Here is a 253,011-nt window from a genome sequence, read left to right as displayed (position 1 = left end):
GGATTTGCACTCGTTCTGTGTTTTAAAGTCACAGCTGTGATACAATATGGGAAGAAGTGAAGTGGCCTCTAGGAGGGACTGAGTACCCTGTCCTTGGAGGTATGCAAGCCCAGGCTACACCCTTCCTGTCTGGGATGATATGGCTGGGGGTGGGCTTTGTGCTGTGTGGACCACGGCAAGCCTTTCCATCTCTGAGAGGTAGTGGTCCTTCCCGTGCCTTCTGTTAAAGATAATTTTTTAAGAAAAAGCATAACTCATAAATATTACATGTACACATGTCAAAGATTTTATTTAACTCAGTAATTGAGAGTGCTGCTAAGATTAACAGCCAGTTCAAAAGAGAAATCACAATGAACCATAAATCTATATGGAGTAAAGGAATGTTGAAACTGGCTGGGGTTTTTTTTTTTTTTTTGAGGAGAAAGGTCAGTTGAATCTTATTCGTGTATATTATATGCACATCCATAGACAAGAATTATTTTGCATTAACTCTACAACTTAGTTGTAAAAATACTTCAAAGGCAGTGAAAGACTAGAATCAGATAACTGGAAGGGTGCGCCCTAAGCAATGCATAGTTCTATTTTCTTTCTTTCTTTTTTTTTTTGAGACAGAGTTTCCCTCTTGTCACACAGGCTGGAGCGCAGTGGTGCAATCTTGGCTCATTGCAACCTCTGCCTCCCGGGTTCAAGTGATTCTCCTGATTCAGCCTCCTGAGTAGCTGGGATTACAGGCGCATGCCACCACACCTGGCTAATTTTTGTATTTTTAGTAGATACAGGGTTTCACTGTGTTGGCCAGGTTGGTCTGGTACTTCTGACCTCAGGTGATCCACCTGCCTCGGCCTCCCAAAGTGTTGGGATTACAGGCGTCAGCCACCATGCCCGGCCCCAGTGCATATTTTTTTTTACTGAAGACAACCAGAATCTCTGCGGCTTATTCCAAATTTCCTTCCACCACTTGTCCATCCAGCAGAGCCACTTTTAAAATAGGACGCAGGCAGAAATTTAAAGGAGTCAACATCTCATGGTGAAAAGTGGATCCTGAGGGTTAGAGCATCCGCCAGGTGCCCTAGGTAAGGGCCAGCCACTCTGGGAGGCAGCCCCGGGCACTCACTGTCCTCTCAGTAGTAAATGAATCACCCAGGCCATGTCTGCTACCCAGAGAGCCTGAGTGTCCTCAAATGCTTGTTAGTTCTGCCTCTTCATCCACTCCTGCAGACACTTCAGTGGCTGCATCCAAAACCGCTGAACTTTGCTTCTCTTTCTCCAACCCCCAATTCCACCCACATCCAAAACTGCTCTGCCCCCTATTCCCATCTCAGCTGAGGGTACTATCATCCACCCTGTGGCCAAATCCAGGAATGTGTGTATCACCTGGGCTCTGAGGATGACATCAGCTCTTCTAAGTCAACAGAATATCGGGTCTATTCTAAAAGTCTCATTGACAAGATCTTTAAAGCTTTACTCCCTGGGATAACTATCATGACGGATTTCAGTGTCATTCTGTCTTTTTCTTCGGAATGATTCCTGGGACTCGCCTTGTTTGCAACATGTGCATTCAAATATCTTTTCAACATAACTGTGTTCTTAATTGTGTTTACTTCCCTTCTCTGTGAATCTCAGTGATTCCTGGAAGCTGTGGTTGGCGGGGGATGGGGTGGGAGGACTTTGGTAGTATAAAAGAGAACCTGCAATGAATGTTCTAAGAAACTGGAGTGTTGGGGTCCTCCAGCCCTTGGCTGATAAACTCTCCACTCCTTCCTCTTTGCAACACAATTCTCATAACTGGCAAAGGTGTGCATTTAAAATTTGTGACTGTAGTCTGAGTTTTTTTTTCCCTGTACAATTCCGCCTTCCCCCCTGCAAGCCTTGTACCAGGAGAGGTCTCAGCTGCCTTGGAGGCGGTGAGACATGTGGGTGTTCGCTGTGGCCCTCAGGGGTGAGGCTGGCACTGGGGTATCTGGGGCCAGAAGTCCTCCTTTAGTCCCAAGTCTCTGCCACTCAAGTGCATCAGTGAGAGGTCCTCATAGAAAATCTACTGTGGGCACAAAGCTGCCAGGCTGATGGGGGTGGGGAGCAAACGAACACCCTTTTCCCCTTTTACACCAGAGGAAACAGACTCAGACTAAGGAAATTGCCTGCTGCCAGACAGCTGGGAGGTGGTAGAACCGGGCTTACAGCCCAGGGTTTCCACTCTAGGAACTCTTCTCCCTCCCTCTGATGACACTAACTCGCAGGCCATGATCAGTGAGCAACGATGTAGGCAGGCACTGACGAGGCACAGCAGGAAGGCAGCTCAGTGCCCATGACGGCCAGGAACTGGGTACCATTTCCTCAGCAAAATGGGATAGTAACTCCCACACTGCAGCTACGTGCAGTGGTTCACAAGGCCAGCAGCCACAGCATCACCCCAGACCAGCAGCAGCTGCAGCATTACCCCCAGCACTTGTTAAAAATACAAATTCAGGCCAGGTGCGGTGGCTCGTGCCTGTAATCCCAGTACTTTGGGAAGCCAAGGCGGGTGGGTCACCTGAGGTCAGGAGTTTGAGACCAGCCTGGCCAATGTGGTGAAACCCTGTCTCTACTAAAAATACAAAAAATGACCCGGGCATGGTGGTGGGTGCCTATAATCCCAGCTACCCAGGAGACCAAGGCAGGAGAATCGCTTGAACCCGGGAGGCAGAGGTTGCAGTCTGCTGAGATTGCGCCATTATACTCCAGCCTAGGCAACAAGAGCAAAACTCTGTTTCAATAAATAAATAAATAAAAATGCAAATTGTATGCCCCTTCCTTCAGGCCTATGGGATCAGAAACTGGGATGGAGCCCAACAAAATGTTTTAACCAGCCCTCGGGTGGTTACAGAAGGATAGAGCCAGAATAGACTAACCACTATAACAAACATCACCTATACTTGGGAGGCTTTGAAAAATGTTTATTTAGCCGGGCGCGGTGGCTCACGCCTGTAATCCCAACACTTTGGGAGGCTGAGGTGGGCGGATCACGAGGTCAGGAGATTGAGACCAGCCTGGCTAACACAGTGAAACCCCGTCTCTACTAAAAATACAAGAAATTAGCTGGGCGTGGTGGCAGGTGCCTGTAGTCCCAGCTACTCTGGAGGCTGAGGCAGTAGAATTTCTTGAACCCAGGAGGCGGAGCTTGCAGTTAGCCGAGATCACGCCACTGCACTCCAGCCTGGGTGACAGAGTGAGACTCCATCTCAAAAAAAAAAAAAAAAAGAAAAGAAAAATGTTTGTATTTTTGCTCATGCCACAGTCTCTGGTAGTTGCTGGGAACTAGGGTGGGGAATTCTCTGCTCCACACGGTCTTTCATGGACCCAGGCTCCTTTCCTGTTGTGGGTCCAGCCTTCTGTAGCTGTTGGAGGGATCTCTAGTCAGCTGGTGGTTGGGGAAGAGGTGAGGATCAGGGAGGGAAGGTGGAGAGTACCCTGCTTGTGCTCACATTCTGCTGGCCAGAACTCACAAGCCACCTGAAATGATGCACAGGTCTAGCTGTGTGTGTAGGAGAAAGAAGAGGCCAGATATTGGAAGACGGCAGTGGTCTGTGCCCCAGGTCCCATGGTTTAGGGAAGTGAACCTTGGCACTGGATTTCCTGGCTTTCTAAATCTCCCTTTATAGGGAACTTAGGGCCCAGTCTGTGGTGGGTGCATTTGCCTGGTTCACAGCCTCTGGTCAACCTTCTTTCTGCTCCACAGGGCGGCCTGGAGATGGTGGGCTCCTCGTCACACTGGGTGGGGATGTGGGCTCCATGGGGCCAGAGATGTGTGTGCTCTGTGTTCAGATTAAGGGACAGACGGCACATGAATTCCTTCAGTGCCCTCCAGATTTGGTCACTGGCGGGGGGTAGGCTGAGCAGTAGCTCTTGGGTCTGTAGCAGTGTGACCCTGGAAGGACTGTCCAGCTGAAAACAGCCTGGGGCATGGGGAGGGGAGGGGTTACTCAGGGTTCCATGAGACCTGGGTTTAAGTCCTGGATCCATCATTAGCAGCTATGTGAACTTGTGCCTCACTTTCCTCAAATATGAACTTGAGATAATGAAATTACCTTCCTCATAATACTGTTCTAAGAATTGAATGAGGAAAGGTTTACAATTCGGCCCTGGTTGTTCCACTGGGGAGGGAACAGAGATTGGGGGCACAGGGCTCCCCTGGCCTGGGGGAGTATGGCTCACTCAAGTTCTCAGCCATTTGCAAGGCAAGGACCCTGCTTCTCCTTGCTCTGGGTCCGAGTGGTCTCAAGCCCAGTGGGCAGGGCCTGTGGTGTGGATGGACTCGTCTGCAGTGAGTGAGGCAGCAGGCAGAGCTGGCAGGCTGTGTGGTCTTTAGTGGGTACCAGGGGACCTGGGAGGGCCTTGTGGGAGGTTGTCCACGGTGTGAGCCAGTTTGCCATCTGGGGTCCTGGAGTTCCCTCCTGCCCTTTGAGTTAAAAAGAGTCAGTCCTGGGCTGAGACTTAATTGCACTAGTGCTGAGTGACCTTGTGTCAGGGGAAATCGGATGGGGCAAAGTGTTTTCTAATTAGCAGGACTCACTGACCTTTTTCTTCACTGTCAGCAGCTTCTCACAGGGAGACAGAGCAAGGGGGGCTGGAGCCCCGCATCTCTCTAATGGAGCCTATGTCCAACAAGGAGGTGGATGGCTGGATTCAGGGCCCTGGGAGGACTTCATGTGGGAAGCAGACCTCAGGAAGGGCCCTTAGTGATGGTGTGGCCCAGGGTTCTCACCTCCTTGGTCTCCTGTCCTGTCCATCTCCGCAGCATCCTAGGCAAAAGAAGCAGAGAAACACTCAAGCCACTGGGGTGGTTAGGACACACTGGTGGCAATTGTTTAAAACCTTAACTAAAACAAGGTTAAGCAAAAGGAGTTTACAGGCTCTCATAGATGGGAAGGATGTGGGAGGGTCACAGACTGAGAGGAACCAGGGCTGTGGCTGCTGGAAGGAGCCTCACCACCGCCAATGTGTTTCCTCCCCGTCGTCGGCATCTCTGCTTCTCTTTGCACGCTAGCAGCTCTCTCTTAGGGCACGCAGACCTTTCCTCTGCAGGGGAACACGAGTGCCAGCAGCTCCGAGTTAGTGACTATCATAGAAACTCAGTGTATTTCTCTCTTGTTTATCATTCCAACACCTGAGTCACAGGCTTGTCCAGCACTCGAGACTTTTTCTTTTCTCTATTTTTTGAGACGGGTTCTCGCTCTGTCCCCCAGGCTGGAGTGCAGTGGCCCGATTTTGGGTGCAAGCGATTCTCCTGCCTCCACCTCCCAAGTAGCTGGGACTACAGGTGCGTGCCACCACATCCAGCTAATTTTTGTATTTTTAGTAGAGACGGAGTTTCACTATGTTGGCCAGGCTGGTCTCGAACTCCTGACCTCTCGCCTGCCTCAGCCTCCCAAAGTGCTGGGATTACAGGCGTGAACCACCATGCCTGGCCAAGATTTTTTCTTTTAAACCTAGAGTACGGAGATGCTCACTAGGCAGACAGAATCAGCCACCACAGAGCACTCCCTCAGCCAGTATTACTCTAAGTTAGTGAGGAACCAGGCCCCAGATTAAGAAGCAGAACTCACACTGTCATCTGCTGTGCACCTGGCTGGCTCATGCATACCTTGTCTATCTAATGCAGACCAAAGCCCTGTGGCACACCCTGCTGGTTACCCCCAGTGGCTACCCCGGCACAGAGGAGGAAAGGGAGTCACGGGAGGGAGAAGGACTTCCCTGGGAGGTCTCTGGGCTGGCAAGTTGGGTGACACAGGTCCAGTTGGCTGCAAGCTTGGGCTCTGCTGTTGTAATCATAAATGTGTGTGTGTGTACAATTGTTTACAATGTCAGCGTGGGTGTCCTTGTTTGTTAGAGATACATGCCACTGATCCCATCATGAGGAAAACCCAAGCCCTCCCATGATTTTTGCCAGTTTCTGGGGACTCATGCTCCTGGCAGCCCATGTGTCCCCAACTCCTGTGTCCTTTAGGGACCTTTGTTGAGCCCTGACTCTATTCTGGCAGAATTAGAGAAAATTCATTAAAAAAACAATAAAGTTTAAATTCAGTTAAAAAAATAATAAAAAAATCTCACAGCACGAATTTTGATGAGATTTGGGGTAAGGTGGGCCACAACCTTGGGTTGTATGGCCACCTCCCCCTCTTCTTGCCCTGTTGTCTCTGCAGCTCAGAAACCCCAATTTCCTGGCCTGTGTTATGTGGAGGAGCTGAGCTCACCCCCGACAGCTTCATCTCCAAACCTAGCAAGGATCCTGCCCAGATCAGGAGCTCCTCCTTTTAATAGAACTTATTGACACTCCTTAGAAAGCAGTGGGGGTGGAACGATTCTTTTTCCTGATGCAGATATGTAAAACTGGGACATTGCTACACATAATATTTTAAACCTGTCTTCCCTCTTACCAACGAACACATCACTGGCACCATCTATGCCAATACATTTCTCAACATCAATTTCAGTGGCTGTATTACATTTTATCCTACAGATGTGCTCTCATTTATAATCTAAACCCCTTTTATTGAACACATCAGTTATTCTGAAATTTTCAGTGTTATGATGGATGTTGCAGTAATTATTCTTATATATGCACAGAACCCCCAGAGGACATGACTACTGAAGGATGTGCTGGCAGGATCACAGGTGAGGATCTAGCAAATTGTCCCAGCTTCATTGACTGAGCTTTCATCCTTGTTGCACTACTTTGAGCTGCCATTTTGATCATATAATAATGATTTAGTAGAGCTCTTTTTTGGTTCAATCTACCTGTTCTTGTATCAGAACTGAAATGTTTAATTTTATAAATTTGAATAGTGGCACAATATAGAGTTCACTCTTCCTCAGTATTTTCAAGGCTGTTTCTTATCTGTTCATTCTTTTGGTTAACTTGGGAATCATTTTATCAAGTCTCTCTCTACTTCCCAATTTCCCTTCAGCTTTGGCTCGAAATGATATTCAATGTATATATTAACTTGAGTTACATTTTGCTGCATAATACTTGAATTACATTTTGAGTATTACGTGTTACTCATAATACATATTAAGTTACATTTTGCTGCATAATACATTATCCCCAAGTTCAACACCTTAAAGCAGCACATATATATCTCATACCCTTCTGAGGGTCAGGAATCTAGAAGCAGCTTAGCTGGGTGACTGTGGCTCCGGGTCTCTCACGAGGCTGCAGTGAAACTGTTGGCCAGGGCTGGAGGATCCCTTCCAACCTCACTCCATGACTGTTGGTGGGAGGCTTCAGTTCTCCACCTGGCTCTCACAATATAATTTCCCCCAGAGTGAGTTATCAGAGAGAGTGTGCAACCAGTAATCTGTCTGTTAGAACATGTCACTTCTGGCATATTCGATTGGTCACTCAGACCAACCCTAATACATGCGAGAGTGACTATACAAGGGTGTGAGTTCCAGGAGGAGAGCATCATTGGAACCATCTTGGAGACTGGCTAATACACAGATAAATGGCACATCTGACAATATGGCATCTTTCTGAGTGTCAATGTGGTGTGTTCCTATATGAACTTAATGCTATTAAATTCTAGGTATGCTCTCAGCGAAGATTTTTACTTTTTTCATTACAGGTTTCCACACTGTTAAATTCATTCCAAGTATTTTATACATGCTGTTCCCATTATGAAAGGATCTTTTCTTTTTTTTCACATGGCATTTTCTAAGTAGTTGTTGCATTCATATAGGAGATGCTATTGATTTTGACACCCATAATTTTTCAGTAGAGACAAGGCAGAAACTACTCCAGACTCTCACCTGCTGTTGTTGATCCTTACGTGGTGGCTGTGCCAGGCTCAGCCGCGCTGAGATGACAGGACTGTCTGGCCATCATTGGTCATATAGACTTCAGATTTGAAAGGATTTTATGTAGAAGCAGAGTGCCTGATAGGACTCTCCGGGACCCCCATTTCTGCCCTGCTTGGCTCCCACTGGCAAGGCTGGTTTAGTTCCTATCACCTTCTATTGGACTTTCGCCAGAGTCCACTGGCTGTTTCCCCTGCCTCCTGCTCTCCCAGTGCCCTCTCCACACCAGTGCCAGAGCTGCTTCTAAGAGATGCCTCAAAGCCCGCTTCCAGCTTAGGAACCCCAGGGAACATGGATGGTTTCTCCATTGCCACTTCCTAGCCTTCCTGGCATAGGCAGGTCTGGTTTGCCTGCAGGTCCCTCTCTGGGGTGGGTCCCTGCTCCATAGATGCTGAGCCTCCAGAAGTCCATTCTTTTATATCACATTTGAAAACCTTTGAAATGCATTATAGTTCAGTCATATGAATTATGTAAGTATATCCTACTCATTGTATAAAACAACACAGAATTGTCTAAAGTGTCATTTTTCTCCCCATTCCAAGAAAAAGCTAAGAAGCAATGCTAAACCATTAGGCGTGTGATCTTCTGTATTTTTCCCTTTGTCTCCACAAAAGTAATCGGACATACAGAATTTTAAAAATGGATTACCCTGTGCACAGTATTCTGCATGGCGTCTTTTCATTTTATCAACGGTGGCCACTTCCCTCACCAAAACAAGACAGTCGACTTCATTGTGACAGGAGTAGAGCTCCATGCTGGGCAACTCACCCCGATAGAGGGACACTCAGGTAGTTTCCAGTCACTTGCACAACATTGTTGCGTGCGTGGGCCTCCTGGGCCCGGAAGAAACTGCGTTCGCGTGCAACATTAAACACCCCACATGGGCTGGTGAAAAATGAAAGCAAAATAAGATCAGTTGAAAGGCGGCAGAAAACCTGTGTGACCACTCCGTGGCTCCCCTGCCTGGTTTCCAGCCGCGGACTCTGCTCTTCGGCGCGACCCCTGCTCCTGGGGTCCTCCCGCACCCAGGCCACGCACACCCAGGTTGCGAAGCCGAGTGCCTCCCCCTGCGGCCGCCAGGGAGCGCCCCAGGCCGGGCCGAGCTCTCCGCCCCCAACCCCCCACCCCGCCAGGCCCAGGAGAATTGACAGGCGGGGCCGAAGCACGTCTTCCCGGAAACCGGACCTCACCGGCTCCCGGGCTGCCATCCGCGGCTGGGTGACGCTCATGTCCCCGCGATTCGGTGTCTCTTGGCCTCCTGCCCCACTGACCTGGGAGTGCCAGGGATCACCCCGCCCCCAGCGAGATCCCCTCTATCGCACAAAATGGGCGCTAGCGGGGGTCATTCTAGTCCGGCCGCCTCACCCTCCCCACGGTCCTCCAGGGTGGCACCATCACCGTTCTCGCCCGCCTCCAGCCGGCCCATTCTTGCTGCTCCCCACAGTGTTGTCCCTGCCCCGTGCCCTCTTGTGGTCGTAGGTATCTGGCGGCCCGAGAAAGACAAAAAGAAGCTGCCCGCAGGAGCCCAGACCCTGGGGGCCTTCCTCCCCTTGTCTCCTCTTTGGACTCGGGGGTCCCCCACCAGCCACGGCGAGGGGGAGAAAGAGAATAGCTGGGCAGAAGCTAGGGAAGACCCCCGGTCTCAGAAACTGAGGGGAGCCAGGACTCCTGGTGGGGGAGTCGGTGCAAGCCCTGAGGTGGGAGAGGAGGGTGGATGGGAGTCCAGGGCCACAGCTCTGCAGGGGACAGGCGAGTCCTGTGGCGGCTCTAGGAAGGTCTGGGTCACACTGGGACCAGCCAGCTGGACCTGGGTGGGGAGGGGTGGGGCGCCTGACTCCACTCCTGTGACCTGGACATTGCCTAGCTGAGCAGGAGATTTGACCCTATGGGCTTACAGCTCATCTGAACCTGCTTAGTCCATCTTCCTGTTGTGTTAACTTTGCAGAGGGGGAAGAGTGCCAACTCTCCACTCCCCTTCCATCACTCTTGGGTACCTGATCCACCTTCCACCCTCATGGGCAAGGAAGGGGACAGGAAGGTCACCAATGCAACCAAGCCACAGTGCCAAATCCTGTTGGTTCATTTGTTTTCCCCTGGTTGGGTTATGTTTTCAAACCATCAACAGATTCATAGTTGCTAGTGGATGTCAAATTTCAAAACGGGGGAGTCCCAATACGGTGACTTGTCCATTAGGAAGCCATAGGCAAGCCACTTACTTTCTCTGAGCTTCAATATCCTTGTCCCAATAAGAAGGCATCTGTGATTAGCTCTGAGCACATATTTAGGGTGAGCTTTCACCCTAAAGATCTCAGCAACAGCAGCTTCTACCCACCTTCACACACCAAAGAGAGGGTGGGTTCCCTCCCAGCAGAAGGCAACATCCCGCCATTCCAGTGTGCTTCTGATCAGGGCACAGAGAAGAGCCAGTTTCATCTTCTTTCTTTTTGGTCAACTCCAGGCATCTGCAACAAACAAGATTAACAACAACCATTAAAATTGGCCCCTGGAGGGTTTATCTGTCAGCCATGCATGGCTGCAGGATCTCATTATATATAGGCCAAAGGGAAAGGATGTCTGCTTCCTTTCTGTCCTGGAATTCCATGATAAAATCCCCTCCAGTTGTCTCTACTGATTCCATTTTGTTTTCTTTCTTGGCTTTAACACAGATAGGAGGAAAAATCTTTCCTCCCCCATGGCAGAGTTTTAAACGCATCACCTCAGAATGCCAAATGTTCTGGAAAGGAAGAAAGTTGGCAGCGAAGGAACCCGCAGAGAGGGGCTGAGAGGGCTGAGGGGCCCAGCAGCTCCTGGCAGGCTCCTCTGGTCTGTGTTTGAAATTGGCTGAAAAGACATGGAATTTAGTAGGCAAGTCTGCCTCCTTCTCCTCCTCTTATCTGCAGAGGAGAGATCGGTTCCCAGCTGGCCGGGGCAGTGTCATCGATACAGCTGGTGTCATTGTTACCTTCCACTAACAGATCACTCGACACCTACTGGCCCAGGCAGGGCTGGGACTGGGCATTTCCTGGCTGAGCTGGAGGCTTGGGCCCTTCCGATTGTCTCAGAACCCCAGGTGAAGCCAAGACATGGGCTCTGCTGGGATGCCATGCTTGGTGACCCAGGAGAAGGACTAGATTGCTCCTGGTGGTTGCTCCCCTTTGCAGAGTCCCAGCTGCCCCTTTGGGTCCTGTTGCCTGGCCTCTTTTGCTGTCCTGGGTAGAGGAGATGAGTTTGTCGCTGGCTGGAAGCTGAGGCCAACTGACAATGCTGCACAGAGAAGGGGCACCGAGAGTGGCCCCGGATTGAGGAGCCTGTAGTGCAGAGCAGCCCCTCGGGCGTTCTGCCTGGCCCTGCTTCCCCGGCTGGCTGCCCTTCTGGTGTGTGCATCCCAGGTGGCATCATGCTGCAGCAGATCCTGCATGACATGTACATCGACCCCGAGCTCCTTGCCGAGCTCAGTGATGTGCAGAAGCACATCCTCTTCTACAAGATGCGGGAGGAGCAGCTGAGGCGCTGGAAGGAGCGGGAGACTTCGGAGGCCCTGGCCCAGGACAAGGGTCTCAGGCATCCAAAGACCAAGCGAGGTACGTGGCTGGGAGTCATGGAGGGGTGGGCCACCAGTCCCCCAGGAGGTAGAAAAATTAGCAGGGCCAGGCTGTGCCCTTCTTCAAGATGGGCACTGGGGTGATGAGGGCTGGGGGCTTGAAACCCTTGTCTTGTGGGCATCAGGTCCCATGAGCCTGGGCTTTTGTCTTTTGGCCAGGACCTTAGGGCTTCAAGGCTGCTGCAGAGGCTGTCCAGGGGCCCTTATTGGGGTGGGGGAGTTGGGACTTGCTTTGTCTTGTTGTGGAAGGCCCGAGTTCTGGGAAGACACCATTGAGACTTCAGATTGTGCTCTGACGTGGTTGGCAATGGTAGGGTGAACGAGGGCATATTTGTGACCCTTGCCATTGGTTCTGGGCCAGGGTGTGGTGTAGATATGCAGTTCCTCTCTCCTTGGCATGCATGGCACACCAGTTCTTGGCTAGGGCCCCTTCTGTGGACTGTGCCTCTCCCTCCAGATCCTCCGGCAGGAGGATGCTGTGGGTTGTCCCTGTAGCCCCACTGGGCATCCAGAGAGAGGGCATCAGGGAACGTCCCACACAATGAATGACCATCCCCAAATGGTCGTAGCAACTGCAGATGAGAAGCAAGGGCCTAGCCTACATTTCAGGTGTTTTGTATGCAAAGTCATGTCCCAGTCAATCCTATGGACTGGTACACCTGTGGGTGAAGGAAATCATTCGGGACCCCTGGGCCAGAAACTGGCAGGCTGCTGAGGCGTGGCTTGGCACAGGACTCAATCCTGCCGGGGATGGTAGTTTCTGTGGATGCTGCGTGCACTTTAGTTTGCAAGGCTCATGTGCCTTCGCCCTTTGAAGTTTTCAATCCAGGCAAAGTCCTGTTTCAGGGCTGAGCACACAGCTCCCTTGGTGATCTGGCTCTTCTCCATGCCAGGCTCACTGCTGGCCAGTCCCCACCAGGTACCACAGGCCACAGTCGCATCATCTGGACATGCTTGCTTTTGTCTCTGGTCTTCACGAGTGGCTCTCACTGTTGGGAATGTCCTTCTGCCTTCATCCACCTGACCGACTCCATCAGGAGTGGCCCCCTGCCCTGGAATGTTCAGGGATGCTCTTGCATAGGGCAGTACTTGCTCCTCTGTGGCTGCCTGGCATGTAGGACCCACCTCTGCCCTGGCACTTGCCACCCTGTCATTGTCATTCCTTATCTGCTTGCCTGGCTCTCTGATGGGCTCAAAGGCACTGGCACGTGAGGGCTTAACTCCACTCTATCTTCCTCCCCTGGGCCCAGCACAGAGCTGGCACATGGTGTTAAATCCTTGTTTTGAACAAGACACAGCAGGACCCTGCCGGGGAGGTTGGGGCAGAGCTGTGACTTGGCTGCAGGTGTCTGGTGCCAAAGCTCGGGCCTTCTGGGCTGGGCTGCGCTGGCAGCTGCATCACTAACTGGTGAAATGACAAGCCACCTTGCCAGCCCCACCTGGCCTGAGCCCTGGGGACTCGCGATGCCTGCGTGATGACTCTTCTGGGAGGGAGACAGATGCCTAAAAATTTAACTGCAAAAATATTTATACAGAGATTTGTCACACACTGACATCTACATTTTCATGTATAAATTATACATTAAACTCATTTGAGTTTCTGGTGCAGAAGATCCTTTTTTCTGGTAATTAATTTTCTGATTTCTAAAGAATGGAAAAGCAGGAAAGCACGCCGAGGAATGTGTGTATCCCAGGTCAGGATCCAGCTTGGATCCTGGCTCTTTGCTTCGGTCCTGCCTTTTGGAACTATCTGGGCATGCCACTGGGGAGCCTGGGGGCTGGCCCTACCTAGGAGCCCAAAGAGCTTTTGGCTGGAGGGTCCAGGATATACAGGATCTGCTTCATGTCCTGGGGTCGTGATGAAGGGTGGCAACAACCTGTGAGCTTTACGTTGACTGGGTGCCTACCCAGCCCTTGCTGCTCCCATATCCCTGTGGGGAGGCAGGGCAAGCTCCCTGATTTCATTTCTGATAAGGAAGGCGAGGCTCAGAGAAGTGATGCGCTACATCCAAGGTCACCCAGCTGCTACATCTCATGACTTGGACCTGGGGTCTGGTGACTGATTTTTTTTCCATTCATTCACTTCCAAACTCAGGACTCCAATTAAACAAGTGAGCTGTGCACACATTCACTTGTTCATTCATTCACCAATTCATTCATTTATCCAGCATTACTATGTGCTGATTTCGGTGAATGGGACAGTGCTTGTCCTGGAGACGGTGGGTAGATGGATCATAGGGAACACAGCCGACTCGAGTGCCAAGGGTGAGGCTTGGTGCAAAGCAGCCGTGCTGTGTCACAGGGCGGGAAGTGTGTGGGGACGGGCTCCATGGAGGAATCTTCTCTTCCTTCCCTTGATGTTGCCAGAGGACTCAGGAGGCTCTCCAGATGCTGGTGAGACCCTAGCCCCAGCTGATGTCCAGGCTCTTGACACTGTCTTGAGAAAGAACTCGGGAATGAGTCAGAATGATAGGAAAGGCAAGAAACTGTTAGTGAGAAGCGAAAGTACACACTTGAGAGAGAAGTGCGGGCGTGCTCATGAGAACGTGTCACACCCAGCAGAGTCTGGGTTTCTAATTTTATGGGTGTTTCTTTAATTAGGGGATGGAACAATTATTAGGTATTCTGGAAGAGGAGGAGATTTCAGGGAACCCCCTGGGTTACTGTCTCCTTTCTCCCTTCTTTGGGTTTGCCCAGAAGAGCCATGGACAAGTCACCCTGAGTGGGATTTCAGCTGTTTTTGCTCTCTTCCTTTGGGTTTTCTGTTATCTTGTTGTTTGTCTTGTTCTTGTTTTAGCTGCTGTTTGGGTTTTTCCATGCTCCTGTGACCACCCAGTGCTATTCTTATCTCATTGACAGGCATCCTTTTTCCTGGTCCCCTCGCCACACATTTGTTCTGAAGGAAGCACCTGCTGTAGCCTTGCTGAACTGTTTGCTGGACCCTTGGGATCCCTGAGCACGATGTGGCTCAGTCCTGGTCAGCTAGAGTGACACTGGGCCTCCTCTGGGCCATCGTCCCCAGTGCTCTAAAGCCTCCCCTCTCCCCTCTTTTCTGGGAACATTCCTCACTCCTGGCAAGCCTGGCTTTGCCATCCCTTGGGCTCAAGTAACACTCCCCATGGCCCTACAGACAGGCAGGAAGGACAAGGTGTGCCTTGTGCCTGAGAACCTCACAGCCCCAGAGTTGTGCCTGGTGAGGGCGCGAGCAAACACTGGTGATGTGAATCATTCTTGTTTACAGAACCTAGGAGGTTTTCTTGATTCTGAGATCCACATTTGGAACCCACAGAAGTAAGCAGGGGTGAAAGCTTAGAAGTGGACTGTGAAAGGTAGGAAGGAGAGGAGATGAGGGCACGGCTGGACACATCACTCCTCTGAGCACATGGCATTTCTTTTCTGTTTTCACTTTATGCTTTGGCAAGAACTCTCTGATGTTCTATGCTGTTGTGGATGGTGTGGACCCCTCAGCTTGGTAGGTTTTTTATTTTTTATCTAACATCATGTTTATTGTTCTATCACGTTTCTGCCAAAGTTCATTGTCCAGTATGTTGAGTATATTGAGACTCAGAGAAGGCATGTTATCACATTATGTCCCAGCAAGACTTAAGTCAAACCCCTCTAGCATGGCCACAACCTGTGCAAGCTCGTTCTCTCCTCATTTTCCTTGGCCACCACAGGAATGCACACCCTGTGTTAGGAATTATGAACTTCACAACCCTGTGGACTCCTCTCTGCTTACTCAGTCATCCCAGGTTCTCGGGGCCAGAGCTGGGTGTGACCTGTGGACACAGGACTGAGGACACATGTCCACACTACTGACCCAGGAAGCTCTCCTGTTTGGACCTGTCAGTTCTTTTTTTTTTTTTTTTTTTTTTTTTTCAGACGGAATCTCACTCTATTGCTCAGGCTCAAGTGCAGTGGTGTGATCTCGGCTCACTGCTACTTCTGCCTCCTGGGTTCAAGCGATTCTCCTGTCTCAGCCTCCCAAGTAGCTGGGATTACAGGCGAGCACCACCACAACCAGCTAATTTTTGTATTTAATAGAGACATGGTTTCATCATGTTGGCCAGGCTGGTCTTGAACTCTTGATCTCAGGTGATCTGCCCGCCTCGGCCTCCCAAAATGCCGGGATTACAGGCACGAGTCACTGTGCCTGGCCCTGTCAGTTTTATCTTGATTGACAATTTCTGCTACTGTTAAATTGGTTCCTCTGTGGCCGCCTCTCATCCTTCTGGATGCTTTTGCCTGGGAGCCAGACGTCTTTCCCTCCCGCTCTTCCCACTCTCCTGTTCGTGAATCAAGCCTGCAAACTCAGGAAGCTGCTTCTTTCCTTTAGGTTTCCTACCAGGCAGCCAGCCTTCCTATGCCTGCTCACTGTCCTGCCCTCATTTCAGCCAGCAGAGTGCTCTGAGCCCAGTGGGGTTCCAGCCTCCACTGCCTCCATTCTCCACAGCTGGGCTCAGAATGTGCTCCCAGATGCAGCCCTGACCTGGGGCCTAAGGGACTCACCCTCTTTAGCATCTTCTTTATTTCTCAGCATCAAGTTGAGAGGTGACAGCGTGCTAGCAGTCCTCACAGCCCTCGCTCGCTCTCTGCGCCTCCTCTGCCTGGGCTCCCACTTTGGCGGCACTTGAGGAGCCCTTCAGCCCGCCGCTGCACTGTGGGAGCCCCTTTCTGGGCTGGCCAAGGCCGGAGCCGGCTCCCTCAGCTTGTGGGGAGGTGTGGAGGGAGAGGTGCCAGCGGGAACCGGGGTTGCGGGCGGCGCTTGCGGGCCAACGCAAGTTCCGGTTGGGCGTGGGCTCGGCGGACGCCGCACTCCGAGCGGCCGGTCGGCCCCACCGGCCGGGGCAGTGAGGGGCTTAGCACCTGGGCCAGCAGCTGCTGTGCTCAATTTCTCGTGGGGCCTTAGCTGCCTTCCCGTGGGGCAGGGCTGGGGACCTGCAGCCCACCATGCCTGAGCCTCCCCGCGCCTCTGTGGGCTCCTGTGTGGCGGGAGCCTCCCTGAGGAGAACCGCCCCCTGCTCCAGGGCGCCCAGTCCCATCGACCACCCAAGGGCTGAGGAGTGTGGGCGCACGGCACGGGACTGGCAGGCAGCTCCACCTGCAGCCCCAGTGCGGGATCCACTGGGTGAAGCCAGCTAGGCTCCTGAGTCTGGTGGGGACGTGGAGAACCTTTATGTCTAGCTAAGGGATTGTAAATAACCAATCGGCACTCTGTATCTAGCTCAAGGTTTGTAAACACACCAATCAGCACCCTGTGTCTAGCTCAGGGTTTGTAAATGCACCAATTGACACTCTGTATCTAGCTACTCTAATGGGGACTTGGAGAACCTTTGTGTGGACACTCTGTATCTAGCTAATCTGGTGGGGATGTGGAGAACCTTTGTGTCTAGCTCAGGGCTTGTAAAGGCACCAGTCAGCGCCCTGTCAAAACAGACCACTCGGCTCTACCAATCAGCAGGATGTGGGTGGGGCCAGATAAGAGAATAAAAGCAGGCTGCCCCAGCCAGCAGTGGCAACCCGCTCGGGTCCCCTTCCACACTGTGGAAGCTTTGTTCTTTTGCTCTTTGCAATAAATCTTGCTACTGCTCACTTTTTGGGTCCACACTGCCTTTATGAGCTGTAACACTGACCGCGAAGGTCTGCAGCTTCACTCCTGAAGCCAGTGAGACCACGAGCCCACCGGGAGGAACGAACAACTCCAGATGCGCTGCCTTAGGAGCTATAACACTCACCAGGAAGGTCCTCAGCTTCACTCCTGAGCCAGCGAGACCACGAACCCACCAGAAGGAACAAACTCCGAACACATCCAAACATCAGAAGGAACAAACTCCGGACATGCCGCCTTTAAGAACTGTAACACTCACTGCGAGGGTCTGCGGCTTCATTCTTGAAGTCAGTGAGACCAAGAACCCACCAATTCCGGACACAAAAGTCACTCCCACTGCCCTCATGGGAGCTGTATGACACCATCCTTTTCACTAGGCATCTGGCTTCCCTGTTTCCTGGGCCCATCTGGTAACCACAGCAACCTTGCCTGCTGGGCTTGGGCCCTCTTGGTCTCCGTGTGTCCTCTTTGCAGGCATGGAAGTCTGGACCTTGCATGCCAGCGCTGCCTGGACCCCTGCACTGAGCCCTGCACCTGCCCGCAGACATTTCCATGGTGGTCCTGATCTCAGTGCAGTCCCTGCCCGCCCTGCCTCAAGCTCATCTCTACAATTCCTTCCCACAGCAGCTGCAGACCTTTGGACACATGAGTTAGCTCACATATCCCCCTGCCTCGATGGCTTTCATGGCACTCATGAAAGGCACAGGCCTTTGCTGGCACCTGCCCACCTCTTCAAGCTAATTTCCACCATGTGCATCCCTCTGCGTGGAATGCCCTTTCCCCAGATCCTCATGAGGCTCTTCTGGGTCATTATTCATCTCTCGGTTGAATGCAGAGTTCTTCACTGGCCACCCACTCGCAATGAGCCCCATCCCAATCTCTGTCTTTCAACACCTGCCTACTTTTCTTCCTAGCACTTAGCATGTCTGCAAGTATATTTTTAAAAATTATGGTAAAATACACATAACATGAAATTTTACCATTTTAGCCATTTAAAGTGTGTAATTCAGTGACATTTAGTACATTCAAAATGTTGTCCAACTATCACCACTGTCTAGTTCCAGAACATTTCTGTCACTTCAAAAACAAACCTGGTAGCCATGAATGGTCACTCCCTATCCGCTCCTCTGCTCAAGACCTGGCCACCACTGATCTGCTTTCTGTCTCCGAGAATTTGCCTCTTCCTCCTCTTTCTTCTCTTTCTCTCTCTTCCTCTTCTTCCTTTTCTCCTCCTTCTCCTTCTTTTGCTTCTCCTACTCCTCTCCTCTTTCTCTTACTTTCTGTCCTCTTTCTTCTCCTTTCTCTCCTCCTCTCCCTTTTCTTCTTCTCCTTTTTCTCCTCCCTCTCTTCTCCCTTTTCTTCTTCTTCTTCCTCTCCTCCTTTCTTTTCTCCTCCTTTTCTCCCCTTTCTTCTTCTTCCTCTCCTCTTGCTCCATGTATCTGTTTGCTTGTTTACGGTCCATCTCCTCCATTATCCTAAAAGTGCCATGAGTCCATGGATGTTGCTTGCATTGTTACAGTTTCTATCCCAGCATCGAGAACAAGGTCTGGGGCAGAGTTGGGGTGTGCATGGGTGAGTAGTGGCTAAGGTGCTTACATGTGTGCTGTGACAGAGGGGTTTGACTGGGGACACAGATGCTAAAGGATTGCTTTTTTGAGTGAAAGGCTGTGTGCTGCACAATGTGACCCCTCCACCCCACCACACATCAAAAATCCTCACTAAAAGTATAGAAATCAGAATATATGTGTGCTTTGGGATTTGTTGTAGAGGCTGATATACAATAATATATGTATAAGTAATGACAAATCTGTCACCTTTTCACTTGTAACTCATTCCATTTTCTTTTTATTTTCTCTCTTTTTCTTTTTTCTTTCTTTCTTTTTTTTTTTTTAGACAAGGTCTTGCTCTGTCGTCCAGGCTGCAGTGCAGTGGTGCAATCTCAGCTCACTGCAACCTCTGCCTCTGCCTCCCAGGTTCAAGTGATCCTCGCACCTCAGCCTCCCGAGTAGCTGGTACTACAGGCGTGTGCCACCATGCACAGCTAATTTTTGTGTTTTTTGTAGAGCTAGGGTCTCAGCATGTTGCCTAGACTGCTCTCAAACTTCTGGGCTCAAGCAATCCACCAGCCTTGGCCTCCTAAAGTGCTGGGATTATAGGTGTGAGCCACCGCGCTGGCCACTCATTCAATTTACATTTCTTGTTTTAGGATTTGAACTTGGGTTTTAGCCTGACCAATGCTACTTTTTTTCTTTGCATTTACTTGGTGTATATTTGCCTACATCTCCCACCACAGCCTTTTGATGCCATTTTGTTTTAGGAGACTCTCTTGGAAAATGTATATTAAATAGCATACGTTTTTTTTTTTCTTTTTTTTTTTTTTTGATATGGAGTCTCGCTCTTTCGCCCAGGCCGGACTGCAGTGGCTCTATCTTGGCTTACTGCAAGCTCCGCCTCCTGGGTTCACACCATTCTCCTGCCTCAGCCTCCCGAGTAGCTGGACCTACAGGCGCCCGCCACCGCGCCCAGCTAATTTTTTTTGTATTTTTAGTAGAGACGGGGTTTCACCGTGTTAGCCAGGATGGTCTCGATCTCCTGACCTCGTGATCCGTCCGCCTCAGCCTCCCAAAGTGCTGGGATTACAGGCGTGAACCACTGTGCTCGGCCAGCATACGGTATTTTAAAACTTACTTTCATAAATGTATTCAAGCTGATTATCTTTATCAGGAAAGAAACATGATCGACTGAAGATGAGAAACATAAGCCTATTTTTATATTTTTCCTCATGATTTTGTTGGTGTAATCAAGGATGGTAACATCAGATTTTAGTTGATTTTTTTTACATTATGTATTTCATCTCTCAAGATTTATTTTTTATGCTCATGGTAGAGGTTTTATAATGAAATCCCAATAACAATAGTTACTTGGATGTTAACTCCACTTTGTCTGGTTTCATTGCTCCCTGCATGTTTTCCCTCTGAGGAGGAGTGATAAATGCTTTATTTCCCCTTTCCCCCACTGTACAAGTGATTTGTCCAATCAAGCAGCGCACCCCTCACTGTTGGGATTCTTAGCACATTACACTGAAGTCACTAACACCATGGGAAATTCTTGCTTAAAGCTGCCTTGCGCCCCATCCCTATTCTTGCTGTCATAATATGTTCTTGGGACACCATTGATTTTGGCATGCTGATTTTCCTCAACCTCCTTCTTCAGTGTTTTTTGTTAGTTCCAACAGCTTTTTGGTTGATTCCCTTGGACTATCTAGGGAGCCATGCTGCACAGGAACACTGGGAAGTCAGGGGAGCAGATGCCCCAGATATCTGGACCATAGCTCTTTGTAGCTGTTGTTCACAACCCCTTTCCTGGACACTGGGGACAGTGATTCTAGGACAGTGCTGGGAGGGGGAGGGAGGGGTTAGGGAGGTGACTGACAGAATCTCCTCCCTGGTGTCTTTTAGTGATGTTTATTTACCATTAGTGCCCCATTCATTTTGTTAAGAAAACACTTCCTGTCACCATGTAAATATTCAAGGAACAATTATCTGGAGGAAATACTTGATCACGTGTATAAGGAGAGAAAATGAGGTGTCTAGGGGTGAGGGACAGTGTCCAGAGCCCTATGGAGGACACTAGTTATTTCCAGGAAGACAAGAAGTAAGAAGCTTCTTGTGCCATGAGAGTTGGGAAGTTGGGGGCTGAGTGTGGGTCTGAGGGACCAGTTAAGGCAGCTGATGATGAATGAGATATTGCCAGCTTCTGAAGGGGAGACCCAAAATCAAACAAGAAGAAAATCATTAGAAGTGGATTTATGGTGATACAAGGCTGTCCACCTGACCCCAGAGAGATGTCCTATCACGTCACCCGTAGGTAGTTACCCCTTGAAGCTCTGGCGGGTATTTGGAAGGCAAGCAGACCCTGACAATCTTCCAGACTTCCCACCCAAGGGATGCTCCCTTAGCTCATTTTCTGAGGGCTTCTAAAGTGGGAAATAGTGTCATAGATCATTTTTCTTTTTTCTTAGACAGAGTCTCGCTCTGTCGCCCAGGCTGGAGTGCACTGATGTGATCTCAGCTCACTGCAACCTCCGCCTCCCAGTTTCAAGCAATTCTCCTGCCTCAGCCTCCTGAGTAGCTGGGATTAAGGTGCACGCCACCATGCCCAGCTAATATTTGTATTTTTAGCAGAGACGGGGTTTCACTATGTTGCCCAGGCTGGTCTCAAACTCCTGACCTCACATAATCCGCCCACCTCGGCCTTCCAAAGTGCTGGGATTACAGGTGTGAGCCACTGATTCCGGCCTCATTTTTCCACCCTTGGGTGGGCTTGATGCTATTTTCAAAATGCCTATAGCATGGTGGATGGATCCAGGCCAACTCAATTTCATCCTGATCCCACTGGGGTGGCTTTGGAAAGTCACCCATGCAATGAGAATAACAGCTCTTTCCCAACAGTTTTTGGGAGAATTAAAAATGCTTCTTCAACAAGGGGGACAGCTTCTGCCACCATGCAGGTACCTAAGAGCCAGGTCATGCTTGTCTCCTTCCTTTCTTGGTTCTGCTGGCAGATCCCCTTGGAATTAGTCTGGGCCTCTTCCTGAGTGCTCCATCACTAGCCCTAGTCTATGGGACCAGCCACATCACTGCCTAGCCAACCTCAGTTTTTTTGGAGTCTCAGCAATGGGGGGTGACTTAGGGAGTCAGGGCTTTCCTGTGTGTCTCAGATCATCAACCCTTGTGTAGTTTACACCTTTACTTTTACTTTTTAGGATATATTGGAGGAAATTTAGTTTTTCCAATGAAGGGTCACTCTTGATTCTTGGGATGCTGATAAGCTTTTCAGATGAATGATGTAAAGATGAAGCATCATGGTGGGTGCAGGAAGAGCACACAGAGAATTGCTGTGATTTGCTTGTAACTGTCCGCACAGCCTGTGGCCTGGGACTCCCTGATTGTGATTGTGTGGCTAAACGTAGGGCTCCCTCCTGAGCCAGGCAGTGGAACAAAGGCTAGGGATCTCCGAGAGCTGTGATGGGACTTGATGTGTATGTGTGTGTGTGTGTGTGTGTGTGTGTGTGTGTGTGAGTTTGGCATGTGTTCTGCTGGCATTTGGGGCATGGAGAGAGAGCTGGGGCCAGACCTCTCTGTTCCATCTGCCTGGACTGTGAGATCTGGTATGGCCCTGCCGTGCAGTGGGTGCTCCACCCGGGTTTGTGGCCTTGACATTGATGAAGCCTCACTTTCTGACTCCCAGCCTCCTGTTCTGCCTCCATACAGCAGCCAGAAAGGTGAGACAGCTGCGCAGATGAGTGAGCTCCTCAGGGGTGTAGTCTCAGCATCCCCCCTGGAGCTCAGACCCTTCATCTGTAATGGGCACGGTCTTTACTGAAACCACCTCCCTCCAGGGGAGGTTGTGGGGATTAAGTGAGCCATGTGCAAAGTGCCTGAAGTCCACCTGGTGTGCACAGCACCTGCCGAGGGCTTCTGCTTCCTTTGCAGTCTGCCACCTCGCTCTTGTTTCCTTCCTGCCTTCCTCAGGCCCAGCAGTGAGGTTCTTAGTGAGGCAGCTCCACCTGCAAAGGCCACCAGGGCCCACTGCTCCCCGTCTTTAGCACCAGTGCTTTCTGAAGCTGCAAAACCTCGACTTACCAGGTGGGCAGTGAGAGGAGCCAGAGCAGAGGCTGCTGTGAGCAGGCATGGGGTCACCCATAGTCACCAGTGGCGATGGTGCTTGGTACCTGGCAGGCATGGGCATCCCCAGGGGTGAGGGTGGTTTTTGTGGCTGTGGAGAAAGATTAATATGTGGAGCCCTTAATTGTCAGCTTTGAGTAATCTGTGTCCACAAGGAAAGAACTTGCAGCCTTAGTCAGCTAAGGGCTTTTGGTGGGGAGCGGGGTGGGTGGGGGTGGGGGGAAGAGGTCCCTGGAAGCTAAGGAGGATGGGTCGGGTGGCAGAGCAAGAAGTAAAGGCAGCTGCATTCTATAATATGAAGGAGAACTCCTCCAGATGGAGGGCCTGTCAGGCCTGTGCTAGGCCCTTTAAGGGCCTCAGCTTATCTGACCCCTCAGTGACCTGGAAGACGCACCCCTATGCATTTCATAAAATCTAAGAGTGCTTGATTGAAAGACACACCATTGGCTGGGCACAGTGGCTCACACCTGTAATCCCAGAACTTTGGGAGGCTGAGGCGGGCTGATCACAAGGTCAGGAGATCGAGACCATCCTGGCTAACATGGTGAAACCCCGTCTCTACTAAAAGTACAAAAAATTAGCCGAGCATGGTAGCAGGCGCCTATAGTCCCAGCTACTCGGGAGGCTGAGGCAGGAGAATGGCGTGAACCCGGGAGGCGGAGCTTGCAGTGAGCCCAGATAGCACCGCTGCACTCCAGCCTGGGCAACAGAGCCAGAGTCTGTCTCAAAAAAAAAAAAAAAAAGACACATCATTATTTTATGTCCTATTAAGAAAGCTGTAAATTAAACTATGATACACCCATGGTTGTAAGTACATCCTGATTTAAGAAATGTAAAAATAGGTGTCTTTGAATCAATGAAATAAGGTTTTATCTCCATTTTAGTTGAGCAAGTGGAATCTCAGAGAGGTTTAGCAACCTGCTCTAAAAAACAAGTAGGAGTTGGAATTAGAATCTGATCCTAGGCCTGTTCTTCCGGCCACAACATAGGAAGCTTCCTCCACACTGCTTCTGCCATGACGAAAAAGATATATTGCAGGTGGTTAAAGATCAACACAAAAAAAGGAGAAACAAAATTATCAAAGTAATAAAAGAAAATAAGAGAATCTATTGGGGGAGAGTGAAGCTTTTCTTAGAATAAAGCACAACAAGGAAAAGAAAAAGAAAAAGAAAAATGACTTGATTTTTATTTTATGTTATTTTATTTTTTTTGAGATGGAGTCTCACTCTGTCACCCAGGCTGGAGTGCAGTGGCATGATTTTGGCTCACTGCAAGCTCAGCCTCCTGGGCTCACGCCATTCTCCTGCCTCAGCCTCCTGAGTAGCTGGGACTACGCGCCCACCACCGTGCCTGGCTAATATTTTTTGTATTTTTAGTAGAGAGGGGGTTTCACCATGTTAGCCAGGATGGTCTCGATCTCCTGACCTCGTGATCCGCCCGCTTCAGCCTCCCAAAGTGCTGGGATTACAGGTTTGAGCTATGGCGCCTGGCCAATATGACTTGATTTTTAAAAATCTTAATAAAAGATGCCAAACTTAAAAAAAGAATGAAACTGGATTTAAATAGAAAAATATTTGCAACATGTATAACAGACAAAGGATTAGTATCCAGAAAACATAATGAAGTGCTCCAAATCAACTAGCAAAAGACAAACAACCAATAGAAAAATGAAGAAAAAAATGAACAAGCAATTGCAGGAGGGAAATTTCAAATCACAATGAAGATGCGAAAATACATTCGAGTTCACTAATAAACCACCTCCACTCAAATTAAAGCAATCAGGTTAGCAAGAGTTAGAAGAGTTTAAGAGTAGCCATGTTAATGAGGACCCAGGGAAAGAGATTCTCTCCCACACTACAAGGGGTGAGACACACAGCGGGACCGAGTGCCTGTCCTTTTCCAATGCTTCTGTAGGTTCCCGAAGAGCTTGGGCAGATGGGGATGGGATGGCGGTGTCTTAGTCCAGGTTGCTGTAAGAAATTATCACACACTGAGTAGTTTAAACAACAAACATTTCTCACAGCCCTGGACTCTGGATGTCTGAGGTCAGGGAGCCAGCATGGTCAGGGGTCTGATGAGAGCCCTCTTCCTGGATGCTGATGGCTGACTTCTCCTGTATCCTTACATGGTGGAAAGAAAGTATGCTAGCTCTCTGGCCTCTTCTTATAAAGGTACTAATCCCATTCATGAAAGTTCCATTCTGTTGACCTAATTACCTCTTGCCGTAATTACCTTCCAAAGGCCATACCTCTTAATACCATTACACTGGGACTAGGGTTTCAATGTATGAATTGCAGGGGTACACAAACATTCAGAATTTCAGACCATTGTTGGAGAACAGAGGCTCATGACCAGGGTCACACAGCTGGTCAGTGATCAGTGGACCAGCAAGGAGCCTGAGTTTCGGTGCAGTTTCCCTTTCCTTCCCTTCTCCCAGCTGCTGCCCAAAGCCCAGGGACTGTTTGAACAGGACTGACTTTTGCTCCACTTTGCATGGAGGGAGGTGCCTCTCCTGCACTGTTTCAGGGCTCCAGCTGGGGGATGCTGACCTGAGCTGCCCTAGCTTCCTCTCCCTCCCCTGGGATTCTTTTCTGTCCCCTCATTTCAGGATGCTAATGCTGTCCCCTCCCTGCTTCCCCATCTCTGCACCTCCCTGCTTCCACTTCCAGCCTGGAGGACAGCAGGGGCAGCTCCTGAGAAAGGCCACCAGCTGCTTATCTCAGCACTCCCTGTAACCCAACCCCAGCTCTCACTCCAGCTCAGAGGAGCTGGGTGGAAGTAGCAGGTTGTAGGCATCTACCTGTCCCTCTGCTATCTCTCCGAGTGGCTAGCGTTACTGCTTTCCAGGTTTTTCTCACCTAAGAATCAGCAAAGCTTTCTATGGTTTTCCCATTTGGAAACAGATTTTGCCTTAGATGTTGGGGTCTAAATTCTTTGGGTTCATTTTCATGTGTATTTACCCCATGTCGTGTTAGAATTACATAATCCTAGGCTTTAGGCTTTCTCTCTCTCTCTTTCTTTGAGATGGAGTTTTGCTCTTGCTGCCCAGGCTGGAGTATAATGGCACGATCTTGGCTCACTGCAACCTCCACCTCCCAGATTCAAGTGATTCTCCTGCTTCAGCCTCCCGAGTAGCTGGGATTACAGGTGCCCACCACCACACCTGGCTAATTTTTTGCATTTTTTAGTAGAGACGGGGTTTCACCATGTTGGCCAGGCTGGTCTTGAACTCCTGACCTCAGGTGATCCACCCACCATGGCCTCCCAAAGTGTTGGGATTACAAGTTTGAGCCACCATGCCCAGCTGGCATCATTTATTTCTATCCTAGTATTTCGCTGGTGTGCTTTTTTTCTGGGCACCATGGTGGGGTTCTCACCCTCAAAACTGTGAGATGCTAAAGATTTAGGATGTCCTGTCCCTTGTCCCCAGGACATGTGCAGCTCCCTCATTTTACAGATTAAGTGATTTGGATCCCAGAGATTTTAAGGAACAGGACTGACAGCAGGGTCTGGCCTCCTCGTTGGCACATTGATTCTGCTGTGTCTCTGTATTGAACGAATCGCAGACAGGGAGTGGGGGTTGGAGGTGGGGCGTTGTGGATTTCCCAATGATAGTTACACCAAGTCCTACTACACGTGGGGCATTATGGCCCCGGTGGGAGCTGTTCTTGGGTTTGTTCTTGTTCTAGCAAGAGAGGGTCCGGGCATCATAGGAGGTGTGTCCTTGAGCTGGGGTAGAGGGGGTGCCATTTCACAGTTACAAGGTTGGAGGGAGTGATGGTGGTGGCTTAGTGTGACCAGCCCCATGTCTGTGTTGCTCATATACAGCAAAGGCAGTGCTGAATACAACATCAAACAGCCTGGCACTATTGGCAGCAGCCCTTGTGCCCATAGAGTGCTGGACTTTTGCCTTCTTTATGCCAGAGGCATGTATGACAGTAAGAGTGTCTGGGTTCCAGTTTTGGCTACCCACTTTCTAAGTGTGGCTGTTTCCCACTTATTAATTTGACTTTGGTAAGATACTCATGACTCTCTGAGCCTAAATTTCCTCTTACCTAAACTGGAGATGATGATAATAAGTTCTGCATCCCAGATTTGTAAGGAAGATGAAATGATGGTCCCAGTGAAGCAAAGTATGTTGTAAGTACTTGATAAACATTAGCAGAGCACATTCCTCCTGTGCTTAGTGGAGTTCTAGAAGAACTTTTCCAGAAGACTGAAGTTCCAGAAGATTGAAGTTTACAGCTTAAAACAAAAGGCATCTGTGTTAAGAGAACACATGGCTGTTGGGGCAGCCACTTCCTCACAGGATTCTCTGAGAGGGGCCGTATCCTCAGCATGGGTCCTGCCTTTAGGAGCTGGTGCTGTAGGCACAGAGGGGGACATCTGCACTGTATCTGGTGGTCCATAGTGTCTCCTGGTGGCTTACTGTTCTGAAGTTCTGATTCAATCTCTTTCTAACCAGCTAGCATTACCAAATGTGTCAGTTCAGGTTCTCCAGAGAAACAGAACCAACTGGATGTACGTGTGTGTGTGTGTGCTTACATAATTATTTTAGTTTGTTTTAAGGAACTGGTTCATGTGATTGTGGGAGCTTGTCAAGTCTGAAATCTGTAGGACAGCCCAGCAAGCTGGAAACTCAAGCAGGATTTCTATGTTACAGTCTTGAGGCAGAATTTCATCTTCTTGGGGAAATCTCCATTTTTTTGCTCTTAAGGCTTTTAACTGATTGGGTGAGGCTCACCCACATGTGGAAGGTAATCTGCTTTATCTAAAGTCAATTGATTGTAAATGCTAATAACATCCATAAAATGGCCAGGCGAGGTGGCTCACGCCTGCAATCACAGCACTTTGGGAGGCCGAGGCGGGCGGATCACAAGGTCAGGAGATCAAGACCATCCTGGCTAACACGGTGAAACCCCGTCTCTACTAAAAATACAAAAAATTAGCTGGGCGTAGTGGTGGGCACCTGTAGTCCCAGCTACTTGGGAGGCTGAGGCAGGAGAATGGTGTGAACCCAGGAGGCGGAGGTTGCAGTGAGCCGAGATTGCGCCACTGCACTCCAGCCTGGCGACAAGGTGAGTCTCAAAAAAAAAAAAAAAAAAAAAAAATCCATAAAATAACTGTACAGTAAAACCTAAGCAACTAGGCACTATAGCCTACTTAAGTTGACATAGAATTCACCATGACAGCATGTAATTAATTCCACTCACATGTAGCAAGGACCTACTGTGTGCAGTGTGCTTCCGCTATGAGAGATGCCAGGGTTTTGCTCATCAGACTCCTACAATCTAGCTGGGTGGCCAGGCTTTTCAATAAGGACATCCTTTAGGAGGATTCTTCCAAATCATCTCCAAGAAAACAAGAACAGCAAGTACGGTCTAGAACCAGGAAGCTGTCTGCAGCCAGAGTTGTTTCTCTCTCCGCCTACTGTTCACATTTCTCTCCCCGCCTACTGTTCACATTTCTCTCTGTGCACTTGCTTCTGCAGACCAGGTTCCAATGCTGTCCATCTGCAAACACAGCCCCCTAATGCTGTCCCGGGTCTGAATCCATGTGGCCTTCCATCTCCAAGATCCATTATTGTCTTTAAACTGAGAGGCTTCATGCTTCTCAGTTTGAATTCCATTCAGTGGGAGTCTGATTGGCCTAGCTCTGGTGCATACCTGTGAGTAAAGAAGCTGAGGTCATGGAGAAGGAGGGGTTGCTGCTGCTTTTCAGTTGAATGTCGTGGGTAAATTGCTAATATCTCTGCTGAGGGTGAACCATTTTGTCTTAGTTGGCCTGAAGCTTTCCTAGTTTTAAAACTGAAAGTCCTGCATCTGAGGAAGGCCCTCAGTTCCAAGCAAATTGGTACTATTGGTCACCCTACCTCTGCTATGTTAAACACACCCACGTGAAAGCTTCAGGAGAAAATGTGGGTTTAAGAACAGGTAGGTTTAAGAACAGGCGTGTTCGTGCCGTATTAGTGCAGAGGAGGAAGGTAAGAGAAGGAAAATCTCCCTAGGTTATTTCTGGATGCAGTGACCTTGCAACTGGGTTGTGAAGGAAAACCAGGTAAGACAATGTGATGAACATTTATGGCTTGGGCTTTCCAGCATTGTTAAGTGGAAAGTGCCTTTCTATTTGCAGGTTAATCTGAGTATATATACATATATGTCCTTTCTCACTCCTTGACAGCTACAATGTGGACATATATATGGTATGAATTAAGAGTCAATTCTTTTTTTTTTTTTGCACATGAATGTCTAATTTTTCTAGTACTATTTGTTGAAAAAAATCCTTTCTCCATTGCATTACCTTGGCACTGTTGAAAAGCAATTGACCATGTACATGTGGGACTATTTCTGGACTCTCCATACTATTTCATTGATTGTGTATGTCTACTCTTACACAAATACCACATTGGCTGTTGCTTTATGATAAATCTTCAAACAGTACCTTTATAGTAAATCTTAAAACAAATTGCATGAGTCATTCAGCTTTGTTCTTTTCAACATTGTTTTGACTATTCTAGGTCCTTTGCTTTTACACGTAAGTTTTAGAATTAGCTTGTCAATTTCTATAAAAAGCTTTCTGGGAATCTGTAGATCAACTTGGGGTGAGTTGGCACATTAACACTATTGAGTTTTTCAATCCACGAAAAAGGTGTATTCCTCCATTTATTTAGGTCGTCAATTTCTTTCAGCAATGTTTTGTAGATTAGATCACACATTTTGTTAATATCTCTTAGTATTTCATGTTTTCTGATGCTATTGTAAATGGCACCTTAAAATTTAACTTTTAATTATTTGTTGCTAAAATACAGAAATACAATGGATTTTTGTGTATTAACCTTATAGCTTGTGACCTTGCTAAAAATCACTGATTAATTTGAAAATCTTTTTTTTGGTAGATTCTTTGAGATTTTATAGGCAAATGATTATGTCATATGCAAATGGAGACAAATTAAGTTTTCTCTTCAATATTCACAATTTAATTTCATTTTCTTGCCTTATTGTACTGATTAGGGTCTTCAGTCTAATGTTAAATAGATATGGAGAGAGCTAACAACCTTGCCTGTTCCCAATCTTAGAGGCAAGTATTCAATCTTTGGTCATTAAGTATGATGTTAACTGTAGGTTTTCATAGATGCATTTATCAGAGTGAGGAACTACCTTCTATTTCTAGTTTGCTGAGAATCTTTACTAGGAATGGATATTGAATTTGTCAAATGTTTTTCTGTAACTATTGAGATGATCATAATTTGTTCTTTTTTAGTCTGCTGATAGGATTATTTTGATCGATTTTTGAATGTTGAAACAACCTTAAATTCCTGATAAAATCATATATGGTCATGATAATTTATCCTTTTTATGTATTTCTGAATTTAATTTGCTAATACTTTATTAAGATTTAAAAAAATCTGTGTGATAGATATTGTTCTGTACTTTTCTTGAAATGTGTTTAGTTTAATATCAGAGTAATGTCAACCTGAAGAAATGTGTTAGAATATATTCTCTCCTCTTCCATTTTCTGGAAGTGTTTGTATGCATTTGGTATTATTTCTTCCTTAAATGTTTGATGGAATTTACCAGTAATGTCTTTCATTGTGGGCAGATTTGAACATACAAATTCAAGTTCTATAGTGGAGATAGAGCTATTCAGGGTGTATGTTTCTTTAGTGAACTGTTGTATGTTTTGCATCTTTCAAATAATTTGCTTATTTTATCTAAGTTATCAACTTATTGATATAAAGTTGCTCATAAAATTCCCTTGTCTGTAGGACCTTTAGTGATGACCTCTCTTTCATGCCTGAAAGTTGTGTCTTCTCTCTTACTATCTTGATCAGTCTGCTGAGAAATTTATCAATTTTGCTAATGGCTTCAAAAACTAATTTTTATTTGTTTTATTGTGGTTTCTTTTTGTTTCTCTGTTTTCCATTTTATCAGTTTCTACCATTATCTTTATTATTTCTTTCTTACTTTTACTTTTGGATTTAATTTGTTCTTATTTTCAAGTTTCTTAGTGTGGGAGCTTAGACCATTGATTTGAAACATTCTTTTCTGAATATAAGCATTTGATGCTATAAATGTCTTTCAGTGCCCTGCTTTAACTATATCACATGAATTTTTACATGTGATTTAAAATATTTCTTCAATTAAAATATTTTATAATTCACCTTGTGATTTTTTTTAATCCATGGGCTACTTAGAATTGTGTTGTTTAGTTTCTGAATATTTGAAAGAAATTTTTTCAAGTATCTTTTTGTCATTGATTTCTAGATTGATTCCACTGTGGTCAGAGAACATAACACACAAGATTTCAAATATTTTATGCTTGTTGATTTTTTTTTTCAATAGCTGAGAATCCTATCTATCTTGGTGAATGTTCTGTATGTACTTGAAAGAGAAAGTATTCAGCTGTCATGTGAAGTGTTCCATAAATGTCAGTTAAGTTGGTTGATAAAGTTGTTTAGATCTTCTATAGCTTAATTTTTCCTACTTATCCTATTAATCACCAGAGGAAATTTTTTAAAAGCAGCTTTATTGAGATGTTATTAATATGCCATATAATAATCATGCATTTATTTATTTATTTATTTATTGAGACAGAGTCTCACTTTGTCACCCAGTGGAGTGCAGTGGTTCAGTCTTGGGTTACTGCAACCTCCATCTTCTGGGCTCAAGTGATTCTCCCACCTCAGCCTCTCAATTGCTGGGACTACAGGTGCGTACCACCACATACCCAGCTAATTTTTTTTTTTTTGGTAGAGACAGGGATTTGCCATGTGGTCAAGGCTGGTCTTATGTGGTTAAGGCTGGTCTTGAACTCCTGGGCTCAAGCAATCTGTCCAACTTGGCTTTCCAAACTGCTAGGATTACAGGTGTGAGCTGCTGCACCCAGCCTTAAGTCATGCACTGAAAGCATACAATTTAATAGTTTTTAGTATGTTCATAGATGTGTGCAACCATTTGTTGCTTGTACTTTTGCTGTCATATTTAAGAAACCCTTGTTTCTGAGGTCATGAAGGTCTAACCTGAGCATGAAGATTTATGCTTATATCTATATATTTTCAGTTATTAAGATAGAGTAGCACATAATATTCTTTTATAATCACTTCTTGTTTAAATTGCCTTTTCATTTCTAATGGTATATATTTTTGTTTTATTTAATTTTTACTTAGGTATGCCAGGCAGTTTCTTATTTTATTACATTTTCCAAAGAACAAATGTTTAGTTGTATTTATACTATATACGCTTTGTATTTTACTAATCTTAACTTTTGTCTTCATTTGTTCCTTCTTCCTACTCTCTTTTATCTTATTTTATTGTTCTTTTTCTAATATCTTAAATTGAAAATTAGTTTATTCACACTATATCTTTTTTACAATGCTTTTAAAATTTCTCATTATAAAACATTTGAATGAACAGGCACAATAGAAAATAATATTATAAATACCCACAGGCCCATAGTATATTTATCAAATGTTAACGTTAGTGTCTTATTTGTTTTTATTTAAACAATTCAGATTCAGTTGAGACCTACTTTGGTGCCTTTCTACAATCTTGCTCCCCATCTCTTATGCAACCCTTATTGCAAGTTCAATGTTTATCGTGCTTATATCTGTTTCTTACTGTAATATAGACTTTGTCCATAAGCAATATGTTGCTTAATCATTATATAAATGGCATTATGTGATTATACTATGATAACCTGAATTTAATTTTGTGGTCCTGCATTTTTTTTTTTTTTTTTTGAGACAGGGTCTCACTCTATCACCCAGCCTATAGTGTAGTGGTATGATCATGGCTCACTGTAGCCTTGACCTCCTGGGCTCAAATGATCCTCCTGCCTAAGCCTCCCGAGTAGCTGGAACTACATGCATGCACCACCACGTCTGGCTAATTTTTTTACATTTTGCAGGAATGGGGTCTCACTGTGTTCCTAGGCTGGTCTCAAACTCCTGGGCTCAAGTGCTCCTCCCACCTTTGCCCCCCAAGAGTGGTTCTGCATTTTTAAAAGAGCTGTAACTATGTTGTTGAAATCTATTTTCTTGTTATATAGTACTGTATTTTTAAAATGCACCTTTTTTTTTTTTTTTTTTTTTGAGACGGGATCTGGCTCTGTCAACCAGGCTGGAGTGCAATGGCATGATCTCAGCTCACTTCAAGCTCCACCTCCTGGGTTCACGCTATTCTGCCTCAGCCTTCTGAGCAGCTGGGACTACAGGCGCCCGCCACCTCACCCGGCTAATTTTTTGTATTTTTAGTAGAGATGGGGTTTCACCATGTTAGCCAGGATGGTCTCGATCTCCTGACCTCGTGATCCGCCCACCTCGGCCTCCCAAAGTGCTGGGATTACAGGCGTGAGCCACCGCGCCCGGCTGCACCTTATTTTTATTTTTATTTTTTAAAGTAAGGCTATTCATCATTTTTCAATTCGTGTATAGGAATTATTTATATATTCTTAGATTTTTTTTTTTTTTTTGAGACAGAGTCTTGTTTTGTCACCCAGGCTTTGGTATAATGGCATGATTATCGCTCACTGCAGCCTTGAACTCCTGGGACTCAAGCCATCCTCCAGCCTCAGGCTTCCAAGTAGCTGGGACTATAGGTGCATACCGCCACACCTGGCTAATTTTTTTTACTTTTAGTAGAGACAGGGGGTCTTGCTTTGTGACCCAGGCTGGTCTTGAACTCCTGGCTTTGAGCAATTCTCCTGCCTTAGCCTCTCAAAATGCTGGAATTATAGGCCTGAACCACCGTTCCTGGCCAAGTTGGTTTTTTTTTTTTTTTTTTTTTTTTAGGATTTTGTGAGACAATTAAGCTCTGATACACTGGTGGTGATTCTCAAAGTGCTGTTCATGAATTCCTGGGGTCTGTGAGGCTTTTCCTGGAGGTCTTCAAGGTCAACACTATTTTCACAATAACACTAAGAGGTTATTTACTTTCTTTTATCTTTACATTTGTACTAATAATGCAAAATCAATAGTGAGTGAATCTTTGGTGGTAGTCATTGTATTTTTCACCATCACACACTCACAATAAAATCAATGATGGTTTCATTCCTTGGTGAAACAGTAAACTTCGTATTGTGTGACAAAATGGGAAGTATGCATGAAGCATTTCTGTTGCAAACTGATGTATGATGAGTGTTTGGAGAAAAGCATGTGTGATTGTTCAAATTACTTGCTGAACTAGCCTCTTTATTTGTGGAACACCATTTTTACTTGAAGGAACACTGACAGACAAGCTATATATGTTTTTTTCAGACTTGGGTATTTGAAAATAAAGTGAATCTGTCACTTCAAGGAAAACAACTGATAGAATTCATGCCAATGATAAAAATTCAGCTTTAAAGCAAAAATTAAAATTTTTGGAAAACTTGTGTCTGCCACAATGGGCTTATTAGTTTCCAAATACATAATGACTTTTCTTGTAAGATTTATGGTGATATTTACAAATGTGACTTTTCAGATGTTGCAAAATAAAATAAGTCAGTGTTTGGAAGATCTGCTTGACTCAATGAACCAATATTCTCCAAAGAACCAATGAGTAATGTTGCAAAATTACGCATGGGTAAAAGATTCATTCAAAATGAAAAATAAACCAATGGATTTTCAACTTATTTTGCTTTTTAAATATTAAACTTTTTATTTTGAATTAACTTTAGACTTACAGAAGAGTTGCAAAGTAGTTCAGAGAATTCCCGTATACCCAGCTTCCTTTTATGGTAACATGTTATGTCACTAAAGTACCCTGATCAAAACTAAGAAATTAACATGGCTAATAAATATTAATACAACAAAGTACAATAAATTTATTGATATGGTTTCAGATACCACATTGCAACTAACATTTAAGAAACTACGACTTGCTTGAGTTTTGATGTAGTATCAGAGATTATCTGAAAAAAATGATTAATTCCTTTTTCTTTTTTCCCAACTACATAACTGGATGAAGTCTAATTTTTCAAAATATACTTCAACCAAAATTACATTTTGCAACAGACTGAATACAGGAGCAGATATGAGTAATCCACCTGCTTTCTATTAAGCTGGGCATTGAATAGATTTGCAAAAATGTAAAGCAAGGCCACTCTTCCAATTACACACACACACACACACACACACACACACACATATAATAATTCCAAAATCTCCTAATCCCCCTCCCTGCCCACAGCCCCCATCCCCTAGTAACAACTTTAAAAAATTCCACATGCAAGTGAGATAGTGTGGTATTTGTCTTTCTGTGCCTGGCTCTTTTCACTTAACATAATATCCTCCAGGTTCATCCATGTTGTCGCAAATGACAGAATTACCTTCTAAGGCTGACTAATACTCCACTGTGTACAAGTAAGTCCTCACTTAACATCACTGATAGGTTCTTGGAAACTGTGACTTTAAGTGAAATGACGAATATCAAAATCAGTTTTTTCTCATGAACGTTTTAACAAAATGACATTGAATGAAATGACATTATTTAAAAGACTGGCTGTATGTTGTTTTGCTTACAGTTGCTGTTTCCAAGAACCTATCAATGATATTACGTGAGGACTTACTTAATACGTACCACATTTTCTCTATCCATTTGTCTGTTTATAATCACTTAGGTTGATTCCATATCTTGGCTATTGTGCATAATGCTGCAGTGAACCTGGGAGTTCAGATAACTCTTCAGCATACAGATTTCATTTCCTCTGGATATTTATCCAGTAGTGGGATAACTGGATCATAGGATACTTCAATTTGTAATTTTTTTCAGGAACCTTCATACTATTTTCCACAATAGCTGTACTAATTTATGCTCCCACCAACAGCGTAAAAGCCTCCCTTTTCTCAACATCCTCTTCCACATTTGTTACCTTTCATCTTTTTGATAATAGCCATTCTTACAGGTGTGAGGTGATATCTCAATGTGGTTTTAATTTGCATTTCTCTGATGACCTGTGATGCAGAACATTTTTTCATATACTTGTTGGCTATTTGTATGCCTTCCTTTGAGAAATATCTATTCTAGTCTTTTGCCAATTTTTTAAATTGGGTTATTTGTTTTCTTCTGTTGAGTTGTTTGAGTCCTTATATATTTTGGATATTAACCCTTTATCAGATGTATGATTTGCAAATATTTTCTTCCATCCTGTAGATTATCTCTTTACTCTGTTAATTGCTTCCTTGGCTGTGCAGAAGCTTTGTAGTTTGACATTACCCCATTTGTCTATTTTTGCTGTTGTTGCATGTGCTTTTGAGTTTATAGCCAAAAAATAATTGCCCAGATCAATGCCATTTTACCCTGTTTTTCAATTACATATTTGTTTTAGAATACATCATTATTTTTCATTAAATATTATGCAGTATATGTTAATATATGATGATTTACCATTATTTGAAATAAATATTTAAAATTTTCTCAGTTTTAACTAGGGGAAATATTGATAGATATAACCCACAACAACAGAAGCTCTTTGTGATACTCAGTATTTTTAAAGAATGTACAGAGGCTCTAAGAGCTAATTATTTGATAACTCTTGTCCTAAAGGATGCATTATATGTGCTGAGTTAACTCTCCCACAAGGCATATAGGTTGGTACTATCTATATATCATCCTTAGGAAAATTGAGAAAAGGCATCATTCAAATTATGTTTCATAGGGCTTATTTCTCTTACAGAACCCCAGTCAAGAAAAATTGTCCTGGATTTCCATACGTTGGTACATATAAAATATGTTAAACTGCAATTAGTAGCTAAGTCCTCTATAGATGTTAGCTGTTATTATTACTTTTATTAATAGTTGTGATCATTTAATGGTTACAGGCATTTAACTGTTTTCTCTCATTTGGTGTTTTGATTTTTAATTGTCTTTATGTTGTATTTTTTGTGTGTAGAAATTTCAAACTTTAATCTGTATTCAAATTTATCAACATTGCATCTTGCACCTTATTCTTTTTATGTCTTGTAGAACAAATTCTTCCCTTTCCCAAAGTTATAATGATATGCTTTTATATCTTCCTTTAAATGTTTTCAAGTTTCCAAGTCTTCCTTTTCACAGGCTCAGGAAACCACTCATGTCAAGATCACCAGTGACCTCCATGTTGCTGAATCCAGCGTCCAATTCTCAGCCCTCACCTCATCTACCCATTAGCCGCACTTGCAAGATTCCTTTCTCCTTGCTTCCTGAAATTCTTTCTCCACTTGGCTTGGGATACTGCACTCACAGTTTATTCTCCTGCCTCACAGGCCTCCAGGCCTCTCTCTCCAGGTCTCCTTTGGGTCCTCCTCCTCTTGAAGTATTGGAGTGTCTCTCCTGGGACAATGTCCTTGGGCATCTTCCATTTTCTACCAATTCTCACTCTCTAGCTGATCCCATCCATTTCCTTGGCTCTAAATATCATCTGTACACTGATGACTCAAAAAGTTTATTTCTTAGTCCCATCCTTTCCCCTGAATCCTATTTTATTCAACTGCCTGTTGAGTGTCTAATAAGCATGTCAAACTTAATTTGGCCAAAACAGAATATTGATATCTCCAGCCTCTTTCTTCCATGTTCTCCATTTTAGTAACATAACCATTAATTTTGTGGCTTAAGCCAAAACATTCATTCTATTGTTAAAAGGAAAACTTCAGCTGAAGTAAATTATAGGAATTTAATTGAGGAATGAATGATTTGCCAATCGGGCAGCACTCAGAATCACAGCAGGTGTAGAGAGACTCCAGGGATGCCTCATGATCAGAACAAATTTATAGACAAAAAAAGGGACATTGGAAGTGAGGTACAGAAACAGGTGGATTGGTTACAGGTTGGCATTTGCTTTATTTGAGCACAGTTTGAACACTCAGCAGTCTATGAGTGGCTGAAGTATGGCCTCTGGGATTGGCCAAGACTCCCCTGTTGTTACAGGCTCATACTCCTAAGTTAGGGTTTCAGTCTTGTATACCTATTAAGTTAGGTTATGGTTCGTCCACAAGGACTCAAATAGAGAATAACAGAGTCCTTCTCAGGCCATATTTAGTTTGCTTTCACACTATCTAACTTTATTTTTGTACCCATTAACCATCCCCTGTACCCCCACCCCCAGCCCCACTACCCTTCCCAGCCTCTGGTAACCATCATTCTACCCTCTGTCTCCATGAAGAACTTTATTTCTTTTCCTTTTTTTTTTCTTTTAAAGAGCCATGTTCTTGCCCGCTTACCCAGGCTGGAGTGAGTGCAGTGGTGTAATCATAGCTCACTGCAGTCTCCAGCTCCTGGGCTCAAGGGATCTTCGTGCCTCAGCCTCCCTACTAGCTGGGACTAGAGGCATGCACCACCACACCCAACTGAAGAACTTTATTTCTTAAAGTTCCTTATTTTTCTCAGATGACAAGAAATCTGGAGATGTGCTGCAATGGGTAATACTAGTTTAGCTGCTCGATGAGATCACCAAGGATCCCTTCCCTTCTATCTTTTGCCACCCCATCCTTAGCATGTGGCTTTTATCCTCATGGTTGCAAAAGTTTTCCAGTGGCTCCAGGAATCACTGCTTCATTCCTGGCAGGAAGAAGAAGGTCGGGTAAAAGAGTGAAGAGTGGCTGGGCATGGTGGCTCACGCCTGTAATCCCAGCACTTTGGGAGGCCGAGGCGGGCGGATCACGAGGTCAGGAGATCAAGACCATCCTGGCTAACACAGTGAAACCCTGTCTTTACTAAAAATACAAAAAAATTAGCCAGGCATGGTGTTGGGCGCCTATAATCCCAGCTACTTGGGAGGCTGAGGCAAGAGGATGGCGTGAACCCGGGAGGCAGAGCTTGCAGTGAGCTGAGATCGCGCCACTGCCCTCCAGCCTGGGCGACAGAGCGAGACTCCATCTCAAAAAAAAAAAAAAAAAAAAAAAAAAAAAAAAAAAAAGAGTGACGAGGGAAGGGGATTCTCCTAAGAAGACTTATCCAATTTGTTTGGAGAAGAAGAGCCCTTCACTGGAACGTGTGCCTACATCTTCTTTGTCAGAAATGGGGACATCTTGTCACTCATAGATGAATCACTTGCCAGTGAGAATAATATTACCTGATGGGATTAGATCAATTTCTTTTTTTTTGGAGACCGAGTCTCACTTTATCTCCCAGGCTGGAGTGCAGTGGCGTGATCTTGGCTCACTGCAACCTCTGCCTCCTAGGTTGAAGCGATTCTCCCACCTCAGCCTCCTGAGTAGCTGGGATTACAGGCATGCACCACCATGCCCAGCTAATTTTTGTAGTTTTAGTAGAGATGGGATTTCATCATATTGGCCAAGCTGGTCTCGAACTCCTGACCTCAGGCAATCTGCCCACCTTAGCCTTCCAAAGTGCTGGGATTACATGCGTGAGCCACTGCGCCCTGCCAGATCAATTGTTATTTGTCCTTTGAGGCTGGGGTCAAAACTCACCTTTCCTAAAAGAGGGGGGATCTCTGCTGCTCACTGAACAACTTGGGGTTCTGTGGTGAGGCAAGCGTGGAGGGTGGGTAGTTAATTGGCAGTGTCTGCTGTAATAGCTACCCATTTTTTGTTGCTTCATCTTTTCACCTTGCTTAGCAGGATTGGTAATCCTCTTATCATTTATTTTTACCCACTATTAATTTGAAAGTGTTATAATTCTAAGCAGTGGTTGCCTCTCTGTTTCTATCAGTCACAATTAAATCGGTGTTTCTTTACTATATATTGCTTGTAACATACTTAAAAATAGCAATGCACTCCTATACATATCTGGAGAATTACTGCTGCTTTGCGCATATAGAAAAACCTGAAATTTCAGTAGATTAATATGATGAAGGTTTATTACTTAACTATTTCACTGTTTGATGTGGGTTGGGTATTTCTTCTGTGTGGCTTGCTTTCAAATATTGGATCATGGATCAGGCTGCTTTTTTTCCGTGAAATTCCACCATTTATTTCCATCTGGGTGGACAAGAGTGAAAATGTGGAAAAGGCACACCAGCTGCTAACCACCTTAGCCTGAAAATGGCACAAAACCCTTCCCTGAATTCCATGTGAATTCGGTCACATGGCGCCACAGAACTGAAGGGAAGTTGAGGAATGTAGTCAGTCATCTCTGGGCTGAGGAAGAGACATAGGGTGGTGGACATTGCATTGTCCCTGTCCTAAATTGTCATTCTGGCCAGCCACACATTTCATTCTTCTCCTCCATCTAAAATACACTCACCACCTCTTACAGGGGACACCTTCAGGTCCCAGCCAGTCACTGCATCCAGCTGAAAGTCCACTGTCTCTAGGGTTCTGCACTGGTCTCTGTCAGGTCTGAATGTGCTGAGAAGACATATCATTTAAACACCTGTCACCCCTAAGGCACTATATACAGTGCTGGAGCAGGGTCAGAATACCCACTAAGGAAATGTCACCTGGAAAAGTGAAGAACGTAAGAGCCACAGTCTCCAGTCTATAGCATTTCTGAAGTCCTACAGGTCAGGACCGTGAAGTTTCCCTGCCTTGCAGTGAAGAGAATTCCTTAAGTCCACACTGACTTCAGCCTGGATGAGGCTTTTTGTCTATGATTCCCCTTGGCCTCCTCTGAAGTGAGTGTTGAGGATCACACCCTCTAGACCAGTGAAGCCTTTGAAACCTGCCTGCTGGTCATCAAACTTGGATGCCCAAGGGCCATTTAAGTCATGAACAACCAAAGATTTTTTAATCCAGGCTCAAAAACTTAGGTGGCTTCTGTTTGCTTCCATGTCCCAGTAACGACATCTAAAATTCCTTTCTAGACATATTTCTCAACTCGACATTCTTCCTTTGCCCCTTCACCTCTGTGCCTCTCTGTTTCACCTGAAGGACATCTTCCTTGAAGCTTTTTCTAAAAATAAGTGTGAGAGATCACACTTTTTTTTTTTTTTTTTTGAGACAGAGTCTTGCTGTGTCACCCAGCCTGGAGTGCAGTGGCACAATGAGAGATCACATTCTTAATGTGGCTATGTTAGTCTGGTTTCTCCGAGGAGAAGAGACAGGATGGGATTAATCATGCAAGGGTTTTATTAAGGGAAATGTCTGGGAGAGAAAAAGGGCAGGGAGCTGGAGGAGGCTGAGGGAGTCATTGCAAGCTTGACCTTGAGTGAAGGAGAGGGCAAGGGACAGTGGGCGGAGGTGTCACAGGCAGCTGTGCAGTCCAGGGAAAGCAATCTTCCGGCAAGGAGATGGGTGTCTCCTGGGAATGAGCCTAATATTCTCAATAAAAGGCTAACAGCAGCCTCTGGGAAGCAGGGCCTTGGGCAAACACAAGGGCACAGGAGCTGCGGGGCTTGGTCAGTGATGCTCCCTGTGGTTGAAGGTGGACGGAGCACATCCTCATGGTCACCAGAAGAACTTCACAGAGCCTGACCTGCAGGTGCTGTGTGCCCTTCATCACTTTATTCACCTTAGAAGTTTTCCTGTGCTCTGTCATGCAAAACCTTTAAAAATCCCATCTCTTGCAATGTCGGTCCTGGTATATGATGAGATGCTTTTTCAATCCTACAACATCTCAAATTTCTATATTTGTTCTATTCCCTTTCATTTCAGCTTGCAAAGCACTCAGTTCTTTTTTGAATTCATTTCTTTCTCTTAACACCTTGCCAAACACAGTCACTAGCAACCAACACGTATTCCTAATGTTCTATTTTTCAACCTCCTCCCTTAGAATGAAAAGTTCAGAAAGCATGGGGTCTGCCTTTGAACTTACAGTGTCTAGCTTTTTAACTGAATGTTTTGCTGCTGCATAACATGAATCTCTAGCCTGTTAAACATCGCTCACCACCCAACTGCTAAGGCAGTAACACAGTTTATATTTCTGTTTCAGCAGCACCCTGCTTCTGGGATACATTTTTATTTTAATCCTGTAATCAGTGGAATCTGCTGCAATAGGCAAACTGAAAAATCTCAGTGGCTGAATTTAACACAGGTTTATTTCTTGCTAGTGTTACGGTCTGTTGTGGGACAGGGAGACTCAGGGCCCCAGGCTGCTTCATCTCACACCACCACCCGATTCCTTGTTTCTAGCCAGTGGACATGAGGGAGAGAGTGCAGAGCGGGCCCACCATCTCCTAACTGCCTTGGCCCGGGAGTGACACAAGTTTCTTCCTTCAGAGAGTGCTGCAATGTCCCTTGATATTCTTGTAGCAAAGTCCAAAGCTTGTACTGCTCACAACACAACAGCCAATAAGTCGAGAGACAAGGTGTTGGGGCAGGGAAAGCAACTTTATTTCGGAGACCCAGCAAACCGAGAAGATGGCAACTAGTGTCCTAAAGAACCTCCTAACCTAATATGAATTTTGGGTTTCTTTTATGTTAAGGGAAGGGGGAAGAGGCGGGGGGGGGTTGAGATCGAAGGGTGAGCAATGACTATGGACATCTGGGTGGCAGCGAGGGTAAACTTCTTTGTCTTTGGTCAGGTCACAATGCTCTTATAAATTTTTAACGTGACATTGTTACTTGTGTGTATACCCCCTTTGTCTCCTGGGGGGTTCGTTTTGGGGAGGGGCTATTATCATCCTTGCTTTACAGTTAAACTATACACTAAATTCCTCCCATTGTTAGCTCGGCCTATGTGCGGAGGTAGGCAAAAGCAGTTAACCTAAAAGATATCACTGCAGGGGCCGGGAGGTTTGGAGTAAGTTGGAGCTAGTCATGCTCGGCCTCCTTTTCACTGTACATTCTCTCTGCTGGAGATGGAAGGAGAGCTCAGTCTTGGACGCCCACCCCTGCAGGCTGGTGTGGCTGTTGCGTTTCTCCCTAGAGGAATAGAGAGTGGGAGATGGTTGTGGACCTGCCCCCAGGCCAGTGTCTCTCTGGCATTCTTTTTGTGGATGACAATGTTCTGTAGAGTGATGTGATGGTTGTGTACCACTGGGCAGCTTAGGTCATTCCTTACTGACTGGAAATCAAACTCGTTTCTTCTTCCTTCTTCTATTGTGAAGCAGCGAGTGACAAGCACATCCAATGGCTCCTAGGGGCAGATGGCGAGGTCTGGGTCTGGATCATGGGAGAAGGCCCTGGTGACAAGCCCTACGAAGAGATCTCTGAGGAGCTGATTGCAGAGAGGGCGCGGCTGCAGGCACAGAGGGAAGCTGAGGAGCTCTGGTGAGGGGTGCTATGGGGTGTTGGGTGGGGCCTAGGCATGGAAGCTATGCTTAGCCCCATGCACGGCTAATTTTTGTATTTTTAGTAGAGATGGAGTTCCATCATGTTGGCCAGGCTGGTCTCAAACTCCTGACCTCAGGTGATCCACCCACCTCGGCCTCCCAAAGTGTTGGGATTATAGGCGTGAGCCACCACGCCCAGCCTTACTGATGGTATTTTAATTGAAAAATTCTAAAATCATGTAAACAACACTGAAAACTATACAAAATAAAGAACAACTCACACCCACCACCTAATGTAACCACAGTGAATGTTTAGTTAATACATGCTTTGTAAATTGTTTTATTCACACCTTGACAAATTGATTTATAGATCCAAAATGCTACTTCAGATTACTATATGGTACAGGTATTTATTATATGATATGAGAAACCCAACTTATTGGTCTTATTGATGGACATTTGGGTTGTTCACCATTTTTAATATTACAAAAATAATCTGACAAGCATCTTTTACATGCATCTTTGTTTTATTTACTTATGAATTTATTTATCATTTTGTGTTTTTTTTTTTGAGGCAGGGTCTCACTCTGTTTCCCAGGCTGGAGTGCAGTGTCATGATCAAGGCTCACTGCAGCCTTGATCTCCTGGGCTCAAGTGATCCTCCCGCCTCAGCCTCCTGAGTATCTGGGACACAGGTGCATGCCACCAGACATGGCTAATTTTTCAAATTTTTAGTAGAGACGGTGTTACACTATGTTGCCCAGGCTGGTCTTGAACTCCTGGCCTCAAGCGATCCTCCTGCCACTGCCTCCCAAAATGCTGGGATTACAGGCACGCACCACCATGCCTGACCTACATGTATCCTTGTATGCTTGAGTGAGTGTAGAAAATCTAGGAAATGGGGTTTCTAGCATAGTTTTCCTGGCTTCTAGAACAATTGTGCCGATTTACACTCCCATGCGTGAGAATGCCTATTTCTCCCTGTCTTTGCCAACACTGAATTCTGATAGACCAAGGAAAAATTGCTCATTGTTTTTATTTCAAGTTCTATTGTTATGTGGTCCTTCAGTTTTTCACACAAGCTTATACCTGTGGTGCTCTCTTGGTAGGAGACAGAAGGAGGCAGAGATCACCAAGAAGTTCCGGGATGCTCTGGCCAATGAGAAAGCCCGGATCTTGGCGGAGAAGTGGAAAGTGGAGATGGAAGATCGCAAGGCTGCCAAAGTCCTGGAGGAACGCATCCACGAGGAATTCAAGGTGAGCCAGCGCATGGGGCCCCTGTGTGTGGCCACCTGATTAACCCCTGAGACCACTGGAGCTGGCCTCTGGTTTGGATCAATCCTTGGCCATTGGTTGGTACTGGGTGCTTTATGAGAAATCTGTCATGTCTGAGCAGGAAGGACCTTGATACACCATTTGGGCCAATCCACTTCTTTTTTTTTTTTTTTTTGAGACAGAGTCTCGCTCGTCGCCCAGGCTGGAGTGCAGTGGCGCAATCTGGGCTCACTGCAAGCTCCGCCTCCCGGGTTCACGCCATTCTTCTGCCTCAGCCTCCCGAGTAGCTGGGACTACAGGTGCCCACCACCACGCCCAGCTAATTTTTTGTATTTTTAGTAGAGACGGGGTTTCACCGTGTTAGCCAGGATGGTCTCGATCTCCTGACCTCGTGATCTGCCCGCCTCAGCCTCCCAAAGTGCTGGGATTACAGGCGTGAGCCACCGCTCCCGGCCAGGCCAATCCACTTCTTATTTTACAGATGAGGAAACTGAGGGTCAGACAGAAGAGACTTGGCCAAGTTCACATGTAGTAGTGGTTAGGGATAGAGTCAGAATCAGAACCGGGGCCTTTTGCATCCCAAACCACCGGTCCAGAAATGAGGCCTAGAACATTCCTTTTTCATAATATTCAGGTAATAATAACACTCTTCTGGAAATATTTATGAGGATTCAAGGAGATGATATAGTCACATTTTGTGGTCTAGGATAGAGTTATTGGTCTATTGACAGGTGCTGGTTAGAACAAATAGTAGGTTTTTCTGGTAACATTGAGCTTTTTAATGGAGGTCTAGAGTCACCTAGGGACATGACCTTATGCTGCTAGAAGCCATGGCCAGAGTGTGATGGAGTTGTTATGTGTGTGCAGAGTCTTGAAGTTGTCAATATACTCATGGCATTTTCCCATTTAAAAAATTTTAAAACTTTGTTTTCCCCTATACTAATTAGATAGTGAGGACATTGGCCTTTTCTCTTCTTTTCTTTTTTGAGACGGAGTCTCACTTTGTTGCCCAGGCTGGAGTTCAATGGCGCAATCTCGGTTCACTGCAACTTCTGCCTCCCGGGTTCAAGCAATTCTTCTGCCTCAGCCTCCCAAGTAACTGGGAGTACAGGCGTGCGCCACCATGCCCGACTAATTTTTGTATTTTTAGTAGAGACAGGGTTTCACCAGGTTGGCCAGGCTGGTCTCGAACTCCTGACTTTGTGATCTGCCCACCTCAGCCTGCCAAAGTGCTGGGATTATAGGCGTGAACCACCGCGCCCGACCAACGTTGGCCTTTTCAGATCATGTATGTTGCAAATATTTTTATCCGTGTTTTTTTTTCTTAAATTTGGTTTCCGTATTTTCAGATGTACATAGGATTAAACTTTTAATTGGCTAAATCTATCAGTCTATTTTTTTTCATTATTTGCTTCATGCTTAGAAGGATCTGTGACATCACAAGCTTATAAAAATCTACATTGTTTATATGTCTTTCCTGATTTTATTTCTCTCCAACTAGTTTTCCTTCACTTTGGAGGGTGGTGTAATAGAGGGCTCTTGCTTTATTTTCTTCCAAATGGGAGCCAGTAGTCCCCATATTATTTATTATGTAATCTGTCTTTTCCCTTCTCATTTGACTTGCTGCCTTGATTGGATTCTTACTTGTTACTTACTTGTGGGCCTTTTTGCGGATTTTTCTTCTCTGATTTATTATTCCTGAGACAGACTTAATTGTTTAATTATTGTAGCTTTAAAATAAATTTTAACATCTGTTAAGGTAAGAACCCTACCATTACTCTTCATTTCCAAAATGTCCTTGGCTAATCTCACCCATTTTTTTTTCTGCCAGGGAAACTTGAATTATTTTGTCATTATCTCCCACCCTCTTAGCAACAAAGACCTCGGTGATTTTCATTAGAATTGCATCAATTTATAGCTGTCTTTGTGAAAAATGAACATTTTTACAATATTGAATCATTGAATCTTCTTGTTCAGAAATATATGTTATTCAAAGGTTCTTTTTGTCTTTGTTAATTTTTTAAAATACCTTTAAAAGTGCTGACCACCTAATCCCAAATTTTCTCAATAACTTTTATCTATATACCTATATGCTTCTATTTTTTGGAACTTGGTAAAATTTATTTTCTTTAAATGCTCCACATTTGTTTTTACTTTTTATTTGAGATAGGGTCTCACTCTGTTGCCCAGGCTGGAGTGCAGTGGCACAATCTCAGCTCACTGTAACCCCTGTCTCCTGGTCTTAAGTGATCCTCCCTCCTCAGCCTCCCAAGTAGCTGGAACTGCAGGCGTGCCACCACACCCAACTAATTTTTGTATTTTTTGTAGAGACAGGATTTCACCATGTTGCCCAGCTGGTCTTGAACTCCTGAGCTCAAGCTAACCACCTACCTTGGCCTCCCAAAGTGCTGGGATTACAGGCGTGAGCCACTACACCTGGCCATACATTTCTTTTTTAGTTAAACTTTAGGTTTAATATTCGTTGTTGCTATTGTGAATAAGATTGTACCCATTATTTTAAAAACTATTGCACTTGCTAGTTATATATTTGGATCCACAGCCTGTGGTTGAGACACTCAGTGAAACTGAGGGTCTGGCCAGATGGCCCTAGTGATCCTCCATGAGTGTTATTAATCTCCTTATTTAATCTTCCCATGAGTTGTAAATTTTTTAGCAGATTTTCCTGAGTTTTTATTATTAATTAATTAATTAATTTGTTTGAGACAGAGTTTCGCTCTTGTCGTCCAGGCTGGAGTGCAATGGCGCAGTCTCGGCTCACTGAGACCTCCACCTCCCAGGTTCAAGTGATTCTCCTGCCTCAGCCTCTCAAGTAGCTGGGATTGCAGGCACCCGCCACCGCACCCAGCTAATTTTTGTATCTTTAGTAGAGATGGGGTTTCACCATGTTGGTCAGGCTGGTCTCGAACTCCTGACCTCAAGTGATCCACCCACCTTGGCCTCCCAAAGTGCTGGGATTACAGGCATGAGCCACCATGCCTGGCCTCTTGTGAGTTTTTAAATGGAGTATAATGTGGAAAACAGTATTTGGAAACAGTATGTACCATCCACACATTTTATTTTTTTAAAATTTCAAACATGAAGAAAAGTTGAAAGAAAAAATAAAATGAATACTCATATATTCTCCATTTAAATTCACCAATTATTAACATTTTACCACATTTGCCTTCTCTCTCTGGCAAATATGGTAAAATATTAATAGTTGGTGAATTTAAATGGAAAATATTTATATGCTCACTCACACTCATATACACTTTGTTGTTGCTATTGTTTTACTAAACAATTTTAAAGGAAGTCATGGATGACGATATTCTAACCCAGGGGTTGGCAAACTATTTTCTGTAAAGGGCCAGATAGTAAATATTTTAGGCTTTGGGAGCCAACTGTCTCTGTCACACAACTACTCAGCTGCTGTTGTAGCACAATAGCAGCTACCGACAATTTAGAAACAAAAGGATGTGGGCTGGGCATGGTGGCTCACACCTGTAATCCCAGCACTATGGGCGGCTGAGGCGGGTGGATCACTTGAGGTCAGGAGTTCGAGACCAGCCTGGCCAACATGGTGAAACTACTAACAATACAAAATACTAAAAAATACAAAAATTAGCCAGGCCTGTAATCCCAGCTACTCAGGAGGCTGAGGCAGGAGAATCGCTTGAACCCAGGAGGCAGAGGTTGCAGCTAGTGGAGATTGAGCCACTGCACTCCAGCCTAGGATCCTTAGTTTGCAGATTCCTGATCAAAACCTAAGAAGTTCAAAATGCATCTCCTATGAAGAAGGGCATTTCCCTCCACAGCCACAAAAGTCATTATCACACCTATTGAAATGAACAATAACTCCATAATAGTATTTCAAGTCCAACTCACAGTGGAGAGATACTTAGTTTATGTTGCTGGGTTTTGCATATGATTATTTAAGTCTGCTCGGGAAGAAAACCAATTCTTTTTATGTCTCTCCTAACCGTGAAAGCACCTGCTCTAATTTCTGGCCTTCCTCTTTCCCACATGGGGGCTGAGCTCCAGATACTGGAAGAGTGGCTCTGTGGAGCTGGAGTCCTGGGGCTCAGCTCACAAGGAGATCATGAAGGGATTAAGGTATGAGTAGAGGTTTTCCGGTCAATGGTCTCCTTGAGAACCTCAGTGATAGAGTGGGTGAGAAATTGTGGGATGTTCTATGCTAGGGCTCCTGAAGGATCACTAGGGCCATTTGGCCAGACTCTCAGGTTCACTGAGGGGCTCAACCACAGGCTGTGGATGTTATTGCCAAGGAAGGTTATGATTATTATGTGTTTGTTTTGGTTCAAATATTAATTTGATAAATGTGAATGTTTAAACTTCATTAGAAATAGTAATCCTGATTTGGTATGTCTTCATTTTGAAGAGTCTCAGAAATGCCTTGGAGAGGCTCATTAGGGCAGTATCTGTTAGCAACATTAGAACAAGTACTGTGCAGTTGAATGGTCCAGTTTCATGAGCTGAGATATCTTCTGTTCGCTCTGCCTGTAAGTGCACTGCCCTTTTGCTGTGTGGAACTCTTCATCACAGGAAATAGTTAAGCCTAGGCTAAAACATGATCTGAAAGGTTTCTGTGGTAGGTTAAATGGGATTTGCGGCAAATTGTTTGCCCCTCCTCCCTTTGAGAGGTAGGATCTATTCCCCCTCCCCTTTTGGCTGCGTCAGCCTTATGACTAGCTGTGATGTGTAGAATGCAGTAGTAATGACTGATATAACTTTCTAATTTTTTAATCCGAGATGGAGTCTCACTCTGTTGCCCAGGCTGGAGTGCAGTGACATGATCTTGGCTCACTGAAACTTCTGCCTCCTGGGTTCAAGTGATTCTCCTGCTTCAGCCTCCCAGGTAGCTGGGATTACAGGTGCACACCACCACACCCAGTTATTTTTTGTATTTTCAGTAGAGACAGGTTTCACCATGTTAGCCAAGTTGGTCTCGAACTCCTGACCTCAAGTGATCTGCCTGCCTCAGCCTCCCAGAGTTGGAATTACAGGCATGAGCCACTGAGCCCGGACTGATATAACTTTTGAGGAAAGACTATAAGAGAGCTGAAGTTTCTACTTTTCCCGCTCTTGCAATGCTCATTTTTGGAAGCTGTCCTATAAGAATCCCTACTACCCTACACTACACACTGTAAGGAAACCCAAGTTAGCTATGCGGAGAGGAAGAGGCTACATGGAGGGGCACTGATGCACCAGACACATGAGTGAAGCCTTGGTTCTGCCAGCCCGTCCCAGTGAATGACCCCAACCAAGTGATTGACCTCAATTGATACTACGTGGTACAGAAGAGCCACCCAGCCAAGCCCTTCCTGAATTATTAACCTGCAGAATCATACACAAATAAAATGGTAGTTTTTTAGACCACTGAATTTTCTTTTTCTTTTTTTTTTTTTTGAGACAGAGTCTCGCTCTGTCTCCCAGGCTGGAGTGCAGTGGCGCAATCTCAGCTCACTGCAAGCTCCACCTCCCAGGTTCATGCCATTCTCCTGCCTCAGCCTCCCGAGTAGCTGGGACTACAGGTGCCCACCACCACATCTGGCTAATTTTTTGTATTTTTAGTAGAGACGGGGTTTCACCGTGTTAGCCAGGATGGTCTTGATCTCCTGATCTTGCGATCCACCCGTCTCAGCCACCCAAAGTGCTGGGATTACAGGTGTAAGCCACAGTTCCCGGCCCTTTTTTTTGTATTTTTAGTAGAGACGGGTTTCACCATGTTAGCCAGGACGGTCTCAATCTCCTGACCTCGTGATCTGCCTGCGTCGGCCTCCCAAAGTGCTGAGATTACAGATGTGAGCCACCATGCCCGGCCTTAGACCACGGAATTTTCTGGTAATTTGTTACTCAGCAGTAGACAACCAAAAACAGCTTCACCAAGGGATTTATGCATTGGGTTAGAGATGGGCTTAGATAATTTTTTTCTTTCTTTTTTTTTTTTTTTTTTTTGAGACAGGGTCCGGCTCTGTCACCCAGGCCACAGTGCAGTGGCACAATCTCAGCTCACTGCAACTGCCATCTCTTGGACTCTAGCCATCATCCCACTTCAGCCTCCCAAGTAGCTGGGACTACAGGGATGCACCACCATGCCTGGCTAATTTTTTATTTTTTGTAGCGATGGGGTTTCGCCATGTTGCCCAGGCTCATCTGGAATTTCTGAGCTCAAGCAATCCACCCATCTCAACTTTCCAAAGTGAGATAATTTTTATTGTGTCTTTCAACAGTAGGGTTCTAACATTCTGAGTCTTTTTTGTAGGAACGTACCAACAACCTTCATTTAATACTTTCTTTTTTCCTGAGAACCTAAGGGGAGGCTGTTTGTTGTGGGGGAGGAGGGGAGAAATAAACTACCAGCTCTCAAAAGCTTACAGGATGCCAGGGGAGAGAGAGACAACTCCACGAGCAACCCTTAGTCCCAACCACACCCCGGGGAGTATAATGGAGGGCAGAGGAGTAACTTTAGAGGTCTGGGCCTGAGCAAGCACAAGAGATGGAAAGGAGAGCTGTGGAATGATGAATGGTCTGCTGGAAGGAGAGATAAAAAGTTCATGATGGATGAAGCCAGACATAAGCCTGGATAAGAGGCAGGGTGTGGAGCTCTTAAATGCTACATTAAGGGGGTGGACTTTCCTCTGTGGGCAAAGCAGGATCTTGATACAAAGAAGGATGTGGTCAGATCAAGTTTTAGGAGCACAACTGATGGCAATGATGTGATTCAAGTGATGAGTTTTCAGGCAAGAGACTAGTTAGGAGATTTTTGCAATGGTCAAGGCCGATGAGTGAGGGTCTGGACAGAGTCTATGACAACGAGGAAGGAGAGAAGGGGATGGATATAGCAAAATGGTGGTGGTGAAATCAATAGGGCTTGGCATCAATTAGATGTTGGGATGAGGGAAAGCAAAGAGCAAAGGCATCCAAGTCCCAGGCTGGAAGATGGGGAGATGGCAGCACCCTCCCACCATGGGGAGCTGGGGAGGGTGTGCAGGTTTGCAGGAAAGAGAAAGTGCTTAGATTGACTGCATTGAGGGATTTTTACCCCACAGAGAAGGGAGATAGGTGGAGGCTGGAGGAGAGGTGAGAGCTTGGGTGAAAAGCCTGGTGATGGAGAGAGATGGGCTGGGCTCACTTTCGGCAGCTCATGTTGAGGATGTAGGCAGGTTCTACTAATTCTCCAGGTCAAGGAAAAGGTAATAATGACAACTGCATTCTGAAAATGGAAAAAAAAAAATCCCAGAATCTTTATATTGGGTTACAGAGGGAACTCTGAAGATAGAGACAGCTGGAAACTGGTTTTTTTAAAATTTATTTTTATTTTTATTTATTTATTTATTTATTATTATACTTTAAGTTTTAGGGTACATGTGCACAATGTGCAGTTTAGTTACATATGTATACATGTGCCATGCTGGTGTGCTGCACCCATTAACTCGTCATTTAGCATTAGGTATATCTCCTAATGCTATCCCTCCCCCCTCCCCCCACCCCACAACAGTCCCCAGAGTGTGATGTTCCCCTTCCTGTGTCCATGTGTTCTCATTGTTCAATTGCCATCTATGAGTGAGAACATGCGGTGTTTGGTTTTTTTGTCCTTGCGATAGTTTACTGAGAATGATGATTTCCAATTTCATCCATGTCCCTACAAAGGACATGAACTCATCATTTGTTATGGCTGCATAGTATTCCATTGTGTATATATGCCACATTTTCTTAATCCAGTCTATCATTGTTGGACATTTGGGTTGGTTCCAAGTCTTTGCTGTTGTGAATAGTGCCGCCATAAACATACATGTGCATGTGTCTTTATAACAGCATGATTTATAGTCCTTTGGGTATATACCCAGTAATGGGATGGCTGGGTCAAATGGTATTTCTAGTTCTAGATCCCTGAGGAATCGCCACACTGACTTCCACAATGGTTGAACTAGTTTACAGTCCCACCAACAGTGTAAAAGTGTTCCTCTTTCTCCACATCCTCTCCAGCACCTGTTGTTTCCTGACTTTTTAATGATTGCCATTCTAACTGGTGTGAGATGGTATCTCATTGTGGTTTTGATTTGCATTTCTCTGATGGCCAGTGATGGTGAGCATTTTTTCATGTGTTTTTTGGCTGCATAAATGTCTTCTTTTGAGAAGTGTCTGTTCATGTCCTTCGCCCACTTTTTGATGGGGTTGTTTTTTTCTTGTAAATTTGTTGGAGTTCATTGTAGATTCTGGATATTAGCCCTTTGTCAAATGAGTAGGTTGTGAAAATTTTCTCCCATTTTGTAGGTCGCCTGTTCACTCTGATGGTAGTTTCCTTTGCTGTGCAGAAGCTCTTTAGTTTAATTAGATCCCATTTGTCTATTTTGGCTTTTGTTGCCATTGCTTTTGGTGTTTTAGACATGAAATCCTTGCCCATGCCTATGTCCTGAATGGTAATGCCTAGGTTTTCTTCTAGGGTTTTTATGGTTTTAGGTCTAACATTTAAGTCTTTAATCCGTCTTGAATTAATTTTTGTTTAAGGTGTAAGGAAGGGATCCAGTTTCAGCTTTCTACATATGGCTAGCCAGTTTTCCCAGCACCATTTATTAAATAGGGAATCCTTTCCCCATTGCTTGTTTTTCTCAGATTTGTCAAAGATCAGATAATTGTAGATATGCAGCGTTATTTCTGAGGGCTCTGTTCTGTTCCATTGATCTACATCTCTGTTTTGGTACCAGTACCATGCTGTTTTGGTTACTGTAGCCTTATAGTTTGAAGTCAGGTAGCGTGATGCCTCCAGCTTTGTTCTTTTGGCTTAGGATTCACTTGGTGATGCGGGCTCTTTTTTGGTTCCATATGAACTTTAAAGTAGTTTTTTCCAATTCTGTGAAGAAAGTCATTGGTAATTTGATGGGGATGGCATTGAATCTATAAATTACCTTGGGCAGTATGGCCATTTTCACGATATTGATTCTTCCTATCCATGAGCATGGAATGTTCTTCCATTTGTTTGTATCCTCTTTTATTTCATTGACCAGTGGTTTGTAGTTCTCTTTGAAGAGGTCCTTCACGTCCCTTGTAAATTGGATAATAATAAGAGCTATCTATGACAAACCCACAGCCAATATCATACTGAATGGGCAAAAACTGGAAGCATTCCCTTTGGAAACTGGCACAAGACAGGGATGCCCTCACTCACCACTCCTATTCAACATAGTGTTGGAAGTTCTGGCCAGGGCAATTAGGCAGGAGAAGGAAATAAAGGGTATTCAATTAGGAAAAGAGGAAGTCAAATTGTCCCTGTTTGCAGATGACATGATTGTATATCTAGAAAACCTCATTGTCTCAGCCCAAAATCTCCTTAAGCTGATAAGCAACTTCAGCAAAGTCTCAGGATACAAAATCAATGTACAAAAATCACAAGCATTCTTTTACACCAATAACAGACAAACAAGAGAGCCAAATCATGAGTGAACTTCCATTCACAATTGCTTCAAAGGGAAACCGGTTTTTAAAAACCATTCTGCTGTGGCTGGTGCCATTTGAACATAATTTACATGCATATAAAAGTGTTCCTTTAGAAAAAAGGAGATCCTGAGGCCAGATAAAATTTGCATTTATTTCCCCCATGCTTTCTTAACTCCTAAAATTGCTTCTGGACATTTCTCCTTCTGTTCAAGACCACAGAACACGGCTCAATAAACATCCTGTGCTGTTCTTCCACCCGAGGTCCTGTGACCTTCCTTCTCTGCTTGCATCTTCCTCCCTCCTCCCACTCCCACCTCTTCCCGGTTTTACTCTTAAGGAACACACATGGTTGATTCTGTTCAGCTGTTTATTAATTTTTTTCCATTTTCTATTCAAGGCCACTCCCTTTTTTTTTTCTCCTTTAAGTTTGGAGTTCATTTTGGCCACTTAATGAACTCCTATACAACTTTAGAAATGATTACTGCTGTATTTCCAATAGATTAGAAGTGGTGGGAAAATTTTCTACTTCTCAATTTTCTCTTGAAAATTTTAGACTTTACCAGAACTTCTCTAGGCAAGGCTGACACCGACAAAACAACATGATGTGGTGTACCCTGTCCCTCCAGGGGATCATCAGAAACCCTGTCTTCTCTTTACCTGTTTGATAACTCATGCACTTCTCTGGTCAGCATTTATGGAGCACCTGATATCTGCTATGTCCTGTGCTGTGAGCTGGCAATGGAGGAATGAACAGCATAGGTTTGGTTCTGCCTTTTTGGAGTGCATCAGCTCACTGTGGTGTTATTGGGGCCAGACTAACAACAAAAATGAGGATGCCTTCGTCACCTTAAAAATGATGAGGTTCATAAATTTGGAAAGGGGAGCTTTATATCTCATAAAGGGTTGCAGCCTGCAGGTGGCTATTTTGACAGGCTGGGAAGCCCAGCTTCTGGTCAGAAGCTGGTAGCAGGCACTTTGAGGCAGGGAAGAATGAGACAGGAGTTTATGCTGACCAGGTTAGCTGAGTCTACATACTACAATTAGACCCTATACATCAAAAGGCAAAGCAGAGGGCGTGAAGGCCCTTAGGGTACATCCTCTGTAGACTCTCCAGAACTACTCTGTGGTCAGTGGTCTCTTATCAGGAAGGAAGGCTGGTCAGTTGTTGTGTCAAAACCATGAAAAGGGAGCGGCCCCATCAGGCTGTTGGTTGATATCAGTCTTTCAAAAGGGCTGGTTTCTGTTTAATCCTTAGGGAAGAAAGCCTAATGGTGGTTACCGAGGCAAGTCTGATCTCCTCTCCCATCATGGCTGGGAACTCAGTTTTTAAAGTTTCTCACGGGTCCCCTTGGCCAAAAAAAGGTCTGTTCAGTTGCTTAGGGGGCCTAGGATTTTAAACAAATTTTCATCTTCCAGAAAAGGCATTTGTCTTGATGACATTTTCCACAGGACTGTGGCAGACCCTGGCCTCCGTGGGTTCCTGTGGTGTGCTGTTACTGATGGGTTATGAGGAGAAGGGAGATTGAATAAGCTGGACAGCTCAGAGGGCTTTGGGGAGCCAGAGCAAGGCGATTAATTCCTAGGCAGAAGGGGAGTGTTTGCGTACCTGGCCTTTTGGCTGCTAAACCTCAGAAAAATGGGCTTTTCTTTCAGTGGTATCAGATGGGTCAGAGAATTCTGATAGTTGTGACAGCAATGAGAATTTTTAGGCAATTTCAGCTTTGAGCGTTATTTTAGCAAGACCACATGTAATGCAACAGTAGTTGCAAAATGTTTTCCTTTGTCGTCCCCATCCTTATGAAGAGCTTGCCTTTATCATAGTAAATGGCCAGTCATTTTCCTCTGAGATGGGCGGTTGCTGTAGGCCTCTGGCTCCCTGGGTGGTGTCCTACTCTCCAGGTGAAGAAGAACTGATTGAACATGGCCCTACAATTTAACTTGCTGCTTCCTTTTAGTCACAGCCAGTTGAAGTAGGAACACTGCATTGTAATCTGAGGTGGTTAAGGGCCACTTATCCACCATAGGCCAGTCAAGACACTTATCCACTGTGTGCCAGTCATTTCCTGGGCTCCAATCTCCTTGTTGTGGGCTGAAATATGTCCCCGCTAAAATCCATATGTTGAAGTCCTAATCCCCGGGACCTCAGAATGTAACTATATTTGGAGATAAGGTCTTTACACAGGTAATGAAGTTAAAATGAGATCGAGTGGGTTAGACCCTACTCCAGTATGACTGCTGTCCTTATAAAAACGGAGATTTGGACACAGACGGGCACACACTCAGAGGGAAGGCTGTGAGTGACACAGCAAGAAGGCAGCCAGTCAAGGAGAAGGGCCTCAGCACGAAGCCAACCCTCCCACACCTTGACTTTGGATTGCAGCCTCCATGATTGAGGAAACAAAGTTCTGTCATTTAAGCCTCCTCAATCTGTGGTACTTCGTTATGGCGGCCTGAGCAAATTGATACACTCCTTATCTGCACAAGGAAGTGGCAGCAGGCAGTTGATGTCCCTCTGGCTCTGACAGGCCTTGACTGTATTCTCCCTGACACCTGCTCCTGCCTAGAAGACCCCAGTGGGTCAAGGGTGGGTCCTTTGGTATACTTCAATAGATCAACAAGCAGATAAAAGGAGATAACTGCATTTTTACTCCTTCGTTTTAAAAATGACAAGACTTTTTTTCCTTCTGACCTGACATAGACTGGGGACTGTTCTCCAATTCAATGATTAATTTTTTAATGCTAAAAGTAGACAAAATTCCGACTTCCTTATGACCTACTCTCTTAAGAGTTGGGAATTAAGGGCTAAAGAAGGTAAGTGACTTCTTCTAATTGTTCACCAAATACTTTTTCATCTGTTTTTTTCCAGGCTACCACCTCCCTCCCTCTGGCCAGAAGAAGAGGGAAAGCTGAAAGGGAAACATTGGGGTGTTGGGGTATCAGGCAGAGTGAAGGGAGCAGAAGGGAAACGGGGAGATTAAGGTCTGAACTCTGAATGGTGGGACCTGCAGCCAGGGTTGCCCCTAGGGTGTACAGAGTTGGCAAATATTTCTTTGTGCAGTCTTTGTTTATATTAAAAATCCGAGTCACATAAAATCAGCCTTTTAGCACTATTCTGGTGATCCAATCTCATGTGATCCTGTGCTAAAAATACTGTGCTGGCAAAAGGGGTTCATCTGGTTGCTAGGCTACCCTTCTGGAACCAGGACCCCCGCACTGGGGCCCAGGATGACTTCATAAATAGGAATCCTGGAGTTCCTTGGGACATCTGCTCAATCCCTTGATGAGGGATATGGTCAGAGAGCACACTGAAGGAAAGAAACAGGGAGTCGGGCTCACGTAGAACCTATTCTGGGCCTGAGGCACCTTACCTGGACAACGCCACCTGCCCTTAACCATTTCTGGGGGGCTATTTCTGGCCACTCCTGAGGGGAGACTTGAGGAGGAAATTTACAAGAGGGTGCTTTAAAGCATGGGTTTCTGTGAAGCATGGGGCTCAGGCCAGGGGCCCGGCTTGCTGCAGGCAGTCTTGCCTGCAGCCTGCTCCCCTCCAATTCCTGGAATGCTGGGGATGATACCACCCAGGAAGGACAGAGGAGAAGACACTGAATAATCTCAGAGGAAGGGCCTCTAGATACTTACATCTGAGGGTCCTGCAACATGGCTGGTTCCTCCTACGATTGCCCTAGAGCAAAGTCCTCCTCTCAATGAAGCCTGGAGCATGCTCTCTGAGTTTCCTATTCAGATATTTCCTGCTCTCTTGAATATGAATAGTCAGGGAACATCAGACAGCCGAGGAAAACCTTTCACACGTATGACAGGCACCAAATCAAACAAACTTAAAAAAACCACACTCGCACACTTAGGAAACAGACCTAAATCAGAGTACGTGGGAAGAAAAAGCCCTAAAATCCTCAGAGAAATGAGTTATTGCATTCATAAAACAAGTGCAAGATGCAATGAAGAGAAAAGAACAACCAAAGAATAAGAATGAGAGCTTGGAAAATACACATGTGATAGCAGAAATAAAAAACTCAGTAGAAGGTTTGGAAGATAAAGTCGATGAAATCAACCAGGAAGTAGAAGAAAAAAGACAACAGATGGAGCCGGGCGCGGTGGCTCACGCCTGTAATCCCAGCACTTTAGGAGGCTGAGGCGGGCGGATCACCTGAGGTCCGGAGTTCAAGACCAGCCTGGCCAACATGGTGAAACCCCATCTCCACTAAAAATACAAAAATTAGCCAGGTGTGGTGGCATGCGGGCCTGTAATTCCAGCTACTTGGGAGGCTAAGGCATGAGAATTGCTTGAACCTGGGAGGTAGAGGTTACAGTGAGCCAAAATCATGCCACTGCACTCCAGCCTGGGCGACAGTGAGACTCTGTCTCAAAAAAATAAAAAAGACAGATGGAAAGCAAGAGAGGAAAATGATAAGGCAGTTAGAAGATCAACTCAAGAAGACCATTATTTGACAAATAGGAGCTCTATAAGGAAAAACAAGAAATTAGAAGAGAAGAAATTATCAAAGAAATGCTAAGCAAAGATGTATTAGACTGGAAAGATAAGAAACTACAGACTGAAAGTACCCCCAAGTGCCCAACACAAGCAATGCAAGAAAATCCACACCAAGGCACATCATATTAACAAGTTCAGAACATTGGTGTTAAAGAGACTCCAGCGGCTTCCAGAGAGAAAAATAAATGCCTTGTGCAGAAGAATGAGAATCAGAGTGGTAGTTCTGGATGACAGAAGACAAGGAAGTCTTTAACATTCTGCAGGAAAATGATTTTTAATCAAATTCTGTGCTTAGCTAAATTGGCAGTTACATGTAAATGTGGCATATAGACATTTTCAGACAAGACTCAAACTGTCTCTATGCATTCTTAGCTGAGAAGTGTTAAATGCTGCTGCAAAATGGCGGAGTGGTCAAGAAAGAAACAGGGGCTCCAACTCAAGGAAGGCTGAGAGGTGTGTCATTAGTGGGTGGATGGAGAGGAGGCTTAGGTGGTAACCAGTGCAGACGGGGGAAGAAAAGATGGCACCCAGGGTAGTGTGTCCTTTGGAAAAAGATAACTTTTGTATTGTTTGTTATAAGAGAAAGCACTTGGTTAAACACAGAGAATGATTTACTACATCTGGGAAAACTTTGGGAAAATTCAATATTCAGCTTCGAGATGTATTAACCCAGGAAAAACCAGAAAAAAATGACTGGAAAGAAAAGGCTTCCATACCTATCATATTTTACTGAATTTAAGTTACCTTTAATAGCAAAACATATCATTATTTAAGAGGAAAAATGTGTTGCTTATTAAAAAGCAAGCTGTAAGTTGTAAAACATCCAAATTTCAGAGATGTTACAAGGTTAAAAAAATGTACTTTTTGGAACTGATGAAAATAGCACCCTATTTGGCTTTGCAGAAAACTATTTTGATGCTGATTATTGACTTAACTACAGATTATGAGGCAAATTTATTGCGAGGCTGAGGAGAGAAAAAGTATGGAGAATGGATGTTCACCTGTGGGAAATATAAGTGCTAAATATGCATGTGCCAAAAAAGAAAGGCAAGATTTAACATCTAGATTGATAACTTGATAAATCAAGGATTAGCAGCATTAATCAGACATATGGACGTAGCCAAACAAAGGAACAGCTAACATAGTTGAAAATGGTGGCCTCCAGGCATTGGTTTAAGGTTGGTTGGATTGGGTTCTGGTGAAGTTATTTAGAGACAGCTGATTTTCATTAGGAGCCTGTGGTTCATAATGCATGTTTAACACATACATGTTACTTTGATGTAAACAAAGGTAGAAGAAAATACACACAGACATAACTTTTTTTAGAGCTCAGGAGTGGGACAGAAATGGGAAATTTAGGGACCCCAAATCTCTCTCTTTAAGAGACTTTATCCAGATTTAAGGTTAAGACATAATCACACCCTGCTTCACTGGCTTTCAGGAAGACAACAGACACCTCTCCCTGTGTCTTCCTTCCCTCTTCCTCCAAAATGAAAGTACACCTAAGGATGGCACAGACGCCTCTTTTTCTTTTTTTTTTTTTTTTTGAGACGGAGAGTCGCCCAGGCTAGAGTGCAATTGACAGGTGACAGCGTGCTGGCAGTCCTCACAGCCCTCGCTCGCTCTGGGCGCCTCCTCTGCCTGGGCTCCCACTTTGGCGGCACTTGAGGAGCCCTTCAGGCCACCGCTGCACTGTGGGAGCCCCTTTCTGGGCTGACCAAGGCCGGAGCTGGCTCCCTCACCCTGCAGGGAGGTGTGGAGGGAGAGGCGCGAGCGGGAACCGGGGCTGCGCGGGGTGCTTGCGGGCCAGCTGGAGTTCCAGGTGGGCGTGGGCTTGGCGGGCCCCCCACCGGCCCGGGCAGTGATGGGCTTAGCACCTGGGCCAGCAGCTGCTGTGCTCAATTTCTCGCTGGGCCTTACCTGCCTTCCTGTGGGGCAGGGCTTGGGACCTGCAGCCCGCCATGCCTGAGCCTCCCCACCCTCCGTGGGCTCATGTGCGGCCCAGCCTCCCTGACGAGCGCCGCCCCCTGCTCCACGCGCCCAGTCCCATCGACCACCCAAGGGCTTAGGAGGGTGGGCGCAGGGCGCTGGACTGGCAGGCAGCTCCACCTGCAGCACCGATGCGCGATCCACTGGGTGAAGCCAGCTGGGCTCCTGAGGCTGGTGGGGACGTGGAGAACCTTTATGTCTAGCTGGGGGATTGTAAATACACCAATCGGCACTCTGAATCTAGCTCAAGGTTTGTAAACATACCAATCAGCACCCTGTGTCTAGCTCAGGGTTTGTGAATGCACCAATCGACACCCTGTATTTAGCTACTCTGGTGGGGCCTTACAGAACCTTTGTGTCCACACTCTGTATCTAGCTAATCTGGTGGGGATGTGGAGAACCTTTGTGTCTAGCTCAGGGATTGTAAAGGCACCCCTGTCAAAACAGACCACTCAGCTCTACCAATCAGCAGGATGTGGGTGGGGCCAGATAAGAGAATAAAAGCAGGCTGACCCCAGCCACCAGTGGCAACCTGCTGGGGTCCCCTTCCATACTGTGGAGGCTTTGTTCTTTTGCTCTTTGCAATAAATCCTGCTGATGCTCACCCTTTGGGTCCATACTGCCTTTATGAGCTGTAACACTCACCGTGAAGGTCTGCAGCTTCACTCCTGAAGCCAGTGACACCATGAGCCCACTGGGAGGAACGAACAACTCCAGACGCGCTGCCTTAAGAGCTGTAACACTCACCGGGAAGGTCCGCAGCTTCACTCTTGAGTCAGCGAGACCACGAACCCTACCAGAAAGAACAAACTCCAAACACATCCGAACATTAGAAGGAACAAACTCCGGACACGCTGCCTTTAAGAACTGTAACACTCACTGCGAGGGTCCGCAGCTTCATTCTGGAAGTCAGTGAGACCAAGAACCCACCAATTCCGGACACACAATGGTGTGACTCAGCTCACTGCAACCTCCACCTCCCGGTTCAAGCGATTCTCGTACTTCAGCCTCCTGAGTAGCTCAGATTACAGGTGCATGCCACCATGCCTGACTAATTTTTGTATTTTTTAGTAGAGACGGGGTTTCACTATGTTGGCCAGCTGGTCTCAAACTCCTGACCTCAGGTGATCCACCCGCCTTGGCCTCCCAAAGTGCTGGGATTACAGGTGTGAGCCACTGCGCCCGACCAGGATGGCACAGAGTCCTCTTACCTCTGCAGTGAAATGTGGAGTTTACACATTGTTCCACATATTTCCTTTTTCTTTCTTTCTTTTTTTTTTTTTAGACACCCAGTCTGGAGTGTAGTGGTGCAATCTCGGCTCACTGCAACCTCTGCCTCCTGGGTTCAAGCCATTCTCGTGCCTCCTGAGTAACACTTGTTTTTTTTTTTTCTTTCTTTCTTTCTTTGAGACAGAGTTTTGCTCTTGTTGCCCAGGCTGGAGTGCAATGGCGCCATCTCAGCTCACTGCAACCTCCTCCTCCCGGTTCAAGCGATTCTCTTGCCTCAGCCTCCCTAGTAGCTGGGATTACAAGCATGCGCCACCATGCTGGGCTAATTTTGTATTTTTAGTAGAGATGGGGTTTCTCCATGTTGGTCAAGCTGGTCTCGAACTTCTGACCTCAGGTGATCCGCCTGCCTCGGCCTCCCAAAGTGCTGGGATTACAGGCGTGAGCCACCGTGCCCAGCCTTTTTTTTCCTTAACTTTTCTTTTAGATTCCAGAGGCGCTTGTTACAAGGGTATATTGTGTGATGCTGAAGTATGGGTTAAGATTGAACCCGTGACCAGGTAGTGAGCATAGTACCCAATAGGCACTTTTTCAGTCATTCCTCCTCTCCCTTTCTCCCACTTGCAGTAATCCCCAGTGTCTGTCATTGCCGTCTTTATATCCATGAGTACCCAGTGTTTAGCTTCCACTTATAAGTGAGAACATGCAGTGTTTGGTTTTCTGTTTCTGTGTTAGTTCACTTACTGTAATGGCCTCCAGATGCATCTATGTTACTGCAGAGGACGTGACTTCATTCTGTTTTACGGCTGTGTAGTTTTCTGTGGCATTCCACCTGTTTCGACCCATTTTCTCCTCACCACCACCTTGTCAGTTAAGTTAGGTGGCACGATCACCACCACTTTATTACTAAAACACCGGGGTTCCATCCAGGTCCTGCTGCTTGCAGCACAGAAAGTCAATCACCTAGATGATGAGTATTGCCAAGGAAGAAGGCTTTAATCAGGTGCTGCAGCGGAGGAGATGGGAGCTCAGCCTCAAATCCATCTCCACCTCCCTAACTGACTAAAACTAGGGGTTTGTGTAGCAGGTAAGAAATGTAACAATGTGTAAGAAAACAGAAACTAGGGAGGAGTTAGGAAGCAATCATCTCATTGAGGGGTCAGGCATCTCATAGTCTGGTTGTGGTGATCTGGTGAGTTTCAGTAATTTGATACTTTTTGAGAGGCCTGAGGGATCCTTTCCTGAGGAAGCAATTCAAATAAAACAAATAAAAGTTTTAAGCTTTAAGACCAGAAGGGGTAATTTATGTGTTTATCCAAAAACAACTGTCTATGGGACTACTGGGTAATTTCAATTTCATACATGTAGGGACTGAGGCTGGAGAGGCCGCTGCTGCACTCTCAGCCCCATCCACTGCAGAATCCCAGAGGTATTTCTTTCTCGTTTCTCTGAAGTGTTGTGGTCATCTCGTGTTGTTCTGTCCCCATGACATTTCAGAGGAAAGAGGAAGAGGAGAGGAAGCAAGGAGAAGAGCAGATTCGCCTTCAGGAAGAGCAGAGGGCGAAGGAGCTCTACTGGACCCTGAAGCAGGCTCAGCTGCATTGCCAAGCCAGTGAGAAAGAGGAGCGAGAGTGGGAAGAACAGTGTGAGTAGAGCTTGTGCCTCAGGCAGGGAGACCGATCCTGCCTCCCCACCCACCTTCTCCCACTGCTGATTTGCTCATTTGTCATTTCCATTCACTCACTCACTCCATCAGCCTTTACTCGGACACGGCCACGTGCTCAGTCCTGCTAAGAATTTAGAGGGTAAGTTAGGCTTCATCCTTGAAGAGCTTACCTTCCTGTTGGGGATATGTCTTTTTCCTTTTCTTTCTTTTTTGTTCTTTTTGAGACAGAGTCTTGCTCTGTCGCCTAGGCTGGAGTGCAATGGTGCGATCTCGGCTCACTGCAACTTCCGTCTCCCAGGTTCAAGTGATTCTCCTGCCTCAGCCTCCTGAGTAGCTGGGATTACAGGCGCCCGCCACCACGCCCAGCTGATTTTCGTATTTTTAGTAGAGACGGGGTTTCACCAGGTTGGCGAGGCTTGTCTCAAACTCCTGACCTCAGGTGACCCACCCGACTCGGCCTCCCAAAGTGCTGGGATTACAGGCGTGAGCCACACTCCCTGCCGGGGATATTTCTTGTATTAAAAAAAATAAAAGCCTAGCCTGGGCAATATAGTGAGACCCTGTCTCTACAAAAAAATAAGAAGTATTAGCTGGGATTGGTGGTTTGCATGTGCCTGTAGTCCCAGCTACTCGGGAGGCTGAGGTGGGAGGATCGCTTGAGCCCAGGAGGTTGAGGCTGCAGTGAGCCATGATTGTGCCACAGCACTGCAGCCTGGGTAAGAGAGTGAGACCTTGTCTCATATTTTACCTTTACTAAGTTGCCAATAATTTCCTGGCTCTGTGCTAAGCCCTAGGGATCCAGGGATGAGGAATCACGGTCCTCATCCTGTAGAAACTCATCAACAAGAGCAGCAGACAGATACATAGACTAACGGCTTGGAGGGAGGATGTAGCACATACAACATGGTTGTCCTGTTGGGTCTCCAGAAGAGGTGTCATGAAGTGAGGCTTGCTGGTGACACAGGAATAAGCAAGTCAAAAAGGCTGGGAAGGGCACTGTAGGTGGAGGCTCCAGCATGGGCAAAGGCTTGGTGACAAAGGAACACGGCATGCCTGGGAAGTGTGGGGTGGTGAGAGTTTGGGGAGTGTCAGGTTGGCGAGAAGCTAGGTGGGGAAGGGAAGGTGGAACTAAGTTTGGAGGGCGGTGCCTCCCTATGTGCCTGGGATTTGTTTTATTTGGGTATGGTAAGACATGCAGGCTCAGAAATGACACTTGTAAAGGAAGACGTTTTTACTCACAGGTCCCTAGAGACAGGAGGCACGGCAGGCCATGCAGGGCCACATGGGGAAGCCCCAGGGTGGGTCAGGAGGCAGAGGGAGTGGGGGAAAACATGGGCAAGAGTGTTTATTGTGATTTCCTTGGGAAAGGTAAGGAGAGGCAGGCTAGGCAGGCTTAGGATTGGCCAGTGTAAATAACTAAAGTGAGCTCTTGGGTGTAGGGGCTGTCTCTAGTTTTGCATCATCTGGCAGTGGGGTGATTAAGGCAGGGAGACAGTGGCTCAGAGTGTGAAAGCCCAACAAGGGAGGTAGTTGTGGGATGGGCTTCCGATTGAATGGTTTGCATATGAAGGTGCACTTGCAGGCAAGCCCTTTACTGTCCCTACAAATTGGCTATTCCTGGGAGGGGCAACCTCTCCAGAATCAGAAAGGCCTCAGATGTCAAAAAATCAGAAAATACAGAAAATGAAAAGGCATGATTAATACACGTGGACAGTGGGAAACTTTCAAAGGCGAGTGACAAGATCTGGTAGGGTTTTGGGAAGAGAGCAAGGAGGAGGCTGTTGTGATGGTACCCTTGACTGATGATTGCAACTGGGGCCAAATGGGGAGAGCAGAGATGTGAGGTGTCTTCTACTGGCCAGCCTTCTGGTCCTCAGCATGTCTTAATCTTATGCCAGATTCATTAAATAGACTTGAAAATGGAGATACAACTTACATACCATAAAATTTAGCCTTTTAAAGTGTACAATTTAGTGCTTTTTAGTGTACTCAAAAAGTTGTGCAATCATTGCCACTAATTCCAGAATATTTCTGTCACTTCAAAAAGAAACTCTGTACCGATTAGCAGTTACTCCTTCCCCCACCATATCCCTGGAAGTTACTCATCAATTTCTGTCTCTAGATTTGCCTATGATGGACATGATACAACGTGAATGGACCTTGAAAACCTTGTGCTAAGCGAAGTCAGACACCAAAAGCCACATAATGTTTTGGTGTCTGACTTCGCTTAGCACAATGTTTTCAAGGTCCATTCATGTTGTAGCAGGTATCATTCCTTCCTTCCATTTTATGATTGAATAATATTCTAATGTATGCATATACAACATTGTTGTTTGTCCACTTAACAGTTGATGAACATTTGGGTTGTTTTCACTTTTTGGCTATTTTGAATAATGTTGCTATGAACATTTATGTACAAGTTTTTGTGTGAACATATATTTTCAATTCTCTTGAATATTACCTATATACCTAGGAGTGGAATTTCTGGGTCATATGGTATCTTAGTCTTCTATTTCTATAACTGAATATCTGAGACTGAGTGACTTACAAAGAAAATAAATCTATTTCCTATAGTTCTGGAGGCTGAGAAGTCTGAGGTTGAGGGGCTGCGTCTGGTAAGGGCCTTCTTGCTAGTGGCAACTCTTCAGAGTCCTGAGGCAGTGGAAGGCATCACATGGAGATGGAAGGTACACTAAGAGCCAAACTGGCTTTTTTTTTTTTTGAGTTGGAGTCTTGCTGTGTTGCCCAGGCTGGAGTGCAGTGGCTTGATCTCAGCTCACTGCAACCTCTCCCTCCCAGGCTCAAGTGATTCTCCTGCCTCCCTAGTAGCTGGGATTATAGGTGCGTGCCACCACACCCAGTTAATTTATGTAATTTTAGTAGAGACAGGGTTTCATCATGTTCGTCAGGCTGGTCTGGAACTCCTGACCTCAGGGGATCCACCTGCCTTGGCCTTCCAAAGTGCTGGGATTACAGGTGTGAGCCACCATGCCCGGCCCAAACTGGCTTTTATACAGGCCTGCTCTCTTGATAGCTAACCAACTCCCATGATAACCCATTAACCCATTAATACATTAATCCATGAAAGGATTAATCCATTCTTGAAGGCACAGTCCTCATGATCCAATCATCTCTTAAAGGTCTCACCTCTTAACTGCCACACTGTTTTCCAAAGTGATCGCACCATTTTATATCCTTACCAGCAATGTATGAGGGATCTAATTCCTTGACATCCTTGCCAACACTTGTAATTTTTTGTGTTTTTTATTATAAAAGCCTTTCTAGTGTGTGTGAAGTGACATCTCATCGTGGTTTTGATTTGCATTTTCCTAGTGACTAATGATGTTGAACATTTTATAAATGTGCTTTATGGCTGTTTATATATCATCTTTGGAGAAATGTCTATTCCAATTCTTTACCCATTTTTGAATTTTTGTTGTTGAGTTGCCAGAGTTCACTATATATTTTGGATATTAATTTCTTATCAGAGATATGGTTTGCAGATATTTTCTGCTATTCTTTGGGGTTGTCTTTTCACTTTCTTGATAGTCCTTTGAAGCACAAAAAATTTTAATTTTGATGAAGTTCAATTTATCCATTTTTTTGGTTGTTTATGATTTGTGTCTTATCTAAGAAACCATTGCCTAATCCAAGGAAGGTCACACTGGCTTACACCTATCTTTGTTCTAAGAGATTTATAGGTTTAGCCCTTACATTTAGGTCTTTGATCCATTTTGATTTAATTTTTATGTGAGGTAGGGTTCCTACTTAATTCTTTTTCATATGGCCATCCAAGTTGTCCAAGCACCACTTGTTGAAAAGACTATTCTTTCTCCATTGGATGGTATTGGAACTCTTGTTGAAAATCAATTCACCAAAAATATGTCTGTTTCTGTAACTGTCTCTCTCTCTCTTTTTTTTTTTTTTTGAGACGGAGTCTCACTCTGTCACCCAGGCTGGAATATAGTGGTGTGATCTCAGCTTACTGCAAGCTCTGCGCCACGGGCTCAAATGTCTATCCTCCCACTTCAGCCTCCTGAGTAGCTGGACCACAGGCGTGTACCACCACACCTGTTTTTTTTTTTGTTTTTGTTTTTTGTATTTCTATTAGAGACAAGGTCTTGCCATGTTGCCCAATCTGGTCTCGAACTCCTGAGCTCAAGTGATCTGCCTGCTTTGGCCTCCTTAAGCGCTGGGATTACAGGCGTCAGCCACCATGCCTGGCCTGTTTCTGTACTCTCAATCCTGTTCCATTGATTTATATGTCTGTTTCTTATGCCAGTACAACATAGTCTTGATTACTGTAGCTTTGTTGTACATTTTGAAATTGGGCAGTATGAGACCTCCATGTTTGTTCTTCTTTTTCAGGATTATTTTGGTTATTCTGAGTCCTTTGTATTTCCATTTCCATTTTAGAATCAGCTTGTCAGTTGTTGCAATAAAGGTAGCTGGAATTTTGATAGTGATTACATGAAATTTGTAGATCAATTTGGAGAATATTGCTGTCTTAACAATATTTAGTCTTCCAATTCATGATCACAGAATGTCTTTCCATTTATCTAAGTCTTTAAAAATCTCTTTCAATAATATTTTGTAGTTTTCAGTGTAGAAGCCTTGCCCTTGTTTTGCTAAGTTTATTCCTAATGGCGTATTATTTCTGATGCTATTGTAAATAGAATAGTTTTCTTAGTTTCATTTTTGGATTGTTTATTGCTAGTGCATAGAAATGCAATTGACTTTTGTATATTGATCTTGTATCCTGTAACCTTACTAACCTTGTTTATTAGCTGGAATGTATCTTTTTGTGTATTCCTTATGATTTTCTGCATACAAGATAATTTCATGTGCAGATAGAGATAGTTTTACTTCTTCCTTTCCAGTTTGGATTCCTTCTATTTTGTTTTCTTACCTAATTGCTCTGGCTAGAACTTCCAATACTATGTTGAATGGAAGTGGCAAAAGGCATCCCTCTCTTGTTTCTCATCTTAGAGGTAAATTTTTAGTCTTTCACTATTTTGTTTTGTTTTGTTTTTTGAGACAAGGTCTCACTTTGTCACTCAGGCTGGAGTGCAGTGGCATTATCTCAGCTCACTGCAGCCTCAACTGCCTAGGTTCAAGTGACCTTCCTACCTCAGTCTCCTGAGTAGCTGGGACTACAGATGCACACCACCACATCTGGCTAATTTTTATATATTTTTTTTAGCGACGGGGTTTTGCCATGTTGCCCAGGCTGGTCTTAAGACTCCTGAGCTCAAGAAGTCTGTCCACCTCGATCTCCCAAAGTTCTGGGATTACAGATGTTAGCCACCATTTAATATGATGTTAGCTGTGGGTTTTCATACATAACCTTGGGTTCAGGAAGTTTCGTGCTTTCTTAGATTGTTGGGTGTTTTTATGATGAAAGGGTGTTGGATTTTATCAAATGCTTGTTTTGCATCTGTTGAGATGATCATATGTTTTTTGTTCTTTATTAACATGGTGGATTCCATGGCTGAGTTTCATATACTGAGCTAGTCTCACATTCCTGGGATAAATCCCACTTCTTTATAGCACATAATCCTGTTTATATGTTGCTAAATTCCATTTGCTACTATTTTGTTGAGGATTTTGCATCTGTATTCATAGGAAATATTGATCTGCAGTTTTATTTTCTTTGATGTTTTTGTCTGGTTGTGGTGTCAGGGTAATACTAGCCTCAAAGCACAAGTTGGAAAGTGTTCATTCCTCTTCTATTTCTCAGGATGAATTTGTAAAGAGGAATTAATTTTTCTTGAAATATTTAGTATAACTCACTAGTGAAGACATCTAGTCCTCGGGTTTCTTTATGGGAATTTTTTTTTATTACGAATTTAGTCTCTTCACTTGCAATGAACCTTTTTCTCTTGAATAAATGCTCCCTGAATTCCTATAAGCCTTTGGTTAATTTCTAACAATCTGAGAAAGTTGGTTCTGAGGATTTTCCAGTGTTTTCATTGTTTTATGGAAGAGAGGATTTTCAGAGGTCCTTAATTCACCTTTTCCACTGATACCTTTTTAAGCCGACATATAATTAATTTGGTGCCAGTCCTAAAACACCCAGAACTTCTGGGGCAAATTTGGGGCCATAACTGGGCAGTTGGGAAGGTGGATGGGTGGAAATTATTTAATTTTGTGTTGAATCTTTTTTTATTCCAAGTGACCTAGCATGTAATCAAATGCTGGAAAAGGAATAAACCAAACAGAATCTTAAAAAAAAAATTAAAAAATTTAAAATTTAATTTTTATTTTGTACAATTTTTGCACAAAATGTGTAAAAAAATGAGGCAGTTGCAATTTTTAAGACACCAGTGTTCCTTCTGCTTCTCAGCATTGATGTCTCAATCAGATTTTCCTAGGTCTCTTGGGCCCTGGCAGACTGAGAGCTGTGTGCCCAGGCCCAGAGCAGAGATTATCCTGTATGCAGTGCCTCAGAGTAGCAATGCCAGCACAGTGCAGTGCAAGCCTCATCTCTCAACCAGGTCTTCTGTTTCTCTCTCTTAGGGACTTACTGTTGTATTTACAAAAGAGCTTCAAAACTGGGCTGTCTTTGCTCTCCAAGCTCCCTTATGGCTGCTGTTTTCACATATGTTTATGCTGAAGCCCACTGGGTACAAGAAGGTGTGAGCAGCTGGCCCGGGTGAGGAGAGTGAGGGGGCCCATGGTCCCTGGCCCCCTGAATCGTCCCCGCATCCTGTGGCTTCAGGGACTCCTCTGTGAAACCCTTTGGGCTGTGTGTAATATATTTTCAACACTGTTGCCCTGGCCTAGTGGCTGCCTTTAGCTTGAGATTTTTTTTTCTATTAAGGAAAGTTCCCTTCCTACCTGAGTGACCGCTGCACTCAGAAGCTCTTTGAATCAATGAAAGCTTAAGAGATTGTGCTATTCAGATAGGGTCGAATCTCAGGCTCACTCCAGCAGTGTAAGCAGGGGACAGACTCCTCTGTCCTCTCCTCCTGGAGCACCAGAGTGGCTAGTCCACCGAATTCTTCAATCCCTCCTTAATAGCGTGTTCAGGGAGTAGTCCTATCATTGGTTTGTGGGAGATGGAAAATGATTGGTTCCCTCTATTTGGAACGAGAATGGAATCACATTATGGAATGCATGTGTATGCAGTTGAAATTACAGTGGAATTTTGCGTTTAAGTCTCCATTCCTTGTTACTTGGGTATTGGTGTGTCCTTGGACTGGGGAGGGAAATGTGGGTGGGGTCTGTTTGTATTCAGGACCATGCCTCCTTTTCTCTGTTGACCACTTCCAGCCTTGGGACCTGGGTTTCACTGTTACCATTTACTTCTTCCTTTCAGAGTTAAAATTATACAAATGCAACATTGTGGTCAAAGCTCTTTTTTTTTATCTGGGGCACGCTCCTAGGCGATGCCTCAGGGGCATATGCTCAGGAGAGAATGTTCCCCTTGCTCATTGATAACGTTTGGGCAGCTGCTGTTGAACTATTTCATGCCCATTCACATATGGGTTGGAGTTGTTTTAAGAATTGCCAAATACTGCTAAACACTGTGCCCTCACTAAATTCATCTGAATGCCCCGAACCCTGAAAGTTCACAAAGCCTTAGGACATTCATTGCTCATGAGCCGAGAACAGCCTCATAGCAGAGCATTGGCATTTCTATTGTACTGATAAGGAATCTCAGGCTCAGACTTAATAGGGAGGTCGAAGCATCAGGCGCAAATGAAGGCTTTTCTTTTTCCTTACTCTTGGCCTAGTGTTCTGGCCTGCAGGTTAGGTACCTCCAAAAGCAGCCTGTAGGAGGGATGTCTTTGGTCACTGGCCTCACAGGCCTCCAGCGGTCCATGCACAGGTAGTTCCTCATGGGTTCCGTCCTGTGGAGTTACTGCTGGGCATTCCAAGGACTGCCGAGGGATGCCTGAGGTTGCGGGAACACTAAGCAGACATTACACTCTATAACAAGTTTGTTTGAAATAACAGAATAAAGGCAGATGGAGGCTCTATCTTTACTGAAGTTCAGTGCTGGTGGTAGCTCAACATTGATCTTACTCGCAGAACTTTTCCCCACAATGCTTCCTCCTGCCGCTTGGGGGAGATGCTTGTCATCTGCACCCAGTAAGACTGAGGAGCAACAGTATAGGCTTGGCCTTCGGTGTCCTTGGGTTCTGCATGTGCAGATTCACTCAACTTCTGACAGAAAATATTTGGAAAAAAACAGTAAAAATAACAACATAACAATAAAAATAAAAATACAGTATAGCAACTATTTACATAGCATTCATATTGTATTAAGTATGAGAAGTAATCTAGAGCTGATTTAAAGTATATGGGAGGGTGTGCATAGGCTATACGCAATCCCTACACCATTTTATAAAAGGAGCTTGAGCATTCGCAGATTTTGGTATTCATGAGAGATGGGGAGTGGAGGAGGGGTTTCCTTGAACCAATCCCCTGAGGATGCCGAGGGACAACTGTACATCAATTGAGCTCCTACTGTATGCCAACCATTGTATTAGACATATTTCCTCCCCTCAAAAATCTCAGCCTGGAAAAAGTGGCTTACATGCCCGAGTTACAGTTCAATAGGTAAGTGTGCCAACATAGGTTTGTATAAAATACATGGGGAGGCTGGGCACAATGACTCATGCCTGTAATGCCAGGGCTTTGGGAGGCTGAGGCAGGTGGATCCCTTGAGGTCAGGAGTTCGAGACCAGCCTGGCCAACATGGTGAAACTCCATCTCTACTAAAAATACAAAAATTAGCCAGGCATGGCAATGTGCACCTGTAATCCCAGCTACTCAGGAGGCTGAGGCAGGAGAATCTCTTGAACCCGGGAGGTGGAGGTTGCAGTGAGCTGAGATCGCACCATTGCACTCCAGCCTGAGCAACAGAGCAAGACTCCATCTCAAAAATAAATAAAATAAAATAAAATACACCAGGAGAGAGTGAATCCCTTTCAGAAGGGAGAGCATTTGGAAAGGCCCTGCAGAGGAAATGGCATTTGGTTCAGGGAAAATGGGTGGGCGAAGAAGGTGGGACAGGGTGTCATAGCAGAGGGAACTCTGCTGAGCAAAGCAAGATTATTGTGTGCGTAGGTCATGGCACACGTTGCAGTGTGGTGGCATCCTGGGGTTCTGGTGATGAAAAATGAGGCTTGAAAGATAAGATGAGAAAGAGTTAAAAAAACATTCATTTAAATTCAGGATGAAAGAGGAGGCAGGTGGAAAGGGGAGGCAGAGCAAAGATCTGACAAAAAATTGTGAACCATTACAAAGTTGTCTCCCGAGGCTACTGCAGTGTGTGGGAAGGAGCACTGGACTGGGAGTCCTGTCCTAGCTCTGCCCACTTACTAGTGTGACCTTGAGCAAGCTCTTGCTCAGTTGCTCAGTTTCCACGTTTGTATAATGGGGTTAATCATGTTGAGCTGAGGCCTGTTGGGAGGGTGAAATGAGAGAGAGGAAGTAACAGTGCTTTCTAAGTTGTAAAGGTCTGTGTTCATGAAGTGCTCTTCTTTTTTAGCTACACAATGGGATGGAAAGTTAAGAGCAGGGCTGGTTTCTCATTAGGGACGGAGAATGGAAATCGACTGGCCCAGGAGCTGCTTGATTGCTCATTAATGTACTGTGTGGCAACTGAAAATGGGAAAGCCTCTGAAAAACAGAAAAGAAGTGATCATTCAAGCCCTGTGGTTTCAGTTCCTCATCTTAGCCTTTCTTAAAGAATGATGAGTTAAACTCCAGAGCCTGTCATTCACATCCAACAAAACCATTCTGCACTCAATTGATTTAATATGAAAGATATAGTGGGCCATTAATCTATGGGGGAGCAGCAGTTTTTGATAAAACACCCAAATTAAATTCTCCAAGTTAGAAAAAAGGGAAATTATCCCATTTAGTATCACTTGAATACTGTTAGTTATTCAGTTCAACAGAGAATTCAGTCAGTTATTCAGCAGAGCTCTGGCTTCTGAGACTCTCTGAATACATCAGGCACAGAAATTCATTTCATAGTTTTTCAACTGTGAACTTGTAGGAGTGTGGAGTTAGATAACATCTAGTTGCCCAGAGATTCAGAGATGAGCTAGCCTGACTTGAGAAATGATATTATTTGTAAAAACTGGACATTTATCATTGCTGCTGTTACTAGGTTAGAAATGTAAGCAGGACTTTGGAGTCGTCAGAGGGACTTGTGTTTACCTGTGGCTCCTTGACCTGTGTCATTCTGGTTGTGGCCTTTAACCAACAATCTGCACACTGGTTGTCTCACTTCTTGCCAGGTTGTTGACAGAGCGGAGTGGGAAACGTGGCCTCAGGCCCAGGTCGGGGTCCAGTGATGTGGGTTCCATTCCCTTTCCTCTTAAAAAGGAGTGTGCACCAGAGTCGGGGTCAGTGATACTAAAATGCTGTAGGCTTGAGACAGGTGGAGCCGGAAGGGGCTTGTGGGGGTAGAGTCTGGGCTGGGAGTGGAGTGAGCATAGCAGAATTTTGGGCTGGGAGCACAGCTGAAGGAGAAGACAGAAGAAGGGCTTTCTCTATCCCTTGATGGGATGGGACATCGTGCAGTTTCTCCTTGGACAAACTGGCTTGAAGCTCTCCTTAAACTCTAGGTGCCACATATTTTTGGTATTATAACTCAGAATAATGCTAGCCTGAGCTCCCATGTGGCCGATTAGCGTCCTACTTAGGGTCCTCTCTTGAATTAGCTCAGGAATCCCTGGGGGCTTTATGGTTCCCGAAGCTGAGTCATTACAACATTCACATGGGTGTGAAGTGCTCTGGACTTAAGGAACTCCTGCAGTGGCTCCTGGAGGCCACAGGGGGTCACTGTTGGCAGCCATCAGGCGTTGCCCGCAGGGTTCAGGACCACGAGGGTGGTTGGCTGCCGACCTCAGAAGCCTTGGATAAGGGTTGAGAGAGCCCTTTCCCTTGGCCCAAGTTTAGCTGTTGTCGAACTTTGCTTACCTCATCTTGAGTGCCAAACCCATTCTTCCACCAAGGGACCATGGCTCCAGCAGGCCGAGTCACAAAAGGCCTGTGTGATACCCTTCAGCATCTCGGCTGCCTGTTTTCCCTCCCCAGGGGTCAGAGGCTTTTCCTGCTCACACTTGGTTTTTCCATTCTCTGACAAGAGCCCCTGACTCCACACATCTCCTCTGCTCCCACATCACTTCCCCACCTCCATTCAGGGATGGACCCTTTCTAAAGATGCCATTTCAGCTTCTTTATCTCACAGCAAACACGACAATAACATATAATATTTAATAAACCTAGCCCATGCCAGGGCTTTCCAAGCCCGCCATGTACTGTCCCGTTTACATCTCAAAGCAACCCAGTCAGACCCCCACTTTATGGACAAGGAAAGAAGGTGTAGCTAAGGTAATTCAGGTTGCCCAAGATCACACGGAGCAGAATTTAAACACATCCACTTTCACATACAATTAAAATCTTTACTGATGCCTTTCCCCATATTTTAGGATTATTCATTAATTTTCAGGGACATTGTTCTGTTCACCCAAGGGATTAGTACAAATTAATGTTGCTTTGAAGCATGGAGTTTCTCTGCAGGATGTAACCGGATCATCTGAATTCTACAGGACACTGAGCTTTTTCTGTCTGGGCAGGGGAGTAGGGTGGGCCTGAGATTTCTGAGCTGACCCAGTTGGTCTGAGTTGGTAAACACAGCTGCACAGAGGCAGGTTTGTAGCTTGGTGGGAGCGTGGTGGAGCTACAGTGCAAAGTGGGGTGTGTGTGTGTGTGTGTGTGTGTGTGTGTGTGTGTGTGCTGGGGAAGGAGCCCACTGAGCTGAGAAAGTAAGGAAAGTAGGCAGGGCACTTCTCAGGGCCTTACCTGGCAGGCCAAGGTGTTTGTATTTTATTCTGTGTGCAGTGGGAGCCACTGAAGGCTTTTGAGGAAGAGAATGGTAAGATTAGAGCTGGGCTTTAGGAGAATGGGTTTAGTCTTTGTGTGACAAATGGCTCAAGGCCCTACCTGTCTGAATTCCAAAAACCCGGCTCCCTAGTCTGCATACAGTTTCCTTCTGCAACCTGCCTGCCTGTCTGTCACTGAATGTCACTGTCTCTCAGGGGCTGTAATCTTCCAAAAGTCATGGTGCTTGTATGGCACGAGCTTCTAGTTTTTAGTTTGCAGTCAAATGTCTGCAAAGCCCATCCCGGGGCATCCTGACCTTGTTGGAGCCTTTCGTTACAATACAAGGCTGGTGTCATGGTGTTCTTAGGGTCTGGAACTTACAGACCTCGCTTTTGAGTTTTAGAGGCCGCAACATACAGATGTCTTCTCAGGGCCACTTGGCAGACACAAGGCCCTTCCTTGAGGAACACAAAAAGATGGAAGGCCAGAGAGAGGGGTGTCTTGGAGTCTTGTAACATAAGGAGTGACAAACCACTGAAACCTTGGTTTTCTCTCTGGAATGGCCTCTTCCCTTTTCTTTCTCTGGAAAACTCTTATTGATCTTCCCACACCCAGTCAAATTATTTCCTGTGATGGCTGCTGGCTCCCTAGCAGAATGCGAGGCTGCTGCCCCTAAGCTCTGACAATACTTTATTGGTCTCTTTTTTAAATGATGCTCACTACTTTCTTCATTATGCTAGAGATATTTGTTGGTCTTATTTTCTCAGCTTGCCCGTGAGTGCCTTGAAAGAAGGATTTGCTTCACTATTATCTCTGTATCCAACTCAGGGCCTAGTGCAGTGCTAAATACTTAATTGAGTTCAATCAGTCATACAAAAATATGTATCGCCTGCCAACCGTGTTCTTGGCACTAGAATACAGCAATGAATAGACCAAAGCAAACTCTCCACCTGCCCTCGTGGAGTTCATAGCCTAGTGGATATTCTGTATGGGACACCCATGGGGGCACTTCCATAAATACCTTCTGAGGGATAGACTTCATGCTGCCTTCGTCAGATCTGGGAGATGTTCTGTTCCCAGAAAGGGTTCTTTGACAACTTGTGAAGTAGAAATGCTTTCTTTGAGGAACAGGGCTACTGACCTTTATCCTGCAAATACTAACAGTGCAGTTCTTGGTAGGTGCCTGCTATGCATGTCTTGAGTGGCACTGGAGTAGAAACAGACTAAGATTTTACTCTGAGAAGAGAAGGTGACTCACTGGGGCTGGGGCATTAGCCTGGTGCAATTAGAAGAACAAGGCCAGCAAGAGGTTTTTTTTTGCAAAATAGTTGGATTTTAGAGGCAGATAGGGGCCTGCCAAGATGCAATGAGACTACAAAATAATTGGTTTTAATTCCAGAATTTGCCTCTAATGGGTTTTGTTCCCTTTCCGGCATTTTCCAGGTCCCAGATCTCCCTTTTGAGATTTAAAAGCACAGATATCTTTTCAAGGCCACTTGGCTGAGACAGGGCCCTTCCTTGAGGAGCACAAAAAGATGGAAGAGGTCGTGCATGGTGGTTCACTCTTATCACCCCAGTACTTTGGAGAGGCTGAGGTGGGAGGATTGCTTTAGCACAAGAGTTCAAGACCAGGCTGGGCAACATAGTGAAGCCCTGTCTCTACAAAAAATTTAAAAACTTAGATGGGCATGGTGGCACACACCTGTAGTCTCAGCTACTCAGGAGGCTGAGGTGGGAGGATTGCTTGAGCCTAGGAGGTCGAGGTTGCAGTGAGCTGTGATCACACCACTGCACTCCAGCCTGGGTGACAGAGTGAGACCTTATCTCAAAAAAATGAATATATACACATCTATTAATATATGTGTATGTGAAGACAGACAGCTAGAGAGCGGGGTGTCTTGGAGTCTTGTAAGCTGTTAGAATTAGCAAAAGATCCTCTTCCCCCTCCCTGTCCATACACTCACCTACCAGCTCTCAAGGTCATGGGAAACCAAGAAAGGGCTCCAGAACTGAGACACTAGTGTTTCCAACAACTCATCTTGTGGTAGCAGGAAGGATGGTTCCTGGCCTGGTCCATTAACCCAGTTGGGCAAATTGCTGTCCTTCCTTGAGCCTCAGTTTCCACATGAATAACATGAGGAGGTTGGGCCAGATGGTCTTTTAATGCTCCTTTGTTTTTTAGTAGGAAAGAGCTCTGGTGTCAGATACACAGGGTTTTAAATCAAAAGTAGCTGCTTGAGTGGTGGGGCCATGGGGTGGAAAGAACTGTGTGGGTTTTACAGCCAGGCACACCTGGGTTTCTGTCCAGGCTCTGCTCCTTATTAGCTGATTTACTTTGGGCAAGTTACTTAACCTCTCAGAGGCTGGTTTCCTCACCCCTAAGGCAGAAATAGTGATGTTCCCTGCTTGGGTGGTTGGGGGAAGTCCTTTAGTGAGATAATGCAGGGAAGGCACCAAGCCCAGGGCTTGGCACTGTCAATGTGGGTGACGGTGGTGGTGTCTGGAAGTGCTGGCCACCTTGACAGGTGAGCTGAGTGGGCAGAGGATTTGAGGAGCTGCTCTGAGCAGGCCACTTCCAGGAAGAAATACATAGGGAGATGGAAATTTCCACCCCAAGGTGGCTTGGCCATTCTGGAATGGCGTCACAGGAACAACCAGACAACCCTAAACTGTCTGGGTATCTTTACCTCTGTAGGGACAGGCTTGCCCTAGGGCTGCTGCTAGGGCTGGGTGGGGCCTGCTCTGTCATTCTGGGTTCTGAGCTTCCTTGCAGCCAGGTGAATCCTGAGGTTCCTGGACTATTAGGTTGGTGCAAAAGTCATCGCGATTTTTTGCCACTACATTGCAATTACTTTTGCACCAACCGAATATTTCCTGTCCCAGCTGGCGCAGTGCACCGCCTGGGCTGCGGATCTGGGCTAACGCGCTGTCTTCCTCTTTCCAGTGCGCCGGTCCAAGGCGGCTGATGAGGAGAGGAGCCGCGGAGCCCAGCGCGCCCGGGACGAGTACCGACGCCACTCGCTCCGTGCTATCCAGAAGGGCACGGTCGCCGGCCTCAGCTCCATGTTCCAGGAGCTTGGCCAGAGCCATGAGCAGGAGGCAAGACTCTATCACCACCTCCCTGGCCCGGGTCCGCCGCAGCCCCTCGCCCTGCCTGTCAGGTGGGTCGAGGCTCCGCGTTGGTGTGGCTGGGGTAAGGGCCTTGGATTAGGGCATGGGACACCGGGGTCCCAGTTCCGGTTCTGCCCCAGATTTGCTGTGTAGTTTGGGGCTAGCATTTCCCCTCTGGACCTCAGCCCTAGTCTAGGGTAGGAGAGGGAGGAGAAATGTGGGAGTTGGAGATTTGTAATAACTTTGGAGTTCTGGGAGCTTTGACCTTTTTAAGGTCAAGGGTTCCTTTGAGAATCGGAAGAAAGCTGTGTACCTTCTTCCCCCTCAAATATGCATATATAAAGATCTAGAATGTTTGCATATAATTTGAGACTCTAAGGGCACCAAGCTAAGAACTTGTAATGAGTCAAGTTCTTGTCAGATGGGTAAAGCATGGCCGGGCAGGACACCAGGGCTTGCTGCCTCTCAGAGCCCCAGGCAAGCCAGTTTTTCTCCAACTGGAATAGTAGGTTTCCAGTTTAGCATGGTTGGTTGCAGGCGGGTCCTCACACACATTTGTGTCCCCTGAGGGTTTGTTTGGCAAGGGCACTTAGGTGACTGTCCGAAATTGCCAGGACCAAAGGTTAGGAGGTTGGAGGGAGCCTCTCTTCTTTCTACCTGCCCCCACCTTAGGCCACCCCAAGGTTTGGCCTCTCTCCTCTTGGGTGCCCCCCTTCCCTCATCATTGTTGAACGACCACTGTCCCCAGGAGGGCCAGAGGCTGGGTGGTGAGCACCTGCCGGCTCCTTTAACGTCAGGTAATCTGCAGAAGAGTCCAGTCACCCCCAGATAATGAAGGGGTGTCTGAGTTTTGCTTTGCCTCTGCCTGCAGTCTAGGGACAGTTGATGATGTCTTCATTTCTTCCCCTCCCCCTTCCCACCCTTTCCTTTCTTGTCAAGTATAAGATTCCCAAATCAGAAGGTTTAAAAAGGTATACTGAGAAATGGCTGACTCCCTCTCTCCCTCCGTCTACTCCATTCCCCCTTCTTCCAGAGGTCACTACTGTTCTTAGTTTTTTTTTTTTCTTTTTTGAGACAGAGTCTTGCTCTATCCTCTAGGCTGGAGTGTGGTGGCGTGATCTCAGCCCACTGCAAGCTCCGCCTCCCAGGTTCACTCCATTCTCCTGCCTCAGCCTCCCAAGTAGCTGGGACTATAGGTGCCCGCCACCACACCTGGCTAATTTTTTGTATTTTTAGTAGAGATGGGGTTTCACTATGTTAGCCAGGATGGTCTTGATCTCCTGACCTTGTGATCCGCCCACCTCGGCCTCCCAAAGTGCTGGGATTACAGGCGTGAGCCACTGCGTCCGGCTCTGTTCTTAGTTTTTTATGTATCCACTCACTTCGTTTTTGCAATTACCATCATGAAAGGCCTTATTCCTCCCCCCCCCTTTTTTTTTTTGTAGAAAAGTTTGCATTTTATACATGGGATTCTGCACTTTGATTGCTTTCCCCTCATTTAACTAGTTTTTAGAAGGCTTTTCATATCAATTCTTATATTATCTATTTAGGTTTTTTACAAGTGCATAGTATTCTATACAATGTGCTGTAAATGATCTTTTTATTGTGTTGTCTTTTCCTTATTGATTTCTAATAACTCCTTACATATTAGGGAAGAGGATTCTTTTGTCTGTGATAAATGTTTTTTCTCAGTTTGGCACTTATTTTTTGATTTTTGTGATGAAATTTTTTGTCATGCAGGAATTCTTGATTGTTAAAAGGTCAAATTTTCTTTTATATCTTTTTTTTTTTTTGAGACGGAGTCTCACTCTGTCTCCCAGGCTGAAGTGCAATGGCACCGTCTTGGGTCACTCACTGCAACCTCCGCCTCCCAGGTTCAAGTGATTCTCCTGCCTCAGCCTCCCGAGTAGCTGGGATTATGGGTGCATGCCACCACACCTGGCTAATTTTTGTATTTTTAGTAGAGACAGGGTTTCACCATATTGGTCAGGCTGGTCTTGAACTGCTGACCTCAGGTGATCCACCTGCCTCGGCCTCCCAAAGTCCTGGGATTACAGGCGTGAGCCACCACACCCGACCTCTTTTATATTTTCTAAATTTGGGGGCTTAGTTAGAAAAGCCATCTCGTCATCTATGCTTTTTAAAAGAAACCTAGAATTTGTCCCTCAGGTCCATTTCACGGAGTTAACATGGACCGTGGTGCAACCTGGCTCTGGGCTGGCTGTGTGCAGCCAATAGGGGAGCAGTGGCCTCACTCCAGAGGGAGCCTCAAAGGGGCCAAGCAGCTGTGCACACAGGGCAGCAGGCCCAGGCAGTGAGAGGGCCCTCCTACCAGCTTCTCTCCTGAAGCCGCCCCATGGGACGGGTGCCCATGGCCTCACTGCTGTCACCTCTGTGGCGCCTGTCAGCACATCTCATCTGTTTGTGCTAAGGGCAGATGCATGCTGCTGATGGGAGGAGAGGTTCAGATTCAGGAGTGAGGCTTTGGGCCAAGTGGCCTCCTGGAATACACATCTAGTATTTATACTCTTTTTTTTTTTTTTTAGTTTTGAGTATTTATTATCCTTATTTTAATAAAACTTATTTAATTGTACATTTATTAGATTTAACTTTTTTTTTAAAAAATTTGAGACTGAGTCTTGCTCTGTCGCCCAGGCTGGAGTGCAGTGGTGGTCCGATCCTGGCTTACTGCAACCCCTGCCTCCCAGGTTCAAGTGATTCTCCTGCCTCAACCTCCCAAGTAGCTGGGATTACAGGCGCACGCCACTACACCTGGCTAATTTTTTGTATTTTTAGTAGAGATAGGTTTTCACCATGTTGGCCAGGCTGGTCTTGAACTCCTGACCTCAGATGATCCGCCCACCTTGGCCTCCCAGAGTGCTGGGATTACAGCCATGAGTCACTGTGCCTGGTCTATTACATTTAACTTTTAATGATGCCTGTGTTTAACAACTGGCTTAGAAAATTCCTGAAAATTTAACAGTCAGCTCTTGTGGACCAGTATACAAGCTGCTCACATATCTTTTTACCCAGGCCTTACTCTTTACTGCTGGTATGACTTTGGCTAGTAATTTCAGTGCCAGTATCTATACTAAGGAAATTATCTGCAAATTGGAAAAAGCGCAAAGATGATTATCATAGCATTATTAATAATGGCAAAAAGTCAGAAGCAATGTAATTGTTTACAGTGAATTTTGGTTAAGTCAATTCACTGGAATGTTTTCTGAAAATAAAAGTGACTCCTTTGAAGGGTTTATAACAAGGGAAAATGCCGTAGATTAGCTGAAAAAGAAAAAAGAAGTGAAAACTATCTAATTTATATAGAATGATCAAAATTTTAAGGTATATAAATGTAGCATTTATATTCTGGGGGAGTCAGATTCCCTGCTTAGAAACTCTCTGCTTAGAAACGAATTCAAATCGACTGCTTAGAAACAGAGGGACAAGAGTGAGTGGATTTATTTTTTGCTGTTATATATAACTTCCTATTGCCTTCTAAGGAAAGCAAGTCCTAGAAACTAGAGGAGTTTTTCCCCACCGAGCACAGCTATTTTTTGGGGGATGCAAATGTGGAGGAAGAGGCTGGGTGAAGCAGGCTGCCCTGCACTGCTTAATGAAGAAAAAAGACATCTGAGGTTACTGAGAAGGAAGAGTGAGGAGTAGACCAGGCCAGACTGGTCTCGGCCTCCCAAAGTGCTGGGGTTACAGGCGTGAGCCACCGCTCTCGGCCCAGATGCTGTATTTTTGTGCCATGATTTCATGCACCGTGGTGTTACTGCATTGTACTTCACCACACAGTTGTGGGTGCCTGTCACGTGTCGTGTGCTGCCAGCTCTTACTATGCTTTCAGTGTAGCCTGAGTGCAGTGGGGTCTCATGTGTCCCAGTCTATGTATGCATCTGGGAACCGCAGTTCAGACACGAAAGCAATGACGATCTTGGCTCACCTGTGAGAAAACTTTAAAACCTATCTACTCCCTCGTCTAAACTCTTCCGGTGCCCCTCCTCCTCCCGCCCTCCGTGCCTTCAGTCCCTCACCCATTCCATCCATAGTTACCAACGTGTGGTTTTGTTTCCTTCCGCCTCCGTTTCCTCCATCATACTTTTTATTTTCTGGGCAGGGAATCTCAGCCATTTCCAGGGCAAATTGAGGTTCTCCGGCTTCTCTCTCTGTTCACTGTCCTGGTTCTGCCTTACAAAAGCGCAGGAGTTGTGGCAAAGGCAGGCGTCCCCTCAGAGGGCGGGGAGGGAGAGGTAAGGAGGGGACAAGACCCAGAATTCTTTCTGAGAGAGAGAAGGGGATGGGACACACTCATTTACTTTCTGTCAGGAGCCTCCTTCATCCATGCTGGTATTTATGCCCTGGCCATGCTCAAGGGAAAATGTGCCTTTTCTTTTCCTCGGACACCCCCTCCTAGCCTGTTTTCATTCCCACCTGTGTGGCTGTTTTTTGAAGCAATCGGTAACAGTTTTCTTTTAAATAAATAATAACAGGTGGTACATTATAATCTGCAAAATGCCTTCGAGTACCTGGGCTGTTGTAATCCTCTTTGTAGGCATGGATGTGGGCACCATGCTTATTCATTGTCTCATGGCCCTCCCCTGCCACTTCTTCCACGCCCCTTTCTCCTCCTTCTTTTACCTTCCTCTCCCTTCCTCTTTCCTTCCCCTCTGCCTTCCTCTCCCTCTGCTCTTTCTCCCTCCCTGACTCTTCTGTCCTCCCCCCTTTCTTTCTCTTCAGCAGGACCTGGGAGCGCCCGCTGCGCCCAGTCTCTAGAGATGTCATCGTCCGCTGGTTTAAGGAGGAGCAGCTGCCTCGCCGAGCTGGCTTCGAAAGGAACACCAAGTTCATCGCCCCCTGGTTCCACGGTAGGACCATTTTTCTGGGCCCTGTGCCAGATGATTTCCACATCTTTGCCTCTCTCCGGGGTTGGGGAGGGGTGCTGAAGGACGGTTATAATCAGCGGGCAGAGGACTTTAAGCAATCTCCATTCTGCCCCTCTCCCAGTGGGAGTCCAGGAGGCTGCAGGCCCCAGGGATGCTGAACAGGCCTCCCAACTCTTCTGGGAAGGGATGAACATGGCTCTTGCCCACTGCTGTCACCTCGCAGCCTCTGTAGCCACCAAGGGCTCCTCAGAGGCATCTTCTTTGTGTTCATAAGACAGTGAGCCCTGAGAGTTGCATGAGCCCCTGGTGGCCAGGACCCCCATCCCTGGATCCTGGCCACAGCCTGTCACACTGTAGGCTCTGGGTACATACTTGTTCATTAGATGATAGATGGCTGAATGAAGTGGTCAATGTCACCCAAACATAGACTGTTAGGGCAGGGTGGCTCCTTGAAAGTCCTTCCTTGCTCACCTTGTTTCCAAAGCTCTGGCCTTTTTCCTGTTCCTCAAACAAGCCATCCTCTTTCCCATCTCAGACCCTTTGTGTTTGCCATGGCTCAGCTCACGTTTTCTGTCTTTCCGCAGCTCTTTGCATGGTTGACACATTCTCATTTTCCATCTCAAACATCCCCTCCTCAGAAAGGCCTTTCCTGAACTCCTTACCTACAGCAGCCTTCCCCAGTGTCCCTCAGCTCACCCTGCTCATTTCCTGGACAGAGTGTGCCCAGTTGGTATTTATCAGATTTACTTATTGTCTGTCCTCCCACCTGAATGTGAGCCTGTGAGGTTAAGGACCTTGTTTGTTTTCCCTGTGCCTGGCTCAGTAAGTATTCATGGGAAGATGGATGAAGGTGGGAAGAAAATGTCCGGATTGGGATTAGATCCCAGGCTTTCCAGTTACAAAGAACAGCCCTTGCTTCTCTGCATTGAAAATCCAGAGCCACACATGTGAGGGTCAGATTAGCCTTTGCAGGTGGTCTTATGCTTGGTGAGGTCAGGGGCCTATGTCTTAGGCATCTCTGTATTCAACCCTCACCTCTGCCTCTCACCCAGGGACCAAGTACAGAAATAACTCCAAGACGAGCTTGCCATCTTCCTCTGTTGCCACTGCTGTTGAGCTCTCCAACCCAATGAGTAGCATCCGTGTCATGTCGGTCAGATTGGATATGCCTTGGTGACAAATGCTTCTGAAGTCTCAGTGACCCCCACCAGTCAAGGTTTATTTCTTACACATGTTACGTGACCTTTGGGAGCTGGTACAGACTTTAGTCTGTGCCTCAGCCTGAAGGAGCTGCCTCTGTTGAAAACGCTGATGGTCAGTCAGGTGCAGTGGCTCACGCCTGTAATCCTAGCACTTTGGGAGGCTGAGGCGGGAGGATCACTTGAGGTCAGGAGTTTGAAACCAGCCTAGCCAACACGATGAAACCTTGTCTCTACTAAAAATGTTAAAAAAAAATTAGCCAGGTGTGGTGGCAGGCCCCTGTAATCCCAGGTACTCAGGAGGCTGAGGCAGGAGAATTGCTTGAATCTGGGAGGCAGAGGTTGCAGAGAGCCGAGATTGCGACATTGCCCTCTAGCCTGGGCAACCAGAGCGAGACTCAGTCTCAAAAAAAAAAAAAAGAAAACATTGATGATCTCATGACAGAGGGAAATGAGAGACTTGGAGAACCACACATTGGCTCCTAAAGCTTTTGCAGGAAACTGACAAGTGAAGTTGTTGCTCACATTCTGTTAGCCAGAGCCAATGTGGCGTCCATGGTACAGTGGATAGTTTCGAAGGATAATCTAGTCTGTTATGACCACCATCCACTTTCAGACCTCTTTCTTCTCCCAGGTCACCACACATCCGGCAGAAGGTTGGACTGGCTCTTTAGGGCTCAGAGAGAAGACAGCACTCATGGCTGACTGAGCCATGTGTCCCTGGAGCTGGTGCTGGGGATTCTTTGCCTCTCTCTTCTGTCCCAGTTATGTGTCCCTGTATCCCCGGTAGAACTTCCATTTAAATCACCACTGTGCTTTTTCTTCAGATGTTACTATGGTCATGGAAGTGCAGCACTGGCATCTTAGGGAGCTACGGAGTGTAACTCAGGAGTGGCACATGGGTGAGGGTGGGCAGCTGCGCCGGGTGCTCCGACTGCCTTTGGTAGCCAGTGGAGAAGGTGCGACCGAGGTGCTCAAATTTATTTTTAGCTTTGTTTTCTTTTTTGACTTTTTTTTTTTTTAAAGGTAACTTTTATATTGTCACAGAACAAACAGAACCAAGATTTAAGTCTCACAATTTATGTAGCTAATTTCATGTTCTTCTGACAGTTCTACCATAAAGCATTCAGAAAAGTTGCTGTTACACAGGCTGGAGCTATTTTGTGACAGAATTTTCATTGATCTGTGACAGAAGGAAAGAAAAAGGCTCACGTATGGAGGGTGGCCAAGTAACTTTGCTTAGAAAGGACTGTGTCATATTCTAAGATTATATCCTTTCCTCAGTTTTAGTGTTAAAATGTCCTATCTTTTATGAATTGATGGGATAGTAAGTCACGGTTATTTTTATATATTGCCTTTGCTTGAAAAAGTAAAAAGTTAGCAGCCTGGGACCTCACCCGCTCCTGCTTTTTTTTTTTTTTTTTCAACTTTACTCACTCATAAAATCCCAAAGTCTGAAACGGTGAGTGTGTTCCCACTTCTCTTTCAATAGAGGAATTCCCTGATGGAGGGGCTAGGACTTCCTCTGTACCAATTCCTACTGAGGCAGGTGGCCTGCACCAGTCTAATTTAATTGTTAAGGAGTTTTTGCTGCAGGTCGGCAGGGGACTCGGCTCTCGCTGGGCTTGGTTGGGTGTCTCAGCTGGGGCATCTCTGCACCACGGATCTCTTATGCTCTTCTGGGACCAGTGGGCCAGCTCAGGCGTGCTCTTCTCATGGTGACAGGACAGACATCAGAGAGCAACTGGAAGCATGCCAGGCTCTTGAGCCCTAGTCTTAGAGCCAGCATCTTGTCACTTTGCCTTGTACCTCACAGAGCTGAGGAATGGGAAAATATATTCCGTCTTTTTCTTATGAGGAACTGCAGAGTCCTATGTCAAAGGGTGTGGCAACAGAGAGGGAAGAAGAATTTGAGCCAATAATGTAATCTGTCAGAATCCCAATACAAATCTTTTCTTTCCCAGATAAAAGAGTCTTAGTTAATTTAGTTAGATTTCATATGCAGGTTAAACATGACTACTCGAATGATTTCTTTCCCTTTCCTCAAACACATGTGGATTTGTGCCAGTGTTATCCAAACAGCAAGTAGACAAAGAATCTGAAGATGTGGGGTCCATTCTAGAACTTAGCAGCTCTGAGACCTTGGATGTGTCCTTTAAATTCCCCATCTGTGAAACTGGCATTGTAACATCTACTTCACAGGACACTTATGAAGATTGAGCCAACAGGAGCGCTTTGTCCACCATAAAAAGCCATGCCAGTGTGTTTCCTGATGTTGCCTGGGATCTGGGGTCAACCACCAGAGGCTCCTTTGGGCAATCAGGTTTGGGGAAATGGGCTCAGAGTGCAGAGTGAGAGGGGACTGGGAACAGGCTTTTCTCTGGGACCATAGGGTTCTAGGTAGAGTCTCCTGGGTTACAAAGAGTGATAGTAATTCCTTGTTTCTCCTTTGTTTATTGTCATGTTCCAGGAATTGTGAAAGAGATTTGTAGTTATATCAAACTACTTGTGTGAGAAATGCTAGTATATATAAGCTTGGCTTTGGGGAAAAAAATGTATTTTCGAAATTCGACATGTATCTAAAATTATTAAGAATGTTCTCTGTCTGAACATTGGCTCAGTCAGAACCCATTCCTTTTCCTGAGCTTTACTTCTACAAAAACAGTCACAATGTGGTCTATGATTTATTGTCTGGGCGACAACCCATTGGCTGCCTTGCTGCTTGCCCTTAGGGCTTGGCACAGAATGGGACTACCCGGTGGGTGACATCATTGGCATTGGTAAATTATCTCCATGCGACCCTGCTCAGGTGCTGGGAGTAGATCTCAAGCGTGGCCTCACCTGGGCTTGGGTGGGCCTTTGGCTGTCCTCTGTGGGGTGTTATTGGCATGCTTCTTCGTGAGCAAGCACAAAGGGGGGACCCCACCTGGGAGGAGGCACTCCCCAGCCATGTAGACAGTGCAGGGATCCCAGCAGTGAGGGGCAGCTTTCCTGTGAGACGCGAGACCTCCAAAGTAGAATGGACACTTCTTCCCACCTGCTTCCACTGTAACCTCAGAATACATTCAGAGAAGAGCACTGAAGGTCACAGAGCTGCTAGGGTCTAGAATGGGCCCCACATCTTCAGGCTCCTCCGGATTGCTGTTTGGATGACAGCACACAAACAAAACATTGCTGTGTTTGAGGGAAGGGGAGGAAATATTAATCACAGAAGTCATTTTAATGATTACTTCGGGAATGTTTATCTTGGAAAGGAGAAGCTGTGGGGAGGAATGGGTAGAGGAACAGAACCACCCCCTCAGTCTCTGGAGTTCTGTCTTGAGAAAGGGGGATTGCTAAAAAGGTCAAAACTGGGCTCCAGGTGTGTGAGGCTGTTTTTGTGTTGCTGTAAACAAATACCCGAGGCTGGGTAATTTATAAACAAAAGTGGTTTAATTGACTCACAGTTCTGCAGGCTGCACAGGAAGTAGCACCAGCATCTGCTTGGCTTCCGGGGAGGCCTCAGGGAGCTTTTACTCATGGCAGAAGGCGAAGCTGGAGCAGGCATGTCACGTGGCGAGAGTGGGAGGAAGGTGGGTAGTGGCAGGTGCCACACACTTAAACAACCAGATCTCATGAGAACTCACTCACTGTGGTGAGGACAGCACCAAGCCATGAGGAATCTGCCCCCATGACCCAAACACCTCTCACCAGGTACCTCCAACACTGGGGATCACATTTCAACATGAGATTTGGGTGGGACAAATATCCAAACCATATCCCTGGGGATGGATGGGGATTCTGAAGAAACACATTTCACTTCAGTAGAAGAAAGAGCATTTTTGATGGCTGCAGCTTGCTATTGGGCAGTCTTGATGGCTAGTGAACCCCCCAGAATGGGGAGTGGAGGGCCTTTACACCCTCTGCTCCTGACCTCTGCCATGCAGTGTGGTTCTGAGGGCAAACAATGCTGATATTGCTCCAGGGCCCTGCCGCTGCCAAGCCGCTGAAGTTTGCTCAGGTTGTCATGAACGTTGGAAAGGTTGGCCGGGGCCTGGGGCTGGCCACAGGGTAGGTGCCTGGGAGTCTGTGGGCTGAGGACTGAGGATGTTCTCCACCCTCTGACTGTCGGACTTCACCTTGCCCATTTCTCTGTTGATGTTGTGTTGATGGTATAGAAACTGAGGTGTAAGCAATGGTGATCCACTGCTGGGTAACCCTCCCGGGAGCCCTGTGGATGAGGGGCAAACCCACCGGCTGTCCTGCAGGGAGGAAACCCCCAGAGAGGTGGAAAGAACTGTGCCCTGGGAGGCAGCAGCTGAGTGGGAATGGAGTTGGGGCTTGGCCCCTCTGACTGCATGCACTGGGGGGAAGTCACCTCTCTGAGCTGTATGGAGCAGGAAGGGGTTGGACAGGCTGGCTACTGCTGACCTTTGCCATCCTCGGGCTTGATGCTGCCACACAGTCCTGCATCCCATGGCACTGCCAATTATTGCAAGAGCTGGTCATGGTTAGCCCTTTACAGGTGACCCCACTGAGGACCAGAGAGCTTGAGAAACTATCCCACATTTGTCCAGCAGTCAGCAGGGGAGCTGGGATGAAAAACCAGGTTTCTGGCTCTTAGTTTTACCTATTCCATTGTGGCTGTCTCTTTGCATATACTGCCATCCAGGGATGGAAACTGGGACAGAAAAGTGCCCTCTCTTCATTTACAATCCCTTACTGTATATTCAGTGAACTTCTTTTAGGCTCGGCCTGGGTTCTTTATTTTAAATCTCACCCCTCCTCATTCCTGACCTCAGCAATCAGAGCTGACACTGGTTTCCTGACCCAGCTTGAGGGAAAATCTGGGGATGCCCTGTTTGGTCTTTGGGATTACTCCCAGGAACTAGAATTTCTGGAGCTAAGAGGGAGAGAGTGTGCCAGTCCAAACCCCTGTTCTTGGCTTCCAGGATTAGTGGGAAGACAGGAAATGCTGGTGAAGATTTGGAATCTGTTGAGAGGGGGCAGTTAGGATGGGGTTCTTGGGATCTTGGCAGTGTGGACCCAGGCACTAAAATTCATGTTTAGCAAGGAATTGCTGAAGAAACCAGGAGTGGAGAAAATAATAACACCCACTACATAGTAGTGTTGTGAGGATTAAATGTATCAACATTTTTAAAGTGTTTAGAATATGGTGTCATGCAATAAATGCTTTGGTTTGTTATATGGAATAGACAAACATGGTGGCACATCAGGAACCGAGGCACGTGCAAGGTGGTTCATCTCTTTATGGCATACTGAGTTATGTCACTGCTATCACTCAGAAATAAAGAAAAAGACCTGTGCACAAAAGAAAGATGACACTGATTTAGCCTTCCAAAAAAAAGTGCAAGTCTGAATTTTCTTCTATTATGAGTATGATACCCATCTTGAAATATTTTTTAAAAGTCATTAGGTGTAACGCAGGGGCCATTTGGAAGGTTGGTTAGCATGTCACAATCCATCATGGCAAGCGAGATTGCTAATTTTCTTCTCTTGGGTGGAATTTGGAATGGAAATTTTCTACCAACTCTGACCTCAAATGCAAAACTTTCTAAAGGAGAAAAAGAAGTAGGTCAGTTGACCCACTTTCCTCTTAAGTTCTTGCTTTAGCGGTTCCAACTGAAAAATAAAGGGATATTTTCCTTCTTGTTTTTTTCAAGTGTGCACTGGCTATCTAGTCTCAAAAAGAGACTACAAAGAAGAAAGAGACTATTTTTGCTTTAGGAAAGCGTAGATTGTAATGGTGTTCCCGAAATTTTAACCCTTTCCTATCAGCTCTCTGTAGTTCTGATGTCCACTTTGCTTCCAAGCCTCGCATCCTGTATGGGGCTGTGTCTGTCTGGTGCACGAAGGTACCTTTTGGATCAGTGGCATGCCTGGGCAGAGGACATCTGACTTTTTACTTCTTGTCAGATGTACATCGGCTGGTATCTATGGGATGTGGTGGTTGGCCTCACCTGTGGGATTACACTGGCTTTTTGTGTTTTAACTAGTAATTTGGGAACACTTACTTTGTGCTGGCATTGTGTCCAGTAAACCTTGAACATCCAGTATTTCACTTACTTCCCAAACAACTCTCTGGACTGGGTAATAATGGTAGCCATTACGTACATAGTGCTTACAGTATGCTGGACCCTCTTCTAAGCATTTCTCATATGTTCATTTATTTAGTCCTGTGTGACATCACCATGCACTTGCTGCTAGCATTAGCCCCACTTCACAAATGAGGAAGCTGAGGCACAGAGAGGTGAAGTCAGTTGCCCATGGTTATGTTTTTAGTAAGTGGGGGAGGTGGGATTCAAACCCAGGTGATCTGGGTTCAGAATCCATGCTCTTACCTGTGATGCAGTGCAGCCTTGCTGCCATCTCACAGCTGAGGGGAAGGTTCAGTAGCTGCTCCAGGGCATACGGTGCTCTGGGGAATCAGTTCCTTTCTAGTCCAGGTGGTCTCCTTGAGGGTGGAGAGGTGGCCATTTTCTTTAGGAGGTGCCCAGCCATCTCTGGGCTGTGGAGCCAACACTGTCTTGCCTTACTGCTAACCAGGAAAGTGTCTGCTCCTCCTGAGGCCGGTGCCACCCTCCTATAGAATTCCTGAAGAATGCCATCTGGGTTCCCATATCGTCTGCAAAGTCCTTAATGCAATTAGGGTAAAACAGGGAATTGTGTGTTTCAGATTGTTGAGTTACCTAGACAGGGGCAAGAGAAGACAGACTCCCTGAGTAAGGGCATGTAAATAATTCATTTGTTGATTATGACTGTCAAGTTTGTGTTGAGTGCTAAGTACAGGGTGTGTGGTGATGAACAAAACTGGTGCCTTCCGTACCCTCATGGAACTTACATTCACTTGTGAGAAACAACAACAAAAAATTCAAACTGATGTAACCTAAAGGACCCACAGATAGGTCTAGCTTCAGGCTTTGCTTGATCCAGGGAGCTTTGGCTTTTCAGCAACCAGACTCTCTCCATCTCTCAGCTCTGTTGTTTTCTATGTTGTTTTCATTACCAAGCAATGCATCAGCCTGAGGTTGCATGCCTGCATTCTCCCAGGCTCAAATCCAGCAGAAGAAAGGGACTGCTTGTCTCTCAACAGCCCCAGTATTAGTCCCAATAGTCTGCTTTGTTGGGTCTGGGTTGGTCACATGTTCGCTTCTGGACCAGTCACTGTGGTCAGGCGGGTGATCTGCCTTGATTAGCTAGCCCTGGGTCATATGATCATGCCTAGAGTAGGTGGGTGGAGAACACCCTACTGGAACTGCATAGACTGAGAGTACGTGGCTTCCCGAAAAAGGTCACAGTTCCCTTGCCAGAAGACAGCCACTGAATGATACCGGGCTGGCAAGACCCATCTGTGTCCACCACTGAGGGAAAAATAACCTGGCTTCTGCTCTAGCGAAGCTGTCAGTCTAGTCAGTGAGACTGACATTAAACAATCATGCCATAAATGTATACATCCAGTGGAGGTCAGTATTATACAGGATCTTGCCATAGCCAGTTTCAGAAGTCATTTTACTGGGTGATACCACTCTCTAATGAACAGCAGCATTGGTGATTAGAACCTGGCAGGTCAGCTTGGAGCAGACATTCATAGGCATGGATATTGCCTCTTGTGCATAAATATATCTGGGACCAAGAAACTCGTCCAGTGAAACCCTTGTCTGAGCAGTTAGCCATGGTTAAATTTCATTTGGCGTTATAAAAAAATGAAGGCATTTGAGCTCATTCATTACAATCTCTGTGGCTTTAGGATGCTTTGAGATACTGTTGAGAATGAAGAGCTTAATAATTCCAGCCTCCTTAATGATACTGTCTGGAAAGTATGGCGGTAAGAAAGGAAAGTGACAAAAATGAATGAGAAATAGCTAAGTGGTAATGGAAGTGTTGTCAGCCATTGAGGCGTAGCTGCGGTGAAAGCTTTAAGAAATATGCACGTCAGATAAATTGAGATCCATAAAAAGTGAAACGTCGTGGCTGGCCTGCCTGCGTTTCTTTCTTTTGAGGGTGAAGTCCTAACCGAGAAATAAAAAGAGCTCATTTGGTTACTCAGGTTCAGTTCTGAGCTAATAATTTCAGGGAATGGAATGGAGGTGGAGGGGCTGGGAACAGAATTCCGGGTTGGGTTTGAGGATTTGCTAACATACAGATTTATGGCTCTATTATTGCAGAGTGTCTTCTGAAAGTATACTTACAATGCCTTTCCTTTCCCGGGGTGCAGCTGATTAGTGCCCATGGAGTAAATATTGTAATAGTGAACATGAAGTTGTTGGTGCTATCTGAGAACATCTGTATGGAATTCAGGGAGACGAATAGGGGAGGTGTCAGGAAGGATGCACCGGGATTTGTGCTCAGGGTGTAGTAACAGAGGAGTTAGGCACTGATGGCCCCACTGAGGTGGGGCCAGCGGGGCTGCAGTGGCCTGTCTGTGATAGTCAGTGCTGGCACAGGAAGGGTGAAAGCAAGCCTGGACTTGTTTGTCAGGCCAGTGTTCCTCTGCTCTTCTGCATTCCCTGCCTTCTCATCTTTACTCACTCACTCACTGCAGCCTGTAACCAGGGTAGCTACCCTGAAGGATCTCTGTCCCTGTGTCACAGCCGTGTCCTGTTCTACAGAGGCCCAACCGGGAGTGCTATGGTCAGTATGGCAGCCTCAGGTGCTTGGGCCCAGAGGAGCTCTGGACACCTGCAGATGGGCCCAAATGTGTCTCTCCTGAAGTCTCCATCAAGGCCCCCAATCTAAATCCTGGGCTTCTGCCTCAGTTCCCTTAATTATAACTCTGTTCACTTCTGCCACTGACCCTTGGACTCTGGCTTAGGCCAAGGCCTGGCTGCAGCAGCCACTGTGGTCCTATCATCCATTATCTTCCTCGGATTGTTTCACTTAATATGGCCAATAACTGTGAGTGATACTAATGCAATTCCATCTGACCACTTAAGAGAGATTTATTTGTTCAAGATCAGGCCACAGTGGCAGAGAGATGATTGGAAATTGCTTTGTTTGGCTTTAGCACCAGCTTTCAACAGGATAGTATACTTAATCTCTTAGTCCTTGGGGATGGATCTACCCAAACTGAAAAGACTCTGTCCTGGAGTCTGGGCACACTTCCGTTTTGCAGATGTTTGCAGCCACTCCTTACCCTCCACAGCAGGGTTCTTTGGGCATTGCTTCTTGAACTGTGGTCAGCCTTAAAATTGGTTAGGCCTTGGAAATGATATCTTGGCTCATCCAAAACAGCAGTCTGCTGAGAGACTTCAGCAGGCTTTGTGGCAGGAACAGGTTATACAAATCCACACCTTGCCCACACATTTTCCAGGTCATCATGCATGGAAGGCTGATATGGTTGGGCTCTGTGTTCCCACCCAAATCTCATGTTGAATTGTAATTCCCAATGTTGGGAGAGGGACCTGGTGGAAGGTGATTGGATCATGGGGACGGTTCCCCCCTTGCTGTTCTCATGATAATGAGTGAATTCTCATGAGATCTGGTTGTTTAAAAGTGTGTGATACCTTCCTTTTCACTCTCTCCTGCCCGCATGTGAAGATGTGCTTGCTTCCCCTTCACCCTTCGGCCATGATTATAAGTTTCCTGAGGCCTCCCAGCCATGAAGGTCATGGAAAATGGCCATGCTTCCTGTACAACCTGTGGAATTGTGAGTCAATTAAACCTCTTTTCTTCACAAATTACCCATTCTCAGGTAGTCTTTATAGTAGTGCGAGAACAGAGCAATACAAAGGCTCTGGATGTAGAATCTGGATGTGGGCTGTACCTGGGGAGGACAGGTTGCTTACTGTCTAATAAGAGTACAAGCCTTGTGAATACGACTGACTTAAAAGAATGCTGCACCCCATCCCGGCTCTGCCATTTATTAGCTACGAGACCTTGGCAAGTAACTCAGTCTCTCTTAGCCTGATTTTCCACTCTACGAAAATGGGGATAATAAAAGTATCTACCTCAAAGAACTGTTACAAGGATTGAATGAGCTAGGGCTTATCAAGCTCTCAGCACAGTGGTTAACATAATGCCAGGATTCCATAAATGCTAGTTATGGGATTGTAATTCTAATTACTCAGTGATTTATTCAACACTCTTTATTGAGGGCCTAAGTTCCAGACACTGTTCTAGACATGAAAATATAGTAGGGGGAAAACCCACAAAATTCTCGTTCTCATAGATCTTACGTTTGCAAAATTTTGATAATTTTTAAATAAACTCTTATGGAAGCCATGTTTCTTGCATAAATTATACCATACACTACAGTTTTCTTGTTCTGTAACTTTTTATTCAGTTATCAATGTTTTTAAGAGATTAATGGTCTATGTCCATGCAAGTGGTTCTCAACAGGGTGACTGTGCCACCAGGGGACATTTGACAATATCTGAAGACACATTTGATTATCATAACTAGAAGATGCTTTTGGCATCTAGCGGGTAGGGGCCAGAGATGCTGCTAAACATCCTGCAGCGCACAAGGCAGCCCCCCCCTCCCCCGGGACAGGCAAAATGTCAGCAGTGTTGAGAAACTATGTCTGTATTTTTATCTACATCTCCTTCAGACTTAAATTTTTTCTAGGAGGAAGTGCAACAGATGGAGCTTCTTATTTACTTGTTTTTATAAGTGATCTCATCTTACTTTGGGCCTACATTTCCTGTTGATGACTAAAAATAAATAACTTAAAATTTCCCATTAAAGATAATCCTATCTCTTGTGTAAGAGTCTCAGTTTAACTGTGATTTTCTAGCAAATATTCAATCATTTTAAGCTCAGAGTTCTGCTTCTCCTTGCTTGATGGGTCTCTCCAATGTCATTTCCCTTCGTCAAATGTCGTCTGGGTATAGGGAGAGCTCACAGCCTTGGGAGGATGCCAAAGAAAGGCCCTGGTCAGTGGCTCATCTATGGGCCTTGTCCTGTTTTAGCACATCTACTGCTGATGGTCCACAGCTGGTGGAAGGATGGTCTGATCTCCAGCACAGCGGGGGTCTGAGGGTCCCCTTCCCTGCACTGATCATCCCTTAAACATGACCTGGCCCTACCTTGACTCTTTCTGGAGTCTCTTTGCTATATAGCTGGGAATACAGGTGCGCACCACCAAGCCTGGCTGATTTTTGTATTTTTAGTAGAGATGGAGTTTCACCATGTTGGTCAGGCTGGTCTCAATCTCCTGACCTCATGATCCTCCCACCTCAGCCTCCCAAAGTGCTGGGATTACAGGTGTGAGTCACCGCGCCCAGCTGAATCTTGCCTCTTTTCTTGTGGCCACTTGGGGAGCTGGACCATTTTTAATTATTTCTACCTTTTAAGAAGTCCTAAGTGCTGAGAGTTGAGTTCATCAGCCATCCCTCCCCTGCCCATCCCCATGGCTTATTATCATCAGAAGACACAGGCTATTTCTTATTAATTTACTTATTCTCCTTCATTTTCATTCCCTTTCCTCTCCAATAAGCAGCCATTCCGATAGGCTTCACATGTATCTGTTGAAAGGGTTCTTACATATACATTGTGTATATATCACCTATAGGGAAGTTGTTCTGCTCCTTACTTACTTTTTCACATGATGATGTCATATGTGATTTGACCTTGATGATTTTCTGTGGCTAAGTTTTACATGAAATTAGTTTTCCTGAATTTTTCCAGTTAAACGAGGGCCAGGAAAGTATTTCTAACTCCACGGAGCTGCTGCTTGTGTAGTTTTTGTGTAGTGTTCCCAAACAGGGCAGCTTGCTTTCTGAAGTCTCCAGGCTCTGTCCCTTCCCCATGGGTCTATACTTTCTCTTTCTTTCCTCTATTTGCCTGTATTTTGCTCAATTTTGATTTCATTCACAGTGGTGGCAGGTGGCCTGGAGGGTCTCATGGTGGGCCCCTTGGACTCACCCAGGGTTGGGGAGGGCAGAACTCTCCCTAGTTTCAGCTGCTACTCACAGTTGGTCTCCTGCTTTCCAGTGAATTCTGTTGACTGCTCTTGGATCCATTAGCCAACCTTGTTGTTTATTTCTTTTTTCTCCTGTATGGACATTGGTATCATGAAGGTCTTGTGTTAGTAGTTTATTCCTACCACCATTTGTATTTGGGGTTTTCTCAGCCCATTTGAGCTGTTATAGCAAAATACCTGAGACTGGATAATTTTATTTATTTATTTATTTATTCATTTATTTATTTATTTATTGAGATGGAGTCTCACTCTGTCGCCCAGGTTGGAGTGCAGTGGCATGATCTCAGCTCACTGCAACCTCCTCTCCCGGGCTCAAGCGATTCTCCTGCTTCAGCCTCCCGAGTAGCTGGGATTACAGGCATGTGCCACCACACCCAGCTCATTTTTGTATTTTTAGTAGAGACAGAGTTTTGCCATGTTGGCCAGGATTGTCTCGAACTCCTGACCTCAGGCAATCTGCCTGCCTCGGCCTCCCAGAGTGCTGGGATTACAGGCGTGAGCCACCGTGCCTGGCCGAAACTGGATAATTGATAAAGAACAGAAATTTATTGCCTTATAGTTCTGGAGGCTGGGAAGTCCAAGATCAAGGCATAGGCAGGTTTGGTGTCTGTGAGGGCTCAGTCCTCGCTTTGAAGATGGCACCTTGAATGCTGTGTTCCCTCACAGCATAAAGATAGAAGAGAATGAACCTGCTGCCTCATAAGGAGCCTAATTCCATCCATGAGCCCTCCATCCTCACTACTTAATTATCTCCTAAAGACCCCTTCTGTTAATACTATTATGTTGGTGATTAAATGTCAACATATGAATTTTTATGGGCACGGACCATAGCAAGGCTTGTGGGGATATCTCGTGACCTAATTTTGTTGTAAACCTAGTCTATGGACTTCTGGTTTTGTTCTTTAGTTGCACTGCCTGTTCTTATTTGGAGATTTGGAGAGATTTTAAAATGATGTTGCTGCCCCTGTAGCCATCTTCCCAGAATCTACTCCCCTTACCCCGTGCTTACCTATATTTACATGAATTGTGAGGTACTTTAAATATCATTTGTGTTTTCTTATCTCACTGAGCACCATGCCGTTAGATGCATGCTGTGTGTGGCTCTGTTGTATTATTTCCAACTGCCGCACAGTACTCCACTGGGTGTATCCGCCTAATTTCACTGATCTACTCCCCAAGTCATGGAAACCCAGATTGTCTACAATTAATCATTGAGTTCCTTGCACTGGATCCTTATGGACCTGTGCAGTGTCTTTCAGCAGTGGAGTTGTTGGGCTGGAGGGTGCACGTGTACTTTATTTAACTAGCGGGGCTGATGGCTCTCCGGAAGGCTGATCTAGTTTCCACTCCCCCAGCCATATATGAGGGTTGCTCTACCTGTGCACTCCAAATCCCACTCTAGAATGTGGCAGAACTCCTGGATCCCCTCCATTCCTCACTGGAACTTGGTGAGGCTGGGAATCACCGTCTTTAGACTTCTGTCTCTACACATACCATTTCTGTTTAGCTGTGGCTACATTATGCAGGCACAGGGTAATTGCTAGACTCTCCAACAGAAACTGGGGTATAGGACATCCTGCTTTCAGCTACCTTCTCAGACCTTCTGGGGTGTGGGTTGCAGAAGAGGGATTAAGGACAGCTCCTCCAGTTCTTCTCTGCCTCTTCCCAGTTGTAGCCTAGAAAAAGCTCTTTCCTTCTCTTTCCTGTCTGGCAGGGACTTTCATAGGACCTATCCTATATCCCCTCTAGAGTAGGTCTATAAAACTCTATGTTCAGATCTGTAAGTATTGCTCTGAATATAGAGGGAGTTTCTAGAATGTGAGAGTCACTTTTTATATCTCTGCCATTCCTGGCTTGCAAGACTACTGACTTTCTAGCCCAGAGTCTCAAACCTGGCTACATATTCGAATCAACTGAGAATATTTTCAACCATACCACTGCTTGATGTAACCCAAATGAATTAACCAAACTCGCTCTAAGTGGGACCTGGGCATCAGCCAAGGCTGAGAACCATACTTCAGGGACACAAGACAACCAGCATGGAAATCGAAAACTGATTAGTGACTCTGTTGTTCTAGGTGGCAATCTGCACTGCCTCCAAAGGACATTGACCAATTTTGAATGAATGCCATAGCAGCAATGTGTGAGAAGCTGCAGAACAACAATATTAAAATATTTTTAATATTAAATATTGAATATTTACCAAATATGTATATACATATGTGAAGGGCATAAAGAAAGCTTAAGTGGGAACAGCACCAAATCCTAAAGCCCTCACCTGTGTGCTTCTCTCCATTGTAACCGCTCTTTAACAGATGTGATCCCTATGCTGAATATTTTGTCCATTATTTCTTTGCTTCATTTATTGCTGTATATTAATTCCAAATGTTTAGCATTGTGAGCTTTTCAACCTAATATAAATGGAGTCACAGTGTATTTATTTTTCAGTTATTTGCTTTTCTCATGCTTCATTGAAAACATTTTTTTTCCTCATTCCATTTTTCCACCTCTATTATTTGGAGATTTTACCACTCTCAATGTCTGTCTTCCAGTGGTTACTTTAGATGATTTAATATGTACACTTAGCAGATTCTAAAGTTAATGCAGCTGTCCCTTGGTTTCTTTGGGGGATTGGTTCCAGGAACCCCTGTGGATACCAAGATACACAGATGCTTAAGTTCTTTATGTAAAACGGCATAACATTTGCATATAACATATGCACATCCTCCTACACTTTAAATTATTTCTAGATGACTTATAATACCTAATATGATGTAAATGCTATGTAAATAGTAGTAATGTATTATTTTTATTTGTATTTTTAAAATTGTTTTCTTGTTTTTTATTCATTTTTGGTTTTGAATTTTTTTTTTTTTTTTTTTTTTTTTGAGACAGAGTCTCACTCTGTCACCCAGGCCGGGGTGCAGTGGTGTGGTCTCAGCTCACTGCAATCTCTACCTCCCGGGTTCAAGCGATTCTCCTGCCTCAGCCTCCTGAGTAGCTGGGACAACAGGCCTGCACCACTATGCCTGGCTAATTTTTGTATTTTTTTTGTAAAGACAGGGTTTCACCATGTTGACCAGGCTGGTCTCAATCTCCTGACCTCAAGTGATCTGCCCACCTCAGCCTCCCAAAGTGCTGGGATTACAGGTGTGAGCCACCATGCTCAGCCTGTTTTTGAATATTTTTGATCTGTACTTGGTTGAATCTGCAGATGCAGAGCCCATAGACATGGAAGGCTGACTCCATATATCTTTACCCTCTCCCTAAACAGAATTTTGAAACTCCTACTCCCTACTGCTAAGATATTGTCTAGTATTATAGTTCCATCTTTTTCAAAACCTCGAATTATCCATTATTATTATTGTCTTGTAAGTCAACTTTTTTAGGTTGACCTACAGTATCTGTGCTCATCATTTGTTCTGGTATCTCAGATTTTCTATCCAGGATAATTTTTTTTTCTTCCTGAAGTACCTCCTTTAGAATTTCCTTTAGAAATCAACCAGCTCAAATTATTTTCTGAAGATTTTTTATTTTGTCCTTTTCCTTGAAAGGTAGTTTCATTAAACACAGTTATTTTTCTCTCAGCATACTGAAACTTTTATTCCATTGTTCTCTGGCTTTTATGGTTGCAACTGAGAAGTCCGCTGTAAGGCTAATTATTTATTCTTTGTAATGATTTGCATTTTCTGTCTGGTTGACAAAAGAAGAATTGAATATCTTTGCATAGTTTTATAGTATGTGTCTGTGATAATTGTTAACTATTCACTCTTAAAATATTGCCTCCTCTCCTCTCCTGTGGGACTCAGATTCTATATATGTTAGACTTCCCATTCCATCTGCCATGTGTCTTAACCTCCTGAGATTTAGATTAAGCTTCTCTCATGTTAGATTTATATAAATGCCCCATGGACGTGTCATTCCTGGTCTTCACTTTGACTTTTCACTCATCTTCTCCGTTCTCTCCCTCACACCTCATTACTACCCCTCACGGCTTACATGGAATCTATCCGGCCTTCAAAGCCCACCTCACATTCCCATTCAGTGCCTCCACAGAGCCTTCCCTGATTTCTCAACCTCTTCCTTCTTGTTTATTTCACAGCATTTACCATCCTTTGCATGAGACAACATGGTATAGAACAGAGAGAGCACCGGACTTGGAGTCCGAAGACCTGAGTTCAGATCTGCCTCCACTACTTAATAGATTCTCTGTGACTATTAAGCTCTGTGACTTTGGGTGAATCCCTTCTTTTCCTGACATTCAGTGTCCTCAGTTGTAAACTGGTGATAACAGGGTTGGTAAGAAGACCAAAGGAGAAGGGTCACAGAGGCCCCAGATGGTGCCTAATGCTGGCTGTGACATAAGCATCTCACAGGAGCCTCAGTGTGTCGTTTAACCTCTATGCGTCAAAATGGAAGCCGTTTCTGGGAGGGTAGGGGTCAGAGAGTCAGATATCAATGGTACACTATGAAATGTAGCCATGAAGCAATTCTTAAGTGAGGAAGCCCTCACTGAGCTGAAATCCTTGGCTCTGAACCGTAATCCTTCAATCCATTTTCCACACTTGAACATTCTTGTATCTTTCTTCTGTATAGGAAACATCAGTGGCTGTCCACTGCCCTCAGAATTAATCCTTTCAATGGTATGGAGAGCCCTTTGGAGCTTGACTGCTGCCTATTGTACACCTCTGGCCATTGCCCAGCTCCCACCTTAACCCTCCCTCCAGCCACAAAGAGCCACGTGCTAATGACTTTTGCAATCTTCCCTCCTTGCCTTGCCCCCTCTTGTGCCTTTCTGGACTCAGTCTAACCATCGCTTCTGCTGCTGGGCTCCAGAACTGGGTGGGGTGCCTTCCCTAGGTGCAGCCACAGTGCCTGAGCCAATAGCTTATGTGGCCTTTATCACCATTGCTCACAGTTAGCCTTTTATTTTTATATTAAAAAATTCCCATCAATCTTCATTTCTGTCCAGAGTCAGAGCTTCCAGAAGGCAAGAACTGTGTCTCATTCACTGCTGACTCCCAGGTGCCCAGTTTGGGGCCCGGCTTCTAGATGGTGCTTCATACATATTTATTAAAGGGAGGAAGGAGAAAAGGAAGAAAAGGAAGGAAGCGGGGAGAGAAAATGTTCCTGGAAACTGTAGGAAAAACAATGTTTACCATTGTCTGGGAATGAGAACTGGCTCAGAATCAATCTTCAGTTGCATTCTCCAATATTCATTCTAAAATTGTCACCCTGGAGCATTGGCTAGTTAGGCTGCATCCCTTAGCCAGGCCCAGTCATTAGCAGAGTGAGGAATTTTCAAGGACTCAAACAGTATGCTAGCTCCCCAGCTGGAAGGGGTGAGGTAGGGCCTTCCCCTGTTACCTCAGCCAGGAGGTTGTAGAGTGCTCAGAAGAAGCAGAGGTGGGTGATGATTCATGCTTAATTCCCAGACACTCTGCAATTGGCTGAGAGGCAATCCAGGGGAAGAGACAGATGAGAGGGTGATATGGTTTTGATGTGTCCCTACCCAGATTTCATCTTGAATTCCCATGCATTCGGGAGGGACCCAGTGGGAGGTAACTGAGTAATGGAAGCAGTTATTTCCTGTGCTATTCTCGTGATAGCAAATAAGTCTCATGAGATCTGATGGTACTATAAGGGGGAGGTTCCCCACAGAAGCTCCTCTCTTTGCCTGCTGCCGTCCATGTAAGATGTGAGTTGCTCCTCCTTGCCTTCTGCCGTGATTGTGAGGCCTCCCCAGCCATGTGGAACTGTAAGTTTGATAAACTTTTTTAAATTGCCTAGTCTCAAGTATATCTTTATCAGGAGCGTGAAAACGGACTTACAGAGAGGGCAAAGTGAATGGGGAAGGAAAACATAGCTTCTCCTTGTGAGCTTCCTACACTAATTCTCTTGAGGGGTTGGGTTTTCTATGGAATGCTGTTTGCTATCCTGAACTATGAGGTTATATTACCTTGGTTTTGTGCCAAATTGCAATTTTGATTTCTAGGCAAATGTATTAGGCCATTCTTGCATTGCTATAAAGAAATACCTGGCCGGGCGCGGTGGCTTATGCCTGTAATCCCAGCACTTTGGGAGGCTGAGGTGGGTGGATCATGAGATCAGGAGTTTGAGACCAGCTTGACCAACATGGTGAAAGCCCGTCTCTACTAAACATACAAAAATTAGCCAGGCATGGTGTCACATGCCTGTAATCCCAGCTACTCAGGAGCCTGAGGCAGGAGAATTGCTTGAATCTGGGAGGTTGCAGTGAGCCGAGATCGTGCCACTGCACCCCAGCCTGGGTGACAGAGCGAGACTCTATCTCAAAAAAAAAAAAAAAAAGAAAAAGAAATACCCAAGACTGGGTAACTTACTAATGTATAGAAAAGAGGTTTAATAGACTACCACTTCTATAGGCTGTACAGGAAATATGGCCCTAGCATCTGCTTGGCTTCCAATGAGGCCTCAGGAAGCTTCCCATCCATGGTGGAAGGCAAAGGGAAGTCAGCATATCACATGGCAAGAGGGGGTGCAAGAGAGAGAGAGTGAGGGGGAAGATCCTACAGACTTTTAAACAACCAGATCTCACAAGAACTCACTCACTATCCTGAGGATAGCATCAAGGGGATGGTGCTAAACCATTCATGAGAAATCACCTCCCACTAGCCCCACCTCCAACACTGCAGATTACAATTCAACATGAGATTTAGAGGGGACACACATCCAAACTATATCAGCAATATCAAAACAGAGGCAGAATTCACAGAGACCTGGACAGTCTCCCAGAAATGGCCCAGCTAAGTTTATGGTGCAGGCTGGGGCCCCTTAGGAGGAAGTCACCTTCAGCAGCCTATGTTTGAGAGAATTGAGTGTGTGTGTGTGTCAGGGGTTGTGGGGAAGGGACACAGCCTGACAGTCCTGTGACCATTGCAGCTACCAGCACCAGGCAGTCTGCAGCACTAACACATGTGTAGAATACTTAGTGCATCCAATGCAGCTAGCTATATTGTATTAGATATTTATTGTGATTTTTAAGCACTGTGCTAAACGTATTCATGCATTAACTTATTAATTCTCAAACAGCCTTAAGACATAGCTATTAATATCACTACCACTTAATAGATGAGGACATCAAACTCGGTTTCAGAGTGGTTGAAGTCACCTGCTCTCAAGGCCACCCATGGAACAAGTCCCTGGGCTATGATTTGTGTCCGTGCTCTTGATCACTGCTGCAGAATCCCTGCCAATGTCCTAGGCATGGAGGATGTAAAAATGAGGTGTCTGTGTCTGTCAGGTCTTCCGTGAAGCAGAAGAGGAAAGATTGATTGGAGGAAATGCCTGTGAAGGACAAAGGGGGAGGGTGCTGGAGAAGGTGGGGAGAGTCTTCGGAACATGGTACATATCTGACACCTGTGGAGGGAGAGAGGGAAGAAGGATGATTGGTAAGTGAGCCTGCTCCTGGAGTACAGCTCAGAGAAAAATCTTGGCCAGGCTGATTGAGAGCCCCAGAGCAAAGACTGCCTGTTAGAGGAATCCTGCTTTGGGTAGGAATGGTGGCTCTAGTACCCCTGTGCTCTGCCCTTGACTGGAAGCACCCTGGGGAGAACATGACCCCATGGAGGATCCTGAAGGGCATGATGCTGCTCCCAGCAGCAGGTCTCTGTCTTGGAGGGAGGCCTGGGCAGCTTGCTTCCATGGCAGCCACAGGCCCCAGCCTTGAGTGGCTCACAGCCTATTTACTAATCTACTGTGGAGTTTTGGCAGGATGTTGTGAAAACCCAAATGTGGGATATCCAAGACAGTCTCCTGGGAGATAAAGGATTTCCTGATCAGCTGAGCAGGTTGCACACTGAACTGGGGGACTTGAGGGGTGGGGATAGTTGGGGTGAACAGAGGATTGATATGCAGGCACTGCCTTTCCCAATCAAGCTGTAGGCTTTGTGGTTTTGGCCCAGAGAGGCACATTTTTCTAATTCAGTTACTCAGGTCATCTTTTCCTAACTTGCACAAAGGTAGAGTGTAGGCTGCTCATAGCCCATGATTCTGGGGAGAGAAGAGGATGGGGCTTTCAATGAGGAGTCAGGGTCAGCTGGAGTGAAGGGGGCTGGGATGTGGCCTCAGTCCAAGGTCGGCTTGTGGGGAGCAGCCAGTACCGAACAGTGAGATGAGCCCAGAGGGGTAGGTTGAGGCGGGGCATACAGCCTGCTGTCTTCTGTGCCTGAGTGAGCCTGGGCTCTGCTGGAAGTCAGGGGAAGCTGCTCAAGGGTTTTAGGTGGGTGAGACACATGACATCATCACTTTGGTATTACTGGTCGTTTTGGCATGTTAAAAGTCAAGTCCACAAAATAACGTGTTGGCAAGTGTTGGAGGAAAGAGACCCCTTGCACATTCTCTTAAAGCATGAAAATACAAATTAAAATAGAAGTACCCCATAATCTCAGCAACCCCATTACTGGGTATTTATTCAAAGGATATGAAATCAGTATGTCGAAGAGATATCTATACTGCCATGTTGATTGTAGCATTATTCACAATAGCCAAGATAGGGAATCAACGGAAGTATTTGTTTATTTGTTAATTTATTTTTGAAATAGGGCCTTGCTCTGTTGTCCAGGCTAGAGTGTAGTGGCATGATCATAGCTCACTGCAGCCTTGAATTCCTGGGCTCATGTGATTCTCTCACCTCAGCCTCCTGAGTAGCTGGGACCACAGGCATGTGCCACCATGCCCAACTAATTGTTTATATTTTTGTAGATTCAGGGCCTTGCTATGTTGCCCAGGCTGGTTTTGAACTCCTGGGCTCAAGCGATCCTCCCACTTTGGCCTCCTAAAGTGCTGGTATTATAGGCATGAGCCACCACACCAGGCCTAACCTAAGTGTCTATTAACAGTTGAATGGATAAAGAGATGTGGTGTATGTGCACAATGGAATAGTATTTGGCCTTTAAAAAGAATGAAATCCTGTGATTTCTGACAACATGGATGAACCTAGAGGACATTATGCTAAGTGAAATAAGTCAGGCACAGAAAGACAAATACCTCATGATCTCACTTATATGTGGAATCTAAAAACATTGAACTTCCAGAAGCAGAAAAGTAGAATGGTGGTTACCAGGGGCTGGGAGATGTTGGTCAAAGGACATAAAATTTCATTTAGACAGGAAGAATAAGTTCAAGAGATCTATTGTACAGCATGGTGACTACAATTAATGATATATTATATACTTGAAAATTGCCAAGAGAGTTTTTGTTTGTTTGTTTGAGACGGGGTCTTGCTCTGTCACCCAGGCTAGAGTACGGTAGCATGATCACAGATCACTGCAGCCTTGAACTCCTGGGCGCAAAGGATCCTCTTGCCTCAGCCTCCCAAGTAGGTGTAGCATCGTCATGGCCAAGTTATTTTTAAATTTTTTGTGGAGATAGTTGTCTCCACAAAAAGTGTGGAGACAACAACATGGGCTGTGTTGCCCAGGCTGGTCTTGAACTACTGGGTCAGGTGATCCTCCCACCTCAGTCTCCCAAAGTGCTGAGATAACAGGTGTGAACTATTGTACCCAGCCAAGAGGGTAGATTTTTAAGTGTTCTCACCACAAAAAATATGTGAGGTAAAGCATATGTTAATCTTAAGTAGATTGATTTAGCCATCCCACAGTGCATACATATATCAAAATGTCATGTACACCATAAATATATATAATTTTTATTCATCAATGAAAAAGTAATAAATGTTACAATAAAGATACTTGTTTAAAAGAAAAAAAAAGTTGAATTGTATTTAATTTGACTGTAGTCTCACACCCTAGTAACACTCCCCTCCTCTCCAACCCTAGCCCCGCTACCATATCAGCTTGAGGTGCTTGGAGTGGGGATGAGGGTGACATCTTCTGGTCCTTCTTCCTCCTAGGCCCTGACCCTGCCTCTGGCCCCTCTTACTTATCTCCCTGCTGCAGCCTCTTTTAGGGCCCAGGTGTTCTGGTGTTGGGGCAGGGACGTAGGTGAAAGACAGTACCAAGTTTTGAGGGATCCTGGACTTTCCCTTCCAGTCCTCTTTTGTCTGTCCCTACTTTTTTGCATGAAGCCCCCAAGGCCTTCTGGGGGGAAGCAGCGGGGTGCATCCTCCGTCTTGCATGGGCCAGTGTTTATTTTTCAGGTGCCCTGTGGCGAAAGGGCTCCTCACTTCCTTCCTTATCTTACTCTTCCTCCTTTTCTGCTTCTAGAGCTTGGCTGGGGAGGGGTGGCTGGCTTGGATGCCTTTTGCTGTAAATCCTGGGCAAGGAGGAAATAGGTGGCCCCTGGTTGTGCCAGTTGTCTTTAAAGGGTGCAGCATTTGGCAGTATGGTTGCCTCTGTGTCCTCTGCCTTGGGCACAAGGGAAGTCTTGAGTGTGCCCTGTGAGGCAGGAGAGTGATGGGAGGGGAGCCTGACTGCGGCTCACTCGGGAGTGGCTTCGGGGATTGGGGAGAAGTCACAGGTGTGCTGAGCCTCTCAGGGTCATGGAGATGGGCAGCCCAGCCACTCTATCCCCATGCCTATCACTGACAGTGTGGAAAGGGTAAGTCCATGGGTGAGCAAAGGGACAATGTATTGCAATTCACCTCTCCTCCGGAAAAACAGATGCTAACAGGATCCAGCATCTCCACAGCTATTCTCCATGTATGAAATGAGTTTGAGTACTTTATTCAACTTGAAAGTCATAATATACCTTTTAAGTATTTGGGTTATGATCATCTAAATGTCAAAGGACACTGGAGACCTTGAGGGCTTAGCTGAAAATTCCATAGCCAGGTTGGCAGAGGTCGGGGGTGGGGGTAATCCAGGTCTTCTGGCTTTCCCTCCTCTTCCCACCTACTTGCCTCTGGAACCTGTTCTACATCACCCCTCCTATATCACCCAGATGACAGCAGCTCCCTGAGAGCATTTCAGAGGATTGCTACCAGCATATCAACGACTCCAAGGCCAACCAGAATTCCAAATTGTGATGAAACCGCATTGTGTAGGACGGCAAGTCCTTAGAAAGTTTTGATCTTTGAGCTGAAGTGAAGCTTGATTCTATGCCCCTATTAAGAAACTTTTTTCCTGGTGTCCACAGATATTTAGAAGAAGTCTTTTTACTTTTTAAGGGAAACCCCTATTTTTAGGTGCTTGTTTATGGTACTAGAGAAATAAGTGAGTTAGTCATCAGCAGCCATTCTGGACTAGTCTTTAAAGCAGGCCTCTTAAGGCTTTTCACAAGCCTGTTGACTTATATTTATAATCAATAATGCTATAATCACAGCTCACTACTAATTCCTTGCTTACCCAATTAATCAAAATCACCATGGCTCAATGTGGAGGAAAGCATGCTCAACTCAGGTCCTAGTAGAAACTTTGCCCCCAGGCTCATGGCGGGTGGCGCTGGGCCAAGATGCCCTCTCTGTGGAAGGAGGCATGTGCTTGGCCAGCCCTTGGGGCTCTTTCCTTCCAGGCACCCTGGACTTGTGTGGATGGCATGTGCACTGAGCCACAGGGTGAGGGGCGGGGAGGAGTGGAGAATCGTGGGGGAGGCAGTTGCAGAACCTGCTGTGTTTTTGTTTTTGTTTTTTTCTATTTTAAATCAGGAATTATTAGCCGAGAAGATGCAGAAGATCTCCTGGAGAACATGACTGAAGGAGCATTCCTGGTCCGGGTCAGTGAGAAAATCTGGGGTTACACCCTCTCCTACCGCCTGCAGAAAGGGTTCAAACACTTTCTTGTGGATGCCTCTGGGGATTTTTACAGCTTCCTGGGAGTGGACCCCAATCGCCATGCAACGCTCACGGATCTCGTTGATTTCCATAAGGTATCCCTCACAGGGATACTAATGCGGGGGAGGGGGAACTGGTGGAAATTCGAGCTGAAGAGAGAGCTAGAGCAAGAGAAGCAAGGCTGCTGGCTCTGGGCAGTGGGGCTGGAGGGTCTCAGAGATGTAGAGCATCAGGGCAGAAGAGACCAGAGGTTGTCAACACTGGGCCCTAGGGCCCACTGTTCTGCTCTCTGCTTCACTCTCTGGGGCATGCGGGCACCTCTCACCCTGGTCCTCAGGCCTCTTCTCACCTTGGGTACCTGAGTGCTCCCTCCTGTTAACACAAGGACTGGATGATCATCCCTTTCTCCAAGCCTGGGCCTCATCTCCAACTCATTCCCAAGAACGTCTCTCATGAGGACCTCCAAGCCAGGCCTCTAGCAGCTTCTGAGAGTTAGCTGAAGTGCAGTAGGCAACCCTGTGATTAGAGAAGCTTTTCTAGTGGTGGAGTTACCATGTCTCTTATTTGAACTCCAGCTTAACCACTTAGTACATGTGCGACCTTGAGCCAGCACCTTAGTCTCACCAAGCGTCAGCGTCCTAGCCAGGCAAATGGATGTTAATAATACTTAGCTCGGACCCTGTGAGCATTAAATGAAGTCAAGTATGGAGCAGGGCTTTGTGACTGTGAAGTGCTTCTGGAAAGTCTTGTTTCTCAGCATTCTTTTTGTTATTTGTCCTCCTGCCATGGACCCTATATTGGGAAAGATGTTGTCTTCCAAGCAGTGTATGTAGTAAGAAGCAACGTTTATGTTCGTGTAGCGGTTGGCATCATTAGTAACTGGGAGAAAGCCAGAGGTGGAACTCAGTGACCTGGAAGGGCAGGACGAAGGATTCCAAGGGACAGAGTGGTGGTAGCTCAGGCGTCCGACATCTAACCAAGTTTTGCGGGTGTAGATGGTTTCACAGAATGACTTGACAGTCTCACTTGGGTTTTGCTATCAAAGGGACTCTTAGGTTTGTATTGCTTTCTCTTTGTCTCTTCATGGAGGTCCCTAGAAATTCAGGGACAGCCCTTGACCTTATGAATAATACACATGGAGAATCACCCATTCACAGATACTCGGGCACTGAATGTGGAGTACTGCCTGGAAACTGGACTAACCAGGATCAAGGTCGATTTCTACGTGTTGGGAAGAGCCTTCTAACAGAGGAAAGTGAAAGGGAGAGGATGTGAGGACCTTGGCACGTTCTCTGTGTCAAGCACTGAACCTATTGCTCTACATCCATGCTCTTATCTAATCTTACCAATAGATCTGTGAGGGAGGCATCTTTTTATTTATTTATTTTATTATACTTTAGGTTCTAGGGTACATGTGGACAACATGCAGATTTGTTGCATAGGTATACATGTGCCATGTTGGTTTGCTGCACCCATTAACTCATCATTTACATTAGGTATTTCTCCTAATGCTATCCCTCCCCCTGCCTCCCACCCCACAACAGGCCCCGGTGTGTGATGTTCCCCGCCCTGTGTCCAAGTGTTCTCATTGTTCACTTCCCACCTATGAGTGAGAACATGTGGTGTTTGGTTTTCTGTCCTTGTGATAGTTTGCTGAGAATGATGGTTTCCAGCTTCATCCATGTCCCTACAAAGGACAGGAACTCATCCTTTTTTATGGTTGCATAGTATTCCATGGTGTATATGTGCCACATTTTCTTAATCTAGTCTATCATTGATGGACATTCTGGTTGGTTCCAAGTCTTTGCTATTGTGAATAGTGCTGCAATAAACATGTGTGCATGTGTCTTTATAGTAGTGTGATTTATAAACCTTTGGGTGTATACTCAGTAATGGGATCACTGGGTCAAATGGTATTTCTAGTTCTAGATCCCTGAGGAATCACCACACTGTTTTCAACAAAGGTTGAACTAGTTTACAGTCCCACCAACAGTGTAAAAGTGTTCCTATTTCTCCACATCCTCTCCAGCATCTGTTGTTTCATGACTTTTTAATGATCACCATTCTAACTGGCATGAGATGGTATCTCATTGTGGTTTTGATTTGCATTTCTCTGATGACCAGTGATGATGAGCATTTTTTCATGTGTCTGTTGGCTGCATAGATGTCTTCTTTTGCGAAATGTCTGTTCATATCCTTTGCCCAATTTTTGATGGGATTGTTTGTTTTTTTCCTTGTAAATTTGTTTAAGTTCTTTGTAGATTCTGGATATTAGCCCTTTGTCAGATGGGTAGATTGCAAAAATTTTCTCCCTTGCCTGTTCACTCTGATGGTAGTTTCTTTTGCTATGCAGAAGCTCTTTAGTTCAATTAGATCCCATTTGTCTATTTTGGCTTTTGTTGCCATTGCTTTTGGTGTTTTAGTCATGAAGTCCTTGCCCATGCCTATGTCCTGAATGGTATTGCCTAGGTTTTCTTCCAGAGTTTTTATGGTTTTAGGTCTAACATTTAAGTCTTTAATCCATCTTGAATTAATTTTTGTATAAGGTATAAGGAAGGGATCCAGTTTCAGCTTTCTACTTATGGCTAACCAGTTTTCCCAGCACCATTTATTAAATAGGGAATCATTTCCCCATTTCTTGTTTTTGTCAGGTTTGTCAAAGATCAGATGGTTGTAGATAATGTGGTGTTATTTCTGAGGCCTCTGTTCTGTTCCATTGGTCTATATCTCTGTTTTGGTACCAGTACCATGCTGTTGTGGTTACTGTAGCCTTGTAGTACAGTTTGAAGTCAGGTAGCGTGATGCCTCCAGCTTTGTTCTTTTGCCTTAGGATTGACTTGGCAATGCAGGCTCTTTTTTGGTTTCATATGAACTTTAAAGTCGTTTTTTCCAATTCTGTGAAGAACGTCATTGGTAGTTTGATGGGGATGGCATTGAATCTATAAATTACCTTGGGCAGTGTGGCCATTTTCATGATATTGATTCTTTCTATCCATGAGCATGCAACGTTCTTCCATTTGTGTCCTCTTTTATTTCGTTGAGCAGTGGTTTTTAGTTCTCCTTGAAGAGATCCTTCACATCCCTTGTAAATTGGATTCCTAGGTATTTTATTCTCTTTGTAGCAATTGTGAATGGGAGTTCACTCATGATTTGGCTGTCTGTTTTGTCTGTTATTGGTGTGTAGGAATGCACATTGATTTTGTATCCTGAGACTTTGCTGAAGTTGCTTATCAGCTTAAGGAGATTTTGAGCTGAGATATGGGGTTTTGTAGATATACAATCATGTCATCTGCAAACAGGAACAATTTGACTTCCTCTTTTCCTAATTGAATACCCTTTATTTCTTTCTCCTGCCTGATTGCCCTGGCCAGAACTTCCAACACTATGTTGAATAGTAGTGGTGAGAGAGGGCATCCCTATTTTGTGCCAGTTTTCAAAGGGAATGCTTCCAGTTTTTGCCCATTCAGTATGATATTGGCTGTGGGTTTGTCATAAATAGCTCTTATTATTTTGAGATATGTTCCATCAGTACCTAGTTTATTGAGAGTTTTTAGCATGAAGGGCTGCTGAATTTCTGAATTTTGTCAAAGGCCTTTTCTGCATCTATTGTGATAATCATGTGGTTTTTGTCATTGGTTCTGTTTATGTGATGGATTACATTTATTGATTTGCATATGTTGAACCAGCCTTACATGCCAGGGATGAAGCTGACTTGATCGTGGTGGATAAGCTTTTTGATGTGCTGCTGGATTCGGTTTGCCAGTATTTTATTGAGGGTTTTCCCCTCGATGTTCATCAGAGATATTGGTCTAAAATTCTCTTTTTTTGTTGTGTCTCTGCCAGGCTTTGGTATCAGGATGACGTTGGCCTCATAAAATGAGTTAGAGAGGATTCCTTCTTTTTCTATTGATTGGAATAGTTTCAGAAGGAATGGAACCAGCTCCTCTTTGTACCTCTGGTAGAATTTAGCTGTGAATCAGTGTGGTCCTGGACTTGTTTTGGTTGATAGGCTATTAATTATTGCCTCAATTTCAGAGCCTGTTATTGGTCTATTCAGAGATTCAACTTCTTCCTGGTTTAGTCTTGGGAGGGTGTATGTGTCTAGGAATTTATCAATTTCTTCTAGATTTTCTAGTTCATTTGCGTAAAGGTGTTTATAGTATTCTCTGATGGTAGTTTGTATTTCTGTTGGATCGATGGTGATATCCCCTTTATCATTTTTTATTGCATCTATTTGATTCTTCTCTCTTTTCTTCTTTATTAGTCCTGCTAGCGGTCTATCAATTTTGTTGATCTTTTCAGAAAACCAGCTCCTGGATTCATTGATTTTTTGTGTCTCTATCTCCTTCAGTTCTGCTCTGATCTTAGTTATTTCTTGCCTTCTGCTAGCTTTTGAATTTGTTTGCTCTTGCTTCTCTAGTTCTTTTAGTTGTGATGTTAGGGTGTTGGTTTGAGATCTTTCCTGCTTTCTCTTGTGGGCATTTAGTGCTATAAATTTCCCTCTACACACTGCTTTAAATGTGTCCCAGAGATTCTGGTACGTTGTGTCTTTGTTCTCATTGCTTTCAAAGAACAACTTTATTTCTGCCTTCATTTCGTTATGTACCCAGTAGTCATTCAGGAGCAGGTTGTTCAGTTTCCATGTAGTGGTGCAGTTTTGAGTGAGTTTCTTAGTTTTGAGTTCTAATTTGATTGCACTGTGGTCTGAGAGACAGTTTCTTGTGATTTCTGTTCTTTTACATTTGCTGAGGAGTGCTTTACTTCCAACTATGTGGTCAATTTTGGAATAAGTGCGATGTGGTGCTGAGAAGAATGTGTGTTCTGTAGATTTGGGGTGGAGAGTTCTGTAGATGTCTATTACGTCTGCTTGGTGCAGAGCTGAGTTCAAGTCCTGGATATCCTTGTTAACCTTCTGTCTCATTGATCTGTCTAATATTGACAGTGGGGTGTTAAAGTCTCCCATTATTATTGTGTGGGAGTCTAAGTCTCTTTGTAGGTCTCTAAGGACTTGCTTTATCTGGGTGCTCCTGTATTGGGTGCATATAAATTTAGGATAGTTAGCTTTTCTTGTTGAATTGATCCCTTTACCATTATGTAATGACCTTCTTTGTCTCTTTTGATCTTTGTTGGTCTGTTTTATCAGAGACTAGGATTGCAACCCCTGCGTTTTTTTTTTTTTTTTTTTTTTTTGCTTTCCATTTGCTTGGTAGATCTTCCTCCATCCCTTTGTTTTGAGCCTATGTGTGTCTCTGCACGTGAGGTGGATCTCCTGAATACAGCACACTGATGGGTCTTGACTGTATCCAATTTGCCAGTCTGTGTCTTTTAATTGGAGAATTTAGCCCATTTACATTTAAGGTTAATATTGTTACGTGTGAATTTGGTCCTGTCATTATGATGTTTGCTGGTTATTTGGTTATTTTGCCTGTTAGTTGATGCAGTTTCTTCCTAGCATCGATGATCTTTACAATTAGCAATGTTTTTGCAGTGGTAGGTACTGATTGTTCCTTTGCATGTTTAGTGCTTCCTTCAGGAGCTCTTTTAGGGCAGGCCTGGTGGTGACAAAATCTCTCAGCATTTGTTTGTGTGTAAAATATTTTATTTCTCCTTCGCTTATGAAGCTTAGTTTGGCTGGATATGCAATTCTGGGTTAAAAATTCTTTTCTTTAAGAATGTTGAATATTGGCCCCCACTCTCTTCTGGCTTGTAGAGTTTCTGCTGAGAGATCAGCTGTTAGTCTGATGGGCTTCCCTTTGAGGTTAACCTGACCTTTCTTTCTGGCTTCCTTTAGCTTTTTTCCTTCATTTCAACCTTGGTGAATCTGACAATTATGTGTCTTGGGGTTGCTCTTCACGAGGAGTATCTTTGTGGTGTTCTCTGTATTTCCTGAATTTGAATGTTGGCCTGCCTTGCTAGGTTGGGGAAGTTCTCCTGGATAATATCCTGAAGAGTGTTTTCCAACTTGGTTCCATTCTCCTTGTCACTTTCAGGTACCCCAATCAGACGTAGATTTGGTCTTTTCACATAGTCCCATATTTCTTGGAGGCTTTGTTTGTTTCTTTTTACTCTTTTTTCTCTAAATTTCTCTTCTTGCTTTATTTCATTAATTTGATAGTTAATCACTGATACCCTTTCTTCCACTTGATCGAATTGGCTATTGAAGCTTGTGCATGCATCACACAGTTCTCATGCCATGGGTTTCAGCTCCATCAGGTCATTTAAGGTTTTCTCTACACTGTTTATTCTAGTCAGCCATTCGTCTAATCCTTTTTCAAGGTTTTTAGCTTCCTTGCGATGGGTTTGAACATCCTCCTTTAGCTCGGAGAAATTTGTTATTACCGACCTTCTGAAGCCTACTTCTGTCAGCTCGTCAACGTCATTCTTCCTCCAGCTTTGTTCTGTTGCTGGTGAGGAGCTGCGATCCTTTAGATGAGAAGAGGCGCTCCGGTTTTTAGAATTTTCAGCTTTTCTGCTCTGGTTTCTCCCCATCTTTGTGGTTTTATCTACCTTTGGTCTTTGATATTGGTGACCTAGAGTTGGGGTTTTGGTGTGGATGTCCTTTTCGTTGATGTTGATGCTATTCCTTTCTGTTTGTTAGTTTTCCTTCTAACAGTCAGGTCCCTCAGCTGCAGGTCTGTTGGAGTTTGCTGGAGGTCCACTCCAGACCCTCTTTGCCTGGGTATCACCAGCAGAGGCTGCAGAGCAGCAAATATTGCAGAGCAGCAAATATTGCAGAACAGCAAATATTGCTGCCTGATCCTTCCTCTCGAAGTTTCATCCCAGAGGGGCACCTGCCTGTATGAGGTGTCAGTCGGCCCCTACTGGGAGGTGTCTTCCAGTTAGGCTACACAGGGGTCAGGGATCCACTTGAGGAGGCAGTCTGTCTGTTCTCAGAGCTCAAACACCATGCTGGGAGAACCACTGCTCTTTTCAGAGCTGTCAGACAGGGATGTTTAAGTGCAGAAGTTTCTGCTGCCGTTCAGCTATGCCCTGCCCACAGAGGTGGAGTCTACAGAGGCAGCAGGCCTTGCTGAGCTGTGGTGGGCTCCACCCAATTCAGGTTTCCCCATCCACTTTGTTTACCTACTCAAGCCTCAGCAATGGCAGACACCTGAGTGAGGCATCTTAACCCCATTCCACAGATTAGGAAACCAGGGCTAAGTTTTCATGGTTAGGACCAGGAGTTAAGCCTCAGACTGTTTGCCTCTAAAGAATCTACTTTTTCCACTAAACCATATTGTTTGCTTTTCCTGTATAATAGAAGCTGCTTTAGCAATGATGAGCTCCTTGTCCCTGGAAGTGTTTCAAGCAAAGGATAAATGCCCCTCACTCAGGACAGATTCCAGAGAAAGGCTAGACCAGAGATCTCTGAAGATCTTTATTCTCTTCCAAATCAAAACCTTTGAGACTCACAGTTTCATTTCTAACACTAAGGAGACATATCATTTATGCCAATGTGGAGATCTGGTGGCCAACTTCTATCAATTAAAATTTTAATTACACAATTAGTTCATGATTACATTCTAAGAAAAATCAAATACAATACAAAGTGAAAGCCTCATTCATTTCACGTCTCTATTTCTGTCCTCTACTTTGATTATCAATTTGCCATGTATCTTATCTAAGTATCTCCTGAGCAGTAACATAAAAACTTATGTATGTAAGGAAATATATAGTTTTGTTATTTTTCACATAAGTTGGGTAGTCTTTTTTGAGACAAGGTCTTACTCTGTTGCTTAGGCTGGAGTGCAGTGGTGCGATCATAGCTCACTGTAACCTCAAGATCCTGGGCTCAAGTGATCCTCCCACCTCAGCGTCCCTAGTAGCTGGGACTACAGGCACGCACCACCACACCCAGCCCAAGTTGCATATTTCCTTACATGTAAATGAGTGACTTGATTTTTTAACATGCTTACTAAATAATTGAATGCAGTTTTAAAAAGCATGGTCCCTCGAATGAGGCTGCTGAGTTTTAAATTCTAACTTATGTGTTTGACTTTGGACGACTATTTAGCTTTTGCACCTTAGTTTCCACCTTAGTAAAGTGGGCTTAATAGTAGCACTCAACTCTTCAGGTCACTGTAAGGTTTTAATGAAACATCACCATGTGAAGTGCTGAAACAATATACCTGACACTTGTAATTTCAGGACATGCTGGCTGTCATTCAGATATATCTATGAGCTCTTCCTATGTTAATCCGTATACCAAACCTTGTAAATGCCATGTAGAATTCCATGGTATGGATGCATATTACAGTTTAATTACCCATTCTCCTTTTGATGGCCACTTATCTGGCTTCCGATTTTTCATGATCTTGAACAGTGCTGTAGAGACTTCCCTGTGTGTCACTATGGATACATGTACAGTATTTCTCTAGGATGGGTCCTGGAACTGGAATTGCTGGAGAGAAGAGTATGCACATTTTAATTAGAAAAGATCTGCCAGATCGCCCTCCAAAAATGTGGCGCCAGTTCAGTCTCCTGCCAAAACTATATGAGGCTGTTTCCCCGCACTGCTGCCAACACTGGGGCCTATCAATCATTTCATTTTTCTCCATCAGATGGGCAGACACTGAATCTGCTGTGGTTTAGTTTGCATTTGTCTGAGTACCACTGATGCTGAGGATCTTTTCACATGTTTCACGGCCACTTGGATTTCTTCTGTGAATCATCCTTTCATGTTCTTTGTCCATTTTTCTATTAGGATGTCTCTTTCTTTTTGATGTGACATTTCTTTCAGCTGCTGAATTGCTCTTTAGTTATGAGCATTCTGCTTTTCAGTTCTTCTATTGAAATTTTTTCCTTTTAATTTAAATGGTCATGCTTTTGGTTTCCAGGTTCTTTAAGTGGTTCCTTTTTTTTTTTTTTTAATAATGCCCATTCTTGTTTCATGGATGACTTATTTCTTATTCTGCTGAGGAGAGATTAATGCACATCTTTTAAAGCCTCTTCTGTTTGCTTTATAGACTTGATATTTTCCTGGAAATCATTTCCGTTGTTGAGTTCAGCCTCTTTCTTTTATGGTTATAATTTTGCTTAAATGCCTATAAATTTTAGACTATGAAGCGATCTTCCAACTTTAAATTTTCTGTCTATCATGAGTGGATACAGTTTTGTTTCCCAAATCCAGTGTCTTCATGCTGTAGGGGTTGGAGTTGACCGTGAGTGGCTCATCTTTTGGGCATGGGACCGTCTGAACTTTTTGGGTCTCCTGGGGCTTCCAAGGAACTGTGTGCATCTCCTCATTCCCTGACCTGCTTGAGGCAAACACCTACTGGAGTCCCTCAACTCTTCCTCGATTTGCTGTAACTGGTGTCCCACATTGACTCCTCTGACAAGCCCCTCCTGCATGTCTTTTGTTTTTCAAAGATTCTTCAATATGTTTCACTTTGTCGATGGCATTCCTTTTTATTTTCCAGTAGTTTTTATGAATTTATTTCTTTTTAAAGGTAGATTTTTTTTCTGTCATTTCTAGAAATCTGAATGAGAGGAGACAAATGCATATTCTTAGTTTCTCTGTCTTGAACCGCTCTCTCTCTCATAGATGTGTATTTCCCTATCTTGATTATAAGTGGATTTTCCTTTTTTTCTCTTTTAGGAGGAAATTATCACTGTTTCAGGAGGAGAGTTACTTCAGGAACCCTGTGGACAGAGGGACAGCCCACCAGACTACCATTTGTTGTTTGAATAATTTTTTTTCTTATCAATTGGATTCTTTTTGGCATCCTGTTTTTGAACTCAGCTTAAGAACTTCTCAACTCAAATCCTATGGCCTTCTGGGAGATCCACCACTATCCAGAGGAAAAAGTAGATTAATATGTCTCAAGGGATATGACATCTATGGCATAGGGCTACTGGTCTCATCTCAGTGATCAGGACAGAAATTGCTAATAGCTCATGCAACTCTTTCATGAAGAGCTTAGCTATGACCTTAGAAGACAAAGCCTGTGTGTCATGGCTTCCGTAAACTGAGCTCTTACAGTGCGTGGACCATGTTTTAATAATCCAAAATAATTCCAGTGCCGACCCCTGAATTTAACATATGGTAGACATTCAGTAAATGTTTATTGAATGAATACATGTCTTCTAAAAGTTTTCCAACACAAATTAGCAGTGGTTTCTTGTAAATTATTTCCTACTCACCACTCTATAAAATCATGGCAATAATAGAAGATTATGAAGGATTTCTATGGAGGACATAAATGCTGCATCTTTCATAATCTCCATTATTACCCTCATTGATATTATCATTGGAATTATCTAAGGTGAGCCCCAGTTTCCAGGGCAGCTGATTGACACTGTCCTGCCTTCCTTATTTAACCTCTTCTTTTGCCACTCGCCTCTATCTTTGAATCATATTTTGGCCCTCGTTTTGCAATGGTTTTATGTAATCCTACAGATGTCTTCAAGACCTGGGGTGACTTATAAATGCAAGAATGGTTTTTAGAAATCTGATGAGGCCTCTGCTGTCTGGGATGTGGCCCTCTCTATGCAGGTTACTCCAATGATTAGCTCTGTCCTCATTGTCCTTTTAATTCCCTTGTCAACTTAATCTCAGTATGTTCCTTATATTAACAAGAAGACTCACCCAATAACTCCTCAATAACTCTCAGTGATGGTATCTATTGGTGCATACTTGTGTTCCACAGTTATGGTCATATACACAGAGGTGTATATGATGAAGAGAAGATTACAGTCTTTACAGTCAAGAAGACTTGAGTTCATATCCTCACCCTGGAACTTACTAGCATTATAATGCTTGCAGCATTGTGTTTGGTGAGAGGAAAAGAATGAATGGATTCTAGGGATGTTAGGAAACAATTTACTTTACCTGATGGCTGTATCCAACATTTGTGCCCCACTTCTTCTCTTGCCTCACCTATTCCTTAGATTCTTGGTCACTTCTCTACCACAAGCCACCAGCACTATAACCAGTTTTGCATGGGTTCTGCTCTTCCTCCCCGTGTTGATCAGTGTCATGTGAGCATAAGCCAATGGTAGCTTGCCACATGCCCCATCTCCTGTTGCTGCAGAGGCATAAGACAGAAGAGATGGGAAGTGAATGCCCCATGTGGTGAATCTGGGATGAATGGGAGTCACAGGCTGGTAGATCGCTTTTTCCCCCTTCTTCCTCCTGGAGGAACTATTCTGAGAGGCATCTGTTTGTATGGTCTTTTAGAAGACAGTCCTGCAAGATCGAGCAACCAGTCATGATGAAACCAAGTGGTGGCCGGATCAGTATGACACCCCGCTGCCCCTGTTTTTTTCTTCTCTGCCTTGCCGTGCTCTCTCCTGTTGCTCTGGGATTGCATTTCTGAATGAAGTAGCAGCTCATAAGCTTTTGCCACAGGCTCTGCCTTTTGGGGAATCCAGGATAAGAACCCATCATACAGAAGTGTTCAATGGTATCAATTTTGCAACTCAGCTCCATGGCTTCTGCCGGTCTGCCTGTCTCACTACATGCATAAAGTGAAATGATGGAAGGAACCTGCTTTCTGAACTCTTAATGTGCCTTCATTGATTATCATTAAAATTATCATTAAAATTTCCTTATTTCTATGGACTCAGAGGAACGATGTTTTAGTTTTGGCTCTCTGATTTACCAACTACGTGACTTTGTCCAAGTCATTTAACTTCAGTAAACCTCGGTATGACTGAAAAGGGAATTTTCTGTATGGCCATCACTAGTTTTTTTTGCAGGTTAGTTAAATGATAAACATGAAAGCTCTGTCCAAATGAAAAAGGTATTTCTAACAACAACCACAATAACAACAACAACTTAGTGCTTAGCCCATGATGTGTCAGGGGATATGATGTGATGATTTTCAAGGTGTTGGAAGAAACTTCTGTTCCAAGAACTACCAGCAGCTTTGAAAGCAGACCAAGATGGGTTGAGACCCTGAATCCCTGGGCTGTTGTTCCTGTCACCCCTAATTAATATGTAAGAGACAACAGCTGGGTTTTCCATCCCTAACACATTTATTTCATTTTATTTGGGGCCTGCAATTTCTGCATGTCTCATATATTTTAGGTTTTACCTTTTTACCTGGCTTTAAAATAAATCCCTTGTAAGTTGTCCTGCAAATGAAATTACTGTGTGGAAAACTGCAGTTTCATCTTGAGAGTTTTATTATGCTAATAAATGTCAGGATTCTCAAATAAAGGAATTGCCTTTTTTTCCCTGAGCCCTACAAATATAATAAAAAAACAGTTGGTCAGCTCCAAGACTCAGCAAAGGAAAAATTTACAATCTATAACTAGAAAGAGAAGTTGTAAAAAAAACCACTATGCAACTTAATGGAAAATAAATTTCAAGGAATGGATAACTTGGAGTACAGATGTGGGGAGATCCCTGTGTGGCAGACGTATTTTTAGGGACCATCTAAAGGGCATGAGCTGAGAGGTTATGGAGAGTGTTCCCCAGGAGGGGAACATGGGCTTGAAGACCTGGGAGCCCGGGGCCTTTGTCCCCTTTTTGTCCCTTTGATCATTCTCAGGACTAAATTGCAATCCTAGATGAATTTCTGTATTCTTTGGACTACAGTTTCTTTTGTCAAATTAGGTGAACATTGCCTATTTCAGAGGGTGGCTGTGAAAATAACAGAAGGTTTTGTTATAGTAATGACAAATACTGTTTTAAGCCGTGTGTGCGTGTGTGTGTGTGCGTGCGCATGCATGTGTGAACTCTCACAGCCAGGCTTAAGGGAGAAAATGCTATCATCTTTATCTTGTACATGGGGAAACTGAGGCACAGAGAGGTTCAGAACATTCCCAAGGTCACTCCCTTGGGAAGCACAGGGATTGACCACAGTCACGTATCAGTCTGAGTGGACCTTAAACTGCATAAACAAACACATGATGGTTGTTAAAAATGCAGGTTCTCCTTCAGTGGATCTGGGACTGGGCATGAGGTTCTGTATTTCTGACAAGCTCCTGGGTGTTGCTGATGCTGCCAGACTATGGGTTACACTTGGAGAAGCCAGCCTTGAAAGCAGGGGTTGGCAAATTATAGCCGCAGGCCAAATTCAGCCTGCTGCTCGTGTTTCTACAGCTTGAGAGATAATGGTTTTTACATTTTTAAATGGTTGGAAAAAAGAAGAAGAATATTTTATGACCTGTGAAAATTACATTAAATTCAAATTTCAGCTTCATAAATAAAGTTTTATTGGGATTCAGCCATACTTATTTGTTGACATATTGTCTTTGGCCGCATATGGCCTGTAAGGCCTTAAATATTTACTCTCTGGCCCTTTGCAGAAAAAATTATGACGCATCTGTTAGGAATATTTTGCTTTCTTTCTCTGCTTTATCTAAATCTACTCTTTTAACACCATCGTTTATGCTTCAGAGAAATCTAAGTGAATGTATTAAATTTTCTAGTAGTGTTCCATTTTAATTTTGAATCTCATCTCATCTCTAGAAAAAGATTCTCTTCCTTGTGAAAGGATTCTAACCAAATGTAAGTGAGTAGTATCACAATTATGTAGCTATTTAACATGGGCATATGATCGTTTACCTTCTAGATTTATTATATTTCCTACACATAACTATGTATTTATGTTTTGCCTTTCAGTCTGTGAGGTCCTGGAAATCAGGTGATGCCATATTTATCTGAGTACTTTAGGGTTCCTGGAATAGTTGATGTGGAATTACATCTGTTACGTATTAGGAACAAACAGATTGTGCCCATTTCAAAGACCCACTTTAACCTTTAGGGGACCCCTATGATAGAAAAGTCTGCGGTGAGAATTCTGGCAGCTTTGGGTTGGAATCTCGAATCTAGTACTGCTTTCAGTTGTTAAGACGAATAAACAAACAAGCAAACAACTAAATGAGATTGAGAAAGTAAAAAACAGCTCTGCTGACAGCTAGTCTGAGATGGGGGAACTGAGAATTAAAACAGAAATCACATCTTGCAAATCTGCTCTGTGACTTGCAAAACAGTTAAACCGAGCCAAGCCACAACATACGGAGAAAGTGTCTAAACTCAAACTCTTCTAATCAGCACATGCAGACCCGTATTTTTTAGAGAGGACATCAGACAAACTGATCTAACAGTCATTCCACATGACTTTTTTAAAAAATTGTGGTAAAATATTCATAATATAAAATTTACCATTTTAACCATTTTTAAGTATACAGTTCAGTGGCACTGAGTCCATTCACATTGTTATGCAACTGCCACCACCATCCATCCACAGAAAACTTTTCATCTTCCAAAAATGAAACTCTGTACCCATTAAACATAACTCCCCATTCTCCCCTCCTCCAAACTCCTGGCAATCACCATTCTACTTTCTGTCTTTATGAGTTTGACTATTCTAGGTACCTCACATAAGAGGAATAATACAGAATTTGTCTTTTTTGTGTCTGGTTTATTTCACTTAGCATAATGTCTTCAAGGTTCATCCATGTGTAGCATGTGTCAGAATTTCCTTTTTAAGGCTGAATAATATTCCATAGTATGCATATATCACATTTTATTTATCCATTCAACTGTCAATGGACACTTGGATGGGTTCTACCTTTTGGCTATTATGAATAATGTGGCTATGAACATGGGTGTACATCTCATAACTTTTGCGTTCTGTAGATAAAATTACTGACTGTCCCAGCAACTCCCTAGTTTCCAGATTCTGACCAATCCCTGCCAAGAACCTTTAACTCCAGCTCCCCAGTCTTAGTGAGTATGCTTTCCTAACTTTCACCTTTTCGCGTTCCATGATTCCTCTTGCATATGTGCTCTCTTGCTGCAACAAGCTAATAACCTCAACTTTGGCTGCGTGTATATTGCTAGTAGGCTTTAGCTGATAGGCTTTAAGAAGACATTATCTGTGAAGCGTGCTGTCCATAATAGACACTCAGTAAGACTCCATGCCTTCTCTTGGCTGACCATGCTGAATAGCAGCTGTGAAAGCCCTTCCGTGAGTGGAGTCTTCTGTCCATTTATATCCTCATCTCAAGATGAGCTCACGGTCTTGCTGGGCTTATGAGCTTATCCCAGGAGACTGTGTGAAGTGGCGTGAGGTGATAGAGGCAGAGACAGACTCAATAATGGCTGTGTCAGCTGCTCTTCTGAAGGGAACTTTCTTACCCTGGAGGCACCGAGTGTCAGAGGTCGCTCAGTCATAGGTACCCCCTAGAGAGAAGCTGAGGAGGAGGAGGCTGGGGGAGCACTCATCCCCTGTAGAATGAGGAGGCTAGCAGAGCTTGTTCATAGTGGACCTATGACCCATTTGCCAAGAGGCCTCTGTTATTTGTGGACATCTCCTCCTGCTTCCCCACCCCCAGGTAGGAGGAGACAATAGAGTATAGAAGGAAGAGTAATTCTTGGGGGTCATCAATATGAATCTGAATTTAAATGGCAAAGGAAGAAGGGAAGACACTTCTAGGAAGAAGAAACAACTGGCATCAGCAAAGATCTGGAGTCATGAAACTGTGTGTCTATGTGTGTGTGTATGAATGTAGGCCTGAAATGGGTTTTTTTCTCTTTTTTTTTTTTTTTTTTTGGAGATGGAGTGTCGCTCTGTTGTCCAGGCTGGAGTGCAGTGGTTGCAACCTTGGGTCACTGCAACCTCTGCCTCCTAGGTTCAAGCGATTCTCCTGCCTCAGCCTTCTGAGTAGCTGGGATTACAGGCGCCTGCCACCACACCTGGCTAATTTTTTGTATTTTTTAGTAGCGATGGGGTTTCGCCGTGGTGGACAGGCTAGTCTCGAACTCCTGGCCTGAAGTGATCCACCCACCTTGGCCTCCCAAAGTGCTGGGATTACAGGTGTGAGCCACCACGCCTGGCCTGAAATGGCTTTCTATACACTATACCCATGCCTGATTGCAGAAACTAAACATTTGCACAACCAAATTCTTCCTATGGGAGGCATTCTGTCCAGACTCTCAGCCATGAGCCAAGGGTTTTGGACACTTCTGCAACCTATGGGGCAACAGCAATTTGTGCTAATAACTTGGTTATAGGCCAAAAATTTAGCCTAGACCCTCCATAACTTGGTTTATTCCTCATCTGCCTTTTCCTGACTCTTTTAATCAGTATTGTATGTTGTTAACTACCTTTTATGTCCTCATGCTCACAAGCCTCTGGTTAATTTCCCGCTTATTCTTACATCTTCATGGGTTTTTATATTTGGCTTATTCAGATTGGTTGCAATTATTGCTTTTCATTCTGTCATTAACAATTCTTTTTTTCTTGGGCAGCTGCTGGGCAATTTGATAAGGCGGGGGAACCCAACCCCTTATGTTGGGCACATGTGTGCTTTTCAGCCTCATATTTCTTTTATTCTTTTAAAAAAATTTAAATATTTTTAAAAAATATGTATTTTTATTTTTATTTCAGACAGGGTCTAGCTCTGTTACCCAGGCTGAGTGCAGTGGCATGATCTCAGCTCACTGCAGCCTCGACCTCCTGGGCTTAAGTGATCCTTCCACCTCAGCCTCCTGAGTAGTTTAGACTATAGGTGTGCACCACCACAACCAGCTAATTTTTGTGTTTTTTGTAGAGATGGGTTTTTTGTTTAGACTATAGGTGTGCACCACCACAACCAGCTAATTTTTGTGTTTTTTGTAGAGATGGCAAAAACCATGTTTGCCAGGCTGGGGTCGAACTCTTGAGCGAGCTCAAGCAATCTGCTCGCCTTGGCCTCCCAAAGTGCTAGGATTACAGGTGTGAGCCACTGTGCCCGACCCAGCTTCATATTTCAACTGGTAGCTGGTTGTTGAATAGAACCACAGAAAGTTATTTGGGATAATTATACCTCTTCCCTTATTTCTAGTTTCTAATTTATGGAAAGTTGGAAAAACTTATGGCAAAGAAAATAAACAGAACAACCAAAATATTATACCACAATTAAAAACATTAGTATTCTAATATATAACTAAATTCATTTAAAAAAATCTGTGAGCTAATAGCCCAGAGTCTTACTCTAGCACACTATTTTAGGAATTAATCAGACACCTCCCTGAGTCTACCTAACAAAATCTCATTTTCTGTGAACAACTGAGCAATTTGTTCAAGAGGCATGGAATCCCTGAGCAAATGGGCCATTGGAAAACTAATTAATGATGTTCTGGTTAGAATCATTCTTAATTTTATAAGCAGATACTAACTCTAGCTGAAACAGAAATGTAAAATCATTTTCAGAACAACTTAACCTTTATTACTTAGTACGTACCGAGGGAGGAATGCTGTGTGCTGAAAGCATTTACCTGACACATATATAGAAACAATGAGGCCTAGGCTAGTGGATAGAACGCACATAGCTGTTAAAGAGAAAATGTCAGTATTCACAATGGAGATTTATGTTCTCAATTAAGCAATTCAATTATTGGTCTAAGGGAGATACCATTACTCCAAACAATTTAAAAAGCCCGTGAACATTAATTTTTAACTAATTGTACTCAAAAGTGCAATGGTGACTCAAAGAGGAGAAGTTAGAGACACATTTCATAGACCTTTGCAAGCTTCTTCTCTTGTCACTGTTTCTTTTCTTCGGGTGGAATCATTCTTCAGTTCCACTGAATAGTAATTTGTCTTTTTCCACAGACCCCCGAAGATGGCTGGGAAAAGAAGATCCAGGAACTGCTGGTGTCTGTACTAGTTACAGCCCTGATAGGAAAGGGGGGGGGGCCTAAAAAAAGGGTTGCTTAAGGAGGGTTCATTTAGAAAGGTGGGGTATAGGAGAGTCACAGTGGGAAACCTGGTGACCCAGGGCTTAGTAGCACCCCAGCCTTTACCCACCTGGCCCATAACAACAAAGGAGGGAACAGTTTAGATGAGAAGAGAGACGCACACAGAGTTGGCCATTTTGGAAGGGCAGGGTGGGACTGTGTCCAGGGACAAAGCCAGCCTGAGCCAACCTTGCAGTGAGGCAGCCAGGCAATAAATAAGTAAGTACCCAAACCTCACCCTCTTCCCGCCTTCTGATCTGTGCTGGGCTCTCATTGGCTGAAGCAGCCTAAGGCCATAGAGTTAGGAACTCTTGGCATAATCTATACAGGGCAGCAGAGAAGGAAAAACAGTACATCTTGTTGGTGGGTGGGGGGCAGGGGGCGGCGAGCTTAGTCCTATGGTGATTCTGTAAGAAATGCAAAAAACCCCAGTTGTTCCTACTCACATAGAACACGTAGCACTGAACACTTGACCTCTGATCAACAAAAGGTGTGGGATATTTTTCCCCACCAACAACCAATTCTCCAGCAGACACCAGCTGGATATTCTATAATTTGATTCAATTCTGACACTGCCTGGAATTAGAGTCAGACTCTGCAGGTTAAGGGCTCAGCCCCACAATACTGCCTCCACTGCAGAGATGCCAGTCACAAGCCCCCAGGTTGTTGCCTGTACTTCAGACCAACCAGCTATAAGTCAGGGTTTCTATGACGCTCTCCTTGGGTTGAGCTCATAGACCTCAGGGAAACGCTTCCTTACTAGTTTATCATAAAGTACTTGATGAACAGCCAGATGGAAGAGATGCACAGAGTAAGATATGTGGGAAGGGGCATGGAGATTCCCTGACCTCTCTGGGTGCTCCACCCTCCAGGTACCTCCATGTGTTCATCACTCCAGGAGCTCTTTGAACCTTGTCCTTTGGATTTTTATGGAGGCTTCATTACATAGGCATGAATTGATTACATCATTGGCCGTTGGTGATCAACTCAATATTTAACCCCTCTCCCTCCCCAGAGGTTGAGAGGTTGGACTGAAATTTCCAACCCTCTAATCATATGGTGGGTTCCGCTGGCAACCAGCCCCCATGCTGAGGCTATCCAGGAACCCACCAAGAGTTAGAACAAAAGGTACTCCTATCATCCAGGAAATTACAAAGGTCTTTGGAGCTCTGTGTCAGGAACCCTCATCAGAGACCAAATATTAGAGAAAAGATTCTCCTAGCATCACTGTCTACAAAGGTTTAGGAGCACTGTCTCAGGAACTGGGGGCAGAGACCAAATACATATTTCTTATTATATCATAATATCACAGTGTCCCAACTTGTCTTGCCAAACTTGAGTCCTCTCAGATACTCAGAGGTTGTGTCTCTGCCTATTCTCCTGTTTCATCCACCACAATCACCTTTCCAGGTCTCCTCAGAACATCAGTTAATGTGCCTCTTTCTCTTGCTTTGAAGGCAGAAGCCATAGCTAACACCAAACCTCCAGCATTTAAACTTTGCTGTGGAGTCTACGTGACCCCACCATGAGATGACCTTCACCTTTCCCTCCATACCTGGGGAGACAGACATGGCAGTGGTCACTGAACCCTGGGATGACACGCTACCTCATCCTTTATGACACCATTTGATATGTTGCTTTTGATCCATTTCTTTGTATCCCATTTGGTTTCATTTTTAGCAATGAACTCATTCTTGGTACATTTCTGTTCTAGCTGTGATCATTTGAATAGTCTCTAATTAAAGGTTGATTCCATTTCTTCCAGCTTCCCCCACTCTCCCTATGGAGTGAGTAGATTCTTTCCTTTTTGGTGTCTCCAAAGATGAAGTAAACAACAGACTTGTGAGATTCCTCAGAAAAGGACACAATTGTAGTCAGCACACTCTGAGCTCTCTTGTCTTGTCCTCCCTAGTGGTTCTTTAACTGAACCTGTAGTTCACTGTCCCTGCCCGAGTCCATCCAGGCTGGAAATTGGGGCTCTGCTGCTAGGAGAACATGTAGGCTTTGGGTTTCACCTACCAGAAAGCTGTCCAGTTTCTCCATGTAGTTGTTTTACGGTTTCTGCAGAAGTAGGGGATAGCCATTCAAAATGACTTGTCATTTCCTAACTGGCTAATTGGAGCATGAGATGAAACTACTAAGGTGATTTGTGGCAAATTAGAAGGGAGAGGTGAACTTTAACTATAGTTGGGGTTTCAGGCTGAGTCTGATATGGCTGCATTTGAAACTTTGCAAGAACAGAAGGATAGAAAACAATCTCGCAAAGAGGTAAAAGATCTTCAGTTGTCTGCTTTTTCTGTGTAGCCGGTACATTGCTGGATTACATGCCAGGTGTGAACAGGAAGATCTAAAGCAGTTTCCAGTTATACTCACATTAGAATAATCCAAACAAACAAACAACAATGTTCTGACTCAAGAGATGGTGATACCATTGATATGGGGTGGGCCTCTGCATTGGTGTATTTTAAGGAAATAGAGTGTCTATGTTTCCAAGGTTAAGTGCCCTCTTCTGTGGGGCACTGGATAGTGAGAATAGGGTGATGTCTTTGTGAGGATTGTGGCATTTAATCATCATAACTATGGAAGCTGTGGAAGAAATGCAATTGATTTTTGAACCCAATTTATACCAATTTCCCATTTTGCTGAAAATAAAATTTGGTTATTTCAGGTTAATGTCAGCCAATTCGTTATCCCCTCTTCTTCCTAAAGTGGATTTACTGCACTGGGGAGACTCACAACTTATCCTGGCCTGTGATGGGGCTGGCTAGGTGTCTGCCTTTCAGGAGATGTTCTATCCTACTCACCATCCACTGATACTTGGGTTCTGTCCTGCTTCCCTGATGAACCCTGGCAGAAGGTTCCACCTATAGCTCTCAGCCATAGGATTCACACAGTACCAGCCCATAGTCTCGTCGCAGCTTCAAAACCCTCCAGGTGTGCTTTCTTTCAAAGACATCCGGGAAAGGGCTTGTCTTCTTTCTGGACTGTCTCCATCCAGATGTATGGGGACTGCCTTGGGAGAACAGGTACCTTGGGTACCTCCACGTGGGCTTCCCTCCTCTGCTTTGATGTGGGGGATTTGGGAATTCTTGCTGTCTACCCTCAGACCCCAGCCAAGCTGGGCGTGCATGCCCTTCTCAAGGCTCAGCCTGCAGGGCTCCAGGTGCAGGCTCCTTTTGGCACTGTACAGCATTATATAACTATCTTGTTCTCTTCTCCAGTTCTTTTTCATTTGCCAACTTGGAGGGTCTCTTTCTAGCCCAAGAGTTGCAGTGGGCAAGGGTGAACTGGTTTCTTCTAATTCGTGGTCTTCTAAACGGGTCACTTACACTTGGACTACAGCCTTTGAACTTAAAGCCCAACTGTGCATTGGTAATTGTGAAGTTGGGCGATGGGTACTTGGGGGTTCATGACACTTACTTCTACTTGTGTATACGTTAGAGATTTTCTATGGTTAAAAAAAGGTTTGAGAAAAATTTCAAAAAGGTAAGAATTTGATCCACAGTTTCTCTAGTTTCCTTGTAAAAACATTCCTGATGCGTGCTTCATGTCTAGATTTCTGAATGGGGGAGGTCTTGGGAAAAATTAGGAAGTATGTGTGTGTCCGTGTTTGTGTTTGTGTGTGTCTCTGTCTCCATGTCTGTGTGTGTCTGTCTCTGTGTGTATCTGTGTCTGTGTGTCTCTGTGTGTGTCTGTCTCTGTGTGTATCTGTGTCTGTCTGCCTGTGTGTATATATCTGTGTGTGTGCTGTGTGTCTGTATGTGTGCTTGTGTGCATATCTATGTCTGTGTGTATGTGTGTATATGTCTGTGTGTATCAGTGTGCCTGTGTGTGTCTATCTGTGTGTGTCTGTGTATGTATCTGTGTCTGTGTATATCTGTGTGTCTGTGTGTCTGTGTATCTCTGTATGTGTTTGTGTGTGTATCTGTGTGTCTGTGTATCTCTGTATGTGTTTGTGTGTGTATCTGTGTGTCTGTGTCTGTGTTTTTGTGTATTTGTTTGTGTCTCTCTGAGTGTCTGTGTGTATCTGTGTGTCTATCTGTGCCTGTGTGTATGTCTGTGTGTCTCTATGTGTTTGTGTATCTGTGCCTGTGTGTATGTCTCTGTATGTGTGTGTTCTTTGTGTATATCTGTGTGTCTGTGTGTCAGTGTGTGTTCTCTGTGTGTATCTGTGTGTGCCTGTGTGTGTATCTGTGTAGGTGTGTCTGTGTGTGTGTGTATCTGTGCCTATGTGTTTGTATCTGTATGTGTCGATGTGTGTGTATCTGTATGTATGTCTGTGTATCTGTGCCTGTGTGTATGTCTGTGTGTCTTTATGTGTTTCTGTGTCTGTGCCTGTGTGTATGTCTATGTGTCTCTATGTGTTTGTGTATCCGTGTCTGTGTGTATGTCTCTGTGCATGTGTGTGTCTCTGTATGTATCTGTGTGTCCTCTGTGTGTTTCTCTGTATATCTGTGTGCGTCTGTGTGTGTTCTCTGTGTGTATCTGTAACTCTGTGTGTGTGTTTCTGTGTGTGTCTGTGTCTGGGTGTTTCTGTGTGTGTGTCTGTGTGTGTGTCTGTGTCTGTGTGGGTGTTTCTGTGTGTCTGTGTCTGTGTGTGTCTGTGTCTGTGTCTGTGTGAGTGTCTGTGTATCTGTGTCTGTATGAGTGTCTCCGTGTGTGTGTGTCTGTGTGCCTGTGTCTGTATGAGTGTCTCCATGTGTGTCTGTGTGTGTGTGTGTGTGTGCGTGCACACGCGCACCAGAACAGGCCCAGTGGAGCACCAGACAAGGCCCCTCCTCTTCCTGTCGCCACCCAGCCTGTCCCCTGGCCCTGCCTTGCCCTTGCTGACAGCCTAGGGTCCTGGGGAATTGTTCTGAGTCCCTCAAGTCCCTGAATTAGTCCTTGGCCTGCAGGACTGTCACTAGCACTGTACTGGCTCCGGTGTTTCTCATCCCCTCTTCCCAGGTCCCTCCTGGAGCCCTGCCTGCTCTCGCCTCCCACCCTTTCTGTGTCCTTGTAGCACCGTCCCCTCTCCCACTGTGACCGTGGGCTGTCTCTGTTCTGGAGGACCAGAGCCCTTTGGAAAGCATCTTGGCCCCTTGGCTTGATTGCCGGTCAAGGACCCAAAACATTCAGAGCATGGTGGCACCTCCTCACAAGGCCTGCTCTCCATGAGCCTCTGGGGTTTTGAGCTCTCTCAGTTTCTCCGAGTGTCCTTTGCAGCCATCACTGCACTTTGTGAAACCATGATGTGTTAATGCATTGAAAGTAATAAGAGCCCTTGGAAAGAGAGCAAGCTGAGGGATGGAAGACCTCAGCCCATGGCCATGGCCCTGCTGATATTGAGCCTTCCTCTGAGAGGCAGCTTGTGCCTAAAGTGAGTAGGACACCTTGCTGGTCACTCACAGTGCCAGGATAGGAGGACCTGCTAGTGGCATCAGTAGCAGGTTGCTACTGGACAGGTTCCTACCAGGTTCCTTCTAGGCTAGACTTCTGCTAGACGTCACCTAGATGGCCTCTGTGCCTGCCTCTTCTGACGCCATCCTGCCAGGTGTGTATCCTCTGGCTCTTTGACACTAGCGCCATCCTGGCCACAGGCTCTGGAAATGTGCTGTACCTGGTCTCTCTGTCAGGCTTTTCACTTGTTGGAGCCTCCCCAAGAGTCCTTGGCGCAGTCCTCTGCCTGGTGAACCACATTGGAAACCTCTAACACCTCCGGCCAGGTGCTCTATCACGTGGGATCTGACCCACCAACCTGCATCTGCCTGTCCGACATTGCTGGCTGTTCAAGTGGCCAGGCCCAGGTCTTGTGGTCTCCAGGCAGCAGGGGCTGGGGATTTTGTTGATAGTAGTGTATTAGGGTTCTCCAGAGAACCAGAACCAATGGGGGGGTGTGTAAACATATGCACACATATGTACAGACAGATACACCTATACAAGAGATTTACTTATGCAATTGACTCACGTGACTATGGAAGCTAACCCAGGGTGGGCCGTCAGGCTGGAGTGTATCTTTCTGTGTGTGTTCTCTGTGTGTATCTCTGTCTGTGTATGTCTTTCTGTGTGTGTGTGTCTGTGTGTGTGTTTCTGTGTGTGTCTGTGTGAGTGTGACTGTGTCTGTGTGTGTCTGTGTGTGTGTGTGTCTGTGTGTCTCTGTGTGTGTGTGCCTGTGTCTGTGTCTGTGTGTCTGTGTCTTTGTGTCTCCGTGTGTGTGTCTCTGTGTCTGTGTGAGTGTCTCTGTGTGTGTGTCTGTGTGAGCGTCTCTGTGTGTGTGTCTGTGTCTGTGTGTGTGTGTCTGTGTTTGTGTCTGTGTGAGTGTCTCTGTGTATGTGTCTGTGTGTGTGTCTGTGTGTCTCTGTGTCTGTGTGTCTCTGTGTCTGTGTGTCCGTGTCTATGTGTGTCTCTGTGTGTGTCTGTCTGTCTCTGTGTCTGTATGTCTTTGAGTGTCTCCGTGTGTGTCTGTGTGTGTGTGTGTCTGAGTGTCTCCGTGTCTGTGTATCTGTGTGTCTGTGTGAGTGTCTGTGTGTGTGTGTCTGTGTCTGTGTGTGTGTGTCTCCGTGTGTGAGTGTCTCTGTGTGTGTCTGTGTGTCTCCATATGTGTGTGTCTGTGTCTGTGTGTCTGTGTGTCTGTGTGAGTGTCTCCATGTGTGAGTGTCTCTGTGTCTGTGTGTGTCTGTGTGTCTCCGTGTGTGTCTCTGTGTATGCGTGTCTGTGTGTGTGTGTGTCTGTCTCCATGTGTGTCTGTGTGTGTCTGAGTGTCTCCGTGTGTGAGTGTCTGTGTGTGTCTGTGTTTCTGTATGTGTGTCTGTGTGTGTGTGTGTGTGTGTGTGTGTGTGTGTGTGTCTGGAGATGCAGGGAGATGCTGATGTTGCAGTCCAGTCCGCAGGCCTCTGCTGCAGATTCTCTCTTGCTCCAGGGAAGTTAGTCTTTTGTTCTATCCAGGTCTTCACCTGAGCCAATGAGGCCTACCCATATGATGCAAGGTGATCTGTTTAACTCAAGGTCCATCTATTTAAATGTTAATCTCAGCCAGAAACACCTGCACAGAAACATCCAGAATCAATTTTCACCACATTTCTCAGTACCGGGGCCCAGCTGAGTTGCCACCTACAATTCACCACTAGAGCAGTCCTCAACTCCAGAGGCCAATGCTGGTGGTAAGCACTGAACTACAGATGGCACGACTGATCATGGAGACCTACAGGAGGGCCTTGCTTGGTGGACCCCTCTATTGATGGTCTGTCACACTCCTAGGCCACCCTCTATGCCTCAGACTGAAAGGACTCAGAACATTTTAGCATCCCTAAACAGATCTTTGCCAAATCTCTCCACTCTGCTTCTTCACTCTAAAATGGGAGCGGGAAATTGCCTCTGGGTTCTGCGCTTTCTCTGGGGTTGGCCAATTCCAAGGCACGGGACTAAAATTAGCCGTCCCTCTAGAGGCTGCCTGGATGAATTCCTCTGATGCTTTCCCTGAAGGTGCATCTGTCAGCGGCTTATGAGTCTGTCCAGTCCTGCCTTCCACTTGCTGGCAGGTGTGGAGAAGTGAGCCACTGCAGCCACTCGCCCGTGTCCTTTGGGTGTTTTATGTGACTTCTGAAAGTCACTCACATTAGCTCCAGCTTCAATCCTCTTCCCAGAGGGATGAGACGTTGTAGCACTGCTGTGTCTGAGAAATCCAAAAGCGTGTTCACTGCTCTGGAGATGAGAGTTCATTGAGCAGGGACAGGAGACTCCACCAGATCCTTTCTAATCACAGGGAGCCTCTGATCTCAGACACACTGGTCAGAACCTGTCAATAATGAAGAGAATGTAAACCCAGATAGGAATGCCCTTACCCTTGCCTGGTTTCCCACTGTTCGGGTCTGTCATTGTTCCATTTGCTTCATTTTACACCCTGAAAACCATATGCCCCACCTAGACAGCTTTTATTCACTTTTGGGACACTTTCTGGTGGCCTGCTAAGCTCCTGCCCGGTGCCGGGTGCCGGGAACATAGAGGTGAATTAGACACACAGGCAGCGCTGGTGGGGTCTAGTGGGCTCATGGGAGCAGACAGCCTCGTGGCTCTGCCCCATCCCCAGGAGCCTGTTTTGCCCTTGCTGCTACTGACACGGCACTTTCAATAGTCCGCGGCTGCTGCTCCTCCTCAGAGGACTGTTCTAGGGCAATGGAGTCACTTTGCAAGGAGGTGTCTCAGAGTTTGTGTTTCCACCCTCCTTCTCCAGCCCTGGCTGCCATGAAGACAGGCCATTCAGGTACGGGGAAGCCCAGATACTTGCCTTCGGTTGGGACAATGCTGAGGCATAGCTTACCCTCTTGAGTTCCCCTGGGGGGTCAGTCTGAAGACACCTTCTGCTTCAATTTTGCCTGAGATCATTCCCTGGCTTGGCTTCCTCCTCTTCTTGTCCTACCCACTTCCCCACCCCCGGCTCCCTCACCATCTTCCCTGGGAGAACGTCCTTCATAAATCACATGTGTGTGACATGACTCCTCTTCTCAAGGTCGGCTTTGGGGAGGTTTGTCCTGAGGCAGTCATAGAAACTTAGAAAAATACGAAACCATGTGATTAAGTTTAAGGGGTGCTGGGAGAACAGTTCAAGGACTCGTGTGTGTGTGACACACGGAGGAAGGTGTGTCAGGGAAGGCTTGGTTCTACCGTGATGCTTATGGAGCATTGCTGATGGTGGCAGCGCAGGAGCAGGCTCAGCCTGCAGGGCCGTGGCATTGGCAGTGCATACACTGCTGGCTTCAGGTGCTTGGAGGTGGTGGCAGAGGGTTCATCCCTGGAGGGTTCTGTGCTATAGTCTTGTTTGTGGTTCTGACTGTGCTTTTCTTCATCCCGTCCATCTATCTAGCTGCTTCCTCTAGCCTTTCCGGTAATACTGTGAGTTCTTTCTCTGCCTTCCTCTTTCTGTTGCAACAAAGAGCTCTGCCTAGTCCTCGAGTCACAAGTTTGGCGAGGATTGAGGGAGGGGGAAAGTGAGTGGCATATGAACAAGCACAGAGTTGTGAAAGGGCACCCTCCTGGGGAGCTGCAGGAGTTTGGCATTACTGGGGATGGAGTCAGGTATAAACTGGAGAGGGCTGGCAGCCAGTGCAGAAGGATCGTATGCACTCTACTATGGAGATGGGACCTAGGTCGTTTCAGTCACTCTTTGCTTCAAAACATCATCCAGATGTGGACATAGGCCTTCAACACTTACAGACCTAAACTTTTGACATTGCAGTCTGTTTTATTTACAAATGGACATTTCTGTAACATCTGCTGCCTCTAACTTCCTGGATCCGTGGATACAGAGCTAACAGTAGAGAAAGGGTCTCCATTTATCTTAAATTCCAAGCTCTCTCACACAAGAGGAGCCAAGGGAAGGGGGATGATCATTTTCAAAGCACTTCACATTCTGTGTCTAATCTGGATGTATCATCATCATCTCACTTTACAGATGAGGAAACTGAGGATCAAATAGCTTACCAAACTTGTTGAGGTTGCTCGGTTACAGAATACTGATGCTAGTGCATGAACCCAGACCCTCCAGCTCCACAGCATCCAGTCTTTCCCTATGTGCTCTTAGACGATTTATCTGCAGGTCTTGTTTCAATGTCTGCCCAGCACACATGTGAATTACAGCTGACCTCCAGTGTGGTGACAAGGCATCAATCTTATTTCTTCTGTGTCTTTCTAGTTTGGATGTGAGAGAAGATGTGCATTCATCAGGGATGACTGAAACCACTGCTAAGGATTCAGCTCTAAACTGACTGTAAGCCTCCGGGTTTGCAGCTAAAGGTGGGTCTAACCTTGGCAGCCAGGGACTAATAAATGAAACGATGACATCCATAAGCTTGAGATGCTGTGATTTACACTTTCGTGTAAATCAATATCCATATCTAGTATCCACTGGCAGTGAGTTGCTGAAGCCATGAATCTATTGGGAAAAATCCCCAGGATGGTGACAGTCACCACTTACTGAATGTCCACTACATGCCAGATACCACAGGAGGCACCTTTATATGCTATCTATACCGTCCACACAAAAGTGCAGTGAGGTAGGTGGGATCATGCCCATTTTCATATGTGGAATTCAAGGTTCAGTATATTTAAGGACCTTGTCTGGAACCACACAGCTAGCAGGTGGAAAAATTGAGGTTCACACAATTTGGTCTGACTCCAAAGTCCATGCACTTCCATCTAGAATCTTGCTACTCCAAGTCTTGTGCTTGGACCAGCAGCATCGCTTGGGGGTTTGTTAGAAATGCAGGATACTAGGCTCTCCCCTAGGCCTAGCTCACCAGAATCTGGATTTTCACCAGATTCCCAGGTGATGTCTATGCACGTGAAATTTCAAGGCACTGTTCTGGGCTGCACAGCCTCAGCTTCGTCCTTTAAAGATCTTGTGGATGGAATCCTGATTGCCGTAATCTCAACTGAGCATGAACACGACTCTCATGGAACCTTTCCTTTGCCCTCTAGTGTGGAGAGTTGTCCCATTTTAGTCCCCTATCTTACCTGAGGATCTTCAACCACTGGGGACTGGCCCAAAATCAATCAATCAATCATTCTGTCTCTCTCTATCTATCTATCATCTATCTATCTATCTATATCTATAATCTATCATTATGTATGTATGTATGTATGTATGTATGTATGTATCCATCCATCCATCCATCCATCCATCCATCTATCTATCTATCTATCTATCTATCTATCTATCTATCTATCTATCTATCTATCTATCTATCTAATCTATCATCTATCTATCTATCATCTATCTATCTATCTAAAAAGGAGGGGCGGCCAGGCCTGTGATACTGTGATATTCCGTTTGGCCAGCAGGGGGCACCCGCAGCATCTCCCACGGCAGCCTCTTGAGCAGCAGGAGGAAAGCTGGGAAGTTCAGCTTCCTGCCTGTAAGGAGGGTGCGGTGGACGGATTAAGAACAACGCTGTGAAAGAAAAGCCTGGCTCTCAGTTTGCTCCGTGTGGAGCACCCGGCTTTGCAGAGCTGTGGCGCAGACGTGGAGAAAAGCTTTTGTCAATGTGTGTGTTTCAGAGTAAGTGATGGATCTAATCCCTGGGAAAAGCCCATGCTCCTCTCTACCGGCTGCAAACCAGCCCTGGGAGGCAGGCGCGTGTGGTCGGGAGGCAGGGGCCTAGCTTCTGAGGTTGTGCTAGTAACTCACAGCGGGACTTTGGGACTTGGTTCTTTTTCTCAGCCCTAATTCCCTGGGCTGTCTGAGACATAAAGTGCATAAGATCACCTCGCAGGTCTTTTCAAGCAGTAACAGTCTATGAAGTCATAATTAAAATGTCCTAGGAGAACGCTCTCTACTTAAAAGATTTTTTTTTTTGTTAAATCAAACTGTGCAAAGCTAATTATCACTCCTTAATTCGTCTATTTTATAATTTCCATTTTTTCTACTTAAGTTTTCTTTTTTTGGTGTAAAAGTGAACATTTATTTAAAATATGAAAAGAAAACACAAAACACAAATTGAACAACCGCCAAATACCACAAACATCCGCAAACCCAGAACGATGACATAATATTTTTTACAAAATAACTTCCCAACACATCTCTATAAGAACTTTCATCTTCCTACAGTTTTTCTTTTTCTTTTTTTGGCTTCATATGCTGTAGTCATCTCTTCATATATTGCAATTTTATAATATTTTTCATATAAAAAATTAAAAAGATAAGCTAACCTTTTCTCTGAGTTGATAAACTTTTGTTTTATTATTGATCGTTGTATGCGATCCTGAAGCCATACAACTTCAGATACTGACTACTCTCTGTTTGTAGTGTTGCTACAGGATTGTACTTTTCAAACAGGAAATCTGAAAAATCATATTTCACCCAATTCCCATCAACAAAGCAAAAAATATTGCATTTACAACTGAATACTCTGTGTTCTTGAATATATTCTTGAAAGTCGAGAACTTCCATTTTGACTAAATGCCAGTGAGAATTCAAGATCGTGGAATTAATTGTATATGTTTGATGATTTAAAGACTTTTTCACAGATTTAACTTCTGGCTCTGTATATTCTAAGCCTTTTTTCTCCTCCATTCCCATTTACTTGTGGTGCCAGGTACAGTGGGACACATTCCTAGGGCGACAGAACTGGTGGTCCTGTACCTGCAGGCGAGGGTGTCAGGTGAGTGGCCTGGGGAGGAGTTCTGGAAACCATTCCCACGACAGGCTTGCTCCCTGCGAAGCTGTGCGGGGAACCAGGGGAAGTCCATCGTCACTGCTGAAGGATTTCCGCCTGCAGGGGGCAGTGCAGGCCATTGGCTGTGGCTGTGCCAGGCTGACTTTACCCAGGAGAGGCTGCAGAGGGATGGGTGACTGGAAAATCCTCTTTCACGTGTAAGTTTTTTTCACCTCTCTTGAGCTGGTTCAAACCTCAGTGTCATTTCCCTCCTCTCTGATGTGTCCTTTGTTTCCATTCACTACTCTTCTTGCCACATTCTGAAAGTCTGGAACATTCCCAAAGTCCGCTTGGAACAGACATAGCTGCATCCTCTTACTTCAAACCACAAGTTGAGGATCAGCATAAGAAAAGGAAGCTAATGTTTTGTTTATTCGATTCCTTTCGAGGATATGTCTCAGGTAGGTCTCCCTGCCTATGAGTCTCCAAGTTTTTTTTTTTTGAGACGAAGTCTCACTGTTGCCCAGGCTGGAGTGCAGTGGTGTGATCTCAGCTCATTGCAGTCTCAACTTCCTGGGCTCAGATGATCCTTCCACCTCAGTCCCTCTGAGTAGCTGGGACTACCAAGTACGTGCCACCATGCCCTGCTAGCTTTTGTATTTCTTTTGGTAGAGATGGCCCAGGCTGGTCTCAAACTCTTGGGCTCAAGCAATCTGCCCCCCTCAGCCTTCCTAAGTACTGGGATTACAGGTGTGAGCCAACATGCCTGGCCAATTATCTAAGCTTTTATTTTATTTTTTTTTAATTAAACCTCATAAAAGGATGTAGTGAGCCAAACTCAGAATGAGGAAGTCTGTTAAAAAGGTAAACTGAGGCACAGTAAAATTTTTAGAGTTTATTTGCGCAAATAATGATTCATGAATTAGGCAGCTTCAAACCAGAAGTGGTTCTGGACAGCTCCACCAAGGGAGAGGCTTTCACAGGCACATAGAAGTAAAGCCAAGAGAATGTTTGATGGGTTAGTTGGACAGTTGCCTTGTTTGGTCTATCCCACTGGAAAGTCCCTCATAACAATTGTTAAGTTTTTGGCTGTTTCTGATTCGTTGAGCTTCAGTTTTGTTTTTCTTTCATGTAGGCATTTACAAGAAATAGCCCAAGTTAAATTTTGCTTATATTTGCAAATCAAGCAAAGTTAAAGTCACTTATAAGGGCCTAACTGGTTTTGTCTCCACAGGGATTCTTCAGGCTTGGCCCCCATTTTAATTTACTTGAACAACTTTATAGGACAAATGACTCCACTTTTTCATTAAAGAAATGGCATGGAAAAAAGGGGGTGAGGTGGGGCAGTAACTTTTAGGTGAAAAAAACTTAAGAGAGAGATCACTGAGTGCAATGTGTGGACATTGTTTGGATCCTGATTTAAACAAACCGACTATAAAAAGACCACCTGTGAAACATGTCGGGGCATTTGTGCATGGTCTAAAAATTAGTTGATACTGAGGAATTGTTAAGACGGTTGACTGTGATAATGTGATAGGTGATAGTTTGGATTATGCTCCAGCAAAATGGGTGTCACCCTCTACTCCCCTTCCTTAGCTGTAGGGGTTAGACAGGAAGGAGGCGGCAGATGCACAACCCCAGGGATTAGGTGACAGGGACCTTAGTTAAGGGGGTGGCAGTAGGGTTAGTGGGAAGGGGATGGACCATGAAACCATTTTTCTCTCTCCATCTTTCCCATCTTCTTTTCCTCATACAGTTACACATTTTCTTGCCCTTAGGCTTCCTAAGGGCCCTTTTCAGGACGCCCTCCTTCACTCCTTCCTCTTCCATATTCCCTTAAGCCAGTCAGGACTCTGATCTTGCTGTCTCCACTGCAGCACACTCTGTCCGTTCCCTTCCCTGAACGTCCCCTGTATTCCCAGGCCATTGCTCACAGGTCCGCCCTGGGTCATATGCTCATCTCTCCAGTTGGACAAGAGACTCTTTGAGGAAGGGCCAGAGCTGGGTCTGATGTCAACTTCACTCCCTACGTCCTGTGTGCTCAGAAAAAGTTCACCGATTGAGAGGTCACCAAGTTCACCAGGGAAACACAAGTTATCTTGGAATATGTCTTTTCATCGACAGAGGGTGGCCCTAGCAGTGCCTGTGCCACCTGGATAGGAATTTGGAGGCAGTGGGAGCACCGGGCAGCAACCTGCAGACCCCCTGGAGGGTAATAAGTGACAAGGCTTTATTTCATCCTGTCCCATCCCTGACCATGGTCCTTCAGAGAAGCTGCCTGGAATAACGAGGCAGGACTTTTGGCAAATTAGACCCTGGTGGGCTCCACTGTAGTGGCTGTCACCCTGGCCACACGTTAGCACCACCTGGGAGGGCTTAAAACTCAAGCCTGATAGTGAGCTCTCTGTACCTCCTCCAGACTAATTAAAGACTAATTAAAAAAGTCTCTGGGGAGTGGGGGCCCAGGCATCTCACATTTTCAAACCTGTTGAGATGATAATGATTGTAGCTGAGGCTGAGAAGCACTGGGCTGTGGGGGTCTTTGCCCCACTACAGAGCTGGGATTTAATGGAGCCATTTACAAAGCTGTTGGCTGGTCCTTGTTGGCTGTGCCAACAGGGAGAACAAGCTCACAGTATTTTATTTCTATATAATACAGTTAGTAGTCCCAATAGAAAGCAAGGGAAGGTTCTTAAAGCCATCTGCTTCAGGAGAAAACTGGGGTGTGGGACTTGCTGCCAAGAGGAGAAATTCAGAGGGATGGGATAGAGGCCTGTTTGCAGAAGAAAGAGGGGCTGGACAAGTAGTTCAGAAGCATTCACATTCCTTGCTCTGGGATGGGATGGGCAAGGGGCAAGAATGTAGGAGGGAGGGAGCCTGAGGAAGCATCACTACTCCTGGGAGTCATAGTACGAGGAAGAGCTCTTATGGCCCTGAGAGGATGGGGCTGCCTGGAGCCCAAGGTCCCAACCTATCACTTCCCAGGGAGGGTGACAGTGTCCCTGTCCCTGGGGGTCCTCATGGAGGCCTCTGTATCATTGCCAGCCCTTGCCCAGAGGATGTGTCCTGTCGGGGGGAGGGTGTGGCGTGGCTGGGAGCTGAGCAAGGCAGGTATAGGTGGCAGAGGGGCCACGGTGGGAGGGGAGAAGTGCTAGCCAGCTTGGCCTCTCTCCCTCACAGCACTGCCCTGCTGTGTGACCGCTGAGTGGGGAAAAGGTGTGAAGTACTTACATGATGCTTAAGGCACAAAAAGTAACACATTTTTTATTCTTTCTAAATGATACGCAATCTAGCTCTGAGATTCAGCTCGTGAGGAAGCCAGGTCTGGTCGCTTCTGGCCTCTCCCTAAACAAGAGCTCTGAGGCTCACAGGATCCACGTTGACTGCCTCTTTCCTTTCCTTGCTCTGCCTGTTAAGGGCATGGCTTCCTCGAGAAGGCTGCCCCGAAGCCCCATGCGGCAGCCCTTTTCTCTGCCTGCAGCTCGGGCTAAAAAAGCTTTGTTCCTTTGTTCTGAGACCTTGCCATCCTTGGAGTGTTGGGCCTGAGAGGGGTTCTGGTTACAACTAGGAGCAGAAACCCAAACCCTTCCCTCCTGCAGCTGACCTGGAGGGACTGAAACAACACTTTTCTTCAATCTGCAGCGTTCAAAGCTGCAAACTCTTCACCTTTGACCAGCTGTTCCCATTGGATTCACCTGGGGCACTTTAAGAACTGCTGACTGACTCTCACTTCTAGATTTCCTGATTTAATTGGTCTGGGTGCAGGCTAGGCATAGAGACTTAAAGTTCCAGGTGATTCTGATCTGCAGCCAAGGTTGCGAGCTGCTGCCAGCCCATTTCCTCTTCATTAGGCATAGAGAAGTTTCACGGACCCAGCCGTCCGCAGAAAGCGAGTGGTTAACATCAACACAGGATGCCAAGTCTCCCACCTGCACAGATCCCGTGTCTTTAAAAACCTGTGCAGGCTGAAAACAGTGTCTAAAGGGTGGCCCTCAGTGACCAGCATGGCACCACTCACCTGGGTTTTTGAAAACAAAAGCTTACTCACATACTCACCTAGCAAGTAAGGGAAGCCCATGCCGTTGGGACCAAAAGTTCTGGCTGTATTTGAGGAGGAATAAAACACAGCTGTTTCACATGCAGGTTATAGTACATTCCTAACAAATCATTCTACTACGCTAGCTTACTTCTTTTTGCCCACTTTGAATGCCAGTTCCATAATGCCAGGGATTACGTCTATGAGTTTTCTGCCGTATCCCTACTTCACAGGACAGAGCCTGGCACTAAGGCAATTTTTGTCATGGGAACAGATGAATACCGGAATGGATGGATGGATGGAAGGGTAGATGGGTAGATAAATGGGTGGGTGGGTGGATGGATGGGTGGATAGTTGGATGGAAGAACAAATGGATAGATGGGTGGGTGGATACAGGATGAGCATGTGGGTGGATGATCCAGAATCACTGCCTCCTGAGATGCTCTAGAAAATCAGCCTCTCACTCAGGATTTGTATTAGTTTGTTCTCACACTGCTATAAAGAACTACCTGAGACTGGGTAATTTATAAAGAAAAGAGATTTAATTGACTCACAGTTCTGTATGGTTGGGGAGGCCTCAGGAAACTTACAATCATGGCAGAAGGCAAAGGGGAAGAAGCGTGTCTTACCATGGTGGAGCAGGAGAGAGAGAGAGAGAGAGAGAGAGAGAGAGCAAGAGGGAGAGAGAAGATGCTAAACACCTTTAAACAGCCAGATCTTGTGAGAACTCTATCATAAGGCAGCACTAGGGTGATGGTGCTAAACCCTTAGAAACCACCCCCGTGATCCAATCACCTCCTACCAGGTCTCTCCCCCAGCACTGGGGATTACAGTTCCACATGAGATTGGGGTGGGGACACAGCCAAACCATATCGGAGTTCTTTTCAAAAGATAGCATTGGCAAGGGACGCCTGAAAGCAGAGCAACACGTCAATTCAATTTTTAAAAAGGTGAGAACTTCAGAGCCTAGGAAAGTTTCCTTTGAGCTATTCACATGGTCACCATTTAAGATTTTGTGAGTAGCGACCACATCGGCCTCTCTGTCTTGTGACACACACTCCCCATGATTGGGAAGACAAAGAAAGCACATTCTTAGGAAAGCCATCAGCCTCACAGAGTGACCTTTCAGATACAATGATTTATAAGAGAAGAAAAAAACGCTGCAATAAAAAGATCTCTTTCTTTCATTCTTTTCCAGCTACCTTTATTCCTAAAGGGAATATCTTTTGAGTTGCCTTTTATTCCATCATTGTATAGGCCTTCTCTCTGCTACCTGTGTGGAAGGGAATCCCTCAGGGCCGAGATATTTCTGAACAGGTCGGGGGGTGATGGGAGGACTCAAGGTGGCTGTTGTCAATTCCTGTCCTGACCTGGTTTCATTCCAGCTGTTCCTAATTGGCATGCAGGGCCTGCTGGCTTCTCCCGTCTGTCTCTTCCTAGTGAGTGAGTAGAAGGTAGGCCATGCCCCTGAAGTATGCAGCCTCCCATCTTCCAGGGACATTGGATCCAGGCCTGTCTGCAGGAACAAGTCTTGAGTGGCTGCAGGTTCTTTGCTCACCTTATGGAAGCTTTTGGATCTTGACATCAGGCCTTGAGGACAGAGGGGTGAAGAGGAAGGCAGGCCATGGCCTTAATTTTGCTCTCTCTTTGTTTAGTAAGAACTCCTCAGTCAGCAGTGTGTTCCACTACCCTGATCAGCTCTCACCTGTGACCCTTGCCTAGGCAGGAACTGAGCCCACCAAACCATTTTTAGACTTTGCCGTGAACAGTAAGCCCATCTCCTGGAGGGGAGTCAGTGCTCTGCCCCCGTTCCATGCAGCAGGTGCACGACATGATGGCTGAAGTGTGCTCAGTATCCAGCCTGCCTAAGAGGAGCCGTTCAGCTGACGTGGCCCCTAACTCAACACAGACAGTACTGCATGCTAGAACCAGAAAGGATCTGGTGAACCAGCAAGGGGCAGCTTATTTTGAGGATGTGATCCTTCCTGGGGGAGTCCTGCTCCTGTCAGGCATGACATTCCAAGTACTTACAGATGACCTCCCAGAAACCAAGGGCAAAGACCAGACCTCTTGTTGGGCAAGGTTAAATTGTTCACTACACAACATCCAAATTGAGATGTCAAGTAGACTGTTGGGTATATGAGTCTGGAGTTCCATGGAAGTGTCTGAGCTAGAACTAAAATGGTTGGGAGCCTTAGACATGAGGATATTATTGAAATCCAGGGGCAGGTAGAGGAGGCTTGAAGACAAAGCCTGGACACTGTACCATTTAGAAGAGGCATAGAGAACCCGAGTCAGCAAAGCACACTGAGTGGTAGCAGCCAGTGACTTAGGAGGAAACTAAACCCTTTCATGTCTTTGATGTATATAGAGATAGATCATTATGGTACAATACCAGAATGGTTAAAGGTGTCAGAATCATAAGTACCAGAGAGTTTGAAAGGAAGAAATATTACTAGTGTTTAATGGAGCACTTAATATGCATTAAGACTTATGCTTGCATTGTGTACAAAACTTCAGCAGCTATCTACTCCTTTGAATTCTGCATTTTATAAAAATTACTAGCATTTAGTGAGTGCTTCATATGAGTTAGGATTGATGTTCGCATTATGCACAAGACTTTATGAGGTATCTTTTCAACTAAATTCTCCATATTACAGAAAAGGCGTTAAGTCTTAAGAGGGTAAAGTAACTGGCCCAAGGCCAAATGAGATTTACTGCATGTCCATCTGACTCTAAAGCCCTTTGGTTAAGGACTAGGCAACACTGCCTCTCTGGGGCACTGGGGACTGAGGAGGGAATGAGAGGCCCTTGGAGGAGACAGAAGGCGCTTTCTGTAGGGCTATTGGAAGCAGACGTAGAATTGCTCTATGCAGCAGCAGAAGGCAGCCCCAGGGCCATGCTGGAGCTACTGAGATGATTTCATTTGGCACCGGGAAGCCTTTCTGATACCTATGGCTCTGTGAGCCACACGTAGGTAGTGGCATTCCTTACAGCAGTGTATTCAGGGAGGTGTGGACAGTGTCTTCTTTCCAGTTCACGCTGCTGTTCCTTGTGTGTAACAGGCTGCTACTGGGGGCCAAGCTCTTTTTCTGAGCTTTCCTTTTTTTTTTTTTTCCTGTGCTTTCTGGGCCATTAAGTGTAATTCAAATATCACAATCCACTTACTTTTTTCACACCTTGTCTCCAAGGTTTATTTCCCATACCTTCAATTTTCTTTTTTTTTCTTTTTTTTTTTTTTTGAGGCAGAGTCTCACTCTGTCGCCCAGGCTGGGGTGCAATGGCGCTATCTCGGCTCTCTGCAACCTCTGCCTCCCAGGTTCACGCCATTCTCCTGCCTCAGCCTCCTGAGTAGCTGGGACTACAGGCACCCGCCACAGCGCCCGACTAATTTTTTTTGTATTTTTAGTAGAGACGGGGTTTCACCGTGTTAGCCAGGATGGTCTCTATCTCCTGACCTTGTGATCCACCCGCCTCGGCCTCCCAAAGTGCTGGGATTACAGGTGTGAGACACCGCACCTGGCCAATTTTCTTAAATGAAAATCAGCCAGTCAATAAGCTGCAATTTAGTGCATGTCATGTGGCTGGTGCTATACAGGACTCAACTGGGCACTAAATGTGTGTCAGGTACTGTGCTAGGCACATTCCAACAACCCAGTGAGGTAGGGATTACGATTCCCATTTAAAGGTGGGGAAACTTCAGAAAGGTGAAGTTGCAGAGCCAGGATTCAAACTTTAGCCGGCCTGGCTCCAACCCCCATATGTAATAACTCTGATTTGACCATGGTGTTACACTTCTTGAGGTTGTCCAAGCTCATGTGCAAGCTGTCTTGTAAACCTTACTGGTTAATTAGAGGATTGCTGTGTTTCTCACCGTAAGCCATTAGCAGTAAATAAGTATTGAAGTTTTGGTGAAGGCTCAACATCAGAAAGCTTAGCTCAGCAATAACGTGGTTCTTCCTTGAATATCAGCTGTGGGCAATAGGGGCTGGACACCCACCCACGTCCATAGCTGCCAGTATTTATGCTGACCCAACACTTAGGCAGGGCTCAGCCTGGGACGTGGGTGCCTGTGGTAGGGGAGCAAGCACTAATTTCTACATAATTTGAATCTTCAGCTTCATGCTGTTTTTTTGGCTAATGATACTTTGTCACTAAATCACTGTAGAGTTTGCAAAGTGCATCCTCAATAATCTTATGTGATCTTATACCTGGAGGCACACAAGGTAGGTGCTGTTGTTCCTGATTCATAGATGAGGAAACTAAGATCCAGGGAGGCTGAGCAAAATGCCCCAAATTACAGTCAATTAAGGCAGAACAGGGACTCCCATCTGCTTTCTGCTGCCTTTCCAATGACCTACATCTGCCTACCAGCACCTTGACTGTGGGCCCAGGGAGAGGAGTCTAACCGCCTTCCAGAGTTGGAGAGGTAAGTATTGGGGGAGAAGAAGAAAAAAGACAACAGCTATTGTGTTTTTCTATGGGAAGTGCTGTACAAAATTTGATTATCTCCAGATTCCAAGCCAAGCCTGGCAGCTGGGCTGGTACCTAATTCTTAGGCTTGCCCATGCATGGAGGAAAATGGGATACTGAAGACATATAAGACATTATTGCTGCATTAATGAAGGAGCTCGCAGTGATTGCACTGTGAAATTTACCTGGCAGCTCAGCAGGGAAATTGCAGCTAATTAATTTTGCCTGACTTTATGGAAGCTTCCCATTTTTAATCCTCTCTCTGCTTTATGCCAGAACGTGAGTGAGGGGCATGTGGATGGAAATGTAATCTGTTACTTGCAAAGTAGCTTCTATGTGTGGTGGCCTGGCATTTACTCCATAGCCCACCCTCCATTTTCCAGCATAGACGTTCTCTTCTCATGGGGGCCTGGGCAGAAAGAAAGAGGGTTTCATTCAATTCCAGCAGAACTGCAGAGGAATTGAAAATAAGGAATTCTGAGAAGGAAGAAGGGGATTTAAGAGGCTGGCTGTGCAGATTTGATGGAGAAATTCAGAGCATTTTTTTGGAGCTGGAAATGTTCTCAGAAGTCATCTATTCGATCCTATCGATTCTATCCCTTCTTTGTAAAGTGTGGCAATCTCTGAGTCAGTTTGGACTGTGACCCAGGAAATTGACCTGTAAGAGGTGAGCTTAGACAAGGGCCCATGGAGCGATTATTGTCCAGTGCTTGATAAGGCCTAAGGATTGGGGGCGACATCTGAAAATGATCTGTGGCTGTAAGGATAGAAAACAGCATCTGATCCAGGCAGGTCATTTAGATCTGAACTGAACCGTGATTAACTATATCTAGATACTCTGGCTGGTGGAGGGACCCACATTGGGCTGATATTGGGGATCCAGCCTGGGCTGCTGCACCATTTTAGTCTTCAGGCTTAGGGAGTGGAGCAGCAAGGGTTCCTCCAGCTGTGACTACATGTCCCCAAGGCATGCCAAAGTCCCTTTTGGGGAATCATAGAGAATGCATTGCAGATCAAAACCAGGGGCCATCCCCAGGCCTAAGCCATTTTACAGGATTCTCTTTTCTTCTTTTGCTGGGCCCTGTCTTTTTTAGTGTTCCCACCAGGCACTCTGTTCCGTAGCCTGGGTGAGTGGTACTGATATAGTTTGGATATTTGTCACCTCCAAATCTCATGTTGAAATTTGATCCCCAATGTTGGGGGTGGGCCTGGCGAGAGGTGTTTGGGTCATGGGGGTGGATCCCTCATAAATGGCTTGATGCCACCCTAGGGATAATGAATGAGTTCTCTGTTCTCGTGAGATCTGATTAAAAAGAGCCTGGCACTTCTTTCTCTCTGTTTCCACCTCTCACCAGATGATGCTCTCCCCTTTCCCTTCCACCATGTGGAAGTTTCCTGAAGCAGATGCCAGCACCGTCCTTCTTGTACAGCTTGCAGAACCGTGAACCAAATAAATCTCTTCTCTTTGTAAATTACCCAGCCTCGGGTATGCCTTTATAGTAGTGCAAGTGGACTAAGACAGATAAGAAGTAGGCTTCCCAAGTCTCTCCATTCTTGCTGCCCTGGTCTCTGGTTTTGGCCCCCCTTAGGAATGATCTCTAAGCATTTCTTCTAATCCCTCCCTCCCACCTCCACATTTCACAATTGCCAGAGCCACAGGTCCCTGGAGCACTTGAGTGTCCCTGTGTGAGCAGCCAGTACCATGCAGGAGAGAACTTTGGCAGGAACACTGTGCACATCTGCAGCACAGCAGAAAGGTTACCAACTTGGCTGAGGCTGGGGTTCAGCCATCTAGAGAAATGTGAAGGGGCACTAGCCTTGCCTCTTCCCTCCCAGGGCCTCAGAGGTCAGGAGAAAGCATGTCACCTCAGGGAGAACATTCTGAACTACAGGCCTCCCTGTTCATGAAGCTTCTGGCTACCCAGGACAACCCTGAGGGAGGCCAAAGGTTTTTACCCATTGGTGTGAATCCATGGGTGCAGGTACTGGGTGGAGAGAAGGGGTATTCCAGGCACAGAGAAAGGCAGAGGCAGGTAGGAGCAGGACATATTTGGAGAAGTGACTGGTGTGCAGAACACAAAGGGGGTTATCAAGTTGATGAGTCTATAGTAGTTGGCAGGGACAGCTCACAAAGGCGGTGCTTCTTGACAAGGGACTTGGATTTAGAAGTACAAGAACCACTGAAGATTTTCTTTTTCCTTATTAGATTTTAAAAATGTAATAACTTTTTATTTTACTTTTTTATTATATATTTTTAAGGTGTACAACATGTTGTTTCCACATAGTAAAATGGTTACTATAGTCAAACAAATCAGTGTATTCATCATCTCACATAATTACCCTTTTTTTGGTGTATGGCAAGAGCACCTAAAATCTATTCTTTAAGCCAAAATCCTGAACACATTATTAACTATAAAGTTGTCACATTGCATGTTAGATCTCTACACGTGTTCATTCTACATGCCAATAACATTTTATTTAGAAGAAGTTTTTAGATTTACAGAAAAATTGCCAAGATAGAACAGAAAATCTCCATTTCCCCTGTGATATTGTGATCTGATTGGAAATATGTATAGGCATACCTCAGTTTATTGCATTTCACTTTATTATGCTCTGCAAATATTGGGTTTTTTACAAATTGAAGTTTGTGGCAACCCTGTGTCAAACAAGTATATCGGTGCCATTTTTCAACAGCATGTGTTCGCTTTGTGTCTCTGTGTCAAATTTGGTAATTCTTGCAATATTTCAAACTTTTTTATTGTTATTATACCTGTTCTGGTGATCTGTGCCTAGTGATCTTTAATGTAACCATTTTACTTGTTTTGGGATGCCATGAGCCATGCCCATATAAGATGATGAACTTAATCCATAAATGTTTGTGTTCTGACTTCTACCTATCAGCCATTCCCCCAGCTCTTTCCCTCTTCTTAGGCCTCCCTTTTCTCTGAGAGGCCAATTACAATCCTACAGTGGCCTCTAAGTGTTCAAGTGAAATGATGAGTTGGACATCTCTCACTTTAAATCCAAAGCTAAAAATGATTAAGCTTAGTAAGGAGGGCTTGTCGAAAGCCAAGACAGCCTGAAAGCTAGGCCTCTTGCTCCAGACAGCCAAGTTGTGAATGCAAAGGAAAAGGTCTTGACGGGAATTAGAAGTGCTACTCCTGTAAACACACAAATGATAAGAAAGTGGAACAGGCTTATTGGTGATACGGAGAAAGTTTTAGTGATCTGAATAGAAGATCACACCAGCCACAACATTCTCTTAAGGCAAAGCCTAATCCAGAGCAAGGCTCTGACCCTCTTCAATTCTATCAAGGCTGAGAGAGGTGAAGAAGCTGCAGAAAAAAGATTCAAAGCTAGCAGAAGTTGGTTCGTGAGGTTTAAGGAAAGAAGCCATCTCCATAACATAAAACACAAGATGAAGCAGCAAGTGCTGATGTATAAGCTGCAGCAAGTTATCCAGAAGACCTAGCTGAGATCATTGATGAAGGTGGCTACCCTAAACAGATTTTCAATGTCCATAAAACAGCATTGTATTGGAAGAAGATGCCATATAGGACTTTTATAACTAGAAAGAAGTCAGTACCTGGCTTCAATGCTTTAAAGGACAGGCTGACTCTTGTTAGAGGCTAGTGCAGCTTGTGACCTTAAGTTGAAGCCAGTGCTCATTTACCATTCTGAAAGTCCTAGGGGCCTTAAAAATTATGCTAGAGCTACTCTGCATTTGCTGTATCAATGGAACAACAAAGCCTGGATGACAGCACATCTGTTTATATAATGTGGTTTACCGAGTATTTTAAGCCCACTATTGAGACCTACTGCTCTAAAAGAAAAGATTCCTTTCAAAATATTACTGCTCACTGACAATGCAAGTAGTCACCCAAGAGCTCTGATGGAGGTATACATCAGATGAATGCTAACACAACATGGATTCTACAGCCCATGCATGGGTCAAGATGTAATTTTGACTTTCAAGTCTTATTATTTAAGAAATGCATTTCATAAGGCTATTATCATTTCCATAGATGGTGATTCTTCTGATAGATCTGGGCAAATTAAATTGAAAAACATCTAGAAAGAATTCACCATTCTAGATGCCATTTAGAACATTTGTGATTCGTGGGAGGAGGTTAAAATATCAACATCAACAGGCATTTGGAACAAGTTGCTTCCAACTCTCATAGGTGACTTGGAGGGGTTCAAGACTTCAGTGGAGGAAGTCACTGCAGATGTGGAGGAAGTCACTGCAGATGTGGTGGAAACAGCAAGACAACTAGAATTAAAGTGGAGTCTGGAGATGTGACTGAATTGCTGCAAAACTTGAACGGTTGAGGAGTTGCTTGTTTTTGATGGACAAAGAAAGTGGTTTCCTGAGATGGGATCTCCTCCTGGTGAAGATGCTGTGAATATTGTTGAAATGATAACAAAGGATTTACAATATAACATAAATGTAGTTGATAAAGCAGCAGCAGGGTTTGAGAGAATTGACTCCAATTTTGAAAGCAGTTCTACTCTGGGTAAAATGCTGTTAAACACATGGGCACATAGAATGAAACGACACAAGCTGGGGATTATCAGATGGTGGAGAGTTGGGGGAGAGAGAGGATCAGGAAAAATAACTAATAGATACTAGTCTTAATACCTGGGTGACAAAATAATCTGTACAACAAACTCCCATGACACACGTTTACTTATCTAACAAACCTGCACGTGTACCCCTTAACTTAAAATAAAAGTTAAAAAAATGGTGTTGAACAGCATCACATGCTACAGAGAAGCTTATAATGAAGGGAAGGATCACCTGATATTGCAAACTTCATTGTTGTTTTATTTTAAGAAATTGCTGCAGCCACCCCAGCCCTCAACAACTACCTCACTAATGAGTTAGCAGCCATCAAAATGGAGGTAAGACCCACCCCCTACCAGCAAAAAGATTATGACTCGCTGAAGCCTCCTTAGTATTTTTTATCAATTAAAAATACATATATATATATGCATTTTTTTTTTTTTAGGAGACAGTCTCACTCTTGTTGCCCAGGCTGGAGTATAATGGTGTGATCTCACTCACTGCAACTCTGCCTCCCAGGTTCAAGAGATTCTCCTGTCTCAGCCTCCCAAGTAGCTGGGATTATAGGCTCGTGCCACCATGCCTAGCTAATTTTTGTATTTTTAGTAGAGATGGGGTTTCACCATGTTGATCAGGCTGGTCTTGAACTCCTGACCTCATGATCCACCTGCCTTGGCCTCCAAAAGTGCTGGGATTACAGGCGTGAGCCACCGCATCCAGCCAATAAAATATATATTTTTTAAATTTTTATTTATTTATTTATTTTTTTTGAGATGGAGTCTCACTCTGTTGCCCAGGCTGGAGTGCAGTGGCGGGATCTTGGCTCACTGCAAGCTCCGCCTCCTGGGTTCATGCCATTCTCCTGCCTCAGCCTCCCGAGTAGCTGGGACTACAGGCGTCTGCCACCATGCCCAGCTAATTTTTTGTAGTTTTTAGTAGAGACGGGGTTTCACCATGTTAGCCAGGGTGGTCTTGATCTCCTGACCTTGTGATCTGCCTGCCTTGGCCTCCCAAAGTGCTGGGATTACAGGCGTGAGCCACCGTACCCAGCCACAAAATATTTTTAAATTAAGGTATTATAAACCGAAAAAGTGTCTGAGACAGATATCAATCAAATTAGAGGTTTATTTAGCAAAGTTTGAAGGCGTGCCTGGGAAAAAGAGACACAAGTTACAGTAGGATCTGTGGCCTGTGCTTTTTCTAAAGAAGGTTTTGAGGACTTCAATATTTTTTTTTTAATTTTTTTTGAGACAGAGTCTCACTCTGTTGCCAGGCTGGAGAGCAGTGGTGTGATCTCAGCTCACTGCAACCTCTGCTTCCCGGGTTCAAGCGATTCTCCTGCCTCAGCCTCCTGAGTAGCTGGGACTACAGGCACGCACCACCACATCCAGCTAATTTTTGTATTTTTCCTAGAGACGGGGTTTCACCATGTTGTCCAGGATGGTCTTGATCTTTTGACCTCGTGATCCACCCACCTCAGCCTCCCAAAGTGCTGGGATTACAGGCCTGAGCTGAAGACTTCAATATTTAAAGGGGAAAGAGTGGCAGGAGGGAAAGGGGGGAAGAAAAAAAAGGAGAGGTTAGGTAGTGAGGTAAGTGGCCACATTTTTGTGAGGCTTTGATTAGCACTCACTGAATCCACATGTTACATGTGAAAGGAGGGGGTGGAGGACCAGTCAATTTTGCATTTGTCTCAAACTCAGTAAATCTATATTTTGCATAGGATAAAGTAAACGGAGTAGAGGAAGTCAGATATGCATTTGTCTCAGGATGGGAGGAGGAGTGATTTCTAGTCTTTTTCCATATTTGTGAAGATAAGCTGTTAATTTACATTGTCGGGGCGAGATTCAACAGAATTCTGTTTTTGGATCAAGATTTGGGGGCCCACAAAGAATCTCCTTGTGAGCAATTTGTGAGGGAGGCCACCTGGGGAGATGGGTGGCCTTCTTTTATTGCAGCTATCTGTTTAGGAACAAAAAGAAGGTGGTTTCTGCATGACTCAGTTCCCAAGCTTAACTTTTCCCTTTGGCATGCTGAGTTTGGGGTCCCAAGATTTTATTTTTCTTTCACAGTCTGCACATTGACTTTTTTAGACATAATGCCATTCACTACTTTATATAGACTACAGTATAGTATAAAAATAGCCCGGGCGCGGTGGCTCACCTGTAATCCCAGCACTTTGGGAGGCCAAGGTGGGTGGATCACCTGAGATCGGAAGTTTGAGACCAGCACGGCCAATATGGTGAAACCCCTTCTCTACTAAAAATACAAAAAAATAGCTGGGCGTGGTGGCGGGTGCCTATAATCCCAGCTACTTGGGAGACTGAGGCGGGAGAATTGCTTGAACCCGAGAGGCAGAGGTTGCAGTGAGCCGAGATCATGCCACTGCACTCCAGCCTGGGTTTGACAGAGCGAGACTCCATCTCAAAACAAATAAAAATAAATAAATAAATAAAAATAACTTTGATATGCACTGGGAAACCAAAAAATGTTTGTGACTCACTTAATTATGATATTCACTTTACTGAGATAGTCTAGAATGGAACCCACGACATCTTTGAAGCATGCCTATAGTTGGTCTTCCTTCTGGGTTGCTGGTAGAGCTTCTAAAACCCTTGGAATTTCCTGATTGAACTGTGAGGAAGATTTTTTTGTTATACACAATAAGCCCCATTCAGACATACCAGAGTCTATGCTAATGAGGTGACTCTTGGTGAGCCCAAAGAGAGCCTCAGGATGAGACTGATTGCCAGAGGAAGCAACCATATAATTAGAAGGTTGGACTTTTCAGCCCCACTCCCCAACCTCTAGGGAGGGGCGAGGGGCTGGAAGTTGGGTTTAATTACCAGTGATTTAATCAATTATGCCTACACAATGAAATCTCCATAAAACTCCTAAAACATGCTGTTTGGAGAGTTTCTGGGTTGATGAGCTCACTGAGGTGCTGGGAGGGTAGTACACCTGGGAAGGGACTGGAAGCTCCATGCTCCTTCCCCCAGACCTTGCCCTATGCATCTCTTCCATTTAGCTGTTCTTGAGTGGTATAAACCAGTAATAGTAAGTAAACTGTCTTCCTGAGTTCTCTGAGCTATTCTAGCAAATGTCCAAAATGAGGAGGGGGCTGTAGGAACAAACCCTCCCCCAACTTTACAGCTGGTTGGTCAACATGGATGTGCACCACCCATGACTTGTAATTGGCATCTGAAATGAGGGCAGTCTCATGGGACTGCTCCCCTAATCTGTAGAGTCTGCATTAACTTTGGGTAGATAGTATCTGAAATGAATTAAATTATAGGATAACCAGTTGGTATACAAGGAGTTAGAGAATTGATTGGTGTGAGAAAAAGTCCACAGAGTTGGTTTCAGAAGTGTTCTGTGGGTAGAAATTGATCATAGTAGTAGTAGCCCCAGACCCAGTTTCCCCTATTATTAACATTTAATATGTTATACTGTATGTTTGGTATATTGATCATAATAAAGCAATATTGATTTATTAACTTCAGTTATTATTATTAGCTGAAGTCTACACTTTATTCAGACTTCCTTAGTTTTTATGTAATGTCCCTTTTCTGTTCCAAGATCCCATCAGGGACACATATTACATTTACTTATCGTGTCTCCTTAGGCTCCTCCTGGGTATGACAGTTCCTTAGGTTTTAAACAGGGCACTATGTTGTCAGATTTGAGTTTTGGAAAACTCTGGGACTAGAGTGATGACAGATGGGTGCCCTCTCACACATGGGCCTCAGGGTATAAAGAATGACAGGTAGACTTGCTTGCTTCTGGGTCTGTTAGTCTGTGGGGCAGGAGTCAAGGGAGGTGGGCTGTGTTGCCCACTGGGGCAGGGCCACACTCTACCTTTTCCAGAAGCAGTGTTAACAAATGTATTCCTTTTATCTAGATTTTATTAATGTATGAAATGACCTTTGCAAAAACTTTGACAGTGTGAGAAATTCAACACAGCAGATTCCATCTTGCATCTGACCTCATACACTGTCCTTGCTGATTTCTTGATGTAGGCCAAGCTAACTATGGGAGGAACTTTATTTATAGTTTAACTTTAAACAGAGATGATAATAGCCCCTTCCTGAAACTAATCCCCTCTTTGCTCAGGGACTGAAACCACCTTTGTAAAACTAACAAATTGGCCAAAAGATTAGAATTATGATTCAGGATTTGTAACCTCCCCAGTTGTTCCTATAGATAACATCAGTATTATAAAACCTAAAACTGATGTTTGAGGTATCTTTCAGACTTTGCATTTTGATGGACCAGCTGGCGCCACCTGGACTAGTAACCCATACCAAGAAACTAGGGGGTCTTGTGACTCCCATCCAGGAACTGATTCAGTGCAAGGAGACAGCTTCAATCATCAAAAAGATAGCTTTGACCCCCTATGATTTCATCCCTGACCCAACCAATCAGCATTCCCCATTCTGTAGCCTTCTGCCTGCCAGACTATACTTGGAAAACCCTAGTCTCAGAATTCTTAGGGAAGTGGATTTGAGATTTATCTCCCATCCTTCCACTTGGCTGGCTCTGTGATAAGTATACTCTTTCTTTGGTGCAAAACCTGCTGTTCCTTAGTGCGTTGGCTTTCCTGGACAGCAGGCAGAAGGCCTGTTGGGCTGTAACATATGTAGTTGTTTTATTTGTGGTCATTTAATCCATTTTGTGTCTGTAGATATTTCCTACTTCACTCTTTAGTTTATTCATTTTAATCTTCTCTTTTTTTCTTGATTAGTCTTGTCAGAGTTCTATGTTGTTAATTTCCTCAAAGAACTAGCTGTTGGTTTTATGTAATGTCTGCTTTTTTTTAGTTATTGGTTTCATTTGTTTTTGCTCTTATGTATATCATTTCTTCTTTAGTCTTTTATTTTTTCTGTTATACCTTTTGCAACTTCTTAAATTGAATGTTTTCAGTGTCTTTATTTTGCTTGATAAATTTCTGAATATCTGAAAAGTTCTGCTTTAATTGTTCTCATGGATTTAGAAATGGAGTGTTTGTTACTGAGTTTTAAGTACTTATTAATTTAATTTTTGATTTTCTTAGCCCAAAAGTTATTTGTAATATGTAATCCTGTTTGCTGATCATAGGATTTTTGGACCTGACTTTTTGTTGGTAATCTTTCTTCTTTTTTTTTTTTTAATTGAGACAGAGTCTCACTCTTGTTGCCCAGGCTGGAGTGCAGTGGTGCAATCTTGGCTCACTGCAATCTCTGTTGCCCAGGTTCAAGTGATTCTTGTGCCTCAGCCTCCCAAGTAGCTGGGACTACAGGGCCGTGCCACCATGCCCGGCTGATTTTTTTTTATTTTTAATAGAGACGGAGTTTTGCCATGTTGGCCAGGCTGATCTCAAACTCCTGACCTCAAGTGATCCACTTGCCTCGGCCTCCCAAAGTGCTGGGATTACTGGCATGAGCTACTGCGCCCGGCCCTTTGTTGGTAATTTCTAATGTCATTGTATTATGAGCAGAGAACATACTCTCTGTGATAAGAAGTCGTTAAAATTATTGAGACTTCCTTTGTGGGCTAATATATGGTCATTTTTCATGTATGTATAACATTTAATTAAAAATGAATATTCTATATTTACTGGGTATAGAATTCTCTATATTCAGTAATTCCATTATTCAGATATTCTTTATTTTTACTTTTTTCCTGCTTTATCCTTTTCTGAGAGGGGGTATTACATTCTGCATATAATTGTTGATTTATATGTTTCTTTCCATAGTCTGTCAATTGTTTCTTTACATATTTTGAAATTATATTGGAAGGTATGTAATATTCATGGCTATATTTCTTTACTCTGCTATTCCTTTTGATCAATAGATAACACTTCTCTGTGTTTTGAATTTAAGTTTGTCAGATATTAAGATTGTTCCCTCAACTTTCTTTTGCTCCATATTTGCCTGGGGTATCTTTTCACAGTCTTTTATTTTTTAAGGTTTTCTCTATTCTTTGGTTGCAAATTTGTCTATCTAAGACAACGACTGTATTGGTGAATATTGTTTTCTTTAATCCAGTGTGGGAGTCTCATTTTAAATTGGTAAGTCTAACCCTGTAGAAAAAAAAAAAAATTCAAGACCTTCCAAATGTATTATGCAAAAGGGAAAAGTTAGGCCCTGAAAACTAAGTCGTGTGACATGGCTGTTTTTCTTCTCTGGTGCATGACTATTGCTTCCTGGCCTTTTGTCGAGATGTTATCCATTAATGAGATTCCCTCTTCTTTATCCAAACCTAGAGTACATGACGTTGGGGATAGAGAATGTTGTGATTATTACCTCTTTAGAACAGAATGTAAGCAACCCCCTCAGAGAGTAATCAGTAGTAGCCAATGAAATCTTATATCTGTATGTTAGCTTTTGTATGGAAAATGTTGTAATTCTGTTCCATGCCTTTGTTTTTGCCTATATAAATGATCTTCATTTGCCCCCATGCTGGGAGCACTGATCAGCATTCTTTGATGTAGGTGTGTCCCCAGAAAGCCGCCCTCACATTTTGTGCTTGAATAAACTCTTTTAACTAGATCCTGAGCCTTTTGATTATTTTCGATTGACAACCCATTTGGATTTTTAAAATTATTACCATTAGATTAGAACTTATTTATTTCTGCCATGTTATGTCATATTTTCCATTTGGTGTGTGCATTTTTTCTTTTTACTGTTGTTCATTGCGTAGGTTGAGTTTTATTGTGCTGATATAAAGCCATATATTCAATTTTGCTCTTGTTGTGGTTTCTTTCTCTTGTCTGATTGAATTGGCTCTCATCTCCAGGGTGTGTGTTAGTGACAGTGGGCATCCTTGTATTGTATCTGACTGCAGTGCGAATGCCTCCAGACTTTCCCTGTTAAATATGATGTATACTATGGAGAATGTACTCTTTATACTATCAGAGTTAAGGATAAAACTCATTTACCCCTCTCCCCACATGGCTGCAATGCATAAGGAGTTTAATAGTCATTTACTTTCATACTTTCTTACTTGCCAGGCCTTCTGAAAGAGCACGCATTTTCTTTTGCAGAAACAGTGGTTTATCACATAATAACATTTGCAATAACATTAAATAAAATTGACATTTTATTAATATTAAACATTTGTGGCAGAGAGAGTTGTTTACCCTAATATTCGTTTCCTTTTTATAAAAACCTTGATTTTCACCAGGGTACACATGGCTGCATGAAATAAAGACTACACTTCCCATCTTCCCTTGCAGTTGGGTGAGGTCACATGATTAGATCCAGCCAATAGGATTAAGAGGCATTGTTATATAATACATTTCAGATGCTTTGCTCCTTCCTCCTCCTCTCCCTTCCTTGCTGCTTATAATATGAATGTGACAGCTGGAGATTCATGTTGTATCATGAGCAGGAGGGCTGTCCCCTACAAATGGTGATAGATGATTCTGCAGATGCTATTCCAGCCCTGTTCTGCTTACATTGAAACAAGAGAAACATAAACATCTATCTGGTTTAAGCCACTGTCATTTTGTGTCATGTTAGTTGCAGCTGAACTTAATCCTAACTAATGTAGTTAGGATTTTGGGGTGTTGTTCATTTCTTATTGCTCAACATTTTATACTATGACTTTATGTTTTTATTTTGATTTAACATTTGGTCCGGGAAGCTAGTGTTTGGACTCATCCGATATGAGCTTGAATTTTAGTTTTGTCAGTTACGAGCACAAAACTAGGAATATTTTCTATCTTTTTGCCTTAATTTTTTTATTTATAAATGGTTAATAGCATGATTGTTTTGAGATTAAATCTTTGTAGCAAGATGCCTGTCATATAATAGCAACTTGATGCATTTTTTTTTGCTATTCCTCTCTTTATGTACTCTACATGTTAAGGAATCATTTCCTAACCCTGCAGAATAATATTCCAAAATATTTCACATAAAAAATGATTCTGTTTTGGCACTGAGTGACATACCATGATTTCTGACCCATTCGATAGCTTTTCTTGATCTTTTTCTTTTTGTTTTCCTGTGAGCCTCAGGGTACCATGTCTCACTTGCTAATGCCAAAGGTAAGTAAGAGTTGTTATAGCTCATGATCTATTGCCATTAAATATCATTTTCAAGGAAGATAAAAAAATACATGCTTGAAGTCTTTAATAAGGGGGAAGAAAGAATTTCAAAAGTGTTCTGCAGTGAATTATTAGGTTGGTGCAAAAGTAATTGTGTTTTTGCCATTACTTTCAATGGTTGGTTTCAATAGTGTGGTTGAATTCAGTTCAGTTCATTTGGTGGGACCCACCCTCCAGCTATGTGTTCAAGAGAGCAAGACCTTTGTTCTCGAGTAGTTCCGTGGGATGTCATATGTTAAGTAAATAAGTTTTCTAAAGGCTGTAAAACATCCAGAGGAAGGCTGAGTGCTACAGGGAGAATGGAGGTGTTAGTAAGTGTGTGAACATCAGACTGTACCTGAAGAGGAGTTTCAAGTGGAGTGAGATTTTCTAGGTAGGTGACTGGAAATGAACTAGGTAGGCCTGGGAAGGGACATTGAGATGGGAGGACAGCAGACACCGAGGAATACAGGTGTGAAACTGCAGGGCCTGCTTGGGTACCCAGGAGTGGCTCTGTGTTGCCTGGTACAGTCAGCACAGTGCCCACAGTGTGCTTGCAGTTCTAGGGAGGATTGATTGAAAGCGATGGACAGAGGTAGAGGGTAGGGGGTTTTCAGGGATGAGAGACCAAATTATCTAACTACCAAGGCAGCAGAGTTGAATGAGAATTGGATTGTGCAGGGGGAAACCACAGACAGGCAGACCAGCTTGAAGCTGCTACAATCATTCGTGTGACAGATGACAAGGGGTGGAGTCAGGTGATGCCATCCAGGGATACAGAGAAGAGTGCATGTTTGAGACCTTAAGGAGACAAAATTGACAGCACTTGGCTACTGATTGGATATGGGATTTCAGGGCTACCTCCCACTCTCTGGAGTGGGTGACTTAATGAAAGATGAGGCCATCAACCAGGACACAGCATCCGGGAGGAAGGAGACAGTGAGGGAAGACAACAAGCTCCGTTTTGGACATGTTAAGAGGATGCTGCCTTTTCAGAACCCTTTTCCTCACTACTCAGATCTTGTCCTGATTTTTTATAGGGTGCTTCATGAAACCAACTATCACTTACCTGCCGCTGTTGTGGGGGCATTGTAGCAGCTCGGTTTCAAACATTAGGTGATTTAGGAGAAGTATTTCTCCTAAAGTCTTAGAAGTCTTAGAAGAAAGCCCAGAGCAGAGCAGTGTGGGGGAAATGGCAGAGGATTTTAAGAAGGCAGATATGGTGCATTGCAATCCTGGCTGCTCAGATCCTAGGAAATTCGTACAGCAAGAGCAAATGAGTCTCAGCAGACAGAAACTGAGGAATCCCTGTGTTAGGGAAAGCATATAGGGACAGATGGAAGGAGGAGGCCATGGCTACAGCTCACACAGGAGAGAACTGAGAGATGCTGGGAGCACGGCCTGTGCCCAGTCCCAGACCAGGCCAACGCTGGGAGCAGCAGGAGTGATTTCTGCTTGGGAGCAGCCAGTGTGCACCATCCTTAGCCCAGGAACAATGAGAGGGGGATTGACTACTGGGTGGGAAGAATGAGAGGTGGGAACATGAAGAGAAAGGCAAGGCAGTGCCTGGTGCCAGGGGGCATTCCTGTGCTCCCTAATGAGGCTCTGGCTCGCTGTCCCCACAGCCAGCCTCACTGCACCACACGCTGACCTAAGGTTGGCCTCACCTGCCACTCTCATGCCAACTGAACAGAACCCTCTCTTGGCCAAAGGGATCCCAGAAAAATTGTAAAAACTGAATTCCCAGCCATGATGGAACAGGAGGTCAGAGGTGCCTCATGATGCCCCCTCCCAAAACAACAGCATGAATGTTAAAATAGAAATCATAAGGCTGACACAATGGCCTCTTTGTGGTAATAAGAAACCAAATTATAAACAGGACCTACAGCCATGCCAGGCAAGGATTAAGTCACACACCCCTGCATTTAAAGAATAACTACATTCTGACTGCCACAAGGGTTTTCTTTGTCTCTGGCAACTAAACAAGCACTAGCCTTGAGATAAGCAATGTTAAAACAATTGTAGCTCAGCCACTGACAGATACTAACTGACCCCCATTCCATAAGCTGTAACTACAGCTTTGACTGGACAAGAGACTGATTTTAGTAACTTTCTCCTGATATGAGACCACTGATCAAGGACTGGTCCTGGCCAGTTTACAGAAGCTGCACACTTGAGTGCCTTCGTGTCCCTTCTTCACCTTTTGATGTGTAGGGCCTAATTGTAATACATTTAAATGTTAAGCCTCCACCGCAGAGTGATCATGTGATGCACGTAACCTGCATGCTTGTTCAGCACTCATGTATCAGGACCTTCTTTGTGAATATTCATAGCTCCTTTTATAACCTGTTAAATATGTATGCTTGGCCAACCCGTCTGGCATAAATTCCTGTTGCACTCTCCCCTCCCTTGAAGTACCTGCTTCTGGGCCCTGCTGGAGGATACACTTCCCAGCTGGTTGGGATGGCCACCCTGCAAGCTATAACTCTTTATAAGAAATAAGGTTGGCCGGGCACGGTGGCTCACGCCTGTAATCCCAGCACTTTGGGAGGCCGAGGCGGGCGGATCACGAGGTCAGGAGATTGAGACCATCCTGGCTAACACGGTGAAACCCTGTCTCTACTAAAAATACAAAAAAAAAAAAAAAAAAATTAGCTGGGCGTGGTGGCAGGCGCCTGTAGTCCCAGGTGCCTGGGACTACTCAGGAGGTTGAGGCAGGAGAATGGCGTGAACCCAGGAGGCGGAGCTTGCAATGAGCTGAGATTGCACCACTGCACTCCAGCCTGGGCGACAGAGCAAGACTCTGTTTCAAAAAAAAAAAAAAAAAAAGAAATAAAGTTATCCTTTCTAAATGTATAAATTGCGTGATTTTTCAATTGCCACTTCCCATGAGAAAGCACTACTTTGGCAGGAAAGTAAGACTTCAGGAAGGAAAATCAAGAAAGTTTATTTCACTTCCTATTGGAAAAATTAGCTAAGGTCCTAATTTGTAATGGGTGCCATTTGTGTTTTAATTAAGATTTTTACATATGTGATTAATCAGTAGCCCTTTCAATTTCCAGCCAAACTCCTGGAATTTTGGCAATGTTAGGTGCATTTATGATGTGGAGGGGCAGGCATGCAGAGTCAAGATGTCTGTGTTTCGGCTAATACATTTGTCCATTTAAAAACATCTTTGTTTTATTTTGTATTTTTTTAGTTTTTTTTTGAGACAGAGTCTTGCTCTGTCGCCCAGGCTGGAGTGCAGTGGCACCATCTTGGCTCACTGCAGCCTTGATTTCTTGGGCTCAGGTGATCCTCCCACCTCAGCCTTGCTAAGTAGCTGGGACCACAGATGTGTGCCACCATGCCCTGCTAATTTTTATGTACATATTTTTTTTTTTTGGTAGAGATGGGGTTTTGCCATATTGCCCAGGCTTATCTCAAACTCCCGGGCTCAAGCAATCTGCCTGCCTTGGCTCCCCAAAGTGCTGGGGTAACAGGCGTGAGTCACTGTGCCCGGCCAAAACATTTTTTTCTTTTTTTTTTTCCTTATTTTGTTTTACTTTTTTAAATTATACTTTAAGTTTTAGGGTACATGTGCACAACGTGCAGGTTATTTACATATGTATACATGTGCCATGTTGGTGTGCTGCACCCATTAACTTGTCATTTAACATTAGGTATATCTCCTAATGCTATCCCTCCCCCATCCCCCCATCCCACAACAGGCCCCGGTGTGTGATGTTCCCCTCAAACATTTTTTTCTAAAAATTAAAATAATTCTGCTGGGAATTTATCTGACACTACATAGGGACAGCACAGAACAGCTACACACAGTGCTCTGTTCAACTGGCCAGAAGTCTGAGAATTAAGGCACCCTTTGCTGCTCACTATTTAATTAGGAAGGTAATTTATTTATGAGGACCGCTTTAGCTCCCGTAACTTGAGGGCCAGTTTTCTAATGAGACAGTCACAGATTGTGATGTTTTTTACATGGAGGGGAGATGTGGTGAGGGGCAGAAGCATGGGTCACGTAGACCTGAACTGGAATCCTGCCTTGGTCACTTATTTGCTGAGTGACTTTGGCAAGTTACTTGACCTTCCTGTATCTTGGTCACTTTGCTTACAAAATGGAGGGGTAACATCTGCCTCGTGGGACTGCTGCAAGGATTAGATGAGATAAAGCATGTAAAACACATAGTAGGTGTTTAATCAAGGTGATGTCACCCTCCAAGAGAGGCTGTATTACAAAAAGCACAGTGACTGGGAGCAGAGGACCTAGACTCAAGTGCCATGTCCAATCCTCCCAGCTCTGAGAAGCTCTGATCTCCTCTGAGTCTCACTTGCCCTATCTACGAAAGAGGGCTAATATAACTGTACTCTCTAATTACCTCTTGCAGATGCTATGAGGCCCCCAACTCACAATATTGTTGAAAGTCCTCTAAGAGCCACAAAGCCCTCTTAGTTATCAGGATAGAAGGATGTTTATGAATGGGAAAGAAGGAGAAGGGAAGGTATGTGTTTGTATATAGAGGGTTTGTGTGGGGAAGACATTCATTCAATATTCAACAGATGTTTGTTAGTGTAGGCTTAAGCTGTGTCTACTGTAGGAGTTAGGACTGTGTGGAGGTGGAATTTGACCCTGGAGTTGATTCAGTGGAGAATATTGGGATCCCTCTGAACATGAACTCATCAAGAAGGGAGACGACATCATGGCGCATATGCCTGGCTTCAAGCCAAAGCACCACTGTGGGAGAGGTGAGGTGGGATTCCCAGGGGCCTGTCCTGCACTCCAGACCCTTTTGACAGATGCCTGAGCCCTAAAGTAAGTGGGTCTAACTGGGCTATATATTTATGGTCTCCTGCAACCTAGCAGCAAATCTGACACTCTCAGTAACCAGACCCTCAGTAATTATTCTGAATGCATGAATGTGTTGAGTGTGTCTCTGTGGGACACAGAAAAGACCAGGCACCGATACAGATTTGAGATTGGAGATGGCAGCAATTGATCTGCAATGCCCTTGGCACTGGGCTTCGGTGTCTAGTGAGCAGCAACTGGACCTTGCTGGGCATTGGGTCATGGCTCCCACTCTATGAGTGGGTAAAGTTGGTAGATATCACCATGACAACTCTTGGAGGACAGGAAGCAAATCACAGACATCTTAGCTGAGAGGGCTTGTTCTCAAAGCTCATGTTGGAAAAGGATTTACTGGAAGGACCTTTAGAGAGATCAAAGTTTCCATAGAACGAATGAAGCTGTAGTTAGAGAAGTACTTTCTGGATGCCCAGGCTGATGTGTTGTAACGTGTGTCCAATGCATGTTGGAAAGAAACAAAGGTAAAGGATGAATCGTCTCAATTCCTAACACAGTTATAGTCTCATGGAGGAGACATGTACATTCCTAATGTAGGATGGGAGGAAACAACTAGGTTCAGAAGAGAAGCCCAGAACAGGTGACATGAGTATTCAAAGGAGGATGAGATGGCATCTGGCTCAAGATATCAGTGAAGGGGTGGGCTTTGATCTGGGCATGGAGGGCTGGGCAGAATTGGATGAGGGAGATGAGGCAGAAGGTCATTTGGACACCAGTTCTGGATCCCTTGAGGGACAACCCAATTGTCCCCACCCTCTGTGTCGTTTCTCCATGCTATTCCTCTCAACTGCGGCTATGAGGGAGGTGAGGTCCTGAAGGGAAGAGATGGCTGAAGGTGATGCCACTTCTTGTCCCTCTACTCAATTCTTTAGAAAGACATCTCAGGTATACATCCCATCCTCGGGGCTATTCTAACAGGCTCTTTACACCTAGAAGCTGGTGATCTGGCTTCCACAGAGCCACCTAATTAATCTCCCAGAAGCATGACTCCATTTATGTTATGACCCTGCTCCAAAACCTTCAGTGATTCCCAGTTGACTCTGCAAAGTTTTAAAAACATCCCTGATGACAAGAATTTCTAAAATACCAGGACTCCTCCCCAGAAATTCCAAACCAGTGCATCTAGTTGGAGGCATAGTGATTGATTTCCTTAACAAGCACACCAGGTGATAACTAGCCTCAAGCATATTAGAGAAACCAATTATCCTGCAGAATAAATTCTAAAATCTTGAATTTAAGACTGGAGAATCCAGTAAAGTGGTCTGCAGATAAAGAAGAATAAATTGATATTTAGGGAGAAGCAAAAATGCAAGAGAGGGGAAAGTCTCACCAATTTTCCACTTTTCACTAGACACCCTGTGTTCTTACAATAAACATTCTTTATTTTGCCTGAAAATACATGATCTTCTACAATGTGCAACCAAGAACTCATGACAAATAGAGGAAGGATTGCAAGAAGTCATCATTCTAGTGTGATGGGCACACAGACTGGTGAGTGCACTGTCACCTCCTATGACCCTGTCTCCTAGAGGGTAATTTGGCTCTGACACCCAATACCCTCTCCTTCCCTTTTCTGTCTTCACTCTGAACTTAAGCGTAAGGAATTTAGAGTTTATCTGATTGTGGAATCAACTTGATCTAGTTCAAACTCATGTTTGTTGCCTGAATCTCAAGTCCTTGGGTGTCTCCCATCTCTGTTTGGAATAGAAGTTCCCCCTAGAAATGAAGGGGAACTCACTACTTCCAATTTTAAAGCGTTCCAGCGGTTAAAATGTTATTCTCTTATCCTTTTCCAATGAACCCAGCTCTGCCCTCTAAAATGACCCACCATAATTCCATTGTCTTTTCCACATTGTTTTTCAGCAATCTGAGTTCAGATATAATGTATGTTTAGTCTTCTCTTCGGTAACTTCTGGATGTTTAAGCACAATGCCTCACATCATTTTGAGTTAGCTCGACTTCGGGTTGCTCTTCTTTGGGAATGCTCTAATTTGTCAGTTTTCCTCTTAAAGGAAACGTAGTCCTCCACATGAAGTCTGATCAAGAAAGAGAAGCATCTATCTTACTTTGGCATTGAAAGTTTGTTAAACTAAGTGTGTGTGTATGTGCATGTGATAGATCTATGGACAGCAGTTAGTGAATCCTTTGATTTCACACTTGGTGAATGATAACTTTGTAGCAGGCATATCACAGTGCCCTTCCAGTCAGTCAGAACCTTTGACCCTTTTCGCAGGTGCTGCCGACAAGCCAGGTCTGCCAGCAAATGTGCTCCATGTCTACAGACACAGCTAGCTCTTTAGAGGGACATCAGGGTGCTGAGTTTTCTTCTGGGAGAGTTAAGTCTGGAATTAGGACAATCTCAGGTTAGAAGTCTGGCTCCTGGGTTCTGGTCTTGGCTCTGCCATTGGCTCACACTGTGGCCTTGTCTCCACTTTCCTCTCACTGAGCCTCAGTGCTTCCTCCTCTATAACACAGGACGCCAGGACTGTAATATTGGCTCCCAGCCAACCTCTGGTTTGGTCTACGTGGAAGGCAGAGGTGTGCTCAGAAAAATGTATCCATGCCCCTAATTCCCGTTGCTAATGGGGAGAGGTGGGGAAAGGGATGCTTAGGAACAGAAACAGTTTCTAGTGAAGCCCCTGTTTCCTACAGCTCTACCCTGACATATACCAGGAACCTGCAAGGCAGAGGGATGAGGCGGAGTGGGAAGGCCTGGACCCCAGACACCAAACATGTATCCCCTTTCCTCACCATTAGGCAGATGCTTGGGACTGGTTATCCTGGCCAGGCAGTTGAAGAAATCCTCCATCCCCTAGCTCCCAAAGGAACATAATGTCAGAGGAGAAGTTTCCTGAAATTGGAGGTAGAGCCCTTGGTCCCAGCAGCTGGGGAAGAAAGCTGGAGGGCAGAGAGCCAGACAGATCATGTTTTGACCTAGTCTGGGTTCCTCCTTTTTGAAGTTCTAATGTTGCCAAAGGGGATTTGATTTCCTATCCTGGGACCTGGGTGAACCTGGACCTCCTGGACAAGCCCAGGGTTAGGGCCAGATGAGCTTGGCGTGGGGCAAAGGCCAGCATGCACAGCATGTCCTGTGAGGCTGGAAGGACAGTGCCAGTCCTAAATCCAAGGTGAGCCCATGGGACCAGAGACGGGGTTGAAGCTGGAGGTAGAGATGTAGGATGCTGGAAAGGACCACATGCTGAGCACTGGGCAGGGCCCTCACCTGCCCCCAATACCGCAGGAGCATAGTTCTTTGGCATGGGTGAGGCCAGTGGGTATAAGGCTGTAGTTTATGGATGGATAAATTGGGCACATGTAAAGTCTTATGGTTAAACATAGGGGCTCCTAGTTTCCGCCAGCTTCAGACATCATTTGGCAATTCAGAAAATAGGTACCCGTGACTTGCTGAGGCTGGCAGTGGATCCATGGGGTAATGTTAGGGAGAGGACCTGGGGAAGGAGCTTCAGGAATGCAGGGAGCTCTCTTAGAAGGATACTGTTCTCCACCCACCATCCTTCCAAGCCTCCACCCCAACCCTCTGCCCAGGGCCAGTGATCTGTGGGATTTGTGGCACGTGCTGCCACCCTGGTGGAGGCACAGATGGAGGGCTAGTCAAGCAGCACCGTTTATTTTTTGGAAGCAGCAGAACTGAAAACCTTGTGTCATTTTAACAAAGAAGAATTGAAACAGCAGGCAATTAGGCAGGAGTCTATCAATTAGTGAGCCAGAAAAATGCTTTGCAATATTTTGATGATTCAACACTGTCAAACAAAAACAAAATAAAAAAAAATAACCCCAAACAGACACCAGAAAACCCACAGAAATTGTTAAATGATCACGTGGTTTAAATGCATTTAAAATAAATGGAAATGGAAAAAAGAGACAGAACCATTTGGTAGGGAAGACAGAACTAACAAAATGTGATGAACACCCCGTTTCTAAAAGGAATACATTTCCCCTCTCATGCTCTGCTCTCAACCCTCCTTGACCAACAAATTATTGTGACCGTCTATACTCCCCAGCTCGGAAAATGTATCGAACCTTTCCTGGAGTTAGGCACAGAGAAAACAGGCAAGGCACATTCCTTCCGTCTTGGGCTCTGACACCGAGTGTCTCTCCCCAGCAGGTCATGAGGGCCAGCACCCTGGAAGTGTGTGAAAGAAGTCTTTTTCAAGTCAGTAGGTAAGGAAGTAGAGTGTGTCTTGCCATGATCTGGCCTTGGAGTTGAATCTCAGCTTTGACCTTCACAAGAAATGGAAACCAGGGGAAGATAGACAAGATTTTTAGAGGTTCTGTTTCCTCATTTGCAATCAGGGCAATGATTCCTACTTCATGAGGCCATTGCCAGGATTAAAGAAGATAATATATAAAAAGTTGGCGATGCAGAGAAGGTGCTAGACACTGCTATTTCTCTTTCCTCCTTAGAGCTTCAGACTTAAGATGACTGGCATCTCCAGGAGCATTTCCCATCTGACTTGCAATACAAGTGCACAATAGAGAGGGCCATTTGGCCACATGGTGACTTATGGCCTTGCTGGATACCTGGCCCTGGAAGATTTCCTGACAGTAGCTCAAGTTGCTTTCTTTGGCAACACTTTCCTCATTTCCCCACAACAGATTTACTTTGAGAAGAAGCCTTTACAAGGAACTCAAGGCCTCTGTCACTATGATCTTTTTGTTCTCTCTGAGTGGAATGTGCATGTTGGTTTCTGCTTGCTTTGTATCTCTTCCTTGCCTTAAGTTCTTCAATTCTGGTGTACAACAAAGATATTCAATGCACAGTTTATTAGAGTATGTATGTATTCATTCAATTCATTCATTCTTCATTTTTCTATATCTATGTCTTGCTCACCAGACAGAGGCTAACATGGCACGTTTGCAGGGATGGGATATGGAGGATGGGGTGGGGGAGGCCTCGGGTGCTGGGGGTGCCCTCTGCTGGGATGATTGTCTACACCTGCAGTAAAGAGCAGCCCATGCCAAGTGTGGCTCCCTGACTCCAATAGGAACAGGATGCCCTTTCAGAGGTGCCTTCCTGTGGCCAGGCCCTCAGCCTCGGAGCAGGTGGGTTGAGGCTGGCCTTGGAGACAGTACAGTTTTCTTCAGCTGAGTTGAGGAAGGGCCCAGGCTGCATTGGGTAAACCACATGCGTGTCTGAGTGTGAAGGCCATTCTGAGATGTGTGCTGAGGCTGGTCTGGCCCAGATGTGTGACAACCCAGTTACTATGATCATGAAAAATGTATTTATTCTCATGTGCAGTACCCACTGTACATACATCCACATAACCACCTGCCCAGAGCCCTGCAACTGCAGAGCTGGTGAGCAACCAGTGGTCACTTCGACAGCACCATCATAATATAAATGGGGAAGCTGAGACCCAGAGCATGGAGTTCACAAGTCCAAGATCACTCCGAGAGCTGAAGGCAGGGCCTCACAGGCCCCTGCTGCCCCCTCTCCCATCATAGTCAGTCCTGCTCCCTGGACACAACCTCTCTCATTTCTCTAGCTATTTCTTCTACTGTTCATTTTTTGTTTCCCTGAATTACAAGTTTTGACTGCTGCTTCTTATCAGTTTTTGGCAATTATCTACTGACTCCTCATCAGATTGACGTGGACTCAGCTCGCCTATTTCCTGCCCCCATCTCATTTCAGTCTCCTCATCCACCCAGGTCCTCTCAACTTAATTAAAAACATTGTTCACTGCGGGTCAAGTTGGTGCTATAATTGCATTTTCTTTCTTGTACATCTTTTCATTTTCCTAGAATTAAAAATTGCACATTGCTTTTTCATTTGCATAGTTTCTGATGTGCCTGCTATTGTGTTTCCCTGCCATCAGATTTGTCGTAACCTTGGCAGATGGGTTTTCCCAAACAGGGAGCTGCATTTTCAGCCGTTTCTTAGACCAGTTCTAATCCCAGGGTGTTCCGTCCTCACCAGTCTGGTTGGAGGCACAAACAGGGTTACACTGCCAGGAGCTGTCTGCATGGCTTACACAGGCCTGGACCTCCCTCCTTAGTCCAGGCACTCCTGGGAGTTCCAGGGTGTCTCTCCCACGTGCTCACAAGCGACTCTGCTTCTGGCCATTTTCTGCTGTGTGGCTGCCTCTGCCAGAGGCTCCTGTTTCTCTGCTCCTTCCAGCTCTCACCATAATAGCCTCTCCTACCAGGGGCTGTAGATTTCTGCCAGGTACCCTGCTTAGTCCTCTGAGGGCCTCCTGATGCTGGCCAGCACTGCAGTGCGCTGTAGCACGATGGCATGGATGCTGCCTCTGCCGCTGGCTCCCTGGGCTATATGATACTGACACTGGGACTGGGCCCACCATTGCCCTGGATTGTAGGGACATTCCATGTCGGTTGGTCCAGGACAAGGCTTTCTCTTTGTGTTCCCATCCCCATCAATGTTGTCCAAGTCCCCACCATTTGTTCACAGGGGTTTACACTGGTCTGAGGCTGTTGGCCGCAGGATGGGGTTGATGAGGGCATTGCCCTCTAGCACAGTTTGTGCTTGGTCCCTTTCACTGGGCACCCCGATCCTTTTGCATCCTGGTCTTTCTTCCTCTCCCCACTGCAAAGACTTTTCTCCTTCCTCACTTTCCTCTTCTGTCCCTGTCACCAAATAAAAGCACCTGCCCTGGTAAAAACATATTGCAGCTCATGTTTTACCTAGGTCAGTATCTGTGTCTTGGAGTCTTGTTTCAGCTTGGGGTGGCCCAGGGCACCTGTGAGAAGGGAGAGGAAGTACACAGAAAACAAATCCATTCATATGTGGAGTCTGACCTGCCTCCTCAGGACAAACTATGTGCTACCCACACCTGGGTCTTTGCATTTTTTAGGGAAACGCTGCTGCTACCTGATTTAATTTTTGTTCCGTTTAGGAACTGGCTGGCCTGAGGACAGATTCCTCAGTGTCTTTGTGATCACTCCTCTTGGGTCCCTGGGCACCGTCTCTGTTCCTGGGTCAAGCTTATTCTGCCTGATTCCCTCTCTGCCCAGCAGGAGCCCCTGTTCCTCTGTTCACTGTCTTTTCAAAATAGGTCTGGATGTAGCTTAGGCTCAAGCTGAGTGATAGGGTTTGGCTGTGTCCCCACCCAAAATCTCATCACATGTCAAGAGCGGGACCAGGTGGAGGTAATTGAATCATAGGTGTGGTCTCCTCCATGCTCTTCTCATCTCACGAGAGTCTGATGGTTTTATAAGCATCTGGCATTTCCCCTGCTTGCCCTCATTCTGTCCTGCTGCCCTGTGAAGAAGGTGTCTGCCTCTTCTTTGCCTTCTGCCATGATGGTAAGTTTTCTGAGGCCTCTCCAGTAATGCGGAACTGTCAGTCAGTTAAACCTCTTTTCTTTATAAATTACCCAGTCTCGGGTATTTCTTCATAGCAGTGTGATGTTGAACAGACTAATACACTCAGACCTGGCACTCTTGATATAAATGAGATGTGATTTTGAATGATTTTGGTATGTTTTAATGAAATTATACTATTTTCAATACAAAATGTATTAAAACTGAAAATATGATTGATTTTATAAATCTTTGGTAAACTATATAAATAAGTTCACATTTCAGAACTGACTCCCCTCCCTCCCTCCCTTCTTTCCTTCTTCCTTCCTTCCTTCCTCTTTTTATCCTTTTTTAAAAAAATTAATAGCATTTTGGTTCAGAGATATGGCCACTTTACCTGTAGAGGGACACCTGCAGCACCCATCCCAGTTGTGGCTTGATTGATCAGCCCTCCCTCTCCAGCTAGGAATCCACTGCAGCTGTGGAGTCTCTGCTTTTTGCCTCCAGAGAAGCTGCATCAAGCAGATGGATGGGCGCTTTCCAGCTTTAGAGGGAATTCACTTCAGCAACCCCAGAGCAGTTTGAGAAACAAATGTTTCTGTTGTAAACATCTCACACAGTCATAAACTGCAGCCTCTCTTTAGAGTCCCACAGAGACATGACCCTGTCCTTCCCTGACCCCTGCACTGTGGTTTATGAGTAGTTTTCTGTGCAAGGGGGAATTGGTGACTCTCTATCAAGGATGAAGAGAAGCAGAAATCCAAGCAGGGACCTTGCAGGGGCCTCAGGCAGGTCCTGCCAGACTGTGCAATGTAGACGATTCAATTCCACTTGGTCTAATGACCAGCACTGTGCCTGGAACTGTGGTGAGAAGCCAGATGTGTGGGTTCATGCCAGGCTCTCCCTCTGTGAGTGTGAGTCCACATCCAGGCCCATGATTTTATTATAAAATCATGCTTCCTGTCTGACCTCCATGTAGGCTAAAGTCCTGTTTCATTGAGCAGCAACTGACTTTATTATACTAAGATGATAGATTAGTTTGCCAGGGCTGCCATAACAAAACTCCACAGACTAGGTGGTTTAAACAACAAATTTATTTTCTCATGGTTCTGGAGACTGGAAGTCTGTGATCAAGATGTCAGCAGGGTTGGTTTCTCCTGAGGCCTCTGCTGGCCTGCAGAAGCCCTTCTCCCTGTGTCCTCACATGGTTCTGTCTGTGCACACACACCCCTGGTGTCTCTGTGTGCTCACATTTCCTCCTCTTTTAAGACACCAGTCAGATTGGATTAAGGCACATCCTAATGGCCTCATTTTAACTTAATCACCTCTTTAAATGCCTCATCTCCACATATCCACATATTAAAACATATGAAACATGAATTCAGCCCATAACAGATAAGAACGAATAGGCTTAGAGGGAACAAGGAGCAAAAAAGAGGAAAAAATAACATTTATTAAGTGAAATACAATAGACCTGGGCATTTCAGGTATAATATCTATGAATAAATATGTGTTAAATATGTGAATATTATTGATTTTACTCCTCTGAGAGTTAATGTCATGTAGGAATTTGTTATTTTGCTGGGGCTTTGATTTGAGTCTCGCACTCTTCAAATCCCATGGGTAGGAGGAACTGTCTAGGACCCTCATCTCAAAAGGGCTTAGTGCTTATATACACCCTGTCCAGAGGAAATGGTATGTTCTAGCAACATCTGAGCGCTTGAGAACATCTACAGACACCCGGGGCCACCATGCTGTGAGCCCAGCACCTGGCTGTATCTAGGCAGGTGTGCAATAACCTAGGTCTGTGCTTTCTCTTGTTCATAACAGCCCTGCACCATCCTGATAGATGAGGAAACTGAGGCTCAAAGAGTTTAAAGAATTAGCATCCCTAACCAAGGAGTGACATGAGGGTGACCTGGGAGAAGTCAGAGCCCTGAGAATCAGAACAAAGACAAGTAATGCAGATAAATAAATGTACAATCCTGCTACTGACTGATCCTGTGAAATGTCCAGATGCGGAGACCAGTGCCCACGGCACAAGCTTTCTTTGGAAGGCGAAGATCTCACCTTCCTGCGGGCCAGGGTTAGGGTTAGGGTTGGAGGAACTTGAGGGGGACCAGGGGAGGTGGCCTCAGGGAAGCCCAGGGTTGCTGGTGCCACCGCCAAAGAGGAGACTTTCGGTCTGTCCAGCAGGTGGCGCCGCGCAGCTGAGTATCCGAGGAGAGTAGGCTGAGGCTGGAAAAACCGTCTGCCCGAGGCTTCTTCCCAAATTGCATGTCCCCAGTAGGGCTCCTGTCCAGCACAGCATCTTCTCTCCAGGGGACTGAGAAACAGGATGTTTGTCCTCACCTAGAAAGCGGCCTCTATGCACACATCTGCTGGAGAGAATAAAGCTGCTGCGTGGCCCTGGGCTTGCTGGCAGGCAGGGGTGGCTGGTGGGCAAGGCTGGGGCCAGCTAGAATGCTCTGCTCCCAAGCAGCCTGGAACTCTCCCTGGAACAGGGCGAAAGGCCCCCTAGTAGCCAAAAAAGGAAGATTCTCCCTGGAAACCTGGGCCTGTTCCCCAGCAGCTGGTCAGTTTCATTTGCTCCAAAGCTGCCCCTGAGATGTGGAAGTCTTGGGATAAACCAATTAATTGTAAACATTTTCTTAAATATTCCTGTTTGGACTTGAATTGGTATGTGTAAGGTCTTTCCTGTCCTGATAGTCATCCCTTTGTACGGTAGCATGTCAGCCATAGTGTGGCAGTTGCAGGTACAGGGGCTGGATCTGAATCTAGACACTTCTATGACTTGCTGTGTGATACGGTGAATTTCTTAACCTGTCTGTGCCTCAGAGCCCTCTTCAGTAAAATGGAGATGGTAACAATTCTTATCTCAAGGGTTTACCATGAGGATTGACTTAATAAATATAAAGCACTTAGGGACAGCGTCTGACAGGCAGTTATTAGATCTAAGTGGTTGTTATTACCATCAGCTGAGCATACAGCAATTTTCTCAACTAGGTCACGTCACACTAATGCTGGGCATGCAGTAGGTTTCCAGTAATGCCGAATGGGATTTAAATGGGGGAAAGAGCTTCTAGCAGGGAGTGAGGAGTGGGGCAGCCTATATTGGTGGATGGAGGGCACCAACCGAGGGCCACAGGGATACCCATCCCCTTCCCAGAGAGAGAGAGCTGCTCTTTAAGCCACCAGGCCTGAAACTCCAGGCAATTTGGAAGGGCCAATGTGTGGGGGAGAAGAAAGGGAGAGATGTGAGTGCTGTGGCTTCAGCTGGGGGTGCCAGTGGCAGACTGGGGTACGCATCGGGATCCATGCATGGGAAATAGGAATAGAGTCTAGCTCCAAGGGAAGGACAGGCAGGAACCATGCCACGCAGGAGCACAGCCAACCACCAGCCTGGGCGGAAAACCAGGGACCAAAGGCCAGAGCTGGCCAGCAGTCAGTTCTCACACAGAGACAGGGCAGGGAAAGAGGCTTAGCTGGACACTGAAGGCTTCAGTCCCCGTATTCGCCCCTGAACACCTGACGGACTTGGGAAGAGCCATGGGCCAGGGCTGGGCTGACTGACACACTGCAGCAACCTCTCTGGGCTGCAGCTGCCACATAGGTAGGTGCCTCCTGGAGGCCCCATCTAAGGCCAAGGGTCACCCCTTTAATGGCTGGATCCTGAGCAGGGAGTAGGGAGGGGCTTGGCAGCCAGGCCAGCAGGTAGGTGGATTGGGGCAGTGACTTTTTGTCAGCCAGCTTGTAAGTATTTCATCAATTTCACAACCAGCATATCTGTGTCCATGTGCCTGGCTGGGCCCCAGCCCTAGTCTTTTCTCCACCCAGTAGTCACCTGATTTGCATTGGCCTGAGGGAGCTGAGAGGTGGGCAGCTGGGGAGGCTGGCACTGAATGACATCCGCATATTACTGCATTCCCACTGTGGTGGAATGTGTCTCCAGAAACGGCAGAGCCCTGGCAGTGAAGAGTGAGGAGCCCTGCACTAGACTGCCTGAATTTGAGTCATGATTCCACCACTCCAAGCTGCGTGACCTTGGGCAAGTGACTTGCCTTCTCTGTGTCTCAAATTCCTGCTTCCTGTTTTCTAAACCGAAAACAAAATTAGTACCTTTCTCACAAGATGCTATGAGAATTAACTGAGCAATGTGTGCAATACATTTGGAACAGTTATTTATACCTATAGTACTTAGAACTATTCAAAAAGCAGTAACTTTTTTTTCATTAAGCACACGTTAATTTTGCCTCATCTTCCAAAGTACATAGTTCCTGGCCTTAAGGACACATATGTATTTGGGAGGGAACTGTGAACTCTGCCTCTGTGGAGTACGAGCAGATGAACCCAGGGATCAGAGAGGGAAGGGGTTGACCCAGGCCACAAGAATGATCAGTGGCCGAACAAGGGAGGATCCAGGCCTCCTGAGGCATGTCAGAGTCTTCATGGGTGTAATGCTGTGATATGGGCCACCCGCTTTCTTTTCTTCCCTTCCTCCATCTAAGCTGATGCTTGGACTCTGATCTCCAGGGATGAGGAAGAACTGACAGTGGAAATAGCAAGTCTTTATGGATTTACTTTCCAAGATCTTAGCCTCAAAGAAGAGAAGGAATTTGAGGCAGACAAGATGAGCAACTGGGACAAACCTGCAGGAAGGATTTCCCCTGAGACTAGAGGGATCTGAGGGGAAAGCGGGAGGACTGTGTAGAACTTGGTTGTGGGCCAGCACCGGCTGCCGCTTGGTCCCCATGCCTGTGTTTTGTCATGAACTGCATTTCTGCAGGCCCAGCTCTCTCTCTGGCTATCTTTTGCTGCAGAGATTCAGGCCACGGAGGAGGCTTTTTGTCTGTATCCCCTCAGCAATGAATGGCCACAGCAGCTGCCTGTTACAAACACCTTCCTCTTTCCAAGCTGCTGGCGTGTGAAGGGTTTTATAGGCGGCCTTGCTTCAGATGGAAATAGAACAGCTCTGAACTTGCTACCTATTACCTAGAAGTCATTTTCTGTGAAGTTATTCCCTTTGTGGGCACCATCAAGCATGCACACCAGTAGCTGTCGAGGGTTTGGATATTTAACCATCTCGTGTTCACACGCACCTGGGTTTCGCCTGTGCCTCTGTGAGACCTCTAGCTAGTACCCATGTGTGTTGGATCTCATGTGGCCTGTTCTCATTATTGGTATTGTCATTACACTTGAGGCTGCGTGAGGGGCTGGGGTCCCAGTGCAGTCACCTCAGGACCCAGACCTGACCTGAACAGAACTTCAATTTTTCCTCCCCCAAGGGGACCCAGAGCTGACCTGAACAGAACTTCAGTCTTTCCTCCCACAAGCTCATACATTACTATTTGTCACCCATAACTCAGCATGCATATTTTAACCAGTCCATTTTGGAATCCTTAAAAGGGAAAGAACATGACAGCACTGGACTGAACAGGAAGACAGGTCCCTGGTGGGATGGAGTGAGGGTGAGGGGTGAGGGTATACCAGGTCCCTGAGGAGCCTGGAGGGGAAGGGGGCAGGGCCACCAAAATCAGATTTCTTGGATTACACTGCAGAGGCAACTGAGGAGTCTCCCAACACTTTACAGGGAAGTAGGAAAAATCCAGGCTGTAAAACTTTCTTTCAAAACATTTTGTAGGTTACTTTCCTTCTCTGTTTGTTTTCAAGTGCATAACAGTGATCAGTTCCTTGCTCAACCTTCCTTTACCTGTCATCTTAGGACCAAGGTTGGCTGGGGGGCTACATGCACAGAGCTGCCTGCCCAGCGCTGGGCCCCGGGTAGTTCCATTCTCAAAGACTTTGGACAGAAGCCCTGCGCAGAAGATGGTGCTGATGCCATTGGAATGGTCCTGCTCCCCGGTCACAGAAATGAGGTGGAGGAGGTGTGGGGAGGAAAGATACTGTCAAACCCCTGTTGGTTGCTGTAGCAACATTCTGTAATGACTGGAGATCAGTTGCAACAGTCTACATTTTATTTGCTTTTATTTTCTCTTTGGGAGTGGCATCAGGGCTAAAAATAAGAACAGGAGAAACCCACCGCTGGGCTGGTTGGTGCAACTCCAGTGGCTTCCTGAGTCTGGCAGGTCCACGGCAGAGGACAGAGAAACGGGGGTCTTTCAAGCCGGTGTGGTGAGAGACAGGATGGGAAAGAGCCATGTGGAGTGGGTGGGGGCACCGCTGCCAAGCTAGTTAGCCTGTTTTGTAGCCTTGTAATTTGGCAGCCTGGTCTCTCCAAGGAACGAAAAATCAATAGCGCTATCCACACACACTCAGCTTCTGACCACTTTAACTTCCATAAAGAGGCATCGAGGAAATATCGAGTTAGAGGTGAGGTGCAGAAATTCTGCTGTGGTGGAGTTCTTGTGGGCCAGAAGGTGGCTCCTTCGGGGTAGCCTTTTAGCATTTGTTAGCTGCTGTTTCTTTCATTTCTTTTAATTTTTGAATATGCAAATACCCCAGCATATACAGATGTAAGGAGAATAGTATTCTGTACACTGGAGCCAGCTAATTTAGGATGCTTGGAAAAAAAAGTGGAAGACCAAAGTCTCTGCATCTAGGCAGAGAAAAAATGCTCCAGCTTTGATGGAGTTATTTCTGACACACTGTGTGAGATCTCCTGGTTCATCCCAGTGCTACTGCACTAAAATCCTGAGTTCACCTTTAAAAAGAAGAAAGTCCTGCTGCTTGTGACAACATGGATGAACCTGGAGGGCATTATGTTAAGTGAAATAAGCCAGACACAGAAAGACAAATACTGCATAATCTCACTTATATGTAGAATCTGAAATAGTCAAACTCATAGAGTCAGGGAGTAGAATGGTGGTTGGGAGGTGGGGAAAATGGAGAGATGTTGGTCAAAGAGTATGAACTTTCAGTTTTGCAAGATGAATAAATTCTGGAGATTTCATGTACTGCCCGGAGACTGTAGTTCACAATACTGTATTGTATACCTGAAATTTACAAAGAGTATAGACCTTAAGTGTTCTCATCACACACACACACACACGGTAACTATGTGAGGTGAGGACAAGTTAATTAGTTTGATTGTGGTAATCATTTCACAATGGAGATGTATATCAAAATATCAAGTTGTATATCTAGACACAATTTTTATTTGCCAATTATACCTCAATAAAAACTCTAAAAAACATGAAAAGGAGTCATCTATTTTACCACAATTAAAAGAAAAATCACCTTTTGAGAAAAGGCTACCTTGTGCAGAGGAGATAGCAAGGCATGAGGAGGCCATGGATGGAGGCTTGGACCCTGGTGGCAGCTGGAGTGGAGAGAGGTGGAGGAAGTTTTGAAATATTCTGAAGTCATTGCTGGCAGGATTTACTGGGAGATTAGATATAGTTTGTGATGAGATTTATATATAATATTAGAAGAATGATGTCATGTAACTAGCATGACCATTAAGATATAAATAATAACTATATAGTATGAACCTATAATTTATTAAAATATTGAATCCCTCTCATTTTACCGCACTGCATTTTTTTTTTTTTAGACTGAATCTTGCTCTTTCGCCCAGGCTGGAGTGAAATGGCACAATCTCAGCTCACTGCAACCTCCACCTTCTGGGTTCAAGCGATTCTCCTGCCTCAGCCTCCCAAGTAGCTGGTATTACAGGCATCTGCCACCATGCCCAGCTAACTTTTGTATTTTTAGTAGAGACGGGGTTTTGTCATGTTGGCCAGGCTGGTCTCTAACTCCTGAGCTCAGGTGATCCGCCTGCCTCAGCCTCCCAAAGTGCTGGGATTATAGGCGTGAGCCACCGTGCCTGGCCTCACACTCTGCATTTTACAAAATGTTTTGTATATCAGCTCACTGAGTCCTCAAGCCCCCCACCCCCACCCAGAAAAAGGTTACATAGTCGTTTGAACTTTCAACATGAGACAACTGAAGCTCAGAAAGATGACAGTTTCCCCTAGGCGACTTAACCTTTTTCCAGTTCATTTTTGGGGATCTTGTTGTGTGGCAGAGATAACAGTCAGATGCGAAGCCTGAGGCCACATTTGCCTGTCATTGTCTTCTCGCAGTCTCCCCACTAGAGAGAGCACCAGGGCTTCTGAACACAGCCTCTGTCTCACCGTCTTTGGGCACGGTGCTCACAACACTGTTATAAGAGAAGTTTCCCTGCTCTCTTAACTCTCCCTGGTGCAATACTGGAGGGATCAGATCAGAAATGGTAACCATTATTAAAAAGTAAAAAAAAAAAAAAAAAGATGGTGGCGAGGATGAGGAGGAAAGGGAACACTTATACATGGTTGGTGGGAATGTAAATTAGTACAATCTCTATGGAAAACAGTGTGGAGATTTCTCAAAGAACTGAAAATAGAACTACCATTTGATCCTTAAATCTCACTGCTGGGTATTTACCCAAAGGAAAAGAAATAATTATATCACAAAGACACCTGCACTTGTATGTTTCTCATAGCTATATTCACAGTAGCAAAGATATGGAATCAACCTAAGTGTCCATCTGGATGACTGGATAAGGAAAATGTGATATATATATGTATACAAAATGTGGTGTATATACACCATGGAATACTATACAGCCATGAAAAAGAATGAAATCATGTCTTTTGCAGCAACATGGATGGAACTGGAGGCCATTATCTTAAGTGAAACAACTCAGAAAGTCAAATACCAATGTCCTCCCTTATAAGTGGGAGCTAAATAATGTGTACATGATATACACACACATAGATTTACAGATATGTATAAAGAAATAGCCACATAATGTTGGGTGGGGGATAGTTGAAGCAAGATACGCTGTAAGTTGGTGAGGTGATAATTGTGAGTGATGGGTTTATTATACTATTCTCTTTACATTTGTATAGGCTGGGAAATTTCTGTATTCAAAAATTAAATGAAAAGAATTAGCAGCTAACAAGTTAGAAAATAGGAGAGTGAGGAGAAGCTTTGTACCAGCAAGAAACCCTGGAAGAGGAAGAAGATAAGTCTTATTTTCAAATTAAGATTGTAGTGTTGATTATTATATAGAGCCAGACCTTCTAGTTTCTTAATCAAGACTGAGCTTTGTGATTTCAAATGACTTTATAATAACCAGAAATGACCAGGAACATCCTGAGAATTTATCTTGGGGGCAGATGAAAAATTAATCTCACTGGGCAAATTTAAAGGGTATTAGACAATTTTAGCTAGGGAAAGCAACAACTATTTTATATAGTGTGGTCTAGATTTAGATTTAGTGTGGGTTCAAAACTTGCTACCATTCTCTGCAAGCTACAACCTTTTTATTTTTGAGACGGAGTCTTGTTCTGTCACCATGCTGGAGTGCTTGCTCTGTCACCATGCTGGAGTGCAGTGGCATGATCTCGGCTCACTGCAGCCTCTGCCTCCCAGGTTCAAGCGACGCTCCTGCCTCAGCCTCCCAAGTAGCTGGGATTACAGGCACGTGTCACCACGCCCAGCTAATTTTTGTATTTTTAGTAGAGACGGGGTTTCACCATGTTGGCCAGGATGGTCTTAATCTCCTGACCTGTGATCCGCCCACCTCGGCCTCCCAAAGTGCTGGGATTATAGGCTTGCACCACTGTGCCAAACCCCTGCTAGCTACAACCTTGAGTAGTTGTGCCCCATGTTACTTCTACCTCTTCGGGCTTCCATTTTCTGGTCTGTACAATGTCTGTGATGATGCCTGCAGAAGGTCATTGCGTTAGAGATGACACAAAATTCTTTGCATAACAAGTTGTAGATGCTATTAATGTGGTTATGTTATTGTAACAGTTACATAGCAATGGGAACAGTGTGAACAAATGCTTATTCACATATGCTGCATGCACACATGCAGGCCCAGGGAGGAGCTTGGAGGATGTGGAGGACAGTCTATAACAGGGAGGGAGAGAGTCCAAGATTCATCCCCCCTGCTTATACGGTGTTACAATTACATGAAAAAAAAATACAGGGGTTTGGAGACAAAGTTTATCTGATTGTATCTGTTAAGCTGTACCTATTCAACTAGCAGGTTACTCTTAAGCGACCAGCAATAAACCCCTGGAAATGTTAAGGGCCTGTGGTCATGTCTTTGGGGCAGTGTCCCATGCAGCAGCCCAGGCAGTGGTAGCTCTGGGGAGGGTGAGGGAGGCTGAGTCCCTGGGGTGTGAGGAGGAACAGCGTGGCCATGCCTGACAAGAGACAAGCCTCTCCGTTCATTATCCCCGCTGGGAAGCTACAGTTCTATTCTAACTAATGTGTGGTCTTAAGGTCGTCATGTATTCTCTCAATCCTCAATTTCCTCATCTATAAAGTGGGAGAAGCATGGAAGGATGTCAGTGGTGGTCTTCACAGTACAGCAGAGCCCAGGCGAGCACAGCACTGAACAACAAAGCTGAACTTAAATCTTTAAGATCTGTTTCCTGTGTCCTTGGTGAGGACGCTTTTTCTCTTACTTGAAATGGCAACAGATTCAACAGCTATGCATTGATTTGCACCCCTCCACCCCTGACATCCTGCCACCAGCAGAAACGATGATGAATATCAGATTATGCTGACCTAAGGAATGATTATATTTCTTATTCAGTTGAAGTCTTTTCCCTTTGAATTTTATTAATAATGGGATTAGCAATGAAATAGCTCCATTGGACATTTTAATGTATTTTTTATTACAAAAGTGATAGAAACACATTGTAGAGAATTTTTAAAATGAGAAAGAGGAATGGGATAAGCGGAATGGGGAAGGGAGGAATAAAACAACAGATACAAATCACTGAAGAACACTTATATGCTTGACTCCTTCCTGTTTTATGTGGATTCTCATTTAATCGCCACATCCCTATGGAGAAATGCTATTAATTTTGCAGCTGAGAACACTGAGACATAGAGAGGTTAAGTTACTTTCTCAGAATCACACAGCTCTAGGCAGCCTGATTCACCACCAGACAATACTATTTACCAGATACTGCATTCCCACATCAGTTAGATTGAGTTCTGTCCTTTCATGCATCATTTGCAAATTTGTAATTTTGATTTTGATTTCTTTTTAAATTTAGCCCAAGAATTTTCTTAATTTTTAAGAATTCTATTTTTATAATATTTTAATTGTTAATTTCTAATACAATTGACTCATGATTAGAGTGTAGCTTGTAAATCTGAATTTTTGAATTTGACAGACTTTTTTTGGCTGAAGACATGATCAGTGTTGTAAAGGTTCTCATCTATATGAAAATAGTCCATTAATAATTTAAGCAATAAATGTTCATATCCTTACTCAAATCCTCATTCCTTTGGTCAACTTGAGCTATAAAATTTTAAAGAAGTATATTTATATTTTAAATTCAAGTTGCATCTTATTCAAATTGTATTTACAGGAGGTTTTGATTTGGTTGCTATGTTATTTGGTATAAAGTACATGTGGCTGTTATAATCTCATCATGGATTGAATCTTGTATCACACCATCTATCCTGCTAAATGCTTTGGACTTTAAATTGGGATTTGCTGACATTGAGATTATTGCTATTGTTTGTCATTTGCTTGCTTATTTTCATTTGCTGGTATTCTGTCTCCCCCATTTTCAATGTTTGTCACGCTGCACTAGAGGTATTTCTTGTGAATAGCAAAGAATACGGTGCTGTTATTTAATGCAGTCTAAGGGTCCACTTTTTGATCTAGAAATTCTGGATGACTTGGGATAGCCTTGATTTTATCCATTTCATTTCATTTTATTTAAAGTTTGCCATTTATTTTGTTTTACTGTTTCCTGTTTTTCTCAGTCTTTAAATCTGCTGGCTGGATATAATTTATTTTTATTCTCCTATTCCCCTCTTTTTTTTTTTTTTTTTTTTGAGAGGGAGTTTTGCTTTTGTTGCCCAGGCTGGAGTGCAATGGTGCGATCTCGGCTCACCGCAAACTCCACCTCCTAGGTTCAAGCCATTCTTCTGCCTCAGCCTCCCGAGTAGCTGGGATTATAGGCATGCGCCACCACGCCTGGCTAATTTTGTATTTTTAGTAGAGAGGGTGTTTCTCCATGTTGGTCAGGCTGGTCTCGAACTCCCAACCTCAGGTGATCTTCCTGTCTCAGCCTCCCAAAGTGTTGGGATTATAGGCATGAGCCACCATGTCTGGCCTATTCCCCTGTTTTAATTGGGAAGTTCTGATATGGCTTTATGTTCTCTACTACTTTTTCTGTCATATATTCGAAAAGAAATATTAATTTTCTTTCCCTCTAATGTTTTACTTTCCTACTCCTCCCCTTCACCTCCTACTTCTTGTCTCCAACAACTGGATTTATTTTAGTCACTTTAGTAATATAAAATTCCACTTTTACGTAACACTTCCCCATACCCTATGTATCCTTTGTTTTAAGACCTTTCCTCAGAAAGCTTGCTGACAACTTGCTGCCTGTGAGAGCATCCTATTCTGTGACTCATAGAAATAGACAGAAATGGAGGTCTATTCCTCAATTGCTATCTTTTTTCTGTTGTTGGGAGAAAAGCTGAGTATTGGGAGAGAATCTGAGGCAGGGCTTGCATGTCTGCTAGACTTGCTGGCTCCTTGCTTCTGGCACTCCCATTATCTCAAGTAGCCATATGTTTCTCATTCACTTGATACACTTTTTCCTTTCAACCCCCACATCCTCACCACCTGTTTCTTTGTTTGAACACCAATAAATAGTGTGGGCTCCCAGAGTTTGGGGCCTTCGCAGCCTCCACGCTCTCGATGGCTCCCTGGTCCCACTTTCTCTCTCAAACTGTCTTCTTTCTCATTCCTTTGACTCTGCTCTGCTGGACTTCGTCACCCTGACGACCTGGTGTTGGGTCTGATCACTGCAACTTTTTTTTTTTTTTTTTTTTTGAGACGGAGTCTCGCTCTGCCACCCAGGCTGGAGTGCAGTGGTGTGCTATTGAGTCACTACAACCTCCACCTCCTAAGTTCAAACGATTCTCCTGCCTCAGCCTCTTGAGTAGCTGGGGTTACAGGCGTGTGCCACCACACCCAGCTAATTTTTGTATTTTTAGTGGAGATGGGGTTTCACCATATTAGCTAGGCTGGTCTCAAACTCCTGGCTAAAGTGATCCGCCCGCCTTGGCCTCCCAAAGTGCTGGGATTACAGGCTTTTGGCAACATGCCCAGCTAAATTTTGTATTTTGAGTAGAGACGGGGTTTCACCATATTGGCCAGGTTGGTCTCAACTCCTGGCCTCAAGTGATCTGCCCGCCTTGAAGGCCTTCCAAATTGCTGGGATTACAGACTTGTGTCAATACGCCCAGCTAATTTTTGTGTTTTTAGTAGAGATGAGGTTTCACCATGTTGGTTAGGCTGGTCTTGAACTCCTGACCTCAAGCGATCTGCCTGCCTCGGCCTCCCAAAGTGCTGGGATTACAGGTGTGAGTCATAGTGCTGACCTGCACATTCTAGTTTAAATTCCACAATTGTTTAATTTTAGTTCCATGTTTAAATAGATTAATCACCACTAATCTTTTATCACAACTTTTCATATCTGGTTTTTAATTTTGATCATTTGTTGGGAATTGAATCCATTATCAGGTAGTTTTTGCAAGAAAGACTCAGAGTAATATATATGCAACATTTAGCATAATTCCAGGCAGTAATCATTGTTAAATGTTATTTAATAATAATTAGAATAATATAATAATGATAATAATCTTTCATTTTTTGAGAATGGTTTACTTATTCATCTGCTCTTTGTTTTTCTTTTTAAATTGATGTTCCTTTGTTCCTCACAGAATAAAATCATTACCTCCTCTTTTTCTCTGAAGGTATATTTACAGAAGCATTTCTTTTCTCATCTGCCTTTTTATTTTGGTTTCTTTAGCTATGCAAAAACTTTAATCGTATGTAATTAAATCTGATCTATTCTTTGTGATTTTTTTCTATTCTAAATTTACATACTTGATATTCAATTTTACAGTCTTATTTTTCTATAATTGGAATTTAATATCTTAATTTGTAGCTCTGTAATACATTTAGAGTTTATTTAAAATATGATTTAAGGAGAAACTCAAAGTTATTACTTTTTCCAAATTTATAACCAACACAAAATTTTGGCAATTTCTTTCCTTTCTATATTTGTTGAATCTTAAATTTTAACACCCACCCACCCACACATGTACACTGTCTGTCTCTTGGCTGGTTTTTGTTTTCTTTTTAGCTGCTTATTCTTCTATCTTGATCTTACACTTTTGTAATATAGGGCCTATTCCCTGCCCTGCAGCCCACATTGATCGTCTCATCTAGATAGTTCTCTAAATCAGCTTATCCCAAGCTGTTTCTTGTGTTTCAGTGAAGTCCCTGCAACATATACTGCAAAAATCCTGCTTATCTCTTCAACAAACTTAAGAGCAAACCAAACTTCTACTTGCCATGTTTACCCCCAGAACCCTGGAAGTGGTTCTGTCAGAAAGCTCTGTGTGTATAGCACTTGCCTCACTTTCCAAGGTTGGGAGACCAGCTGACCCCTCATTTATGCAAATTGATTCTCTCTTCTCCTCTGAGAACAATTTTTTACACCAGAGGTCTTAAGCATCTACAGATTGAATGGTGCTACAAAGGGGTTTCTTACACCGTTACACTGGCACAATGAATGTAAACTCTCCACACACTTGTCAAACTAAGAGGGCCACTTTGGGCAGGATCCGTAGGACAGACATACTGTTTCTACTGTTACAGTGCTTTGTAGTTTGTTTTGTTAATTTATCTTTTTTATAATGTAGCTTCTCCCAACATACTGTAAGTTGAGGGAGGGCAGGAAACAGTGCTGAGCACAGAATCAATCACAAGGTTGAGGTTTAATTACTATTAGAGAATAATTAACTCTTAAGCCACCCTCTCCTTCAAACCAGTCTATTGAACAGCCAGGCAAATGAACAACCATCACACCATCAAGCAGGTGCAGTGACAAAATTGTCAAGGCAATCTCCCAAGTTGACATAAATCAGTTGTGTTTGTATGCAATCGGGTTGTGTCAGTTATTGGATCTAGATTCTGTGGCAAATTCACACATAAATCAGACACAATTTCATTCCTCAAGGAACTGAGAATCTCTGAGGATAAATGACACATTAGCTTAAATATAATTTAAAGGGGAAAACTGATTAGTGCCACACAATCTGTGTATCAGGACAGAGAAGAAAGGAAGAGAAGAATCATTTTTTTTCCCATTAACCTTTGGGGATAGGAAACACCATAATTTTGGTCTTATTAAAGGCTGCCCCATGATTAATATTTCCATCTAAGAAGCAATTAAGGAATTATTACCCAGGGAGATTGTGACAAAAGGAATTAAGTCATGCCAGCTCTGTTCAGGCAGAATAAGGCTTAGCTTTGAGTATTGAAAATAAAGTCTATTTAGATGAAAAGCTTACATTTTGTCTTTAACTTTTTGCTCAGGTGCTGTATAAGAACCACTGAGTGGATAAGTAAAAAATTATCTAGAACTGCTCAGCAAATACAATCTACAGTGCTAAATGGAATACATTATAATCATGGCATGATAATCAGAAGAATAATAATTTAACACATGTAGTAAGCTCTAAGGGGCAACAACTGTTTGAATCTTTTGAGATATAAAACTGTACATTTCCATGTTGTAGGAAGTACTTAATTATTTCCAACTGTTATTGAAATAGTGGGGAAATCATCTTGCCTCAGTACCGTAATGACAGTGTTCACAAGTGCATTTAATTATACACATTTTATCAGGAAATTTTGCAAGCCCAGTTATTTTTTAAGGTGTTAAATGGGAAGGGTTTCTATAATGTGCGTAAAACAACTTAAAAAATACACAAGATATCACCTAAAAATAGGTATGTTTTCCATATCTACGGATTTATAGAGGAGTAGAAGAGGAAAAGACCCTCTCTTTTCTCAGGAGAAAACAATGTGCCAGAGACCAGTTGTCTTGCCAAAAAACGTAGGGCCAAGATCAAAACCTGTGTTTCATCTTCTGTGTAGTGCTTGGAATCCTATATGTTGCTGTCTTTGGCAGACCTTTTTCTGGAAGGAATGAGCTTTTTATCTATCCATTTGAGAGATACACTGAGGTGTTGCATCGTGAAACAACATAGCTTAGCCATATGGGTGGTGGGTGGTGGGTCCCTGACCAGGATTAGAGTCGACTTGCTACGTGCTTAGTTGACTTGGTATGTTCTGCTGCCCCCTGTGTGGCACCTGGCTCAGAGCTGGGTTCCTCTAGCGACACCATCCTCTGCAATAAGTTCAGGGTTTTCTAGCTGCTCCCTCTTCACACCATTGAAGAGGTTGCAGCTCCTCCTGGAACCATTAAGGGCTATCAGGAAGAGGCCTGGAAGTTCCTGTGGATGAAGTTAGGGCAGTTTTATTACCAGAATCTGCTTCAAGTTAGCAAGTGTTTATCAAGCACTTGCTCTAGAAGCTGGAAAGAATGAATAAAACAAGAAGCTTTCTTCAAAGAGCTTATAGTCCTGGAGAGAGAGCGGCCAGAGGGAATAAACAGGAGAGGGTATTGTAAGTCCTTGGCACTGGGAGGTGGCTTTGGAATGACAGGCGTCTCATTCCACATTGGAGATGAAAAGTTTCTTTCCTCTGAATGTCTGAATTTCCACAGATCCCAGTGCAGTGACAGTCTACTCATTCCTTGAACCCACCAGCTTCAAAAGACTTGTCTATGCTAGTCATTTCTTTTAGCTCTTTTCAGAAATGTTCCACGTGATTAATGTTACATTAAAAAACCTCCACTTTAGCTATGTTTTGCCGTAGATTTCACACAGCTGAAACTGTCAGTAGGTCATGCTGCGTGATAAATTAGCCACTGTGGGGCCGTTGTCATATTTCCTCCCTGCAATGTCATTGCTCAAAATTACACCTGAGATGGACAACAGAGCCCTGGGTACAGAGGATTCTCCCGATGTGATTCCCAGACCCTTGACAGGCAGCAGGTACCAGCAGAGCTCCTCATAGAAGACTAATTCTCCTCCTCAGCACTGCTGACAGTGGGTCTCTAAATCGCTGCAGGCTTACAGGTTTCTTTTCACCACTGTTTATGATGCCTGTTTCTCTTTTTCTAGGTGGTACACTTGAACACTATGCGAAGACACTGCCTTCATCATTTCTTGGGAAGTCCTGAATTACCCCCAGGTGAGACATGGCATTTGACTAAGTGAGCCACAGGCCCTCATCACCACCTCCAGGGGGATGCGACTCCGCCGGGGAGGGTGTGAGTGTAGGGGGTCAGGACAGCCTTCCGCTGGGCTGGCCTGGGTGCTCACCGCTTCCACCTTTTATCGTGAATGCACTGAGTTTTCATCCCCTCCTGCTCATAGGACTTCTCCAAAGTGGGAACAACGCAAACCACTTGGTTTCTGCTCAGGAAACTACAATCACTGCTGCTTCTCCTTGAGGCTGTGTGCGGGGCACCTTGGGGAGAGTTTGGTGGTTTGCATGTTCTCTGATCAAATTTGCCTGGTTTGTTCCCACGTGGCCTGTTATAGTGTGTGTGGTGGCTTAACCCGAAAGGGCAACCTTATTTTTATATCTTCTGGTGTTAGAAGTCTGCATACCTTGAGAGGAATAGCAGCTGCTATTTCCTTTACATTTTCATGGCAATTGATAGGGAAGGCTGGAGGAGATCTGAAGCCAGCCTCTAATTCTTGCTCACCCAGGCAGGGGGAAAACCATCAGACAGGCGTGGCTGACTGAGCAGTGTTCCTTCAGGTCCAGTAGGACTTCTGTTTTCAGGTTATCCAAGTTGCAGTGTGTCATCCCTGTGGCTCTTGGCCTGTGGTGACCACACTGGTCTGGACCTTTGCTGCCTGTGGGTCTTTATGATTTACGGAAGATGCTCTGAATCTGTGTCATTTCACCCAGAGTTCATGTTCTTGCCCACGTTCCGGCTTTGGAGGGAGGCCCTTTCTGCCCACACACGCACTCATGAGCCGGCCTCACGACCACTGCCTTGCTCCTTGGTGTGGCTCTGAACATGCCTGCTTTCTTTGTCCACCCACCAGCCAATTCTGCTGCTAGATTCTGGGGATAGTGCCTTCTTTACTCCACAGGGTGATGGGGGAGATTCTCTCTCAGCAAGGGCAACTGTCTGATTAAGATGGGACTGAAAACAGACCTGTTTGAGCAGAACCCAGGCTTCCATGACAGTCCACGTGCCACCACCCCATGAAATATCAGTGAATGACTGCATCTGCTCCTTGGCGGAAGAAGTCAGTATTATATTGGTTACTACTACTTGACCACCCTTGAGTGGGTTGCACATCAATAAGATAGATGATTAGAATATGAATAATTGCTGGCATTTGGTTTTTGGCTAAATGGAAAAGCCCCATGGTTGCCCCTAGATGGGCTGCCTCAGTGGGGAGTGGGCCTCCTCCATGCTGACCTGAATTGCATCTGTTGGAGATGCTGGAGGGGCAGCCTTTGCTCCCTTCCTGGTGGAGAACGGGTAGACAGCTTTTGTTTGTCCTCAGTGGGTGCTGATGGTGGTCAGTATCCGGCAGAGCACGACTGCCTCTTCATTTCCATGGATACCACTCTGGTCCAAACCGCCTCTGTTTCTGGGACTACTGCGTGGCTCTCTTCACTGATTTCTCTGTGCCTACCTGGCCTTGCATCTTTCTGTACATTTTCCACTCTGTAGCTGGCATTCTGTGAATAAGGCCACATCACTTAGACTTCAGCAGCTTCCCAATGCACTGGGAATGAGGCCCAAACATCTTACTGTGGCCTACGGGGATTTACAAGATCTGGCCCAGCTTACCCGCATCCTGGTCTCAAACCACCCTCCCCCTGTTCATGAGCACTGGCCCTTCCCTGTCTCAGGCCTTCAGCACTGGCAGCTCCCTCTGCATGGAGAGTTCTTCATGTGTTTAGGTCTGTCTCATTCCGCAGATTTGCTCAAATGCCCTTTCTTCAGATAAACCTGTCTTCTTCTAAATGTGAATATACTGTAGTCATTTTTGTTTATAATGGAAACTCTGGAAATTCAAAATTAACACCTTTGCCCGGGAGCTCTTTATAGACACCAGAAAAAGTTTCAACCTTGTGCTCCACGTGGTTCTGCTGTGCTTTGTCCAAATGAACTTTCCTGAGCTGAATGCTAGCCGGTTTCACACAGATTCTTTTGCTCCCAATTTCACTTGGGAAGACCAAGTCTTCAAGGATTGCATCATGTGTGGCTGTTAGGGTGCAGCTCCTGGGATGCTTTTGCTTATTTTTTGTATCACTTTTTCGAGTCGGCATAGGCAGAGTTCTCCTCTGAGCAATAAATACAGCATGCTTCCCACCGAACTTTTTCTCCAGTTCACGTACTACCTGGACTTGAATTTTCTGGAAAGATTTCGCTGAGGAATGAGAACAATGATTATAATAAGCTTCCTGACCACCATCAACTTCAGGTTTCTTGGCTGCTGTTATTTTCAGCTCCCTGAGCTGAGGCTTGAGATCCAAGTTCATCTTCAGCTCCAGAAGACCCTGGAGATGCTGGACTTGAACTTGTCTGGCTTCTCGCCATTGGGCTTCATGATCTTGGTGCTTGAACTGAACATGGCCTTCTCCTTCCTAAATGCCAGCCTAGGAAGAGGCCCAAGTCTCACAAGAGCTCATAAATCAAATAAACCTTTCTTGACCGTTATCTATAGCATCCCTAACCTTACCTTGCCCTGGTACCCTCTGTAACATCACCCTTTATATGCTCATCAGAGCACTGATTTTCTGAAATTATCTTTGTTGTTGTTGTTGATTAGACCATCAGAAAAATATACTATTGAATAGAGCTCCCTACAAAGCTCTAGGTGTGCGAATATTTGGCCAAAACTTCTAGAGTCATTTCAAAGCCACACATGGCCAGGAATATGACAATGGAAAGAAGCTTGTCTAAAACATTGTTTCCATATATTTTGAGGTTTGGTTATCTCTTGCAGGCCAGAGTCTGTTTCCTCATCTGTAGTCAGAACAGTAGGAAATGAACCGAACATGCTCTTATGATCTTTTCTGCTCTGAATTTTGATGATTTTGACATATGATCCACTGTCTTTTGGGGATCCCTATCTTCTCAGATTCTAAAATGGGAATAATGGCGCACAGATATTTATGACATTCCTATAGATGTGTATTTATGAGATGGCTGTATTGTATTAACTAATCTTTAAATTTTTTTTTTCTCAGTAAAATGGTTTCTCTGATTTAGTTTTACTTCTGAGTTAGTTTTTAGTCTGGAAGCAAACATTCACAGTTTTGTAAGAGTAAGAGACTTCTATGTGGGGAGCATGCACAATGCATTCATGAGTTGCAAGCTAGGCCTTAAAGCGTGTGTGGCAGGGTTCCATCTGGTCACGTATAGAGAGGGAGCTGTCCTTCCCCTCTTGTCCTCTTGCAGGCCCAGACCTGTAGGGGCAGGAAGTTAATTATCACCTCCTAGGATGCTTGGAATCTCCTCTCGTCTTGGAAGGACTATCCTTGTGCTGGTCCTCAGAAAGAAAGAGACCCACACAGAGAATTATTTCCTTAGCTCCGAGCCTCTCTGTGTATCCATGTGCCTGTCACACTTAAACTTTGATCATGAGACTCATGCAGAATTCAATGTAGAGAGAAGTGCTGGCTGAGGAGGTGCCAAAGCCCCCCTACTTGGTGATGATAATGAATGTGGGTAGCCACTCTGTGCTGAGTCACTGTGGGAGTCCGGTGGGCTTTGGCCAAGGCTGCTGTATGGAGCTGCCTCCCACCATTGCCTCCCACAGTTAGCAAGATCAGACTGTCCAGAGGGCAGCGGATGTCAGACATGAAAACACTCCTCTCTGCTGGGGCTGCCTCTCGTCCCACCAGGCAATCTGCTGAGAGGAGGTGGGCGGGGAAGGCCTAACCCATGCAATCTGAACCCCGGGAGAGTGTGAGGGAGCTTACCTGACAAGATGGGAAATGTGCCATACTTTTCAGGACAAATTGAAGTCCCTTTCTCAGCTTGCTTGGAAACTCACACTTGTAGGGGCTGGCCCTGTGCTGTGCACTGTGCCTAGTGATCCACATTCTCTGTGTCATTTAGTCTTGACAGCATCATATAAGGAAGGACTTTTTTTTTCTAAAAAAGAAAGGGCTCTTGAATTTTAAAACACAGTCGGTACCTGGAAGCAAGATGTTTTACAGCAAAGTTTTCTTTGCTGTATAACAAACCATCTCAAAACTTAGCGACATAAAAACCACCGTCATTTTATTATGCTCACAGGTTCTGTGGGTTAGGAGTCTGGGGAGGGCACAGTGAGGATGGCTTGTCTCTGTGCTGACAAGAACTCCCATGACTGTAGGTGACTTGAGTGGGGGCTGATCCCTGAAGTGGGATGTTTGGAAGGCTGGGTTCAGCTTGGACTGTTGCCCAGAGCACCTACATGTGGCCTCTATATGCAAACGTGGGCTTATCCCCACATGGTGGGACCATCAGAGACCAAGCATCCTGAGGACCAAGGCAGGAGTTGCAAGGCCTCTCCTGACCTAGCAAGCCACCTTTAGGAGTACCACCTGACCTAGCAAGCCACCTTTAGGAGTACCACCTGACCTAGCAAGCCACCTTTAGGAGTACCACCTGACCTAGCAAGCCACCTTTAGGAGTACCACCTGACCTAGCAAGCCACCTTTAGGAGTACCACCTGACCTAGCAAGCCACCTTTAGGAGTATCACGTTCCTCCTAACTCTATTGGTTAAGACAGTCACACGTTGGTCCCATTTCAAACACAGGGGACACACAGACCCCATCTTTCAGTAGGATGAGTGTCAAAGAATTTATGGCAGTGTTTTAAAACGGCCACTCAGGAATCGAATCCAGGTTCCCTGACCCTACAGGTATTGCTCTTCCCATTAGACACTGTTGCCTAGATGTAAGAGGCAGTATGCTCTGAGGGAGAGGTCCGCAGGGAAATGGAGAATATGTCTTTAACATGGCTGTATCACTTAGTCCCTGAGACTCTTTAAAAAAAAAAAAAAACAACTCAGCATATAGCTGCATGGCTTGGGAGGCAGCTGCTGGAGTGGCAGCAGCCTGGGCAGCTTTGGATGACCTGTACACAGGTCTAGGTCTTCCTCTGCACCAAGGGGATAACCACAGCATCCCCTTGCTTACTGTAAGGATGCAGTGCCCAGGGGAGGTGAAAGTCTCAAGGATGTTCCAGACTACTCTGCAGACAGGAGGGAGGTCTCTGTGTCTATGAGGAAGCCCTGTGCCCACTGTTCTCAGACACACTCGGGGCCAGTATTCCAAATCCTGCTCATATCCCGGAAGCCTAACCAGGTCCCCTAGATGACATGCTGTTCCATCCACACTGTATTGATTCTATTACACATTGTTCATCTGCCAGTTCATCACATCCTGGAAAGAATAATAAACTTGGAATCACAATGTCCTCCTAAAGTCTTGGCGCCATGAAATACTGGGTCCGTAACCGTGGGCATAACACATAGCCTTCTACAGCCTCCGTTTTCCACAAAACAGTGATCAGTGTATCTGTTTCTCAGAAAAGTTATGAAGACTGAGTTTGTATGAGAAAGTGTTTTCCAGTCTGATAAGCATAATATATACTAAATGTTTTTATTATTGCCATTTCCATTAATACTTAGCAAGCAGAGTGTTTCACTCACAGCAAGCGCTTAATAAATATGTACACTTTAGTCTTGATTTACTCTAGACCCCAGATGAAGTTCACGGTAGAAGGAGATTGGAACTTTTATCTCCTGTCCCACTTGGGGACGTATGTCACAGAAGTCCTTTTATATGAATTGGCTGTGCTGTGCTTTTTCTTACCCTGCCAAGCTGGAAGAGGGATGGCAGGCTTTTGAAACTGATATAACCACAGCATTGATTAAGAAAAAATAACTGACTGTCAATTTAATTAAATAGCTAGGGATATGCAGTCCCAGTCTCAGGCTATTTGCTTCAGGGCAAAACTAGCGTGGGAAGGGTGATCTGGGCCTGTGATCTGGTGGCTCCTCTTCCAGATTTTGGAAGTTGAATAAATTTTCACGACTACTCACTTCATCCATCAGAGACTCAATTAAATTAATCTATGAAATACATGGAAATAGTTCTTTCCACACCAAGCCTCTGCAAAAATGTTGACCAGAGCAAACTCGCAAGAGACAAATCTTGGTGCAAGTCATATTTCTGAAAATTTTCAATCCACTCTATTTTTATTATAATCAATGGATCTGTGTTTTAAACAGCAGGCATTTATTAGGTTCACACTGTGTACTCAGTGCTGCATTAGAAGCTATGTGGACTACAGAGTAGGAGAAGCTGTTCTTGCATTTATGACTTTTTTTGGTGTCTGTTCTGAGAAAATCTTTGAGTGTACAATACTGAATATTCATAAAAGGATTTTGTGCCAGACCAGACAGTGAGCCTGAGAGAAGCATCAGGGCTGGGCCAGGCCACTGGAGAAACAACACAGGCATCCGTGTTTGCGGTATATTTAGTTCTATTTCCTTCTAAATGGCTGTGCAATATGGGCAAGTTGTTTAACCAATACCAATTTGATTCTTATCTTTTGTACTAGTCAGTTCTCATGCTGTTAAAAAAGACATACGTGAGGCTGGGTAATTTATAAAGAAAAAGGTTTAATGAACTCACAGGTCCATGATGCCTGGGGAAGCCTCACAGTCATGTCAGAAGGCAAAGGAGGAGAAAGTCATGTCTTACATGGTGGCAGGCAAGAGAGTAGGTGCAGGGGAACTCCCCTTTATAAAACCATCAGATGTCATGAGACTTATTCACTATCATGAGAACAGCATGGGAAAAACCCACCCCCGTGATTAAATTACCTCCCATTGGGTGCCTTCCACAACACGTGGGGATTATTACAATTCAAGGTGAGATTTGGGTGGGGACACAAAGCTAAACCATATCGCCTTTATAACAGGCCTCATACGGGACACTGTTGATAGAATCCAATGACATCTAGAGAGTAAGCCTTCGAACTCGCCCAACTCAGTAAATACTTGTTAGTCTTGTGTGTGGAAGGCCTTGGATGGGTTCTTTTTTTTTTTTTTTGAGACAGAGTCTCGCTCTGTCGTCCAGGCTGGAGTGCAGTGGTGTGATCTCCGCTCACTGCAAGCTCCACCTCCTGGGTTCACGCCATTTTCCTGCGTCAGCCTCCTGAGTAGCTGGGACTACAGGTGCCCACCACCATGCCTGGCTAATTTTTTGTATTTCTAGTAAAGACGGGGTTTCACCGTGTTAGCCAGGATGGTCTTGATCTCTTGACCTCGTGATCTGCCCACCTTGGGCTCCCAAAGTGCTGGGATTACAGGCGTGAGCCACCGTGCCCAGTCTTGAATGGGCTTTTGATGAACTATGTCTGCCTCAAGATCCACCCCCAAAACTTAGTGGTTTAAACAACAACCGTGATTCTTGGGTTGACTGGGGCTCAGCAGGCCAGTGCCTTTGCACTTTGAAGATGGTGCTGGATACTTGTGCTGCTCCATGTGGCATTTGGACCTCTGGGGCTTCTCCACATTGGCCTCTTTCTCTATGCTAGACTTTTCACATGGTCAGCCTGGGGCTCCAAGAGAAAGAATTAGAAGTGGTCAGGCTTTCTCAGTGCCTGGGCTTGCAAGTCTCAGGATAGTGCTTCTCCATATTTTACTGGTCAAAGCAGTCACGGGCCTAGCGAGAAATAAAGCTCAGATTCTACCTCCTGAAAGGAAGGCAGAGATGATTGGGGATAGTCTTAGGCCCCTTGAAATCCCAGCTGTAGAGCCCTTCCCCAACAGCCTCTCGGTGTTTGGGAGACATGCAGGTCCCATTTTCTGTTATGATCATCCACATGCATTTTGAATAGAGGGAAGAAGACCCGTTGCTGTCAGGTAGGTGGGTGGGTCAGCCAGTTCTTTGATGTGTAGTCCTTCTCAGATCCAGTTCTTTGATGTGTAGACCTTCAAGTTTGACTTTGCCAGGTCAGGGCAGCTAGGGTATTTTTTTTCCCTAAGGTTCTCAAGGACTTATTTACATGAACAAATCTCACAGGGGAGTGATGTGTAACTTAGATTATTGATGTATTTATTTACAATGGCACAGTTACTTTTTCTTCAACAAAACATCCGGGAGGCTGAATTCTTCATCGGAGAACTTCAGTCATGGACTCAGGCAAGGGCATAGGGATTCTTGAGTAATATCTTATTCAACGTGGAAAACCATGACAGAACTAGTCCAATTCAGGGTCTCCAACTTGGCTTTGGCATTTCCTTTTCCAAGGACCATGTAGATCCTGCTTCTGCATATACATTTTTTCCACCCACGTTAATACCATTGAGAAAAGTGCAGACACTGAGGAAGGTCTTGATCTGATCTGAATTCTATTCTTCCTGCTATGCCTTGAGAAGGTTCAGATATTTGAGGGTGACTTGCAGAATGCTCATGTCTCCATGCAGCGCTAGCTTCAATAGCATAATTAATTGCCACGTTCAGAGAGTGGGTGAGCCACGAAGGCTTTCTGTACATTGACTGTGGGGGAGACAGGCATGCCAACAATATGCCATGGCTCAGAGTGAGTGTGAGAAATGCTTACACTGGGCAAACACATTGCCAGAACTTTCAGGAGAGCCACATTCATTTCAAGTGGTCAGAGCCAGGAGGTCTTTATGGAGGAGGTAGCTGGACAAGATTGAAGAGACTGGCTTTTCCAGGGTTCTGGAAAAACATAAAGCAGGGCAGGGGAAAAGCGCATGGCATTTAGGGAATACTGGTAGGTTAGTATGAACTCTAAAGGGTCATAGATATGCAGGTTGGGATGACTAGTGTGATTATTCACTATGTCTTGTTTTGAGTTCTCCAACTAAAGTGAACATTCCTTGAATGTTAAGGCATGTCTTATTCTGAAGTTTCTTGGCACTGACTTTTTATAAGATTAGGTAGTGAGGTGATGGACACTCAAGGGGAGAGGGATGGCAAGGTAGGTAGACTCATTGTCCCTAAGAGGATTCCACCAAATTCCTGAGACACTGAATTCAATGAGATACAACACCCACAGATATGTTACCTTACAGGATAAAAGGGACTTTCCAAATGGAATTAAGATGACTAATCAGAGATTTTAAAATGGGAGGATTATCGTGGATCATCTAGGTAGACCCTGTGTAATCATGCAAGCCCTTAAAAGCAGAGGAAGAAGAGGAAGTCAGAGATTCAACGTTCAGGAAGCATTCAACATGACATGTTGGCTTGATTGAAGGGACCAGGTGTCAAGGAAATGGCAACCTTAGTTCTACAACCACAAGGAACTGGATTCTGCCAACAACTTGAATAAGGCTGGAAGTGGATTCTCCCTCAGAGCCTCCAGATAAGGTCCTAAGTTGGCCAACACCTTGATTTTGGCCTTGTGAGACCCTGAGCAAAGAATCCAGCCACAGCATGCTGGACTTTGAACTACAGAAACCTTGAGGTGATAAAAATATGTGTTTTTTAAAAGACACAGTGTATGCATTGTTTGGGTGGCATTGGGAAACTAACAGAGATGACACACTTTCTTCTCATCAGCTTCAGCTCGAGGTTCTCCTTAGTCTTCCATGGGGAGGCCAGTACCACAGGCATGTCATTATTGTCTTGGTCTGGAAGAGGTGGCCAATGGGCGGCAATTCATTTGGGATTTGGGGAGTTGGGCTCGATGCTGGGCTCCAGGCTGCTGGACTAGTCTGTGGAAGACACTTGAGAAATGGCTTCCACAGAAGGACACCTGGGCTGCCTTCTTTCCACCCTTGCCTCCTCAGGGGGCCTGAGCAGATATTGGCTTGTCCTGGGCTCCCTTTTCATCTCTCCTCCGCCTCCTGGTCAACTCTGCCAAATTTCCTTCCCACAAAATGTCTTGATGATGAAGTGGGTTCTGTCTCTCAAACCATCCTTAAAGCTCCCTTCCCTGATGACTGTCTTAACTCGGTGCTGGTCAGATTTTGGGAATTAGCACTAAACACTAATGTATACATGCAGTTATTCAGGCCTGGTAGAGGGTATTTGCAATCTCCAAGAGAAAGTTTAACTCCAATTTTTAAAATTCATTACACAGGTATTGAATTTTATTTCTTCCTCTCTTTTGTTAACATTGAGAAAGTTTTTGTTTTTCTTCACCTTTTACAAAATAATCTCTTCTTCATTTGGTCAATTTACCCTTTAAGGCTCAAAGCCACCTCCTCTGTGGAGCATTTCTTGATTCCTTGCAGCATGGTCCTCATCCCCTCCTGTATTTGCACACACCACAGCTGTCATCCTTATCAGACTCTACAGAGTGCTCTCACGAGGTGTTGCCTCCACTTCTGGACCATAGCTCCTTACATGTTGTGTTGCCACAGCACCCAGGATAATGTTCTGGGTGTCCAGGGGTTGCTCAGTAAAATGATGGGAAAGAAGCAATGAATGCAGAAGCAGCCTGCTGAAAAACCAACAGATGGGACCTGCCAGATTGCAAAAAGCAGCTGGATGTAAGGCATAAAAACCAAGGCGGTTAATTAAAAACATTTTTATTTGACCTGATTAAAAAGAAGTTAAAGCTATGAGAAGTTTCTGCTGAGGAATTAGGGATATGAGTCAGGTGAGCAGTAACGTGAACTCTAGGGGGAAAGAGAGGTAGAAGAGTCAGGAGTCCTTGGATGGAGCCCTAGCATGGCCACCAGCCCATGGGGACCTTGGCCCCTTGGGCTGTTGTCCACACAAGGCAATGAAGATTTGCATTCCTTTTTTTTGAGATGGAGTGTCACTCTGTTGCGTGGGCTGGAGTGCAGTGGCACATCTCGGCTTACTGCAACCTTTGCCTGCTGGGTTCAAGCGATTCTCCTTCCTCAGCCTCCCGAGTAGTTGGGATTACAGGTGCCCACCACTACGCCCAGCTAATTTTTTGTATTTTTAGTAGAGATGGGTTTGCACTGTGTTGGCCAGGCTGGACTTGAACTCCTGACCTTGTGATTTGCCCACCTCGGCCTCCCAAAGTGCTGGGATTACAGGGATGAGCGACCGCGCCTGGCCTAGGATTTGCATTTTTTTGAGTACTTAGGGCTCTTCCCACAGGCATCTAATGTGCCTCCTAATATCAGGGACATCTTCTGAATATCAGGAATCAATATATTCCCTGGAGGGTGAAAATATATATTCCTAATGGAGAGCTTTCCTCCTAGACAAAAGGTTGCTTCTTGGTGGGCAGAGTGGTAGAAAGAGTCTTGGAATTCAGCTTCTACCATGTGACCTTGGCCAATTTTCTAAGTCACAGTTTCCTTGACAGTTGGGGAAATTAACCTTTGCTTCATTGGTTTGATGTGAAGATTAAATTATTTAACATATAGAGGACGTCCACTTTAAGATGGCCTCAGGCAATCAGCACTTGAAAGAGTTTTCTCCCAATTACTGTGTGAATACTAAAGAAATTATACAAAAACAGTAGTTAGGAAATTTCCCCCCAAATAATGTAATTGACTATGTTTCTGTTTCTGAAAACAAGAACATTTGGGAGAACTTTTCTAACTATAGTTCTGATGAAAGATTGATCCCTTGTCTCACGACCTCTCTTTTTCTTTTTTTTCTTTTCTTTTTCTATTTTCTTTTTTCTTTTTTTTGAGACAGAGTTTTGCTCTTGTGGCCCAGGCTGGAATGCAATAGCATGATCTCGGCTCACTGCAACTTCCATCTCCCAGGTTCAAGCAATTCTCCTGTCTCAGCCTCCTGAGTAGCTGGGATTACAGGCGCCTGCCACCATGCCTGGCTAATTTTTGTATATTTAGTGGAGACAGGGTTTCACCATGTTGGCCAGGCTAGTCTCAAACTCCTGACTTCAGGTGATCCGCCCACCTTGGCCTCCCAAAGTGCTGGGATTACAGGCATGAGCCACTGCGCCTGGCCATGACCTCTCTTTTACTTATCAATGCAGGTGACTTGTAACATTGTTTGGTAATCTAGAATCAATCTACACCAAAACTACCCCAGAATTTTTAGCTGCTTTGTTGGCATGGTTCTGTCCACTGTCCTTTCTGAAAGGAGTGGTGCCAGTTGCTCGGGAATAGGTAGGAAGAACAACTACCCCTCTCCCCACTGTCTTCCCGTGGGTCAGAGACAGAGTCTGTCCCAACCAGGAAACAGGCACTTCCATAGGATCTCTTCTGTTTCATTCAGAGTCCACAACTCTTATATACAACCACACGGAGGGACTGGCTGTTGTGGACTGGATCTTAGGGACTGTTATTAAAAATGACGGAGAAAAGCCGAACCCTGGGAACAGGGAATGCTGGGGGTGGATAGTGGTTTAAAGGTTTTTATAAATTGCATTTGGTCAAGGGAGAATCTTTAACTTACTCTCATCTTCACTAGAAATTACATCCTTTGCCTTAATGTTGTTACAGTGGGTAGCTAGTCAGACACTAACAGGGCAGGAGAGGGACCCCCACACCCCACCAGGAAAGTCAAGCAACCATCAGGTTATGGTCAGGTAGTTGTCACGCTGCCTCTCTAAAATAATAGGTTGCAGCCAGTGCCAGGGAAAGTCAGTCTCCCAATAGATAGGAAACACCTGAAACATGATCAGCACTTCCTCATAAGATCTCAGGAGTTGGGCGAATGGGCTCAATCATGTACATTAAGAGGCAACGTGGGCCGGGCATAGTTGCCCACGCCCACGTTGTGGCTCACGCCTGTAATCCCAGCACTTTGGGAGGCCAAGGCAGGTGGATCACAAGGTCAGGAGTTCAAGACCAGCCTGGCCAAGATGGTGAAACCCCGTCTCTACTAAAAATACAAAAATTAGCCAGGTGTGGTGGTGGATACCTGTAATCCCAGCTACTTCGGAGGCTGAGGCAGAGAATTGCTTGAACCTGGGAGGCAGAGGCTGCAGTGAGCCGAGATCATGCAACTGCACTCCAGCCTGGGTGACAGAGTGAGACACTATCTCAAAAAAAAAAAAGAAAAAAAGCAAAATGGTGGAGTATGACCTTCCAGGGACATTCCACTGGAAAAGGGAATAATGCCTCTGGTGAGCATACATACAACTCCTGTAAACACACTGCACATGCTCAGCTCCCAGGCACTAGTAGGCCACCACACATGTGGGCAGCTCACCCCAAGGGAAGAATCAAAGGAAAAGGGATGCAAGAAGCTGGGAGTACGCCAGCATATAAAACCCAAAGTCCAAGGTCAAACAGTGCACTAGTCCTCCAAGACGTCCACTTGGCTCTCTTCCAAGTATACTTTTCATTCCTGCTCTAAATCTTTTTAATAAGCTTTCACTCTTGCTCTAAAACTTGCTTCAGTCTCTTCTTCTGCCCCTCAGTTGAATTCTTCCTTCTGAGGAGGCAAAAATTGAGGTTTCTGCAGACCCGTACAGATTCGTTGCCGATAACTTGGATACCCGCCACCCTTAATGATGTCAGGCCATTTTGGTTCATCAGAGCAGTAGGAAGTAAACTTGTATTAGATACTGGAATTTCGAGTTGGAGGTGAACGTCAGTCTTTCTTCTAGCTTTAACTCTGAGAAGGTATTCTTCCTGGCTGTGACACTTTCTGGCTGTGCCCTCTTGGATAAGATATTCTGCATCTTGGAGTTCTCATTTCTAAAATAGAGATTGCAACATCTATGTCATAGGCCTGTTAGGGAGATTAAAATAGTTCTCCATTCAGAGTATTTGGTTCTTAGTACCTAGTAAGGCCTCAATGAATATATTATTATCAATTATAATGATTAATCCCATAACTGCATTGGTAAGGTAAGCCATCCACCCTATTAACAAATACCAGGCTTAGCTAGAAAGAGATATGTTTAAGGATGAAATAGCAGAAAAAATAATCAAGAAACAGAATGAGGCCTTCCAAAGAATCCTGAAGCAAAAAGTTATTTCTAATTGAAACACATAAGAACATTTACCTAGCATGTGCATTTCAGAAAGCATGGCTTTCATGAGTCAGGAGTAGGCAAAGAGGCTGGACGTGGTGGCTCATGTCTATAATCCTAGCACTTTGAGAAGCCAAGGCGAGTGAATCACTTGAGGTCAGGAGTTCGAAACCAGCCTGGCCAACATGGTGAAGCCCCATCTCTACTAAAAAATCCAAAAAAAAAAAAAAAAAAATTAGCCAGGCATGGTGGCAGGCACCTGTAATCCCAGCTACTTGGGAGACTGAGGCAGGAGAATTGCATGAACCTGGGAGGTGGAGGTTGCAGTGAGCCGAGATCACACCACTACCCCAGCCTGGGTGACAGAGCAAGACTCCGTCTCAAAAAAAAAAAAAAAAAAAAGTAGGCAAAGAAAAGGAGATAAAGGAATTAGATGTAAAGTCAACAGATGAGATGGTAAGAAAGTGAATTAAACTCAAAGACTTTCAGAAAAATGAAAGAAATCAAGCTGTGCATCCAGTTGTTGGCATAACCATGCAGAAAGGAAATATTCCAAGTGACACTAAAACACAGTGTTTTGACATCTCCAGTGGGTTATTCCCAAAGGACAAGAAGAACTGCCAAATATCTTCAATTTTACTCAGAATGCCTGTTGGTGGTAGTAGTGTTGACATTGATATTCTGAGACTGTTGTGTGTGTATCATGGAAATGAATCAAATGAGGATGATGTTGTTGACATTGAGAATTGAGGGTTTTGGCATGGTTGAAAGGAGGAAAAGATGTGAGATGGATGAGGCTAAATGAAAACTGTAACTTTGAATTTGAATTGTCACTGTGAACTGTATTTCACCTTAAAAATTTTCCTGTCAGTCGACTAAGAGACTGAGAGGTGGTGGCCAGCTTAGTGGCTTTGAGCATCCCCAGCGTGCAAACTGTGATCTCTAATGCCATTTGCCACTAAGAAGAACCAAGTCTTGGAGAATTGGCTGATTCTAAGTATGAGGAAGGAAATGTTCAAGAAGAGCTTAAAATGACTTGTCATACTAGATAGCAAAGAAGCTATTAAATACCACTAGAGATGGGTTAAGGGACTTAGGAGACCACCTAAAGAACCTTCCAGAGGCCAAAGATGGGACATATTTGTCTTCCAGAATGATAATAATTGCAATGAATTAAAACACTTTGAATAGGTGTCAATGCAAGTGTTCATAATGATAACACATAATAAACCTCATCAATTATTTTTGGAGGATGCTAGAGAATCATATTTTAAAATCTAGGAAATAAATTAAACATATTAAATATTTAGCCTGTTTTTGTTTTTTTAGATGGAGTCTTGCTCTTGTCACCCAGGCTGGAGTGCAGTGGTGTGAACTCAGCTCACTGCAACCTCTGTCTCCCAGGTTCAAGCGATTCTCCTGCTTCAGCCTCCCGAGTAGCTGGGATTACAGGTGTGCATCACGCACCTGGCTAATTTTTGTATTTTTAGTAGAGACAGAGTTTTGCCATGTTGGCCAGGCTGGTCTCAAACTCCTGACTTGAAATGATCTGCCTGCCTCGGCCTCCAAAAGTGTTGGGATTATAGGCGTGACCCACTGTGCCTAGTCTATTCTGCCTTTCTTATACAATTTCTTTCTTTCTCTATGTAGAAGAATTTCAGCTGATAAGCCAATTAGACTATTTCCAGGCTGTAAAGATATAATCCAGGTAGAGTCAGACAATGCTTATAAATGGTGATAATATCACAAAAAAGAGAGATAACCAGACATTTATGTATGTTCTGATCAAAACAAACACCAATTTTCAGGAAATGCAGGGGACAAAAGAAGATGTTAATGATACAACAGGGATGCAATCAGCAAAATCTAGAGTATACTAAACTCTACATGACAGATGGCTGCTTTTTAAAGGAAAGAAAGAAAACCAAACAACAACAACAAAAACAAAACACACAGAAAATCCAAGGAAAAAAGAGAAATGGAGGAAATCTACAAATTAAGAGAGATTTAAGAGACATCCACAAAGTTGATTTTTGTTTCAAACAAACTGTTTAAAAAAACCTAGTAAGACATTTGGAAAAATCTGAACACAGATTGTATGTGTTTATGCTAAGGAAGTTTTGTGAATTGTTTTGGGTATGATTGTGAAATTCCAGATTTGTCTTCAAAAGAGTAATCATCTTTTACAGATACATGCTGAAACAATACTTACAGATGAAATGATAGGTCTACTTTTGTAAACATTTAAAACAGTTCATAGTAAAAAGATAATGGGGAAAAAAAAGACTTCCAGGAAAATGAGGACTGAGCTCTGATTTTTTAATCTTGCCCAAATTCCTATCTAAGGGGTCTGGGGAATCATGCCGTACAAACCATAACTTCTCATCAGATGGGTTTTATTTAACCTTATATATTGTGACTTACTTTCCAACCTGACTCTGGCATAACCTTACGAAACAAGGAAGAAAATCAAAATATTTTACCCCAAAACATGTTTCTTTACCATATCTTAAAATGGCCATGCAAAGCTTTCCTTTGTGGGGGAAAATTTACAGCTGTATTAACATAGCTCTATTAACATAGCTCTATTAACATATGTATTAACATAGCTCCATGTATTAACATAGCTCTATTAACATAGCTAGCTCTTTTTCTTTCAGGCCCTCTCAATCCTAAAGAGATTAACTAAGAGTCTAGCACCTTTTAAAGATCTGAATAGGAAACATTTGTCATCTATTTTCTCTAGGGCAGCCACCATAAGACTTCAAAAGAACTTTGGTCTCCACAATATTTTATCTTAACCCGAACGTTTCCTGTCATCCCAGGTCTTTAGACAAACTCAACCAGTTGGCAACCAGAAAATGTTTAAATTTACCTATAGTCTGGAAGCCCTGTCCCCTGCTTCCTGCTTTGAGTTGTTCTGCCTTTCTGGACCAAACCATTGTTTTTCTTAAATGTATTTGATTGATGTCTCATGCCTTCCTAAAATGTGTAAAACCAAGCTGTACCCTGACCACCTTGGGCACATGTTCTCAGGACCACTTGAGGGCTGTGTCATGGGCCATGGTCACTTATATTTGGCTCAGAATAAATCTCTTTAAATATTTTACAGAGTTGACTGTTTCCGTCAACAAAAATAAAAACACAAAGCCAAATTAAAGTTCAGTTGTAGACCATAAAGAACAGAAATGACACTGAAAAACAGTGATCAGTGATGCAGAGAACAGTTTTGGCAAGTTCCTCAACAATACAGAGGCAAATGGGTTTGCATGGTTTCTTGATCTTGGTAGGAGCTTAAGATAAGGTTTTCTTTCCTCTTCAGGTCAACATTTCCACTTTACCCTACTCACAACCACAGCTAGAGCAAGGAGGAACTGTATGAGAAATACCACATGACAATGATTTCGTAGGGAGAGGCAGCTGGCTCACACTCACCATTATATTAGTAGAGCCAGACTAGAATCAAGCTCTCAACTGTCCTGGAAAAATAAAGTTCTAGAAAAATAGATCACTTTTCTGAGGACCTGCAAGCAACACGATCACCAAAGCTTGTCCTCGGAGACTGTGACATCAGGAGCATCATGAAGTCTACATTTGTTCATTCTTCCACATTCCTCCTCCCATCTACCCATTGATACCTGGAATCTTTGGGATTTGAGAATATAATGTTATTTCCTGATGCACAAGATTTCAGTGTCTCCCTTTGCCGAAAAATACTGTGGCAAGTCACGTAAGACAGTCAAACCCTCTCTCATTTTATAAATCCCATGTTCCCCAGGTTCCTCAACATTGGGTGCTTTTGTCCATTGCTGGTGGCCCAGTCCTACCCATTCCTCCAGACTCAACTCAAATGTCCCCTCTTCCATGAAGGCTTCCTTGATCTCCTTCCATATTTCATGGGTTCTCTCTCACCTTCTGTGTCTATTTTCTCACTCTGTTTTAAAATTTTACAAAGCCTGATCTGTGTTTCTCAAATGGTATTGGCATATTTCTCCTGGTGTTTATGTTGATGGATAATCTTTTCTACTAGGTTGGGGCTTTTGTGTTATATTATTGGATGCATACTTCTAATAAGCAGTATATATGTGTGTGTATGCACACTTATTTGAAAAACAAATTATGTTTTCTCTCTTGGCAAATTTAATACATTTATACTTTGTATGATTACTGTTTACTTTTATTTTTATATCTAATTTTGTTTTTTTGCTTACTATACTTTCTTGTATTTATTTTTATCTGCTTTTCTCTTTTATCTGAACTGAAAAAAATTTGAAAATCCCTTGTAGTCTCTCTTCTGTTTGGTTAGTTAATATTGGCTATATTTCTTGTAATAGTTATTCTCAAAATTTTAACATATACCGTATGTTTCTTATATATTTATGTAATTTACTATCTCTCTTCTCTGCCTAACACAAAAAAACAGAAAAAGCCTTCAGCATACTTTATTACACACTGTTCTTCAATTCTGCCTCTTTTGTTGCTATTATCTAATACTTTGGGTCTGTGGGATATGGTGAGGTTTCTCTTCAAATAGCCTGATCAATCCTTTATTCTTTAATTCATAGTACCCCCGCCCCTTTTTCCTTTTTCTCTTTTTTTCTTCCTTTCTGCCTTTGTTACATGCCGAGACACACCACAGTACCAGGCGTTATCAGTACCAGCTCACATTCCTTTCCTTATTTGGAAAGAAGACTAGCTCTCTAGCTCATTGCAGACACCCCTCCCCCTTTCCCCTGTCTCCCTTATGTGCCCACCTTATCTAAAAAAAGTTAAAATGTTTAGCCAACCAGGATTAGTTTAGATTGTATGGCCTGACCCTGGCCCATGGGGAAAGGGTACAGGGGCCGGACTTGCATCAGCAATAAAGGCTCTCATGCCCCTTTGTTCAGGTGTGCTCTCATGGCGACTGGCCAAAGAGAAGCACTCCTCTGCGCAGAAGTAAAATTGCTTTGCTAAGAATCCTTTGTTTGAGTGTTCAATTTCCTTAGGATTTTGAACATTATTCCCAACAATTCTGGTGCCCAAATGTGGGACTCAAATATTCTCCTTCGGGAAGGGGGTCTTCGGTCACCCCACCCAGGGGGGATGCATCCTACTGTCTAGTTACAGTGGCCCGAGGGTGAGGGAGATCAGGTCCCACGTGTTGTGACGAATAAATCTGGGTTCTCAGCAAAATGGAGAGGAGAGGCTTGCAAGACCACGGCAATAAGAGGACCAGGTAATTCTTGTGCACAGAATAAGATAGGAGACTTCACAAAGGCAACAAAATATTTCCTTGGTGGTCGGGATAATTTGGAGGTTGAAAGTGTGTGAATGGGGCTAAGCATTATGGTTGTGTGGAGTGAATGAGTCTTCTCTGTGGTTTTGTGCTGCCGTCTGTCGACTAGGGGCAGGAACAGTCAGAGTAGACAAAGAGAAAGAAGGGTGTAAGGAACCTCCAGAGCAGTTGAGCTATAGGATATGCAGGAAACCCCTAACAGGAGGGGCTAAGCCTCTAGAAAGGGGGAGGTAAGACACCTCTAACACAAGAGGTTGAACCCCCTCTTAAAGCCTCAGTGAGCCTCTGGAAAGAGGGGTAGACACCTTTAACTGGAGAGGTGGAAGCCCCCCATAACTCCTAAGATGGGGAATGTTTCAAGTAAGACAGGAAAACTAAAGAGTCAAGAGAGTGATGAAATTCCTTCTGATAGCCCCTTGAGGCTTATGCTAAAGTATTGGAAAGATAATGAGAAAACCAAGTATAAACGAAAACAGCAGATGATAAAATATTTTTGTTTTATTTGGGTTCAAGAACCCATCCTTAAACCCTCACTTTTCTGGCCAAAATTTGGGTCTAATTAGGACCGAATTTGTCAGCTCTTAATCGAGCATGTTATGATAAGAGCCCTGTCTCTCAGGAAGAATTGATTACACCCTCTGCCGGTGGCAGGGACCTGTCCTCCTTTACCCTTTAGACTCCAGAGGGAGAAAGCCAGAAGCCAACCCCTCTGGAAGGGAAAGAGTTCCCATGTCTAGACAACCCACACCCACTAACATGTGGGACCCTCTAGATCATCTTCCTCCATTCAGTGCCCCCAGTCCCGCCCCTCCGGGTCCCATTTCAGGTCCCTGCCCTGCTTGCATCACTCTTCTGGCGGCCCCCGATCCCACCCCTCCAGTTCCCATTTCCATTTCAGGTCCCTCCCCTCTTTGCGCCCACTCTTCTGGTTACCCCCAGTCCCACCCCTCTGGCTCCCATTTCCATTTCAGGTCCCTCCCCTGCTTGCATCACTCTTCCAGTTGTCCCCGATTCTGCTTCTCCGGGTTCCATCCCTCTGGCTGCGGTTTTGGGTTACTCCCCAACTGTTTCAGGCCACTCCCTCACCTGTGTCACTTGCCTGTGTTCCATTCCCCCAGCTGCTGCTGCAGATCCCTACTCCACTTGTGGTGCCTCTACTCATATTGTTCCTCCTCCCTATAATCCCAGCTTTGCAGAGTTGCCATCTTGTGAGCCTGCCTCCCACCAACCTATTAAGTATCCCTCTTTAAAAGGGCTTCAATGTGAGATAGAGCAATGTAAAAAAGATATTCAAAACTTTCCATTTCCCTCCACACGTAGAGAGCCAGATCCAACTTTCCTTCCTCTAAGAGAGGTACCACAAGGGGGGTGGGGGCTATTGGGCTATTGGCTTTGTAAATGCTCCCTTGACTAGTTCAGAAGTCCAGAATTTAAAAAAGGAGCTTAAGCCATTACTGGATGACCTTATGGAGTAGCAGATCAAATTGATCAATTTCTAGGGCCTCAGATATACACTGGGCTGAGTTGATGTCCATCTTGGGTACCCTCTTTTCAGGGGAAGAACGAAGTATGATTCAGAGGGCTGCTATGGCGGTTTGGGAACGCGAACACCCTCCTGGTCAAAATGTTCCTCCTGCCCACTATAAATTTCCCACCCAAGACCCTCAGTGGGACAATAACAATGCAAATCACCAGGAAAACATGCAGCACCTAAGGGAAATGATAATAGGAATTCGAGAATCAGTACCCCAAACTCAAAATCTTTCTAAAGCATTTGATATTCAACAGGAAAAAGATGAGGGACCTGCTAGATTCTTAAATAGATTGAGGGAGCAGATGAGACAATATGCAGTCCTTGACTTGGAAAATCCCCTTGGACAGGGAATGTTAAAACTTAACTTCATTACTAAAAGTTGGCCAGATATTTCAAGAATTTTCCAAAGATAGAAAATTGGGAGGACCGTCCCCTGAGTGAACTGCTCAGGGAGGCTCAAAAAGTATATGTAAGAAGAGACAAGGAAGAACAAAAACAAAAGACAAAACTTGTGTTATCTACCTTCCAACAGATGGCCCCAAATCCATATATCTCTAAGCAGGGCTTTCAAGGGGCCAGAGATTATAAGGGGCCTAAACCCTGCTTTAGAGGACCCAAGCCTCCATCTGGAGGGTTGAGGTCCTCATTTAATAAGCCCCCTAAGGGGTATAGGGGAGCAAGGGCCGAGAATGCTAAGACTAAGAAGGAAGAAGGACAAGATAGATGCTACAGATGTGGAAGAACAGGCCACTTCAAGAGTGAATGTCCTGAACTAAAGAGAGAGAAACTTTCACACTCATGACTTTTGAAGAACAATAGGGGAGTCAGGGGCTCTGCCTCTTTTATTAGGAGTCCCACCAGGAGCCCTTGATAGATTTGGAGGTGGGACCTAAACATGAATTTATCACCTTTTTAGTCGATTCAGGGGCTTCACCCTCCTCTGTTTGTTTCCCTCCACCTAGTCTTACCTGCTCTTCAGAAGAACTTTTAGTCTCTGCGGTAAAAGGAGAAGGATTTAAGGCAAAAATTTTAGAAAGCACAGAAGTCAGATATCAAGATCGATTTACTCATATTCAATTTTTATTCCTGAAGCGGGAACTAATCTATTAGGAAGGGACTTAATATTAAGGCTAGGTATAGGCCTTCAAGTGGGCCCTAAAGGATTCCTCACTTCACTACATTTACTCACTGCTGTGGATGAGAAATACATTCATCCTGATATCTGGTCAAAGGAAGGAAATAGAGGGAAACTCCAAATCCCTCCAATATATATCAAACTAAAAACTCTTGGATAAATCATAAGGAGAAAGCAATACCCCATTCCTTTAGAGGGCAGAGTAGGGCTAAAGCCTGTAATTGAAGATCTCATTAAAGATGGGCTTCTTGAACCCTGTATGTCTCCTTACAATACCCCAATCCTGCCTGTCAAGAAATCAGATGGGTCATATTGATTACTGCAAGACCTTAGAGCTATTAATCAAATAGTGCAGACCACTCACCCCGTTGTTCCTAAGCCTTACACCATTCTTAGAAAAATTCTGTAAAATCATCAGTGATTTACAGTGATAGATTTAAAGGATACCTTCTGGGCATGCCCCTTGGCTGAGGATAGCCGAGATAAATATGGGAGTGGGAAGACTCCCATTTGGGGTAGAGACAACAGTATCAATGGACAGTCTTGCCCCAAGGGTTCACAGACTCCCGCAACCTCTTTGGTCAGATCCTAGAACAAGTACTAGAGAAACTCACAGTCCCTAAGCAAATATGCCTGCTTCAGTATGTGGATGATCTTATATCTGGTAAAGATATAAAGGAAGTAGGTGACTTCTGTACACATATTCTCAATCACTTGCAATGTGAGGGATTGCAGGTCTCAAAAGGGAAACTTCAGTATGTAGAACCTGAAGTTATATACTTAGGTCACCTAATCAGTGCAGGTAGAAGAATAGGACCTGAAAGAGTGGAGGGAATTGTTTCCCTACCCCTGCCTCAAACTAAACAAGAACTCAGGAAATTTTTAGGACTAATTGGATATTGCCATTTATGGATTGACTCATATGCATTAAAAAGTAAACTTCTGTATGAGAAAGTTGCCCCATGGAAGCCTGATCGTCTCTTGTGGATTTCTGAGGAAATCCAGCAAATTGAGGAATTAAAAGAGATGCTCATAACCACCCCTCTTCTAGCTCTACCCTCCCTAGAAAAGCCATCTCACCTTTTTGTTAATGTAAATAATGGGATAGCTCTAGGAGTGCTTACCCAAGAGCATGGAGGCCATTGACAGCCCGTGGCCTTCTTGTCAAAAGTCTTAGACCCAGTCACTCGTGGGTGGCCCCAATGTATCCAGTCCATCATGGCTACAGCAGTATTAGTTGAAGAAAGTAGGAAGTTAGCCTTTGGAGGAAAATTAACAGTAAGCACGCCCCACCAAGTTAGAACTATTTTAAATCAGAAAGTAGGAAGGTGGATCACTGACTCAAGGATTTTAACATATGAGGCTGTCCTACTGGAAAAAGATGATTTAATATTAACTACTGATAATTCACTTAATTCAGCAGGCTTTTTAATGGGGGATCCAAACTTAAAAAGAGAGCACACATATTTAGATCTGATTGATTACCATATAAAAGTTTGACCAGACTTAGGAGAAACTCCCTTCAAGACAAGGCGGCACTTATTCATAGATGAGTCTTCCCCGGTAATTGAAGAGAAAAGACATAATGGGTATTCAGTGATTGATGGAGAAGTGCTTGAAGAAGTAGAATTGGGAACACTGCCTAATAATTGATCTGCCCAGACGTGTGAACTGTTTGCACTCAGCCAAGCTTTAGAACATTTACAAAACCAAGAAGGTACTATCTATACTGAGTCTAAGTATGCCTTTGGGGTGGCACACACAGCTGGAAAAATTTGGATGGAGAGAGGTCTTATCAATAGTAGAGGCCAAGATGTAGTTCATAGAGAACTAATTGCTTGTGTCCTCAACAATCTCCAATTGTCGGAAGAGATAGCTATTGTACATGTTCCAGGGCATCAAAGGGACTTGTCTTTCACAAGTTGGGAAAATAATCTCACAGATCAGATAGCAAAGCAAGTTGCTGTTTCTTCCAAAATGCCTGTTTTTCATTTAACTCCATGCCTGCCTTCTCCTACTGCAACCCCTATTTTCTCTTCCATTGAAAAAGAGAAGTAAATAAGAATGGGAACTAAAGAGAACATAGAAGGGAAATGGATATTACCAGATCAAAGGGAGATGTTGTCAAAACCTCTCATGAGGGAGGTCTTGTCTCAATTACACCAGAGGACCCATTGGGGACCCCAAGAAATGTGCGATGCAGTTCTCTGGGTTTATGGGTGTATAGGAATTTACACCCAGGCCAAACAAGTTATAGATAGTTGCTTAGTATGTAAAAAGACTAAGAAGCAGATTCTAAGGAAATCACCCCTTGGAGGAAGGAATCCAGGGTTGAGACCATTTCAGAGTGTTCAGATTGATTATACTGAAATGCCCCCAATTGGTCATTTAAAATACTTATTGGTAATAATAGATCACTTTACCCACTGGGTAGAGGCTATCCCATTCTCAAGTGCAACCGCCAATAATGTAGTTAAAGCATTAATTGAAAACATCGTACCCAGATTTGGACTAGTAGAAAATATTGATTCAGATAATGGAACCCATTTCACTGCACATGTCATGAAGAAGTTAGCACAGGTACTAGATATAAATTGGGAATATCATACCCCTTGGCATCCATCCTCTTCAGGAAGAGTAGAGTGGATGAATCAGACTCTAAAAAAACACTTAACTAAGTTAGTTTTAGAAACTTCTTTGCCATGGACTGAATGTCTTCCTATTGCTTTGTTAAGAATCCGGACTGCCCCTTGGAGAGATATTGGCCTTTCCCTTTATGAAATGCTTTATAGATTGCCCTACTTACACTCCACTGCTGACATCCCTACATTTGAAACAAAAGAACAGCTCCTCAAAAATTATATACTTGGTCTATCCTCTACTTTCTCTTCCCTTAAGACTGAAGGTCTCCTAGCACAGGCGCTGCCCCTGGAGTTTCCAGCACATCAGCATCAGCCTGGAGACCACATCCTCATCAAAGGGTGGAAGGAAGGGAAACTCGAACTGGCTTGGGAAGGACCCTACCTAATGCTTCTACCTACTGAGACTGCAGTCTGGACAGTGGAAAGAGGATGGACTCATCACACCCGAGTCAAAAAGGTGCCACCACCTCTAGAATCATGGACTGTCACTCCAAGGCTAACCCTCACCAAACTAACTCTAAAAAGAGCTTAGTAATCGCTTGTTTATTTTCTTTTCAACAGAAGGTCATCTTGTCATCAATGTAACTCAGGCTAGCCACCCTTTAACCCTTCAGTTCGATGCCTGTTCAGTCATCCCATGCGGAGACAAGCAAGCTCAAAGGAAGCTATCCCATGTTGATAAGTATCTATGTCCATACTGCAAAGAGTCAACCAAGTATAAGTATGGAGCTTTAAAAGGTCCCGGTAGTGACTGGGCAGATGTTTGGTAGACTACTAAGTACAAAGGGTGGACAGCTAGGCTGCCTGCTTCAAATAGGTTATGGGAACTAAAACAAAAACTCCAACGAGTCTGTGGTCCCACCCCACCAAATTGTAAGCCATTGCACTGTAACCCGTTGTTGCTGATTATAAATAATTCCCAGACAATGGCCCAAGAACCCTCTATATTCGAACGGTCTGGGTTAGGAGCAGACGTTGCAGGACAGGACCCTGTAGGAATTTTCTCCGTAAGGTTAGTTAAACCACTGGTTAACAGTAATAAAGGAATTCATACCCAGAGTCTGGGAGACACGTGGAACCCAATGCTGTCCCCAAGTATAGTGAGTCCAACGTCCTCCTCCCATCTCCAAAATGACCCAACCGGTTGTGGAGGTAGAAAACTTAAGGTAAACTATAGCTCTAGAGACAGGATATCAAGATGCAAATGCTTGGATGGAATGGATTAAATATTCCGTCCACACTTTAAACAAAAGTGAATGTTAACGCTTGTGCGCAGGTAGACCAGAGGCCCAGATTGTCCCGTTTCCACTTGGATGGTCTTCCAGCCAACCACACATGAGCTGTATGGTAGCTCTCTTCCAAAACTCCTCAGCCTGGGGCAACAAATCATGCCAAGCTCTTTCTCTGCTGTTCCCTGAAGTTCGACACCCTGCGGGTCAGCCCCCAAGGGGCATTCAGCGTCCATCTCCCAATGCCAGTTTTACTTCGTGTCTCTCATGACGGGGAGAAAACTTGGGGTAACTGGGAGCCTTAACAGGATGCAGTGAGCTTAAGCCCTTCCAAGAGCTTATGCATGTCTGCCCTTAGCCGTCCTCGAGCAGATGTGTGGTGGTATTTTGGTGGACCAATACTGGACACTCTGCCAAGTAACTGGAGTGGAATTTGTGCTCTAATTCAATTGGCCATCCCTTTCACCCTGGCATTTAATCAACCAGAAAGCATAGGAACCAAACATTGTCAAACAAGAGAGGCCCCTGATGAGTCCTTCAATTCTCATGTTTATACAGATGCCATTGGGGTCCCAAGAGGAGTGGCAATTGAATTTAAGGCCTGCAATCAAATAACTGCTGGATTTGAATCTATGTTCTTCTGGTGGTTAACTGTAAATAAAAATGTGAGTTGGATAAATTACATTTATTACAATCAACAATGATTTATTAATTATACTAGAGATGCTATTAAAGGGATAGCTGAACAATTAGGACCCACTAGTCAAATGGCCTTGGGAAATAGGATAGCATTAGACATGATACTAGCAAAGGAGGGTGGAGTTTGTGTCATGATCGGGACCCAATGCTATACTTATATCCCTAATAATACTGCTCCCGGCGGGACCATAACTAAAGCATTACAAGCTCTTACTGCCTTATCAAATGAGCTAGCCAAAAATTCTGGACTAAACGATCCCTTCACAAATTTAATGAGAAATTGGTTCGGTAGATGGAAGGGACTTGTGTCCTCAATCCTCATCTCTCTGGCCATCAGAATAGGGTTGCTTATTCTTGTAGGATGCTGTATTATACCCTGTGCCTGAGGACTAATACAAAGACTTACTAAAACAGCTCTCACTAAAACCTCTTAGGATCCTCCTCCCCCTTATTCAAATGAGCTTTGAATAAGTCCCAAGTAGAACAGTGGAGCCAAATTATGCTAAAAAGATTTGAAGAGAAAGAGTTATAAAAAGAAGAAGAGGAAAGCTGTGGGATATGATGAGGTTTCTCTTCAAGTAGCCTGATCAATCCTTTATTCTTTAATTCATAGTACTCCCCCCATCCCTTTTTGCTTTTTCTCTTTTTTAATTCCTTTCTGCCTTTGTTACATGCCGAGACATGCCACAGTACCAGGCGTTATCAGTACCAGCTCACATTCCTTTCCTTATTTGGAAAGAAGACTAGCTCCCTAGCTCATTGCACACACCCCTTCCCCTTTCCCCTCTCTCCCTTTTGTGCCCACCTTTTCTAAAAAAAGTTAAAATGTTTAGCCAACCAGGATTAGTTTAGATTGTATGGCCCGACCCTGGCCAGTGGGGAAAGGGTACAGGGGCCGGACTTGCATCAGCAATAAAGGCTCTCATGCCCCTTTGTTCAGGTGTGCTCTCATGGTGACTGGCCAAGGAGAAGCACCCCTCTGCACAGAAGTAAAATTGCTTTGCTAAGAATCCTTTGTTTGAGTGTTCAATTTCCTTAGGATTTTGAACATTATTCCCAATAGGTCTATATTTTTAGTATGAAAATCTTAGTATGTTTACAGTCAATATTTGAGCTCTTTCTCTAGTCAGTGTTGCCTCCTGTGTTCACATCTTTTTGTTGTTGAAATATATTATTTAGTAAATTTCAGTGAGGGTAAGTGAGTGGTAAATTTTGTAAGTCTGAAAATATACTTATTTTGGCATAACTGGTGAGAGGATTTTGTAAATATGAATTCCAGGTGACAATTATGTCCCCTTAACACTGGGAGATTTCAACCCATTGTCTCCTGGCATCTGTTAGAGCTTATTAGAATCTCCGAGCAATTTCGTTACCTTTCCTTATATCTTTTACACTTTGTTTTCTTGATTTTTGCATCATCACCGCCACAGCTTATCTAGTTGAGGATGTATTTCAGTCCCTCTTGTTTGGCTTTCCACTCAGAAAAAAACAAAACAAAAAACCAAACCAAAACAAACCTCCTGTCTTTTTTAATGCTAGAAAATTCTCGGCCATTATTTATTTGTGTATTGCTTCTCCTTAATTCCCTCTACTTTTAACTTTGGGGGTGCTTGTTTGACATATGTTGGAATCTTTTGATCTAGTCTCCATATCTCTTCTTCAGACTTTTTAATCTTATTTTCTCCGGGTAAAGTCTTCAGAGAGCTTCTAATCCACCAATGCCAAGTTTAATTCACTAGTTCAATTGAACTGTCTGCAATCTGGAGTTTATTATATCTGTCTCCATCCATTTTCAAAAAAATTTCAATGACCAAATTTTTGTTATCCAGAATTGCAATGGACTTTTAAAATGTTCATTTCTTCTTCTTCTTTTTTTAATGGAAGACCTTTTTTTTTTTTTTTTTTTAATTGGACTACAAGAAGCCTCAAATGAAAACCCTGACCAGTCACCTTCATCATAGGCTGCTGTTTACAGCCTGACTTGGGAACATCCACTCCATGTTGTCACTGCCCTTCCATCAGCTGTAGGTAGGGTATGGGCACTAGAGTATAAGATTATATTAATTATGCCAACACTTTGGAAGAGATAATACAAGTTGTTGTACACAGCTACCAAGGCAACTCCACATTTTAATAACATGGGCTTATTTTGGATTCTCTCTAGTTTTAAAAAGTGTGCTTGGACCACCCAGGTCAGAACTATCAAAACATCAATTCATAAATCTACTTATTGTAAGTTATTCCATTTTCAACTGCTGTGGCACTAATTTTATCTATAGGTAACAATCTCACTAGAAGTTAAATTATTTTATGTAAATCCCTGGTTTATCTGTTACTTAACTAAAAATTATAATAATTTGCCAAGCAAATGAAACATATCTGCTGAAGTTCTTTTGTCAGATTTTCTTAATTATAAGAATGTTATTGGAAACATGTCTACAAAATTAATAAAGAATTATGTATCTTCATGATTTTTAAAACTATCAATTGCCTACAAAACTAATATTGCATTATTTTCAAATAACTCAGAAATATATGAGATTGCTTGTGAAGGCCATAGTTTCAGAAGTAATCTGAACCAAATTTAAGTTCTATAGTTCAGCTAGACTTAAGCAATGTGTTCCTATCTGAAGTTCCAATCTGAATATATATTCAGGCCTTTCTGGCCACAGCATAATCTTCACTCACTGCACACATGAACGAAACATATATCCTGAATTGTATTTTCCTTCTATTTCTTGGCCCTGTTTACCTTCTGGAAACTTACAATCATCACAAACCTCCCTAGTTACTGGCAGCAAGAAAAGGTATCTGTAGAAGGCAATGTTTGAGCTCTGAGATGCCCATTACCTTTTCCATGATCCCACTGAGGTAGGAGGTTGGCAGGACTTGTTCTCCAGACCAGAATGAAGACAGCCTGTATTAGTCCATTTTCACACTACTATGAAGATACTACCTGAGACTGGGAAATTTATAAAGAAAGGAGATTTAATTGACTCACAGTTCTGCATGGCTGGGGTGGCCTCAGGAAACTTACAATCATGGTAGAAGGTGAAGGGGAAGCAGGTACCTTCTTCACAAGGTGGCAGGAGAGAGAGAGAAAGAAAGCTCACAGAGGAAACTGCCACTTTTAAATCATCAGATCTCCTGCGAAGTCCCTCACTATCACAAGAACAGCATGGGGAGACTGCCTCCATGATCCAATCACCTGCCACCAGGCCCCTCCCTCGACATATGGGGAGTACAACTCGAGATGAGATTAGGGTGCGGACACAGAGCCAAACCATATCACAGCCCCAAACCAGTAAGTGATGCTGAAGGCCACCTCTAGTTGCCCTTACTGCCCATCAGCGTAAGACACTCTCACCAGCACCATGACAGTTTCCAAACATCATGGCAATGCCAGGAAGTTACCACCCATTTTCTAGCAATTTCTGAATAACCTGCCCCTTTATTTACATATTATTAAAATGAGTATAAATGCAACTGCCATCCACCCATACACTGCTACTCTCTGCATGCTGCCTATGAGCTGACCTTGCTCTGTGGGAGCAGTCACAGAGTTTACTGCCGCAAACTCAGTAAAGGTGCATTCTTCTACCGCCAGTTCGCTCTTGAATTTTTTCCCAATGAAGCCAAGAGCCTTCCCTGCATCACTTCCTCAGGCTTCTGGGTGCTTTTACTACTTATGGCCATCTTAAGACTTATCTGTGGGCTATGATATAGCTGCCTTCGTGGTAGGCACAGAGAGAGGAAAGTGCCTGGGAGTTTATGCCAATGACTGGTTGAGGAGTATGAAAGCCCAGCTCCCTTGCGTCAGCACAGGAAAATGTCTGAGGTGTAATTTATATGAGATCCTACTGACTAACTTTGCCTGAAATTGCATGCTTGCCCTGTGGTTTCTTTTATTTCTGTGCTGCTCCCCACTCCTTACTGGTCTAGGAGTACTTCCTTAACACATCACTTGCTTATGATCTCTAGCTCAGAGTTGGCTTCAGGGGAACCAGACCTATGACAGGGACCATCCTGATTGCAAACCGGTGATATTCATTTCTCTTCATATTTGGAATATCTGTGTTATAAGGAGAAGGGTGAGATTTTCAAATTTTATCATCCATGAAAAAAATAGGTGAAACTTGACCATGATTTTGGGAGGTTATCTTTTGAATGCTGTGGAGTGATCCTGCACAGGGCTAAGCACTGCACAGAATGAGAGCTGGAAAACCCAGCATTCCTAGAAGAAACTCAGCTTCATCCATTTGCTGGGCTGGAGAGATGGTGAGTTTTCTATGGGGACTTTGAGTCAGAAGTGACGGGTCCTTTGCTTGGGTACTCTCACTGGTCCCTTGTTGGTAGTGACCTGTTCTGTTTCATATATTTTTGTTTTTGTTCTTTTAAAAGACGAATGTCGTCAGGCGCGGTGGCTCATGCCTGTAATCCCAGCACTTTGGGAGGCTGAGGTGGGTGGATCACTTGAGGTCAGGAGTTTGAGACCAGCCTGGCCAACATGGTGAAACCCCTTCTCTACTAAAAATACAAAAATTAGCTGGGCGAGGTGGTGCATGCCTGTAATACTCAGGAGGCTGAGGCAGGAGAATTGCATGAATCCAGGAAGTGGAGTTTGCAGTGAGCCAAGATGGCGCCACTGCACTCCAGCCTGGGTGACAAAGCAAGACTCCATCTCAATCAATCAATCAATCAGTCAATAAAAGACGAATGTCATTCCTGCATGAACTCTTCCAAGATCTTAAAATATGCTTATTTTACAGCGTTTGTGAGATTGTTTTGCATTGTGTTGATAGTGAACTCATCCCCTTATTATTAATTTTCTTGGCCACCCTTTGGAGTTTGCGTTTCCTCTGGGCTCATACTGAGTAGGGTTTTTGTTTTCCCACTCTCTACACTCACTTCTCCCTGCCCAGCAGTTTTATGGCCAAATGGAACTCTGTGTGCAGGACTCCTATGCCATGTTGATATCAGAGTTATTGTACACACAGGAGTTGGTCCTTCATAAACAGCATTCTCTTCTCCCTCCCAGAAGTGCTGTTGTTGATGCTTCAAGTTGCAGACCCAGGCATGGTTACAATTTGTTTGCAGCCTTCTTTCATCTGAGGGATCCAGTCCACATCCTGTTTTGTGTGGCAGATGGCTCTTCCCCTTAGTCACTGCTGGAGGTGGGTGGATGGGATCTCCATTATCTCTGTGGTGGAACTCTCAGCCACTTCTAGTTTTGACCCAGAATTAACAAGGTTATGGGCTCAGTGCCTTCTTAGCATCTGATTAGGTTGGTTTTCTGTTTTTGGTCTTCCACCGAGGAATTTCCTTTCTTGAAAAGTGGTATTGTATTAACTTTAAAAACTACAATTAAAATATTTAAATGGAATTGCTCTGTTGAGAGTGTTAGGGGTAGTTTAAAGCATAAACCTTGGATTAGAAGTCTAGCTTTGAGTTTCTTGAGGAAAATATTTGCATTCTCTCTTTAATCTATAAACACATAGGGTTAGCAGCTAGCCTTGTAATGAGCTTACAATAAAATACTTGCTCAATAAATATTTGGTTGAATAGCTTTCTTTATTTCTTTTATTTAATTGCGGTAATAACGGTTAAAATGAGATCTACTCTCTTAACTTTTTCTTTTGAGATGGTGTCTTGCTGTGTTGTCCTGGCTGGCCTTGATCTCCTGGGCTCAAGCAGTCTTCCTGCCTAAGCCCCCCAAATAGCTGGGACTACAAATACATGCCACCATGTCTGGCTACTTGAAAAAATTTTAAGTGCACAATACATTATTGCTGACTATAAGCACCATGTTGTACAGCAGATCTCTAGAGCTTATTTATTTTGCTGAACTGAAACTTTATGCCCATTGATTAGTAACCCTTCATTTTCCTCTTTCTCTGGGTAGCTTTCAAACTTATCTTTCAGCACTGGAGCTTTTTTCTCTGAACAAAATTGTATGTAAATGTCTTCGATATATTAAAAAAATACAAAATGATATTTTATTCATATGTAGGTATTAAGTTCACAGTTTTGACATTTACTTATTTTAAAGCCAATTATTGAGTTTAAGGAAACTTGGGAAAAATGAACTTTTTTTTCAATTCCTATGGATGAAAAAAACCATTTTAGCCTCAGCTTCCAATTTCCTTTTCTCTGTTTCCTTTTTAAAACTTACTTCTCTTTCTTTACTTCTCCCCCATCTCTCTCACTTTCTTCCTTTTTGTTTTTTAGATGTAGTTCTATTTGTTTGTTTTTGCATTATCCCCTAAGCACTTCCACAAGTGGTAGGTTCTATGAAAATCACTAGAATCACAGTATCCTGGGAGGACAATTGAACACTTTTGCAGGTCACACTGTGAGTCAGTGTCAGAGGTGGAGTCAGACCTGGTCTTCCTCCCACATGGGAGCCTTTTCTCTTACTGTGGTGTCATTCCAATGAGAAAGGAAACAGCCTGCAGAGTGAGGTTTGACCACCTCTCCTGGTCTTACATGATTTGCAATGCCACAGGCAAAGCTTCAATCCTATGTTTTTCATGCCCCTACTTTTCTCACTCTCCTTCAAGACTCTCTTGCTCAGTGTGAACAGTGGGAACAACAGTGAATAAAAACCAACAGTTCCTGACTTCAGGTGATGCGTGGCTCTGAACATCAGCAGAGGATGAATTTGAGCCCTCCTTCCTATGCAGAGCACACGTGGATAGACTTTGTGGTTAATGCTCAGTGACAGGGTAATGACGGTCATATTTTCTTAATGTTTTCTGTTGCTTTCTGAACAGAATCTGGCAGCAAGTATCCAGGGAGAGGGGAATGTGATGCTCTCATTTCAATGGGATTTCAGTTGGAGAGCAGCAACCACAGCCTGGTGTCGTGATGGGCTGATAAACATTAACAACCGGCCCTCTGGAAACTAAAGCTTTTGTTTGTAGCATTTACAATTTCCATGGTATAAACACTCCCAGCATGGGCAATTTCAAGCTATCAAAAATTTGACAACTGGTTTTCTCAAGCTGATACAAGCTGGCCCTGGCACACCTTTGTCTCAGAGGCATGTGGGTGAAGGGCATCCTGGCCACGTTCTCAGTGCTCTTGTTTTGTGTGGAGTTCCAGGTCAATGTGTAAACCTCTAGCTCTTTTATCAGATTACTTTCTAGAATTCCTAGTTGTCCTCAACATCCTCACCCTTTGTCCCCTGCTGCTTCTTGTTGGAAGGTCCTTGATGGCAGGTGTTTAGATAAACAGTCATCACAATTGAATTCTGTTTTAGTTTTTGTTTGCAACTAGGAATGAGGGAAGTTACTTTTTATGAAGAGAAACTGATATGGTTTGGCTGTGTCCCCACCCACATCTCATCTTGAATTGTGGTTCCTATAATCCCCATGTGTTGTGGGAGGGACCTAGTGGGAGGTAATTGAATTGTGGGGGCGATTACCCCCATGCTATTCTCATGATAGTGAGTTCTCATGAGATCTGATGGTTTTATAAGGGGCCTTTCCCACTTTGCTCAGCACTTTTCTCTCCTGCTGCCATGTAAAGGACATGTTTGCTTTTCTTTCTGCCATGATTGTGAATTTCCTGAGGCCTCCAGCCATGCAGAACTGTCAGCCAATTAAATCTCTTTTCTTTACAAATTACCCAGTCTCAGCTATTTCTTCATAGCAGCGTGGGAATGGACTAATACAGAAGCCTTATTTTTTAAAAATAACTTTTTGGGAAAGGGTGAGAGTAAATAAGATCCTACCAATTTGGATTACCCATGATTATATCCTTTGGCTGCATAACATGGTAGAACAAAGAGGGAGAAAATGGACTAGTGTCTTGTCACTCCATAAAGATGCTGTCCACACTCAGTAATAGAGAAAAATTTTGAGTAAGTAGGTGAATAACATTGCCTTGGGACAATGTTTAGTTTCAGGAGTTTCTTTTCTATTTTTATTGGTAGCTCTACCAGTGTGTTTACAGAGAAAAACAGTCCCAGAAATCCAGTTATTTTGGTCGTGGCATGATGGTGGCTTATATATAGTCAGTGACTCAAAGAAAGCAATTCAGGAAATAAAGCAAATGATGACTGGGACACTTGTCTTGAAATTCATTCTTTTCTGGCACAGATCATTTTAGAATTAGGTCTTTAAGTGAGGACAGTATATTTGATTGTTAGCAATAATAACCAAAGAAAACCCTCATGACACCTGTTTTCCTAAATTTTTGTGCTGATTTTAAAACACACACAGCATATATTTATTGAATTTGTTGAAAGGGTACAGAAGAGGAGGTTAGTCTACAAATCTGCAAGATAACGATAGGAAAATTAGGTCATGATCAGGATGATTTCCTAGGTCATGATCAGGATGAGGTCCTCCTCCACATGAAGTTCCATTAAGTTCTTAAGTTTCTTAAGTTCCATTAAGAAACACTCTGATGATTATTTTTATTATTTTTTCATTCTGTTATTCTCATTCACTGGTTGCAGATGCTATCAGCAAAATCATAGAATGCTAAAATGTCAGAATTAGGAAGGAAAAGAGAGATAGAAATGAAAAGGAAAATAAGCTATTATTTATTGAGCAACTCCTATGTTCCAGGAAGCTTTTACTAATTATATTCACACTGTTTTGTGACCAAGGTGTGGAACACTGTACTTCCTATTTTATTTTATTGTTTGAGATGGAGTCTCACTCTGTTGCCCAGGTTGGAGTACAGTGGCATGATCTTGGCTCACTGCATCCTCCGCCTCCCAGGTTCAAGCAATTTTCCTGCCTCAGCCTCCCGAGTAGCTAGGATTACAGGTGCCTGCCACCACGCCTGGCTAATTTTTGTGTTTTTTTTAGTAGAGATGGGGTTTAACCATGTTGGCCAAGCTGGTCTTGAACTCCTGACCTCAAGTGATCCACCTGCCTCGGCCTTCCAAAGTGCTGGGATTACAGGCATGTGCCCGGCCTGTACTACCTATTTTAAATATTGATGGCCTCCTCCCACCCATGCCCCATTCCTACAGTGGCCCTTAGTGCTTTTCCCATGAGATCTTACAGGTTCTGTCATTGGAGTTAGCCTCAGCTGTGTGATTTGCTTTGGCCAATGCAACATGAGTGTAAATAATGTGTGCCCTTTCTTAGCAAAAGCTTTAAAAGCCATGCTGCTTCTGGTATCACTCTTCTCCATCTGCTATGAGAACAGGAAGGCTCAGATAGGGGCAGCTGATTGTTTAGCCTGGGTCCCAGAATGAAGAACATACCAGGAGCACAGGCAGAGCTGATCTGCAGCCAGCATGTATATGAGTGAGAAGTAAACCCTTGTTGTAAATCACTGAGATTTTGGGGTTTGTTATGGTAGCAAAACTTAGCAAAAAGTTGGCCAGTGTGGAAATTGGTACCATAAAAGTGATGTTGCCTAACAACAACAAAAACATCAACAAAATCTAAAATATGGGGCAGTGCCGAAACTAATGAACTCGTGGCTTTATGAGAAAAGTGAGAAATTAGAATGTTGTAGCGTGACTTGGTTGTCATTGGAACTGTTCTAAAAGACTGAGGTTAGCTCAGAAAAGAATTGGCCGCTATTCAAGCAGAATTGAAAGGGAATGTAGAGGGTCTAGAAATTTCAGGGTTTACATGGTTGGAAGATGCAATTGATTTTCACTTATACATTATAAAGTTAAGTGCATTGGTATGACTGAAGAACTGTGGGTGCCACTTTACATGTATCGTTGATTGGATCAAATGATAAAAAGCTACATTTTTGAGAGAGTCCTATAGCCAAAGGAGACACTAGCATGTGTTAAAGAAACTGAGACTTTTGAGTATTTAAAATGGCCCTAGGCCCCTCCAGTCTTCTACAAGAAATAGCTACCCAGGCTGTAACATGGGCATATTCTCCAATGCCATTTTCAGATAGACAAGAAGGGAGGATTTTCAAGAGGTGACAGCTGTTAAGAATAATGGATTCTCAACTTCAGGTTAAAGGGCTTTTTAAAAAAATCTGTCCAGTAGGATTTCAGGAATTTATGTACCAGTGTTAAGTGTGACCTCCTAGTCTTTCCCTTTCCACATAGAAATGCCTGTTTTGATCACACTGTCCTTCTTGCACCATTGAATGCTTGGTGAGTATGCATGTGTATGTGGGAGGGATGTGCCTGTGTGTGTGTGCAGATAACTTTTCTTCAGGTGCATAGATCTCTATATCAAGATCTGTATATCAAGAGGAGCCATGTGGATCAGATTCAGAACTATTAAAGATCTTGGGCTTTGGGTCTGAAACCATAATTAGCTAGGCCTTTGGGAAATATTTTTCCTTGGGGTGTGAGAGAGTGTATTTTTAATGCAAAAGGAGGAAAGTGAATATCTGTGATCAGGAAGGCAGATTATGGAAGATTGTATAATTTGTTCAAAGGATTTGCTACCCTCTGCTGGCTGCCTTCTTTCAGAGACCCTTTCTTGTGCTCTTCTATTCTTTGAACCTGTGACTTGCTTTGGTCAATGGAACATGAGTAGAAGTGACATCAGGTTCTTCCCAGCTGAAACTTTGAGAACCATCACTGTTTCCAACGCTGTTTTCCTCTATTCCAGATAGTGACATATTCCTGTTAGCAATCTGGAACCTAGAGGGAAGAAGACACATGGAGCCATGTCCCAGCCAGCCTACAGCCAACACACACCATGAGTGAGAAATAAAACTTTACTGTTGTAAGCCACTGAGACTTTGGGGTTGTTTGCTACCACAACATAACTGGATGAAAGTTGACAGATAAGAAGAGTGAGAGTCATATATGTGGCAATTTCAGCTGCTAAGAGTGTAAGAAAGCTCTCCTTTAATTACACCCATGCCAACCCTGGTATTCATTATATTGTTTTTATATTTAACATCTTGATAGGCACACATGTATTTTGTATTTTATCCAAATAGTCTCCATTTCCACAACTATTAGAGAAGCCAAACACTTTTTCACATATTTTAATTTTAATTTTGGGAATTTATTTTCTTTTGTGAACTATGTCAATTTCCTACTTTTATTTCATTACTTGCCTTTCTTAGTAGATTACAAGTGTATTTCAAAAAAAAAAACTTACTAAGGACATTATCTTTATTTCCCATAGACATTGAAAATAGTTCTTCCTAATTTGTTTATAATGATAATTTTTGATACACAGAAGTTTAAACATTTCATGTAGCCAAAAAGTGCATGTACTTGATAGTCCCAGTAAGTGTGTGCTTAATAAATCAATGGGCTGGGTGCAGTGACTCACACCTGTAATCCCAGAACTTTGGGAGGCTGAGGCAGGAGGATTGCTTGAGCCCGGGAGTTCAAAACCAGTCTGGGCAACATTGCGAGACCCTGTCTCTACAAAAAAACTAAAAAAATTAAAAAATTAGCCGGGTGTGGTGGTGCTTTCCTGTGGTCCCAGCTACGGTTGTTGGGGGACTGTAGTGGAAGGATCACTTGAGCCTGGGTGTCAAGGCTGCAGTGAGCCGTGATCGTGCCACTGCACTCCAGCCTGGATGACAGAGAAAGACAGTGTCTCAAAAATATATGAATGAATGAATAAATAAATAAATAGCTTATTTCTTTGCTTTTACATATTGAAAATGTTCCCTTATGCTGACATAAGATATTCATCTATATTTTCTTCTCATTCTATGTTTTGTTTAAATTTCTAGAACGAGAATTTCCACCTGCAGTTGTATGTTAGCATCAGTATAATTTGAGATTTGTAAAAGTATGGCTTTTCATACCTTCTGAGGGTGTGGTTTGGGATTCTATATTTTTATATAGCCTCTTTTTCTTTTTTCCTAGAATATTTGAATGCAGTTAATGTGGAGTTTGGAAATCACTATTAGACACATTTTAATTTTGATGTAATCTAATTTATCTATTTTTTCTTTTGTTATGCTTTTAGTACAGTATCTAAGAAAGCTTTCCCTAACCCAAAATTACAAAGATTTATTTTCATTTTTCTTCTAAGAGTTTTATGGTTTTAGCTCTTATGTTTATGATCCATTTTGAGTTAATTGGTATGAGTTAGGTCTCCGTACCAATTATTTTGCATGTGGATATTCAATTGTCCCAGAATAATTTTTCAAGAACTTTCTTTCCCCATTGAAGTGTCTTGGTATCCTTGTGAAAAATTGATTACCCTGAAATGTGAGGGTTTATTTCTTGACTTTCAGTTTTATTCTATTGATCTATAGGTCTATCCTTGTGCCAGCAACACATAGCCTTGATTAGTATAGCTTTGTGTAGTAAGTTTTTAAATCAGGAAGAGTGACTCCTCCAACTTTGTTCTTTTTCAAGATTGTTTTGGTTCTTCTGGGTCCATATGAAGTTTAGGATCAGTTTGTCAATTTCTGCAGAAACCAGCTCTTGATATCTTCTCCTGGCCACCCTGATCACAGTGCTTTTGTTTTCCCTGGCCACAGGTACTACCTGACATGTTTTTATCAGCATGAATTATTTCCAAAGTAGATGGTAAGTTTTTCCAGTGTAGTTAGGATATCTTTAAATTCCATAGTGATATGGAAAACTTAGAAGTGTAATCTCTTGGAACTTGCTTTCTTGTCTATAAATGAAGGGGTTGGAAGAGATCAGCAAGTCCAAGTGCCAGTGTGTGGACTGACTGGTCTGAACTGACCACGTGTTCCTCTTTACTGCCTTCATCGGTGATTATTGGCAATGCTCTTTCCCCTGCTTTTTTCACTGTTCTTCTCCCTGCCTTTGTGCTGGTGTCCCTTGAACTAGGCCTTGTCTCAGGTTTCTTCAGCTCTTTGAAGACAATGATTCAATGAAGAGGTCTCTATTCAAGAAAGTCCCCTTTCACAATAATTGAGCTTTCTTTTTTTTCTTTTGAAAGTTATTTCCAACCATGGGATCTACTCAATTTCTTACTGTTGCATTGCTTGCAAGCCTGATATGCTTGCTTCTATGAAAATATTCATTAGCCGAAGCTATGTCTGTGCACCATGGATTTTAGTTGGATCATGCATTGCAAGAGTAGAGCAAGTGTCAAGGGATAATAGATACGTTATTTCCCCAGCATTGTGTGCTAGAGTGCATTTTTGATACTTGGTTGTTTCTGAATCACTGTAGCAGAGTTAAATCTAAAAGGGATTTACCAACTCAGAGAGGAGAAGAGAAATCTCTGACGCAAGATATGCTCAAAGTCACTTTCACTAGGCTCTAAAAACACCTTTTCAATCTCTTGGTAAGATTAGAATGTGGGAAAAGGTTTGCACCACAGAATCTGGCCTCTATCCAACCTGAAGAATTCCTCTGGCTGTGGACTTCCTGTCTATTGTCACCTCTTACATCTGTGAGAGCAGGGGTGGGATCACTGCCTGGCATCTAATAAAAGCTTAATAAACATTTATTAGATAAGTGAATGATTAATTCTGTGATTGCATCTTACATTTTACCAAGCACTGTGCTGTGCACATTTCACTTCATCTGCACTACAACCCTGTAAGTGCTTAATCTACTAACTGACTTTAATTCTCTTCATCTGGATATCACTTCCACATTCCCTGTATTATTTGAATTTCATAATGTGCTATGACAGACATAATTGATTTTACCCCCATTTTACAGATACAGGATATAGAAACCCAGATGATGTTCAGTGTTTTAAATCAGTGTTTCTCCAATTTTAATGTGAGCATCAACCACCTGAGGTTCTGATTCAAAAAGAAATTCTGATTCAGCAGGTCTGGGGTGGGCCTGAGAGTAGCATTTGTAACAAACTCCCAGGTGATGCTGATGCTGCTGTTCTGCAAATTATACTTCGAGCAGCAAGGCTTTAAATAGAATCTTTTCTTTGCCTTTGTGAAGGAGAGAGGTTAAAAAAAAAAATAGGATAAACAGCCCGCCTCACCCCCACCAGCTCTGAAGAATCTAAGGAGCCTAAAATCAAACAATCAAACATGATTCACCTGAAAGAAATTCTGATGATGAAGTTTGATAAGTTAGACTTTCTTTGGGTCTGCAATATACAAAGCATACAGCATACTATAGACTAACAAAGTTGAAAGATTCACACTTCTTATTTCAAAACTTACCACAGAGCTACTTTTTAAAATCTAAAAGCAGGACTATATATAGAAAGCATAAGAAGGCCCTTGTGACTGTCTCCAGAAAAGGTTATTTTTGGTGAATATAATGAAGTGATTAATTTTCGTAATATGCCTAGATATTTCCTTAGAGAAAAAAGGAACTTGAAAGCTGTAGTTAAGGGTAAAAATTATTTTCATATTACATGTGGAAACCGAAAACTAACATCACTCTTGGGAAATCTTGATCATCTTCATGGGCTACCTATGAAAACAAGATTGTCCCAAAGCATGAAGATAAAGGCTTGCTATTTATGACTGTGCACTTGATCAGTTACTGGGGCTTTTTATGTGGAACTCAACAGACATTCATCACTGCTGCTATTTTTCACAATCAGGATTCCTCATCTACCCAGACCAGATAATCTCATATCTCTTCATGTACTAAAGAGCTCCCATCTGACACAGCCTTTTTCCCTTAAAATGTGGAGATGCTTTGGAAAGTTAAGAGCAGAAGGCAGCAAGGAGATGCAGGCAGCAGATATCCCAGCCCTAGGCTGGTGGATTGTAGCAGAAGAAAGAACACTAAGTGAGGGCCGTTGGACTTTGTCTATTAGAGAAAGATTTTAAAGCTAAAGGCCATTGGTTTCCTTTTTTTCTCCTCATAACAGTTGTTAGGCATGCTTCGTGGCTAGTGTTTTCCTAGGCATCAGTGCTCCAGATTATAGGTATGTACCTCAGTTAAGCAAAATGGGTATTCTTAATTTTCTTTTCTTTTTTTTCTTTTTTTTTTTTTTTTTAAGACAGGGTCTCACTCTGTTACCCAGGCTGGAGTGCAGTGGCACAATCTGGGCTCAGGTAGCTGGGACTACAGGTGTGCAGTTTCGCTTTTGTAGAGTCAGGGTTTTGCCATGTGGCCCAGGCTGGTCTCAAACTCCTCAGCTCAAGTGATCTACCTACCTTGGTCTCCCAAAATGCTGGGATTACAGGGGTACACCACCATGCCCAGCCAAAAGATAGTGGGAACTCTTAAAGAAAACTAGGATTGGAATTTTTTTTTTTTTGGAGACGGAGTCTCACTCTGTCCAGACCCAGGCTGGAGTGCAGTGGCGTGGTCTCGGCTCACTGCCAGCTCTGCCTTCTGGGTTCATGCCATTCTCCTGCCTCAGCCTCCCGAGTAGCTGGGACTACAGGCACCCGCCACCACGCCTGGCTAATTTTTTGTATTTTTCATAGAGACGGGGTTTCACCGTGTTAGCCAGGATGGTCTGAATCTCCTGACCTCATGATCTGCCCGCCTTGGCCTCCCAAAGTGCTGGGATTACAGGCGTGAGCCATTGTGCCTGACCAGGATTGGAAAATTTTAAAGAATTATTGGCTAAGAGAATGTCAGAGTGAGGAGAATCTTTAGGAATAAAACTTAAACTTCTAATTCAGGATGGCATATGAATCCCATGAAAGCATTCTTCCTGAATCCTTTTAAATGACACAGAATACAATCAGCCCTCAAAAGATGCTGTCCATTCACCAGAATGTTGATGAATTTTTGGATGATAAAGTATAGCCAAGACTACAATGAGTGGACTAACTTGTGAGATGCTGCATACAAAAATAAAGCCCACCTGATAATTAATGGATAGGACTTCTAGTTGAAACTTTCTAATATCAAGCAGAGGGGCTAGAGGGAAGTATAGGATGTGGTGCTGTCTGTTGGTGGCAGTTTTCCATGCTAATAATATCCAAGGTTAACATGTGCTGGTGGAAGTCCATGCCATGGCTGGACTTGGTGGTCACTCCCGGGTTATACTTGGCTCAGCTGGGATTCTTTGTGAGCTGGAAGCCACAGAAGTGGCTAAAGTGGCATTATCCAAGTTGGAGAAGGACATTACTGGTCTTCAGATTGCAACTATAAATAGGAAGTAAACTTTGTGCACAAACACAGCAAAATATCACCCAGTTGCCCCTTAGGAAGGCTAGCTCCCTTTTTCCCACAGAAAACTAGACTTCTCATCTGGCAAAATAAAATCACAACTTTTGAGTTTCTAGGAGCTGTGAGAAGGTGACAGAGTGTTTAGGTGGAGCTGTTGGACCTCAGAGAAACCTGGGCTGGGGCCAGCAAGCGTGTGGGTGGGGAACGAAACTGTGCTTCTGCGTGAAGTCTTCTGGGGAGACAATAGGCTCTGAAGAGAAAGGGATTCCAGGATTGAAAAGGATTTCTCTGAAGTTGGACTGGGAAGGATAAAATCTCAAAGCACCCTGAGAAAGCACCTTCTTTCTCTCTGGAAAATTAGAGAGAAAGAAGGAAAACCAGGATCATGAGGGTGTTTTGGATGCTCAGACATGAGTGTGGAATTGGCTGACATGATTTTGGAGAGTGGCAAGTCCAAAATCTGCAGGATAGGCACAACTGGAAGGCTGGAGACCCAGGGAAAAGCTAGTGTTGCAGCTCAAGTCTGAAGGCAATCTTCTGGCAAAATTCTCTCTTCCTCTAGGGACTCAGTCTTTTCTCTAAGACCTTCATCTGGTTGGATGAGACCCACCCACATTATGCCATGCAATCTGCTTTACTGAAAGTCTGATTGCAAATGTTAATCTCATATAAAGAATATCTTCACAGCAACATCCAGATGTGTTTGACCAGATATGTAGATACCATAGTCTAGCCAAATTGGCACATAAAAGTAACCATCACAATGGTTCAGGTTGGATGAGGGTGGACAAGTTCTGAAGTGTTCATAGAAGAGGGTCAGATGTTGGACCAGGGCAGTATAGTCAGAAAGCCCTGAGTGCCATAAGCTCATCGAAGGGAAGCAGTCCCAGATTTATGGCATTTCCTATTTGTCCTGTTGTCTGGAATCTCTGATAGCAATTAACTGCTTGGGTGCAGGGTTAGAAAAAAGGGTCATCATTAAAATAAAATTTTTATGCTTTATTTTTTGGAAGGAGTTTATCTTTTAACAGGTGTGTAATTGTGAGTGTGTGTGTGTGTGTTTACTCATCTGAAAGTCTTTCTTTCCATGCTGATTACCACAGGTCACACATCTAGTTTCTGCTGTGTTATGTTTTCTTGCTACTTTGCCCCCACTTAATTTTTCCTTCATTGGCTTATCCAACTACTCCTTGCATATCTTAAAGCACATGGAAGAGGTATTGCTATAAAATCAGAAATATCTAAAATAAAGCCCATATTTACTTCCTTCACAAAATGAACACAAAATATCTGCTCCTTTTTCCATGTTTAGTTGTTACACCTTTTGCGGGCAGGCAGGGCAGCTTCTCAGGGTTAAAGATGGTTCCTAAGGTTAGCTTTTCAATAACTGACCGGGAAATCAAATCCAAGTATCCCAGCTTCAAATCTTCATTTATCACACTGATTCTTTAAGTCTTATTTAAAAAATTAAACACTCTAAGTTCATTGTCCTAGGGATTTACAGGTATAAGAATTAGAAAGAAAGGAAGTTGGCCAGGCGCGGTGCCTCACACCTGTAATCCCAGCACTTTGGGAGGCTGAGGTGGGTAGATCACGAGGCCAGGAGATTGAGACCATCCTGGCTAACACAGTGAAACCCTGTCTCTACTAAAAAAAAAAAAAAAAAATAGCCTGGCATGGTGGCAGGTGCCTGTAGTCCCAGCTACTCAGGAGGCTGAGGCAGGAGAATGGCGTGAACCTGGGAGGCAGAGGTTGCAGTGCGCCGAGATCGTGCCACTGCACTCCAGCCTGGCCAACAGAACGAGACTCTGTCTCAAAAAACAAAAACAAAAACAAAAAAAACCAAAACAAATGAAAGAAAGGAAGTTGATGAATTCTTCACTCTCAGTTAACTTCCTAGGTTTTTTCCTAAGATTTTTGGAGGCAACAGAGTGTAGGGATTGAGAAGGGGTCTCTTGGCTGTATGGTTTAGGCACGGTTATAATTTCTGCAACTACCAAGTTACAGGTCAATTCATATGAAGGAAAGTTTTAAATTACATTCCTTTTTCAGACAGAAAAAGTAAAGATTTTAAAAAGACAGGTAAAGGTTGATATGGGCCAGTTTTCTCTTTCTTGTCCTATTGAGTTTTGTGATATTTTGACAGGAGTAGGAGGAAAAAGACTGAAGGAAGACTGTTGGCATTCTCTCTTCTGGTTTTGTAAAATTTATCTCTGAAGTCTGAATGTCACAGTGTTATAGTAACTTGTCATGCCTTGCTGCACCATCCCTTGAAGGAATCACAATACAATATGTCCAGTTTCTCTTGAAATAGAACTACTTATTCAGAAGAGATAATGCATTATGACTGGCATAAGAACATCAAAGTTGACATTTTTTCATTTTGCAAATATCCTAAACTTCAGAAGAAATGAAATAATGTACATACACATATGCCATTGTCTAGATTTTTCCTTAAATAGACCCTAATGTAGTAATGCCTATATTGTTTTATAATCAACCAATTAATTATGCTTTGACTGGAAATGTAAGTAGTGGTCTAAGAGAGGCCAAAATATGGGATCAACTGTTTTTTGTCCCAGTCTCAGTTTATGTATTTGTAGGATGGAGATAACACTATGTCACTTCTTCAAAGGATAGGCCACATAGTAAAGCTGTAAAATGGATATGAATTGCATTCAGGGCAGTCATTAGGGTCATATACTCATGACCGGCATAGAAAGCTTTCATGTGTTTGGCAAACCTGGTAATGTCAGCTGTGCCAGGGCAAAGTGGTGGCTCTGGGTGGCTCAACAAGGACTCTGTGCCTAAATCTCCCACGGTGAGGGTCTAGGGTGGTATGAGATGGTGAACAAGTGTGACACTGGGCACCAGTCATGGAACCTGTAGCCTCTGCCCTTGGTGGCGACCTACACTGCCCAGTAAGGAGGAGAGGCCTCCTCTATACTTCTTGTAGGTAGCAGGAGGTCTGGAGGGGCCTGGGGAAATGAAGCAGGGAGGAGGGCCTGCATTCCTCACTCTCTCCCCCACCTCGCAGTTCAAAAATAGATGCTTAGTTTCAGAATTTCTCAACTTATTTTCTTAAAGCATTGGTTGCAATAAGTTTTTGTTTGGATTTGAATGATGTGTACTGCTTTTGTGTTATTTTCATTTATTAACTAAAATAAAGTCTTCCAAAAGATTTACTACACATTCATCAAACTTACCATTAAAATGTGGATAGAACAAACACTCCAGTCACAGTGTTGAGCCCCTGGTTGACGAAATGACCTCAGAAGCAGTGTGTCTGTCATTGCTCATGGTCTCTTCACATGTGAGGTCCCCATTCACACACACACACACACACACACACAGACACACACACAGCCCTCCCCCTCCTGTGTCTCCCCGTGCACTCCCATCTACTGCACTAGAGAAGTTGATCTCTTGGCCCATGGTGCACCTGAGTCTTTGCACCTCCACAGATGTGATCGGACTTTGTCCCTTGTGAGTTCATTTACACTGCCCCAGTTGTCAACATATTTAGCAGAAAATCTTCAAGGTGTATGCCACGTGGGCAGAGCCCTTTCCTAATTTTGAGTACTGGTACGGATTCTTCTAACTTCTTGGTGTGTTTGTTCCTAGCATTCATCTTGAGTTGCAGAGGGAGTTGGATTGTCACCATTCCTTTAAGTCACATCAGCCTATTTTGGTCTCATCCATCTCATGGTATTGTGATTATTTGCTTACTTGTGATCCTGTTGGCAGAGACCCAATCTTGTGCATATATGACCCTTCAATAGCAATCCATCGAAACATGTATGAGACTTGTATGCTGAAAACTACAAAACCCACTTTTGTTTTATTCCTTGTCTCTATTTTCTTTGTTTTCTGTGTCATTGATTTCTGTTCATTATTATTTTATTCCCTCTGCTTGATTGCATTTGTTTTGCTCTTTTTTTAATAGGTTCTTGGGATGGGAACTTAGATTATTAATCTGATATTTTCTTTTTAAAATTTGTATGCATTTAGTGCTACAAATTTTCCCCTTGGCACTGCTGTAGCTATGTCCCACAAATTTGCATATGCTGTATTTTAAATTTATTTCAGTACAATGTATTTTATTTATTTATTTATTTTTAGATGGAGTCGTGCTCTGTCACCCAGGCTGGAGTGCAGTGGCACAATGTCGGTCCACTGCCGCCTCCTCCTGGGTTCAAGCGATTCTCCTGCCTCAGCCTCCTGGGTAGCTGGGATTACAGGCGCCCACCACCATGGCTGGCTAATTTTTGTATTTTTAGTAGAGACAGGGTTTCACCATGTTGGCCAGGCTGTTCTTGAACTCCTGACCTCAGGCAATCTGCCCACCTCAGCCTCCCAAAGTGCTGGGATCACAGGCGTAAGCCACCATGCCTAGTTAGTACAATGCACTTTTAAAATGTCCCTGTGACTCTTAGAAGTATTGTTTAGTTTCTAGGTGTTTGGAGATTTTTCTGTTATCTTTCAGTTATTGACTTCTAGTTTGATTCCACTACTGTTGGAGAATGCCGTTTGTATGATTTCCATTCTTTTACATTTGTTGTTTCGTGGCTCATATGATATATCTTGGTTTATGTTTCGTAGGCACTTGAAAACATTATGCATTCTGCTATTCTGTGGTAGTGTGTGCTATAATTGTTGAGTAGACCCTTGTTGGTTGATGGTGGTTGTTGAGTTCTTCTATAACCTTGAGGTTTTTTTTGTCTAGCTGTCCTCTCAATTGTTGGAAAAGGTGTGTTGAAGTCTCCAACCTTAATTCTGAATTTGTCTATTCTTCTTTCAGTTCTGTCAGTTTTTATTTACTTCATCTATTATTGCTCTGCTTTTTGGTGCATACATATTAAGGATTGCAATGTATTCTTCATGGATTGACCCATTTATCATCATATAATGTTGCTTATTTTCTCTGGTCATTTTCTTTGGTCTGAAGTTTACTTTATCTGATATTAATATAGTCACATCTGCTTTCTTTTGATTACGATCTGCATAATATATTATCCCTCCCAATCCCTTTTCTTTCAACGTTCCAATATTATTATATATGAAGTGAGTTTCTTATATGCAGCATATAGATGGGTCATATTTTTAAACTTCTTCTGCCTATCCATCTATTTTAATTTGTGTATTTAGACCATTTACATTTCATGGAATTATTGGTCTGCTAGGGTTTAAGTATCCCATTTTATTTTTTGTTTTTATTTGTTTACTTTGTTTTTATTTTTCTGTTTTCCTTTTCCCGACCTTCTGTGGGTTACTTGAACATTTTTAGAATTCCCTTTTTATTTATGTGTAGTATTTAAATATACTTACGTAGCTTATTTAGTGGTTACTCTAGGTATTTTGTTGTATATATGCATAAATTATTACAGTGTACTGATGCCATTATTTTACCAGTTCAAATGATTGTTGAAATCTTACCTCCTTTATCATCATTTTATTCCCTGTCTATAATTATCTTAACTATTTCCTCTATATATGTTTAGAACCACATGATCTCGTAGTATAATTTTTGCTTCTATTATCAAACATAATTTAGAAAACTCAAAAGAGAAGAAATGTCTGTTGTGTTTACCCATTTATTTTCCTATTAACTTCTTTCTTCCTGAAGTGCCAAGTTGCGTTCTTTTAATGTTTCTTTTCTGTTTAGATAACTTAATTTAGCCATTCTTTTGGGGCAGGTCTGCTAGTGAGAAATTTTCTTAGTATTCCTTCTTCTGAGAATGGCTTGATTCTCCTTCATTCCTGAAATCAATTTTCACTGGAGACAGAATTCTGGGCTGATGATTCTTTATTCTCAGCACATGTTAAATACTGTGCCCCTTCCCTTTGGCATCTGTGGTTTCTCAGGAGAAATCTGCTCTCTTTGAAATTGTTTTCCCCTTTAGGTAAAGTGTTGTTTCTCTCACTTCTTTTTTTTCCTCTGTCTTCTGAAGTTTGACTATCTGTATCTTGATGGAGATTTCCTAGATTTATTCTCTTTGGGATACATTTAACTTCTTTAAATCTGTATGTTTATGTCTTTTGCCAAATATGGGAAGTTTTTAGCCAAAAGACAATAAACATTTTCTACTCTTTAATTCAGCAATATTTCTTTCAGAATTTCATTCTGAGAAATTGATTGCTAATGTGTAAAAGTTTGTTTATAGATGTAAATACTTACCATTATACTGTCAGGAAACTGGAAAATTGTAATGGTCCAAAACAGTGGATTGGATAATGAGTCATTGCTCATTAATTAACTTTTACTTTCTAACGATTGTATAAATCATTAACTGGGAGGTAGAATAATAATAATAAATAATGACATACAAATGATCAAAATATTTGGAATTTTAGCCCTACTAATATCTGGTGGTGTAATTTTCAGCCAATAACTTATTTATACTTCAGTTTTCTTATCTGTAAGGTGGGGATGCTGATAGAACTACTTCATAAGATTTTTGTGAGAAATTAGTGAGTTAATACACATCAAGAACTTTGAACAGTTCCTGGCACAGAGTTAAGTGACATACAAAGGTCAATTATTATTGCAATTACCATTATTATTGAAAAGTACTGAAAGTTGCATATCAAGCTATTTACAATAGTTAGAATGATTTAGAGTTATGATTTCAAGGTGTTTCTTTTTGTGCTTATGTTTTTTAAGTTTTTCAAACAATATTAATAAAAGATTTTCAAATAAAACGTGCATAATAAACCAAAATTTGAGAGAAATATTGATACTTAGCATAAAATTGTGTATATATGTATATATATATGCATGTAAGTTGGCAAAATGAGACAAAATCCTAGTTACACATGAACACCAATGGCTGACTCAGCAATCTTTATCACGCTTCCCTAGCCCCACCTATTTTTTTGGATGAGTGTTTGTGCATAGTTATAGAGAGTGTGCATATTCATGCTGCCTTTTCATAGCATACAATACATATTTTAATGTGAGAAAGCATACACATGCTATTTGACATTATAAAATAGTAATTTATAAAGTGGATGTAACCTACATAGCACAAATCACATGGATATGCTTCTATTACTGTAATCTTTGAATACTTCCAACTTGAGCTACTATAATTATCTTACACCTTTTAGCTCTTTTTGTATTTTTTATTACTACAAAAATGGGAAGTAGCCTAACTGTAAGACTTAAAAACATAGCTGTGAAATTTATTGCCAATTTTTTTTCTTTCCCGGAAGTCTCTACCAGTGTATACTCCCTGTAGAAAAAGTAGAAGACTACTGGTTTTGTGACATCCACTAAGAGAATTGAACATGTTTTCTTAATCTTTTGCTAATTATTAGAAGAAAACCAGGAGCTTGCTATTTACATTTCTTTGTTTCTCGTAAGGCTGAACTTTTCCCCAACATGTTGGTTACAGGTTGTATTTTCTCTTTTGTAAATCTCCTGCTGATACCCATTTACCTTAATGTTTTTCATATCTATTGGTGCACACTCTTTGTTTAATAAGGTTATTTACCCTTGTCATATATCCTGCAAACATTATTTCAGTTTGCTCTTTGTGTTTATATTTTAGTTACTTTTTATGTTCAGAGGTTTTAATTTTTTTATAGTCAAATCCTTCAATATTGTCCTTTGTAACACAGAAAACACAAGAACTGTATTACCGCTAGGTTGAGAAAATAATCTGTCTTTCAGGGCTTTAAAAAATTTGTCATTCTGTTTTCTTGTTTTTCATTGATTTTTTTGAGAAAATATTTAACTCTTTAATCTATTTGAAATTTACCTTGATGAATTGAGAGAGGTGATGGGCAGTCCCACTCCACTCTGACCTACCCAGACCTTCCTTAGAGTGCTATTTTTATTCCATTCTAGATTTACTAGCCGATGCTTGGAGGAAAATGCCTAGGATGACAAAAAGGAATGCAGTCCATGTGTTATGAGAAATGGCCTGAAGACCATAAGTTGAACGATGGCTGTTTAAAACCCTTGGGATGTTTGTCAGCATGTGCAGTAGTTAAGAAGCTCTGGGGGCACAGGGACCTGGATTCATGTCCCAGCGTCACCACTTACGGGTATGTGTTTTCTCTTTTGTAAATCTGCTGCTCCTTAAAAACATTAAGAGAAACGGGTAACAGCAGCAGATTTACAAACAAAAAAATACATAGGATAAGACGCAGACCCATGTTAAGCTTCAATTTCTTCATCTGTTAAATGAGAATAATAATACCTACCTCATGGTTATTATATGAAGATTAAATGGGAAAACACAGGTAAGCATTTAGCAAGACACTTGGTTCAGAGAAGACACTCAATAAATACTGGTTGTCAGTGTCATTAATTTTGGTGTTTATTTTGTTTTGTGCGAGCCCAAAGAGTAAAGGATGCAGAATGACAAATTCTAGCCTCTATGAGGCAGGATTTGCTGATTTGCTGCGTTGTTTAAGGAGATAATGGCTCTTTTTCATGGGACAGTTTCAGGCAATGGCTGGGACAGGGCTGAGGCTTTCTGCGAATGGCTGGGCCACATGTTTTTCGCAACCCCCCATGCTGTCACACTCTGAGCCCTGTGGAAGTTTGTGAAAGACTTGCTTCTTCCTGTCCCTGCCTTCCCTAGGCAGATGAGCTCAGAGATATAAATGAAATTGAGGCTTAGAACAGCCAGTGCAGAGTATTAAATGCTAATTAGCTTGTCAACACCACAGATGTTTTTGAAGAGAGGGAGATATGATGCAACCTACACTTTGGGAGGAAATGCAGAGGGGATTGCCTGGGAGGGTGGAGATTTGAGGCAGAGAGAGATTTAAAGGAGGTTTGTCCACTGGGAGAGATGGGAAGCCCTCAATATTGGGAGTGGGTATTTGTTGAGGGGGGTGCAAAGAAAGGAAGGGCAGAGTTGGTGACTTGGGTCAGATTCAAGACACAATGAAGAGGAGAGCTGACAGGATTTGACCACTTTTACCTCAGTGTTGTCAAAGAGAAACAAAGCTGGACATTAGTTAAAAGTGATAAAAACATACTTTATTCAGTAAAACTGACAGTAGCGGGAAGAGCTGAGCTCTGTTCAAATTTGTACAGAGGCGACTGGGCGATTTAAAGGGAGAATGAGGGAACAGGGAGTGGGAGTGAGCAGGGGCTCAGTAGTGTCAGGGAAGTGAAACAAAAAGGGCTAAGAGGGTTAGTCAGTGTAAATATGATGAGGCCAGCTGTGTTTGCTTGCTGGAAATTACTGAAGTTAGGATTCTATCCTCCTCCAGAGACTGGGGGACAGAAGCTCTATTTTTCTTGATAATTACATTTCAAAGAAATAGCTTTCAGGTCCTTGAGAAGGACACACCTAAGTTACAGGAGATACAGCTGCTTTTCAACTTACTTTGGTGTTTTGTCTCAGTAAACCCATTGTAAATTGAAAATATTATAAGTCAAAAATACATTTAATACACCTTACAAAAAAATCACAGCTTAGCCCAATCAACCTTAAGTGTGCTCAGAAGACTTACATTAGCCTACCATTGGGTGAAATCATCTAACACAAAGCCTATTTTATAATAAAGTGTTCAATATCTCATATAATTTATTGAACGCTGTACTGAAAGTGAAGAACAGAATGGTTGCACCATTCTGAAGTACAGTTTCTCTGAATGTGTATCACCTTCACACCACTGCCAAGCCAAAAAATCACAGATTGAACCATTGTAGGTCACGGACCATCTGTATCTCAAAGGGACAGAGGGAGGATTTACAATTGTAAGCTATTTTTTTTTAGTAAATGCTCCAGTAAAGTGGGAGTATCAGTGGCCTATCGTCAGGTGTTCGCTAGATCAAAAGGTAAATTCTTTTGACAGCCTTGAGCAAGTCTTCAGATAGGAACTCAAAGCAGTGCTGGGTCGACCTAGGGATTGGCTTAGGCAAGCAGAAGCCAAGCCAGCATTGTTGGCCAAGTCTCTTAGTGCAGGGGTGGGAGCCCTCAGCTCTCTGTGCAGGGCATAGGACATTACAGAGAGGTAAAGAATTGGGAGTTCTGGATGCTAGTCCTTGTTCTACAATTCATGAATAGGAAAAACATTGCTTCTCTTTTATTGTGATGATCAAAAGGGATAATATATGTAAAATAACTTGGACAGTAGAAATATTTTTAATACTGAGAACCATAGTTGGAGAACTTGGCTCCCTCTCCTGTCATGAATTAATGTAGCAGCATAAATGGCCAGATCCTTCAAGGGAGGAACCCTGAAGGCGAGACTGCCAGACCTCCTTTTTCATTCCCTTTGTAAAGTGCTTGCTTACAACTGATGCATCATGCTTGTTTCCTTGTTTTTTTGTTTTTTTCTTTTCTCTTCGGACTTGCTTTTTCTGCTTAAGGCACTGCAACCCAAAATCCATTGCCAGCAGGGAAAATGCTTTAAAAGGAATGCTAAGTATGTTCAAAGTGTGACAAAGATTATTTTTTAATTTTAAAGGCTTTTTGGGTATTATTATATTAAAAAGGAAAGATGGAATTTGATAATTCTTACTAGTTTTCTGCCCTATATCCATGAGGTATGTTACTTGGAAAATATTCAGTCCTCTGAAAAAGGCTGTGACATCATTTCTTACTTTATAGGACTGATGGAAATATTCAAATGACGTACTAGTTTATCAACTTGAAACCTTAATTAATGTAAAACACTTTTTGAATTTGGTTGAAAACACTAGGTAAAGTTTCGTTTTTACTTTATGTGTACTTAATCTTCTCTCCCCAGGTGGGTAGTTGCTAAAGCGTCTTTCAGGGAGTGCTAAGGAATAATGTCTTGTTATTATAATGCTTTCATCTTTTCAAAGTGCTTTTCGTTATCTCATTTGATGCTCACAACCAACTGTGGAACTTGTTAGGGCGAGGGCTAGCGTGCCAGATGCACGGATGAGGAAACCGAAGCCCAGGAATGTGTGACTGAGTGGTGGAGATAAAGACAGGGGCTGGATCTCTTGCCTGTTAATTGGAGGTGCCACAAAGTACCGCAGACCTGGTCCACAGCTAGCAGTTTTTGAATAGACCATGGCAGGGATGGAGCATCGTAAATCTAGTAGAAATTCATAATTAAGCTCTACATGTCCAGTCAAATGCTTGGGGAAACCTTGTTTTGGGGTTAAATTGAGATTACTGTTCAATGTGTTGTTGAATATCCCATATAGAAAAATTTTGGAAGGTTTAAAACTAAGAAAAGTTTCTTTTGATATCAGGATGTTTCCTTTTTTCAAAAAAAATAGTCTATTAAAATATAATTTAAATACCGTATTGAGAGGTGACAGCGTGCTGGCAGCCCTCACAGCCCTCGCTCGCTCTCTGCACCTCCTCTGCCTGGGCTCCCACTTTGGCGGCACTTGAGGAGCCCTTCAGCCCACAGCTGCACTGTGGGAGCCCCTTTCTGGGCTTGCCAAGGCGGGAGCCCACTCCCTCAGCTTGCAGGGAGGTGTGGAGGGAGAGGCGTGAGCGGGAACTGGGGCTGCATGCTGCGCTGGCGGGCCAGCTGGAGTTCCCGGTGGGCGTGTGCTTGGCGGCCTCGCACTGGGAGCAGCCGGCCGGCCCTCCCGGCCCGGGCAATGAGGGACTTAGCACCCAGGCCAGCGGCTGTGGAGGGTGTACTGGGTCCCCCAGCAGTGCCAGCCCACCGGGGCTGTGCTCGATTTCTCGCCAGGCCTTAGCTGCCTTCCCTTGGGGCAGGCCTTGGGACTGCAGCCCGCCATGCCTAAGCCTTCCCCCGCCTCCGTGGGCTCCTGTGCAGCCCGAGCCTCCCCTACGAGCGCCGCCCCCTGCTCCAGGGCGCCCAGTCCCATTGACCACCCAAGGGCTGAGGAGTGCGAGCACATGGCACCGGACTGGCAGGCAGCTCCACCTGCAGCCCCAGTGCGGGATCCACTGGGTGAAGCCAGCTGGGCTCCTGAGGCTGGTGGGGCCTTGGAAAACCTTTATGTCTAGCTCAGGGATTCTAAATACACCAATGGGCACTCTGTATCTAGCTCAAGGTTTGTAAACACACCAATCAGCACCCTGTGTCTAGCTCAGGGTTTGTGAATGCACCCATCGACACTCTATATCTAGCTGCTCTGGTGGGGCCTTGGAGAACCTTTGTGTCAATACTCTGTATCTAACTAATCTGATGGGGACGTGAAGAACCTTTGTATCTAGCTCAGGGATTGTAAACGCACCAAGTAGGGCCCTGTCAAAACAGACCACTGGGCTCTACCAATCAGCAGGATGTGGGTGGGGCCAGATAAGAGAATAAAAGCAGGCTGCCGGAGCCAGCAGTGGCAACCCGCTGGGGTCCCCTTCCACAGTGTGGAATTTTTGTTCTTTTGCTCTTTGCAATAAATCTTGCTACTGCTCACTCTTTGGGTCCACACTGCTTTTATGAGCTGTAACACACTGCGAAGATCTGCAGCTTCACTCCTGAAGCCAGCGAGACCATGAGCCCACCCGGGAGGAAGGAACAACTCCAGGTGTGCTGCCTTAAGAGCTGTAACACTCACTGCCAAGGTCTGCAGCTTCACTCCTGAGCCAGCGAGACCGCGAACCCACCAGAAGGAAGAAACTCCAAACACATCTGAACATCAGAAGGAACAAACTCCAGACGCGCCACCTTAAGAGCTGTAACACTCGCCGTGAGGGTCCGTGGCTTCATTCTTTAAGTCAGTGAGACCAAGAACCCACCAATTCTGAACACAATATGATTTACACACCAGAAGTGTACAATTTAATTTTTTTTACTATATTCACATATATGTACAACTATCACCACAGTGCCCTCTATTTTTTTAATATATATATATTTTTAGAGACAGTGTTCTGCTTTGTCACCCAGGCTGGAGTGCAGTGATGCGATCACGGCTCTCTGCAGCCTCAACCTCCCAGGCTCAAGCAATCCTCCCACCTCAGCCCATCACCCCAACCCCAACCAAGTAGCTGGGACCACAGCTACTTGGTCCCAGCTACATTTTTGTAGAGGTGGGGTCTTGCCATGTTGCCAGGCTGGTCTCAAACTATTGTCATCAAGCAATCCTCCTTCCTTGGCCTCCCAAGGCGCTGGGATTACAGGCATGAACCACTGTGCCCAGCCTTACAGAACACTTTAGAATATTTTCATCATGTCAAAAAGAAACTCTGCACCCTTTAGTTATCACCCCATCTACCGCAACCCTAAGCTAGAACGAATCTACTTTATGTGTTTGTAGATTTCCCTGTACTAGATTTTCATAGGAATGAAATTGTATAATATGTGGACTTTAGTGAGGGGATTCTTTCACTTAGCATAATGTTTACAAGGTTCATCTAAGATGTAACGTGTCAGTGTTTCCTTCCTTTCTATGGCTGAATAATATTCTAGTGTATGGTATATCTTTATTAGTTGGTGGACATTTGGGTTGGTTCTACCTTTTGGCTATTGTGAATAATACTGCTCTTCATATTTCTGTACACAGTTTTGTGTGCACATATGTTCTCATTTCTCTTGGCTAAATACTTTGGAGTGAAATTACTGGGTCATATAACAACTTTATGTTTGAGGAGCTGCTAGATTGTTTTCCAAAGTGTTTTCACCATTTTACATCCCCACTAGCAGTGTGTAAGAGTTCCCATTTCTCAACATCTTTGCAAGCACTTGTTATCATATGACATTTTGATTGAGCCGTCCTAGGAGACATGAAGCGGTATCTCATGGTGGTTTTGACTTTTATTTCCTTGAGGACTGATGTGAGCATCTTTTGGTGTGCTTATTGGTTATTTGTATATCTTCTCTGAAAAAAATGTCTAGTCAGATCCTTTGCCCATTATTTAGCTAGACTGTTTGCTTTTGAGATGTGAGAGCTTAAAGAATGTATTCTAGAGATAAGTCTCTCAGACATGTGATTTGCAAATATTTTCTCCCATTCTGTGGGTTTTTGTGTGGTGTCCTTTGAAGCACATGGTTTAAAATTTTGTGGAAAGCTACTTTACTTCCTTTTGTTGCTCATGCTTTGGATGCTGTATGTAAAAATCCATTGCCAAACCCGAGGTCATGAAGATGTACAATTTACTCCTGTGTTTTCCCCTAAGAGTTTTATAGTTTGAACTCTTACATTTAAGTGTTTGATCCATTTTGAGTTAATAGTGTATATGGTGTGAAGGAAGAGCCCAAGTTAATTTTTGTGTATGTGAATATCCATTTGTCCCAGCACTATGTGTTGAAAAGTCTATTCTTTCCTCTTTGAATGGTCTTGGCAATCTTGTTGAAATCGGTTGACTATAGATGTATGGTTTTATTTCTGGACTCTCAGTTCTATTCCTTTGATTCATGTCTATCTTTATGCCAGTACCACAATATCTTGATTACCATTCTTTTGTAGAAAGTTTTGCCTGTAATCCCAGCACTTTGGGAGGCTAAGGTGGGTGGATCACAAGGTCAAGAGATCGAGACCATCCTGGCCAAGATGGTAAACCCCATCTCTACTAAAAACACAAAAATTGGCCAGGCGCAGTGGCTCACGCCTGTAATCCCAGCACTTTGGGAGGCCGAGGTGGGCGGATCACCTGAGGTTGGGAGTTTGAGACCAGCCTGACCAACATGGAGAAACCTCATCTCTACTAAAAACACAAAATTAGTTAGGTGTGGTGGTGCATGCCTGTAATCCAAGCTACTTGGGAGGCTGAGGCAGGAGAAACACTTGAACCGGGGAGGCGGAGATTGCGGTGAGCCAAGATTGCACCATTGCACTCCAGCCTGGGCAACAAGAGCAAAACTCCGTCTAAAAAACAAAACAAAACAAAACCCACAAAAATTAACTGGGCATGGTGGTGCACACCTGTAGTCACAGCTACTTGGGGGGCCGAGGCAGGAGAATCGCTTGAATCCGGGAGGCAGAGGTTGCAGTGAGCCGAGATCACGCCACTGCACTCCAGCCTGGTGACAGAGCAAGATTCTGTCTCAAAAAGAAAAAAAAAGAAAAAAGTTTGAAATCAGAAAGTATGAATCCTTTTTTTTTTTTTTTATTTTCAGGACTATTTAGCTATTCTTGGTTCCTTAAGTTCTATATGAATTTGATAATCAGCTAATCTCCACAAAGAATTCAGTTGGGATTCTGGTAGTGATTACGTTGAATCTCTGAATCAGTTTAGGGAGTATTGGCATCATGTTGTCTTTTGATGCATGAAGATGTGATGTTTTTCCACTTATTTAATGTCAATAATGTTTTGTAGTCTTCAAATTTTTGAACTTCTTTTGTTAAATTTATTTCTAAGTATTTTATTCTTATTGATGTTATTTTGAATGGAATTGTTTTCTTAATTTCATTTTTAGATTGCTCATTTGCAAATGTACAGAATACAATTGTACAATTGATTTTTGTATATTGATCTTATATCTTGCAGCCTTGCTAAACTTGTTTATTATAGTATTTTTTTAATGGATTCCTTAGGATTTTCTATTTATAACAGCAGATAATGTCATCTGTGAGCAGAGATAGTTTTACTTCTTCCTTTCCTACCTGGGTGTCTTTTTCTTTCCTAATTGGCCTGTCTAGAACCTCTAGTACAATTTTGAACGGAAGTAGTAAGAGCAGACATCCTTGTCTTGTTCCTGCTCTTAGAGGGGAAAACATCCAGTTTTTCTTCAGTGAACATGATGTTAACTATTGGTTTTTCAGAAGCCCTTCATTATGTTGAGAAAATTCTCTTCTATTCCTAGTTTATTAGTTTTTATTATGAATGGTCATCAGATATTGTCAAATCTTTTTTTTCATTTATTGGAATGATTAATTTTATTTTTTATTGTATTGATATAATAAATTAATTTTCAGATGTTGAATCAACCTTGCATTCCTGGGATAAATTCCACATGGTAATGGAATATAATCCTTTTAATATGCTTCTAGATCTGATTTATTAGTATTTTGTTGGGACATTTTACATCTATATTTATAAGAGATATTAGTCTATAGTTTTCTTGTCATTTTTTCCACCTGGTTTTGGTATCAGGTTAATACTGGCCTCAAAATAATTTGGGAAGAGCTCTCTGCTACTTTTTGGAAGAGTTTGTGAAAAATTAGTATAAATTCTTCTTTAAATATTTGGCAGAATTCGCTAGTGAAGCCATATGGGTTTGGGCTTTTCTTTGTGGATAGGTTTTTTGTTGTTGTTTTGTTTTTGACTTTACTAAACATTAAAGCACACATGAATGTCTTCTGTGGAGTAGGACTAAAGGACATCAGGGGAGGAGAAAGGGATACTTGGGAAGAGAATCACACAACAAGGACCTGTCTTCACAAAAAGGGCTCAATGTTGATTTCCAGGGAGGAACAGGGAATGGTCAGCTCACATTTGGTGATAACATCAGGATGAAGGACTCCAAGCTTCCTGACGTTTTGACTCCTGGCAAAGATCTCTGTGCATTGCCCAGGGAAGAAAGTGGTCCCTTTTGATGATTTGATCACATATCCCCCTTTATTTTCAACAGGAGGTACATTGCACAGCTGTGTAATTCTGTCCAGATACATATGGATGACCTTAAACCCAGGATTCTTGTTGTAATAAACAGCAAAGAGATGCCCATAGTTTTTGTACCTACATCTCTGCTAGAATCTTTTATTACAATGTTAGAGATTTCAAATAGTTTCAGAGGAAGGAGCATCTTCTGATTTGTTTCTATGGTCTTCAGAGCATCAAGAAGAAGGGTAATGAATGCCACCTGTAATTGAGCTGTTTTAGTTTTACTTATGTGGACTGCTTTTGTTGCAGAGATAATCCAAAACAAGTTTATCAGAAATATCCTCTTGGAGCAGACAGAAAAGGTGAGTGCTTCAGTGAATCCATGTCTACCATGGATTCAGCTACCATGTCATGTCTGATAAGTTTTTTGAGCTTATTAAGAGGAAATTGATTAACTGTGGTGTTTATGGGAGAGTCATCTGAATATTGTTATATCCATAAGCAATAGCTGCATCTTCTACAATATCACATGCATGGATAGTGTCAGCTGTGGTCAGAGGGATTTTATTCTCAGTGTGATTCTCATTGCCGATGACTTTGGACTTCAAATACATCCTGGTCAGAACGAGGCAAGATTTTCTGGAGTTTCTCTGATTTCATTTTTTTTTTTTTTTGTTAACGAGATCAGCTTTCACTATATCTTTTTGAACAATTTTTAATTAAAAATATTTTTATAAAAATGGGATCTCACTATGTTGCCCAGGCTGGTCTTGAACCCCTGGACTCAAGCGATCCTCTCACCTCAACTTCCAAAGTGCTGGGATTACAGGTGTGAGCTACCACGCCCAGCCTCACTATCTCCTTTTGGTAAGTTAGTTCTGGAAAAGTATATGCTTTTGCATTAGGAAAACTACCTCAGTTGCTTCAATTGTAAATTGGTTCTCAATATAGTCACTGAAAATGGTGTCAAGAAAAAATCAAGAATTTTTTGCCTTAGTAAAGTCACTTCCTGTGCATTTGATAAATACCTTTCTAGTATTTAATTTTGGAGTCATCCTCATTGGTGATGGAAGGCATTGAAAAGATGACACCCTTGCTATCATAGATAACTGGGTACAGGGGTTTATTTCCAATGACATGTTTTTAAAAATTATTATTATACTTTAAGTTTTAGGGTACATGTGCACAATGTGCAGATTAGTTACATATGTATACATGTGCCATGCTGGTGTGCTGCACCCATTAACTCGTCATTTAGCATTAGGTATATCTCCTAATGCTATCCCTACCCCCTCCCGTCATCCCACAACAGGCCCCAGTGTGTGATGTTCCCCTTCCTATGTCCATGTGTTCTCATTGTTCAATTCCCACCTATGAGTGAGAATATGCGGTGTTTGGTATTTTGTCCTTGCGACAGTTTACTGAGAATGATGATTTCCAATTTCATCCATGTCCCTACAAATGACATGAACTCATCATTTTTTATGGCTGCATAATATTCCATGGTGTATATGTGCCACATTTTCTTAATCCAGTCTATCATTGTTGGACATTTGGGTTGGTTCCAAGTCTTTGCTATTCTGAATAGTGCTGCAATAAACATATGTGTGCATGTGTCTTTATAGCAGCATGATTTATAGTCCTTTGGGTATATACCCAGTAATGGGATGGCTGGGTCAAATGGTATTTCTAGTTCTAGATCCCTGAGGAATCGCCACACTGACTTCCACAATGGTTGAACTAGTTTACAGTCCCACCAACAGTGTAAAAGTGTTCCTATTTCTCCACATGCTCTCCAGCACCTGTTGTTTCCTAACTTTTTAATGATTGCCATTCTAGCTGGTGTGAGATGGTATCTCATTGTGGTTTTGATTTGCATTTCTCTGATGGCCAGTGATGGTGAGCATTTTTTCATGTGTTTTTTGGCTGCATAAATGTCTTCTTTTGAGAAGTGTCTGTTCATGTCCTTCACCCACTTTTTGATGGGGTTGTTTGTTTTTTTCTTGTAAATTTGTTTGAGTTCATTGTAGATTCTGGATATTAGCCCTTTGTCAGATGAGTAGGTTGCAAAAATTTTCTCCCATTTTGTAGGTTGCCTGTTCACCCTGATGGTAGTTTCTTTTGCTGTGCAGAAGCTCTTTAGTTTAATTAGATCCCATTTGTCAATTTTGGCTTTTGTTGCCATTGCTTTTGGTGTTTTAGACATGAAGTCCTTGCCCATGCCTATGTCCTGAATGGTAATGCCTAGGTTTTCTTCTAGGGTTTTTATGGTTTTAGGTCTAACGTTTAAGTCTTTAATCCATCTTGAATTAATTTTTGTATAAGGTGTAAGGAAGGGATCCAGTTTCAGCTTTCTACATATGGCTAGCCAGTTTTCCCAGCACCATTTATTAAATAGGGAATCCTTTCCCCATTTCTTGTTTTTCTCAGGTTTGTCAAAGACCAGATTGTTGTAGATATGCGGCGTTATTTCTGAGGGCTCTGTTCTGTTCCATTGATCTATACCTCTGTTTTGGTACCAGTACCATGCTGTTTTGGTTGCTGTAGCCTTGTAGTATAGTTTGAAGTCAGGTAGCGTGATGCCTCCAGCTTTGTTCTTTTGGCTTAGGATTGACTTGGTGATGTGGGCTCTTTTTTGGTTCCATATGAACTTTAAAGTAGTTTTTTCCAATTCTGTGAAGAAAGTCATTGGTAGCTTGATGGGGATGGCATTGAATCTATAAATTACCTTGGGCAGTATGGCCATTTTTATGATATTGATTCTTCCTACCCATGAGCATGGAATGTTCTTCCATTTGTTTGTATCCTCTTTTATTTCATTGAGCAGTGGTTTGTAGTTCTCCTTGAAGAGGTCCTTCACATCCCTTGTAAGTTGGATTCCTAGGTATTTTATTCTCTTTGAAGCAATTGTGAATCATGAGTTCACTGATGATTTGGCTCTCTGTTTGTCTGTTATTGGTGTATAAGAATGCTTTTGATTTTTGCACATTGATTTTGTATCCTGAGACTTTGCTGAAGTTGCTTATCAGCTTAAGGAGATTTTGGGCTGAGACAATGGGGTTTTCTAGATATACAATCATGTCATCTGCAAACAGGGACAATTTGACTTCCTCTTTTCCTAATTGAATACCCTTTATTTCCTTCTCCTGCCTAATTGCCCTGGCCAGAACTTCCAACACCATGTTGAATAGGAGTGGTGAGAGAGGGCATCCCTGTCTTGTGTCAGTTTTCAAAGGGAATGCTTCCGGTTTTTGCCCATTCAGTATGATATTGGCTGTGGATTTGTCATAGATAGCTCTTATTATTTTGAGGTACGTCCCATCAATACCTAATTTATTGAGAGTTTTTAGCAGGAAGGGTTGTTGAATTTTGTCAAAGGCCTTTTCTGCATCTATTGAGATAATCATATGGTTTTTGTCTTTGATTCCGTTTATATGCTGGATTATGTTTATTGATTTGTGTATGTTGAACCATCCCAGGGATGAAGCCCACTTGATCATGGTGGATAAGCTTTTTGATGTGCTGCTGGATTCGGTTTGCCAGTATTTTCTTGAGGATTTTTGCATCGATGTTCATCAGGGATATTGGTCTAAAATTCTCTTTTTTTGTTGTGTCTCTGACAGGCTTTGGTATCAGGATGATGCTGGCCTCATAAAATGAGTTAGGGAGGATTCTCTCTTTTTCTATTGATAGGAATATTTTCAGAATGAATGGTACCAGTTCCTCCTTGTACCTCTGGTAGAATTTGGCTGTGAATCCATCTGGTCCTGGACTCTTTTTGGTTGGTAAGCTATTGATTATTGCCACAGTTTCAGATCCTGTTATTGGTCTATTCAGAGATTCAATTTCTTCCTGGTTTAGTCTTGGGAGGGTGTATGTGTCGAGGAATTTATCCATTTCTTCTAGATTTTCTAGTTTATTTGCATAGAGGTGTTTGTAGTATTCTCTGATGGTACTTTATATTTCTGTGGGATCGGTAGTGATATCCCCTTTATCAGTTTTTATTGGATCTATTTGATTCTTCTCTCTTTTCTTCTTTATTAGTCTTGCTAGTGGTCTATCCTTTCAAAAAACCAGCTCCTGGATTCATTCATTTTTTGAAGGGTTTTTTGTGTCTCTATTTCCTTCAGTTCTGCTCTGATTTTAGTTGTTTCTTGCATTCTGCTAGCTTTTGAATGTGTTTGCTCTTGCTTTTCTAGTTCTTTTAATTGTGATGTTAGGGTGTCAATTTTGGATCTTTCCTGCTTTCTCTTGTGGGCATTTAGTGCTATAAATTTCCCTCTACACACTGCTTTGAATGTGTCCCAGAGATTCTGGTATGTTGTGTCTTTTTTCTCCTTGGTTTCAAAGAACATCTTTATTTCTGCCTTCATTTCGTTATGTACCTAGTAGTCATTCAGGAGCAGGTTGTTCAGTGTCCATGTAGTTGAACGGTTTTGAGTGAGATTCTTAATCCTGAGTTCTAGTTTGCTTGCACTGTGGTCTGAGAGACAGTTTGTTATAATTTCTGTTCTTTTACATTTGCTGAGGAGAGCTTTACTTCCAACTATGTGGTCAATTTTGGAATAAGTGTGGTGTGGTGCTGAAAAAAATGTATCTTCTGTTGATTTGGGGTGGAGAGTTCTGTAGATGTCTATTAGGTCTGCTTGGTGCAGAGCTGAGTTCAATTCCTGGATATCCTGGTTAACTTTCTGTCTCGTTGATCTGTCTAATGTTGACAATGGGGTGTTAAAGTCTCCCATTATTATTGTGTGGGAGTCTAAGTCTGCTTGTAGGTCACTGAGGACTTGCTTTATGAATGTGGGTGCTCCTGTATTGGGTGCATATATATTTAGGATAGTTAGCTCTTCTTGTTGAATTGATCCCTTTACCATTATGTAATGGCCTTCTTTGTCTCTTTTGATGTTTGTTGGTTTAAAGTCTGTTTTATCACAGACTAGGATTGCAACCCCTGCCTTTTTTTGTTTTTCATTTGCTTGGTAGATCTTCCTCCATCCTTTTATTTTGAGCCTATGTGTGTCTCTGCATGTGAGATGGGTTTCCTGAATACAGCACACTGATGGGTCTTGACTCTTTATACAATTTTGCCAGTCTGTGTCTTTAAATTGGAGTATTTAGTCCATTTACATTTAAAGTTAATATTGTTATGTGTGAATTTGATCCTGTCATTATGATGTTAGCTGGTTATTTTGCTTGTTAGTTGATGCAGTTTCTTCCTAGCCTCGATGGACTTTACAGTTTGGCATGATTTTGCAGTGGCTGGTACTGGTTGTTCCTTTCCATGTTTAGTGCTTCCTTCAGGAGCTCTTTTAGGGCAGGCCTGGTGGTGACAAAATCTCTCAGCATTTGCTTGTCTGTAAAGGATTTTATTTCTCCTTCACTTATGAAGCTTAGTTTGGCTGGACATGAAATTCTGGGTTGAAAATTCTTTTCTTTAAGAATGTTGAATATTGGCCCCCACTCTCTTCTGGCTTGTAGAGTTTCTGCCAAGAGATCCGCTGTTAGTCTGATGGGCTTCCCTTTGTGGGTAACTGGACCTTTCTCTCTGGCTGCCCTTAACAGTTTTTCCTTCATTTCAACTTTGGTGAATCTGACAATTTTGTGTCTTGGAGTTGCTCTTCACGAGGAGTATCTTTGTGGTGTTCTCTGTATTTCCTGAATTTGAATGTTGGCTTGCCTTGCTAGATTGGGGAAGTTCTCCTGGATAATATCCTGCAGAGTGTTTTCCAACTTGGTTCCATTCTCCCCATCACTTTCAGGTACACCAATCAGACGTAGATTTGGTCTTTTCACATCGTCCCATATTTCTTGGAGGCTTTGTTCATTTCTTTTTATTCTTTTTTCTCTAAACTTCCCTTCTCGCTTCATTTCATTCATTTCATCTTCCATCACTGATACCCTTTCTTCCAGTTGGTTGCATCGGCTCCTGAGGCTTCTGCATTTTTCACAAAGTTCTCGAGCCTTGGCTTTCAGCTCCATCAGCTCCTTTAAGCACTTCTCTGTATTGGTTATTCTAGTTATACATTCGTCTAAATTTTTTTCAAAGTTTTCAACTTCTTTGCCTTTGGTTTGGATTTCCTCCTGTAGCTCGGAGTTTGATCGTCTGAAGCCTTCTCTCAACTCATCAAGTCAATCTCCATCCAGCTTTGTTCTGTTGCTGGTGAGGAATTGCGTTCCTTTGGAGGAGGAGAGGCACTCTGCTTTTTAGAGTTTCCAGTTTTTCTGCTCTGTTTTTTCCCCATCTTTGTGGTTTTATCTACTTTTGGTCTTTGATGATGGTGATGTACAGATGGGTTTTTGGTGTGGATGTCCTTTCTGTTTGTTAGTTTTCCTTCTAACAGACAGGACCCTCAGCTGCAGGTCTGTTGGAGTTTGCTAGAGGTGCACTCCAGACCCTTTTTGCCTGGGTATCAGCAGCAGTGGCTGCAGAACAGTGGATTTTCGTGAACCACAAATGCTGCTGTCTGATCGTTCCTCTGGAAGTTTTGTCTCAGAGGAGTACCCGGCCATGTGAGGTATCAGTCTGCCCCTACTGGGGGATGCCTCCCAGTTAGACTGCTTGGGGGTCAGGGGTCAGGGACCCACTTGAGGAGGCAGTCTGCCCGTTCTCAGATCTCCAGCTGCGTG

General features: G+C 44.0%; 1 protein-coding gene, 1 long non-coding RNA gene and 2 pseudogenes across 3 annotated transcripts; 2 read left to right on the top strand and 2 right to left on the bottom strand.

The window, feature by feature from the left end:
- The first annotated feature begins 11,230 nt into the window (after positions 1-11,230).
- SH2D4B (SH2 domain containing 4B) lies at positions 11,231-119,758 on the top strand. Of its 2 annotated transcripts, XM_054435837.1 has the most exons (8): positions 11,231-11,414; positions 42,632-42,794; positions 43,906-44,053; positions 62,751-62,898; positions 77,714-77,930; positions 82,621-82,748; positions 107,473-107,693; positions 117,197-119,758. In XM_054435837.1, the coding sequence occupies exons 1-8, from the start codon at positions 11,231-11,233 to the stop codon at positions 117,287-117,289; spliced, it is 1,302 nt and encodes a 433-aa protein (XP_054291812.1). In that variant the 3' UTR covers positions 117,290-119,758. The 2 variants fall into 2 exon arrangements, with proteins under 2 accessions (XP_054291812.1, XP_054291813.1); XM_054435838.1 differs by lacking the exon at positions 107,473-107,693 and having other exon boundaries at positions 82,624-82,748; positions 117,197-119,693.
- Positions 119,759-136,142: 16,384 nt separating this feature from the next.
- LOC129006255 (uncharacterized) lies at positions 136,143-224,664 on the top strand. Its single transcript, XR_008491961.2, has 3 exons — positions 136,143-136,307; positions 187,721-187,790; positions 224,571-224,664. It is a non-coding gene; the product is annotated as an uncharacterized LOC129006255 (long non-coding RNA).
- Positions 189,624-190,207, bottom strand: LOC129006254 (small ribosomal subunit protein eS7-like; annotated as a pseudogene).
- A 21,554-nt stretch (positions 224,665-246,218) lies between the features above and the next one.
- Positions 246,219-253,011, bottom strand: part of LOC129006253 (phenylalanine--tRNA ligase beta subunit-like) — an 8,054-nt pseudogene continuing 1,261 nt past the window's right edge.

Source organism: Pongo pygmaeus, chromosome 8 (genome assembly GCF_028885625.2).
Source record: "Pongo pygmaeus isolate AG05252 chromosome 8, NHGRI_mPonPyg2-v2.0_pri, whole genome shotgun sequence".
Classification (NCBI taxonomy): domain Eukaryota; kingdom Metazoa; phylum Chordata; class Mammalia; order Primates; family Hominidae; genus Pongo; species Pongo pygmaeus.
Note: the sequence above shows the minus strand (reverse complement) of the source record. Positions and strands in the feature narration are given on the sequence as shown.

What these genes read in the sequence shown, in the direction of transcription:
- SH2D4B (XM_054435837.1), top strand. Translation starts at nt 11,231, where the DNA reads ATGCTGCAGCAGATCCTGCATGACATGTACATCGACCCCGAGCTCCTT. An exon ending in GCATCCAAAGACCAAGCGAG is followed by an intron (nt 11,415 to 42,631) that starts GTACGTGGCTGG and finishes TCTATTGTGAAG; the next exon opens with CAGCGAGTGACAAGCACATC. An exon ending in AGGGAAGCTGAGGAGCTCTG is followed by an intron (nt 42,795 to 43,905) that starts GTGAGGGGTGCT and finishes CTCTCTTGGTAG; the next exon opens with GAGACAGAAGGAGGCAGAGA.